At 41.5% G+C, this 288,358-nt stretch overlaps 1 protein-coding gene across 9 annotated transcripts; it reads right to left on the bottom strand.

Moving 5' to 3' along the window:
- Nucleotides 1-52,236: 52,236 nt before the first annotated feature.
- Nucleotides 52,237-175,824, bottom strand: fam110b (family with sequence similarity 110 member B). 9 transcript variants are annotated; one of them, XM_078397417.1, is made up of 4 exons: nucleotides 175,520-175,824; nucleotides 140,028-140,084; nucleotides 113,802-113,865; nucleotides 65,964-69,599 (listed from the first exon to the last, which is right to left on the bottom strand). In XM_078397417.1, the coding sequence occupies exon 4, from the start codon at nucleotides 69,303-69,305 to the stop codon at nucleotides 68,193-68,195; it is 1,113 nt and encodes a 370-aa protein (XP_078253543.1). In that variant the 5' UTR covers nucleotides 69,306-69,599; nucleotides 113,802-113,865; nucleotides 140,028-140,084; nucleotides 175,520-175,824; the 3' UTR covers nucleotides 65,964-68,192. The 9 variants fall into 9 exon arrangements, 7 of the variants coding, with proteins under 7 accessions (XP_078253543.1, XP_078253546.1, XP_078253544.1 ...); XM_078397420.1 differs by having other exon boundaries at nucleotides 113,839-113,865; XM_078397418.1 differs by lacking the exon at nucleotides 140,028-140,084 and adding an exon at nucleotides 91,693-91,848.
- Nucleotides 175,825-288,358: the final 112,534 nt, after the last annotated feature.

Genomic DNA, 288,358 nt, shown 5'->3' with positions numbered 1-288,358 from the left:
TCTTTCAGCATCTGCAGCCTTTTTTCTCTTCTGTGTCTCCTATCACTTTCCTTTTGTTTTCTCCATTCCTTCGCTGCTTTGGGCTTAAAACATGGTTGATTTTTAACTTGACTTATTTCTGATGCAACGCTGTAAACCTGAAATATTAACGTTGTTTCTCACTCCACAAATGCTACCTGAACGGTTGAATATTTCAGGTACTTTCAGTTTTTAATCTGTGAAACAGTACCGCATGATTTTTTTCTACTTTTCCTAGTTCTAATGAAATGCTATCACCCTGAAAAATTAATGTTGTTTCTCACTCCACAGATGCTACCTGAACTGCTGATATTTCAAGTACTTTCAGTTTTTAGTCTGTGAAGCAGTACCACGGGATTTTTATTTATCCAACTAAAGGGGAAGACAGGACTCCAGTCTAATGGTTCATCTAAAAGACAGGCATTAACTCAGCAATTCCTTTGTATTGTACTGAGGTGTCAGCTTAGATTTTTGTGCTGACAACTCTGCTGCAAATGCGCATCCACATATTCAGACTCAGATGCAAGAGTAGGTCTATGAGAAGTATTTTCTAAATCAACTTAAAATATTCTATTATATCTCTCATTCATAAAAAAACAATAACAGTATTTCATGTAAAATATGTTTGACTAAAAGCTCTGAATCAATTATTAATGGAAAGTTTGTTCATATATGTGTGGGCTCATTTTAGTTCCATCTCTTGACCCACAAACCCTTCTGCCATTGTCCAGTGAAAACTGTCCAGTAGGTAATTTATTCATAGCTTTTGTAGACTGTTTAGGTGGGACACTAAGGCAGGTGCATGCTAATGAATCACAGTTGCCGATCCTCCAGCATTGATCACGGGCTGGATTGTATTAAACTTTTACAGTAGTTCCACATTGGAAAAAAACCCAGCATTCAGCCATTGAATATGGAGTAAGTGCTCTTTGTTCATGTGCTATGTTAATGTCATGCGTCAGACTCGCAAAGATGATTTGGAATTTAGGTCAAGGATGTCAGAAGGCAACGTCTGAGACCAAATCAATGATATGCTGATTTATTCACAAAATGCTGGAGTAACTCAGCTGGTCAGGCTGCATCTCGGGAGAGAAGGAATGAGTGACGTTTCGGGTCGAGACCCTTCTTCAGACCTGCTGCCTGACCTGCTGAGTTACTCCAGCATTTTGTGAATAAATCGATTTGTACCAGCATCTGCAGTTATTTGTTTATACTCAATGATATGCTGCACTTCCTGACAGACTGGATTGCCAAATGCCAGAGACATTTCAAAGCTATCACAATCAATGGTAACTTTTAAAGCCAGGAAGGCTTCAGCCTCGCTTCTTTGTCTGTCAAGTGGAATTGCAGTGTTTCAGAGAAAGGCTTCTGGCTTACATTATCTCAGGTCCGATCATTATCCTAGCCATTCAGTGGGACTGTCAGTGTGTTGACAGATAGTGAGGTAGATCTTCCAGCCTAGGTGAGTACATCTGTTGGCAGTCTCCAGGTAGCAATTCCATACTGGGAATCTAGACCAGCATGATTCATATTTTATGATTCATATTTTCCTCACACACTGGAGGTCATTCAGCCCATCGGACCTATATCAGCAATCCCATTCTCCATTTATTTTCTTGGATTTATTTCTCGCATGTTCATCAACACGTTTTGATTTTCCTGCCACCACCCTACACTGGGGGTAATTTATAGTAGCCAATTAATTTACCAACTAAGATGACTTTGGGATTTGGGAATAATTTAGAGTACCCAAAGGAGAACATGCTAAATCTACACAGATTTCTCTGGAACTCAGGATTGAAACCTAAGTAATTGGCCTGTGAATTCATGTTTCAAGACACTTGCAGCATTCTTTTTCAGTGCAAACTGACGTAACTCCATGTGATAACTTAGTGCAACGGTATCCCACTCTCTGGGTGCTAATGTTTAATGTTACCAACTCCTCTGAACCACTGAGCAGAAATACAAATGAATAGCTGCAGAAGCTAGAAATTACTTTTTTTTCTTGAAATGTTAACTATTTCTTTTTCCACTGTGCTGTCTGACCTGTTGGGTGTTTCCAACATTTTCAACTTTCAGAAATTTTAGATCCTATCTCAAATACACACCATTATATTTATAGACAATAGACAATAGCAGGAGTAGGCCATTCGGCCCTTCGAGCCAGCACCGCCACTTTTTCCTATTCAATGGGAAGGTGGGTTAGATATTTGATTGCAGCTGTTCATCTCGTTTTATTAGTTGAAGAGTACTATGTTCAGAAGGTTCTTAACTAACAAAGGCTGTTACAGGTGGGATACAATGAGCTCAAACATGGTGTATGGTTTATTCCATCGTCTGTTACTGAAACTTTCTATAACACATCTTTGCACCCCAGAAAACCAAGTGAGTTTAGATACATTTTTCAAAGGAAGCACCTTGAAATAATGATTATCATTTGTAGCTAACATTATGGTTAAAAATATTAGGGATGTGGAAAGACCCTGCCTGAACGGGGAAATTTGGGGTAGAAGTCACATGCTTGAACCTATAGGAATACATTCAATGGTGACAATTTTGTGGGGAGGCTTAATTTAGGTTTATTATTGTCACATGTACGTGTACTGAGGTACAGTGAAAAGCTTTGTTTTACAATGCTATCGAATCAAAGATATTGCTATACATAACCTCTTCAGACCGTTCACCTTGTTGTGGTGAAGAGGCTTGCGTGCCCCCATGATTCTGAGAGCAATGCCGTCGGAAGCACTAGCTTCTGGTAGGGCCACCCATGGCAGTAAGGTTGAGGATGAGGGTCCAGACCAAGAACAATCGAACCTACAAGACCTCAACGGCAGACCAGGCGGATGAAGTTATCTTGAACTCAACTGCTGTGAAGGCGGATGAAGGCTGCAACAGATCTATCAGGTCCAAACATCTTGGTTCCCTTGCTATTGGAATTAGTTGATTGATTTGTGAAGGGCCGTGTGATTTTTGGAGTGCAACATCAAGTACACATTAAACAAACACACGCACAGGTGTCTTCGTTCTTTGGAACGTAGACCATCATCCGCGATCTCGAGGGATAGCCACGACGACACTATACATAAATACAACCAAGCCAAACGTGTGTACTTTGGAGTAGGGCAAAGGGGAAGATAAGGGGAGTATAGAATATATCCTCAGCATTGTAGCGCAACAGATATAGATTTGGCTTCACTTCTGTTATTCCTGAACCAGCCAGCCACGCACTGGGCCACAGTCCCATCTCAAACACATACTACTGTAGTGCTCCCTATGATCTTGAGAGATGAGCGACATGTTTGATTGCAGCTGTTCATGAAATGTTACCTTTCAGATGTTCACTGCTCTCACAACACTGTTCAACTAAGAGACATGAACTGAGTTAGAGAATGTGCAGAGACATCAGCTAATACAGAAGATTTAAGTGAGGTAAAGGGCTGAGATATATTATTTTCCCATGTTCAGGGTGGCCTTCAGGTTGAGTGCTTACAGCTTTAAACAAGATTGAAAAGGAATGGCATTAATCACAAAAAGAGGAAGTTTCCCACAAAATAAAAGCCCATTTGGCAGATTTGTGGATAGCATATGTGATTGGCCAAAGGTTTTGCATCCTGAAGAAATTAGTTGTAAGTATAAGTATAACATCTGTGTTTTCTCAGATGCAAGTTTGACAGGTTTACTTCAGTCAAGTTTAAAACAAACCTGGCCCATCGGTCTCCGTTTCTGTAATAAAATCCTCAGGGACATATGGTAGGGAACTAATTAATCAGAATTAGTAGTGATCAGCACTGTAGGAGAAGCCAATGCCACTAGCAATTGACTCAGTGGTCCAGGAATGTTGTAAATTGCAACAACAGTCAAAAGTTTGGTTCATTTCTGAGCTGACAGTTCCCAACACACACTGAATTCGTGACCCAATGCTGTTTCGTCCATGGAATTGGTTGGAAGGTTATAGGAAGATATGAGGCGAGTGATATTAACTGTGACAAGTTAGCAGAAGTAGGTAAAATTACTCTAAGAGCAACCATTTATTCTCTGTTCCTGCATATCAGGTGAGAGTTTTGTGTTGTAGGAAGGAACTGCAGATGCTGGTTTACACCAAAGATGGACACAAAATGCTAGAGGAATTCAGCGGGTCAGGGAGCATCTCCAGAGGAAAGGGTTAGCTGATGATTTGTGTCTCGACCGTTCCTTTTCTCCAGAGATGCTGCCTGACCCCCTGAGTTATTCCAGCATTTTGTGTCCTTCTTGAATGTTTTGTATTGGCTGTCTAAGTACCTCATTGATTCTGGCAGGGGTCCAGCGTTTTATTTAACGCTGAATAACGTGTTATTTTTCCAACGTGTTATTCAGGATTATACAATATTACACCATGCCAGCCGCTTCCCATTAGTAATAGGCATGGAGATGTCTGACCACTAGTTCTTAACGGGACAGCTTAATTTGTTCAGAAAAACCAAGCTCGTCCTCAGTATTAAAATATGGCGTGCTCTCGTAAAGGCAGATCGAGACATCGAGAACCAAAGTTTGAGAGCTGAGCTTAGCCACCAATTCAATCCAGCAGAATGAAGCCTGGAGGATACACATGCACAGTGAGGTATGTAAAGGCCCTGTCCCACTTAGATGATTTTAAGGCGACTACCGGCGACTAGGCTGTCGCTGACAGTTCGCCGGGGTGTCGCGGGCACGATCGTGAGGAGTCTTCAAAGAATCGTAGTGGATCTCGGTGCGTCGCTGAGAAATTTTATAGATAGAAATCTCTCGGCGACAGCTGGCTTGTCGCCAGGTATCGTTGCTTATTGCGGGCGCTGTCGCATGCTGTCCCCAGGTTTGCTAGGTTGTTGCAGATGCATTTAGAAGCACGTAATATTAAATTAAGCAAAGTAATTTGAAGATACCATAAAATACTTGCGTTTAACCAATTTATTTACCATCAGGACATTTGACAGGTAGATTGGAGGCGACAGTTTGACGGTCAGGTAAGCGTGGGAATTTCGCGATGTTTATGGCCATCAGCGATTACTTTTAAAGTAGGCTCCCAACCCAGATATGCAACCCAGAAACCAGGTATGCATCTCCCGTACATTTTCAAAGAATGCCCACACTCCACACAAAAATCCATTTAACCACGTTTAAAATTAAATTTCTTAATACTGCTATTAGTAAACTGGAAGTCGAGCCAGTTTATGCCTTGTTACCGTGAAGCTTGGTTTTCAAGTAACCCGAGCAAGATGTTATATTTCAAAACTCTCAAGTAATTACAGACTTGTCAGTGATTTCAGCGAAAATTACAACGCCGGAGAAGCGTTGATAAGCGTGGGAATTTTGCAATGTTTCCGACGACGGTATAATCTCTTAGCCAGGTACTAGTTTCACAAAAAAAGTAACTTGTATCGACTTGACTCGGCATTGTCGTGGACATTGTCGTAGGGTAAAAGAAAATTTTGGCGATCTGCTACGATTTTGACAGTCGCCGGCAGTCGCCTAAAAAATCGCCTAAGTGGGACAGGCCCTTAAGAGGCATGAGGAGCAATACAGGCAGATTATACTACAGCAAATTAAATTATAACAAAGGCAGCAGTGCTATCTAAGGAGATGGTGGGCTGATTTCAGCTAAATCATTTTAGGATACTAATAGAGAGAACTATGAGCCATGATTTTTTTTATTTTAATTTTTTATTTTACATAATAGAAGAATAAAAATAACCTAAATTTGCAGGTGATTCGTGAGAGAGAATACACTGAGTGGGGTCTTCATCCTTATTTGTAACTCATCTGTAATTGTCTTGTTGCACTGAATGCTGAATCCAGTGACTGTTTCATTATGTTCAAGTCACCCCCACCTCTCCACTCAAACTCTATAGATTAGGATGCATCTTAACCCACCTCTCCCATCGTCCACCTTCAAGACCTGCACTGAAGGAGCATCGCGTGCCTGAGCATAATTGAACAATACTGGGCAGCATAAATGAAGTCTGCTCCTTTTCTTACTTTCTGGAGCCATTTGCAAATCAGGCACAGGCTGATCTACATGGGGATGCTGAGCTAACCTTGTGGCTGTACAATTTCCTATTTTATTGACCTGCATTTATCATTTTGAATTGTTTTCATTCTAACGCAAACCAGCCCCTGAGGGTCTGAATAATATGGGTATTGACAGTCAATCATTCAATGAGCAATTACATGAGGTTTACACTAATGCTGGTTGGCATGCTTTCTTGCATGTTTTTACCTGCATGAATCCTGGAGCAACAGTCGATTATATAAATCGTGGCCCATTTAAACATTTACGAGCAAACTGTCATTAAGAGCTACTTGCGCTTTTATTAATACTTTCACCATAACCCCGATGTCTTTGTACAACTGGCAAGACAACAGAATTAACACGGCCAGCTCTTTCTGTTGTCATGGTAGTGCAGAGGCTAGTATTATAATGCCTGCAATGATTGCTCTGGTTCATGATATGTCCATTAGACTCAACAGGCAGGATTAAATTACATGTAAATCTCATCATCTAGGTGATTTTGTTCATGATTCTGCATAATGAAAGCTGTGATGTGATACTAGTTAGGTAGCTTTCTTTATTATAAATTCAGAATGAACTATGTTATTGATTTGCATTCTGCATTAATGTACTTGCAGTACTCTGCTTCATTTGGGATTTGTTAATAGTATTTATTCTTGTTCAAAAAACCCAAACCTCTTGCAAACACACAATGCAGATTAAGACAAATTGTAAATTGTGAGTTGTTGATTCATTAATGTTAAAAAATAAAGAATGTATAATAAAATACAAAAAATTTAAACTTTGCTGAAAACTTCCAGCTAATAAACAGTGTTAATGGTTCTCATACAGTAGTGACTGGGCCAAACATGCACTGCCTGATTACTTCATTGTTTTGTTAATGGGGATCAATGTTGGCAAAGGTTTTAAACATGCAATATATAAAAACAATATTTATTTTCCTTTACCCCCTCCCCCACCCCGCACTCCTCTGCCTGACCAATCCAGACCTACTCTTGCCCAGTTTCCTGAAGTCTCAATTTCCAGTAGCATTGTTGGATAATGATTAAGTATAGGGAACATATTTGATTTGAGCCTAGGAACTAAATTTGAAAACACCATTTTGTACTGCCCAATACCACAAAGACAATGGCCCAGAAATTTGGATACTATATTTATTTTCTCTCCCCTCTCCTGCAGTGTACTATATATAGCCTTTTGGAGAGGTAGGTTATTGCATTGCTCTGAAGATATTACCCATGGTGCTTTGTAGCATTACATACTGTATATGAGAGCATTCACTGTTGATAAGTAACTGGATTTATCACCTTCATTAGTTGTTTCTCCTAACATCTGTCAAAATTCATGGACTTGGCATGTTGAGTCGCCATTATTCGCATTAACTTCTCCATTGTCTCACTGTGGTCACAATTACCTCCAACTAAACATTAAGACTGAAGCTGTGGTCTTCACTCCTAACATTAACATCATACCTTTGCCTCCAGTTCTTGCTCACTCTCTTGGCCAGAACTCAAGTGGAAACAAATTGTTTAGAACTGTAAAATTCCATTTGATCTTGAGAAAGATAAGCTGTTCCTCATAAAAACCCCACCTACCTCTACCACATCCATTCCAATCGTGTATCATCATCCTTCTGTTTGAATCCATTCATGGTCTTGTGTCAATCTTTGTCAATCTTTATAACTTCCTTCAAACCACCACCACCGCCACCATCCCACCGAACCCTTTTGTGATCTCTATTCCTTGGATTCTAGCATCTCACTCATTCCCATTGCTTTGACTCCTCATTTGCAGGCATGCTACCAGCAATTTACAACCCTGGAATTTCCAATCCAAACATCGCCACTCCTCCTCTTTCCTCCTCTTTAAACTCTCCTCATAAGCAAACTACTGGTCTAGCTTTCCAACATCCCATGATATTTCTTCCTTTTTGCTGTCCATTTTTATTTATGTCTCAAAGAAGATCTTAAGAATATTTTTCTACAATAAAGTTACTATGTATGTTCAATTTGTTGGAGTGAATTTACATTTAACACCATGGGATTTGCTAACACCATAGTATTTGTTACTGAGTAAAGTGTGTATATCTACTTATGACTTTCAACCACAGCATACACTCTTTCATTTGAATTTTAAAACTTTGTTTTTCAATTTTCTCCCCTTCTAAAATGACCAATCCAGGTTGGGTTTTGATAAAAACTGCCTTTAATACCATTTTACCATCCAAGCTTATCACCAAACTCACGGGACCCATCTCTGCAACTGGATCCTGACATCCTCACCAACAGACCCCAATCAGTGAGGATAGGGGACAAATCATCCTCCATGATAATCCTCAACAAGGCTCCGCAAGGATCCATTCTCTGCCCCTTCTTTACTTCTTGTACACCCACAACAGTGCAGCCATGTACAAATCTAATTCAATTTTCAAATTCGCAGATGACACCACCAATATGGGCCGGATATCAAATAATGATGAGACGCAGTACATAAAGGAGATTAAGAACCTCGTGTCCTGGTGACAAGACAAAAAATCTTTCCCTCAATGTCGGCAAGACAAAGGAGATAGTGATCGACTTCAGGAAGCGAAGCGGTACACATACCTCAGTTTGCATTGCTGGTGCTGAAGTAAAGATAGTTGAAAACTTCAAATTCCTAGGAGTCAATATCAACAACAACTTCTGGACCACCCGTATTGAAGCAACAACCAAGAAAGCACACCGACTTCCTTAGGATGTTTGGCATGTCCCCAACAACTCTCACCAACTTCTACAGATGCACCTTAGAAAGTATTTTCTCAGGATGCATCACTTGGTTTGTGAACAGCTCCATCCAAGACCAAGAGATTACAGCGAATAGTGGACGCAGCACAGACCATCACACAAAGCAACCTGCCTTCCATTGACTCCATTTATACTTCAATAGACAATAGACAATAGGTGCAGGAGGAGGCCATTCGGCCCTTCGAGCCAGCACCGCCATTCAATGTGATCATGGCTGATCATTCTCAATCAGTACCCCGTTCCTGCCTTCTCCCCATACCCCCTGACTCCCCTTCACAAGGCCAGCAGCATAATCAAGGACGAATCGCACCCTGGCCACTCCCTCTTCTCCCCTCTCCCATCAGGCTAAAGGTATAGAAGTGTGAAAACTCCCACCACCAGATTCAGGGACAGTTTTTTCCCAGCTGTTATCAGGCAACTAAATCATCCTACCACAACCAGAGAGCAGTGCTGAACTACTATCTACCTCTTTGGTGACCGTCGAACTATCCTTGATCGGACTTTGCTGGCTTTACCTTGCACTACATGTTATTCCCTTATCATGTATCTATACGCTGTAAAGGGATCGATTGTAGTGTATTGTCTTTTTGCTGACTGGTTAGCACACAAGAAAAGTTTTTCACTGTACCGCGTTACACATGACAATAAACTGAACTGAACAGAGTAGCCTTTACCACTTTTGATTAGCAAATTTAGAAATGTGTGTTGCCAGTGAATCTCTTTGATTTATAAGAAGCGTCACAGGGAAAGTCAGACCTGTTCTTGCAATTTCCTGATGTCTGCAATTTCCAATGGCATTGTTGGATAATGATTAAGAATAGGGAATATTTCTTTCAAGCCTGTGAACTGAATCAGAAATTAGATTTTGTACTTATTTTTGTGCCTAAACGTTACAGTTTCACATTTGAATACAGTAAGGCATCAAACAACAGCTCGTCTCTACTGGTCTTTATTGGATCAATTGTTTAGCTTGTTGGATAGCTGGATAGGAACATTCGGTGAGTCCATTATAGTGAAAAGACAGCAACACGACAAGCTGTGTTAAAGGTGGCTCACATCGTTACAATGTCCGTCGACACCTCAAAGCCATGGCAACAGGCAACCAAGGCAACGTTTCACAGAATTAAGTCAAGTCTCTCAGTGTTCGTTCTTACCGCTCTTTAGCCAGTTCCAGTTCCAGCAGGGCCGCCCTTAGAGCTCTGGCTAAAACAAATGCAGCCGAAACCAAAGCAGCATTCGATCAGAGAGAGATAGCGAGCATTCAGGTCGAGGCTGCTCTGCTTCAGGCAACCTTAGCAACAAGAGAAAGAGATGAAAGCAGCCATTGCAGAGGCCGACACCATCGAAGTGGGTTTATTGGCAGAACAAGGGTCACGTAATAGATCGCCAAGCCCTGTTCACTCTCAAAACCAACACGAGCGTACCCTGGACTACATCATAGAGCAAGCCAGCATAAAGTCAAGCCGACACGTCACCAATCATGATATCGAGAGTGAAAGCATACTATTTGGTTCATTGCCGCCCGCCCACCAGACCAAGTCTATTCTGGCCAAATCATTTCTTAGGCATCACAGTCCCAGTAATGACCAAGGAAACATGTAGCCTAAATTGAAGGATAGAAAGCAAACTTCAACCTTTCTGCTCAGTGACTTTATCGACTCTACTCGAACCATCAACGATTTCAATCCCACCACTAAAGGCCTCGCCAGTTACCTCGCCCGCAGCCAGCTTGCAAAAACGAGATTGACGGCCTTTAATTACAAGCCCGATAATTACGGGGCTTGGAAATCCTCCTTCCAAGGCGCCAGAGCAGGCCTGGTCCTTTCACCCGGAGAAGAGCTAGATCTTTTGATAAAATGGCTAGGAAATGGCGGCACGGTAGCGCAGCGGTAGAGTTGCTGCTTTACAGCGAATGCAGCGCCGGAGACTCAGGTTCGATCCTGACTACGGGTGCTGCACTGTAAGGAGTTTGTACGTTCTCCCCGTGACCTGCGTGGGTTTTCTCCGAGATCTTCGGTTTCCTCCCACACTCCAAAGACGTACAGGTATGTAGGTTAATTGGCTGGGTAAATGTTAAAAAAAAAATAATAATGTCCCTAGTGGGTGTAGGATAATGTTAATGTACGGGGATCACTGGGCGGCACGGACTTGGAGGGCCGAAAAGGCCTGTTTCCGGCTGTATATATATGATATGATATGATATGATACTACTGAAAACCACAAAAAACATAACCCTTAAAATTTGGATCTATTTGTTTTGCATTTATTGCATATATGTTTTTTACGCACCGTCAGGATTGCTATTTTTTAATTTCGTTGCACTTGTTGCAACGACAATAAATGAATATTATTATTATTATTATTATTATTATCTGCAGTGCAACTTTTGTTCAGTGATATTTTCATGAAGATTTTTTTGTCTAGAAAATAATAGTCGAGCACATTTTAATTTGGATTGTCAACTTCCAGTTGAGACTTATCCTTGCACTTTTTAAAGTGATATCCATTTCAAGATGTGCACTGAATTATGTCATCTCCTTTGCAAAGACAAATTAGTTCATGTTGTTCCAAATGCACCCATTGTTGGACTCGCCAGAGACAATAATGATTTATTGAAACAAAAACATGCTGGAAAAGCTCTGCAAGGGAAACAACATCAGTGGAAACAGAAACAGTCAACATTTTTAGACAGCAACCCTTTATCACAACTGGAATTTTCCTGTGTTTTTTGCTTTAGTTTTCGATTTCCAGCATTTGTAATTTTTAATTAAACTTTCCTGGTTTTAAACATATCTGACTCAGGTATATCCCATTACCTACCTCCTCTTCATTGGGACCCCTCCCCAACAATGTATCAAATCTCCCCCATACTAGTGATTCCCCTCTTCCAACTGACGCATGCCCTGATGCCCAACCAGCTCAAACCAAAATCCCTCAACTCTATCATCCAGACATCCAATTTCTCATATAGATACCCCAATTCCTCCCCACCCCTTCAATATATTGCCAATCTCTGGCGGTTACCACCTGTCCCCACCATGGCCACGATGGGGCTACTGATTACCAGTCTGTCTTAGCCAGGACTTGTGGGACATGGTCCATATCCCAAATGCCATATTTCCCTTTATATGCTCTCCCACATGTAACGTGACTATTTAACCTCTGAGTTTGCTGTAGTGAACTCAGAACTCAGAATCAGAATCAAGGAATCAAGGAAGGCATTGCAGCATTGCAGTATTGCAGAACAAGGGGGGTCACGGTGGCACTGCGGTAGAGCTGCTGCCTTCCAGCAAATGCAGCGCCGGATACCCGGGTTCGATCCTGACTATGGGTGCTGTCTGTACGGAGTTTGTACGTTCTCCCTGTGACCTGCATGGGTTTTCTCCGAGATCTTCAGTTTCCTTCCACATTCCAAAGACGCACAGGTAGGTTAATTGGCTTGGTAAATGTAAAAAATGTCCCTAGTGGGTGTAGGATAGTGTTAATGTGCGGGGATCGCTGGTCGGCGTGGACCCAGTGGGCCGAAGGGCCTGTTTCCGCGCTGTATCTCTAAACTAAACTAAATTAAACTAAACAACTACTAGGGTACATTAATGAATGTAAAGTCTTCATTGCTTACATATATGGTGTGAATCTACCACCCAAACTGGATGTTGAGTGTTAACAGATAGGAGAACAGTGTTCTGTTTGGTTTATTCAAGAAATTTAAGTTGAAGTTCAAGAAGAAATTCTTATATCATAGTGACTATGCAAATAACTTCTACATTAGCAAGGCAGGTGTGCAGGAATGTGCATTGTATAAGATTTGAGGATGTATATATAATTAAATCTCTAACATATTTTACACATTTTTAAATAATGTTCATTGAACAATTTTCTCCCATTATACTCTACTTGGGCATTAATTTTCACGTCTTTGGGAAGTACCATTAAATCATTTAGAAAAAAACCCTTTCACTGTGTAAGCACGATCAAGGATAAGATGGTAAAATTCATCCATTTGACAATTCAATAGTTAGTTATTTTCAGGGTCAAGAATAATTGATCATCCTTTTTTCATGCAACCGTAGGTGGATAAGAAAAGATGTGTCTAAGTACAGTGTCAGATTCATGCCTTTTTATCAACAAGTGCATTCATATTTGAAGATTCCTGAAATGAATCAGGCTTTTCTCAACTTGTCAATTTCTGGCAAAGTTATTTTCTCTTAATCACTCAGTCAATAATCCTCTTGTATCTGCACTTCTTTATAAATAGAGTATTCGTTGCCAAACACAGCACTAAATGGTAGAATTGAATGGAATATTTTTTACAATTATATTTATTTTCACAGTTATATTGTTTTTATGAATACTTTAATAGAGGCAATAGGATTGGCACATATTGCTGCTTTGTTTGTTCAGCAGCCAGCAGAAAGGCATTGGTATTAAAGTTATATCCCATTTCAATTCAGATATTGTATTTACTAAGGTCCAATATTACTTATGTTGAGAAATAATTTCTTCTATTCCTGTACAGTTGAATGAAGAAAATTATGCAGCATATCTTGAAGTGCGAATGTCTTGAAAATAAGTCAACTATCACACTTTCAGAAAGCCAGAATTCATTACAACCAAACTGCAGCAAATAAATTGTGATTTCACGGGTTGATTGAAGTGAGAATATTAAAATGTTGTGCATTTCCTACATTTGTTTTCAGGCTGAGCAGTCACATGCAGATGGGGTTACGATGTGGAAAAGCAGACGGGTTGCTGTGGTTGACTTATTGCAGCCGACAAACATTAAATCCAGATGGTTTAAATGACCACCAGGAATCTGTTTTACTGACAGTCTTGAAATTAAACAAGCAGCGAAAGGCAAAATGCAGCCCTGAGCACATTTTACTTTTGGCCATTGTCAACAGGATACTCGCTGAGACAGTGATCCAATTCATTAGTGTGGAAGAAAATGTTGATGGTTTTCGCTTCCTGCAAACAAGCTTAACCAATTGATAATTACTTTCATCATAAACTTGCATTTAAATTCAACTCTGGAAAATAGGTGTACATATTTGACACTTTCAGTAATATTTTATTACACAAGCCAAGATGTTCCAGTTTGATTATGGGATTCTGTGAGAAAATGCAGCTTTGATTTCTGAGGAGTCGACCTGTGGCTGTTCAGTCCCTTAAGAGATCGAATAAATTGGAAAGATGTGGTGCCAGGGAAAGTTACATGGGTCTTTAGAAGGAAAAATGCTCTTTGAGGTGAATGACTTTTCTTAATTCTCCATGTTTCTATAGATTCCATCAGAATGTGAACATTTATCAAGTCTTTGTATAAATATTTAATTTACTTGTATCAAATTGAAGCACAAACTATTAATTTTAAATCAGATTATACCGCTATTCATTTGATATATGGGCTATGCAATTGTATTATATCAGTCACTGGTTAAAGTGTCATCAATGAAAAGGTACATTAATAAAATGTGAGCAAGCAGTGTTTAGAAAGGTTAATGTATGTATCGACCTCAATATGTATAGATTACAAATTGAATTCAACACAAAAAGTGGTTCAAATATTGCTGCTTCCATTCCAGACTTGATGCCACTGAAATCAATGTGAACCATGTCTGGTTCAACAAAAAAAGATTAATTGCATCAAGGATATCATCAAAGTCTGCCTGGAAAAAGTGGAGCATCCTGTATGGGAATCCATGGCCCGTGGCTGCTCAAAATGGAGAAGGTACATCCTGGAAATTACTGAGTTCTTTGATTTTTCACAATGGGAGCACATGGATGCCATGTGAAAGCAACAGAAGGCGCATACAGTACACCCTCGTTATAACGCAGGCTCGTCTTAACGCATGGGCCTGATGGGCACTTGCCCGGGGCCCCACGAGCATAGGGGCCCCATGTTGATCTGTGTATGTTAAGTGACTTGCAATAAATAAATACTACTTTAAAAATGTAGGTTCAATAAGTGCTTTTTTCGCAACATTTTCGGTCCCTAAGTGTTTTTTTCGCAACATTTTCCATCCCTAAGTGCTTCTCACAGCGATCTGTTTCGCAACAATTAGCTCCCTAAGTGCTTTGCTTTTCCATCCCTAAGTGCTTCTCACAGCGATCTGTAAGTGCTTTTCGCAACAATGTAGCACCCTAAGTCCATCGCTAAGTGCTTTTCGGTAAATGCTTTTCGCCGGCACGACAGGGGGGGGCTGGTAGGGAAAGGGGGGTGGGGGAGAGTAACGGTGGGGGCGACGGGGAGGGTGGGAGGAGGAGAGAGTGGGGGTGGGAGGAGGCAGAGTGGGAGTAGTTGTCGTAGGGGCCCCAGTACACTGCTTTGCCCGGGGCCCATAATGCTGTAAAGAAGGCCCTGTTATAACGGACTATAGGGGGGGGGGGGGGGTGGGGGGGGGGGAGAGAATGGTGTCCAGTATTGCTGATTGTCCGGGTAAGGTAGTATCATTGTATGTATTGTAGCAAAGAACTGCAGATGATGGTTAATACACAAAAGGACACAAAGTGCTGGAGTAACTCAGTGGGCCAGGCTGGAAAACATGGATAGGTGACATCGAGAAAGGAGTAGAGGAATAGGGCCTAGGTCTTGGGTTCAGTTATGTCCTTTGGTATCGTCTGTGGAGTTTATATATTTTGCCTTAGCTGTGTTCACTTACTCCAGTTGCTCTGGTGGGTGAGTATTAGCCACCACAAATTGCCACTATTGTGTAGTGAGTGATAGAATTTGGAAGGAATTAGATTCACAGTATTGTACAGCACAGAAACCGGCCTTATGGCCCACCACTCTGTTCATCTCACATCCTATCCTATTACATTTATCCCCATTTCCTCTATAGCCATCTGTGCTTTGGCAATTCAAGTGCTTGTCAAGATATGGTTTATAAAATTTATAAACGTATGAGAGGCATAGGATAGGGTAGACAGTCAGAATCTTTTTCCAACAATGGAAAAATTCAAATATTGGAGGACATATCTTTAAGGTGAGTGAGGCAAACTTTAAAGGAGGTGTGCAGGGCAAGTTTTTACACAGAAGGTGGTGAGTGCATGAAATGCATTGCTATAGGTGGTAGTGGAGGAAGATTCTATAGTGTCATTTAAGAGATTCCTGGATAGACATGTGGATATTCAGGGAATGGAGGGCAGAGAAGTTGGTTTTGGCATCATGTTGGCAAAATCATTGTGGAACGAAGGGGCTGTTTTTGTGCTGTACTGTTTTGTGCTCTATGTTTGTTAAATATCGTGAATGCCTGCCTGCATCGCCTCTGCGGCCAGCACCTAACAGATTCCAACCACTCTTTGTGACAGATCCTGGCTAAATTCTCTATCTCTCCCCTTATATCTATGCACTCTTATTTTAGACACCTCCACCATGGGAAAACATTGTTACCATTTACTCTATCTATCCCCTCTCATAATTTTTCATGTCACTGGCAGGGCACCCTCATGCCTAGTCTGATCCAGGGTGAAAAAAGCAGCCTATCCAATCTCACTTGCTGGCCAAAATGTTCCATTCAAGCCTGAATAATCTCCAATGCATCCTCTCCAACAGAATCACATCCTTCCTATTGTGTGGCGACCAGAACTGCATACAATATTCCTGGTATGACCTAAACTAATGTTTTATAATGCTGCAACATGGCGTCTCTGCATTTATATTCTATGCCACAGTTGATGAAGGCAAACATTCCATATGCCTTCATTCTGTGCTATCTTTTTCAGAGATCCATGTACTTGTGTCTTACAACCCGACCATTCACTGTGCATGTTCTGCCCTTATTTGACCTTCCAAAATTAATCATTTTGTATACGTCAGGATTAAATTTCAAATGCAATTGCTTTGCCCAACTTTCCAGCTGATGAATGTCATGCTGTGGCCTAAGGCAATCTTGCTCATTTTCTATAACATCACAAATTTTCCTGTCGTGGAACTTATTAATCATCTCTCTTAGGAAAGTCACAAGATGTTGGAGTAACTCAGTGGGACAGGCAGCATCCTTGAAGAATATGGATAGACGATGTTTTGGATTCTTCAGACTGATCGCAGGGGTGAGGGAAAGGAAAGCTAGAAGAATAGAAGGGCAGCACAAAGCATGGCAGGTCATAGGTGAACACAGGCGAGGGGGGGGGGGGGAAGGTTGATAGGCAGATGATTGGACAAAGGCCAGAGATGAACACACACACAAAGAGTGTGATAAAAGGATCATAGAAACGTGAATGTGAAGGTAGAGGATTGACGGGGTGTGAATTGTTTAGGAATGTAGATGGAGGGAGAGGGGAGGGTAGAGATAGGTACAAGGTTATGTCCCTTACATTCACGCTACACCACAGGTCAGAGACATTCAATTTGAAAAGTGGTCCTCAACTAGCATCCTCTACCTCCCATCAGTTGATGGGGATGTGAGCATAATAGGTTACAGGGAAATTCATGGGGAAGTGGATTATTCTGTGAGCTAAAAATGAATCGATGGGCTGAACAGTCTTATTTTATATAGTTATGAAATACACTTTACATTAATGGGATAAACAGATTGAACCAACACTGCAGTTTTGACATATTCTCAGTATTGACTGAAACATTATGTTTCTATTTCCCATTAAGCTTGAAAGACGTAGCTTTTTGAGGCTCTGAATGCAGCTGTGAGCTGTGAGAAACACAACAGCTGTGTAACAATGGGAGTTGGCAAGTCTAGCCACCTGGGCTACTTGTGTATGAAGAGCTATCCTTCACAACACTGATGAAAAACAGAGGCTCCTGGGATCTCTGGCATTTCTCTCCTGACGTTTTTGGAAAGTTGACATAAACTAGCTTGTTTCCACAAAAGTGTTTGAAATTTTGGAAGTTGTCTTTTTGCTGAAAATGTGCCCTCTTTGTAACTATCTAATTCTGTGGAACAATTCGTCCACTGAAGTGAAGTAATGCACTCTAAATATTGAAATTGTTTTTGATCACGTGGCGTGCAATTTACATTGATGATACTTCAACATTCACCGTGTAATACGGCTGAGACAGTTATTATGTTCATAACAAGGGACTGGTTCTTCAGGATTGCTCTGCATGGGCACATGAGTGTCGTCAATGGCCGCCAGTGTTCACAGAAAACCAGCAAAGCTGGAAAATCCCAGTGCCTCAGATAATATTGCCCTCTCATTGAAGTAGATGAAATAATTTATTTGTGAATATTGTGCCTGGGTAACTTCTCTTATAAAGATGTGAGGACCAGATTGGGGGATGTGACAAAGTTTTGCAAAAACTATTTGGCGGAAAGCTGTGAGACATATGACCCTGACGTCCACGAGGGGAGCAGTCCAGGCACAAGACCATGGGCAAAGAGCATTGTGCATTTCAGCAATGACAAGCCCTAGCAACATGAACGCTGTGAAGAGTGTTCATTTGAGAGATCCAGGAAAGTTTTGGTGTGACAAACTCACATCGAGTGTCCAGCCATGGCAACACCAATACCTCCAGTAATGTTTGCAGCTGAGACACTTGTGGAATAAGAATGTCAACAGAGGTATGTTGGAGAAAGCATTTCCTATTACCTTTAATACTCTCTCTGGACTTTGGAAGGTGTTTAAGCAACCTATGATTGCTCTAAAGACGCCCAGTTAGGTCTCCTGATGTTAGTCAGTTGCACAGCAGCTTTCTAGTTAGAAACATAGAAACATAGAAAATAGGTGCAGGAGGAGGCCATTCGGCCCTTCGAGCCAGCACCGCCATTCATTGTGATCATGACTGATCATCCACAATCAATAACCCGTGCCTGCCTTCTCCCCATATCCCTTGATTCCACTAGTCCCTAGAGCTCTATCTAACTCTCTCTTAAATCCATCCAGTGATTTGGCATCCACTGCCCTCTGTGTTGCACAAATTCACAACTCTCTGGGTGAAAAAGTTCCTTCTCACCTCAGTTTTAAATGGCCTCCCTTTTATTCTAAGACTGGCCCTTGGTTCTGGACTCGCCCAACATTGGGAATATTTTTCCTGCATCTAGCTTGTCCAGTCCTTTTATAATTTTATATGTCTCTATAAGATCCCCTCTCATCCTTCTAAACTCCAGTGAGTACAAGCCTAGTTTTTTCAATCTTTCCTCATATGACAGTCCCACCATTCCAGGGATCAATCTCGTGAACCTTCGCTGCATTACCTCAATTACAAGGATGTCCTTCCTCAAATTAGGAGACCAACACTGTACAATACTCCAGAGTTCCTCAGAGGCTTGTTACTTGGACTCACCTCATCATGTCCAAACTAAACTGGAGGCATGGATCCAATCTTCTCAGGAATCTGATTCCATATTCTCAGTGATTTGCTCTCAACTAAGGCTCCATCTCCAAAATACCCTGAGAGACTCTGAAGCAGGCAAGGATAGAAAAAGAAGCTTGACCTCCTGTAAGATTTATGAGGCTTTGTAAGTTTTAATTGTCCCCGACTTTTAAAACCATTAAAATTGCTTAAATATATTTTTTTAATTTAAACTGTGTCCGATGTTCGGCAACGATAAAAAATTATTAAATCACTAATAAATTATTAAAACTTCAAATTGTGATAAAATAAGTGATAAATAAGTAACTGAACTTGTTTTATTTTCTTAATCTCTACTGTGGGAATAACTATTGAAATGAAAGAAAAATAACTTTAACCGAGCCTGCTCATGATTTTGGTGGTGCAAGATTTGTAGATTTTCTGGATTACCGGATGTCATTTTGTTATTACTCCAACACACTTTAAATCATTTTTTTAAAAGAATGTCGCACAGTGATATTTCAGTGAACTTGGTCATTTTAAAGGAAGCACGGGAAGGCACACCAGTTTTATTTATAGGGAGCATGGCAGGGCTGTTTTTACAGCATTATGGGCCCCCGGGCAAAGCAGTGTACTGGGGCCCCTACCGTTACTCTCCCCCACCCCCCTTTCCCTACCAGCCCCCCCCCTGTCGTGCCGGCGAAAAGCACTTACCGAAAAGCACTTAGCGATGGACTTAGGGTGCTACATTGTTGCGAAAAGCACTTACAGATCGCTGTGAGAAGCACTTAGTGACCGAAAATGTTGCGAAAAAAGCAATTATTGAACCTACATTTTTAAAGTAGTATTTATTTATTGCAAGTCACTTAACATACACAGATCAGCATGGGGCCCCTATGCTCGTGGGGCCCCGGGCAAGTGCCCATCAGGCCCATGCGTTAAGATGGCCCTGGAGCATGGGCTCTGGTGAGTGGAAGGGAATGAGAGATTTGGGGCACTGATAAGTTAATGGAGTGTGTAAGAACTGGGCGTCCTGGTGAGTGGACAAGGAGCATGAAAACCAGGGTCGCTGTGAATGGAACGGAGCGTAAGAGCAGGGCCCAGTAGGGTGAAGGGAGCGTGGAAACCAATGTCCCAGTTAATGCACAGTGAATGTGGCAAATATCACCTGCGAATCAGACGCTGAACCATTAGGCCTTCTGAATAATCACATAGACCGTTGGAGTTTTACTCTAAAGGGGAATTTAATCATATGGCAGCTCTGGATTACAGTGATAGATTCCCGAGTATAATACCGGGAAATAGTAGCACAATCAAGCTTCATAACTGAAGCCAATGGCAGAGCCAGGTGACGATGAAGCACCAACAATTACCACTAAGATCACTCCAAATTTAAGATACAAAATGCTGGAGTAACTCAGTCATCAGGCTGCATCTCTGAGGAGCATGGATAAGTGATGTCGCAGGTCAGAAGCAGGCTCCCAACCCGAACCTTCACCTATCCATAATTTCTGGAAATGCTGCCTGACTCGCTGTGTTACTCCAGCACGTTTTACTCCAACACAAGAGTTTGTGTCTCTTTCTGTAAGCCAGTATCTGCAGTTCTTTGTTTCTCCTTTCTGAATTTAAGGTGGGCAGCAGAAGGCAGGGAACCAGTTAATTGCGAGCAGTTGAATCCCAGTAGTTTCCTTGTGACCTTTGGCCACAGCCAGTGTGACTTGGTCTGCAGCATCAGGTGAGAAGCTTCATTAGATTCATCAAATAATAAATTTTCTACTTCGTCACATGGAGAAGATCTTCTTAAAAATAATGTTTTTGCTACATGAATTCTATTGAGTGTGTTTTCTACCAGAGGAAACACTGCCAGGTTAATATTTGACCTAAGATAGACATAAAAAGCTGGAGTAACTCACTGGGACAGGCAGCATCGCTAGAGAGAAGGAATGGGTGACGTTTCAGGTCGAGACGGATCTCGACCCCAAACTTCACCCATTCCTTCTCTCCAGAGTTGCTGCCTGTCCTGCTGAGTCTTTTTGTGTCTAACTTCAGTTTAAACCAGCATCTGCAGTTCCTTCCTACTAATATTTGACCTAGTTGTGATTGCTTCATATTCAAAGGACACCTGGAGTACCACAACGTAACAGGGTTTGCTGAATGCGTATCTGAAGGTCTCCTAAAACTAGGGTCGTTAAATGAATGAGATCCTCCCACTGATATTTAATGTCTCCAGGCAAGACATAAGTGGAATCTTAACTTTATTAAATTAGATGCTCTTTGATCATTGTAGGCGACTACCAATGATGAAAAGATTATTTATTTCAAAAATATGTTAAATATTATTGTGTGGTTCAATGTGCAAGAAGGACTATACCAGGGGTGGCCAAACCGCGGCTCGCGAGCCACATGCGGCTCTTTGACCTTTAAATTGCGGCTCGTGGAAATATGTTGGCTGAGCTCCTTTTTTCATCACAGTTAATATAAAAGGTAAATAAGAAAAAATTTCAAGCTTTATAATTATTTACTGGGTATGAATTGAGACCCCATTGGAATAAAACGTAAGTTTAATGTTCATGGTTAGTAAAAATAACATATCAGCCAGATTTTCAACGACTCACAGCCAAGATGGAGACCCACAAGACCACTACTAGCAGTAAATAGCGGCTTTAATAGCCTGATATTTGTAGCATTGTCTGTTTGTCATAAAAATATTATGATAAGACTGTAATTTTGTAAGGTGGTATCTGATTAAAATATCTCTAATTTTATTGGTTTGCTTTTTTTTAAACATATTTTCCTCCATGTTTTGACATGATATTTACTAAGACAAATAAATATCATTAAAAATATAATGTTTTCCTTTTTAGTTTTAGTTTTGGCAGTCTAATTTTATGTTACTGAAATGCAAATTCGCACATTTTTCTTAGAAGTTCCCGTAGTTCATTACCGTATTAAATACGCTCAATATAGTTAAAACAATCATCAGTCAAGATTTTGAAAACATTTGGTATATATGTGTACTTTGTGATTACTGAAACTAATACAAATTAACAGTTTAAAAAACTGCATACATGAATAAATATTATTGCATACATGCATTTCTTAATATTTATATAAAATTTTTGTAACAAAATGTGTATGTAACAATAAAAACGTACGTGTAAATTTTGTTCATGTCTTGCGGCTCTCAAACATCTGAACTTTATCGTATGTGGCTCTTACATTAAGCACGTTTGGCCACCCCTGGACTATACGATAGTTTCCAAAAGGGAAAGGTGCAGAGGAGATTTGTCAATATGATGTCAGAGACAAAAAACATTCAGTCATATAAAGAGATTTGTTTTCTGAGCATCCGTGGCAAAGCCAGCATTTATTGTCCACTGCTAATTGTCGCTGAAATGATTGGCTCACGAGGATATTTCAGAGGGTATTGTTCAGTTCAGTTTATTGTCACGTGTATCTAGATACAGTGAAAAGCTTTTGTTGCGTGCTATCTAGTCAGCGGAAAGACATTATCTGATTACAATCGAGCCATTTACAATATATAGATACCTGATAAGGGAATAACATGTAGTGCAAGGTAAAGCCAGCAAAATCCGATCAAGGATAGTCTGAGGGTCACGAATGAGGTAGATAGTAGTTCAGCACTGCTCTCTGGTTGTGGCAGGTTGGTTCAGTTGCCTGATAACCGCTGGGAAGAAACTGTCCCCGAATCTGGAGGTGAGCGTTTTCACACTTCTATACCTTTTGCCTGATGGGAGAGGGGAGAAAAGGGAGTGGCCAGGTTGCGACTTGTCCTTGATTATGCTGCTGGCCTTGCCGAGGCAGCGTGAGGTATAAATGGAGTCAATGGAAGGGAGGTTGGTTTGTGTGGTGGTCTGAACTGCGTCCACAATTCGCTGCAATTTCATGACCTTGGATGGAGTTGTTCCCAAACCAAGCTGTGATGCATCCTGATAAAATGCTTTCTATGGTGCGTCTGTAGAAGTTGTTAAGTAACAACCATGTTTTTGGTCTAAGTCACAGATAGGCCACACTAGAAATGCACGGAAGCTTCCCTGCCTGAAAAATATTAGTCCTTAATAATGCTGATGTCAAGATAAAGTTAAGAATTTTCAGCACAGGTGGAAAAATACGAATCACTGCACTGATGGTTAGAATATTGAAAGAGAGTGCTCATTTATGGCTAAGGAAAAACGGTAGTGGTAACACACAATGTTGTTTACTGTTCAGTTAACACATAAAACAATGCATCCTGCAGTTTTGTCCATGGATAGGAACCAAATTTGAAATTATTATTAGCCCCTACAAAGAGGATGTCTGTATAATGAAGAATTTTACATTGTGAACAAATGTTCAGAATGTACAATTCTTCCTTATGCAGACCTGCATTTAATTAGCATTAAAATAATCAAACTGTGCTCTTGAATGCAAAAACAATTTTCTGGATGAGTTGATCTGGAAATAAACTGCATGCTATTGCAAACATGGATTCATTAAATTAATTTAGAATATCCAAGTTTGGCTGAGTCAGTTAGTTTTGACATAGTGAGTAGGATTTTACCGCACTGCCATTTTGCAGATGCTTTGCACTGCTGGAAATTGTAAAAATTTTAAACTGTTAAAATACCAAACCAAAAGGAGCATGAACAGGAGCAGGAAATTTGAATTAGGAGGCTTGAACATCTGCCATACCTGAATTCTCAATTGAAAAGGCAGACCAGTTGTGGATTGCAGGGTAAGTTTGTCGAGACTGATGTGGGCTTGGGATCAGTGTAAGGAGCTTTGCAGACAGTGAAACGTTGAACATTGGGACCATCGGGAAAGGGAGCATTAGGTGAGGATAGGGACTTGCTGGACTGGACACCCAATCAGGCTGGAATCTGAGGTGCAGTATGGTTGAATATGGTAGGTTGCTCACATGAACAAACTGGGGCTTTGACAAGAAAGATGATAGGTGAGGGCAACCACTGTGAAAGTTGCACAAAGGAGAGATGCCTGCCAGGCATTCAATATCTCAAGAGTCAAGAGTGTTTTATTGTCAGATGTCCCAGACAGAACAATTACATTCTTGCTTGTAGCATCACAACAGAATATGTAAATTCCATCTCCATGGAAGCTCACGAGGTAAGTTAATCCCCTTTAATTTTTGCTGATGTGTGCATCAACTCTCAAGTTAAGACCAGCTTTGTTATTTGGTCCTTTAATTTGACGTTATTATTCATAACCAAAGACCTTTGTGTCCATGAGTACCATGTGGATGAAGGACCCAACTCAAATTTCTTAACATGTACTAACTACACTTTCACAGGTAGATAGGGTGGTCAAGAAAGCTTTCGGCACATTGACCTTTATCAGTCAGAGTATCGAGTATAAAAGTTGGGAGGTCATGTTACAGTTGTTCTAGACATCGGTAAAACCAATTACCAGTATTGTGTTCAGTTTTGGTCACCCTGTTATAGGAAAGATCTTGTTGAGCTGGAAAGGGTGCAGGGAAATTTTACGAGGACTCGAGGGCCTGAGCTAAAGGAGCACAACTGGCGAGACCAACACTTATTGTCTAATTTTAGTGACCTTAATAAAGTAATGGTGAGCCACCTACAATAATTTCTGCAGTCCTTCTGCACTTGGATATGGAGTTCCAAGAGTCAAGAGTGTTTTTATTGTCGTGTGTCCCAGATAGAACAATGAAATTCTTACTTGCTGCAGCACAACAGAATATGTAAACGTAGTACACTGTAAACAATATGATAAACGAGAAAAAAAAGTTCCGTGTGTATATATATACACATACCTACAAGTACACACACATATATATATATATATACACATATATATATATATATATATATATATATACTGTATATATATAAATAAATATAAATAAATATACACACATACCAACACACATATATATATACACACACACACTCAAAAGACAAACAATAGTAGTGCAATAATAATAATAATAATAATAATAATAATCATCATAATCATAATAATAATAATAATAATAATAATAATGTCTATTGAAGTTCAGAGCTTATTTGAGGTTGTAGTGTTTAATAGCCTGATGGCTGTAGGGAAGAAGCTGTTCCTGAACATGGACGTTACAGTTTTCAGGCTCCTGTACCTTCCTGATGGCAAGGGAGAAATGAGTGTGTGGCCAGGATGGTGTGGGTCTCTAATGATGCAGGCTGCCTTTTTGAGACAGCGACTCCGAAAAATCCCTTTGATGGTGGGGAGGTCAGAGCCGATGATGGACTGGGCAGTGTTCACAACTTTTTGCAGTCTTTTCCGCTCCTGGGCATTCCAGTTGCCAAACCAGGCCATGATGCAACCAATCAATGTGCTCTCTACTAAACACCTGTAGAAGTTCAAGAAAATCCTCTCTGACATATCAAATCTCCGTAATCTTCTCAGGAAGCAGAGGCATTTCAGGATCTAGACCCAGCGGTGAAGAAGGACCAATGATATATTTCCATGTCAGGTTGGTGTGCAACCAGAAGGGCAACCTTGGGTGTTCCCAACAACATCCTGCTCTTGATCTTCTTGGTGGTGAAGATCATGAGATTGGCAGAGAAGCCTGGCGAGTGACTGCAGTGAATTTTGTAGATGGTGCACCCTGCTACCACTGTACACTGAACGTTTAGGGTGATTAATGGGATGCAAGTCATCTCAGTTGCTTTGCCCTGGATGGTGTTGAGTTGCTCGAGAGAAATTGGAATACATCCGTCTAGGCAAGTGCAGCGTATTTCTTCAAGCTGCTAACTTGTGCCTTGTAGATGGACAATAGACAATAGACAATAGGTGCAGGAGTAGGCCATTCGGCCCTTTGTGTCAGCACCGCCATTCACTGTGATCATGGCTGATCATGCACAATCAGTACCCCGTTCCTGCCTTCTCCCCGTATCCCTTGACTCCACTATCTTTAAGAGCTCTATCTAACTCTCTCTTGAAAGCATCCAAAGAATCGGCCTCCACTGCCTTCTGAGGTAGAGAATTCCAGATTCACATCCCTCTGGGTGATAAAAGTTTTTCCTCATCTCCGTTCTAAATGGCCTACCCCTTATTCTTAAACTGTGGCCCCTGGTTCTGGACTCCCCCAACATGTTTCCTGCCTCTAGCGTGTCCAATCCCTTAATAATCTAATATGTTTCAATAAGATCCCCTTTCATCCTTCTAAATTCCAGTGTATACAAGCCCAGTCGCTCCATTCTTTCAACATATGACAGTCCAGCCATCCCGGGAATTAACTTTGTGAACCTACGCTGTACTCCCTACATTCCATTGGCTTTCTTCACTGCCTGCTGTTCCTGCATGCTTCCTTTCAGTGACTGATGTACTAGGACACCCAGATCTCGTTGTACGTCCCCTTTTCCTAACTTGACACCATTCAGATAATACTCTGCCTTCCTATTCTTACCACCAAAGTGGATAACCTCACACTTATCCACATTAAACTGCATCTGCCATGCATCCGCCCATTCACACAACCTGTCCAAGTCACCCTGCAACCTCGTAGCATCTCCCTCACAGTTCACACTGTCACCCAGCTTTGTGTCATCTGCAAATTTGCTAATGTTACTTTTAATCCCTTCATCTAAGTCATTAATGTATATTGTAAATAGCTGCGGTCCCAGCACCGAGCCTTGCGGTACCCCACTAGTCACTGCCTACCATTCTGAAAAGGCCCCGTTAATCGCTGATCTTTGTTTCCTGTCTGCCAGCCAATTTTCTATCCATGTCAGTATGATCACCAATGCGTTCATGATTTCTAGAGCCATCTCCTTAAGTACCCTGGGATGCAGACCATCAGGTCCTGGGGATTTATGGGCCTTCAGTCCCACCTGTCTACCCAACACCATTTCCTGACTAATGTGAATTTCCTTCAGTTCCTTCGTCACCCTAGGTCCTCTGGCCACTAGTACATCTGGGAGATTATTTGTGTCTTCGTCACTGAAGACAGATCCAAAGTACCTGTTCAACTCGTCTGCCATTTCCTTGTTCCCCATAATAAATTCACCTGTTTCTGTCTTCAAGGGACCCACATATGTCTTAACTAATTTTTTCTTCTTCACATACCTAAAGAAGCTTTTACTGTCCTCCTTTATAATCTTGGCTAGTTTACCTTCGTACCTCATCTTTTCTCCCCGAATTGCCTTTTTAGTTATCCTCTGTTGCTCTTTAAAAGTTTCCCAATCCTCTGGCTTCCCACTCAACTTTGCTATGTTATACTTCTTTTTTATTTTTATACTTCTTTGACTTCCCTGGTCATCCACGTTCGTCTCTTACTCCCCTTAGAATCTTTCTTTCTCTTTGGAATGAATTGATCCTGCACCTTCTGTATTATTCCCAGAAATACCTGCCATTGTTGTTCCACTGGCATCCCTGCCAAGGTCTCTTTCCAGTCAACTCTGGCCAGCTACTCCCTCATGCCTCCATAGTCCCCTTTGCTCAACTGTAGTACTGACACTTCCGATTTTCCCTTCTCCCTCTCAAATTGTAGATTAAAACGTATCATATTATGGTCACTACCTCCAAATGGCTCCTTTACCTTGAATTCCCTTATCAAATCCAGTTCATTACACAACCCTAAATCCAGATTTGTCTTCTCCCTGGTAGGCTCCAGTACAAGCTGCTCTAAGAATCCATATCGGAGGCACTCCAAAAACTCCCTTTCTGGGGGTCCAGTACCAACCTGATTTTCCCAGTCTACCCGCATGATGAAATCTCTCACAACCACCGTAGCATTACCTTTGCGACATGCTAATTTTAACTCTTGATTCAACTTGCACCCTATATCCAGGCTACTGTTTGGGGGCCTGTAGATAACTTCCATTAGGGTCTTTTTACCCTTACAATTCCTCAGTTATATCCATACTGACTCTACATCTCCTGATTCTATGTCACCCCTCGCAAGAAACTGAATATCATTCCTTACCAACAGAGCTAACCCACCCCCTCGGCCCAACTGTCTGTCTTTTCGATAGGACGCATACCCCTGAATATTCAGTTCCCAGGCCTGGTCCTCTTGCAGCCATGTCTCTGTAATTCCCACTACATCAAACGTGCTAATCTCTAACTGAGCCTCAAGCTCATCCACTTTATTTCTTATACTTTGTGCACTCATGTACAACACTTTAACTTCGGTATTCGCCTCTCCTCTCACACTGCCCCTGACCTTACTCTCTTATCCCTTTTCGAGTACCAAGAGAAGACTTATTAGCCCAGAATACCCAGCCTTCGACCTGCTCTTGTAGCCACGATAATTATGTGGCGAGTCCAGTTGCTTTCATGATGGAGAGTGACCTCAGTGTGAAGATGGGACTTTGTGAGTGAAAGAACTAAGTGCTGGTCACTTCTACCAGTGTTATCATGGATAGAGACACAGGTAGCCAGTTGGGAAGAGGTCAAGTTGGCTTATTCCTCGTATTGATTCACTCATAATCAGCTTTATGCCATCTGACTTTTTCACCAAAGTTGGAACTCCTAATCTAGAAAATCTATGCTCCTGCATTACCACTCTAATACAAAAATCGGTTTAAAATAAGCAAAGACTCCAATTTCTGGACAATACTTTCTTTTTTTCCCAATATTCCCACAAGTCAAATAGAGAATGTAATTTCAGGCTCTGTACTTTTTATTTTATTTTCTTTACCTCCTATTTACAAAGATTTACTGTTGCCACATCAAAGTGCATTGAAAGCACATGAGATGGGGAAGGCTGTGACAAAACTCACAAACACTATTGTGTGAGAGCAGGAAGAATACTACTTTACTGCAAAATACTTGCTTTTCAAGTGTGACGTGAGTAATTCATTGCACAATGCCAATCCTAACCATGTGTTGTATCAAGTAGCATATATCACACTTAATAAAACTTTTTCCAAGCACCTCTGTGCTCATGATGTATCTCTGCATGTGGTATGTGGAAAGGTGCATCATTCTCCCTGTAATTATGTTTTGGACACTCTCTGTGAAATGGAATCAGGAAGTGAAATTAATTCACCCAGTATGTGACACCCATAGGAAAGCAAGTTGTAACCACAGGGATACACCTTGTGACTGAGCTATATAAAGGGATAATCAATCACTTGACGCTTTGGAGGAGAATCATTTGGAACTGAGCTCATTAGTCAGCCATGCAGAGCTTTGAAGCAGCAGTCATATGGCAGCCTTCTAAACATTACAGTGTAATTTGTAAACAAAGGTGTGCCTGCTTTAATTGGGTGGCTAGAACGACATGGAGAAGTCACGAATGCAAAGGCAATTTCACTTTGGTGCTCAGAGAAAGGGTAAGAAGGAAAGAACTGCAAATATGCAACAACAATGGGCTTTGCAAAGATACATAGAAAGAGACTGTGCACTCACGTTGTGCTTCAGAAAGCCCTTATGGAGCATTGAACAGATGACTACAAACTGGGAGATCCTTTCTGGAGAATTTTGCAGGGCCCTCTCCAAACTATCAAACCACTGGAGCTTTATGAACTAGACCTCTTCATGGATTATAATGGCTATTACTCCCTGAATGTTCAAGTGCTCCATTTACAACCAGATACTCCTTATTGTGAAAGCTATGGATGCAGAGAACTTGCATGACTCTTTCATTCCCATCAGTCCACTGAGCACGAGGGCTAGACAGAGCACTGGTTCTTGGGCCTGAGAGTAGTCATCTTCCACGGTTTCTCATCTCAATAAGATTTCTGATCCTGCTGTGGAATTAAGTTACAATCCAGCCCTGGGGCAAGTAGAACCTGGTGAGGAGTAACAGCAAGGTCCTCAGAGTAAGACTCCAGTCTTTCGATAGATCAAGGAGACCCTGAAAAATTCTCCAAAAACGATCTCACATGTTGACGTCATCTGCTCCATGCCCCATAGTCAAACCGTCATTGCGGCTCAGCTGCTGTCTGCTGCACGGCAGTTGGGGCAATTGGAGGTGCACAGGAGGACTAGGTGGAGGAGGATAATGGCAGCAAATAGTGATGAAGAAAGGCCTTTCTGAAGATGGAGTCAGGAGTGGCTCAGAGGATCCCTCTAAGAGGAGCTTAAACCGAGTCCTTTTGGGACACAGTGGCAGTACTGTTGAATATTCCCCTGCAACAGGCATGTTTAAGATTTGTAACCCGGGAATAGTATTAACCAGCCAACAAATGGATGGCTGCAGAGAAGGCAATGGAGTTATGAGGACTTTATTGCTTGGAGTGCAGGAGACCAAGACCTTGCTTTTACACACCTCTTGTGTCTCCTGCACTCCAAGGAATAAAGTCTTCATATGCCATCACTACTCCATTAGAGGTATTGATTTTATACATCCCTATAAGAGATATATAAAATCATGAGGGGAATAAATAGGATGAATGTACAGTATTTTTCCAGGGTAGGGGAATGAACTAGAGGGCTTAGAGAGAGGTTTAAGATGAGAAGGGAAAAAAACCTGAGAAGCAAGTTAGGTGAAGTATTTGAGGCAGGTACAATGACGCCATTTAAAGATACATTTGGACAGGTACATGGATAGGAAATGTTTAGAGGAATATGAACCAGGCGAATATAACTGAGACTAGCTTGGATGGGGCATCCTGGTCGGTGTGGAAGAGCCTGTTTCTGTGCTGTATGACGCCATGATTATTTGTCTGTTGCCTCAGCACCTGTGCCTGTTTTTCTGGGCACCAAAGCATCGGCTGTTCATTCCCTCCACAGATTCTACCCGACTCCCCGAGTTCCTCCAGCATTTCATTTTGTGAGCAAGATTCCAGCATCTGCAATTTCTGGTGTCTCAACTCCCATGTTGAATATCTCCTGTTTGTGACTATCTCAGTGCCCCAGTGTCTCACCACAGCACATATCACAAGAGCAGGAGCAAAAGGATGAAAAGTAAGCAAGTTTTTTATACGCAAGAAATAGAACCATCAATATATATACAGAAGATTGAATCACAAGTGTGGTTCTGCCCACCGTGGTTCACAAATTTAAACACTGTTAACATTAACTATTCCCTTTCACACATTTCCCTTGTGCCAACCTTCAACATACCTTTGTATTTCTGGCTGCTTCTATTGCCTTGCTACAACTAAGATAGTGGAAAAGAACTCCCCTGCACTGGAGGAAGCAGCAGAGTCCGTGAAGGGTGACAGAAAGCATTCCGGGTCTCGACCCAAAACGTCATTCCTTCTCTCACGAGATGCTCTCTGAGTTACTCCAGCATTTTGTGTCTACCTTCGATTTAAACCAGCATTTGCAGGTTTTTTTCCTACACACTGAGCCTAAATGTTCCCATCTGAAACGGTATCATCTCACATTGAGTGACTGGAGCCCAAACCAGACAGCTATAGGTTAACCATGAGGGAGGGCATTGGGACCACATGCTGATGCCATCCTGCGAGGAGTGTGGATTCAGGCACTCATTCAAGGCCAAGGCATCAGAGAACCTTCAGGACAGACCCCAGAGTTGCTGACACTGCCTTGAATTCAGTTGAATAATTAAAGTAGGAACTTACAACATTTAATAACAAAATGACGATATCACATCAAACCTGGGCAGAGTGCTTGGAACATGTGTCAGATAACATTACCCTGGGAGGGTTGCTGAATACTGGACTTTAGGTCTCTGTGTAAATGGCTAGTCTTGGGTGGCCATCGAGTTTTCCTATTAAGCTCGGAACTTGGGAAGAATTGCCTACTCCAAATCTGAGCTGGTCTGAGGGTGACTCCTGATCTCAGTGGGTAACACAGAGTTGGATTGGGTCAAGGCAGCCAGTGGTATAACTGTCTAGGCTAAAAGGCTAAGGTTATTTGCCTGATTCTACAGAAGGGTTCACACACTTGTTTTATATCATCCCCAGTTGTTCCTTTCAGAGCCAATGTTTACACTGTTAAACTGGATGTGCCATGCCAAGCACAGGCAGAGTGGTAGAAATATTGTTTAAATTCCTTACTAGGATTTATGGAAAACTTTGCTACAAAGGGGTCTTCCCTCATTCCATGATTGAGAATGATCAGCCATGATCACATTGAATGGCGGTGCTGGCTCGAAGGGCCGAATGGCCTACTCCTGCACCTATTGTCTATTGTCTATTGTCTATTGTCTATTCCCTCTCATTCTGTGAACTGTGCATATCACCCCAAAGTCAACATACTGTAGTGTGGCAGACGGTTTGTTCATTCACTCCTCCAGAACCAGTGAGTACGAAGGAGGGCAACCAATACTGTGTGGTACCTTTTCCATGTAGAACGTGGCAGTGGGTGTACAAAGGGAATAATCATTTTCCCCTGGAAAAATGACAGGCAGAAGCAGCATTTGCAAAGCTGCTTGCACTTCACAAACTGCTGCTCTTGAAGAGGAAAAATTAACATTTGATTGCTGCTTCTTCCATCATCATAACTTTCTAATCAAGCGGAAGACACCTTGCAGGCAGATTTTAGAGATTTCTCCCTCACAATCCAAAAGCTAATTATCACATAAAGACTCCTAAGGTATGTTTACTGAGCTTGTAGTTTAGAAAGCGAATGAATAAATTCAATATTTCCAGGCTCACAAGTCATCGGGCTTTATTCCTTTCTCCCATAAGCCTTTCATCATCTCGCAGATTCTAAGGATTACTCTTCCCCACAGCTTTCACTTTGTAGGCATCTTATTTATATTCCCTTCTGGTTTCCAGTCAATATGTCTTCACATCTCATGGAGTGTGGATGAATTTCTCTTTCCTCCAGGTCTGGTCTTGAAGTCGCTAGATATTGACAGCTGAGAATATGTGATGTTCTTAAAAGAATTCATAATCCTAATAATAGCAGCCCTGACTACGAAAGATAGGGGTATTATGATGTTATCCAAACATGACATTGCCTCACACATGAACAATAAAACTATTCAAAGGTATTTGACTTCTCACACACTACTCTGGAGAAAAACACATCATATTCCGACATCCACAAAGATTATGGAGCTGGTATAGTGCACCAGGTTAACAGTGACATTAAATAATTACAATAAAAATTCACCTTTTGTCCATACAAGATTATAGATTTGAGTTTTGTTTGCAATTTGGTTCTCATGAAAGAATTGCAGAAAGTAGAGCAAAGCTGCAACTTAAAGAGCCATAGACCTACACCACAGGAAAACAATCCCTTCATCCCAACACATCCATGCTGATTATCTTGGCATGTTGGGCTATTCCAATTTGTCCAAAACCCTCTCAACCCTTCCTATCCACATATCTGTCCAAATGTTTTTTGAAAATCTTAATTATATTCATTTCCTCTGGCACTCGTTCCAGATATGGTGATGTCAGTGAAAATGTTGTGCCTGTGCCTCTTAAATCTCTCTGCCCTCACCTTATGCCTATGCCCTTTGAGAATTCTCTGGGAAAAATACAATGAGTGGTTCACTTTATCTCTGCCCCTTGTTTAGTTTAGTTTAGAGACACAGCATGGAAAAAGGTCCTTCGGCCCATCGGGTCCGCGTCGGCCAGCGATCCCCGCACATTAACACTAACCTGCACTAGGGACAATTTTTACATTTACCAAGCCAATTTACCGACATACCTGTTCGTCTTTGGAGTGTGGGAGGAAACCGAAGACCTTGGAGAAAACCCATGAAAGTCATGGAGAGAACGTACAAACTCCATACAGACAGCACCCGTAGTCAGGATCGAACCCGGGTCTCTGGCGCTGCAAGTCTGCAACTCTACCGCTTCGCCACCATGCCGCCTGTGTGTTTTATATACTTCAATAAGGTTACCCCTCAGTCTCTTACACTCCAAAGAAGAAGCTCCCAGCCTTTCCAGCCTCAGCCTACAACCGAAGTCCAGGTAACATCCTGGTGAATTCTTCCTATAGCTGGGCTATTAAAACTGCACAAAATACACCAAGTGTGGTCTCATCGATGACTTATACAGCTGCATTACAATATCCAAACTTTAAACGAGTTTCCAGTAATTTAAAGGCAATGTAGACACTTGAAATTGTTGCAGTCCACCTAAAAAGGTTGGCTAATGTAAAACTGCATTGAGTGTAGCTGAGTGGCAGGGCAATCAGTGGAAAGTTGATGGGGATATGTCTGAGAATGGGTTATAGGGAAACAGGTAGAAGGGGAGCTGATTTTGGTTCAACAGGCCAAAATGACCTCCTCCTAAGTTGTGAGGGTAAAGACTTGTTAATTTAGATTTGATAAAAGTTTGACAGGACAAAACATTTATTTACTTCTATAGCCCAATCCAATGTAATTAACGTTTATTTGCTTTCCTAAGTGGTCTCCATACTCATGAGTTAACTATCTGTGATTATGTATGAGGAAAATCAGGTTTCTCTGACTGCCAAAGTCTCCCAGTATTTGCAATAACAACAGAATATGCTGGAAACACTGAACCGGTCAGGTTGATTCTGAGCAGAGAAAAACAGATAATCGTTCAGGAAGATGTAGGGACATCACTGGAGAGCATGGATAGGTGACGTTTTGGGTGGGGACCCTTCCTCAGGTTTATTGGAGGGATGGGGGGGGGGGGGGGGGGGGGAACTAAGAGGGGCAGGACAAAGCCTGGCAAGTAATAAGTGGATGCAGTTGGGAGGGGGGGGGGGAGTTGAGGCAGATGGTTGGACAAAGGCCAGAAATGAAAAGACTGGTGTGAGACCTTCTAATGCAATGATCCATATGATCTAATGTGGTAATTAATATCATATCATCACCCCCTTCCTCTTCCTTTAATTCTAATATGCCTATCTGTCCATATTCTCTGTGCCCTCCTCTTCTAAAGAGGGAGAAATAGTTGACCTATCTTAATACTCAAAGGCAAACAGAAAATATTTGTACAGAAACTGTCGTAAAAAACACCTTCATGGTGATGGAGCAGCACAGACAGCAATAACATGGTCCACTATTGATAAAATTGAAGGGGGCAAACTATTGTCTGTGTGCATATCTGTAGAGAGTCGACCACGCTTCCTTTTGTGTGGCCTCCATGCTCATTATTGGGTGGAGAATAATTTGTCATGGGGAAATTTGCCGCACTCTGTGTGAGAGTGTGCCTCCTTACTATTCTTTGCTGTATTTGCCAAATTGGGAGCAATGAAGAATATTGAGCAATATTTTCAATTTTGTCTGGTTGGAAGTTTGATCTCTGGGTTTGATTTCAAGGTTTGGGTGAGGCAAGGATCAGGTTTGTGTCAGAGAAGATTAGTGGAGGAGGGCAGTGGATGTAAAAGTGTGGGTGCGCGCATGTGTAAATGTTGGCATGCAAATGTATTTATATTGCTGTGCAGTCACTAATGTGTAGCTACCAAGCAGTGAGCCTTTAATAGCTGTTGCCATTCCACGATCGGTCAATTGCATAGTGTCGGTAGCCTTGTTTAACTGCGTATGCACCCATCAGGTGCCATGCACTTCCTGCTAGAACATTTCTCTCTGGATGTAAGCACCCAAATATCTCTTTGGCGAACCTCAAAAATTTATGCAGGGTTCCAATTCAGTGTTGGCATGAAACACCGTGACAATCCAAACAATATCGTTTCCATAATTCGCTGTTTGTTTTTGTTTGAACATATACTTGGAGTTAGTTTTCTAACATTATTGTTTCTGACATCTTTGTGGTTATTTTCAGGTCAGTCATTGTGCCTGTTGGATTTCCAGTGACAATATGGTAAATTTACAATTTAAATTGTGATTATTTTTAATTAAACACAAGACTACAAGAGGATAGAGTGACATTTTCAGGGTGAAGTCCATGGTTATGCATCAGCACGTTGTCATTTCTGCTTTCCTCTCTATATTGAAGATAAAGACTGAGGAAGACATACCTTTCAATCTTTCTGCCTCTTCTATCTCAAGGCATTCTAAAGGCATTCAGATAGAAATGCCTTTTCTTGGTTTTCACAGACGTTTGGCTCCACGCAAGGTGTTGTGACGTAACTGACGTAAATTCTGAGAAATGTTAGCCAATGCATGCAGTATTTGCTCAGTAACTATTAGGAAGCTTACCACATCTGCACAAGGACATGCAAACACCTTTCTAAGAGGTGCCTACCAGAAATTTCCCAGTTGCACTCTGACATTGGATTCCTCAGGGATGTGAAATTGCATTGTCCACTTCCTACCAACCCCACGTATACCGGTGAATCCACGTATACCGGTGAATTCACTGCTGAACCCATGTTCATTTTCATCAAGCGTGGGTTCAGCTGCTCCATTCATTTCAACAAAAGTAAGCTTGAGCTTTCTTATGTGCTTTTAAGTAAGATTGTTTAAATGCTCCCCGGCTTACGATGCTTCGACTTACGATATTTCGACTTTGCGATGGTGGAAACGGCTGCGACCCGTAGCGAGCCACAGATCGCATCCGGCCACGTGATCAGGTGCATTAAATGCATTTCCACTGACGATATTTTTGGTTGAGGAGCACCTGGACTTAATTTGTTTAAATTGTTACTTTTTAATTTTTAAATTGATATTAGCACATATGATACTTTATTGATACATGTACCCAGAAACAGTGACATTCTTTGTTTTGCATACAAATCAGTAAAATCATACTAGACACAAGCAGATGTGGTTTTTTAAAAATCGAAGGTAGACACAAAATGCTGGAGTAACTCAGCGGGACAGGCAGCATTTCTGGAGAGAAGGAATGGGTGACGTTTTTTAAAATATAACTAGAACAGGGTGGACCCGTTGGGCCCAAAGCTCTCCTGCATTGGTGTAGCAACCTCCAATCCCCCACTAACTATTAAAATGTAACAACCATTTGAACCGCAAGGCTCTCCTGCATAGGTCTAGCACCCTCCACTTCCCCACAAACCTTTAAAATGTAACAACCATTTGAACCGCAGGCCAATGGTAAGTAAGGTGGGCCTACAATTGTTGCACTATCGTGTACCGTTTTGGATGTATTTCGGGAACAAATACATCCACAAACCCACAAATATACAAGATGAGAGTTTTAGTAATACATATAGATTCTAAATATTTTTAAGTGTGAACAACAAGCATTCAAATTTTTTGACCAGCATTTCAGCTTGAGGACACGGCTGATAAAGAATATACGATGGCAATTTTATTCAGATTCCACATATTAAAATTGGACAGCTGTTTGCCACAGCTGGCCCTGACGGTTATATCAGAGATGACATTGTGACAACATTACTGTATCAAAATCCAGATGGGGATCTAATGGAAAAGTGTAACCAGCTCCGAAAGCCTATTGGCTATTAATAACTAATTAGCTACTATCTTTCTGATTTGTTCCATCATTTTCTACTTCCTTTTCCATCCATTTTATCTTTTATTACGCACTGGCTATGACAGAGCACTGGCTATGACAGAGCACTGGCTATGACAGAGCACTGGCTATGACAGAGCACTGGCTATGACAGAGCACTGGCTATGACAGAGCACTGGCTATGACAGAGCACTGGCTATGACAGAGCACTGGCTATGACAGAGCACTGGCTATGACAGAGCACTGGCTATGACAGAGCACTCTCCCTGGCCCATTCACAATTTTCCATTGCTTTTCTTCCTCCTCATTTTGAACAGCACTATTGCCTCAGTCATTTCCTCAAGGTATATAGCTGGTTGTGCATTCCTCTTGAAATTATAAATCTATAGAGTTTCCAGTAGCCAGTAATGATATTGTGCACCTTAATAGACTGCACAGAAGTGAGTTGGTAAATTCAGGTCTGTCCACAATCAGCCTCTGTCTGGATGGTGGTCAGTCCAGGGCCGTTTTTACAGCATTATGGTGTAATGGAGTTACCCTTTTTCCTTTAGGTGGTTTGCCGATCAGGCATCAACAGGTGTATCCTTCACAACATCTGCAGTGAAAAAGAGGTGCCAAAGATAGGTCTCGACTTCATAGATAGAATGAGAGTTTCTGACATATTTAAAACAAAGTTACAACAGCAGCGGGAATCCCGACAAGTCAATTAACAGTGAATTAACTTTCACAATAGTTTAAAAGCAACTGAGAATTCAGTTTCTTGGACTACAAAACCACTAGGCTGCTGTGCTATTCATTATTAAATAGGCAACAGCTTATTCAAGAGATCAGATAAGCAAGTATTTAACTGTCTTTTCACCCGTTTCTGGAGGCCTGTATCACTTTTAGGTATACTTAATCTTAAAAATACTCTTCTTCACATATTTTCTGAAATTTTGATGAAAATTAAAAAGAACACTGTTCAGTAATTGTATTTCTATTCTCGTGACATCACCTCATTGGAACAAGACAACATCGGATTATTTATTAATGACAAGGCGAGAGCCAATGACCTGGAGGCAGGTCGAGTGCATCGCTCACTGCAGTCTGTAATGCAGCAGAGCTGAATTATTCGTGAAACTGAACCTGCTTAAAGAGTGAGCAGAAACTACTTTTCTCAATAAAAATAAGGTATTTTCTTTACAGAAAAATGCAGTGGTATTTTGATTACGCATCTAAAAACAACTCTGTCATTTACTGCATTGTGGGGACCAATTTTGATTAATAGCAGCCAATCATCTCCACAGTGGCTGATATAAAATAGTAATTTTAGCATTTATACATTATATCAAAGAACGATAAATAAACTTCAAGAGGAAATACACTTACATTCAGTTTGTATTCTTTAGAAAATCATCTTTTGGCAATGAACTCTGGAAGAGTTTTTCACACACATGGCAGCAGATTTGCTGGACTGAGACAGGCAGATATCTAGTCTACTCTGCTTTAATCAGTACAATGCTCAATGGCTATCACATGGTTGAAAACATCTGATGAGCTGGAGCCAAGATCCACAACCAACTCATTTTGTTCATTTAGCTGGAATCCATTAAACTCATGTGGTTGCAATTTAAAATTGCCGTATGACACAATTCATAAAAAAGAAAACTTTTAGATGCATTCAAATTCAGAAACAGACTTCCTCTGCGTGTACAAATGAATTGCAGGGAAAATGTTTGTACAAAATCATTTCAACGCAAAATCATGTCCAGCAAATTTTCTTGGTTCTTTAAAGTTCAAGCACAACTTTAAACATCAGACACAGTATACAGAAAACTGGGAAGTAATTAAAAGATCACAATAGAAAAACAAGGAAAAGTAATTTGAAACTATTTTTCTTAATATAGTGTAAAAGAAACAAACTACGACTTTGTTGCTAAACATGGAGCTACTGCAATGCGGTACAAATGCACTAATTCAACCAGAATGCACTATTTGTAAAAGGCAAGGGAGTTTTGGCCACTGTCACAGCCAATATTTATCCTTCTCAATGAACATCACACACACAAAAAAGGATACCTTGCCTTTTTCATACTGTTGTTTGTGCATGAACTGATAGCCACGTTTCATACACAACAACATTGATAACACTTCAGATGAACCTAACTGGATCTATACCATTGGGTTATACCATTAGGTTACGAAAGCCACTTTTAATTCATTTATTTCCTTTTTCCAGAACTAAACAATGCACTTTTTAATCTATCAGACCACTGTATTGGTAATACCAATAATTTGGAAAACTTGATATCATAATCCAGAAAGACTTCCAAAACCATTTTGAACTGCTGCATTTCAGTTTTTGTTTGATAGAATGTATCAAAAAACCACAAGGCATAGGAGCAGAATTAGGCCATTCGGCCCATTGAATCTGCTCTGCCATTTGGTCATCGCTCATCTATTTTTCCCTCTTGACCTCATTATCCTACTTTTTCCCTGAAACCTTTGCTAATCAAGAAAATATCAATCTTCACTTTAAAAATACTTAATGACTTGGCCTCACCACCATCTGTGGCAATGAATTCCACAGATTCACCACAACTCTGGATAAAGAAATTCATCCTCATCTCCATTCTAGAAGTACTCCTTTTCATTCTGAGGCTATGGCCTCTGGTCCTAGACTCTCCCACTACTGGAAACATCCTCTCCACATCCACTCTATCTAGGCATGTCACTATTCGATTATCCTCTAGGGTTAGGGTAACATATTAGCAGGCATTGAGGATTGGTTATTGGAATATAACCATCTCATATCTGCAGGTTACTAGTTGGAAGTTGTGAGGGTCAGTACTTGAGCCTCAGTTATTTACCTCAGATGATGGAACTGTACCTTACGCATGGAATGCGTAGGAAGGAACTGCAGATGCTGGTTTACACCAAAGATAGACACAAAATGCTGAAGTACCTCAGCGGGACAGGCAGCATCTCTGGAGAGAAGCAAGTGTTGACCTTTCAGGTCGAGACCCTTCTTCAGACTCAGGAGAGAGGGAAACTAGAGAAATGGAAGGGCAAGGTGTGAAAATGACGGATCAAAGCAGACGTTTGATCAAGGAAATATAGAATGGTTCATTCACCCATTCCTTCGCTCCAGAGATGCTGCCTGTCCCGCTGAGTTACTCAGGCATTGTGTCCATCTTATGCATGGATGGAGGTTTGATCTCGATAAAAGCCAGACGGGGGAGATTGTTCTTGTTGTACTCCAGGGGGCTGACCTCTGCCGTTTATCGGGTTAGGCCTCAGGCTCCGGCTGATGTTCCCGCCGGAGAGCAGGGAGGAAGGTTGTGCGCCTTCACCAGACTAACCAGTGCTTCCCGAGGACAGGGATGAGGAGAGGAGAAGATCCCCTGCCTACTGAAGTCCCAGCTGCAAACCGGGACTCCCAGGATAGGTACCCACCTGACAGGACCAACAGAAACGCAGAGTGTAACGAAAACAACGAGAGGCTAGGATTCAAGTGGGTATTCTTCAAGAATTGTGAATTGATAAGTAGGCAGTGAAACAATTAGAAAAAGGCACACGGTCAATAAACCTTTGTTAGAAAAGAATTGGAACGTAAGCATTTTATCCTTGTGCCACTCTTGCGGAATTCTGTAGCACACAGTGTTCATTGTGTTGAGTGCCATTTAATTTTCATTGCCCATTGTGGCATTAAGGGTGAGGATCAGGGGCTGTTGATGGGAAAAAACTTTACACCTCCCAGACCAAATTCTGCATCAATTAGCACCTAGATCCACTCCCTCTGCTGAGCCATAGTCACCCTCTGACCCACTCTCTTTCTCACACCCCACCCAGAGCATCTTACCTCTTCCCCTCTGTTTGGCTGATTTCCCTCCTACTTAACATTGGATCTGTGCTTCTCACTGCTGATCTCTGCACACTTCTTCAGATAGCAATCTCCCATATCACAATCCAGCCTCCAACCTTCCCCACCTTCTTCAGTCACTTTCCCTCCATTGTATGATTTCCGCGTCCACTAACATCTGAGCTGCCTCTCACCAGGCCTCCGATTTTCTCCACACCTTGGTCTCTGTGTTCTATCCCTCAACATTCAATCATAGTCAATGCAGTGAAGGCAAGCATACCATATGCTTTCTTCACCATCCTATGTATGTATCTATGTTGCTATTATTAGGGAAATATGGATATGAATCCCAAGAGTCTTCAGTTCATTTACATTCTTTAGTATCCTACCATTTGCTGTATGTGTTCAACCTCTATTTGACTTCCCCAAATGTATCACCTTGCACATGTTGGGATTAAATTCCATCTGCAACGCTCTGGCCAACTTTCCATCTGATCTATGTCTTACTGAATGTAATCTTAGACAACATCACCTGGCTCCACACATAGATTAACTCTTTGGTCCTGAAGGGGACCGACTTTTTCCTTGGCTATCCTCTTGCACCTGATATACCGATGGTGTTCTATATCTGTGCTGAGAATGTCACAAATAATAACAACAGAAGCAGGCCAAATTACTCAAATCTGCTCTGCCATTAATTAACATTGTAGCTGATCTGTTTTTGGCCTCAGTTCCACTTTTTTGTTTCTGTTCCCACTAACCTTTTACTCCAGATCTGAAAAAAAACATTCTGACATGGCCTGGAAAATAAAATCACAGAACACAGAAATGAGCCCTTTCAGCCCACCTTGTCCATGCACACCATGATTTCCATCTACGCTGCTCCTACTTGTCTGCATCAGGCCTGTATTCCTCTATGTCATTCTTATCTGATACCCATCCAAATCTATATACTAAAACTCTCCTTTTTTTTCTTTGTTCCTGAACTACAGCCAAAACGGTACACGATAGCGGGACAAATTTTAGGCCCACCTTACCGTTGTCCCTTTGGTGCTAATGGAAGAAGTTTCATTGAAATCGGTGTTACATTTTTTAAGTTATTCACATTTTTAAGTTTAAACCTATCTCCTAGGGAGGGAGGGGGGAGGGAAGGGGGGGGGGAGGAGGGAGTGAGGAGGGATGATAAAGGGGATTGAGGGGGATGGAGTGGGGGGGAGGGGAAGAGGGAAGAGGGAGGGGAGGGGGGAGGGGAGGGGGGAGGGGAGGAGGGAGGAAGGGGAGGAGAGATGAAGGGGAGAGGGGAGGGGAGAGAGGGGAGGGGGGAGAGGGGAGGGGGAGGCAGGAGGGGGGAGGAGAGGGTGCTGCACCAATGCAGGAGAGGTTTGGGGCCAATGGGTCCACTTGGTCTAGTAACTTGTAAATGTTACTTTTGTATTTCCCTGTATCACCTCCTCCGGCAGCTCATTTTGGATAACCATAACCCCCTGCATAAAAAATGTACTACTTAAATCGACTTTGAATTTCTCCCTCTCACCTTAAACGGTTGGTTTTTAATTCTGGACTCCCCTGACTTGGGAAAAAAAAAGATTATTTTATCTATGGTCCTCACAATTTTATAAACCTCGATAAGGTCACACATCAGGCTCCTTTTTCCCCCAGTAAGAATGAACCTGGCCTATCCAATCTCTCGTAAAATCTACGGCTCTCCATTCGAGGCAACATCCTGGTGAATCTTTTTGCACTCTCTCTGTTGATGCCACGTTTTAGTAGACCAGAACTGCACACTATGCACCCCAAAAGAGAACTTCAAAATGTACAATAGCAAATTATGTCCCAATTCTTATACTCGCTTTATGAAACCAAGCATATCAAATGTCTTCTTCACATCCGAGCTACCTGTATTGCCATTTTTAGGGAGCTATGGACTTACAATCCAAGGTCTCTCTGTGCATCTACGGGCGTTGCCATTTACCATACATATTTGACTTTCCAAAGTCCATTACCTCACAGTAAATTCCAGCTGCCCCAGTGCACCCAATAATCCATTGTCCCGCTGTATCCCTGTTCAACTTTCTTTGTCAACTTCTCCTCCAATTTATGTGTTGTCTGCAAAACTTGGTATGCAGACCACCTACATTCTCATCCAAGTCATTTATCTTTGTTACAAGCAACAGAGGTCTTAGGACCAACCCACTGAGTACACCAATTCTTATAGATTTCCAGTCAGAGAAAAAAAACACTATCCATCACCACCCTCTGCTTCTTATCACCAGAGTAATTTTGGATTTACTTTGCTAACAAACCTCAGATCCTTGTGCCATAACTTCCTGTACCAGTCTAGGACATGGGACCTTTTCAAAGCCTTACTAAAGTCCATGTATGCCATCTACAATGCCCTACCTTAATCAATATTAAATATTCTTCGAAGGTATTTATTCACAAAATGCTGGAGTAACTCAGCAGGTCAGGCAGCATCTCCGGAGAGAAGGAATGGGTGACGTTTCGGGTCGAGACCCTTCTTCAGACTGATGTTAGGGGGGCGGGACAAAGGAAGGATATAGGTGGAGACAAGAAGATAGAGGGAGATCTGGGAAGGAGGAGGGGATGGGAGGGACAGAGGAACTATCTAAAGTTGGAGAAGTCGATGTTCATACCACTGGGCTGCAAACTGCCCAGGCGAAATATGAGGTGCTGTTCCTCCAATTTCCGGTGGGCCTCACCGGAGGTAACGAAATATTCTTCGTTACCTCATCTATGATATTTAATGATTCAGCCTCCACAACTCCCTTGAGAAGTAACATCCAAAGATTCACAACCCTTTGAGAGAAGAAATTCTTGCTCAACAGCATCTCAAACGGAAGACCCATTATTTTGAAATATTTCCCCCAATCTAGATTCCCCCCGGGGTGAAACATCCTCTGACCATCCACCTTGTCATGTTTCCTCAGAATCTTATGTTTCAGTGAGACATCCTGTCACTTTCATGTATTTAGCCCTAACCTGCTCAAAACAAACCTTTGGTTCCAGAATCAACCCAGTGAGCCTTCTCTCAATTGCTTCCAGTGAATGAATTTATCCTCCATACCTCTTTGCAATAAATGCCAATGTTCTATTTGCCTCGCCAATAACTTGCTATAGCTGCCTATTGACTTCTATTGTTTTATGTATGAGGATATCCAGATTCCCCTGTGAAACAGCACTCTACTTTTAAACAATGTTATGCTTTACACAACCTACACAATCCCTGGAACACCTAGATAAGAAAGATACCTACATCAGACTACAGCTGACTTCATAGACTTCAGCCCTGCTTTGCATATCATTATCCCAACCTAGCTCATCTCCAGCCTCGTGGAACTTGGAGTCAGCTCTCCCCTCTGTAGCCGGATCCTCGACTTCCTGACCAACAGACCACAATCAGTGAGGATAGGTAACAAATCATCCTCTATGATAATCCTCAACAATGTGCCCCGCAAGGGTGCGTTCTCAGTTATTATAACTATTGTACTCCTTACATCGTCATGTCTGGGAGGCCAAATACCAATCCAAGTCAATTTACAAGTTTGCAAACGACACCACCATAGTGGGCCGCATATCAAATGATGACGAGAACTGGAAAGAGATTAAGAACCTCGTAACCTGGTGCCAAGACAACAACCTCTCCCTCAATGTCTGCAAGGCAAAGTTGATTATGACTGACTTCAGGAAGCGAAGCAGTACACAAACCCATACATTGATGGATCCGAAGTAGAGATGGTCGATAGCTTCAAGTTCGTAGGAATAAATATCACCAGCAATTTGTTCTGGACCAGCCACATCGAAGCTATGGCCAAGAATGCACGCTAACGCCTCTACTTCCTTAGAAGGTTAGGAAGTTTGGCATGTCCCCACAACCCTCAGCAACTTCTACAGATTGAAAATGTATACCTCCAGATTAAGGGACAGTTTCTTCCCAGTTGTCATCTGAACTGAACAGTCCTCTCACAAGCTAGAGTGCAGTCCTGACCTTCCATCTACTTAATTGGAGACCTTTGAACTATCTTTAATTGGGCGTTATGGGACCTTTTCCTTGTACTAAATGTTGTGCCTTCATCTGTGCAGTGTGGACGGCTTGATTGTATCATAAACAGTCTTTTGTTTGAGTGGAAAGCACACCACAAAAAGCTTTTCACTGTAACTCGGTATATGTGACAATAGTAAACTAAACTAAACTATTGCTTTCCCTTTTTTCATCCTGATTGTTACATCAACAAAGAACATGAAGAAATTGTCAAACATTATTTCCTTTTCATGAAACTACAGTGCCCTCCACAATGTTTGGGACAAAGACCCATCATTTAATTATTTGCCTCTGTACTCCACAATTTGAGATTTGTAATAGAAAAATCACATATGGTTAAAGTGCACATTGTCAGATTTTAATAAAGGCCTTTTTTTATACTTTTTGGTTTCACCATGTAGAAATTACAGCTGTGTGTATACATAGTCCCCCCATTTCAGGGCACATAATGTTTGGGACACAGCAATGTCATGTAAATAAAAGCAATTATGTTTAGTATTTTGTTGCATATCCTTTGCATGCAATGACTGCTTGAAGTCTGCGATTCATGGACATCACCAGTTGCTGGGTGTCTTCTCTGGTGATGCTCTGCCAGGCCTGTATTGCAGCCATCTTTAGCTTGTGCTTGTTTTGGGGGCTAGTCCCCTTCAGTTTTCTCTTCAGCATATAAAAGGCATGCTCAATTGTGTTCAGATCGGGTGATTTACTTGGCCACTCAAGAATTGACCATTTTTAGCTTTGAGAAACTCCTTTGTTGCTTTAGCAGTATGTTTGGGATCATTGTCTTGCTGTAGAATGAACCGCCGGCTAATGAGTTTTGAGGTATTTGTTTGAACTTGCGCAGATATGATGTGTATATACACTTCAGAATTCATTATACTGCTCCCATCAGCAGTTGTGTCATCAATGAAGATAAGGGAGCCAGTACCTTCAGCAGCCATACATGCCCAGGCCATAACACCCCCACCACCATGTTTTACCGATGAGGTGGTATGCTTTGTATCTTCGGCAGTTCCTTCTCTCCTCCCTACCATCATCTGATATAAGTTAATCTTTGCGTCATCTGTCCACAAGACCTTTTTCCAGAACTGTGATTGCTCTTTTAAGTACTTCTTGGCAAACTGTAAGCCGGTCATCCTATTTTTGCCACTAACCAGTGGTTTGCATCTTGCAGTGTAGCCTCTGTATTTTTGTTGATGTGGACAGTAGTTATTCTGTGGTCTTCTGTGGACAGTAGTTATTGACGAATCCATGCCGGAAGAGTGTTTCTGATCTGTCGGACAGGTGTTTGGAGATTTTTCTTTATCATAGAGAGAATTCTTCTGTCATCAACTGTAGAGGTCTTCCTTGGCCCGCCAGTCCCTTTGCGATTAGTAAGCTCACCAGTGCACTCTTTCTTCTTAATGATGTTCCAAACAGTTGATTTTGGTAAACCTAAGGTTTGGCTGATGTCTCTAATAGTTTTATTCTCATTTCTCAGTCTCATTATGGCTTCTTTGACTTTCATTGCTACAACTTTGGTCCTCATGTTGATAAACAGCAATAAAAGTTTCCAGAGGTGATTGAAAGACTGGAGGAAAGACTAGGTGCTGAGAGCTCTCTTATACTGTAATTCTCTACCATTGAAGGCAGTGGAGGCCAATTCACTGCATGAATTTAAAAGAGAGTTAGATAGAGCTCTCGGGGCTAGTGGAATCAAGGGATATGGGGAGAAGGCAGGCACAGGTTACTGATTGTGGATGATCAGCCATGACCACAATGAATGGCGGTGCTGGCTCGAAGGGCCAAATGGGCTCCTCCTGCACCTATTTTCTATGTTTCCATACCTGCATTAAGGGGGCATTTAAACACACCTGAGCAATTACAAATGCCTGTGAAGCCATGTGTCCCAAACATTATGGTGCCCCAAAATGGGGGGGGGGGGGGGGGACAATGTATAAACACAGCTGTAATTTCTACATGGTGAAACCAAAAAGTATAAAAATACCCTTTAATAAAATCTGACAATGTGCACTTTAACCACATGTGATTTTTTCTATTACAGATCTCAAATTGTGGAGTACAGAGGCAAATAAATAAATGATGGGTCTTTGTCCCAAACATTATGGAGGGCACTGTATGTTAACTCTACTCAACTGTCTAATGATATTCTAAATGTCCTGTCAGTATTTCTTAATAATGGAGTCCAGTATTTTCCATTGTCATGTGTTTCACTAACTGATCTGTAATTCATTTTTATTTTCGGTCTCCTTTCGTTCTTGATAAGGGGCAGTTGTTTCTGTCGGTTTCCGACCTGCTGGGTCTTTTCCTCAATCTGGACATGATGGGTCTTAGAGAAAATGGCTGCAGGGATAATGGATGCGTTGGTCATGACAAAATCAATTTATGGAGATCAGTAAAAATGGGATTTGTATGTTACCTTGGATGGCCCGTAGATTTTAATTATTCTTAATGAACTTGCTGACTATCTCAGTTCACCAAAGACGCTCCAAACTCACATGTTTCCTTTCTGTGCATAATTGAAGTAATTGAACAACTGCAATGATTTCCATTTAGCCCTTAGCCCTATTTGATACAAAAGGGAAGGCAGAGCATCAGCGGCAAATGGATGGATGAGCAGCGTATTGTGGCAGAAGATGTCAGCATGTCCACCTGCTTTACAATGGTCTTATATACTGTAAATAAATACTACAGGAAATGTAAATTTAAATTCAAGTCAAGTCACATTTTTATTGTCATGTGCACAAGTATCGTCAGATGTTTCGTTGGGTTGCTGTTGTTTAAATTAACTAAATTATTGCATCGTATGGGAGGCGCATTCCCAATCTCGTTGTACCCCTGTACAATGACAATAAAGATATATTGTATTGTATTGTATTGTATAAACGCACATTGAAAAATCTGGCTTGCAGCAGCATCACACACAAAAATATAAATTATATATAAATTCTACAGAGCAGTGGAAAGTAAAATGATTGTTCAAAAACAAGATATTAGTGCAAAAAATACACAATTAGACAATAAGTCCATGGTAGTGGAAGAGGTGCTCCGTAATGTTCTGTGGCAGAGGTTGGATCTGGGTTGTGCAAGCTGGTGCAAGAATCTGATAGTTGCAGGAAACTAATTGCTCCTTAATCTGATGATGGGGGACTTCAGGCTTCTGAACCTCCTGTCCGATGGCAGCGTTGTACACAAGAACTATCAATTTGATTTAATTTCTGTGTTTCAACTAAGTCTGGATTCAGATGGTATTTAAATAGTGCTGTAAACTCAATCGTATTGGACCACTATCTGATAGTATCTTGTGAATAATGTGACAAATTAAGAAATAGCTAAATAGCCATAGGCAAAAATTTGTGGTCAATGCATCAGAAAGTGAAATGATGCCTTCACTTCACCTCGCTTACAAAGAAACTTACACATAAAAGAGATTGATTTTAAGATCTTGTTCTTTATGCTTACCATTAATAACCTAAATGTAGATGCTGAAGAGGAAAAGTTTGTAGTTCTACAGATGATACCAAGCCTTGTACATATATATTAGGGGTTCAACAGAAGTTGAACTACCATTAATGAGTGTCAAACTCTTTTCTTTCAAAATGCCTTTCAATTAAAAGTTTAATCAATATGAGAAAGTGTGCGCTAGAAAGGTTGTAACTGTGCATACAAAGGTGGACACAAAATGCTGGAGTAACATAGCGGACAGGCAGCATCTCTGGAAAGAAGGTATAGGTGACGTTTCGGGTCAAGACCCTTCTTCAGACTGATGTGCATCATTGGCAACAACCTGGGGTGACAGCTAATGCAAACAAGACTGTAGTTTGTATTGGAGGATAATTCTTAAATAGGGGGAGACTGCAGGCTATTTTCAGCACTTTGCCCTGTCGCACAAATTTGTATCAAAGGGATTAGTTGCAATGAGAAGTGTATATTGCAATTTCCTTTGAGTGAAAGTAGTGGAAATTCTTCCTTTTAGATTTGCAGTTTTGGAAACGCTCATCTCTTTAACATTGAGCGTCAAAGTTGTGAGACAGTGCAAGTCAGAAGTATCCCAGTAGATCTTTTAGTCCATGCAGCTTGCCCCAGGCAACAAGAGATGATAGTGTATATGACATTAACACACTGCTGTCAGTTCAGTGTGTATGCATGAGTAAATTCAAAAGATCTACATGCTGCAGTAGTGTAAACATTAACATGCATAAAAATACAATGCTAATGTCTTTCCTAGATACCAATCAGTCTCACGGAAAGATCTCTTGATAACTGCCAAACTAGGTCACATCAAGAACATAGAACACAGAAAAGTACAGCGCAATAAAAGGCCACTCAGCCCACAATGTCCATGCCAATAACAATGTCAAGTTATACTCATATCCTCTGCTCACACGTGATCCCTTTCACTCCATTCCTTGCATATCACGTGCCTACCGAAATGCCTCTTAAATTGTATCTGGCTCCACCACACACCACACAGCACATTCCAGTCACACACCACTGTCTGTAAAAAACTTGACTCGCGCATCTCCTTTAAACTTTGCCCTGAAAGCTATGCCCTCTAGTATTTTACATTTCCATCCTGGGGAAAATGGTTCTGACTGCTCTATGCTTCTCATAATTTTATACATTTTTGTCAGGTCTCCCCTCAACCTCCAACGTTGCGAAGAAAACAATCCAACTTTACCCAACCTCTACTCATAGCTAATGTCATCTAATCAAGCCAGCATTTTGTTAAATCTCTTCTGTACCCTCTCCAAAGCTTTCACATACTTCCTGTAAAGGGGGGACAAGGGAAATAAATCCACACGATGTTGAGTAAAAATATAGTTCTCTGCCTTTGGGTCAATTGCCTCCGAGGTTGAAGAGTCCTGATTGGGCACTAAATAGGAGATCACGACCTCAATCTGCGGATAGTATTATTGGCAAGAAGCAAGAAAGAAAGGCCGTGCATGGAACAACACCTTATTCGCATTTGCAAAGGTACTATTGATTGTTATAGGCCTGCTGAGGTTTTTAGGGCTGGCTGAGCTCAGGATCACATCCAATCCAGCAGACTACTCTTGAACAGATCATTTTGGACCTTTTAAAAGGTAAATATGTTAAAAATGCTTATCTAAATATGTAGCCTATAACATAGCAAATGCGAGCTTATTCCACCACTTCTGAATGTGCCCCAACCTTCCAGTTGGCGAGGGGGGTTCCTCTTGTAGCTTGTAATTTCTTGCAAGCCCTTCCAAACTGAAGAGAGTCATTAGCTGAGGACTTGTTCCTCAACGTCTCAGAGTATCTTTCCTTGGCAGCTCTGATTCCCCTTCTCAGCTTGTACTTGGCCTGCCTGTAGAGGTCTATATCCCTGTTCCTGTAGGATCTACGCCTGCAAGCGTCAAAATGCTTAAAGTCAAGTCAACTCCATGTAAAAAACTGAACGATTTGGTGAGGGTGTACAGGAATGATACATTCTCTACAGACAACTGTGTGCTGTTTTGCAAAGTATGTGAGAAAGCAGTGAATCATGAGAAGAAATATTTCATCTCCCAGCATGTACAGACAGCTAAACACATTTTTAACCATATTTTAGTGGTGGAAATACGTGCCTTTTTATGCCTTTTTTTGGGGCAATAAATGCCTTTTTGGTGCCTTTTTTTGTAATTTTATTATGCCTATTTGCCTGCCTATTTCAGAGATTTTTAGCGCCTAAACATCCTGGCTCCATCAATACTCCCGATCTCCACAGGCTTGTGCTGCTGCAACTCTTCACAGTGGCTCTGCAGAAATAGGTGAAACTAGTGCCAATTAGTGGGGTCCCGTGAAATCTACCAATCTTTGCAGACTATACCCTAAATGCTAAAGAGGTGCAGAACAAAACCCCAAATCCTGTCACAAGCAACATTATCTCCTCTTATTTTTAGCTTCTGTTCCTAAGGGATACATTTTCTACCCTATTCTCTCCTGATACCAATCAATTCATTTCATTACTAAAGCGGAAATAATATAAAATGTCAAACTTATCAGTAACAGTTGAATAAAAAAAGCCGTATTCATCATTGCTTGTACAGCAATGTTCAGAGCCTCCCCTAGCTTACGAGATCTAAGCAGTTTGCTTTTCTCATACTGCTTTTGAGCTCATTCTGTTCGACACATACAAAACAAATTTTTTTTTCTGCTTTTATTTCATTTACCTTCAAATAATTGCTGCACAATCTCGATGGTAGGGTTGTTTGAGGTATGGAGCACAGTTCTGCATACATGTTACTTGCTCTGAGCAGATATTGCCACATTCTTTTTCACTGAGCTCTCATCCCCTGGGGGTTATTTTACAGCATATGTGGAAAGTATGTCGGCTTTAAATCTGTGAGTTACAACTGGTCTGTATACACTGGTGCTACCTTGTGGTTTTTGTGCAGTGAACACAAAGGAAATATTTTACTGCTCCACTGGCTTGTGTGTCTGTCTCAGGGGCTTCAAGTCCAGAGATTTAAACTTTTAGAATTCTTTTGGAAAAGGTAGTCATTTCAATTTGTCTTGCCTTTCGTTACCAGCTTTGTCATTTATCTCTACATTTCCCAGCTCTTTTTTTATCCTATACCAGTATCATTTTTTCTCCTCTCTTTATCATGCTCCCTTTATCCTTTGGTGCATCATTTTGTCTTCTCATCTCAGTAATGATCATTCTGTACTTCAGCCCATTTTGCATTACATAGATTATGCACCTCCCAGAGGAAATGGACAGCAAAAGAAGTGAATGTTGAGAAATGAAAGAACAAATGAGAAATGACAGAAGAAACCGGAGCAGAAGAGAGCATAGAACCATCACCTTCGGTCTGACTTATGATCATATGAAAAAGTTATTGGACATTAGCTTAAATGGAGTCAGCCATGGACAGTGAAATGGGAAAAGATCTGCATTTAGTATTTAAACCATTGACATCACATGACGGATGCAATGTACAGATAGAATCCAAGGCAGTGGAGGGTAGATTTTCTTCTTTTTTTTTGTTTTCATTGAGATATTTGTCACAAATGGAGAACAATCAGTAGGTTGAAATCTATGCCAGCAGTGTGAAGATCTCATCAATCAGTCACTGGCTGTTCTCTGCCCATTCCTCCTTTTCAAGTATTTATGGTAGCTCCTGCTTGAATGCCTCTATCGAATCTGCTTCCACCAGCCCTCGGGCACTGCAACACAGATCATAACAATTCACTGTGAAAAATAAATCATCCTTATCACCTTTTGTCTTCATTGCCAATTATCCTAAATCTGTGCCTTCAGTTATTCACTTCTCAGTCAATGGAAACATTTACTTTGCTCAAAATTATCAAGGGGTTTTGATAAAGTTATTAAATATCATTTAACGTTAAAGGGAGAACAAGTAAGCTTCTCGAGTCTCATTTGAGGAAATTTGTCCGGAGTACCATTTCTAAATGCTTATGAGCACAACCTATGGTGTCTAAAACAGGTCCCAATCCTTCCCTGAGGCCCACATTGAATTTTATACAGGTTCATCATATGTTACCTGCATATACCTATACTGGACCCTTGTGACCTTTTACTGATTTTACCTTGGCACAGCGGCACAGCTGATAGAACCACTGTCTCTAAGCACCAGAGACCCAGGTTTAATCCTGACCTCGAGTGCCAAAAGGATAGTGAGGGATAAAATTGGTCCATTAGAGAGTCAGAGTGGACAGCTATGTGCTGAGCCGGAAGAAATGGGGGAGATATTAAACAATTTCTTTTCTTCGGTATTTACCGAGGAGAAGGATATTGAATTATGTGAGGTAAGCGAAACAAGTAGAGTAGTGATGGAAATTAGGAGGATTAAAGAAGAGGAGGTACGGACACTTTTGAAGAATATAAAAGTGGATAAGTCTCCAGGTCCTGATAGGATATTCCCTAGGACATTGAGGGAAGTTAGTGCAGAAATAGCAGGGGCTATGACGGAAATATTTCAAACGTCATTAGAAACAGGGATGGTGCCGGAAGATTGGCGCATTGCGCATGTTGTGCCTTTGTTTAAAAAAGGTTCTAAAAGTAAACCTAGCAATTATAGACCTATTAGTTTGACGTCTGTGGTGGGAAAATTAATGGAAAAGATACTTAGGGACAATATATATAATTATTTGGATAATCAAGGCCTGATTAGAAACAGTCAACATGGATTTGTGCCTGGAAGGTCATGTTTGACTAATCTTCTTGAATTTTTTGAAGAGGTTACCAGGGAAATTGATAAGGGCAAGGCTGTGGATGTTGTCTATATGGACTTCAGTAAGGCATTTGACAAGGTTCCACATGGAAGGTTGATTAAGAAGGTTAAATCGTTGGGTATTAATAGTGAGGTTGCAAGATGGATTCAACAATGGCTGAATGGGAGATACCAGAGGGTAACGGTTGACAATTGTATGTCAGGTTGGAGGCCAGTGTCTAGTGGAGTGCCCCAAGGATCTGTGTTGGGTCCACTGTTGTTTGTCATTTACATTAATGATCTGGATGATGGTGTGGCAAATTGGATTAGTAAATATGCAGATGATACTAAGATAGGTGGAGTAGTTGATAGTGAGGTAGATTTTCAAAGTCTACAGAGAGACTTGGGCCTTTTGGAAGGGTGGGCTGAAAGATGGCAGATGGAGTTTAATGCTGATAAGTGTGAGGTGCTGCATTTTGGTAGGACAAATCAAAATAGGACGTACAGGGTAAATGGTAGGGAATTGAGGAATGCAGTGGAACAGAGGGATCTGGGAATAACTGTGCATTGTTCCCTGAAGGTGGAATCTCATGTGGATAGGGTGGTGAAGAAGACGTTTGGTATGCTTGCCTTTATAAATCAGAGCATCGAGTATAGAAGTTGGGATGTAATGTTGAAATTGTACAGGTGAGGCCAAATCTGGAGTATGGTGTGCAGTTCTGGTCGCCAAATTATAGGAAGGATGTCGACAAAATGGAGAGGGTACAGAGGAGATTTACTAGAATGTTGCCTGGGTTTCAGCACTTAGGCTACAGAGAGAGGTTGAACAGGTTGGGTCTTTATTCTTTGGAGCGTAGAAGGTTGAGGGGGGACTTGATAGAGGTTTTTAAAATTTTGAGAGGGACGGACAGAGTTGACGTGGGTAGGCTTTTCCCTTTGAGAGTGGGGAAGATTCCAACAAGGGGACATAGCTTCAGAATTGAGGGACAAAGGTTTAGGGGTAACATGAGGGGGAACTTCTTTACTCAGAGGGTTGTGGCTGTATGGAATGGGTTTCCGGTGGAAGTGGTGGAGGCTGGCTCGATTTTATTATTTAAGAGTAAATTGGATAGGTATATGGATAGGAGGGGATTGGAGGGTTATGGTCTGAGTGCAGGTAGATGAGACTAGGTCAGGGAGAATGGTCGGCGTGGACTGGTAGGGCCGGACAGGCCTGTTTCCATGCTGTAGTTGTTATATGTTATATGTTATAGCAAGTTTAAGACCACTATTTTTTTTAAAAGGAAGCAGAGAGAATATAGGGAATCATAAATCAGTTAGATGCCATCAGTTGAAGGGAAAATGCCAGAATCTATTATTAGGGAAGTGGTAATAGGGCATTTAGAAATAATAACATGGCTGAGCAGTGTCCAAATGGATTTATGAAACGGACAACATAAATGGAAAAACTGTTAAGATTTTGTTGAAATTGCAAATAACAGAACAGATAAACGTCAACCAAAGGATATAATGTATTTAAACTTTCAGAAGGTGATCCAGCCTGATATTTTCCATCTAAAATTATTTTGCCCAACAAATTGTTGCTGCAACCAGCACTATGCTGTAAAAGTAAAAAAACATGAAAAAGTTGAAGTTGAATTTTGAAGTAACATTATGCTGGGTAGAGGTTATTAAATTAGGTAGTGTTCAAAATGTTGAAATGACCTTTTCGTGAGTTGTCATTTCGTGTTATCCATTTAACAATCTGATGCTGGAAGATTTTTTCAGATTCTATTTCCCCTGATATATAGTTACACAGCAGGAGGGTTTAATTCCTGTTGAAATATAGAATTGATGTCTGCATCTTGTATATTACGACTTCAAATAATAGGGAATGTCACAGTCGCTGCTGTGCTACATAGCTTTTTGATCCAAGTCATTTTGACATATTGTGGAAAGGAATAGTTGAATAAAAGTTTGGACCAGTGATTCCTTAATGAAGCAGATTTCATCCGTGCCGCCACTGGAAACATTTCCTCCTGCTAATACGGCACTCTACCCTATCTTACACTTCTGAGCAATTGATTTAAGAATAGTTCCGAAAAGTCAGTGCAGTTTGGTGAGCTGGAGAAATTAAGAGTAAATTACTGTTTAATTAAAGCATGACTTCAGTTTAAAGATTTAGCAGCAGGGAATGTTGCTTTGGTAGAATTCCAGTGCATCTTGGTATAATTGCAGCTTTCCCACTAAATTATGCTTGGAAGTCATGAAGTCAAGTTCTTTAACACAATTCAGCTGATGTCAGCAGTTTACAGAGGACAACAACAGTAAAGTTTAGCTAGTATGCTACATACATCGCTTGAAGATTATTTTAAAAACAATCGCTCAACGTATGTCATTACTCTGTGATCAAATGTGCAAATGTGCAAGCTAATAGAACTCTTTGTTAAATTCTTTCCTCCACACCTCGCTGATTTAGTGCTGAAAATTTAATCTAAAAAATTACATAAGTACAATAAGCAAACAGATCTTCTAGATCTTCTAGATCAACCGATCCATGCCTTAAGTCATACAAGTGCGTTTCTCTATCAGTGGGTCAAGCAGTCTGAAGGGTCTCGACCTGAAAAGTCTCACATTCCTCTCCCAAGATGTTGCCTGACCCGCTGAGTTACTCCAGCATTTTGTGTCCTTTTGAATAAATGTGACATTTTATAACCTACAAATTATCCAAAGTTTCCAAAGATTGTTGAAATAAAGGGAAATTTATTCATCCCTTACCTGTACTTCGGGATCTATTTTGGGTTTGATGATGTAAGGTTGGCGTTGTGACCACACATGTGACCGAGCACGTGATTTTGTTAAACAATATTGTTGTACCAGTACAAAATTTTGCCAAGAGCTAACCACTTAGCAAAGTGATATCTGTCTATTGGCCAAGTTCTTGAACTTCAACATCATGATGACAAAGACAAATATTAAGAATTGTAACACTCGTGAAGGTGCAAGGTAAAATGATACTGTGTGATGGGCACTCACAGTTTTGTGTGAGGCAACTGGCCAGCAATGTTCTAGCATGCAAGGACCGGAGGCATCTTGCACAGGCAAATAGGACTTGAAGAAAACCAGTGCAAAAGTATTTTCTCTGCGATCCGGTTCTATTGTAAATAGTGCAGTGTACAACTTAAGTGAGTCAGGTAACAGCAGGTGCATAAAATGATCTGACAGAAAGCCTAGGTCGAAGCAGAAATTGGAAGTTGTGGGAGTAATACAAGGGTGGTGGTCAGTTGCAAAGAACGGTCTCAACTCAAAACATCACCCATTCCTTCTCTCCAGAGATGCTGCCTGTTCTGCTGAGTTACTCCAGCATTTTGTGTCTTTCTTCGGTGTAAACCAGCATCTGCAGTTCATTCCTACACAATTGATGGGACAGGTTTAGAGGGATACTAGACGTGTGTGAACCCGTTGGGTCCAAATCTCTCCTGCGGACCCGGCCACACTCCGTGCAAAGCCCCTCCCCATCTCCCCTCAACCCCCTCTCCTCCCCTCACCCACACTATCCCCGCCTCACCCACACCATCCCCCCCTCACCCATTCCATCCCCCCTCAACCCCCCTTATTTGCCCGTCCTACCCCCCCCTCCCCCGCCCCGCCGTTCGCACTATCGCAAAGTCGAAATATCGTAAGTCGAAGCATGGTAAGTCGGGGAGCATCTGTATTAGATCACGTGGCCGGAAGCAAGCTGTGACTTGCAATTGGTCACTGCTATTTGCACCATCGCAAAGTCGAAATACCGTAAGTCGAAATATCCTAAGTCGGGTAGCATCTGTGTAAAGATCAACGGGCCCCAACTGTGCATATGTGGACCTTCCCCCATTATGACATTGAAAACAGAGGCAGGTGCGGCTGATGAGCAGGGCAAGTGAAAAAGGGATTTATTAAAGTTTAAAAAGTGATTTTTAAAGTTTTAAAAGTGAAAAACTTTTCAAATATAACAAACATTTGAACCCCAGGACAATGGTAAGGTGGGCCTACAATTGTGGCGTTATCGTGTACCGTTTTGGCTGTATTTGTTTGCCCAAACCTCTCCTGCATTGATGCAGTACCCTCTCCTCCCCCTAGTAAAATAATGAGTAATAAATCTAATTAAACCCTCAGGAGAAATATTAACTTCCTCACACGGGGAATGTCAGAGAATCATACGTACAAATAGGTGCTTCAGCTTAACTTGCCTACGCCTATCTGCACAAATCCCATGTGGTGACAGTGGAACTGGTTTAATGCTATAGAGCATGTTTCAAATTTCCGGAACCTGCAGTTTAAAAAAAAAACCTTTCACATGTTTTTAAAGTGAGTTCAATTAAATGCTTTTGACTATTTAATTTTTCTAAGTATTTACATTTTTAATAATTTAAGGATTTCTTTTCCTTTACACTTTTTGTGAACATCTTTGAACATCCCTGGTCCTTGCTAAAAACAAGTGCTGGATGAACTCTGCAGACCAGGCAGCTGCCACACCTGTAGTAGCTGGTGTCGAGGTTATCCTTGATGGTTTGACAGCTGGCTAAAACCAGCATTTTTGGCTCCAAAGATTTTATATGCCGTTTTGTTGGAGCTTGTGATGGCAATACGTCACACACTGCCCTGACACCATGCAAAGGCCTCGCCACTCAGCTCAGACACCAAGTTAATCCTTAAGGATGGGAAAAGTCACTGTAAACCAACCAAGGTGGTCAGGGACAAATATGGCCAGTTGCCTGTAGCAGAAATTCTGGACCGTTCATTTTGTGGGTATACTGTAAAGAACAAATGCAATGCCTGTGATTTCTATTTTAAACTGCTGCTGCTCTTTCCTGGATATTTTTTCTGATAGCCTGGTAACAATTAGAATTAAGGCACTAAATGGGCCAGAGGGAAAAAAAGATGATAAATGTTATCCTTAAAGCTCCATATTGTTTCCTTACACGTGGGCAATTGTCAGAAACTAAGGAAATCACCACAGTTCTGATGAAGGATTGCAACAAAAAAATGTTAACTTCAGTTGTGTTCAGCCCACAGTATATTTGTAGAACTTTTTCCTTATTTTAAATGATGACAATGTATCATTAAAGGCATGTTTGTGGCCAGGAATATTACAATGGGGGAAGAATCATGTGTTCTAATTGCCAGCCCAGAACATTCTTTTGCCGATCGCTGCCTGAAGCAGGCTCGCTACTCCATTATTTAGGGTAAACCAGCTGAATTTAATTGTAGACACATTTCCCCAGAATTAGCTGCTAGTTGTAAGTTTGATGTCTGAACCCTCATCAGCAGGCAATTCATCCGGCAACGTGTGAATTGTGAATCACTGCCAATGATTAGACTGCACTCCTCCAACACAAAGTACCTCAATGTCTCCAGGTAGTTTATATCCGTTGGTTTTTATGTACGAGTTGAAAACATTTGAAGCAGGACTACAAATAGAGCATTCCAGTACGTTCCCCACTTTTATAAACTAGAACCACACAAGCAGATGTCTCAGCAGACTTTCAAAAGTTCAATTAAAGTGGTAAGTTTTAATGAGCATTATAAATGAGGAAGAACATCTGAAGATTTATAGCCCTGCCAGACACAGCACTGCCACCCAAGGCAGATATATCAAAATCAGGGGAGTTCACTAGTCCAGAACGAGAGAACCACACATCTGGGAGGGCTAGCAGAGGAAGGAAAGGGTGAAATTACACAGAGATCTGAAAACACAAATGAGAATGTTAAAAACTAGTCAGAGAGCAGCAGGAGGTGGGCAAGGAGGATCTGGTTTTCTGGAGAGCAGAGCATAGGTGACCTCACGTTTATAGAGGGTGGACTGAAGGAGGCTGAACCGGAGTGCGTTGGAGTGGTTAATATTAAAGGCAGGGACAATGGTTTCAGCAGCACACTGACCCGAGGCAGGGACATGGTTAGGCGATCTTTACTGAGATAGGAACAGGAGAATTTGGTGTGGCTCTCATAGCAGTTCCAAAGCGTTCCTAGTCAAATTCAAAGCCACTTTTAACTGACTGGTTCAACCTTTGTTTCGCGCCAGAGAGATACAGAAATCAAGTTTTGGGCTAAGCATGGTGGCGGAGTGGTAGAGTTGCTGCCTTCCAGCGCTTATAGCGCCAGAGACCCGGGTTCGATCCCGACTATGGGTGCTGTCTGTACGGAGTTTGTACGTTCTCCTTTATGAAAACAGCTCATTGGCTTGGTATAAGTGCAAATTGTCCCCAGTGTGTGTAGGATAGCGTTAATGTGCGGGGATCTCTGGTCAGTGCGGACTCGGTGGGCCAAAGGGCCTGTTTCCATGCCGTATCTCTCTAAAAAAAAGACTTTTTCAAAGAATTAAATTTTTTATATAATTATTGACAAGATAAAATCAATGAAAGCAATTCCTGCTTATCCAATTATAAATCTTGGGCGAGCAATCTGGCAACATAGAAAGGTCCTGAGCAGAAGCATTATTGGCCATGTTCTCCAGAGATGCTGCCTGCCCTGCTGAGTTACTCCAGTACTTTGTGCTTTCTCTTCTAATTTAGAAACAATTCTGCTTCAGGAGGCAGTTGGGTTGTGAGATAGATGTATGCATCAGTATGGTGTGGAAACGTGTTAGTTTGATGTGAAATATTAGGAGGTACATGAGGTAATGGTGAGGAGTGGATAGAGAAGTTACTGCAGAAGATAATTTGACTAAAACATAAAAGGTAAAAATGGAAGCAGAAAATAGTGCAGTCATGTACAACCAAATAGCACTAGAGACTGGAGGGGGATGGTGTGGATATATACTTCACCGGCTGCAGACATGTCATGGCGGATGAGATCGAATGGTTTATTATTCACACTGTCACTTGCAAGTTTGGAAACTTTCTGATACAATGGGAAAGGTGGGTGGTGGTGGAAGGAACCTGATGAAATTATTCAAAAAAAGTTCCGGGAACGATTTACTCAATCGAGTGGTTTCAGAAGTAAAATCAGGTGAGTTAAATGATGAATTTTCCACAGAAATATAATGTCTATAAAGCCCTAAAAGAATGCTGTCGATTCCAACACAAAACATTTTCAGTAACGCCTCTTGACCAGCAAACCTAAAAGCTGGAACAGATTGCAAAATGATTGTGCCTATACTCTTCTTCACAGACTACAGGTGCCAGTGCAATCACTGGTTGGTTTTCAGTGGAGATGTAGGCAATGGTATGTGAAAGAATACTTCCCAAGACAGATTTCAATTTAATGTGATTCAGTCCACAGAAGGACGTGCCTTCACAATGGAGAAGAGGAAAAAATTAGCCAGAGGGTGGTCAATCAGTGGCATTCATTGCCACAGACATCCATGGAGGCCAAGACAGGGGTATTTTTAAGGCAGAGATTAATAGGTTCTTGATTAGGAAGGGCGTCAAAGGTTGCAGGGAGCAGCAGGCAGGAGAATGGGGTTGAGAGAGAAAAATAGATCAGCCATGAATGAACGATGCAGGAGCCTCGATGGGCTGAATGGCCTAATTCTGCTCCTGTCTTATAGTCTTACGGAAACAGCTCATTATAGTTACCAAGTTCTGCTGAAAGAGCTTTTCTTGAATCTTTCACTATTCAACATTGTTGGTTGCAAATATGTTATTTCAGTTTCAGCGACATTTCTTCCCCCCCCTTTTTTTTCTCACCATTTAAACATTTTACACATCACACTGCTTCACATTTTACTTGGTCAGACTGCAATTAGCTTGGAAGATTTGCATTTACACCTTGCCTTTCAGAACATTTAAATCGTCTGAACGTACTCGACAGCTAATGGGTTTACTGTTTAAGTACAACTGCTGTTACACTACAAGAATTGCAGCAGTCAATTTCCCCTGGGCAAGGACGTACAAACAATAATGTAGTAATGGCCCAATAATTTGTATCAGTTATGTTGGTTAGAAATAAATATTAGCCAAGATACAGTTGAGCACTTCTGTGCTCTTCAAATGGCAGCATGGAATATTTTACATCTTCCTCAGAAGCAGCTTTTATTTAATGCCCCATTCTAGTGAGGCGCTCCCAACCATGCAACACTGAGTCTATGTGTTGCTATTAGATTTTAAACCATCTTCCTCAGAGATATGAATGCTATTGTTAGACCACAGCTGACACCCAAAATTTAAAAAAAGAAAATGCTGAGGCCAGCCGCATTTGTTGAAAGATCCAAAACATTGGCAGTTTTTTTCCACAGATGCTCCCCGACCTACCGAGTGTTTCCAGCATTTTCTGTTTTTATTTCATATTTCCATCATCTGCAGTTTTTATTTGATCTTCACAGCTTACAGCTGCTTAAAAATTGATTAAATAGGTACATTTAATTTTGACAATGCACATGTTTAATATATTTTAAGAAACATTAAAGGTAGGAGATTATTTTTCTCTCCTATACACAGTTGCTCTTAAGAACTATAATCAAATAATTACATCAATGGTTTGCTACAAAATGTTCCCAATGTTGGGTGAATCTAGAACCAGGGGCCACAGTCTTAGAATAAAGAGGCCATTTAAAACTGAGGTGAGAAGGAACTTTTTCACCCAGAAAGTTGTGAATTTGTGGAATTCTGCCACAGGTGGAGGCCAAATCACTGGATGGATTTAAGAGAGAGTTAGATAGAGCTCTATGGGGCCAGTGGAATCAAGGGATATGGGGAGAAGGCAGGCACGGGTTATTGATTGTGTATGATCAACCATGATCACAATGAATGGCGGTGCTGGCTCGAAGGGCCGAATGGCCTCCTCCTGCACCTATTTTCTATGTTTCTAAAATCATTTTAATGATTGGGCAGAAAATATCAAATTGTAAAAGAAATAAGCTTGAGTAGACCTTTTTAAAACTAAAATCTAGTTTCCCTCTTGATGAATGAGAGGGCATGAATAGGGTGAATACACTGTTTTTTTCCCAGGTTTGGTGAATCAAAAACTTGAGAGTACAGGTTTAAGATGGGAAGGGAAAGATTTAACAAGAACCTGAAGGGCAACGTTTTGATACAGAGGGTCGTATGTATTGGAATGCGCTGCCAGAGGAAGTGGTTGAGGCGGGTATAACAACATTTAAAAGATGTTTGGACAGGTACATGGGTAGGAAAGTTTGGGAGGGATATGGATCAAGAGCAGGAAAAGGACAAGCACAGTCAGATGCCTTGGTCAGCACGGGCAAGTTGGTCCAAAGGGCCTGTTTCTGTGCTGTATGACTCTACAACCTTAAATATTTTGCTGATATGAATGAATAACCTTATGAGCAATTTCCCGTAGATTTTTAAAAAAAATTGAAGTACCGTGTAAATCTTCCCAGCTCGATTCAGGGTACATTTGTAGAATGTTGAATTTTAGCAGGTGTGTAACTTATGAGATGTGACACCCTTGACACTGAAAAACTCTTATCGTTGCATCAGCCACAGGCATAACTGCTACCATCGGCAGGAAAATGGCTACGTCTGTGAAACATGATCATCCAGTGAAACACTCACCTCATGCAGCAGGTTTCATACAAGTCAGAGAAGGAAACAAAATTAGAGGATTGATTGCACCTTGTTCTATAATCATTTGGTCAGCATTTTCCATAACTAGTCTCATTTTACAGAAGATAGTTGGTTACTTTACATTAGTTTTAAACTTCCAATTCAAAGATAAACAAAAAATTGAGCAAAATTATTGCAGCATTTTAAAATAATCTGAACCTGATGTATAATGCGAGTTAGATTTTGCAAGCAATCAAAAGACATTCATTTCGCTCTGGTAATAGAGCTGTTTAAGCGAAAGCCAAACTGAATTCTACCTTTCCAGATGCACCCTGCAACAACCAAAGGCACATCTAGGAAACTACTTTGGAAAACCACGTTTGTGAGCTGATGTGTGATGGCTGCAATGAGCAGTTTTCTTTCCTGTTGTTCATCATAGTGGCACTCCTGACAGATGAAAAATAGCAAATCACAAGGTGGTTCACCCAAAAATTGATGAAACCATGTTTTTTACTTCATTCATCTAATTACAAGCAACCATTTCTTTATTTCATCATGAAGACACGAAAATCATATTCAGCCCGAATGGCGTAGGTGGAGTAATTTCACCTGGAACTCTTAAATATCCCCACTGACAAGAAAGTTAATTAAAAAGATTTTTCAGACACCTCTTTCCTTCCCACCAATTTTCTCACCTCAGATCATACAGTGGATGAAGGTACTACGTGCTTCTGGATTTGATTCACAGTTGGTCCCTGCTAACTTTCTTATATTTATCTTTCCCATTTCTGACAAGGGACTTGGACTTGAAATGTTAATGCTGTTTCTCTTTACCCTGACTTGTTGAGTATTTCCAGCATTTTCCATTTTTATTTCATTGGATTTACAAACAGGAGTATCCAGCAATGAATGAAGCCTGCAGGTTATAAACAGTTTTAATAGATCAGAGCAGTCTTATCCATCTTGCTGTCAAATTGCATCATGCCGCTATCTGCTTGTGGCAATTGCTTGGGTTTTGCGAGATGGATCTTGAGTGTATCAGTTTTAGTCGATTCACTCCAAGGCCTGAAGGATCGAGTCTTTGGATCAACTCATCTCCAATCATTACTTTGTGGCGGCTCCCGAGGGTCGGGCTTTCGTTAACCTTGCCTACTTGTCGTTATTTTGGCCTACTTGGCCCACTACAACTTCTTCTAACAGCAGCAAGGTGGAAGCCATTTTTGGATCATACAGTTCCATAAAGAGGCCACTTAAGGAGGAATGTTCAACTTGCAGGAATGATCTACAGGAGATAAGAGGTTGACTCCTCTGCAAGAGAAATCGACATGCAGGGAACCCCCAAGTTAATTTGAGCAACACAGGGCGCACATTTATGGTCATCCAGGAGAGGATGGTTTTGGATCACAGGACAAATGGCAGAGACAAGGAGCTGGAGGGCTTTGGACTACAAAAGAAGTGCAGATTAATTCCACGGGCGCAGGAAGAATGCACCTTTCTTGAAGTTTTAAATGTCAGCCTAAAAACTGGATTTCCCAGTACTTGCATTTCGGCACCACGTGAACCAAAATTGATTTTGTATGAACAAGATTACATTTGTGATCATTCCCAACTGTGCACTTTCCACCAAGGTCTCTGCCGGCAGATCTAACCTCTATGTGGTGCAAAATTAAAACCCAAGCTGACCACAATCACGGCAAACCCAATCCAAGCCCAAGGTTTTGTAATTGCTTTGGTACTCAATTGATTTGATCCAAGGATGGACTGCAGAGTGTCAGAAGCAGCTGCAACACCATCACACATCCGATGCACTTGTGAGTGAAGCTGAACTCCCCACATTAGAAGGGATGTAAGTCACAGGAAAAGCGCAATGTGCCAAAATCCTCAATGAAACACAAATCAAAGTGTTGCCATTCTGACTTTATATTTTTCTCTTAACATCTGACACCTAATTGCAAAGGTCAAAATACTTGCTATCCTTTATCTGTATACTGTGGACATCTTGATTGTAATCATGTGTAGTCTTTTCTTTGACTGGGTAGCACACAACAAAAAACATTTCACTGTACAACTAAACTAAATTATTAACTAAACTAGTCATTTCTCTTTGCTCCATCATGGTTTGCAATCCTTGTTTTTCTGATCGGCCCACACCTTGCAGTGCCATGCAGCCTACTCACAGCTTAGGAAACCATTAGGGCGGTTCACAGTGAGGAGATAGAGCCAGATATTTAAAACTGCTCTGCAATCCCCTCCATCCGCACTCTCCACCTCTACTGCAATGTGCTGCAGCCATACTTTCAGATTTAACAACCTTCCTTGCACACAGATCTGCAAAGATGGAACAGTCAATCTCAGCAGTTCCCATAATTAATACTTCTGTGGTTTAAGGATTATGTCAGAATTATGTCAGTACAATTTCAATGACCTTTACAACCAAACTCTCAACTCTTCTGGGGAACACCCAAATTGGTGCTAGGTTTCAACATGATAGCTTTGTAGTGCACCTCAATGAATCCAGTCCAATTTAAATGCAATTACGATTCACCTGGTGTGAAACACCAATGTCCTCAAGTGCAAAGTAAAGAGAGAATGGGGAAGGTTACCCAGAGATGCCTAGCTTTGAGACTAGAGGGGTGGCAGGATTAATATAACTATTGGAAAAACTGAAAAAGGTAAAATATCTTCCAAGGGAAAGAGCCATGCCATTAAGAAACAAATCAATAGGATACCAACATTTGCATATGGATAGAAATAAAGAACAAGTATCACTGAATGCTATCCACCAAAGAAAGTAAATGACAGAGCAGAGCAACATTCTCGTAAATAATCTCTGCAATTTTTCCAGTTTAACAACATCCTTCTTATAGCAAGGCACAGTTGTGTTCAAAACTGAACACAGTACTCCAAATGCAGCCTTTTCACTTTCTTTTTACATTCTTTAGTTTGCACTGCAATCTTTGCACCGCCATCTTTGCACCATTCTGCTGTTTTGCATTTGTCATTGTATTTATTATTGACTTTGAACTACAAGCGAACTAGGAATTTAATTGTACCTAGACGCATAAAGTAACCTGAAACTGATCACCACAGATTGAATGAAAAAATCCAACTTGATTTACTTTTAATGTACATTCCACTTACACGCCTTTCAAGCACATGAGAAAATAGTACAGTTTTCCCAGATCAAAACCATTAGCACCAGAATTAGTTAGTTGCCACTTTAGCAGAAAATCAGACATAAATTCTGTGTTGCTTGCTACCCAAGTAACTAGTTGACAAAATGAAAAGGTGAAACTCTGCCCTGGGTTATTAATGTTTTCTGTTAACATTGTTAGCTAAACTGAATCATAGTTACTTGCAGCCTAAAGTGCAGAAACATGTTCATATTTTATTATTAAAAAGCAAGTACCAAGTTTACAATTGTTAGTCATCAATTTGTTTCTCCATAGTTGTTTAGAGTGATGGTCAGTTGTATCAGTCCCTAATTCCACAAATTTAACTTCTTGGAACAGATCAGCATATGAAGAGGTTACATAGCAGATGCAGAAAAAGAGTGCACAGGTAGATGGTCATTAATTTTTGCTTTATCACAGGTTTCAAGTAGAAATGTTTGATTATATTTTATGACAAATACAAAAGCCGAAAAGTTACAAGGTTGACCAACAAAAAATACAAGATGGCAATCCAATAATACTTATTTTGAACCACAGCAAATTGAAAATGCTACATTAAAAAACAGAAAATGCTATAATGGACATCCAGTCAGCATCTGAAAGGGAAAGTGAGGTTAATGTTTCTGTAGAACTGTCAAAGGTTCTCAACTGAATATCTAAAAATATAAATTAATATTTCATGTTGAGTCCATTTATCAGCTTTTCAGAAATGTTCACCATCTTTCATCTTTAACCACTGCCTAACCATCTTCTCCCAAGTCCTACAATGTCAGATGTTTATATTTTCTCTGTTTAATTTAGGCATTATTAGATGACAGATGCTGCTGCTTTCATTCCCATAATGCTTCATTTATCACTGCCTTGTAATTTACTGTGGCTCTAATGAGAAACAGTTGTAGTGTAGCAGTCTGTTTTTTTTGCAAGTGCAGCAATTTGCAGGAGAGATAACCGCATGCATAGAACTTGTGAAGCCCTTTAAATTAAAGATAGAAGTCCCAAAAATACAGCAAATAGGTTAAAGGTTGCTACCTCATGCCTGCACTGTCTGAACAACGAGTGTGCAGCTGCAAATTGACATGATAGTTCGGTGTTTAATAACTACAGGTTTAATGTTTTACAATGCAACATTTCTGAATCTTACCATAGTCTTTAAATAGATATTATTTTGGTGGCAAGTATGAATACTAAGAGGCAAATATAATTCTAGAATTTGAATACCACATAATCAATGTGACACTTTACCAAATAACAAAGGCCATCATTGCACATTTGCCTGCTTTTGTTATTATGCATATTGTGCATCGAGGAAAATAACAGCAAAAAAGGTGACAACTTGTAAACTGTTTTTGAAATGCTCACTTTAAAACAATGAAATGAAATGAACGAAAAAGGCAAAAATCAAGAATGATGATGAATGAACTGGAAACTATTTATTATTATAGCAGACTCTTCTTTACAGATCTGATAACAGCTTTGAAGTATATACAAACCTTTACAGCATTTTTAATACAAAAAAATCTGGTTTCCCAACAGCCGAGATACCAGTCTCTTTATGAAATGAAGTGCAGCAGTATATTGAAAAGCGACAATGAACTATTTAATGAGGTCAACCGCTGTACTTTTCACTTCTCAGCCCATTACAGCAGACAATTAGAAGGGCAGTTGAAGCAGCTTTGGAAGACATGGATTGTTAGAGCTGTACCATGCTGTTGCATTAAACTGGACAGTTTTATAGCCAAGTCGCCAGCATTAGAGGTTATATGGGCTGTAACATGCGCTTCCAGATTGAGGAGAGTTAAGTGTGACTACCCTTGCAATGTTTCAGACAGATCATTTATCTTTTCTGTCCCAATTACATATATTTATTGAGAAAACCTGCAACAAGGCCACTTGTCCTCGTATATAATTGTTTGAAATGTACGATAAAATGTGTACATAGTACCTCGTGCTCTTGCTGGCTGGTACATACATAGTTACATTTCTAATACAGTGGAAACACCCATGTCCGTGTCTTCATATGTTTTTAGATAGAGGCCACTTCTGAGCTTAAATCGATAAGCATGCAATGGGAACATACACAAACTAGCATCACAGTGGAACTCAGATCTGCAAGAAATGTTCCAGTAGACTTCACAACAAAAGGTTCACAGACAAAATAAAAATACAAAAAAAGAATTTGAGTCACTCATAGTTTGTGTCTATTGCTTAAACATGAGATATTTTCTGGGATTCCTTCGCTTGTTTGCAACTATATAACCATTTAATCACTCTCGCATTCCTTTCTACGGCCGAAATACCATAAGGGACTCGATCGTTTGTTTCTTCATCATCCGTCAGGTCATCATTGCTCCTTCGTGACTGCTCACAATCCGAACTGATCATGCTTGCACTACGAAAGTTCAGGGAGATTATGTCTGAGTTTGCCCGTGTGAAGTTCTCCATGCCAATGTTTTCAAGTTCTTCTGGATCCAGCCCACAGTAGTTAAAGAATCTCTCTACATCGGCATTAGCACGGGCATATCGATCACTAAGGTCAGACTTGGAGCGGTGGAGTGATGGCCGCCTGCTTGGATTGGCTGTCAAGTCTGGGGTGGTTTGTGGTGGCGACTTGGGTACATTACAGGTTGGGATATTTGGCTTGGGTAGAACGGGAGGGGCAGAACTGCTGCTGGGTATTGGTTTCAGAGGCCTCCCATCCACCACTCTTCTCACATCGGCCGAACTGCGAGAAATATGCAGGGCTGAATCACTGACTTGGTCTTCAAACAATCTTTTGGTTACGTTCAGATTGCCTACCTGCGGACTGCTCTGGCCTTGGTTACTGTACACCCGAATAGATTCCGCAAACGTGCGCCGACTAATTTCTGTGGAGGCCGGTCTGTGCTGGGGCCAGTTGCGTGTGCTGTGCTTATGTACCGAGCCCGAGGTGGAACTTTCTGAACTGTTGATTATGTTTTTCAGTATTTCCAGATTTATGTTCTCTCTTTTAGCACTGCTGTCTGCCTTGTGATTGTTGGACAGCTTCTGCAGAGGAGTACCAGCTGCCCGCCGGACTGCTGGGCAGACCGGTGGCTTTGCCAGCACAGCCGGCTTCACCGGCTCCTGCTTGGCATTGATGACCTCCTGGCTCTTCACATATTTTGCTTTATCAGCTTCCAGCCGTTCAACGGCACTGAGTCTTTTGGGGTTGGGCTCTGCCTGCCTTCGAAAATAGTCTGGCCCTTTGTTTAGTATACGGAGGGGAACGGCTGAAGTGAAGGTGGTGGTCGAACCTACTGGTTTGACCATGCTATCTGCTTGTAGCATTTCTGTAGGCATGTTCAATGGCCTTTCTCCAGCAGCCGTCTTGGAATCTGAGTTCAGCAACTCCAAATGTGCTGTGTTGAATTGTGCACATCAAGCAGACTGGAGAGAGGTAGAGTCCCATGGGCCTAGGGCCTCATCTTATAGCTCATTAAACAACACTATGTTCTCTTTAAAGCCAGTCTTTGTACAAAGGGCCACCAGACACAAGTTTGTATTAATCTGCTCTGCTGGTTCTTTTTTATCTGAAGCTGACTGTGAAACGTGGGAGACTTGTCTGCTCCTTTATACACAACTCCAGGCAATGATCTGAAACACAGAATAGCCAACTGTGTTAGTATGACAGGGTGACATCACAGCAAGTCCATAGTAACTACACAATAAAACAAGGAAACTGCAGAGTCTGCAGTTAATGGCTGGTGTGGAGTCCAGGCAGGCATGCACATTAAAAGTTACATGATCAATTCTAATGGTCTGAATGGTGACATTTAAAAATAATTGTCCAGACCTAAATACCAGCTTAGCAGCAACATTTTACACCAATTCATTAACGTTTAGAGATACAGCATGGAAACAAGCCCTTCAGCCCAGCAAATCCATGCCAACCACCGATCATCTGTTCACACCAGTTCTAAGAAACCGGAGCACCCAGAGCAAACCCATGTGGTCAGAGAGAACATGTGTTAGTAAATTAATAGATAGACACAAAATGCTGGAGTAACTCAGCGGGACAGGCAACATATCTGGAGAGAAGAAATGGGTGACGTTTCAGATCAAGACCTTTCTTCGGACTGAGAGTCAGGGGAGAGGGAAATTAGAGATAAGGTGAGAAAATGACAGATCAAAGCAGATGGTGGTCAAGGAAATGTAGAATGGTTCATTGTTCTTTGAGGGGAAGTTGACAATGAGGTATACAAATAGTAAAATTAATCAGGAGGATAGTGAAACTTGTGTAAACCAGCATCTGCAGTTCCTTCCTACACATTTAATAAATTTGTCATTATTTGCACTAAGAATTTTGAGTTCATCATCAGTGACCATTACGATGGGCCACAGTGACACTGGGAAAGACAGGAGCAAAGGTGGATTGCTACATGAACCACCAAGCCACATTTGCTGCAAGTGTGTACATTGAGCTGAGATAAGGAGTGTCAAATTGGTTTGATTTAGTTTGTAAATTTGAGCTTTGCGCAAACACATTCAAGTTCTGAAATATTAAATCACAGTTTAATGTTAAGCAGCTACTTGGTGTCCAAGGAACAGGAAGCCAGCATTATTACATCTGTCTGTGACATTATTAAATACAGGAAAGGCTAACCTGTTAACTTCAAATTATGTCAAAGCGACACAATTAACTTGTTCTTCTTCAAAGGGCAGAAAATGTAGATATTTTAAGTTAGTGCCATTACATGCCTGAACACTGGTATCACTTATTTTAACGTTTTCCAGGCTATCACATTCCAATTCACCTTCCTTTGTGCCCTGAAGGCCGTTACTGCTCAAATATAAAGAGGCCACATCACCTGTGCATTTCCGTGCACTGGTTTTTAGAAGCTCTTGTACTCGAAAGGTTTTATTACCACAGCACAAAAGCCCGTAGCTTGACTGCTCACCGCTTGCATGCAGCTTTAGTTTAGTTTAGAGCTACAGCGCAGAAACAGGCCCATCAGCCCACCGAGTCCGCGCCAACCAGCAATCCCCGCACACTAACACTATCCTACATTCACAATTTTACAAAGCTAATTAGCCAACAAACCTGTCCTACTTTGGAATTTGGGAGGAAACTGGAACACCCAGAGAAAACCCAGGAAGGTCACGGGGAAAATGTACAAATTCCATACAGACAGCATCTGTAGCCAGGATCGAACCTGGGTCTCTGGCGCTGTAAGGCAGCAACTCTACCGCTGCTCCACCGTGCTGCCCTAATCTACTTGGCCTCACCAAGAGTGGTATCTGTGATGTAAATTTCCGAAAGAAAGCTCAATCCAACCTGGTTGCCAAGGCCTGGCACAGGGCTTCACAGTTATACAGAAATGCTTTGACAGTCAGTTCAGCTTGTAGCCACTGGAGCATTATCCATGGCAAGCTGCAGGGGGCACAGACATCTGCATCGTTAGAGATGGAAATTAACAAATCCAAGCGGAATGGCCACGTTTTAAAGCAGAATTCAGGCTATAGTTGAGAAATGGAGAGGCAAGGCAGCGAGCAACATAATGACCCACCTCAATCCCAAGATAACCATCCACCCGAAAAACACAGTGATTATTTGACACTGGTATAAGATGCCCATAGAGAAGCAAGAACTGCTGACATCATAGAACTGCTGATCAAAATTATAAAGCACAAGAATGGGTCCTGGTAAAGAACTATGACAACCAAGTTGGTGCTCATACATTACAAGTTGCTAGTTCAAGGCCTTGGTGTTATTTTCAATGTTGCAATGTAACCTATGAAACTAAATTTACAGAACCAATTTATAAGCAAATTTAGCTTGAATAAAATAAAATTCAGCATCTTAGTACAATATCTCGCAGGCAGTAAAGAAAATCAATACAAATCCATCAGATTGTGTACTTTTCCTAACAGAAAATGAGCTGCTGACAGAACTTAGCCAGTCAAGCAGCATCTGTGGAGAGAAAGGGATGGTTGATGTTAGGGTTGAGAGCCTGCATCAGGAAAGGGAGTGTATAGTGGAGATGGCAAGTATAAAGATGTGAGGGGCTGGGGGGGTGAGGGGGGGTGGAGTCAGCACGTGACAGGTGGACTTGGCTAAGGGGGGGGGGGGGTAATGAAGAGGCAGAGCCAGGTGGCAGAGAGAAGGGTAGAGAAAGCGACAGGTGATAAGTGTAGACAAAGGGTGGAAGATTATGGGATCTGATAAGAAACGAAGGTGATGAGTGGTACTGGATAAGGGACGGTGGGCAGACAGGACCAAAGGGGCAAGGGGATCCCATGGGTTGAGTGTGTGGAACTAGGTGAGAGAGAGTAAAGAAACTGGCTAATAGTAGGTGAGTAAGCAAACATCGGTGGATCAGGCAAAACCTGTACCCACTCCAAAGACGTACAGGTTTTTAGGTTCATTGGCTGGGCAAATGTAAAAATTGTCCCTAGTGGGTGTAGGATAATAGTGTTAGTGTGCGGGGATCGCTGGGCGGCGTGGACCCAGTGGGCCTGTTTCTGCGCTGTATCTTTAAATCTAAAAAAAAATCTAAATCTAAAGGGTGCAGGATACTTGAGAAATTGGAGAAATCAGCGTTCATGCCTTTGGGTTGTTGGTTACCCAGGCAGAATATGAGGCACTGTTCTTTTATTTTCTGCCTTTGGCCTCCTCCACAGCCAGCGTAATGCCAAATGCAAACTAGAAGAACAGCGCTGCATATTTCACCTGGACAGCCGACAACACACTGAATTTTCCAATTTTAGGTAATCCTCACTTCCTGTGTTCTCCATCCAATCAACCTCCAGTCCTCCCATTTTTGCCCCCTTTCCAATACACCCCCCTCATCACTCATTTTCAACCCCCTTGCTTCCAAGTCCCATCTACCCACAACCCACACGTTTCACCTGCAGGGTCCTCTCTCCCAACGGGTAATTGGTGAGGGATTTGAGAAAAGGTGATTTGGAGGGGCAAGGGGCAAGCATGGAGGGAATGGGAATGGCTGGACCATTCTAACATGCCAGAATGCATTTGCTGATTTGAAAGGCATCTATCCTGTACTGTAAATATACTGTAATACAGAGAGGTAAACCATCGGCAGCTGATCCCAGGAAGCAACGTGCTATCTGGGGTACACAAAAGCTTTCCACACAAGAACAAACAAGTGATCAAAGAGCTAGGAATGACCAGCAGATACCTTTTACAGACATGAATAGAGGTCAAATTGGAGATAGTTTGAGCAAGTAAAAAAGGTAACTGGCCAAAATTGAAACGGCAATACAAAGTCCATACTTCACATTGAAGATCCAATATAACATCAACAGCAGCTAATTAATGTTAACGAGGGCCAAGCTCTTTGACTACTGCCCGAGATCTGCAGCATCATTATCTATCCACACAAAGGACCTGGAACATGCATAACACACTCGTGTTTCAGTCAGGTTTTATTGATGAAATAGCATCCAATGATGACCAGCTTCTTCAATCTCTTGGAGAATTACAGTTCTGTCAACAATCACATCAACTGTACATGATAGCAAGAAATGCAAAGCAAGGGGGATAGGTAGCAAGAACCAATGCAAATGTAGACAGACGAGTGTTATGCCAACTACAATGTGGGTTGGGTGTAGATTGGCAATGATCATGGGGAACATCTTTGTAATTACCTTTGAAGAAACATCTGTTTAGAAAATGTGCCTGTTAAGTGTTCCAGGTGTGGTTTGTACCCAGAGGGAGATTTAATTAAGACAAACATCGTGAATTACATTATCGCCATGTGCATGCTGAGGTCTTGAGAGGGTCAAAAGTGATCATAAGCGGAAAGGTGTGTTTCCTTCTGGCACCATACAGAACAATCGCAGCGTTGTTTATTGGATTCCAAGCCTCACAAAACGGCAAGTTAAAATTGTTTTCACCCATCTGCACATTGCCTCTGTAATTCTCAAAAAACTGGAAGCTATGGTAATACATAAACAAATATTGGTTGTTATCTAAATTCAGGCCTGACTGATGCCAAACCTATTTGTGCGTTTCTTCCTGAAGTAATTTTACTGATGAAGAACTATTTTCTTAATTTTCAGTGTAACAATTCAACCAACCCCCTCAACCATGTCCTTCAGTGCAGTCTCTCACCTCTCACCTCTCACCCACATATGGGTACAGCCACTGGAATTCTCAGCAACATTGTCTGAAACTCAGTTTAAGTGCATACACTTAAACACATGGGAAGTGGGCATTCATGGATTTCACTCATCATGTTCGCTTATACTGAGTTTTATGATGCTCTTCAATCTTTTGGCATGCATGAAAATATAGTTTGAGGATATTGGCAGTAAAATCTTTTCAAGTACAAACCATTGGGCATGTCAACATGAAAGAAAAATTGCACTTAAGAACCAGACAAAGGGGTTCCACATAATTAATAATTTTATCCCTTCAAGATGGAGCAAGTGGATTATTTGCTTCAATTCTGTAACGTTTAAAAACCTTTCAATAACTAATTCAGAGCAATCTTATTCGATTGCCATTTTGGATAAAAGACTTTAATAAATCTCTTTCTAAATGGGTATGTAGTTTAGTTTAGAGATGCAGCGCAAAACCAGGCTGGCCAGTGATCTCATCACACTTGCACTATCCTACACACATTAGGACAATTTACAATGATACCAAGCCAAATATTGTGTGGGGAAACCGGAGATCCCAGAGAAAACCCACGCAGGTCACGGGGAGAATGTACAAATTCCGTACAGACAGCACCTGTAGTCAGGATCGAACCATCACAAGCATTGTGAGAGTCATGTTTTTTTTAAAACTTCTCCAGTGCTTTTAACACAATCTGGCAAGCACTGCTAGGGAGCAAACGGAGGAAGGTGCGGGTGGATGCTCAATTGGTGTCCTGGATCACCAACTACCTGACTGGATGAACACAATACGTCAGGCTACAGAACTGTGTCTCGGACATGGTGGTGAGCAACACAGGGGCCCCACAGGGGACGGTCCTCTCTCCATTCCTATTTACCATCTACACCTCGGACTTCTGAAATAACTCAGTCTCCTGCCTCCTACAGAAGTTTTCAGATGACTCTGTAATTGTGGGCTGCATCAGTGAGGGGAGGGAAGCAGAATACAGAGGTGTAGTCAACGACTTTGTTGAGTGGTGTGGGCTGAATCATCTGCAGCCCAACACCAACATGACTAAGCAGTTGGTGGTGGACTTTAGGAGGGGAGGAACACCCCTGTCCCCATCAATGGTGTAGATGTGCAGTTTACCAGGGAGTACAAATACCTTGGAGTGTACCTGGACAGTAAACTGGACTGGTCCAGGAACCCTGAGGCCCTGTACAAGAAGGGACAGAGCAGGCTGTACTTTTTGGGAAGGCTCTGCTCCTTCAACGTCTGCAGTAAGATGCTGCAGATCTTCTACCAATTGGTGGTAGCCAGTGCCATCTTCTTCGCGACCGTGTGCTGGGGCAGCAGGACGAAGGTTGCGGATGCCAATAGGATTAACAAACTCATCAGGAAGGCTGGCTCTGTCCTGGGGACGGAGCTGGATTCATGGGAGGTGGTCTTGGAGGGGAGAATGCTCCTCAAACTGCAGAGCATCCTGGACAATACAGCTCACCCCCTCCATGACACACTGGTCAACCTGAGGATTACCTTCAGCAACAGACTGGTTCCACCAAGATGCAGGACAGAACGCCACAGGAGATCCTTCTTCCCTGTGGCTATCAAACTTTACAACTCCTCCCCCTTCTGTCATGGGTGGACTGAGACTTATATCCCCTCCCCCACCCCACCCTCCCCTTCCAAATCTTTGCACATCCCCAAGCCATTCCACTCGGCACTTTAATTTCATGTATTTTGTGTTTGTATGACTGTTGGCAGATCAATTTCCCTCCTGGAATAAATAAAGTTCTTTCGTATCGTATAGTATCGTACAGATTTCAAGTAGAGGTAGTTGGAAGAGCATAGGGAATGGGTAATAGTCATTTTAAAACCCCCAATTAAAAGATCACATTTACATATTCCAAAAAGCTTTTCAATCAAACAACTTTGGGCATAGCTACTGTTTTAGGGAAGGAGGCTCTGGCAGTTAATTTAAACAGCACACACCAAACAGAAGCCGATCATATTTAATGATTTGTTTCTGACTTTGATGAGAGGATCAATATTGGTCAATTGGCCAGGGCATTTGGGATAATTCCATCAAAATGGTCTCCAGGTTTACTTTACTTCAGAGACCAGATTGTGCCTTGGTATCAGCCCAATTCACACTGAACTGAACGCTGTAACTTGCCAGCCAACTACATTATGTGGGTCAACCTGTTCTGGACTTCAGCATCTGAACATTGCAAGGTGGAACTCAGGAACCTGCCGAATCTCAGATACTAGTGAACCGACACCTGTCAGCACTACTGGACTTGGCATCGAATCCAGGAATAATGCACAGATTGGTGCATTTCATACCTGGTTTCCGAACTCAATACAAGTCACCAGCCTGAATCAAAACAAGTGCAGATAAGCATTTTTGTTTACATTTTAATAATATCAGCAAGTCAATACTTTTCTTGTAAATAATTATTAATATTCTTACCTAATTGACATGAATGGTTTTCAAATGTCTCAGAATAGCCGTAAAAATGCCCTTGGGCAACTCTGGGATATAGTCTCACGGTCTGACACCCAAGGCCAAGTCATTGCTTACAGATAACATAAGCATGGTGTGGTGTACGTGCACCTGTCCCCTTGAGTCCACGGCAGACCACATTCAGGACTATCTGCCACATCTCTCCACACAGGGGTGCACCCCTGACAGTGCATCAGTTCTTTGCTACAGCACCACAAGACCAGCTGAGATGATTTATGTGCTCCAGATCATAACACAGCTGAAACCATGATGGAATGATGGCCAAACATATCATGCAAGTTACCTTGTAGACCCGAGGGTTGCAATTGCTCGGTTCTGCTATTCCAAGGATTGAGCTTTGACACTATTAAAACGCACACTCTGGTTAATGGTCAGCCAGCCAAAGCCCTTCTATAATTTTAAACAAAGATCCTTAATGGTGAAGACAGAGTGAGAATCAGGAACATCCCAATTAAACAAATGAGATCTATAAAAAACAATGCTGACTGATAATACAAAAGTTTTTCCAATGGAAAGCTAATGATAGAAGTGTTGAATTTAAATTCAATATTCACAATTACAATAGAATCAAACATGTTTTAACATAAAACCTTTACTGCAAACATCAAACATTTCCATGAAACAGTGTGAAACCCCTGCTGCTAATCGAGAAAGATCATGTGATTATCAAGAATGAGAGGGGGAAGTGAGGGGGTACGGGGTATGGTTCAGCTGACTCTAAAATGAGGCTCGCATGCTAGACACAAGCAGTTCATGCTGACAGTCACCATTCTTTCAGCTTGGATTTTGGTCACAGTTTTCAAAATTAAAGAATAGCAACTTTTGCCTTGGAATGCCATAAGGTGCTGTTGCTATGTTATTGTAAAGGTGATCCAACCATGTAGTATGCATATGCAAAGGGTGCCAATTGTTGACAATTGTAGAGCTCTGATTTTGCACAAGTTCAAATCGGAACAGTAAAACTGACAATCTGGCACACTAGGCAGATGAAACAATGAATTGCAGATGCTGGGTTACAATAGAAGATCCAGGCAGGCAGAAGTGAGCACAGCAACAACAACAACAAATAAAATCAGCATTTCCAATTGATAAGACAGTGGATTACTGGAGATTTACTACAGTTGTTCAAGTGAGTGAGGGAACAGTGAAATCCACCAGACAGAAGGGGAATTTTGTTTTGGAGCCTAGTTTATAAAGAGGGCCGAAAATTTTAAATTTCCAATTAGTTAGAGAACTATTTCAAAATGCTTAAATTTGAAGCATTTTCACATCAGTTTAAGTAATTGAAGTGGGGTCTGTGCACTCCAAAGACGTACAGGTATGTAGGAAAACTGGCTTGGTAAAAAAAAAATTTAATTGCCCCTATTGTGTGTAGGATAGTGTTGGTTGCGGGGATCACTGGTCGGCGCAGACCTGGTGGGCCGAAGGGCCTGTTTCCACTCTGTATCTCTAAACTAAACTGTATTCGCTCTTGTAAATTCTCCCACCTTCTAAGGGAGGTTCACTTCCCTCGGTACAAAAGGTTGCCTCAATTCTGCAGTTTGTTTCTTTTTCATTTCATCCTTCAACTGAAACAAATGAATCATGCTGGTACTTGGCTTCCAAGTATACTCTGAGTCCTCTGCTTAGTCTTGTGTAAACCTTTCACATTTTGTGCGGTAACGTGAACCATCATCACAGTTCTGTACCTACAATATTTGGACTAACCTCAGCCCTCTGTGTACGAGATGTTTTCTCCCAAGTTTTCATCCTGGTTGTTTTATTTGGAGGACCGAAGGGACGATCACTAACTGAGCAAATAGGTCATGTTTTGGGCAATGCACGTTATATTGCAGGTCCAAAGAAACGCCTCAATTGAAAAAACGGAGGTGCTTTTACAGAATTTACAACACAGGAGGCCATTCGGCCCATCATAACCATGCTGATTAAAAGAACTATCTGCCAGGTTCAGATCAGACATTGCTTAAATGTGGCGAGTGCTTCTGCCTCTTACCACTTTCAGACAGAGTCCCAGACCTCAGTGAGATTGTGAGGAGGAACAAAAGTCTAATCTTTCCTATAATCTATTTACCAATTACTTTAAATCTACCCCCCCCCAATTGTTTTTATGCCTCTGCTAAAAACAACAAGTGAAGTGTATGAAGTCAGTGAGTTCTGCATGGGTACAAGAGGTAGCGCCAATGCAGTCGTCGATGTAGCGGAGGTAGAGTTCGGGGATGGGGCCAGTGTACATCCGGAACAGGGATTGTTCGACGTACCTGACAAAGAGGCAGGCATAGCTAGGGCCCATGCGAGTGCCCATAGCTACGCCTGGGCCACGTATCCAACAAATCATCCTCCAACATTTCCGTCACCTCCAACGGGACCCCACTACTGGCCACATCTTCCCATCTCCTCCCCTTTCTGCGTTCCGCAGAGACCGTTCCCTCCGTAACTACCTGGTCCAAACCACCCCATCCCCGGGCACTTTCCCCTGCAACCACTTTGGAACATCAAGGTTTTTGAAACAGGTATAAGATTGCAAGTTATAACATTGCATGGTCAAGGTCACCGAGAATATTTCTGTAAAATTACATGTCTGGATACAGATACTTTGAAAAAAAATAATTGTGAGTTATACAGCACCTTAGTGCACTCTCAATTTGTCCCAATTGTCAAGCCAGCAATGAATTATTCTGAAGCTGTTGCTGCAATTTAAGAAATACCACAGCTAGAAAGGGTAAGACTAGGTCCATGGAATGTCAAATAAATGCATGATCAGTTACGAGTGATATTAGCGAGGAAACTGGAAGAACTCTCTGTTCCAAGTAATGAAGTGACCTTTGCAGATACCTCTGCAAACCTGATGCAACGTTAGTTTTACTTCACATTTGAAGGCCAATACTTCCTGCAATGTGCCCAGATAGAGAACTGATTGTGATACAATGGGAATTATTACAAATTTAAGGTGAGCGAAGATGGAAGTGGGAGATGTAATTACTGGAAATTTCTATTCTTAGATAAGAGCTACAGTATAGGGCCAAACTTACAAAATTCTTGCCAGACCAAGCCAGAACCTGTTGCCTTGTTAAAATCCAATCACCTTTCTATCTTTACTCTAGAGAAACAGTATCCAAAACAGTAGACTGTCAGATAGCTCGTACAATAGTGGGGAGATGGGGGTGGGAAAGCTTGCACGTAATAGGTGGATCTAGGTGAGAAGGGTAGAATGGTGGATGGAGTCATAGAAACAGAGAAAATAGGTGCAGGAGTAGGCCATTTGGCCCTTCGAGCCAGCATCGCCATTCAATATGATCATGGATGATCATCCAAAATCAGTACTCCGGCCAGCTTTTTCCCCATATCCCTTTATTTACAAAATGCTGGAGTAAGTGTACTGACTGCACCCACTTTGGGGATACCTCAAGAGAGGGAAAGATGCTGTTGAAACAAGTTATTTCTTCAGTTTAAAAGGAAATCTTAATTTAAACGTTAACTGTATAATGATACTTGGAGAATTCCCAAAAGAATGCAATAAATTTAGAGAACTCAACAGGACAAATAACTTTGACTTTATCAATCTGCACAGGAAACACAAAACCCTAAATTAAACAAACCTATAAAATAGAACACATTCAGTCTGAGCAAATACTGTGCAAGTGTTTTGCATCAGTTCCTCTGACACATAAATAGTAAAATTCATGCGACATAAAGTTTAAGTCCCCGTACAACTATTACAATTATTGCATTGTAATCTATTAACTTTCAGCCATTGTAATTAATAACGTGACTGCACCTTTGAATGTGAATTATAGGGATGCGAACACATTGTGGAACATTAAAAAAATAAGCATTAGTAATCACAACTGTGTTTTTACACAAGTTAGTTATAAAAAGCTTAAATAAAATCCCCTTGTACATTTGGCGCTGAAATGTAGCAGCCTATTCAAAACCAGTCATGCAAAAACTGCCGCCCTGGAGCTGAAAGCACAAATCCTCTCATCACATGTCTGGGACAAAACGTGATCTAGGCTGCCTTCAAAATGAAAACAGTCTATTTCTTACAATCATCTTCAAATAACCCAGCTTAAGCATGATACACAATTTCTTTGAAGAATGTGATGAACTCTGCAAGAAGGAAGAAACTTGGCTCAGTTAATCAAGTAGGAAGATCAATTTGGATGGGGCTAAGAAACAGCAATGGACATGAAAACACTTATGAAACACGACTCCCCAAACGACAGTGGAAATGCATGAATCATAAAATTAAAGACAAGTGACAAGGGTAATACACAAGGGTAGATTAAGGAGTTAAACTACACGTAGGCTGTGCAAACCAAATGAGAAGTAATAATGTAGAAGATTAGTTCATGGAATGTATTAGAGTTGGTTTTCTGGATCAGTATGTTGAAGAACCAACAAGGCAACAGGCTATTTTATAATCAGTTTATGTTATGGGGCCTTTTGGCAACAGTGATCACAATATAATTTAAAGTATTGTATAAACACTAACAGATTTTAGTTTAATCTGAATCGAGGGCTCTAAATCTGAATTAAGCAAACAAGAAAAGGCATGAGACCCTGCTGCGTAGATAGGGAAGTTGCATTTAAAGGTATGACAGCAAACATGCAATTATTTAAGGAATTAATACATAATTTATAAGTAGACAAAGTAGGTAGGAAAAAGTGGTCCAGTTGTGGTATTTAAGGGAAGTTATTCGTAAAATAAAATTAAAAGGCAAGGTATTTAAAAAGCTACTTAACCGCCCCCCCCAGCACATCTGATTGAGGATTGGGATGAATTTAAAATTCACCAAGGGATAATCAAGTACGTTTAAACAGAAAATAGATTACAAAGAAACCTAGTGAGAAGTACACAGAATGCAAGAGCTTGTGTATGTATAAAGGAGAGGATTAACAAAAGCTAATATGGGTTCCTTCCAAACTGAAACAAAATAAAAAATAGGAACATTGAAATGTCAGCAATTAAATATTGTACACTTCAAGGAAAATGTCAAGAAGATTCTTGGAAGTAATGAAGAACTAAAATGAATGAGTTCAATTAAATTAACATTGGCAAAAATCATTCATGAAATGATTTGTGAGATTGAAGGAAGTGAAAGAGATATAAATTTCCAGGATATGATGACCCGCATCCCAGGGATTTGAAGATAGATGAAAAATGCTGGGGTAACTCAGCGGGACAGGCAGCATATCGGGAGAGAAGGAATGGGTGACTTCAGGTTGAGACCCTTCTTGAATTGTGAGAACTAAAGTTGAAACCTTGCTTGTAGGAGCTGATAGTAAATAGGCAAATATGTTGGTGAAACACACGTAGAATATAGGTGGGGTTTTAATATCCTTTATTCCAGAGCACAGAATGATGGCGGTTACCCAGGCATGTGTTGGAATCCTTAAGTTTAAAGAAGTAACATAGGTATGGATGGTGGTCTGAACCGATGAACCGAGGAAGGCAAATTAGAGTAATGTAAATGGGTAAATGATGACATGGATGCATGACTGAAGTCTGTCTCAAAGCCAAACCTGGCAAATTTGCGAATAGTATGGATTAGTTTTAGACAATGCTGAGGAAAGATAGAATTTGCGTTAAGGAAAAATGTTCTTAACAGGGATGATAGATAATAGCTTTGGTCTTTTCAATATTTAATTTATGGAGATAATAATCACAACATTTAAAAAGATATTTGGAAAGGTACAAGGATAGGAAAATTTAGAGGAGCATGGGCCAAACCCAGGGCATCTTGCTTGGGTTGGGTTGACGGCCCTATTTCCATGCTGTATGGCTATTACTATAAATATCTACTTATTTATTGCTTTAAGTTGAACAAGTTAATTAATAGAGCGAGGATGTAGGAGGGATGTTGGGTAATATTGAAGTTATTAACTCCATTGCTTTTCTTAGTATTTATTAAGGACTTGGCTGGGGTCTGGGTGGCTAAATACATCACAATTTCCTAATATGCAGTTAACAAAATTTGAAAATGAATGCAACTGCGAGAACAGTAATCAACAAGAGACACACAAACAGGATAGTGAAATGGGCTGATGATATTTAAATGGTAAATGTGAAGAATGAAGAGAGGTAAAATAAATTAGAGGGCACAATTATAATGCAGTAATACACATCTGGGGTACGTGCATAAAACATTGGTTCAGTCACAAATTGAGTGTTGTGTCGAGATCTGAGTGTTTTGGTTTAGGAATGATATACAAGAGCTTTTTGAAAAGGTCCAGCCGATGATTCCAGGGATGAAGTATTTTAATTATATTGATATATTTTAAAAATCTACTCTCCTCCTTGGAAAATACCATCAGCACTTTAGTTGTAAAATCTTGCAAATTTGCTAGAAAGCAAAGCTAACCATAGTCAGTGTCCTTTCCCAAGTCAGCATCATCACTACTGAAGCCCATGTAATGCTGTCTTCTACAATGGGCAGTCCACGTCATTCACATGCCCAATGGGTAGTCTGCCAATCACCACATTCCCCAAATAGACACTCCTATTCCATGCTCCATCATAGGAAGAGATTCACAGGTGGAGAAAAAAATGATTCAAGGAATTTGACAAAAACTCTGGAGAATTTTTGGTCCATAAACACAAAGTTGGGAAGGAGATTACAGGATGGTACAAATAACCTAATGGTGATGCCCCCCCCCCCCCCCCCGCCCCCGCATATGTGGCAGAACAAATGGATCACAACACATCTACCATTAGGTGCCACCAACCCAATCTCTGTAAGAGTCAGCAATTCCAAGACTGGCCTCATCAGCTGCCTCGCTACTCACTAAACATGACGCAAGCCATCTCTAATCTTGAGGGAAAGTGTCAGAGGTTATGGGAAGAAGTGTACCGGTGTCGGAGGTTATGGGGAGAAGGCAGGAGAATGGGGTTAGGAGGGAGAGATAGATCAGCCATGATAGAATGGCGGAGTAGACTTGATGAACCAAATGGCCTAATTCTACTCGTGTCACTTATGATTTAAAGTGTTAGTAGTAGTGAAAATATTAACAACACTATAATATCTGCTTTGTTAAAAGTTACCAATAATCCAGAAAGCGTCATTGTGATTCCAGATTTGGTGCAGCTTGGAACAAAGATACGAGCAGGGCACAATGTATTTTAACACAGCAAGTGCAGATTTCTTCTCTGCAAAAACATTTTTAATATAGGTGGTACTCAAGACGAGTACATTGACATCTTAATTAATTAACGATTAGGTCGACAAATATTTCTATTTGATTGTTGCATCAATCATATTAAAATAAAAAGAGACTTCATTTGCAAACTTGTTAGGCATTTCACAAGTGGAATATAAATGCAAAATGTATTGCAAATTAAAAGTGAATATTTGCTACAAGTCATCTAGAAATAGGAAAATGTCGTGCGTGCATTGCAAACTAACTAAAGTAATTTTGAATAAGTGACTAATCAAGTTGGTTCCACTGGTGAAGGAGCAGCTATAAACATTGATAACAGTTGAGGCTTACCAAATGGAAAGAACTCAGATGGAAGTTCCCAACCTTGCCAAGATCACCCAAGTGGGGCATCTTGGGAATATGTACTTTTGTTTTGCAACCACATTCCTACGTGCAAAGCTGAAACAAAGTCAAAAATGCTGAAAACCTTTGCCAATGTTAGCAGTCAGTTTTGGCAAGATCCTCTTTTCAAACCTTTAAATAGATTTTCTGTAAACTAAAGAAACCTGCACAAAAAACAAGTGTTAAATGAGTAATAACAACATTGACTGATCTTGTGTAAATTAAATTCCACCAATTGTGTTACATTTACCTTCATGGTCTCAAAGACAATGGAATATAACTAATAAAAACAACATTCCTCAATGTTAAACAAAGTAAGAGCACTGTTGATTGAACCATCTTCAGAATAGCTCTATAAACATAGCCCAGCAGAAAATGGTCATGCCAATACAAATATTCTCCATGCAAAGCACTGACCCAGTATAGCAGTGCACATTTGATTTGTTCCAGTAACCAATCCGGTATAAAAGAAAGATGATTCCGAAATATCTATTTGCATTGCACAATGATCTTGCCACAAGGGACAAAAACCCACTAATATAATTTGATTTTTATTTCATGCTTTACACTTAATCTATCTGAAAGTGCTGTGATGACAAAGATCTTCATTTGCCTAAGGCTTACTAAAAGAGAGCTGTTAAAAAGAACTTCAAAGAAAGAAAACTCAAATTGGAACGGGCAGATTCAACTGATGAAAATTAATGAAATTGAAAACAACTTTTGATCCAAAGGTTACTGGGGATTGAATGCTCAAGATTATTACTGTCTAGTGCTACCCATATGATGGCATCGACTAGTTTAAACTTTACCGATACAGGAGACATGCTCACAGACGTGTAGAAATCTCTGCATACAGCCTGCAAGCTCATTGTTCAATGAATGCGATCACCCACTTCCTCAAACATTAAGAATGTCTCTCTCGGGGGTTAGAAAGCTATCAAGAGCAATTTTGAAATCAGCTTGACACAACTTGGGAGTTTTCTCCGAGATGCAGGACATGAATAATATGATGGATATCCGGAAATTGTATAGTTTCAAAGAGGGTTCAGGTTTTACCACACATCTCTGTCACTATAAAGAGAGGATGGGGGAGGCAGGAGACTTATTATAAATTAGTTTTTTAAAATACCCTCATTGACCAAAATGAGCTCTACATGAACTGCATTTCAAAAATGGTCGTATTATCAAATCTGATTGAAGAGAAGCCTGAAAAAGGGAAACTATGTGGAATTGGAATATTTACATGGTAAAACTAACGAGCAGCAGTAGGGATTCTATTTTGTCACGAAAAAATTCTAACTTGCACAGAAATGAAAGAATGTACAAAACGAAAGTTTCAACATACTGGTTGCTATCCAGTAGCAGTTTGCAAAATATTGTAGATGCATGAATAATAATTTTGCTTCTTTACAGACCAACTAATCACAAATTATTGGCAACTGCAGTCTTTACCAATGGAAGGAAGTGCGTAATATTTAGTTTTTTTAATTGACAGATGTACAAGGAAGTTAACATAGATGTCAGTCAATGTGCAGTATTATTGCAAAAGTAAATTGTTAACCTGGAACTGCTTTAGCAATGTAATGGTACTTGTCACTTATTTGACGCTCTTTGTAAAAAAAAAAAAGTAAACATGACACCTAATAATAGCAACTGTTCCTTGAATGATTGGCAGATCATAATTAACATAATTCTAATGGCATTCAAATAAGAAGGTTGACTAATGGACCAGTTATGATATATCTGCTGGATAGTTATTTGTTGAACATTATCACAAAATAGTCTAAATGCGGTCTGAAGTCATCAGTCTAACAATTCAATATTGACAAATATCATCAAACCTCAAAAGCATTGATTTAAACAGGTTCTTAAGATTTATATAAAATGTTTCAAAATAAGTTAGTGGAATGAGTTTACATTTTTTTTAAAATACAGCAGCAATAGGTGCCACATGCAGTAAATCTATACACAAATGCTTTGCCCAAGTATACCATGGTTGGGACACAGTGTAAAAATATTACATAACAGAAGTGGTTACATTGAACTGCAGATTCTGGTTTTTAAAAGTAAAAGATAAAATACAGGAGTAACTCAGCGAGTAACATAAAACAAAATAACGTGTTCCTTCTCTCCCCTCCTGTTCTTTGATCACACCTGGCAAATTACTCTGCCCAACCGGCGCATCGTTACTTGTTCTGTTGTCGCTGTCACCACTTTATCAGAGGCTTCTCTCAACCCACCCCCTTCCTCCCACCCACCCCTTCTCGGCTAGTCTTTTAGAATACAGCCAATTCAATTGCTAAACACATCCGCTCCTCTGCAATAATGAGGGGAGATTTCTCTACAGCAGGGTGGTGGTGCTGGTGGGAATGGGATTGTCCAGATGATAGGAACATTGTTGCAGTGAGATTTTTAAAGCACAAAATGATGGAATTCTCATGACTAGTGAGTGACATTTCACACACTACTGACAGGCTTCCACGCTAAGTAAGCAGTGGTGGAGATCTTTGGAGATCAGTTTAGGTCATGGTGTCCAAATGGTCTGCACAGCATAACTAGAACAGACACACTTTCAACTCTTCTCCCAAATAATGTTAACAACACTTCACTTTTCTCCATCAAATATAAATTGCTTCGTTTTTAGACTGACTTGCTAAATGGCTTGGCTCCAGCCAGCTTAACTGCCATGAATTGTTGGTTTCCTGTTAAGTCTAGTGAAAGGCTACACATTCAAGCCTAAAAGTGTAGCTGCAGACTGCAGAAGGCAATTTATTTTAAACTCGTTCAAGTTCAATATAGTACATTTTCATTGCATAAAAATAACAAAACCAACACGCGCAAGATCAATGTTTAATTTGTGCTGCAGGCAAAGCCTAAAAAGTGCTTTTACATCTTACTTTTCACAAATCTTAATACTGAGAGGCCATTAGAAATTCTGAAAAAATATATATCTAGCCCACATCTCAGTCATCTTCTTACATTTTCTATACTATAAATGCTGCACATATCTACATGCGAACTAACAGCAAGAACAGCACGGAACAAAGCAAACTGATCCCACAACGAATCAATCAGATCAAATCTCTACTGTCCTGCTAAAGCCTAATATGGCAAACAATTGAACAACTAATGAGAGGAGGAAATTCCTGAAGCATCCCTTCCTCACTGTGGAGCCAACACGATTTCTCAAGGTTCAGCCTCATTTAGTCCAAAGTCCTGAGAGAACGATCAGCATTTAATTATATTTAAATGTATTGAAACACATTAATGAAATCAAAACATACATTGTCATTTTGTACCTAAACCTGCAAGAAGTGACATGGACATTGCAACCACTGAGATAATCTAACTCGGTAATCCTGGTTTGTTTCAAGGTAATGTATTCAAGAGAGAGTTAGATATAGCTCTTGGGGCTAACAGAATCAAGGGATATGTGGAGTAATCAGGAACGGGGTACTGATTTTGGATGATCAACCATGGAATGGCACACTACACCAATAATAAACCAATACCAGGTACAATGAAAAATAATGTTTGCAGCAGCAGATGGACTCAGAAAAAGTAGTACAAGCCCAGTCTTTACAATCTTTCCTCATATGACAGTACCGCCATCCCAAGGATTAACCTCGTGAACCTACGCTGCACTGCCTCAATAGCAAGGATGTCCTTCCTCAAATTAGGAGACCACAACTGCACAATACTCCAGATGTGGTCTCACCAGGGCCCCATACAACTGCAAAAGGACGTCTATTCCTATACTCAAATCCTCTATATACTATACCTCTATAGCATGGAGGATCATTGAATACGTCAGATTAATTACATAACCCAAGGAATAAAAACACTACATGCACTCTGAAGATTAATTTAACTATTTTCCAAATATATTTACATGTCCCAGAGTGATTGAGTTTGGCTAAAATATAAACAAATGGCTACAGACAGGAAGAGGCAATTCTATTTAGAATTCAGTTGGCTTGAAAGTCTGTTTTTGCTCCAAAAGTCTGGCATAATTTCAAATATTTAACACCTTTTTGAGTAAAGTTCATGTTTGTTTTGAATTTGCTTCTTTTTTGCACGTGATTCCACTAGCCCAAACTAATTTTCAAAGTACGTTCAATATCTTTATCATGTATTGTACACTCCTTTTTAAAGAGAGAATTCTTATTTTGGAACTGCATGAGAAAATACAAAATTTACATGAAATTCATCTTTCCTTATCCAATTACAGAGCAGAGGCTTCAAATAATTGTCTATTGAACCAAGCTACATTGCTTAATCTATAAATTAGTCATGATGTAAGGATTTTGTTCTCGGTACTAATTAAATCAAGCATGGCCAAGTAATTGAGAGATTTCACTGATATGCAATCACCTATTAACAAGATTTGGGACACTTTGTTCAGCTTGTCTACTTCCCTTCAGCAAGTCTTTCAATAAACTTGAAATGTAATGCAGATTTATTACAATTAGGTCAATGCTGAAAGGTCAGGGTTAATGTCATAAGGTTGTGGTATCTAGCCTTTGTACTAAATGCAATAATTTAAGAACGATTTGGTAGTGTTCAAATTGATAAAAGAGAGGAACAAGATAATCTTGCAATTCCATTAGCAGATAAATCACAATCTCAAGATAAAGGAGGAGAACTTTAAGATAAAAGATTTGCCACTGAAAAGAATCCTGAAAGTATGTCATACCAGTTATTGGAATAAATATGCTGTGCCACAAGTGATAATCAATGACAGACAATTGCAGCACTCAGAGGTACTGGATAATTTCTTTAAAATACATAAATGAGTAAAGGGAAAGTAAAAGTGGAGCAGTGTCAAGTCAATATTAACAAGAGACAGCAAGTGATCGCAGTATTAAAAAAAGTGTCAATGTATTACTTATCCAGGGACCATTAACAATTCTAATTTCAAATGTGTTTGGGAAAAGAGGATAAAGCTGCCAAAAAGTCATGGTCTGCCTTGATGACTTGAATTGCAGATTGAAAATTTGCATATCTGGTACAGCAATGGTTTGTGAAATCTGGAAAGAATGTTTCATTCACAAGTAGTATCATTCATCTGTGTGACCCTTTTAAAGAAATATGTATGTTAAGGACTGAACTATATCCATTGTGGTTAATTTTCAATTTTATTCTCATTTTTCACTTTCAAACTGGTATCAATGTATTATTGTCATGTGTGCCAAGAGAGAGTGAAAAGCTTTGTTTTGCATGCTATCTGGGTAAATCATACATACATGTATTACAGGTAGTGCAGAAGAGAATGGACACAGAGTGCAGATGTAGTGGCACAGCTGGGAGAGCCTTACCGTTCCAGGGAGCTGATTCAATTCTGACCTTGGGTACGGTCTGTGTGCAGTTTGCTCGTTCTCCCTGTGCTCCGATTTTCTTCCAAATCCCAAAGACATGCGGGTTTGTAATTGACTTTGTAAAATTGGCCTTAATGTGCAGATGAGAAAGTGGGATAACATAGAGCTAATGTGAGCGGGTGATTGATGGGTGGCATGAACTCGGTGGGCTGAAGTGCCCGTTTTCTCTTTGTATCTCTAAACTAAACTAATATAACATTACAGCAACAGAGAAAGTGCAGATAAAACAAGAGTGCAAAGGCCACAACAAGGTAGATTGGAATGTCCAGAACTCATCCCTAGCATAGGACTTGCATACTGATTTATATACATCTTATATACTTACATACATCATTTTTGGAATGACATTCAGTGATATTGATGCAGTGAAATTTTCCTCCTTCAGAAGGACAATTTGGTGGCATAAAACACCTCCATGCTTGTTACTCCAATCCTATGATAATTAACTCTTATCGTAATATAGGAAGCTAATTTCAAATCCAAAGGAGCTGCAATCGACCAGTTAGCCTGATATTGGTGGTGGGGAAGATGCTGGAGTCAATTATAAAAGACGAAATAGCGGCACTTTTGGATAGCAGTAACAGGATCGTTCCGAGTCAGCATGGATTTACGAAGGGGAAATCAAGCTTTACTAATCTTCTGGAATTTTTTGAGGATGTAACTAGGAAAATGGACAAGGGAGAGCCAGTGGATGTAGTGTATCTGGACTTTCAGAAAGCCTTTGATAAGGTCCCACACAGGAAATTAGTAGGCAAAATTAAAGCACATGGTATTGGAGGTAGGGTGCTGACATGGATCAAAAATTGAGTAAAGTTCATGTTTGTTTTGAATTTGCTTCTTATTTGCATGTGATTCCACTAGCCCAAACTAATTTTCAAAGTACGTTCAATATCTTTATCATGTATTGTACACTCCTTTTTAAAGAGATAATTCTTATTTTGGAACTGCATGAGAAAATACAAAATTTACATGAAAGTCATCTTTCCTTATCCAATTACAGAACAGAGCAGAGAGGATAAATGGGTCCCTTTCAGAATGGCAGGCAGTGACTAGTGGGGTACCGCAAGGCTCGGTGCTGGGACCGCAGCTATTTACAATATACATCAATGACTTAAATGAAGGGATTAAAAGTAACATTAGCAAATTTGCAGATGACACAAAGCTGTGTGGCAGTGTGAAGAGGATGCAGGGTGATTTGAATCTGCAATTCAAGGTTGTGCAAGTGGGCAGATGCATGGCAGATGCAGTTTAATGTGGATAAATGTGAGGTTATCCAGTTTGGTGGTAAGAACAGGAAGGCAGATTATTATCTGAATGGTGTTAAGATAAGAAAAGGGGAAGTACAGCAAGATCTGGGTGCCCTAGTTCATCAGTCACTGAAAGTAAGCATGCAGATACAGCAGGCAGTGAAGAAAGCTAATGGAATGTTGGCCTTCATAAGAAGAGGAGTTGAGTATAGGAGCAAAGAGGTCCTTCTGCAGTTGTACGTGGCACTAGTGAGACCACACCTGGAGTATTGTGTGCAGTTTTGGTCTCCAAATTTGAGGAAGGACATTCTTACTATTGAGGGAGTGCAGCGTAGGTTCATGAGGTTAATTCCCAGAACGGCGGGACTGTCGTATGTTGAAAGACTGGAGCGGCTGGGCTTGTATACTCTGGGATTTAGAAGGATGAGAGGGGATCTTATTGAAACATAAGATTATTAAGGGATTGGACACGGTAGAGGCAGGAAACATGTTCCCGATGTTGGGGGAGTCTTGAACCAGGGGCCACAGTTTAAGAATAAGGGGTAGGCCATTTAGAACGGAGATGAGGAAAAACTTTTTCACTCAGAGAGTTGTGAAGCTATGGAACTCTCTGCCTCAGAAGGCAGTGGAGGCCAATTCCCTGGATGCTTTCAAGAGAGAGTTAGATAGAGCTCTTAATGATAGCGGAGTCAAGGGATTTGGGGAGAGGGCAGTTACAGGGTACTGATTGTGGATGATCAGCCATGATCACAGTGAATGGCGGTGCTAGCTCGAAGGGCCGAATGGCCTCCTCCTGCACCTATTGTCTATTGTATTGTCTACTTACAAACCAGTCCTTTTGCCCCAAGTGGCAGGGGAAAGGCTGAACAAACCATTTCCTCCTTTCCTCGATCATCGTTGCTGTCAAAATCTTTCATTAATTTGTTCGATGTACCTTTTCATATCTTTCTGTTCTCTCTCTCCTGACTCAGCATGAAGTAGGGTCTCGACCCGAAACGTCACCTATTCCTTTTCTCCAGAGATGCTGCCTGACCCGCTGAGTTACTCCAGCTTTGTGTCTATCTTCGGTATAAACCAGCATCTGCAGTTCCTTCCGACACAAAAATAAAACAAAATCCCCATTTCCAACAGCAAACCGATTATTCTTATTACATGGTGTGTGGATGGAAGGTGAAAACATTCCAATTTGGTTGCAATATTTTCCAAAGAAGCTTGACAACACTGAAGCCCAAATATTTTACTGCTATTAACTAATATTAGCTAAGATTTGCTTATTGAAAGAACCCAGGGATTTTATTGTAATAAAATGATGTACTGCAAATGGCAATCAATGATATGCAACGTGTTACCACTGGCAGCAAAGCTCAGCAATGGCACTGCTGAGAATAAATAATAGCTAAACTAATGTAGGGCTACTTTAGGAGTCTATTTTACTAGGACTGGCTCCAGTTAGACATTTGAGCAAAAATTCTCTGTTACATTTCTTTCCCTTAATTCAAGGCCTTCAACTTCAAAGCATTTCCCTTCATGTATTTTTAAAAAATACCTGCCACAAGAAATTTGAAAAAAGACAAAGTGATGGAGTAACTCAGCAGGACAGGCAGCATCTATGGAGAACATGGATAAATTATGTTTTGGGTCGCAAGCCTTCTTTAGGCGTTGAGATCTGGAGAAGGGTCTGGATCCAAAACATCACATTTTCATGCTTGACAGAGATGCTGCCTGATTGCTGAGTTACTCCAGCACTTTGTCTTTTTTGGGGGGGGGGGAAATAAACCAGCAGTTCCTGGAGTGCGATTTTCCAAGTGCCAGACAGATCATACTGTTTGCTTGTGAGTATCAAAGTAAAACTGTGGCTACTATGAATCAAATAAAAGCAGAGAATAGTGGCAACACCCAACAGGTCAGACACACATTTAAGCAAAGAGAAAAAGTTAACTTTCCAGATATTGACACAAGAAACTGCAGATGCTGAAATCCTGAATAAGACAAAGACATATGTGGAAGGAATTGACAGATATTTTGGTTCAGAACCCTTCTTCAGATGAAAATGGAGAAGAAAGCTGAAAAGTAGACATTTTCTACTGCATACAAAGCTCCTTTACATCAGCAAGATCAAGCATAGTCTTGGCAACCATTTCACCGGATATCTGCTCTCTGTCTGCCAAAGCCTCCTGATTGCTAACCATTTTAACACCCCTTACCATTCTCATGCTGCCCTTCCTGTCCTTGGCCTCCAACATTGCCAAAGCGAGGCCACACTCAACTAGAGGAACTGCACCTCATATTCTGCTTGGATAGCTTTCAACCCAATGGTATGAAGATTGAATTCTTCACATTCAATTAATACCAGCCCAAAGCACCTCACCCCCGGGCATGCACACATTTCACCCATCACCCCATACAGTGTTCCTTTCCCCGCTTTTGTATGCTCATTATTCATCAGTTCAACATTTCTCTTTATCCCACCTCTTTCCTCTTCCCCAACTACTTCCACTTTCTCCCTCCCTTTAGCTTTACATTTCAGTCCTCCTCCTCTTTCCTTATCTGACATACTTTCATCTCCTTCCCACCTCTAACCTTTGTTACTTGCTCTACCCACACGTCACCACCCCTCTCTCCCCCCCACTCTTCTGAATTCACCTACCGCTTGCCAGCCTTTGACCAACCCCTCTTGCCAGCCTTTGACCAACCCCTCTTCCCCCCCCACCACTTTGCCAGCTTCCTTCTTTTCCTATCAGTCTGGAGGACTGAATCTATTGCCTCCATAGATGCTGCCTGACCCACTGAGTTCCTCCAGCACTGTTTTGTTTCCTCCTAATATACTCCAGATGTTTCTTACACATTATTAGCTCACTGGGCTCAGAACAAAATATCAAATGGGATTATACAAGCGAGGATAATAGGGAAAAATAGTGGTAGATTATGACCAAAGCAAACTACCTTAATAAAACATTCTGCATTGCTTCAAGTTCTAGTTTAACAGGGATATAAAGCATGTGGATATTAATCCAAGATCAAAGAGCCAAAAATAACAAAAGATGAAGTGAATGCTTAGTCCATACTTGCATTTAAAGTTTTTTTTTGCACTAGGCACAGCCAAAATGAATTTTGATATTATCTTTTAATTAAAAACCCACAATGAGGTAACTCAACAAGTCAGTTCGGAGAATTGTATTGTCTGATCCTAAATTTGCAGCAATATGAAGAAACACACTGAAGGTTACCTAACACATGACAACTGTGATATGTACAATTACTCCATTCAAGGCAACGTTCTCCGATGAACATATTTTCCATTTAATAAATTGTACTTTTTTAAAATAAGCTCATGCCTGCGAGTTATCATTACACTTTGATAAATTAAGCTTTTAGTTACACGGCACCAATCAGTGAGAGCAGTAAAATGTGTTAATATATGTTAATGGACATCAACCGTTTGAGTCTATCATTAGTACTGGTTCACAGCTGTCACATGCACCGAGATAGTTATACACTTTGCTTGCTATCCCGTCAACTCGTACTACATATGGGTCCAATCAAACCATCCACACGTACAATAATAGTGCAAAGAGAAATATATCAGAGTACAGAATATAGAATTATATATGTTAAATTGTTTAGCGCAACAATTACAGAGAAAGTGCAGATAAAATGAGATAGTGCAGAGGACACGATGAAGTAGGTTGGAAGATCTAGATTACACTCCTAGTTTACAAGAGGCATATTCAGTAGTCTGATCATGATGGGGAAGAACCTGTTCATAAGATCATAAGTGATAGTAGAATTAGGCCATTCGGCCCATCAAGTCTACTCCGCCATTCAATCATGGCTGATCTATATCTCCTTCCTAACCCCATTCTCCTGCCTTCCCCCCATAACCTCTGACACCTGTAGTAATCAAGAATCCTTCTATCTCTGCCTTAAATATATCCACTGATGTCCTCCACAGCTTTCTGTGGCAAAGAATTCCACAGATTCACCACCCTCTGACTAAAGAAATTCCCAATCTTCTTCCTAAAAGAACGTCCTTTAATTCTGAGGCTATGACCTCTAGTCCCAGACTCTCCCACTAGAGGAAACATCCCCTCCACATCCACTATATCCAAGCCTTTCACTATTCTATTCCTTCACAGATCTTGAATCTGGTGGTGTGTGCTTTTAAGGTTTTGTTTCTTCTGCCCAACAGGAGAATACAGAGGGAATAACTGTTCGTTGATTATGTTGACTGTTTTCCCAAGGACGCATGAAGTGTAAATGGAGTCAATGGGGTGGTGGGGGAAACGAGGCTAGTTTGGTGATGGACTCGGCTACATAAACAACTCTGCAATTTCTTGAGGTCTTGGTCAGAGCTGTTGCCAAACAGAGTTGCAATGCATCCCAATATCATGCTTTCTGTATCGGTAGAAGTTGGTCAGAGTTTACTTTAGTTCATTATTCGCACGTGTACATACAGAGGTACAGTGAAAAGCTATTGGTTTGGAGAATTTGTCACCTTTCCTCACAGGTTGTGGTCCGATGGTCAGGAAATCGAGGATGCAATTGCAGAGGGGAGTTTCATGAGTTTGGAGAACAGCTTGGTTGGGAAAAACATCCTAAACGTCCTTGGTTTTCTGAGGCATTGGTCTGTTTTCTTGCCATGGCTTCAATGCGGTTAGTCCAGGTCAAATTGATATGCCCATATCCTTTTCCAAGAAGCATTTCTTCTTCTTCTTCTTCTTCTTCTTAAGCCCTAGGCTCCTCTAGGGAGCATAGGTCATTGACAAATGTCCTCCACCTCACTCGGTTGTTGGCGGTTATTTCAAGATCTCCCCAGTTGAGCCCACTCCCAGACATTTCTGCCTGGACACCTGGCATTTAGTCCCTCTTAATTTAGTTTGATGAGGAATAGATAAATATTGGCTAAATAAGGAAATAAGGAAATAAATAAATAAATAACTAAATAAGGAGCTGCTCTGCCCATTCCCATGATCACCATGAAATCTGACATCCACTTGAGAAAGCAACCAGTCATTTGGTCCAAAATATCACTTCACAGGCAGCACCTCTGACAGGCAGCACAGAAAATGTTGCCTAGTTTTTGGGCAGGTGTCTCTGGAATATAACTTTCCTCTTAAATACCAGAGATTTTCCACGAAGCCACAATTAACATGGTATTCAAAAAATGTTTTCTAACCGTATGATTTGCTATTACATGGGTACTTTTAAATTAACGGATAATGACGGGAAGTTTCAGAATGATAAATTTAAATACCACAAATTTTTTTCCTTGCTTGATTCAAGCCCTGAATTATGTTTTTCATCCAGCAAGAAGCCAAGGTTCAATGTTTCTGCAATTGGAAGGATTTTTACAACAAATTAACTTAGGATTCTGTTTTAATACAAAAAATGGTTGGCAATTTACTCCATACAGAATTATGAGGTTACTTACCTTTGCATAGAAATACATCATAGAACAGTATTGATATAATATATTCAAACAATTCCAGAATGTATTTGTAACCGAACAGTGTGTAGGAAAGAACTGCAGATGTTGGTTTAAATCGAAGGTAGACACAAAACACTGGAGTAACTCAGAGGGACAGGCAGCATCACTGGAGAGAAGGAATGGGTGACATTTCAGGTCGAGACCCTTCTTCAGACCCTTCTTCACTCCAGCATTTTGTGTGTAGCCAAACAATGTTGATTTAATTAAAATAGACAATAGATAATAGGTGCAGGAGTAGGCCGTTCGGCCCTTCGAGCCAGCACCACCATTCAATGTGATCATGGCTGATCATTCTCAATCAGTACCCCGTTCCTGCCTTCTCCCCACACCCCCTGACTCCGCTATCCTTAAGAGCTCTATATAGCTCTCTCTTGAATGCATTCAGAGAATTGGCCTCCACTGCCTTCTGAGGCAGTGAATTCCACAGATTTACAACTCTCTGACTGAAAAAGTTCTAAATGGCCTACCCCTTATTCTTAAACTGTGGCCCCTGCTTCTGGACTCCCCCAACATTGGGAACATGTTTTCTGCCTCTAACGTGTCCAACCCCTTTAAATCTTATATGTTTCAATAAGATCCTCTCTCATCTTTCTAAATTCCAGTGTATACAAGTCTAGCCGCTCCAGTCTTTCAACATATGAAAAGATGTAGTAATTTTCAGACACAAATATCATAAATTGAAAGCATGGAAGTTCATTACTTAAAACCACCATCTGATCATAAAGATCAAAGTAGGCCTGCCACCTATTTCAATTGAATATCTTTAAATCTGGCAGACGTGGCTTCAACTAAGCTTTAGATCTTTTGATGCCAACAGAAGCTGCAGGATATTCATTTTCAACTTAATTAAGCCTTCATAACGAGAGGATTTCAGTATAGGGGTAAAGAGGTTCTTCTGCAGTTGTATAGGGCTCTGGTAAGACCACATCTGGAGTATTGTGTACAGTTTTGGTCCCCTAATTTGAGGAAGGACATCCTTGTAATTGAGGCAGTGCAGCGTAGGTTCACGAGATTGATCCCTGGGATGGCGGGACTGTCATATGAGAAAAGATTGAAAAGACTAGGCTTGTATTCACTGGAGTTTAGAAGGATGAGAGGGGATCTTACAGAGACATATAAAATTATAAAAGGACTGGACAAGCTAGATGCAGGAAAAATGTTCCCAATGTTTGGGGTGTCCAGAACCAGGGGCCACAGGCTTAGAATAAAGGGGAGGCCATTTAAAACTGAGGTGAGAAGGAGCTTTTTCACCCAGAGAGTTGTGAATTTGTGGAATTCTCTGCCACAGAGGGCAGTGGAGGCCAAATCACTGGATGAATTTAAGAGAGAGTTAGATAGAGCTCTGGGGGCTAGTGGAATCAAGGGATATGGGGAGAGGTTGGGCACAGGTTACTGATTGTGGATGTTCAGCCATGATCACAGTGAATGGCGGCGTTGGCTCGAAGGGCCGAATGACCTCCTCCTGCACCTATTTTCTATGTTTCAATGTTTCTATGTTTCTAGAAGTTTATCAAACTAAGAATCCAAGAGAAATCCAACTAAACGCAGGGCCACTATTCACGCGGGCTGAGCGAAGGAGTCCTGCAAAATGATCACCCAGTCTGCGTTTGGTCTCGCCGATGTATAAGAGGACACATCTTGAACAACGGACACAGTAGATGACGTTGGAGGAGGTGCAAGTGAACCTCTGCCTAACCTGAAAGGACTGTTGGGTCCCTGGACAGAATCGAGGGAGGAGGTATAGCGACAGGTGTGGTATCTTCTGCAGTTGCAGGGGAAGGTACCTGGGGAGGGGGTGATTTAGGTGGGAAGGGATGAGTTAATCAGAGAGATGTGGAGGGGCAGGCTTTCTGCTGCAGGCGGAAAGGGGTGGAGATGGGAAAATGTGGCTAGTGGTGGGATTCCATTGGAGGTGGCGGAAGTTTCCGATAAAGTGTTGTATGTGGCAGCTGATGGGATGGAAGGTAAGGACGGGGGGCTCTCTCTGTTGTGACTAGGGGGAAGGGGGAGCAAGGGCGGAGCTGCGGGATGCCGAGGAGACACGAGTGAGGGCCTAGTTGATAGCCTTTCATTTATCCCAAAAATCATCAGTTTCTCTCCCCACAAATACTGCCTGATCTGCTGAACACTTCCAGATTTCCAGCATCAGTTTTATTTTATTTTCACTTGCCAAATAAAGTATCCTTTCCAAATTTCATGATGGTATAAATGCTTATTGCAATGACTTAATTCATCTGTTTCATTGGAAATCCATTTACTGTGATGGTGAGATTCTGTAATACTAAGCATTCATCTTTAGAATATTCATTATTATTATTATTATTAAATATTTTACATTATCTATTAGCATCAAGAATTGTTAAATCTGCTAATTTAACTAGTTCAGTCTTGCCATGATAATGTTTCTATCTATTAGGAAGATCAGGAATACAAATGGGAAATCCATACTTATACAGTTATACTGGAAAATAGATTAGATCATTTGACATCAGGCTTAATACATTTGATTAACAACCTGTGTACAGTTCAGGTTTGATTAATGGCAGGTGTAGCATTCACTGTTGGAGATGATTGGGAACAAGCATACATTTTAATAGTTAACTACTCTGGAGTCTTTACATCTTTTACAGGCTGTTGGTGAGGAACATCATTATTGTCTATTCCTAACTGGCGAAATATATTGAGAGCCAAACATAGACACTGAAGCCCACATGAAAACTTCACCAGGTGCAGGTGGTGGGTTCTTATAGAAAGGCATTAATCAAACAGATGAATTGATGATCATTGTGGTATTTAGAATTGCAACAACACAGGTAGTTGACTATTTGACTCATTGAATGCATACCAACTCCTTGCAAGAGCTGGCCAGTCCCATCCCAGAGGTCTTCCTGTAGAGCTGGAATAGTCGTCCCCATCAAATACCTATCCCATTATGAAAATTATGACTGATCTGTTTCCACGAGTCTTTGAGGCAGTAAACTCCAGTCCAAGATAACTTTCTGTCTGAAAAAGGTCTTCCCTTAGATCCAAGGCTGACGTCCGCTGGTTTTTGACTGACGTCCGCCTCATTACATAATATGGAGGCTTTGGAGGAGTTAACAAGAATGCTGCCTGGACTAGAGGGTATATGCTACAGGAAGATTTTGGACAAACTGGGATTGTTTTCTCTAGAGGTTTGGAGGCAGAAGGGACACCTCAAAATACTGTTTCCAATGGCAGGAAGGTTTGGAAACAAATGACAGTTTCGGAATAAGAATTCACATTTATAATAGCAACCAATCAGGGAAATGTCTTTCGGCAGAAGATGGAATTTTCCTAATTTCCCATATCTATTGATCGTGAGAGGGAATCTATGGAAGAAGTTATTAAAATTCGAGACTAGCAGGCAGAGCTCTGGGTCGAACAGTCCACAGAGAATGTTTGAAACCCAGCAAAACAGTTGGTAGAAATAAATTCAAATTAAAGCAATTAATGAACCCATGAATTTGAAAAAAGTATTAGCCATGGCAACTATAAAACTTCCAGTTGTTCTAGTTCATTAATGCCCTCCAGAGAAGGAAATATGCTATTCTTACCTGTCTAGCCTATGTGTAATCCCAGACCCTACCTACTCTTTTCAAGAATAACCAAGGACAGGCAAAGATAGGGAATAATGTCAGAAACATTTCAAATTGAATTGAGACCATCATGGAGTCTAAGCTGAGTTAGATATAACTCTTAGGGCTAACAGAATCAATGGATATGGGGAAAAAGCAGGATGAGGGTACTGATTCTGGATGATCAGCATTGATCATATTGAATGGTGGTGCTGGCTCGAAGGACCTACTCCTGCATCTATGTTTCTATGATACCTAAAACACCCACATCTTGTCAACAAAATGGGGGGGGGGGGGGGGGGGGTGGAGAGGAGGGAAAGGAAAGAGGGGTTTAAGGAAAAGAAATGCAGAAAATGTCCTCATAGCCACAAGAGTACAATTTACACATTAAATAACTACCAAACAATAAAACTACATTTATAATTTTAAATACAGATGTTAAATCATATTCTGAAAAATTATAATTAGTTCACTTTCTATTTTACGTTATAAACACAACTTAGAATGATAAAATAATCAATTTATTTTACAGCCCAATAAGAATACTTGGGTTTATCAGTGAGTTTTTAAACCTAGCTTATGAGGCAGTCAAAGCGTACAGGAAGGATGGTTTTATTAAATCTGGAGCCTTGCCAACCATCAGTACAAATCAATAAAACATCCAATAGCTTTTTAGAAGAATGCAAAAAGTTTAAAATCATGACCAGTGCACCTTGATTTTAATGATAGAATGAAAAGGCTTCCTTTCAGAACAAAACAATTTTGTATATAAATTAGACACTAATTATTTTGATCCCAAAATATTGAAACGAGCAGCACAATTGCAAGGTTATTGTGGTGTCATAGGACTTGTCATTTACAAACACCAAATCAAACCATTTTCAATTTCTATCAAATTACAAAATTGGAATTTCTGAAAGAACTTAAGATTTTTTCAGAACTTGACAAGCTTCTATTGCATACCTTTCATTAAAACTGCCCCCAGCGTTCTTTAACTATTGTGCTCTTCATGCCCAGATACAGCAAATGCATTAAAGTCACTATATGCCGAACTGAATTTTCTTTTAACTGGCAGGCTGTCCAAATTCTCCAGTAGCAACTAATAATAATAATAAAGGTTTTCAGTCCCTCAAGACTCAAAACCACAAAATGCAGCAAGTCTTGCGATGTTCCAGGAAACCAAGCCGATTATGAAACATTACAAATAACATTGTTTATCTTTCCACAAATCATGACCAGGATCTTCCAAGGTCAACAAATCCATCTACACAGAGAATACCATTTCTTTGGGGGGGGGGTTCTGTGCAATACGAATACCATAAGAAAATATGTACATATTTATTTGCAATAACTTCCCTAACAGGAATCTGGCAGTCAGTGGGTCCATGAATTATCAGTGTCAAATCCACATTTATTTTGGACTTCCATATTCAACAGTATGTACAGAAAGCCACGGTTTACTGAGGGATAGACTGTGCTCATCAGTCAACATGCTTCACTGCTGGACTCCAAATGACATCCAGCAGTCCAGTCTTGTCCCAATCCGCCAGATCAGGCTGATGCAGCACCAGGTCGATTTTAATGGGGATTTGGGGCTTGCAAATTAGAAGGGAAAATTGCAGGTAATTTTTTTTTGTTTATTTTTATTTGGTGCTGCATGTTAACCATTTCAGGCTTCATATGTCTCAACTTGAACTTCAATAGTTTTTAAAACAATATACACCAGAAATATTTAAAAACAAAAACTTTAATGTTTTTGAAAGTAAGCACACCCCTGTTGAACATTGTTCTGTCATGGATGCCACCATAGGGTGGCACAGTTTTGGTCTGCTTGGAACTGACTCCTGCCCAAAGGAGTTACGGACCAGTGGGATTGCTCCTCTGCTTCCAAGTCCAATGTGTAGCCAATGTGTAGCCACTTTAGTTCGTGGACAAGTAATATTACTCGATATAATGCACGGAAGACACCACTGTCCACAACCTTGAATCATGGCAAGTTAATTTTATTTTGAAAGGATACTGGTGTAATCGCAATTCATGATAACTAGACCAAAGACAACACAATCTAAAGAAAACAATCTTCAATTTGTTATGGCTCTAAAAGATGCGAGCTCAGATTTCAACACGGAAGCCCCAAATGTATGTATAGATTGTTGACAGTGAATAGAGCTATCTACATGTTGACATCCTGGATTCTAGATAGACTGCACTGGTAGTGCAAAATATTGGAGCCATGCAGCTGCTCCAACAACTTGCATTGAGGGAGCCTTCTTACAGATCCTGTTCAGACCTATTGGGAGGAATGGTGGTGCAGTTGCTGTCTTACAGTGCCAGAGATCCGGGTTCGATCCTGACTACGGATGTTGTCTGTATGGAGTTTGTACGTTCTCCCTGTGACCGTGTGGGTTTTCTCTGGGTGCTCCTGGTTTTCTACCACATTCCAAAGACATACAGGTTTGTAGGTTGATTGGCTTCAGTAAAGATTGTAAATTGTCCCTAGTATGTCAGATAGTGGTTCTGTATGGGGATTGCTGGTCAGCACAGACTCAGTGGGCCGAAGGGCCTGTTTCCGCGTTGTATCTCTCTAAATTAAACGTGCAGGATCTGAAGAAGCCCGTTCTTTTGAAGCTGCGAGGGAGAAAGGCAAGATTTGGATATAACACATACTTGAAGACTTGTGTTTACAAAATGAACTACTTGCTCTTGTAAAAATATTCAAGTATTTGCGATTTTAGGAGAGTCAATTTTCTTTTTTTTTTAAAAAGATTTAAAAAAAAAATCTTTTGAATGCTTCCTAATGCACAGATTCATACCTATGACTTCATTTAATACTTCTCACAAATCATGAATTAAAATTATTGACAGCTTTGACAGATAGGAAAGCAGTGAACCTGGTTCTTCCATCTGGCACAATCGCACTTTGGCTGGTTATTTTACTGCTCTACCCTGTTGACCCAATTATATATTTAAAGTCTTTGACAGCGATGGAGTAAGGGCTCCATTCAGAAAAATGTCAGTAAAGGTCAGGAGAGCAGCAGCAGGAGCAAGGACGACCATTGGCTGAAAGAAAGTAAGTGTGAATTACAGGTAAAAGTCCGTTTAAAAAAGAGTGCCAAAGGGACACTAGCAGTCAGTCAGTAAAGGTCGGGAGTGCAGCAGCAGCAGGAGCAGGAGCAAGGACAACCGTTGGCTGAAAGAAAGTAAGTGTGAATTACAGGTAAAAGTTCGTTTAAAAAAGAGCGCCAAAGGGACACTAGCAGGCATTGAGTGAAGCGCATACCTCCAAGCTCGTCAGAGGAAAGCAGGATAGGAGTGCGGGGATTGGCTGAGCAATTAAATTAGAAGCTTGGTACATTTGCCAATTAGTTAATTTAGTGAATGATATAAACAAGGCTTGCACAAGGGGTGCGGCCCTGTCGAAGGAAGTACCCTGTGAGAAAAGTACTCTGAGAAAAGTGCGAGTCTTTGGCTGTGAGTGCCCTGTGAGAAAAGTGTGAGTCTTTGGCTGAGAGTGCCCTGTGAGAAAAGTGCGAGTCTTTGGCGAGGAGGCTGAGGTGAGGAGGATACACTTGTTTTAGAGCCTGATTTGTTTTTTGACACTAAAGTAATGGCAGACAAGTTGGTGCAGTGTGTTTCCTGCAGGATGTGGGAAGGTAGGGACACCGCTGGAGCTTCTGGGAGCTACACCTGCAAGAATTGTGTCCAGGTGCAGCTCCTGAATGGACGTGTTGTGGAGTTGGCGAAGCAGCTGGATGATCTCAGAGCCATCCGGGATGACGAGTTTCCTGGACAGGACCTACTGTGAGGCTGTCACACCAAGGGTCCAGGTCGAGCGAAGGCTGGAGACCGTTTCAAAGGGGAGTAAACGTGGACTACAGGAGACCCCAGTGGCTGTGCCTATTGCAAACAGGTACACCCTCTTGGGAGCTGTCGGGGCAGAAGACACTTCCAGTCCGAGCGGCGGACAGGTTGGTGGCTCTAATCCAGGCAAGGAGACCCGACCGGGAGACCGAAGTCGGGAAGAGCCATAGTAGTGGGTGACTCCATTGTCCAAGGTACGGACAGTAGATTCTGTGGCAGCAGGCGGGACTTGAGGATGGTCTGTTGCCTCCCTGGTGCCAGGGTTCAAGACATCACGGACCGGCTTCAGAACATCCTAGCGAGGGAAGGCGATCAACAGTAGTTGTGCACGTGGGCACGAACGACGTCGGGAGGAAGAGGAAGGAGGTGCTGCAACGTGAGTTTAGAGAGTTGGGAAGAAGTCTGAGAAGTAGGTCGTCGAGGGTGGTTATCTCTGGATTGCTTCCTATACCTCATGCTAGTGAGGGCAGGACAGAGAGATTGGGGATATGAATCTATGGCTGTGGGATTGGAGCAGGGATTTAGATTTCTAGACTACTGGGATCTCTTCTGGGGTAGGGGTGACCTGTACAAAAGGGACGGGTTACACCTTAACAGCAGGGGGACCAACATTCTGGCAGGCAGGTTTGCTAGTGTTACGTGCATGGGTTTAAACTAAGTAGTGGGGGGGAGGGGTTGACAAATTGGGAATATGAAGATGGAGTTAAAGGGGAAGCAAATACAAGAGAAATTGCAAAGGACTCTAGAATAAATGGGAAGGAAAACTCTAGATGGGATAAGAGAGTAAGGTCAGGGCCAATGGTGTGAGAAGGGAGGTGAATACCAAAGTTAAAGTGTTGTATTTAAATGCGCAAAGTATAAAAAATAAAGTGGATGAGCTTTATAAAGTGGATAAAAATAAAGTGGATGTACTGACATGGATAGAAAATTGGTTGGCAGACAGAAAGCAAAGAGTGGGGATAAATGGGTCCCTTTGAGAATGGCAGGCAGTGACTAGTGAGGTACCGCAAAGCTCGGTGCTGGGACTGCAGCTATTTACAATATACATTAATAACTTGGATGAAGGGGTTAAAAGTAACATTAGCAAGTGTGAACTGTGAGGAAGATGCTATGAGGTTGCAGAGTGACTTGGACAGGTTGTGTGAGTGGGCGGATGCATGGCAGATGCAGTTTAATGTGGATAAGTGTGAGGTTATCCACTTTGGTGGTAAGAATAGGAAGGCAGATTATTATCTGAATGGTGTCAAGTTAGGAAAAGGGGACGTACAACGCGATCTGGGTGTCCTAGTGCATCAGTCACTGAAAGGAAGCATGCAGGTACAGCAGGCAGTGAAGAAAGCCAATGGAATGTTGGCCTTCATAACAAGAGGAGTTGAGTATAGGAGTAAAGAGGTCCTTCTACAATTGTACAGGGCCCTAGTGAGACTGCACCTGGAGTACTGTGTGCAGTTTTGGTCTCCAAATTTGAGGAAGGATATTCTTGCTATTGAGGGCGTGCAGCGTAGGTTTACTAGGTTAATTCCCGGAATGGCGGGACTGTCCTATGTTGAAAGACTGGTATACACTTGAATTTAGAAGGATGAGAGGGGATCTTATTGAAACATAAGATTATTAAGGGGTTGGACACGTTAGAGGCAGGAAACATGTTCCCAATGTTGGGGGAGTCCAGAACCAGGGGCCACAGTTTAAGAATAAGGGGTAGGCCATTTGGAACAGAGATGAGGAGAAACTTTTTCAGTCAGAGAGATGTAAATCTGTGGAATTCTCTGCCTCAGAGGGCAGTGGAGGCCAGTTCTCTGAATGCTTTCAAGAGAGCGCTAGATAGAGCTCTTAAGGATAGCGGAGTCAGGGGGTATGGGGAGAAGGCAGGAAGAGGGTAGTGATTGAAAATGATCAGCCATGATCACATTGAATGGTGGTGCTTGCTCAAAGGGCTGAATGGCCTACTCCTGCACCTATGTCTATTGTCTGACAACGATGGAGTAAGGGCTCCATTCAGAAAAATCAACGCCCTTGTATCTGAAATTGCTTCCAAGGGTAGGTTCTTGCAATCAAAACAGAAACAATTCTTCTGCTCACTGAACTAATTCTTCATTTACTATTTTGCTACAGACGAGGCACTTCCTACTGTGGAAGATGGGGCAATGCTTCGGTGGAACTAATGCTTGTAAGAGGATTCTCATAATCACGATACATTTTCCTTCAATCTGCTTAAATTGTACTATTTTTGCAGAATTGCATCTCCAAATAGCTTTTTCCCCCCAAAATATTTGCCTAGTCAGCATTAATCACCCATTCTTAATTTCCCTTGAGGAGATTATATTGAACCACCATGAACTGCTGCTCAGTTCTGGTGAAAATACTCCCATAAAGTTATTGGGTAGTGAGTTCCAGGATTTGGACATGGCGATGGAAGGATGGTAATATCTCTCCCAAGTAAGAATTTCACACAACCTGGAGGAGACATGTTGCCACAGGGTATGCCCTCGTCCTACAAGTTTGTGTGATGCTGCTGGAGTAGCCAATGCAAGTAAATGCAGTGTTTTTTGTAAATGTTACATTGTATATCCTTGTGTAAGCAATGATTGTTTAAGATGGTGGGTGTAGTTTTCCCCTAGATGGTGCTGCTTTCCCCTAGATGGTGTTGAGCCACTTGAACTATTTTGGAGTTTACCTGTCATGACGAGTGTATCCCTTGAAACACCCGACTTGTGCCCTGCATATAGCGGAAAGGCTTTGGGTCGTCAGGACGCAAACTTATTTTATCACTTAACTTTTCTGAACAATGAATGTCCGACACAAGTGCACAGCATTTTCCAGCAATGAGCGAATTCAGTCTTCGCATCCCCCATCTTCCCCTCTAAAAAGTCACAACACAGATCCATAATAATTAGAAATTATATATCAAAATGTAGCTGATAAAGTAATGAGAATAAAAGAGGCCACTTGGTCAATCAGCATGATACTGTGTTGCATGCCCTTTTAATTCCCTTGGTCATTGGGGATAAAATCCATCTTTGCTTTTATTAAACCCCCGACAATTGATTCAGTGGCTTCAAGGGTTCTGGCAGGCATTCGGGAATCTGAAAATGGGCCAAAATCCTCAAATTTATTATTCACCAAATGGAACAGCAAAGGGTTTCATTAATAATAAAATCCCCAAACTTGTGCACGCTGAGATGTCATTCCAACAAAACGGAAAAACTTCCTTTCAAACATACAAACTTTTTTTGGGAAGTATTACTGCTTAAAAAAAATGATGGTTGTAAGGACAGCCTCCAGGTTACACACAATCAGGAAGGCGTTTCAGAATTGTGTTTAACGTCATCTTTTTAAAAAGAGAAAATAAAGAGCAGAAAAAAGGGGCTTTAGAGAATCACACTCACAATCATAACCCAAGGTCAGTACATGCAGTTTGTTTCAACAGATCCTTTCAATGAACTGACATTTTATTTTAAGCAGCAAAGGTAATGTACAAGTTCCCAGAATGATTACAGTAAACAAAAAGCTAGCATTTCCTGGCATCAGCAGTTCATGTTTTTAATGTATTCAATACTACTCAAAATTTCCAGTGACGAACATGCACTACACAATTAATTGTTGTTTAGAGTTAAATGTTTGTGATGGATGGTATAGTGGCTTCTATTTCACAAAAGTATGACTAAATGGGCTTAAGAGCATCTCGTCTACGGCTCAATTACAAAACTGACTTTACCCAATTTTGCAGTTGCTGAGAATCAGGAATATACCTGACACAGTTTAACTAGGTCACAACTTAATTTCCAATAAATATTAAAAAGGGAACCCAAAACAGTACAATTTTGATATATTACTTTTCTGCCAACTTTTCTGATACAATCGCACATGACTTTTGTTACCTCTCCACTCATTAAGCAAACTTAATCCTATGGTGCATTTAAAATTAAACTGGCAATCTTAACATTAGGAGAAATATGCATTTTCACATCTCTGTACCTCTGATGTTACTGAAAATTAAAACAGAAGCAAATTTCCACATTTTCACAATGAAATGCATGACATACAAAAATATTCACGACGAAAACGAGGATTCAAAATGATGAATGTCCATATTGCTTCATTCAAATCTCATCTTCAGCAGCTTTTGGTAGTGGAAAAAATAAGAATGAAAACAGAAGAAAATAAAAGTTTCTTAAAGCACTCTTATCAAAATGATCTACCACCAGTGCTTAAAACAAATGGCTGAAAAATAAGAGACTAGAAATCGCAATGAACAGGATGCACAATGCACAAGAACCTCTTGACAGATGCATTAAAATAGCTCTCCACAAAGCAATAGATCTCTCTTCAGTAATGGACAACCTTTACTGCACAAGGAGGGGGGCAAAAAAACAGCTAATCCGTAGGCTCTCAGCTTTCCAAGTATAAGAGGACAAGCAATAATTATCTTGCCACAGCTATTCATAGAAATTCCTCAGCAAGTGTAAAATTTCCACTTTGGTTTTCATTCTGCAGCCAATTTGCTCTTTACTGACCTGCAAAATGCACACTAAAAAGGAAGGCGAATGTAAGCAAAGCTTCATCATTAAATACATTGATTACCTAAATGCTCAAGAAAATTTAAAGCTAGACCTATAGTGTGATAAAGTGCTATAGTGTGAAACTAGTCCAATGGGTTTGAAATCAAAAATGCATTTCCATGACAACTGACAGCACTTGCACATCATTATAAATGTCTACTGTACCACAGGCCTAACAATCTGCAAATTCCATCCTTTTGCTATCTGAAAATCAGAACTTCAAGACAGCTCAAAATGTTTGGCTTCATTTACAAAAATATATACACACTGATGAGCCAAAACATTATGACTACCTGCCTAATATGCTGTTGGTCCTCCGTGTGCCGCCTAAACAGCACTGACCTGCCGAGACATGGACTCTACAAGACCCCTGAAGGTGTCCTGTGGCATCTGGCACTAAAACATTAGCAGCAGATCCTTCAAGTCCTGTAAGTTGCGAGGTGGAGCCGCCGTGGATCGGACTTGTCGATCCAGCACATCCCACAGATGCTCAATCAGATTGAGATCTGGAGAATTTGGAGGCCAGGACAACACTGTGAACACTTCATCATGTTCCTCAAACCATTCCTGAACAATGTGTGTAGTGAGGCAGGGCGCATTATCGTGCTGAAAGAGGCCACTGCCTTCAGGGAATACCATTGCCATGAAGGGTGTACCTGGTCTGCAACGATGTTTAGGTAGGTGACACGTGTCAAATTGACGTCCACGTTAATGGCTGGACTCAGGGCTTCCCAGCAGAACATTGCCCAGAGCATCACAATCCCTCCATCGGCTTGTCGTCTTCCCACAGTGCATCCTGGTGCCATCACTTCCCCATGTAAACGGCGCACACATACAAAGCCATCCACATGATCTAAAAGAAAACGGGACTCATCGGACCAGGCGACCTTCTTCCACTGCTCCAAGGTCTAGTTCCGACACTCGCGTGCCCAATGTAGGTGCTTTCGACGGTGGACAGGGGTCATCATGTGCGTGCACTCAGCCCCATACGCAGCAGGGTGCGATGCACCGTGTATTGTGACACATTGGTCCCGTGATCACCATTAAAATTTTCTGTGACTTGTGCCTCAGTACACCTTCTAACTGTTCGGACCAGATGGGATAGCTTTCGTTGCCCTCGCGCATCGATGAGTCTTGGGCGCCCAACACCATCGCTGGTTTGCGGTTTGTCCCTCCTCGGACCACTGTCGGTAGGTATCACCACTGCTGACCTGGAGCACCCCACAAGCCTTGCCATTTCAGAGATGCTCTGACCCAGTCGTCTGGCCATAACAATTTGGCACTTGTCAAAGTCGCTCAGGTCTTTACTCCTGGCCATTTCTTCTGCATCCAACACATCAACTTCTGCGAATCCACCTGACTGTTCACTTGCTGCCTAATATATCCCACCCTTTGACAGGTGCCATTGCAACAAGATAACCAATGTAATTCACTTCACCTGTCAGTTGTCATAATGTTTTGGCTCATCGGTGTATATTTTTAAATATGGGTTGATGTCAGGCCAGAAGTGATGGCATCAGCGTTATATATACATAACTTCTGCGAGTCCACCTGCTGTTTTAATCAAATGTAACATCTGGAACATTTAAGCACTGGCAGTTACCAATACAGACATATCATATCATATCATATATATACAGCCGGAAACAGGCCCTTTCGGCCCAAGTCCGTGCCGCCCAGCGATCCCCGTACATTAACACTATCCTACACCCACTAGGGACAATTTTTACATTTACCCAGCCAATTAACCTACATACCTGTACGTCTTTGGAGTGTGGGAGGAAACCGAAGATCTCGGAGAAAACCCACGCAGGTCACGGGGAGAACGTACAAACTCCTTACAGTGCAGCACCCGTAGTCAGGATCGAACCCGAGTCTCCGGCGGGATATCTTCTGCGGGAGTATGGCAATTGGTTTCATGGGGTGGTAGTATATATATATACACTCATAATTAAAAATCATTAATCGGTCTTCAATCATGTAATTATTGTTGAAGCTATAAAGTAAATTGGGTTCAGAAAGTGGATTGTGGCATGACGCGTTATACTAACCATATCAGCACAGCATGCAGATCAGGTACGGTGATGCACTACACTGTTTAAAGAAACAGGCAAATTACTAAATAGAAAAGGAAAAGATACTATTGCAGGACTTTCTGGTCACTAGATTGAGTTTTAAAATCCAAAACCTATTTACTACTTCTCAAATTGAAAGTAAACAATATACTCCAATTTCTGATATGACTCGCGTTATATTCTGTCAAATTAGGAATTATGTTCCTTGAAAATGCATCAATGATGTAATTTCATTAGCAGAGAGAATGACAACATGACATGTTCATTTAGATGGGAATTTAGTGGAAATATATAATTTAATTGTGGACTTAGTTACTTGTGCATGCCACCTGTCTAATTGTGTCCTGCTGCTAACCATCTCTACCTGATCCATCTCACTTCATCTTAGCTCCATTCCTGCAAGCAAGAGGAGATCAAATTTAAAACAGTGGGCTAAAAATGATGGGCGCTACATATGGAATTTTTAACATCAACCTATTGACTGGGAGTTTCTCAATGCTTAAAGCACCTACTCTTCAGTTCTGTTTGAATGCCATCTCAAGATTATACTGAAGGTTTGCCTATGTAGCGTCCAAAGACCTCTTGGAAAATTGAGAAAGGGTAGAGATCCATCAGACTTGAATTCTGTTAATATTATTGGTAGAAACTACTTTCTCACAATTATGCTCCAAGTGTTTGACATTTTAAAAAAGTATTGAAGGATATATTTCAGTAACATGCAATTCTGAAAATATTACTTAACATACTAATTTATGGAATTTCCCTTTTCACATAATAATTGCTAGAAACAGCCAGCACACAAGTGTCAAGTGACATTATCCATATTTTTATTCAAATATACTGCATCTAACAGATGTTTTACACTGAAAGGTCAACATGGAACAAAAAGCACCAGAAATAGCTCTAACCAAGAAACAGACATACATGGGCAAGAAATCAATCACATAGCACAAATCATAAAACAAGGTGCAATAGATGACACATTTAGTTAATTGCCTGAAGTATCCAAGGACAGTCATCTGCGAACACATTTGGCAAATTTGGTCACAGTCACATATTAAAAATCTATGAATGCAACAGCTTCCCTTACAGATATCTTAATTAGCCTTAAAGCAAAAGAGAATAGTTTACAAGCTATTTTAAACTCTACTCAACCTTATTGATCATTAAAATATTACAATGCCTCGCCCATACGTGGAAATTTGTGGTGAAATGCTGCTTCTTTGTAATTTCCCCAGAAATTGGACGTTTGTGCGTTGACTCTCACAACTTTAGATCAATACCATGTCTAAGAATAGTAATTCAGAATCATGTTATGGTGGTCATCACACCTTGGGCTTGCAGGAACTCTGCAGCTCCGCAGCCATCTGACAGAACACCCGGAGGTAAAAGGGCAGCTTGGCCCGAGAAAGAACATTTGTGTCTGTTCCTGAAATTTTCTATGGTTGGAACACTTGGCATGGCAACAGACCCATTTAAGGATTTTCGAGACATGGTGTTCATGTCTACCTAAAGATGTGACAATTGAAAAATAAACTGACTATTGCCAGGGAAACAGTTGAAAATATGGTAATAAAATAGTACAGGTACTCTGACTTACTTAAGGGTTATATTACATAAACCCGGATGCAAGTTAGATTTTTCGCAAGTCGGATTCACATTAAAACTAGGTAGAAACAAAGTACTGCAGATTTTAGTCAGCGCCAAGTTGAAAGGTGAAAGGACACAAAGTGCTGGAGTAACTCAGCAGGTCGGGCAGCATATCTGGTGAACATGGATAGGTGACATTTCGGGTCAGGGCGTTTCTTCAGACTGATTCAGTCTACCGAGTTACTCCAGCACTTTGCGTCATTTCACCTTTCAACTTGGCGCTGGGGCTGCTGGTCTGCCCCAGTGAGCCCTTCTACACCAGCTGTCGTACCATCCGGTTGACGGAGCTGTTGTTGCGGCTCACATTGTAACCCCTGGCAAACAGTGCTTTCTTCAGGTCGCCGCCACCGGCAGGTCATGTTGGGTCACATGGGTCTCCCTCCCCTCACCTGTTGCCACTTCTTCCTATCAGCCATCTCTTTGTCCGTGCCCTCCACTGCTGCAGCCACCACCTCTTCTTCCTTCACCCACAATCACCGACATCTCCACCCTGGAGTTTGTCGGCCACTCCGGGAATGGAGGAGGAAGAGGAGGTGGGAGCAGACAAAGCAACTGTTGACTGGAAGTGGTAGCTGGTGAGAGGGGAGGGACACGCAACACATCCTGTCAGTGGCTGCAGGCTGAAGAAAGCGCTATCGGCCAGGGGCTACAACGCAAGGCTCAACAACCGGACGGTGCAGCAGCTGGTGAAGGGCTCACTGGTGCACCTTGTGCAAGGTGTCGACAACTCGGCCGGTCATTGTTCTCCACTGCCCCCTTCTTTGTTGCTCACTCTCCCCGTGTCACAGTATGAACAGCGAGCCTTGGCAACACTTTTACATCTATGAAGCTGATGGTAAGCCTTCACCATCCTCCTGTTGCAATAACACAGGTCATTCAAGAAACAGGACCACCCGTTATGAATTGTTTACGCAAGTGCGAGTTTATGTAACTCGCCAATTACACAAGTCAGGAAGCGTATGTATTCTAGTTCAAAACTTCAGATTGGAATGTAAAGCTTTATTAATTATTGTAATATTGTAGAGCAGAATTTAAAAATGGCTATAATGTTCCAAGATACCTCAAACAATGCTGAAATAAATGAGTGATGATCTGCTCTGGTCCTGCTCGTTGGGGGGTTACAACGCTGGCCAAGTCTTTGCATCACGATTCTCTGTCCAATGGTGCACAAAGGCTTCAGTGTAGTAGCATTTGATCATGTATGAAGGCTATTTCATCCGAATTAACCCAATCAGTTCCAAATACATCTCAATGCAAAGCAGACAATTTTTCATGTCTGCAGAATAACTTTATTTTGGGTATTTGAATACAAAATCTAAATACTGAACATTTTTTTCACAAGCTCTGATTGTGGCACATTATGTTAACAATCACTTCCCTTGTACCCATTTTCACGCAAGTAATCAGCTTGCAAACAGGGCTCTCCAGTTACAAGGGCTGAAATTGAAAGGTTCTGGCGGAGGTTTGTGACCATTTGTGGACCTCCCGAGACGAAGGCATGGCAGCAGCTTGCTTTTTTAACAACACTTTGTTCTGAAGTGCACTGAACTGCAATTGTTGACAGCACAAAGAAAAACTTAATAAACATTTAGGCAATAACCCAAGCATTATTCATTGATGTCATCTCCCAACTAGTGCCAGTTATAATTTTGGTATGTGCGTAGAAGAGAGTGGGAGGAAAATTACATGAGGAAATACTTACAAAACCAGATCAAGAAGGGTGCGTCTATACTTAGCTGGCAGATGGCACAAGATTGCTACAGGGATGAAATAATGCTGTTCAGAAGATATAATCAACAAAAATACCAACTCACCACAGTAACAAACAGCTGGTGGGTAGGGGCACTTTACCTTGAATGTCTCACAATTAAGGAGATCCTGTGAAAATCCAAAAACAAAATAATGAAAACAACTATACCAAATTACTTTGTTTTTATTTGCATTTCAACTGCATTTTTAATTTTAACATACCCCTGTCACCACAACAGCTTTATCGAACAAAATTTAGTATCGACAAAGGAATCGGGTGAGTAAATGTTTGGTCACAAAGGTTAAAAGGTGAGAAGAGTGAAGAGCAAATGTATATGCAGGGAATGCCAAGGACTCAGATCTTGGAAGATAACAGCCCAGTCCCCAATGATTACAAATTAAAAACGGATGTGCAATGGGTCAGAGCAATGCAGAAATCCAGGGGGAGGGTCATATAGCTGGAGATTGAGGTGGAAATTGCGAGGTCATGTGGGATTTAAAAACCAGGAGGAGTTTAAAATTAAGATTGTTTTGGTATTGGCCAACATTCATTTGCTGGCTCAAGGGAGATGTGCGCATAGGATTTGGTGCAAGTTAGAGTTACTAAAAGCAGAGTTTTGGATGTTCAAATTGATAGAAGGCACTAGTGGGAGACTGACTGGAAAGCACTGGTTTAGACCAGAGACGAATGTGAAGTGCATGAGAATATGATCAGAGGTTGGCAGGCCAGGGAACCGACCGATGTATTGGTGGTGGAAGTGGGCAGATTTAGTAATGGAGGAAATGGGGACTCAAGTTCAAATCATGTTCAAACAAGGATCAAAAGATTATGATTGATTCGGTTCAACCTCAGACAGATGCTAGATGGAGGAATGGATACAGCGACTCAGAGTGAGATTTCTGACACAAACCAAGACAGTTGTCATTCCATTCCCATTCCTTCCCATTTCATTTGAGGGAATTTCTTCTCGTTCAGTATGAGATCAGGTTATTGGTGCAACAAGTCAAAGCAGTGGTGGGCCAAGAGAGGCTGTGGTGAGACAGAGCAGAATATGGTCTATGAACCTGGACAGTTACATGTTTTTGGATGATATCTCAGATAAGCCGTACTTAGTGGGGGGGGGGGGGGGGTGAGGAGCAAATATAGATGTTTGGAGGGATTGAAAAAGACAATAACCTAGGTCAACTAACAAAGAGATCAGAGAGGTTGAGAAGAATTACAATGACAATACCTAGGGATATCTCATAGCAAAGCTTGAATGGCTTTGGCAAGAGACATTTTTGCTTTGTGGCAGAGCAGATATTCGACTGGCTGTGCTAAAATATGCAACGGTTGAAAGGATTTGAGGCCATGTGCTAACGGACATTGGTGAAAAGAGGGGTTAGACTGGTGAAGTAACAGAATAACAATGGAAAAAGGATGGTGGAACTTGTTCAAGGCAGGAGACAAGTCTCAAGGACAAAGATGAAATCACAAAGATTAATGGAACAGAAATGAGAGAGGGCATTCAGAACCAAGGCAGTGTGAAATCTACAAAGACAACCAAATGGACTGTTAATCTAAGCAGGAATATTAATCCTCATATTAATATGTATGTGGATAGGCAAAAGGAAGATCATGGTTTGTTGCAAGACAAAGAAATAGGGATTATCTTTGCATTACAGAATAATTCAGAGATACTGACCAATTCTACCAGAGATAAAGCATAATCTAATAGTAATATTTCATCCAACCAGATAGGATGTGTGCCTGACAACAAACGGCAAAATCAGTTATCAAACAACATGAAGTAGACTAAAGCAATCCAGGACATCAGCTTGCCTTGCACACTATTTCTACATTTAGCAAAGGCTCCTTTACATTTAAAAAATATATCAGCAAAAAGTTGAATGAGCTTTTTCCATAGGGCTCTCTAATGTTGTATATCAGACCATCTGATCTGAAGATTACGAACATTTTATGATTGCTATTTCATGTGGTGTACGTTGAGTATGAAGTTTGAATTTTCATTGTAATAAATCATGGCAATAATCAGTGATCATCTCTTACTGCTGAGTTCTCAGACTCTTGGAGAGAGAAAAAAAATCAAGGTTGTGAACGGGTATGGGTCATGAAAGAAAAGTTATGTACAATACAAATCAAAATGTGTTATATTCACTCTCCATTGATTGTACAATAATAAATGTGAAGTCTAACCATTGAAAACAGTCTTTCTAACACCAAATAAAGCTAGATCAATCAAATTTATGACAACTTAGGAGTGATTCCTGGAGAGTTATAACAATAAGATTAAACAGGCTCATAATTATCATGGTATCTCCTTACCAGCACCCATACTAACATAAAATCATAAGTGTGCTTTTATTCAGTCACTTTCAAATCAATTTGCAAGCTTGATGAGAGCCCAAAATAAGCGCGAGTGCACAAGGTAACATAGGGGAGGGTAATTAAAACATCGACTTACAAGCTAGGAAAGAGTCTTGTTAGTTTGGGAATGCCAATATGGTCTAAACTCAGAATCAAAGTTAATTCAACATGATGAATGATTTCAAGATATAAAGCAGTTTAGTTTATTGTCACATGTAACCAGGTACAGTGTAAAGCTTTTGTTGCGTGCTAACCAGTCAGCAGAAAGACAATACACGATTACAATCGATCCATGTGCAGTTGCATGGATCATGTTATCACAGAAAATAAAGTGAAGCAAATTTTGGGACATTGGTAATTTATCAAGCACCACTGCATCTTTAAGCATCTTTAGTGCATTGGTGCACTACATTTGGGCAATCGTGCCTGGGCCAACCACTAATGCAGTTTCCATTAGTTCTAATAGAGTACAATTTTATTCTATTTTGAAATATATTTTAATTTTTTTTTAATAATCATGTTATTCTTTGTCCACAAATGTTTTAGTTCAGACATACTGCATCCTAATGGTCCATATAAAAACACATCTTATTTGCCCCAGTCGTCTTCAACAATCTTAATTCAATGTGCTCCAAATATAGATTCATCAAGTCAGTTAATGACCCAGGATTTGCAGCAAGTGGGAAGCTGGCCACACTTACCGCCCACCTACAAGAAGAAAAATAGTACACAGCACCAACTCAGACCTCAGTAGAGAGTTTCGTTGCTGCAAAAGATCACCTAGCTTCAAACCCTTTCCGGAGGTTATTTGTGGAAAAAAGTCTAGTTCACAAAAATACTGTAAAATTAAAATCCTGATAGCCACTGAAGACACATATATGATTAAGCCCAGCCGAAGCAGAATGTTTATGACACTCAGAAACAAACACGCAAATCAGACTACGTGGAAAAACAAAATTACATACTTAAAAATCTAAATTAAAACTTTTGCACAATTTTCAACATTCATGTTCTAACTAACGTCAGATCAGTTGGGAAACTGCTTAATTATTATTTATTAATTATCTCTAATTATCCCCCTCCACACTCCACTGTTCTATCCAAAGTCCCATGACGTGCCATTTCACAATGTGAGACACTGCTGCCAAAAAAGTCTTCGGTTTAACATGATGCACAGGATCATAAAAAGTCAGTCAGGTTTCTCCAGGTGCTATGGTTTCCTCCCACATTCCAAACAGGTTTGTGGATTAATTGGCTTCCGTCAATTGTCCCCATTATGTCGGATAGAACTAGTGTACGGGAGACCGTGGTCGGCATGGACTCAATAGGCCGAATGGCCCAATTCTGCGATATATCTCTAAACTAAAGTATACCCCCTCTAATCTTACCCAAATGGAGACCAATAGATCTCCATACTAAATCTCATACATGGTTTTTAGCTCGTTGTTTAAAAAATAAATTTAAAATCTTTTTATTCAAAGCCACTGTTAATAGTCTACTCCTAAAATCATAGCAATGTTTCAATTTTAATCAAACAATTACAACCTCTGTACTGTATAATAAACTTTGATTATAGCCCGAGGCACGATGTCCAATCATCAATGATAAATGACTTGTATTTTATTTGCCTCATTGAAGCTAAGCAATGAGCTATTTAATATACCTAAAGGAGACAAGAATAAAGTTGACAGTTGATTACACAAACTGTACTGTCACTATATAATCATACTCATACTTTATTAGCCAAGTATGTTTTGCAACATACGAGGAATTTCATTTGCCATACAGTCATACCAATAAGAAGCAACAGAACACACAAAAAATACATTTTAACATGAACATCCACCACAGTGACTCCTCCACATTCCTCACTGTGACGGAAGGTGGAAAAAGAGTTCAATCTTCTTCCTTTCTTTGTTCTCCTGCGGTCGGGGGCCTCGAGCCTTCCATTGACGGGGTGATCTTACTCCCGTAGCCGGCGAGCTCCTTGATGTTGAAATCCGTAGGTCGCAGTTGGAGCGTCAATCCCAGGCAAGGAATCACAGGCTCCGATGGCAAGTCCACGTCCCCGCGGTGGGGCTCAAAGTCAGTCCCGAGCAAGATCTCCAGCTCCATGATGTTAGGCCGCAGAGCGACCGGAGATACGATCCAGAAAACAATCGCATTTCCGGCAAGGTAAGAGATTGAAAGAGAGTTTCCCCGACCCCCCACCCCACATAAAACAAACCAGAAATCATTAGCACAAACTTTTAAAACACACTAAAAATAACAAAAAAATACAAAAAGACAGCATGATTATATCTTGATATTTGAAATATCTTGAAACTATTTTCTACATAATGGATGAATTCTCCAGGGGTGTTAAATCAACTCGTCAAGGGTTTTTTTTATAACAAAATTAATACGTCTAAAATAAAAAAGTGCATATTACAACATTTATCTTACATATCCTAATCTTTATTCTGCTTCAAATTGTTAAGCTTTTTATTTTTGGGCATACTGTCAGCAACTTTCAATCTGATTGACTGGTAACGTTGCTATATGATACAGTGAGTACCTCATTGAGGGAAAAATATTCACAGCATAATGTCGTTAGGTTTTGGTGGGCAATTCTCAGACTCGAGGCAAGTAAAAACATCTCACTGAAACTGCAATCAAGTGAAGCTATAAAATACAAAATTATAATTTCATCATAATCATCTTCGATGAGTATCACATTACTAGGGCTTGGCACCATGTCAATAGACACATCTTTCAAAATGACCTGCTTTGAGTGACTTCACTGCCAGTTATCTCAGAGTTTTGCTGCCCACATTGAGAAAGTGTTCTTTTACTCTCCATTGCTGAAGATAACCGTTCACATTCAGTGCATTAGGAAATTAACCCACAATTTAAGAAGTGAACATCACATTCACAAATACAAAATGTATGTTTAAAATGTGTGGAGATGATGGCAGCATATCAAGGTGTTGCTCAAAATAGAGGATGAAAACATAATGGAAGGAACAAATGACAATATACAGTTAAGGACACAAAGTGCTGGGATAACTCTGCGGGTCAGGCAGCATCACTGCAGAACATGAATAGGTGACATTTTGTGTCGAGACCCTTCAGATTGATCGTAAGCGAGGGGGGGACGAGACGTTATATGTCGACACAGTCGGGGGGGGGGGGGGGTTGACAAGCCGATGGTTGAAACAAAGGCCAGAGATGAGAACAAGGCTGTGGGTCTTCACTCTTCTAACTTGTCTCACACCTATTTACTATCCTGGCCTTTGGCCCAACTATCTCTGCCTGTCAAAAATGTTCCCTCGCCTTGTCGACCTGTTACCTGCCATGCCGAGTCCTGCCTATCCCCTGTTCCAGCTTTCTTCTCTCCCTTACAATCAGTCTGAAGAAGGGGATTGACCAGAAATGTCACCCATCCATGTTCTTCAGCCTGCCCGACTGAAGGAGGGTTTTCAACCCGAAACATCACCTATTCCTTTTCTCCAGAGATGTTGACTGACCCGCTGTTACTCCAGCACTTTGTCCTTTTGTGTATTAACCAGCATCTGCCGTTCTTTGTTTCTACAATACAGTTAGTTCTATTCAAAATATATTTAAAACAGGTCAATAATAATCTTATATTACATGAACTTAATTTACTGAGTGCCAAGGTATGTTAAGACAGGATACTCTGCTGAATAAACCTGTATGAGCAATCAGATTTAAACTAGTGCTTCTCAGGCCATTTTTCTAGAATGATAACTTGCTTTCATTCCAACAGTAGACAAGGTGCAGTTTAGTTTATTTAGAGATACTGAAAAAAAAACAGGCCTTTCGACCTGTCGAGTCCACGTCCACCACTGATCACCCGCTCAAACTAGTTCCATGTTATCCTACTTTCTCATCCAGTCTCTACACACTCGGGGCAAATGACACAGACAAATTGAGTTACAAACCCGAACATCCTTGGGATGTGGGAATAAACCTGGAGCACCTGAAGGAAACCCATGCAGTCACAGGGAGAACACGCAAACTCGACTGAGGCAGCAGGTCTACCAGCTATACCACTCTACCTCTCTGGGTGGTCTGTGGTGACAGAGGGAACCACAGGCACTTCACCACAACACTAAACAGCAGCAAATATTGACATACTGCTTGATGAAAAACATACAAACTATGAACGCATCTATTTAAACCAGTAATAAAAGGTCTACGTGTTCAAATCAATGGGAGTTAAAACAGAGTTGAAAATATGATCACCTTTTGAGCTATTTTTATTCATGAATGAAGTAGAGCAAAGCTGATTATCTGGCACATTGGGCCATAACGATGCTTGATTAGCGGAATTTCAGCATGGTTGTTATTTATCTTAAAAAATAAAATAAAATTGTGTTAAGATGTTACAAAGAATCAGAAGAGGTTTTCTATGAGCCAGGCTCAAGATTCAGAAGGCAGTGCATGAACTGGGTCCCCAAAGAGCAGAAGGGAAAAAATGGAACCAGGACCTGGTACATGGAAAAAGCCTGCAGGAACCAGAGCTCTGTTGGGTCCGTAGGAAGCCCAGGGACTGGGGACCCTTACATGGGGACGGGCGCTTGCTTTAATCAATGAGACAGCAAACATTACCTGGTGTGCCAGATACAGGAGTATTGGGATTTCCAAATTGTCAAACATTGGATTATTGGTTTTACATTACATCGCATTCATGTCAGAAGATCATTAGACTGCCCTTTGATATTTTACTTTATTCAACCCTAACTAATTAATTTAACATCCTCTCTCACTGCTCCCCCTGTGATTCCTCCTACTCTCCAACTCTAAGATCTCTCGTTTCCCTTATCCCTAACCAGTCTGAAGGGTCTTGACCCGAAACGTCACCCATTCCTTCTCTCCGGAGATACTGCCTATACTGAGTTGCTCTAGCTTTCTGTGTATCTTTGGTTTAAACCAGCATCTGCAGTTCCTTCTTACAAATTAATTGGTCAGTCTGAAGAATGGTCTCGACCCAAAATGTCACCCATTCCTTCTCTCCAGAGATGCCCGTTCAGTTACTCCAGCATTTTGTGTCTATCTTTGGTTTAAACCAGCATCTGCAGTTCCTTCACTAACATAACTAATTAAAACTGCTTTGGATGGAACCGAAAATTCATGATGACTATTATCTTAATCACCACACAGTAGCAAAACTAACCTCACAAATCTTTTCTGGTGAGCCAATAAATAATACTTCTGCTTGTGAAAGCCACATTTTATTAATAATTCTCTGCTAGATATCAAGAAATAAAATCATGTTAATGTAGAAATCCCATCAATAATCAAAGCATTGTGAGCAATTACACTGAATTTGGTACTTAACCCAAGAAGGATTGCCAATTTTAATTGCTTTATTATTGAGAATACTAAAGTAAAAGTAACTTTAATAGTTTTTTTTAAAAAATCAACTGGAAGCTTTCTTTAGTCAGTACCTCGAGGCTAATTTCAAAATACGTATTCTATGGCCAATCATGGCAGTCAGACATTGAATTTCCGCAACCAATCCCACTGCCTCAAGAGAAAAGGCCAAGGATCCAGAAACCTGTCTCCATCAATGGGTCAGTGAGTGTAGAGAGACAACTTAAAATTCCTGGGTGGGCATCTCTCTGAAGATCTGTCCTGCACACAGCACATTGATGCAATCACAAAGAAAGCCAATCAACACTTTTACTACTAAGAAGATTGAGTTGATTTAGTATGTTGATGAATATGCTCTTGAATTTTTACAGGTGTACGGTAGAGAGCATATTAACTGGTTGCATTGCGGCCTGGTATGGCAACATGCCTAGGAACAAAGAAGATTACATAAAGTGGTGAACACTGCCCAGTCCATCACAGGTACTGACCTCCCCACCATCGAAGGGATCTACAGGAGGCGCAGCTCAAAAAGGCAGCCAACATCATCAAGGTCCCACATCACCCTGGCCAAGCTATCATTTCATTTCTGCCATTGGGGAAAAAGGGTACACGAGCCTGAAAACTGATATCCAGTATCAGCAACAGCTTCTTCCCAACAGCCCTCAAGTTACAGAACGCTATTAACTCCAACTAAACTCAGACTGCCTTGATTGCATAAGTGACTTTGGACCTCGTTTGTTTTTTTGTACAATATTGTTTTTTGTTTAATTTTTTTAACGTTTGTTTATTATATTGAGTACTATGTTTGCAAACTTGGTGTGCTGCTGCAAGTATGTCATGGCTCCATTTCAGGACATATGATAATAAATCTCTTGAGAACTTCCTTGCTACATTATTGTAATGTTTTCTTACATCAATGATTTGGTGATATTTTCGTAAAATTGAGAATCTAGTGCTGATTTTCAGGAACTTATTATACTGTGAAGACCAAGGGGGAATCATATTAAAACTGTTCAAACCTAATTCACACAGGCCCCTTCCACACATTCGGAGTTTCGATTTGAAACCGGACCCCGTGTTATTTATCCAGACCACTGTGCCAATCAGTTCTTTCTTATGATCAATTTATTAAACAAATGATTAAATAAACAAATATAGACGACTAAATGCAATTTATTTGCATGCACAAAATGCCATTGTAATAAAATTGATTATATGATTTTCAGGTCACTTAAGATAGGACTCTTGGGAGAAAGTTATGCACCAACACAAATTTCATTTTCAAGAACACATTGTAAACATTTCAAAAATAGACACGTTGGTGAATGTTTTTATATTAAAATGTAAAAATTATATAACATGTCACACAATGTTTTCAACAATGAAATGCTTTTTTTTTATTACTGCAGGCAACACGTGAAAATTCACCCTTTCGGGAATACACAAGTAATTACCAAAATTCTGAGATATGAAATAAAAATTCGCTCTCATGGAATTAGTGAGGAAAAACTGAATAAACTTTTTTTTTGACGCACATATACTTGCTGTGGCTTTGCATTATGGGAAATTGTTTTAGTTTTGTCACAAAGCAAATGCTATAATGCAAGGGTCACCCAAACTCCTCAGAGCAGAGCTCTTAAACCAGTGCCATTCGGCACGGTAGCGCAGCGGTAGAGTTGCTGCTTTACAGCGAATGCAGCGCCGGAGACGCAGGTTCGATCCTGACTACGGGTGCTGCACTGTAAGGAGTTTGTACGTTCTCCCCGTGACCTGCGTGGGTTTTCTCCGAGATCTTCGGTTTCCTCCCACACTCCAAAGACGTACAGGTATGTAGGTTAATTGGCTGGGTAAATGTAAAAATTGTCCCTAGTGGGTGTAGGATAGTGTTAATGTACGGGGATCACTGGGCGGCACGGACTTGGAGGGCCGAAAAGGCCTGTTTCCGGCTGTAGATATATGATATGATATGAAAGGGATGATGGCAAAGTACAACATTAAAGAAACAAAAAGTTACCAGATAGAAGCTGAGTACATAGATGGAAGGGATTAAGAACTCAAATAAAAATATACATCTGGTGACATGCATTTAAAAAAAATCAGATGGAGAGATAGACAGGGCACCAATGACCATCTCTCATAATATAAACTTAATTTTCCAGGTGTACATCTGGAAGTCTCTACCGAAGAGGGATCTTGACGTTCAGTCACTCAGCACATTCAAGACACAGATACGATTTTTAGATATTGAAGCAATCAAGCTATTTGCAGCTGGTGCTCGGAGAGTGGCATGAAGGTAAGAGAGGAACTTAGCACCAGAAAAGGGCATGGGATAGGTTAAATGTTTCGGGAGAGGGTCTGAAGAAGGGTCCCGACCCAAAGCGTCAGAGATAGTGCATGACCCAATGATTTACTGCAGCATTTTGTATTCCATGCAAGATTCCAACACCTGCAGTACCGTGCGTCTCCATTCTAACTCTTGCATTGGGTCCAAATGTGTGGTTGATTTTCTGCTTGAAAAATTCAGTTGCATTTCGTCTTCCCACCCAATTGTATTGGTAAAAACTAGCCTCATGCTGGAAGTAATGGTAGGCAGAGTGTTTTACCGCATGGAAAACAACAGTGCTGGTGGACAAGCTGGAGTTTTATCTCCTGTGCTCTCAACCATGGACACTTCAAAGTCAGCTGTAGCAGACACCCAAATGTACAGAGGCTGAATGGTGGCCACATGAAGTGCAGATTGATGCGTCCGGTTCAAAATGTATTCGGAGTCTGCCCGAGCCTGCCCCTTTTCTGGGGTTACGTCCATGCCCGGATGGTATTAGAAAGGGACTACACGCTGTCCATGGGTGCCCTGGGGGATTTCCAGGACTGCTGGGCACCACAGGGGGTAATATCCTTAATAAGGATGGTGATATAGTTGTATAACAGTATATTTAGTATTGAAGAATATTTGTTTGACTTGTATTATGGTGGTGGGTTTTGTTTTGATTTATTTCGCACTGTACATGTAATTGTAAATAATTGAGTACGTTATTTTTGGTTTAAAAAAGTATTTGGTGGAGTGGACCACTGGAGGCCAGGCAGCATCCTAGTGCTTGAAATGGATCAGATGCTGCTCCAGCGGAAGACCACCGCTAGGCCAGGCCGACCCTGCAATTCAGACCCAGTGTCGCTGCCATGACAACAGGCCTTTATGGCCGAGTTAAAGACACTACGTTTTAACCAATTTAGACTTGAATCAGAAAATCCCAGCAGAAACATGGCGACTCTTGTGTACCATCTGAGTTTAATCCAAAGATAGAGCAGAGCAAGATAGACCACTCGACCCTAAAAGCCATAGTATGTCATGGCGCCATTTTAGTAGGCAGAAACTTGCAGAAACATTTTTTTTTTTTTATAAAACATCTGTGAATTGATAGATGAGATATATTCTGCATTTTTATGGTATCATCACACATACTGTTCCCCCAAAACACAGATTACATTGCGAGCGGCAGAGCGAACAGCGGGTTTTGCATACTAAAATGGCGGACATTACGCTCCTTTGCGTACTACACTTCAGTATAGGCGATTTCAACGGAGTGGTTCATCTTGCTTCTCTGGTATCTTTGGTTTAATCTACTATACGCTTGTTCTTATGCCTGTGTATAGTAAGATTTTATTGAACGTATGCAAAAAAAATCTCTGTACCTAGGTAATTGAACCATTAAAAGATTAAATAGTGAAGCAAAAACAAGTAACTGAATGGCCCATTCCTGCTTCTCTTTGCCATGTTCTTAGATCTACTGTCTCACTTTGAGACTTTGTGTAGTTAAACAATCCTATAATCTACTTGCCAAATGCAAGGACAGATGCAGCCAATCATTAACGTGTTTACAAGAGTAACCCGAGTAGAGTAAAGATATCCAAAGCATTATATGCAACTGAAGTTCAAAGAGCAAGCACACCAATAGATTTTTATATTCCAGTCATCAGAATAACATTATAAACACATTTCAGCCATAATAATAGGTCACATCTGCTGCTATTTCCCTCTAGAGCACAAATTATATTACACCCAGCAATATCAAATTAAATAGCTGCCATGATTAACACCATTTCTTTTTATGGCAAGTATGTTCAATGATCCATGCAAAAGTAGGATAGTGCCAAGGATCTTCTTTTTGCAATTGCTCGTCTGTGGATGAACCTCATTCTAATATAACAAAATGAGAGTACACTGCTTGAAGCATGTGTACCATATTGACAAGTGTCTACCATTCTGTCCATGCAGCACAGAGAAAGCAATTGTTATGTGAAGCTTTCAATTTGCCCACTGCTGACATCAGACACTTGTGGAAGAAAGAGATGCACAATATCTTGCATATACTCTCCATCATGCTCAAAACAAAGGCTCAATTAAATGGACTGCAAATCTGATTACACAATGCACAAAAAGACATTGCAGGCTTAGAGATAAATGCAAGCAATTTTTTTTACAAAATACACACACACACAGCACAGTAAAATGCTACTTTCAGTCAACTATGTGCCCAACTTATTAATCATGCTTGAAAATGTGATAAACTTAAGAATATACACCATCTGTTAACCAGATATCAGGTTGTACACATAACAGGTATAACAGAAAGACATTATTCGATCTGGTGAAGATGGGGTTTTCCTTGGAAGCGAGTAGATTATAAGATAGGTATTTTAAATCACAAAGCATATAGTTAGAGGTAATTTGCTGCCATTGGTGGGGGGAGCTACAAATTAGGGGCATGTGAAGATGATTGTCAATGAACCAAAACTCACACACTGGTAAACCACTTAGCACTCAGGACACCTTCCCGAGAATGAGACCACTAACAGAATTGGTGCGAAAGGGGGTACAGTATTAAGTGTAAAGGTATGAATTACGGACTGTGCTGAGAATCTGGCACAAACTCCTACTGTCCTTGTGGACACAACAGAAATTACTGTGGGATCAGGGTGGTCTGCTAATATACTGCTCCAATGTAGTCTCCATGCCAGCCCAGGTGCAGCCCTGAATTCCACATTACAACAGTGAGTGGCCCACCACACAGCCCAATCGACCCAACACCAACCCTCACAGGAAGCAACAACCGCCACACCTAGCTGTAGGGGCTTCATTGCTGGACTTCAACCAGGTTTCTGGCACAACAACATGCAGCTCGAGCTGAAGTATGAGGGGAGAGGGGACTGGGGGAGGAATTTGTCTGTGAGTGTTCAGGCTGGAGAACCAAGAATAAATGAATCTGCAGTGTGCCTGATGATGCAGAGCAGGATACCAGTATGAGAAATTTATCTTTAAAAAAGAACATTGAACAGCAGAGGCTGGAACCAACTGCAAGGAATGGAGATAGAGGCAGAATCAGATGCGTTCAAAATGGAGCAGGATAATTATCTGAAAGAAAAAGAAAGTGACAGGAAGGTGTGGAATCGGCAGCAGAGTGTTACTGAAGGCAGTGCTTTTAAACAAGATGGTACAGATGGCCTCCTTTTATGCTGTACCCATTTTGCAGATTAAATAACTATTAATAATTTAATAGCTAATTATAATTTCAATATGCTTGAATTTTAAAATAGATAAAATAGAACAAGTACCAAAAGAGTATTTCTGTGATTTGCAGGAAATATTATTTGCAGGTAATAATATTTGTAGGCAATATTATGAATATAGGAATGTTTTAAGTAATATCTGAGAAATAATAACATTTCATTAACACATATGGATACATCTGCATAATTGTTTCGAGATTGAAAGAGCAAATTAACACCAAAAGTCAAAGCTCAGTTAAGCGAAAATCAAAAAATAATAAAAATAAATTGCATGCACATGCCTTTAACTCAATTTTGATTGACAAAATGACTCTCTCATTTATTAATACTTTGAATTTACCCACTAGAAAAGCCTGGAAGATCTCAGATTTGTGAACACAAATTACCTTGATGATTCAGCAGCAAGGGGAGAAAAAGAGGAGCTACAGCGTATGAATCAACACACACCCCATGCCAACAAAGAGGCTCCAGTCAGACTCCATTACTTGTCATAGGATTTGAAATTAATTAGGTACGTGTACACAATTCAGAAACAAAACTTTTGAGCCTGTTCCATCATTCAATATGATCAAGCCCATGCATCGGTGAACATCCAGGGAATGGACATTGATAGAGTGGACTCTTGCATCTGGGTGTTAACCTGAACAGGACTGATAATATTAATGCACTTTATAAGAAAGGCCAGAGCAGACTGTACCTGCTGAGGAGACTTGGGTCCTTTGGAGTGCAGGGGGTACTCCTGAGGACCTTCTTCGACACTGTGGTGGCATCAGCCATTTTCTATGGAGCGGTCTGCTGGAGCAGCAGCATCTTAACTGCTGACAGAAAGAGACTTGATAAACTGATCAAGAAGGCCGGCTCTGTCCTGGGATGCCCCCTCGACTCAGTGCAGACGGTGGGAGCGAGGATGATGATGGCAAAGCTATCATCATTGCTGGACAACGACTCCCACCCCATGCAGGAAACTGTCACTGCGCTGAGCAGCTCCTTCAGTGACAGACTCCTTCACCCCAAGTGTGTGAAGGAGACATCTCGAAGGTCCTTCCTTCCTGCTGCCGTCAGACTGCACAACCAGCACTGGTCCCAGCAGACCAGTAAATAAAGATAATTACCGTTATTTTATTTTTAACGAATGCTTATTTACTTTTGCTATCCACTTTGCTGTTGTAACCCTGCAAATTTCCCCGTTGTGGGACGAATGAAGGATCATTATTATTATTATTATCTATCCCAACTCTTTCCCCTATTTCTCGGTGGAATATATCACCTTAAACGTATTCTCCACAGTGAATCCCAGTGCCAAATAAAGAGATTCCTTGTAGTTTAGTTTTAGTTAGTTTAGTTTATTTGTCATTCCACTCCTTACAGATCATGCAACGAATGGGACGAAACAAAGTGCCTCCGGGGGCCATAGTGCAATACAAATGCAAAACATATAGACAGGGGATGACAGTGCAGTACAATATGATACAGTACAATACAATTAGACAGTGCAATACTATACAATACATATAGACAGGGGATTAAAGCATGTAAATGGTAAAGCATTTAATCTAGAGTTTAAAGTAGCCCAAGCCATTGGCACCCACTGTTGAGCCAAACTCTCTCCAAGGGAAACACCATATTCACATGTATCACAAAATGCTGAAGTAACTCAGGTCAGGCAGCATCTCTGGAGAAATTCTCCAGAGATGCTGCCTGACCGCTGAGTTACTTCAGCATTTTGTGATACCTTCGATTTGTACCAGCATCTGCAGTTATTTTCCTACCATATTCACATGTAGTTAGTACACCCACCTCGAGACTCCCTGCAATTCTCCAAGTAGATTCTTTCTTATTCTTGTAAATTCTAGTGAATAAAAACCTAGCTAACCTAATCTTTATTCATACACCAGTCATGTCATCACAATAATTTATCTGCTGTACCTTTGTACCCCTTCTGTGAGAAATAGGTATTTTCTCTGGTATTGAGACTAATTGCACCAGTTTAGGATCATGTAAATTTTGAAATATTACATTTTGCTCACTTGCCCAAATCATTGAAACATATCTGAGGATCAAGAACTGACCTCCAACTTACCTTCTTGCCACCTCGAGGGGTCACTTTATTCCTAAACAATTTCCATGCAATACATTCCTAAACACCACATGCTTTAATTTCATAAGTGAAACTTTTACATGGGACTTTATCAAAAGGTCTTCTCCAAATCCAATTCGATCACATCCACAGATTTTCCCCAATTTATTCTAACAAATTACATTCTCAAAGTAATACACTCCCCATGTGTTGCTCAAAAGTTATTTCCCTTTCACAAATTCATGCTGATTTTATCTAATCCCAATGATATTTTCCATGTGCCCTGTTATTCCATCCTTCACATTAACCTCTAGCCTCCCCCCCCCAACACTGGAGCTGCACTCACCAACTTGCAAGATATATTCCATAATCTATTGTATTGTGGAGAATGATAACCAATGCACTATTATTTTCACAACAAATAATTTGCATCCCAAAAGTATCAGGCCCTGAAGGTATAATTTAATGGTATTAAATACAGTTCTCCTGCACTACTTTCTTATTAATACCAATTTTCTTCACTTGCTAGATTCTTACGCCTTGTCTGTCAACAAGCCAGCAGTTTGAACACCGAAGGCTCCAATTTTAGGTAACACACCTTATCCCCTTCACCACCTCTTCACCACTACAGTCTGAAAGGTCCCAATCCAAAATGTCACCGATCCATGTCCTCCATAGATGCTGCCTGACCCGCTGATCATCCTGGCATTTTGTGTTTCTTTTTGGTAAGCTAGCATCTGCAGTTCCTTGTTCTCCATTACTAAAAAAAATACCTAGTCTTTTCTGTAAAAATCTATTGTAAACTATTTGATTAATTGGTTCTGCCATTTCTCTCTTCTTCCCTCACCCCCACCCTCTCATTTTGAATTATCCCATTTCTGACTGTAAGGGGACCTAGACTTGACTTTGGCTGTAAATATTGACAAGGTCAAAAGTTGGAATTGGTGTAGTCTTAAACAAAAAGGTGAAACGGAACAGTTCAAAAGTTCCACATTCGCTTTCTAAGATTGGAACCAAATTTCTAAATCAGCCCAAAATATAATAGAAATCTCCACTAGCTGTAAAAACATTTTGGGATTATTTCAATGGAGTTTCAAATGGGCAAGAGACGAACACAAGTTGATTGCGAAGACTGTTATGACAGGATAGGCCCAAAACCAAGTGATTTATTCCTCTTTGATGTAGCAATAGAAATTACCAATGTTGAAAATAATTTCACAAGAATAAAAATGTTTTTATTTGGAGGAGGCAAAAGAGTAGATGCTGTAATCCATGTTCCAAGAAGGAAATCTTATTTAAAATTTAAACTGGTGTTTTTCTTCTCAAATACTGAGTAAACTGTCCCAGTAATTTATTTATACTTGGGATGTGGGCAACATTAGCATGTCAGCATTAATCACTGCACTGACTTCCCTTCAGAGACTAAAGGTCAACCAGAGCATGAAGGACTGGGCAGCACATGGAATACATTTAAAGGACATTAATGAATAAATTGAATTGTTATATCAACTCTACAGCTTTTATAATGAATTTACTTTTATAAGTTGTCTTAATGAAATCTAAACATCAAAGTTCCTTGCTGCAGTTAGTACTTAGAATCATAAAACAACATCACACAGGACAGCCTGGCTGGGCTATTTGTAGAGTAGGGCCAGCCAATTAGTCACATTCGTCTGTATTTTCCCCCGGTCGGATATTCCTTCAATTCATATACTTACTCAATTTCCTCTTTAATGGTATCTCTTTATCTGGTACCACCAATCGTTCAGATCACAATTTGAAGTTAAATAGGTATTCGAACAACTGTTGGGTCTCTTGTCAATCACCTTTGTTATAGACTATGTTGCCCTGGAAACCATAATCCCCTATTTACTCTCAATGAGGTTGATTATTTTGGACACCATCACATTGCCTCTTCTCTACAGCAAAGAAAATAATCTTGGTCCATCCATAAAATCAAAATCAATTTGTCCTAGCACCTTTTCTGTAAATCTAGACTACTTTCCCCAAAGCGTGCGCAGAATTGAACACACACAATACTGCAGTTGGGAGACAACACTGGAAGAGAAAGAAAACGTGATTTAATTGAGAGCGGTGTGGGATAGGTGAGAAAGGTGCACAGGGTGGAGAGCAAAAAGTGAAAACCTGTGAACCTCTCCCATCTTGAACAAATTTCCACTATTGCAGATTTCCTTACCCCATGCAGATTTTACTGTTCTGAAACAGTTTATAATTGTACCACATTGTACCAACATTGTACCAAAGACGTACAGGTATGTAGGTTAATTGGCTGGGTAAATGTAAAAATTGTTCCTAGTGGGTGTAGGATAGTGTTAATGTACGGGGATCGCTGGGCGGCACGGACTTGGAGGGCCGAAAAGGCCTGTTTCCGGCTGTATATATATGATATGATATGATATGATATATGATAAATGTCACATGCCTTTGTACTTTATCACTTTGTAAATAACCTTATCATTTTCCAAGCTATGTGTAATTTGCTTTGAAATCATGCCCCAATAATAGATCATTGTCATGCATAAATCAAAGTGCCCTTCAGAAATACAATACTTGCAAATTTTCAATTAAACATCACCACTTACTTCTCTCTTCACATGCTGTCCTTTAGCCTTTAGCTAATGTTAATCTAGGCATCTATTATTCTTTTAATCCAATGGGATACAACATTTCCAATCAAGTCAATTGTCACCTTGTACAAGTCCATATTTAGAACAACTCCACTACCCCATCAAAATCCTCGGTTTCTGCAATAATTGACAGGCACTTTTATTTCCTAGCTCATTCTGCTCGTGCCAATTGGTTTCGTCCCAGATTACTGCACTCATATCCATCTAACTGGCCCTCTTGTCAGAAAATTAATCCCAGACCAATGTCAGATTTCTTTATGTATACATACAAAATTAAGCAAAATATTCCCATACACACGGTGCTTCATTTTCTTTGCTATGTTAAATCAAATTATGAAAACCCAATATAAATATTTTCCAACATGTGAATTAACAAATTGACCAGCAATAGACAATAGGTGCAGGAGTAGGCCATTCAGCCCTTCGAGCCAGCACCGCCATTCAATGCGATCATGGCTGATCACTCTCAATCAGTACCCCGTTCCTGCCTTCTCCCCATACCCCCTCACTCCGCTATCCTTAAGAGCTCTATCCAGCTCTCTCTTGAAAGCATCCAACAAACTGGCCTCCACTGCCTTCTGAGGCAAAGAATTCCACACCTTCACCACTCTCTGACTGAAAAAGTTCCTCCTCATCTCCGTTCTAAATGGCCTACCCCTTATTCTTAAACTGTGGCCCCTTGTTCTGGACTCCCCCAACATTGGGAACATGTTTCCCGCCTCTAATGTGTCCAATCCCCTAATTATCTTATATGTTTCAATAAGATCCCCCCTCATCCTTCTAAATTCCAGTGTATACAAGCCCAATCGCTCCAGCCTTTCAACATACGACAGTCCAAGAATATCCTTCCTCAAATTTGGAGACCAAAACTGCACACAGTACTCCAGGTGCGGTCTCACCAGGGCCCAGTACAACTGTAGAAGGACCTCTTTGCTCCTATACTCAACTCCTCTTGTTACGAAGGCCAACATCCTTTATAACCTGCCACGGAAACTAACAATATTTTCAATGGAATGGTCAATTCCACCACTGCATTATTTGTTCAGCTTTAGAGGCAAGGAAACGTGCAACAAGTCTGGCTTTTCTTAATGGGAAAATACAAGAGTAACAATATTGTGTTCAGTACATAAAGTAGTTGGCCACCCAGTGTACAAGATCACTCAAAATGAGACGTTGACTAGGCATGTCACAACATGCTCATTAATTTGGAAAGGTTTACGACAAGTGTAGTATTCCGTAGACCAATTAACAAGATAGTTGGCAGGAAAATCTGTCTGAAGATGAGGCCAATCTTTATCAACTTTGTACAGTCTTTGTATTTCTTTGAAATATAGCTTCCCATTTTATAGACAGTCTCAGTCTTGATGGGTTTAGTGGAAATTGTTGGATGTCAATGTGATCAGGTGCTTTACAAACCCCAGCTGCCTCCTCCAACGTGCTCAAGTTAAATGATGCCAGACTTGCACTTGTTCTGACCTACACCCTCTCATAATTGGGTCCATTCAGAGCTCCTTCTCGTAAAAAAAAATAGCAACTTCAGCATGTTGAGAATGGAAAAAAAATGCCATTTGGTTAAATGGCTAAGTGCCATAAACTAGTAATCTTAATTAATCTGCTGTTTATGGTACATCTTGTATATCAAAGGAGTCATGCTAACGTTAAATTATTTCAAGGAGGAAGTATACCTTGGTTTGTTGCCAAAACATATTTTCTCAGTATTCTCCCAAGTTGAAGTGTGAACCATTGTCCAGGATGCCAGGTGAACATGATCATTGAAGTAAAAACCTCAGAATGAATAAAATGGACAGCAGAATCACCGAGGCAAGGCTTACAAATCTCTAACGGATCAACAAACTTGTGCCCCATCAAATACAAGTCTGTGAAAAATGACAAAAATCTCAAATGATCATAGTCAGAGCTATATAGCATCGAAACAGGCCTATCTCCCAAATCAGCCATGCTGAACAAAATGACTAACCAATCTAGTCCCACTTCCCTATGATGGCCCACCTCCTTCCAATTAATTTACCATTAGTACGGGTGGCATGGGTTATGGGGAGACAGCAGAAGAATGGGGTTGAGAAGGAATTTCCCTCCTAGGATAAATAAAGTTCTATCGTATCGTAGATTTGCCATGATTAGATGGCAGAGTAGACGGTGGGCCTAATGGCCCAATTCTGCTCCTTTAACTTATGAAACCTTTGCTTTCTACGTTCCTAAGCAAGTGTCTTTTAAATGTTGTAATTGTACCCATCACTAACATTTGCTTTGGCAGCTCATTTCATGTAAGCATTTGCCTCTGAAAATGTTTATTCTCAGATCCCTTTAAAATCTTTCCCCATAAACCTTTGCGATTCTGCTTGCTTGGGAAAAAGACTGGCTATTCACCTTATATATGCCCCTCATGATTTTATATATGTCTGCAAGGTCACCCCACTGCCTCAGAGGGAAAAAGACCCAGCTTATCCAGCTCTCCTGATAAATGAGACTCCAGACCTGGTAACATCCTCGTAAATCTTTGTTGCAACCTTTCCAGTTGAATTACAACTTTCCAATGAAGGTTGACTGGAACTGTACAGTGTGTTCCAAAGGTGATCTTACTAATATCTTGTACAGCTATAACATGGCATATAGTTAGCGCACCGCTACATATTTTGGCAGTTCACCAGTCGCCATCGTTAAATTCACCACCAATGCCCGTTGGATGAATAATGGGTGATGATGAATCAGAGTACAGACGGAGTCTGATAATCTAATTGTTGTTCTGGCACCTTTCAATCTTAATCTCAATATTAACACGATCACAGAGCTGTTTGTCGACTTCAGGAAAGGAAAGCCAGGAACCTGTCTTCATCGATGAGATGGGAGTGGAGATTGTCAGCAGCTTCAAGTGTGGATGGGCTTTCTAGGTCGGCATGAGCAAGTTGGGCCGAAGGGCCCGTTTCCATACTACATTACCCTATCTCCAAAGATATGTCCTGGACCCAACATATCGATGCAATTACAAAGAAAACTCAATGCTTCTACTTCCTTCCAAGACTGAGATTCAGAATGTTGGGGCATACTCTATTGAACTTCTACAGATGTACGATAGAGAACATAGTGTCTAGTTGCATCACAAGTTTAGTTCAGTAACACAAATACCCAGGAACGAAGGAGGCTACCGAATTTATTCGAGTGCATTGTGAAAACCTAGTAAATTCCCAATGAGAAGCTCAAATCAGTTGTCTGGGAATCATTGAGCAATGAGCAATCATTGACACAGTGCACTATAATTGCAATGACATTTTTTTAATTCTAAGAAAAATGCAAGGATACGGTAATGGCTAACCTTGAACCAAAAAAGTGTCAAGCTGATGAAACGATCGATAGTTGCTGGGTTAATACAGGAAACAAAATCTCTCCACATCGTCGTGGCCAATCAATGCAGACTGATTCCTGCATGAATGTCAAATTACATTAAAGAATTCAACATCTTTGTCTTCAGGAATTTAGTTAGTTTCCTGGTCATTAAAAACAACTCTTCAGTCCCATAAATGAGTTTGCTGTCATAATTCCCAAACTGGACAGGAAAGTTATTCAAGATCACTGTACTCCAAAATGGGCCTCGAAGATGTCAGTTCCCAGACAAACTAACATTTTCTGTAAATTTATTTATTGTACAATGAGCAAATGCAAACAATGCTTAATAATTGTAGATCCATTCAAGAGGAAAGCAACGTTCCTGACCATACTAATCTCTCTTCCCTTTGCCTCGTATGACGCATCATGGCATTTTCAACATTAAAATTTTACCTCAGTTGTCAGTAAACACTTTATAAAAGATGTTAATGTCATGTGGAGCGTATAGGTGGTGCATTACAATGCTATCAGGGATGATTTAATTGTGGCACTCAAAATTCATCAAGACTTCAGGAGAATTTGTTTTCTTTGGCAGAAAGCAACACCAGCCAGAGAATGGATTTAAGCCAATTGGCAAAAGAATCCGATGCAACATAGACAAAATTTCTTTATTCAGCAAATTATGATCTGCAGTGTACTTTCTGAAAAGGCAAGGGAAATAGATTTAATGATAGCTTTCAGAAAGGGAAAAGGATTAATAACCCAAGGGAACAAAATAGGAGTTTAAGATGCAAAAACATGGCCGCAGGATTAACAGCATCTTGCCACGATATCATTTGGTCACTTGTGCATGCAGGTCAAAGTTTACTACAACAAATGCATTTCTGTACATGGTCCTAAGAATGGGAGACTTATTCAGAATCTGTCTCCTATACTCCTGTTCCGAACTTCTTGTTACTCAGGTCAATTCAACCTGGTGATTTTGCTCCCCCTCAAAAAGGTGTTAAACATTCCCCAACAATAATATCTTACCTTTCTACAAGGACATTGGTACCAGCTCTATTTAAAGTCCAATCCAGCCCAGCTTGAGAAATCCCGTTTAAACACTGCTACCATTATTTCAGGAATCAAAAGTTCTTCCTCATTACAGTTTCTCCAGCCAAGTGTTATACTACTTCCTGTCCATTCAACCACATGCAAGACGAAATACATAAAAATAGGTTTAGATGTTCTTTCACTTTCGATCCTCATAATTCAATCTTTAAAGATATTATTTTTCAAAGTATAAAACAGATATAAATATTAGTCAAACATTTCAACGTGACAGAAGTCACTACAGGACCAATAAAAGACTTGCATAAGACGTGCATTTTTCAGCACTAAGTTTACTTTTGAATTTACTGAAGACAAATGTAGTCCCTTACAGTGAAGACAAATGTAGGTCCCTTACGGTCAGAGACAAGTCAAGTCAAGTTTATTTGTCACATACACATACAAGATGTGCAGTGAAATGAAAGGTCACCAACGGTCCAGCAATAGAGTAATAAAAATAAACAATTTCACACACAATCACAACCAACATAAACAAAAAAAAAAGAACCATCCATCACAGTGAGTCTCCTCCAGTCACCTCCTCACTGTGATGGAAGGCCAGAATGTCTTTTCTCTTCCCCTGCCGTCTTCTCCCGTGGTCAGGCTGTTGAAGTTGCCACGTTCCAGGCTGCGCCGGACGGTGAAAGGTCCGCAGTGGGCCGACCCAAGCCCCGCGATTCGGGGCGGGCGAAGATGCCGCCGCTGCACATCGAGGCAACCGTGGCTCCCGACATTGAAGCCCCCACTGGGCAGAGAAAATCCCGCGGCCTATTTCAGGCCGCGCTGGATGGTGAAAGGTCCGCGGCGGGCCGACCCAAGCCCCGCGATTAGGGGCGGGCGAAGACGCTGCTGGAGCTCCCGATGTCGGCCCCCACCCCGAGGCCTGCGAGCTTCCGACGTCCAAATGGCAAGTCCGGTCCGCGGGCTCTGCGAACCAGAGCCCCAGGTGGTCCCAGCTGGAGGCCGCCAGCTCCAGGTGCATGGCCGATGGTAGGCCACAGCGGAAACGGAGGCACGACCCAGAAAAAGGTCGCGTCTCCGTTCGGGAGAGACAATTTTACAGTCCCCCACATAGTGCACAGCCACAAAAAAATACATTGCATCTAAACACTACAATCAAGACAAAAAAACAACATAAAACACAAAGACAGACAGACTGCAGGTAAGCCACAGCTGCTAGGGCAGCAAAACAAAGAAATGGCAGAACAGATAAATAAGTACTTTGATTCTATCTTCACTAAAGGAAGACGCAAACAAACAATCTCCCAGAAATACTAGGGGACCGAGGATCTAGTGGGAGGGAGGAACTGAAGGGAATCCACATTAGTCAGGAAATGGTGTTTGGCAAACTGTTGGGACTGAAGGCAGATAAATCCCCAGGGCATGATGGTCTGCATCCCAGAGTACTCAAGGAGGTGGCCTAGAAATCGTGGATGCATTGTCAATCGTTTTTCAATGTTCTCTCGACTCTGGATCAGTTCCTGTGGACTGGAGGGTAGCAAACATAACCCCACTTTTTAAGAAAGTAGGGAGAGGGAAAATGGGGAATTATAGACCAGTTAGCCTTACGTCAGTAGAGGGGAAGATGCTTGAGTTGATTGTTAAATATGTTATAGCTTGGCATTTGGAAAGTAGTGATAGGATCGGTCAAAGTCGGCATGGATTTATGAAGGGGAAATCATGCTTGATTAATCATCTGGAATTTTTTGAGGATGTAACAAGTAGAATGGATAAGGGAGAGCCAGTGGATGTGGTGTATCTGGACTTTCAAAAAGCCTTTGACAAGGTCCCGCACAAGAGATTAGTGTGCAATATTAGAGCACATGGTATTGGGGGTAGGGTAATGACATGGATAGAGAACTGGTTGGCAGACAGAAAGCAAAGAGTAGGAATTTACTGGTCCTTTTCAGAATGGCAGGCAGTGACTAGTGAGGTCCCGCAAGGCTCGGTGCTGGGATCCCAGTTATTTACAATATATTAACGATTTAGACGAGGGAATTAAATGTGACATCTCCAAGTTTGCAGATGACACAAAGCTGGGTGGCAGTGTGAGCTGCAATGAGGACGCAATGAGGGTGCAGGGTGACTTGGATAGGTTGGGTGAGTGGGCAGATGCATGGCAGATGCAGTATAACGTGGACAAATGTGCATTATCCCCTTTGGTGGCAAGAACAGGAAGGCAGATTACTACCTGAATGGTGTCAGATTAGGAAAAGGGGAGGTGCAACGAGACCTGCGTGTGCTTGTGCATCGAAGGTAGACACAAAATGCTGGAGTAACTCAGCAGGACAGGCAGCATCTCTGGAGAGGAGGAATGGGTGAGATTTCGGATCAAAACCCTTCTTCAGTTGCTTGTACATCAGTCACTGAAAGCAAGCATGCAGGTACAGCAGGCAGTGAAGAAAGCTAATGGCTTGTTGGCCTTCATTGCAAGAGGATTTGAGTTTAGAAGCAAGGAGGTCCTACTGCAGTTGTACAGGGCCCTGGTGAGACTGCACCTGGAGTATTGTGTGCAATTTTGGGCTCCTAATTTGAGGAAGGGCATTATTGCTATTGAGGGAGTGCAGCGTAGGTTCACCAGGTTAATTCCCGGGATAGTGGGACTGACATATGATGAAAGAATGGGTCAACTGGGCTTGCATTCACTGGAATTTAGAAGGATGAGAGGGGATCTTATAGAACATGTAAAAATGAAGAAGGATTGGACAGGCTAGATGCAGGAAAAATGTTCCCGATGTTGGGGGAGTCCGGATCCAGGGGTCACTGTTTAAAAATAAGGGGCAGGCCATTTAGGACTGAGAAGAGGAAAAACATCTTCTACCAGAGTGTTGTGAATCTGTGGAATTCTCTGCCACAGAAGGCAGTGGAGGCCAATTCATTGGATGTTTTGAAGAGAGAGTTAGATATAGCTCTTCGGGCCAAAGGAATCAAGGTATATGGGGGAAAAGCAGGAAGGGGGTACTGATTTTAGATGATCAGCCATGATCATATTGAATGGCGGTGCTGGGTCGAAGGGCCTACTCCTGCACCTATTTTTCTATGTTTATGTTACTGTTCCACCAGGAAAACCAAAAGTCAGTTTTCACACAGCCAGATCCTGAAAACAATTCAGGGATAAAAATTGTTTCTAGATTGAAGAATAATTGTTGACAAATAGTCTAGGAAGAAGCATCCTGCTAATCAAAATGGTGCCACTTCATACTTTACGTTAACACTTCATATATTCACTATACATTTAAACGTAATAAACTTGCAAGGAACAATCATCTTAAAACTCCAGGATGATGAGATTGGGATTTATACTGCAAGTTTCTACACTTTCCTTAAGATGCACGTTCTTGTCTTATTGATCAATTTATCCTCCTCCAAATCCCTGCTCTTTAGTCATTCACATAATTCTACCCAAGTGGTAGTTTCAATCCTACATGGATTTAAAATATTGGCTGAAATGGTGGGTAGTGATGCATGACCGCCTGGGAGATGTGCCAGCTACCCGAGCCCCAGTGACCAGACTGGTCAGTCTGAAGAAGGGTCTCGACCCAAAACTTCACCCATTCCTTCTCTCCAGAGATGCTGCCTGACCCGCAGTTACTCCAGCATTTTATGTCTACCTTCGATTTAGACCAACATCTGCAGTTTATTCCCTGCCATTCACTACAGGCCAGACTTGCACAAGCAATCAATCCCTGTCAAAATCTCTCTGCTCTTCACTCAAACACAAACCCTCTTTCAGCAAATCCAAAATAGTTCAAACATCATTGTTTAGAATATATAATCAGTAAACTCTTTGAAATGATAGAGATAAGCTTATTTTCCCTACCCTTTCACACATTCCTTCACTGCTCCCGTTAGACATTCCCTCAGGATCACTGGGCACCTGAATAACACAAATTCGCAAAATAACATCATTTCTTTACATAACTGGATCTCCCTCGGTGTTTTTCTAAGATTGCAAAATGACCTGGTCATAGTCTACTTTGTTTATTGTAGCTTCCAAGGGAAAAACAATCCTTTGATGCAGCTCTTGCACGTTAACTTTTGCACCCAGCTTCTTGTCAAATGAACTCAAATGCTAGGTCTCCACTTTTGCCTACAATTCTATTGTTCATGATTTTTCTACTCTGAAATGCTATTGAATGCTTATGTTAAGTGTATTTCCAGCCACACGGCAACCCGTTTCAATAATATTCACACAAGTGACATGTTCATGCACATTATACGGCGACGGACAGCAAGCAAATATTAGTTAGAGAAAGCGAGAAAGGGTCAACAAGAGATAAAGTAACAAGAAGAACACGAGGGGACCAGAGACTCGGTGCTGTAATTCAATCCAGACTATTGGTCCTGTCTGTACGGAGTTTGTACATTCTCCCCATGACTGCGTGGGTTTTCTCTAGATGTTCCTTTTTCCTCCCACACTACAAAGACATTATTTGTAGGTTGATTGGCTTTGGTAAAAAATTGAAAAGTGTGTAGGATAGTGTTACTGTACAGGGTGATTGCTGGTCAGCGTGGACATGGTGGGCCGAACGGCTTGTTTCTGCTCAGTATCTCTAAAGTCTAATGAATGGATGCATAGCAGCTTGTCTGTGCCAACCAAGATGGCATTCTGGGATAGCCCCATTCCCGCATTGGCAAATACCCCCTATCCATTAACGAGACACACACAAGAACGGTAAGCCCATTGCCGATTCTAAATTGGAGGAGGGAAGCAACTACATCACGCTCAGTTCCCTTCCCCTTCACTCGCCTACTGACTTTGTTCATCTTTTCACCCTCCATTCTCTGTCTCCCCATCCACAATTTTCACTTGGTCACTGATTGTTGCTTCCCATCACCAAAAAAAGATGGTCCCAGAAAAATGAGACATCCGAGATCTTCGGTTTTCTCCTGCACTCCGAAGACATACAGGTTTGTAGGTTAATTGGCGTGGCAAAATTGTAAATTGTCCTTAGTCTGTGTAGCATAGTGGGCCGAAGGGCCTGTTTCCGCACTGTATCTCTAAACTAAACTGTTTTGCTAATATCGCTTCTGTTAATCTTTTACATTTTTTTCCCAATCTGTCAGCAAGTAAGACATCTTCCCCCATCCACTTTGCTATTTAATGCTGACTTGTCTTTCCCTGTCTTGGACCCAAAACGGGTTTCTCTTTCCTCACCTGCAAGTGTTGAGCTTTATTTTATTCAGGCTTCCAGCATTTGTTTTTCTTTGATTTTCAACCTAACAGGGGGCAATTTAAACATTTTTGACTTGCAAGCTTAATTATTTAATTATCAATCTCCCATAATATGTAGTGCGTGTTTTTTCTTGGATATCCCTTTAACATTGTATAATCAATTCATCATGAGAAACACAGCTTTGGTGATAATTATTTTCAGTTCCCACTCTCAGGAATCTTACGGTACAGTTGGTAGAACGTACAATTGCTTTGTTCATACAATGAGGCTAAAGTTTATTTTTTTATTATCCAATTTATTTAGAACTGCAAAATACCAACCAATGTGCTGGTGTACTTAGTTTCTGTAGGGCAGCAAAATATACTGGATGCCTTTTGACATGGCACTTTAATTTACACTGAAAACAAACTAAAGAAGCCTTGATTATGTGAAACTAGTGAAAAAGGAACACAAACTTAAACTTATAAGCTTGCTACATAATTGATTGAACACAAAAATGTTTGTACCGCATTAATCCTTTCAAATGGTGAGAGTGGGATAACTTGCCAGAAGATTATCAAATTTCTCAATGTAATTCTTAAAATTTACAAGGGTCGAACTAGCTCTAATATCAACAAAGGCAGGACTTTATGATAACTATCAACCTGGGAAACCAAAACAATTTTAATTACAAATGTCTATACTTTTACAATGAGGTCTGGTGTAAACAATTTTGATATGCACAGCAGAGCAGGTCAGAACTCGTTTCTATCATTCTAAAAACCTGATAAAAGACAGGATCATGTACCGGAAGAGTCCAGGTTTCCTGTTGTGGAGACATTTTACTGGATTTATCATCAAAGCTCTGTTATTTCTCAGCATGTTCTGAGTGATGCATGTGGTATTAAATGCTATTGAAACCAAAAAAATAACAAAAAGGCAATTAAACTTTTGAGGACTAGCAACAAAATAAAAGAGCCCTGCCTTTGTTTTTTTTCTCTCATACAATGATGATTTAAAAACTAGATATTTAATGCCATTTCAAGATTAAACACTCAAGACCTGGGAGATTTCTTTAAAAACATACGAGATGATCGATATCCACATAAAACCAAAAGAAGCAATGTCCAATGTCACAACAGACTTGGAAATCCACTAATGGCATCAGGTCACAAATCCCAGCAATGTGAATGCCTGTAGGCAAGTGAACCTTCAAATAATGGGCCTTCACACAAATGATTTAAGTTAAAATGGCAATAGGGATTTTGATTTGTTTTTAGGAAGCCCCATGTATTCTAGCTGACTGTGCAAAATGTCCGGCTGGCTGGGGATGACAACTTATTCTCCCCATCATCCACGGGTAGGGTGAAAACCAGGAGCTAGATTGTTTTTGTTGCTTCAGTCAGAGGGTGGTGAATCTGTGGAATGTATTACCACAGACAGCCGTGGAGGCCTAGTCAATAGATGCATTTTAAGGCGGAGATTGACAGTTTCTTGATTAGCAAGGGTGCCATTAGTTATAGGAAGAAGACAGGAGAATGGGGTTGTGAGAGAAAGATAGATCAGCCATGATTGAATGGCAGAGTAGACTTGATGGGCCGAATGGCCTAATTCTGCTCTTAGAACCTATAAACATGTGGATCTTAACTAGCTGAACACTTGGACATGCAGGTTAAGCAATGGAAGGAAAGGTAGTTGTGCAGTCCCACCACTTGCTTGCTATCTATGCATTATAATTCAGGAACAACAATTCACCCCAACAATATTATCTGGATGATAGCTGGTATAATTAGTTATGTCAGCAATTAATTATATACTCCCGATTACAGAAACTGCACCCTTGAAGCAGGACACAAGTGTCAAGCAAAGTCAATGAAGCGGGACACGTGTCAAGCAAAGTTTTCTTTATTCCTCAAGCACTGTACAGCTCCCCAAACCCCCAACCAGTTCAACTCCTCCTGGAGCTCCACTACCAACAGGCACTCCTCCCCATTCCAAGTTCCGTGACCCCCACCCCCCGAGCCAAGAGTTCGCACCACGCGTGGCTCACCACCAGGGACTGCCACACCCTCTTGAAACGCCACCATGAATACATTTGGAGTGACCTGTCTTTACACTACAATTCGGTAGTAAGGTCACCATTAAGTTATGCCATCAGCAGGCACTTAAAGTCAGAAGACATTACAATACAATACAATACCTTTGTGAATGCTGGTGGCTTTTCTGAGCATTGTGGATAAATAAATCTTCATTGAATGGGAGCACCCACATTTTTCAAGTCCAAACTCATGACATTTTCCAGTTTGGTTAACCAATTGTACACCAATATATCAAGCAGACATTACAAACATGTTCTCAGTGTCAATGTTATGCTTTCTAAAGAGAAAATAAATTAGAGTGAGCCCAACATTTCCCTTTATGTTCAAATTTACAAAAAATATGGCAGTTGCTAGAAATCCCCTCAAGAGTCCAGGTCTCAAAAATGCATCACCTAACTGATGGCATTCTTGTTGCTATCTGGACCAGAACCAATCCTCTGCTATAAATTAATCAAGATTAATTTTCAATTAATACACTGGTGGTTTCAGAATAAAACAGTTGTCAGGAAATGCCTCCAGCAATAGACATGAGCCTAGAATTTATCACATAATGCAATATTCATGTGTGCCTCATGATAGAATTCTCAGAAAGCAATGTTGTACAAAGGTCACTAAATTGTTTCCAGATTCTTTTTGCATATGGTACATTTATACAGGGAAACACTGCAAACAAAATATGGTAGAATATTATTTCTGCAAAGTCTACACAGCACAGTCAATTCTTCTGGAAGGTCTTCACCACAAATTCAGCAACAACAAAAAAAAAACAAGAAAGCCTACCTGATCAGGTCCAAAGGCCATTGCTTGGAACCATCTGCCAAAAAGTCCCCTTTCTGTCCATTGTAGATACCCTTTGATTACACCAGCATTGTATCCAATGATTTTGGCAACACACACAGTTGCATCTAATCCTCAACCTCTCATTCACTACTCCTGCATATCCACACTCCTGGTCACAATTTTCATCCACCCTCCTCCACTGTAACCGCAAAATCCACAAACGCGCTGACCTCACAACACCAGGGCTTCTCCATTCACTCTAGTGGGCAGGAGTCTGACTTCCAGTAGTATACCCATACATGTGGCTCACAAAGCTCGTAGGGGGGGGGGGGGGGGGAGAGGGAGGGGAGGGTTGTTGTGGAAAGTGTACACAAATCCTGTCATGTCATCAGTTTAGCATGCCTTTTCCAGTATTGTCAGTTACAGACAGCCTCTTGACATTTTCACTTTGCAACTATTGATGACAACTTGTACAAGACTAAATGACCAAGCAGCATCCAGAAGACCAGAGTTATCATTCTCTTCACAGACTATCCAATAGGCTTGATCAAACATTAATATCTTCAACCAAAGGTTTGATAAAGCATAACACAAGGATATGAAAAAACATGTCTGATGTCAGGAAAAGCCACAGGGGCTCCTGCTGGAGTTGTGGTCATTTGGACTTTGTGTTTTGCCCAACTGTACTTGGAGATGAAGTGAGAATCTCCCAGAAACAGGAGTCATTCCAATTGCTGCTTCACAGCTGCTGGTAATTATTTTCATGTTTTTGAGACATATTAACATTCAACAAAAGAATACATTAAATCTTGGCTGTTTTGCATGATGAGAACAAAGCCACAATTAAAGTCAATTAAGGGCAGCACAGTGGCACAGCTGATAGACCTGCTGCCAGCCACACAGCAGCAGAGACCCGGCTACAATCATCACCTCAGGTGCTGTCTGTACGGAGTTTGCATGTTCTCTCTGTGACCACGTGGGCTTTCTCCCTGATTCAAGATATGCAGGTTTGTACCCTCTGTAAATTGCCCCTTAATGTGCAAGGAATAAAAGTGAAATTGGGATAACATAGAACTAGTTTGAATGGGTGATCAATGGTTAGTGTGGGTGGGATGAAGAGCCCTTTTCCATGCTGTCTCTCTCAATCTGCATTCACATTTTTCTGAAGAAATCATTCCACATACCACATTCTTGAACTAGAAATGAGGAAATGTATGCCTCATGCAGTGGGTTTCACTGTGTAAAGTGAATTTCATAGCTAATTTCATTGCAATTATTAAGAAATTACTCTATTGAAAGAATGCCAAAAATAATTTCCCAAAGCAAACACCAGCCTTTTGTCTTTTGAACACATTCTTAATTTGGCGCAGATGGAAGTCCCGACTCTGTACTTCTGTCGGAAAGTTGGTCACAAAGAGTTATCCTGTTCCCTCCTAATGATCTTGATTGCCCATTGGAAATAAGTGTTAACGTGTTCATTACACTCCAATTGGGAAGAATTCAATAAAACCTGCCTATGAAGTGGAGGGTAACAGTACAGAATACTTCCTGCACAACATTAAGTGACGTGCTTAAAAGGAACAACAGAACAAAAGGAACAACAATATACAACTATTTAAAAGCGGCAGGGACAATTTGATGATATTACCACTTTAAAAACATGGTATTTAAAAAATATATATAGCTGGAATGCAAAAGCCGAGGCTTTGCTAAATCAATATAAATATTATTATATCCAGTTTTGTGCTTCTTGCTTGTGGAAAATGAAGGGCAAGTCACAACAACGGCAGACATGAATTGGAGAAAAGAATGCTTTTCACAACAGCAGACATGAATTGGAGAAAAGAATGCTTTTCATTAGATCTCATAAGCTTGCTTTTAAAAAAAAAAGTTTAATTGTAGTTTTCCCACCATAAAATGCCAAGATGGAATTATACACAAATTTATGAAGAATTCCTTCGTTTTTTTTTTTACTTCATCAGGTGACACCAAAAATTCTTGTGAATATTGACTGATGTTCATTTTCTCAGATGCATTAAGTGAAAGTGTTGGCGATGGCTTGAACTCTACTCCAAGCATGGTGCATACTTGAGCTCAATCATTGAGGTTTTGTTGTTAGTTGAACAGCTTCCTATTAGTTCTAAAGGTCAGGTCCCGCGGTTCATTTGATGGAGGGAAGATGCAACATTGGAACGAGATATGTTGAGAAGTGTTGACTGAGGCAATAATGGAGCACTGTTTGACATCGCCATTCGCCTTGAATAGGTGCAGTGTCAGATTAGTTGTTTAATCATGACATTGAAGAAATACACCATTCAGCCCATCGAGTCTGCTCTGCCATTCAATCATGGCCGACGTACTTTTCCCTCTCAACCACATTCTCCAACCTTCTCCCTGTAACCTTTAACGCCCATACTAAAAGAACCTATCAATCCCCACTTCAAAAATACCCAATGACTTGGCTTCACCATCATCTGTGGCAATTAATTCACCATTCCCTGACTAAAGAAATTCCACCTCATCTCCATCCTGAAGGAATATCCTTTTATTATGAGGCTGTGCCCTCTGGTCATAGACTCTCCCATCACTGGAAACATCCTCTCCACATCCACGCTGTCTAGGTATTTCATAACTCGGTAGGTTTTATTGAGAACACCCTCATCCTTCAAAACTCCAGCGCGTAAAGGCCCAGAGCCAAATGCTCCTCATACATTAACCCAATTAGCCCTGGGATCATTCTTGTAAACCTCCCGGCGCGCACACGCGGCTCCCCGGGACACTCCCGCCGTGCACGCAGCTTCCAGGGACACTCTCTCAAAACTGCTCACAATATTCCAAGTGTGGTCTGGAGTAATATCATGGAGTGGACCAAGTGAAAGGAAGAAACAAGGTTCTGTGGACAGCCAAATTTAAGGAGGATATTCCATTCCCTCCTGATTGGTGGTGACAAATGAGCCAAGAAAAAGCCTTTTACTAATCTGATTTACTGCACCACATTGCACTGACAACAAAGATCCAAGACACTAGATAACATGGACTACTTCTCCAAGAATTGAAACGACCTCTTAGCAAAGTCAGATATCGATGGTAAACTTCATCAAATTTGCCAGCACTGTCTTTGGTTCTTTGAGGAAACGTGCATTTAAAAATCAATAATTTATACTTAGCAATGTATTTATGATCTACTGGGAAGCAATGATTCCTTTCCCACCGATACACTTCTGAGACATGAACTACCTACTGCAAGGATCTTAAGGCACTGGAAAAATACAGCTCATGATTCTACAGAATCCTCCAAATTCACTGGAAGGATAAAGTGAACTATTGCCAATATCTACTCCCATGCCCACATCGCCAGAACAGAGACCCTAAATGCGTTTACTCAACAAAAATTTTGGGCCTACCAATGATATGACCTTCCCTACAGCAGACTCTCACAAATGACCCTGTATTCTGAGATCCAACAGGGGACAAAGGAAAAGATTAAAGGATGTGCTCAGAACAACCTTGAAGAAAAGGAACATCCTCAGCAACTCCTGGGAATATCTGGCCAATAACTAGAAGCAGGGAAAGAGCATTCAGGACATAGACACATAGAAATTAGGTGCAGGAGCAGGCCATTCGGCCCTTCAATCCAGCACCGCCATTCAATGTGATCATGGCAGATCATCCACAACCAGTGAATCAGCCTCCACTGCCTTCTGAGGCAGAATTCCACAAATTCGCAACTTTCTGGGTGAAAAAAGTTTTTCCTCATCTCAGTTCTAAATACCCCTTATTCGTAAACTGTGGCCCCTGGTTCTGGACTCCCCCAACATCGGGAACATGTTTCTTGCATCTAGCGTGTCCAATCCTTAATAATTCTATCCGTTTTTATAAGATCCTCTCTCATCCTTCTAAATTCTAGTGAATACAATCATACGACAGTCCCGCCTTCCCTGGAATTAGCCTCGTGAACTACGCTGCACTCCCTCAATAGCAAGAATGTCCTTCCTCAAATTAGGAGACCAAAACTGCACACACGCGCGCACACACACAGTATTGAGAACCTCAAATCTTTGCATTGGGAGCATGCAGAAGCAAGTGGTGGAAGTGCTCGGTCTTGGGAAAGTCTGCATTTCTCACATTCACCACCTCAAGGTCCACAGAAATCAGGTAGAGGTACTGTTTCCTTTTACAAGGAAATGCCTGAAGATGAAGAATCAAATTATCACCTTCCTGCGCAAATAAACTAGGAAAAAACCTGTTTCAAACGGTTATGTTCACAAGAGGAAACGTTGAAAAATAATTATAACAAAGGGAAAGTTTGGCAGATTTTATCTAAATAGAGCTGCGGACACAAGGAGCAACAATGGATGCAGACTTTTAAGATAGATAACTCCTTGAAAAATATTATGTAGGAGGAACAGGGCAAACTGATTTTCCTTTGCAAGCTGCTGCCAGCACCATGGTCCAAAGAGGCTGCTTCGGGGCCATAAAATGGAGTGAGCCTATAAATACTCCCATTAAATGCAGTAGGAAGGGACAGTCTGAAGAAGGGTCTCGACCCAAAACGTCACCCATTCCTTCTCTCCAGACATGCTGCCTGTCCAGCCGAGTTACTCCATCATTTTGTCTAGCTCCCATTAAATGCAGAAAATATAGACTAAATATAGCAAAATAAACTGAATTAGTGATCTGCAGTATTCAGTGGGCCGAGAAATACAGATCCTTAAAATGCACCTCAAATTATTCTTAATGAATTTCTTGCACATTCAACAAAACAAGGTAGAGAAGTTGAACATCTTGGTAAAACAAATACAATATAAATTCAGAAGGTCACCAATTTCAAAATGCTGGGATAGAAAGTTGTTAATTTCTTGCGGATGGTAGTGGATCCAATTAGATCAATCAATTGGAAAATAAACAGTTCAAACTGTAGGCTAAGATTGTCCTGATGACAGTGGCCATTTTGATTATAAGTAAAAAATAAGTTGATGTTCTATGCACAAACACAACACTTAAAATGAAATTAAATTGTGAGAAAGGAAACTGAGAAATACACATTTAGAAAATAATAAAAGCAAAAACCTCACATTACTGGTCAAGATAGGGATATGGCGTGTTTTAAAAACTTGTAAAAGGGTGGTCAAAAGAGGGATTTCTTATAATGCAGATTCAATATTAATATAAAAATAGAACAGTAGCAGTTCCTAAAATGTGGCAAAAGAAAATATTAATATAACAAATTCAATGCTTTTGCAGCTGCACTGTTGAAAGTATCCTGGCTGGTGGCATTATGGTCTGATATGGCACTACCAGCACACAGGCATGCACATGGCTGAAGAGAATGGTGGACTCTGCCCTGCCTATCATGGGCACAGCCCTTCCCTCCATCGAAGGCATCTATACGAGTTCTTACCTCAAGAAGGTGGCATCTATCATCAAACACCACCAGGTTCAGGAACAGCTACATTTCTACAATTATTAGGTCTTTGATCCTAATCCTTCTCAACAATGGAATACTATTGCCCACCTCATGCACTTCTATGAGATTGATTTTTCAAGTGATGTTTTTACACTAATGTCCTTAGTTCTACACAGTCTTTGATTTAGAATTTTATGCATAATTTGTGTAATTTATTTTGTGTGTTTGTCCGAGTCCTTGCCTGTCTTGGTTTTTCAAGCAAGATTTTTCATCATAACTAAATCTCACTATGCTCATGCATATGATAATATACTGGAATGGGAACTTGAACTTGCTTTATTGATGAGAATAATTGTATGAGAAATGAACAGCGCACAAGAGTGGTAGAAATAATAGTGGCAATATTAAAAAGCTTCAGTATTTAATGATAATATTTAACACTCATTAAATGTTGATGTAAAGGGCAGTTGGGATTTGCCGCAAGGTGACGGAGAGAATTATTGGCCAGTTATACTTACCTATATTGCGTATCAGGCAAGTTAATTGGGCATTGTAAATTATCTCCACTATAGATAAGTGGCAAAAGATTTAAAGGGAAATTGATGAGAACAAGTGAAATAAATAAATTAAGAGCTACAATGAAATAAGTAGTGGGTATTAAGGAACTGGAGGGTAGACACAAAATGGTGGAGTAACTCAATGGCGCAGGCAGCATCTCGGGAGAGAAGGAATGGGTGACGTTTCAGGTAGAGACCCTTCTTCAGACTGATGTCAGGGGAGTGGGTGGGACAGAGATAGAATGTAGTCAAAGACAGTAAGACTGGTGGGAGAACTGGGAAGGGGAGGGGATGGAGAGAAAGGGAAAGCAAGGGGTATTTGAAGTTAGAGAAGTCAATGTTCACACCGCTGGGATGTAAACTACCCAAGTGAAATATGAGGTGTTGTTCCTCCAATTTGCGCTGTGCCTCACTCTGACAATGGAGGAGGCCCAGGACAGAAAGGTCAGATTGGGAATGGGAGGGGGAGTTAAAGTGCTGAGCAACCGGGAGATCAGATAGGTTAGGCGGACTGAGCGGAGATGTTCAGAGAAATGATCGCCGAGCCTGCGCTTGGTCTCGTCGATGAACAGGAGTTGACACCTGGAACAGCGGATACAGTAGATGAAGTTCGAGGAGGTGCAAGTGAACCTCTGCCTCACTTGGAAAGACTGTCAGAGTCCTTGGATGGAGTCGAGGGGGGAGATAAAGGGACGGGTGTTGCATTTCCTGTGGTTGTAGGGGAAAATATCTGGGGAGGGGGTGGTTTGGGTGGGAAGAGACGAGTTGACCAGGGAGTTGCGGGGGGAACGGTCTCTGCGGAAAGCAGAAAAGAGTGGAGATGGGAAGATGTGGCCAGTAGTGGGATCCCTTTGGAGGTGGCGAAAATGTTGGAGGATTATAAGCTGTATGCGACAGCTGATGGGGTGGAAGGCGAGAACAAGGGGGACTCTGTCCTTGTTACGAACGGGGAGGGGGAGTAAGAGCGGGGCTGCGGGATATCAAGGGGATCCTAGTGAGAGCCTCATCTGTAATGGAAGAGGGGAACCCCCGTTTCTTAAAGAATGAGGATATCTTCAATGTACTGCCAAGGACTAACATGGAAATTATGGGATGAATGGGCCTATTTGTTGTAACAATTAAACTGGATGAATTCAAAACATAGCATGGAATTGCAAAACACTTGAACCACGATTTTATAATGAAAAGACAGGCTTGTATTATAGAGTGTAAAACACAGAAACATTTTCCTGATGTTAATTCGCCTTAAGTGATAATCCTGTTTCACTCCACAGCTGCTGTCTGATTTGCGAGTATACCCAATATTTAGTATTTTACAGGTATTTCAGCTTCCCAGCATTTGCAGTCTTTAGGTTTTTCAACCACAACTTCCTCATGGATATCCCAAAGCACTGAAAGGTACAATGTATCTCCATGTTATGGCAGACATTAATTCGCCCTTATGGAATCCACTAAAAATATTTCAGGTATGGAATGAAAATTCACTCTTATAGAATTTGTGTGAGAGAAAACCAAATTCAAAGGAAGCAACAATTGTCAATTTTCAGCAACAAAAACAAAAATCACAATTGGAACAACTTTGGATGGCTATGAAGGCCATGTCAAAGGATATTTTAAAGGGGGAGATTGACAATTTTTTAATTAATACCAGAGTCAGGGGTTATGGGGCTGTGGCAGGAGAATGCAGTTGAGAGGGAAAGATCAGCAATGTTTGAATGGTGGAGTAGACTTGATGGGCCGAATGGCCTAATTTGCTCCTAGAACGTATGAACTTATTTGCCAGAAAACACACGCAAAGTGATAACTGGATAGCAAGTTGTATGGAATAATGTGGGAAGTGACAGTCACTGAATTAATAACACCTGTACTGAGATGAGGAAAAGCTTTTTCAGTCAGAGAGTTGTGAATCTGTGGCATTCTCTGCCTCAGAAGGCAGTGGAGGCCAATTCCCTGAATGCATTCAAGAGAGAGCTAGATAGAGCTCTTAAGGATAGCGGAGTCAGGGAGTATGGGGAGAAGGCAGGAACGGGGTACTGATTGAGAATGATCAGCCATGATCACATTGAATGGCGGTGCTGGCTCGAAGGGACGAATGGCCTCCTCCTGCACCTATTGTCTATTGTCTCTCAGGATTATCACAATCGTTTTCATAAAGAGTTATTAGATCATTGAATGCTCCACCATAAGCTATTTTAGATAGAGATTACCCAAAAGGGAATATTTGTAAGTATTTGGAAAATAAAATAAAAATATCATGAAGAGGTAGATAGCTCAAGATGATGAACTAACTGCAAGGCAGGGAAGCAATAAACTCCAATGCTTTCTGTAAATGATTGAGAATCTGCATCAACAGCAAACATCAAATGGCTTAAATATAAAGGCAAAAAAAACCTTCACAATTTATGGACGGTCAGATTAAAATGAGATAAATGTGTTCAGTTTGTTGTTCCATCCAGGCCTACATGGGTGACACAGTACAATGGCATAATACCAAATAGAAACTTGCTTTCCAAAGTTTGCATAACCATTGCCTAAATTACTGATTTCCTGCAAAATCTTGGTGCAAGGCTTGTTAGTGATTTGATCCCCTTCTTGAAAGTTTCTTTGGGAACTTGTTTAACGACCCACCACTGACATTTATATTAAATTGCATCAAAGCTAATTTAGTAAATTTGAATTTGAGTGGTGATATTAACCATATACTCCAGTATTATTCTAGCTAAAAACTTTATTTTCCTCCCCAGCCATTATATAAATGACATATTTTACATGCTTAAATTCACTCATTTATACTGTTTTATTTGGCCTCCTGTTAAATAAACAATTTAACAGAAGCTACCAGTCAGCAGCAATAGTGTACTCTCTGCCACTGATCATCAGGATGCTCGTTCATGCTTGTTACTCTTCCAGTCATAGGTCTTTTCACAGCTCGGCTGTTAGTAATTGTTGCTAAGCAGAAGTGAAATGGTTTCCCATAGAGCACAAAGGAAAGGGGGAGGGGAAGCTTGTAACAATAGATGCTGTGGAAATGACAATTAGCTGACTTCTTCAAAATTGAGAAGATACCGTATCCATTGTCATGGGGTTCAGTATCAAGAAAAAAGTTTTAAAAGTAGTTGGCAAAAGAACGAGGAAAAATTGGTCCTTTATCAAACAAACAATAATAGTCATTCACGGCGTTTACCTTGCCCTGCAGATTTAACTGTGCGATTCTCCAATCGGAGGCTTCAACGGTTAGAAAACTATTTCTACACATCACCCTGCAGAGACTATATGGTAAAGAGAGTGCACGGGTTCAACAAATTAATTCATAAGACTGGACCTGCATGTTTGAATCAGAAAACATCATGTAGAATATAGTTCATTCAATGCCAGGTCATGAACAAAGAAGGGAATGAAAGCAAGAGAGAAAAAAAATTAAATTGAAATCTAATGAAAGAAGCCCTGAATTATTTATAAAAATTCAATTCCAATAAAATCTGTTAATTAATATGAAACTTAAAACTATTTTCCAGCAGTTGAAGCAGAAAATTGCAGATGCTGAAATCCAAAACAACACCAGGGAATGCTGTCAGCACACGGTAGGTTAAGTGGTATTCATGCAGAGAGAGAGGAAAGTACTTTTTAGGCCTACCACTGATGAATGGTCCTTAATATTTAGTTTAGTTTAAAGATGCAGAGCGGAAACAGGCCCTTTGGCCCACCGAGTCCGCACCGACCAAAGATCCTGTACATTAACACTACCCTACACACATTAGGGACAATTTTACATTTACACCAAGCCAATTAACCTACAAACCTGTACGTCTTTGGAGAGTGTACAGACAGCACCCATAGTCAGAATCGAACACGGGTCTCCAGCGCTGTAAGGCCGTAGCTCCACCGCTATGCCACCGTGCCGATATGAAACATACTATTTTGTACAGGTGCTGTTTGATCAGCAGAACAATTCTATTTTGCAGCGTCAAATTTACCATGTCATTCCAAGAGTTTAAAAATAATATTTTGCAGACTACAATGAGCTTTGTGAAAGGTGGAAAAAAGGTCAATGTTATTCATTTGCCAGCAGAAGACAAACTGCCCCAAGAACGGAAAGAAAATGAACAGACCACTTCGAGCCTTACATGAGAAATTGTAAGGGTAAAAAGTCCCTAATGGGAATTATCTATTGACCCCAGTAGAGTAGCCTGGAGATAGGGTGCAAGTTGCATCAGGAGTTAAAATTAGCATGTAACAAAAGTAATGCTATGGTGGTTCTGGGAGATTTCAACATGCAAGTAGACTGGGAAAATAAGGCTGGTACTGGACCCCAAGAAAGGCAGTGCTTCCAAGATGGATTCGTAGAGCAGCTTGTACTAGAGCCCACCAGGGAGAAGGCAATTCTGGATTTAGTGTTGAGTAATGAATCGGATATGATAAGGGAACTCAAGGTAAAGGAGCCATTAGGAGGTAGTGAGCATAATATGATAAGTTTTAATCTGCAATTTGAGAGGAGAGAAGGTAAAATTAGAAGTGTCAGTATTGCAGTTGAACAAAGGGGACTCTGCAGGCATGAGGGAGGAGCTAGCCAAAGTTGACTGAAAAGGGACCCTAGCAGGGATGATGGGGGACCTTAGCAGGGATGATGGTGGAACAGCAATGGCAGGTATTTCTAGGAGGAAGAAAGATTCTAAGGGGAGTAAGAGGCGAGCGTGACTGACTAGGGAATTCAAGGACAGTATAAAAATAAAAGAGAAGACGTGTAACATAGCAAAGATGAGCGGGAAGCCAGAGGATTGGGTAACTTTGGAAGATAAACAGAAGGTAAGTAAAAAGGCAATACGGGGAGAAATGAAGTACGAAGGTAAGCTAGCCAAGAATATAAAGTAGGATAGTAAAAGCTTCTTTAGGTATGTGAAGAGGACAAAATTAGTTAAGACAAATGTGGGTCTCTTGAAGACAGAAACGGGTGAATTTATTATGGGGAACAAGGAAATGGCAGACGAGTTGAGTAGGTGTACAATCTCCCAGATGCACTAGGGGACAGAAGACCGAGGGTGATGGAAGAACTGAAGGAAATTCACACGAGTCAGGAAATGGTGTTGGGTCGACTGATGGGACTGAAGGCTGATAAATCCCCAGGGCCTGATGGTCTGCATCCCAGGGTACTCAAGGAGGTGGCTCTAGAAATCATGGATGCATTGGTGATTATTTTCCAATGTTCTATAGATTCTGGATCAGTTCCTGTGGATTGGAGGGTAATGTTATCCCACTTTTCAAGAAAGGAGGGAGAAAGAAAGCCAGGAATTATAGATCCAGTTAGCCTGACATAATTGGTGGGGAAGATAGAAACATAGAATCATAGAAAATAGGTGCAGGAGGAGGCCATTCGGCCCTTTGAGCCAGCACCTCCATTCATTGTGATCATGGCTGATCATCCACAATCAATAACCCATGCCTTCCTTCTCCCCATATCCCTTGATTCCACTAGCCCCTCGAGCTCTGTCTAACTGTCTTAAATCCACCCAGTGATTTGGCCTCCACTGCCCTTAGAGAATTCCACAAATTCACAACTCTCTGGGTGAAAAAGTTCCTTCTCACCTCAGTTTTAAATGGCCTCCCCTTTATTCTAAGACTGTGGCCCCTGGTTCTGGACTCACCCAACATTGGGAACATTTTTCCTGCATCTAGCTTGACCAGTTATTTTATAATTTTATATGTCTCTACAAGATCCCCTCTCATCCATCTAAACTCCAGTGAATACAAGCCTAGTCTTTTCAATCTTTCCTCATATGACAGTCCCGCCATCCCAGGGATCAATCTCATGAACCTACGCTGCACAGCCTCAATTACAAGGATGTCCTTCCTCAAATTAGGAGACCAAAACTGTACACAATACTCCAGATGCTGGAGTCGATTATCAAAGATGTAATAGCGGCACACTTGGATAGCAGTAACAGGATCGGTCCAAGTCAGCATGGATTTACGAAGGGGAAATCATGCTTGACAAATCTTCTGGAATTTGAGGGTGTAACAAGTAAAATGGACAAGGGAGAAACAGTGGATGTGGTGTACCTGGACTTTCAGAAAGCCTTTGATAAGGTCCCACACACATTAGTGAGCAAAATTAGAGCACATGGTATTGGGAGTAGGGCATTGACATGGATAGAAAATTGGTTGGCAGACAGGAAACAAAAAGTAGTGATCATCGGGTCCCTTTCAGAATGGCAGGAAGTGACTAGTGGGGTGCCGCAAGGCTCGGTGTTGGGACCGCAGCTATTTACAATATACATTAATGATTGAGATTAAGGAATCAAAAGTAACATTAGCAAATTTGCAGATGACACAAAGGTGGGTGGCAGTGTGAACTGTGAAGAGGATGCTATGAGGATGCAAGGTGACTTGGACAGGTTGGGTGAGTGGGCAGATGCAGTTTAATGTGGATAAATGTGAGGTTATCCACTTTGGTAGCAAGAACAGGAAGGCAGATTATTATCTGAATGGTGTCAGGTTAGGAAAAGGGGAAGTCAACGAGACCTGGGTCATCAGTCACTGAAAATAAGCATGCAAGTACAACGGCTGTGAAGAAAGCTAATGGCATGTTGGCCTTCTTAAGGAAAGGAGTTGAGTACAGGAGCAAAGAGGTCCTTCTGCAGTTGTGCAGGGCCCTGGTGAGACCACATCTGAAGTATTGTGTTCAGTTTTGGTCTCCTAATTTGAGAAAGGACATTCTTGCTATTGAGGGAGTGCAGTAGGTAGACGAGGTCAATTCCCGGGATGGCGGGACTGTCATACGATGAAAGAATGGAGCAACTGGGTTTGTATTCACTGGAATTTAGAATGATGAGAGGGGATCTTATAGAAACATAAAATTATTGAATTGCGGTGCCGCCTCGTAGGGCCGAATAGCCTACTCCTGCACCTACTGTCCATGTATCTATGTACCGTTGGTGTCTGGGTGCATGCTATACTGACCGGGAAAGCAGTCAGTACTTGGGGCGCTTTTCTTCACAGGATTTTCAAACATGTAAATATAAAAACAATTTTGTCCTGTAACAAATGCCAGCCTGTCATACAAGCATTCAACTACAATGCTTATGGGAGACAGTTTCTTCCCAGGCAACTGAATCATCTTACCAAAACCAGAGAGCCATGCTGAACTACTACCTACCCCTTTGATGACCCTCAGACTATCCTTGATCAGACTCTGTTAACGTTACCTTGCACTAAACGTTATTCCCTTATCGTGTATCTATACACTGTGAATGGATCGATTGTAATCATTATTGTCTTTCCACTGACTGGTTAGCACGCAACAAAAGGTTTTCACTGACACATGACACTAAACTGAACAACACCCTCTGAAATAGCCTCGTGAGCCAATCATTTCGGAGGCAATTAACAGTGGACAATAAATGCTAGCTTTGCCATGGATGCTCAGAAAACAAATCTCTTTACATGGAAGTGACAATAAACTACTATCTACTGTCACCATTCTGTGCGTCCTAACAATTGACTGGATCAAGATGGAAACAACTGAAGGGAAAATAAATGGAATTCAGTGGACAATGTGGGAACAGCTAGATGACCTTGACTTTGCAGACGACATAGCTCTCCTTTCACACACACAGATACAAATGCAGGAGAAGACGGACAGACTCTTACAAGCTGCAACAAAACTTGGTCTTACACCCAATATACCAAAGACAGAGGTGATGAAGATCCACTCCAAAACCAGCAACCCATTCCTCATGCACAGCACTGCCCTGGAGGTGGTAGAAACATTCACATACCTAGGCAGTGTTGTGGACACCACCAGAGGGGCAGATGCAGACATATAAAACAAAATCAATAAGGCTTGGGTGGTGTTTAACATGCTCAGGAAGATCTGGAGTTCAAAATACATCTCAATCAACACCAAAATATACATCCTTAATTCAAATGTGAAGCAGATAATGCTGTATGGATCAGAGACATGGAAAGCAACAAAACACACAACAAACCGGCTGCATACATTCATTAACACCTGCCTCAGGAGAATACTAAATATCTGGAGGAGAGACAAAGTAAGCAATGTGGACCTGTGGAAAAGAACAAGCCAGGATCCCATTGATTTACAAATTCGAAAGAGAAAATGGGGTTGGATTGGACACACCCTCAGAAAACCTGCCACAAACATCACTCGGCAAGCCCTGAAATGGAACCAAGGAAAAAGGAAAAGAGGTCGCCCCAGGAACAGCTGGGGAAGAGGTGTCCAGGCAGAAATGTCTGGGGAGTGGGCTCAACGGGGGAGATCTCGAAAGAACCGCCAACAACCGAGTGAGGTGGAGGACATTTGTCAATGGCCTATGCTCCCTAGAGGAGCCAAGGGCTTAAGAAGAAGAAGAAGAGACAATAAACTAAACAGAATTTATTGGAAGTGCTGCAGACATGACCTAAATACCTCCTATGTTCAAATCTGACAACACTGGGACATTTCAGCATAGTTTGTAGTGACTGTGCATGTTTACAAAGTGTTATTTTTTTAAATGTTCATTCATGAACAATGATGTTCTGACAAGCATCTAAGCAGCATCTTAAAACACCCATTGGAATTATTGTGTAATATTTTAGCACCAACCAATGGCATCAAGAGCAAAAGCCAAAACATAGTATGCATTTATAGGAAAATATTCAGAATGTAGACAATGATTAATTTAAATTAAATATACAACAGCTTCACGCATGGCATGTTTTTAATGCATGTTTGAAGATCCTGGAAAGCAAAAAGACCCAAGTACAATCGGCTTTCCTCAAACTACATATTTCAAGCAAAAGGAACTGGCAGTAATCATATTCTGGTCTGGAAAATGAAGATCATTTCAGTTCCAACAATCAAACAATATTATAAATGGCATACTGTCAGAGCAGAGTCTTTAGTCTCATTATATTTTACAGTAGAGACCAAGACCAATGTTTTATTGAAGAAGCTTTTCCAACATTCTTCCACCAACATCACTCACGGCAATTTAGGAGCCAATATCAAATAAGTATTATAAGAAAATAACTGCAGATGCTGGTACAAATCGATTTATTCACAAAATGCTGGAGTAACTCAGCAGGTCAGGCAGCATCTCGGGAGAGAAGGAATGGGTGATGTTTCGGGTCGAGACCCTTCTTCAGACTGATGTCAGGGGGGGCGGGACAAAGGAAGGATATAGGTGGAGACAGGAAGATAGAGGGAGATCTGGGAAGGAGGAGGGGAAGGGAGGGACAGAGGAGCTATCTGAAGTTGGAGAAGTCGACGTTCATACCACCGGGCTGCAAACTGCCCAGGCGAAATATGAGGTGCAGCTCCTCCAATTTCCGGCGGGCCTCACTATGGCACTGGAGGAGGCCCATGACAGAAAGGTCAGACTAGGAATGGGAGGGGGAGTTAAAGTGCTCGGCCACCGGGAGATCAGTTTTGTTAATGCGGACCGAGCGCAAGTGTTCAGCAAAGCGATCGCCGAGCCTGCGCTTGGTTTCGCCGATGTAAATAAGTTGACATCTAGAGCAGCACTTCCATCCCCCACAAGGATGGTCTCGAAGCCCTCCGTTTCTTCCTCGACCGTAGAACCAGCCAATCCACATCGACCAACACTCTCATCCGCCTAGCAGAGCTGTTCTTGCCCTCAACAACTTCTCCTTTGACTCCTCCCACTTCCTCCAAACCAGAGGCGTAGCTATGGGCACTCGCTTGTAAATGATTGTAAATTGTCCCTAGTGTGCAGGATAGTGCTAGTGTACAGGGATCGTTGATCAGCGCAGACTCAGTGGAGTTTAGAAGGTCGAGGGGGATCTCATTGAAACTTGTCGAATAGTGAAAGGCCTGGATAGAGTGGAGGTGGAGAGGACGTTTGCACTAGTAGTAGAGTTTAGGACCAGAGGGCACAGGTTCAGAATAAAAAGATGTGCCTTTAGAAAGGAGACGAGGAAGAATGTTTTAGCCGGAGGGTGGTGAATCTGTGGAAATTAATGCCACAGACTGCGGAGGAGGCCATCATTGAGTATTTTTAAAACTGAGATTGACAGATTCCTGATTAGTAAGGATGTCAAAGATTATGAAGAGCTGGCAGCAGAATGGGGTCGAGGGGGAAAGATAGATCAGCCCTAGCCCAGATTGAATGGCAGGTAGACACGATGGGCCGAATGGCCTGATTCTGCTCCTATGACTTATGAACTTGTGTATGACTCAATGTGAGAGACATTGAGGTAAGACATGATCTCATTCAGCAGGGCAGAATGGCCTACCTCCACATTATCCACCGCCCCATCCTCACATGCTACACTTATCAGTGCAATTCTTTTTCATTTAAATATAAATTAAAAATCCATGATCTGCATGGCTTCACAGCAAAATTAATTTGTTAAAATCAGGAAAAGATCACATTTATAATTAGTGGAATGACGTGCACGTCTTAGAAACTTAATCATCTTAATCAAATGATTGAAAAGATATTCCTCCACAGTTCTGAAAAACACTTTATTATCAATCACATGATTCGGGGAGTTAGAAAACTAGACAGTAGATCTAGCCTTTTATTCTCAGAACAGATTGTCACAAAGCATGAATATTCTTTAAGTTTCTATTTAAAAAAGATGGTCTGCATGCAAATGGAACTTATGGCTCCAGCACAAACCAAACGCAGAAGAATGAATAGGAAATACTGCAGATGCTGGTTAAAATTGTAGGCAGACACAAAATGCTGGAGTAACTCAGCGGGTCAGGCAGCATCTCAGGAGAGAAGGAATGGGTGGCGTTTCAGGTCAGTCTGAAGATGGGTCTCGACCCAAAACATCACCCATTCCTTCTCTCCCGAGATGCTGCCTGTTCCACTGAGTTACTCCAGCATTTTGTGTCTGACAACGAATGAAGTTCCCAATGTACGCTCAGTCAAAATCTGCTTTCCACATTGGCATCCACTGCCAGAATACAGCATCAGGATGCAAACTTCAGCACATTTAACATAGGGAAATCTGCCTGTTATTTCTGTGCAAGCAAAGGCGGTTACAAGAAAGTAGAATTGACAGACATAAAATATTGGAGTAACTCAGCAGGTCAGGCGGCATCCCTGGAAAACATGGACAGGCAATACTTCAGGTCAGAACCCCGCTTCAGAAAGTAGCAGAACTTAATTTACTATTCTTTGCTAATTTTCATGCACTGTTAGCATTTTCCTGTGCGTATGTTTTTTTTATTTTTATGAGTAATTTTTTTAAAGTGCCCCTTAGTTTTTGAAACTATTTTTTTTTGTTCAAGCTCTTTGTGGTTTAGCCAGTGGCTGGAGTTTAACCAGAAGCCTTTCAGTGGGATTGCCAATTGCTGAAAAGCTTCACAAATCAGATCAGACGTACGTGGCTTAAAAAGGGGAAGTTTCCACTGGGGAACCATTCTAGGTTTAAGAATTTAGTGGGAGGAAAATGGTGAGCCAAACAGCTGAATGGGAATTTCTGGCAATAAGAATCTTAGCCAAAAAAAGTAGTGCTGAAGGAACTTAAGTGGGTCAGAGGGCATCTGAGAGGGAAATGGATAGATGTTTTGAGCCAGGTCCTTCTTCAGACTAATAGAAGTAGTGGGCAGAAGGCCACAAAAGAGATGAGGGTGAGACAAAGTTCTGCAACTTGCAGATGAGGGTGGGGAAGTGGGTGGCAGAAGTCCTTTGTGTGGGGACAGGTTGGGTGGTGAGGGCACTAGATGTCCTTCCACACCAGAACACTTGCTTCTGGTGACTGGTATACAAGGACAGCCAGGTCTCATTGCACCTTTTCCCCAATTTATCACCATCCACCACATATTTGCCCACTCATCCAATATGTTTAAAATCACACTGGAAACTCTACATCTTCCTCACAGCTCACTCTCCACTCCTCTACTTCCAGTTTTGTGCCAGATACATTTAGTTCCATCATATAAACTATTGATAGGCCATGAAAACATGGGTATACAGATCCCTAAGGCACCCTGCTAATCATTGGCTGCTCCCTGGAAAACGACCCATTTTCCCCCCATTGTTTCCTGACTTGTATGAGCCCGCATTTAGAGTATTGTGTTCAGTTCTGGGCACCATGTTATAGGAAAGATATTGTCAAGCTTGAAAGGGTGCAGAGAAGATTTACGAGGATGTTGCCAGGACTTGAGCGTCTGAGCTATAGGGAGAGGTTGGGTAGGTTGAGACTCTATTCCTTGGAGAACAGGAGGATGAGGGGGTGATCTTATAGAGATCATGAGAGGAATAGTTTGGGTAGATGCACAGAATCTCTTGCCCAGAGTAGGGGAATCGAACACTAGAGGACATAGGTTCAAGGTGAAGGGGTAAATATTTAATCGGAATATGAGGGGGAACTTTTTCCACACAAAGGGTTATAGGTGTATAGAACAAGCTGCCAGAGGAGGTAGTTGAGGCTGGGACTATCCTAACGTTTAAGAAAAAGTTAGACAGGTACAAGGACCTGTTTCATGACTCTATGACTGTTACCATCTATGTCAGTATTTTAGCCCCAGTCCCACACAAGACCATATCAAACATCTTCCAGTATCTTAGAATAGTTGCAATGCTTTGATATTTTAAGTATGTGGCTGTGTGGATATATCTCCAACAAACATACTATTAAGCAACGGCATTAAAATCATTGTTTTGATTGTACAAGATTGTAAGAAATCCTTTGTTGATCGTTGGGACAAAGAAACAAATGTTGCATAGTTCAAATATTCAATGTCATTTTATAGGTCATAACTGAATTCCCAGTATTATCAAAGTAATCACATTTGCTGTCGAGCTCTATGACTAAGCGCTTTAAAGACGATGACCTTGCAGTTATTTGAAACGCAGCACAACTTTCTGTATCTCTGATATTGGATCAGGTTGCAAACAAGGAAGACACAGAAAAGACTTTCAATGAGAAACATTGCAAGAAAAATATATCACAATGGTATTGTGGGCAGCCTTTGCCAAGATCAAAATCAATTGTAAAAAAAGTTAAATTTGCATACAAAACCAAAGAAACAGATCTTTCTTGCCAACTCCAGAATACAAATTTCTAAAGAAATCCACAACACAATTCCAATTAAGTATATAGTAAAATCAGGCAGCCAGTTATTCTAGCTCTGCTGCAATTCTTTTCAAGATTCTCCACTGAAAATTACAATGGGAATTGATTAGCTTGAAACTACTACTAAAAAAAGCAGCAATTGGGAGGCAGCAAAAAACACCAAAAGGAAGGAACTGCAGATGCTGGTTTAAACCAAAGATAGACACAAAAGGCTGGAGTAACAACGGGTCTGACAGCATCTCTGGAGAAAAGGAATAGGTGACATTTCGGGTCAAGACCCTTCTTCAGAAGTCTGAGGAAGGGTCTCAACCCGAAACCTCACCTATTCCTTTTCTCCAGAGATGCTGTCTGACCCGCTGAGTTACTCCAGCTTTGTGCCTAGCAATTGTGCCTTTGTCAGGCATGAAAATCCCATCTTTTCACATCAGAACTTTACAGAAGCTTGGAACTTGGCACAATCCTCACCTATCCTTTAAATAATTATATATATATTTTAAAATATTAAGTAGCATCTATATATATTTTCAAGGGTTTTCTCTGCAAAATTTTCAAGATCAGTGACATCCAAGGTTTTTGACATCAGGTCAAATTGCATTTCAGCATCTGTCAAAAGTCCTAGAATAGTGGTTGAACTGCTTATCATTTCCCAGAATTCTGTAGATTATGCAATTGTTCCTGCAAATAGGAGGATGGCAAATGTAACTATTCAATTTAATGAAAAGGGAGCCAGAAAATAAGAAATTGCACACTGGTTTATTTCAGTGACTGGGAAAACGTTAGAGTCAATTATAAAGGACAAGTTTCCTAGGCACCTGGAAAATACCAACTGGGTTAAAGTCAACATGAACTTCTGGAAGGGAAATACTATGACAAAGCGAAGGTAGACCCAAAAAGCTGGAGTAACTCAGTGGGACAGACAGCATCTCTAGAGAGAAGGAATGGGTGACGTTTCGGGTCGAGACCCTTCTTCAGACCTACCCGAAATGTCACCCATTCCTTCTCTCCAGAGATGCTGCCTGTCCCGCTGAGTTCCTCCAGCTTTTTGTGTCCATTGTCAGTTTAAACCATCATCTGCAGTTCCTTCTTGCACATACTATGACAAAGCGACTGGAATTTGTTAAGGATGCAATTGACAGATTCAATAAGGGAGCACCATTGGACATTATGTATATGGCTTTGATAAAGTTACAGATTTTGTTCACTTTTGTAAGTGAAATTGATCACTTTGGTAGAAAAAGACAGAAAGATGGCATTTTATGTAAATATTAGACAGGCAAATGCTGATATACAAAGACACCTGCTCACTCTGGCACAGCACGTTGATAGTAAGATTTGGGCACAGGCGCAAGGATGTCTTAGAACAATTATGTAGGACCTTTGCAAGATCAAATCTGGAATATTGTGCACTTTCTTTCTCCTTTGCTGACATTTAGGGAATGCATTAAACAGTTACCAAATGATTCCTGGGATGGTGATCCTGCACTGTGAGAAACGATCAAGTCAACTAACTTCACTGGAGGTTACAAGAATACAGTACTCCAGTGTGGAGCATTTGAAGTTACCGTGGCTAGGCACACTGGATCTGGGGAGGATGTTTCCACTAGATGTAGGAGGGGTCATGGTCTCAGGTCTCAGCAAAGGATGCAAGATTGGAGATGAGAAGTCTTTATATAGAGGGTGCTGAACCTCTGGAACTTGCTATAATGAAGGACTGTAGAGAAGAGATGCCACAAGTCAAACAAGGCATCGGGGGATGAGGGGAGAGAAGGATAACGTGGAATTGAGACAGACGATTAGTCATAAGTCATATTGAATGGCAGAGCCCGAAGAGCTGAACGGCCTACTCCTGCTCCTGTATTTTATATGTCTTATAGAAAGTGTCTCTCTGAAACCACTGATTGACAAGGTCCACTATAGCTCATTTCCTTACCGAACGATTCACAGAAAGCTGCTCTGTGGAAGCTCACACCATGCAACCCACTCCACGTGGCAGCAGGTAAAACAGGGAATGGTGGCTGCCGCAGGCAAATTATCAGGGTACAGAGAACATTTATGAGGATGTTACCAGGATTAGAGGGTCTGAGCTATTGGGAGAGGTTGGATAGTCTGGGACTCTATTCCCTAGAGCGCAGGAGGATGAGAGGTGATCATATAGAGGCAAAAATACCAAGGAAATGCAAACAGCAGGTTGATAGGGTGAATGCATGAAGTCTTTCTCCCAAGGTAGCTAAGTAAATCCAGAATCTAAAAGATGCAGGAGCATTTCATTCCAAAGAGGAGAAAGATTCTAAGAGGGGGCAAGAGGCAACCGTGGCTGACAAGGGAAATTAGGGATGGAATAAAACTAAAAGAAAAAATGTATAACATAGCAAAGAGTAGCAGGAAACCAGAGGATTGGGAAACTTTAAAAGGACAACAGAAGGTAACAAAAAGGGCAATATGGGGTGAAAAGATGAAGTATGAGGGTAAGCTGGCCAAGAATATAAAGAAGGATAGTAAAAGCTTCTTTAGGTATGTTAAGAGGAAAAAGATTAGTAAAAACAAATGTGGGTCCCTTGAAGGCAGAAACAGGTGAAATGATTATGGGGAACAAGTAAATGGTAGAGGAGTTGAACAGGTACTTTGGTTCTGTCTTCACTAAGGAAGACACAAACAATCTCCCAAATGTACTAGAGGACAGAGGATCTAGGGAGACAGAGGAACTGAAAGAAATTTGCATAAGGCAAGAAATAGTATTGGGTAGACTGATGGGACTGAAGGCTTATAAATCCCCAGGTCCTGATGGTCTGGATCCCAGGGTACTCAAGGAGGTGGCTCTAGAAATAGTGGACACATTGGTGATAATTTTCAATGTTCCATAGATTCAGGATCAGTTCCTGTGTATTGGAGGGTAACTAATGTTATCCCACTTTTCAAGACAGGAGCGAGAAAACAGGGAATTATAGACCAGTTAGCCTGACATCAGTGGTGGGGAAGATGCTGGAGTCAATTAAACAAGTAATAACAGCACATTTGGATAGCAGTAAAAGGATTAGTTCAAGTAAGCATGGATTTATGAAGGAGAAATCCTGCTTGACTAATCTTCTGGATTTTTTTTGAGGATGTGACAAGTAAAATGGATGAAGGAGGTCCAATGGTCTTTGATAAGATCCTACACAGGAGATTAAAGGGGCAAAATTAATGCACATGGTATTGGGGATAGGGTATTGACATGGATCGAGAATTGTTAGGCAGACAGGAAGCAAAGAGTAGGAATAAACAGGTCCTTTCCAGAATGGCAGGCAATAGCGAGTGGAGTGCCGCAAGGCTCGGTGCTGGGGCCGAAACTATTTACAATATATATTAATGATTTGGATGATGGAATTAAAAGAAACACAAGACAATTTGCAAATGACACAAAGCTGGGTGGCAGTGTGAACTGCAAAGGGGATGCTAGGAGATTGCAGGGTGACTTGGACAAGTTGAGTGAGTGGGCAGATGCATGGCAGATGCAGTATAATGTAGATAAATGTGAGGTTATCCACTTTGGCAGAAAAAACAAGATGGCAGATTATTATCTCAATGGTGTCAGATTAGGAAAAAGGGAAGTGCAACGAGACCTGGGTGTCCTTGTACATTAGTCACTGAAAGTAAACATGCAGGTGCAGCAAGCAGTGAAGAAAGCTAATGGCATGTTGACCTTCATAACGAGATGATTTGAGTATAGGAGTAAAGAGGTCCTTCTGCAACTGTACAGGGCCCTGGTGAGACCACATCTGGAGTATTGTGCGCAGGTTTGGTCTCCTAATTTGAGGAAGGACATCCTTGCTATTGAACCAGTGCAGGGTAGGTTCGCAAGGTTAACCCCCGGGATGGCGGGACTGACATACGAGGTAAGATTGGAAAGACTGGGCTCCTATTCACTGGAATTTAGAAAGATGAGAGGGGATCTTATAGAAATGTATAAAATTATAAAAGGACTGGATAAGCTAGATGCAGGAAAAATGTTCCCAATGGTGGAGGAGTCCAGAACCAGGGACTACAGTCTAAGAATAAAGGGGAGGCCACTTAAAACTGAGATGAGAAAAAACTTTTTCACCCAGAGAGTTGTGAATTTGTGGAATTCTCTGCCACAGAAGGCAGTAGAGGCCAATTCACTGGATGAATTTAAAAGAGAGTTTGATAGAGCTCTTGGTGCTAGCGGAATCAAGGAATACGGGGTGAAGGCAAGTTACTTATTGTGGATGATCAGCCATGATCACAATGAATGGCGGTGCTGGTTCAAAGGGCCAAATGGCCTCCTTCTGCACCCATTTTATATATCAAAACAACCAGTTTCCAATGATTTGTACTATACACTCGTAACTATGAGATAATCCAGATATACATCCATCTTTCCTGTATAAGAGAATATTTCATATTCAATTTCACTCCAAAAGCTTGTGCAAATGACTGCTGTGCAATCTCTATTTCCTTCAGTAAGAATTGAATACTAAATATTCTTTGACTGTCTCAGGAATAGATATTGGAATATGTTACAGCAGACTTAAGGCCTACAGTATTAGAAAGGCAAGGTAGTATTCTATTTACATTGAAGTACCAGCAATGTTTTTGAAATTGTATTAATGTTTTTTTGCAAGTCGAATACTAGCTTCTCAATTACTGTACACTGCACAGAACCAGTTCTGATCAACAACTGGTATCAAGGCACCAGAGTATGTCTGATCACGTTGGTCTGGAGATTATAACCCATGATTTCCCCTTCAGACTAAGTGCTCAACCATTGCATCCTGACTGATTTAACTTTCAAACTGCTCACATCTATCCACATTTGTCAAAGATCAAGCTATACTTTGATATACTCAGCTAATTTTTAAGAGATATTCTTGCATTTTGATTTTTTTAATTATTACTTGATGGATCATTTTTGAATTTTAAGACAAAAAAGTCTTAAAATGTTAGTTATTTAAAATATTTTAGCCAAAAACAAAATATACATATACATTGACACATGCCCGAGTTATAATTACAGCAGTGTCCAGCAATACTCTTAGTACAAGAAAAATATTCTTGCAAAAGTGCTGGATTGAATCGATGCGACTTTCAATATGCTAATGTTTATAAAAATCAGGTATGAAAGGGAGACAATTAAATTATCTTACTGTCTCCGGAATTACTCAAAATGAATAAACTTTATTTTTGATTTGAAAAAGGCTTTTTTCCCCATACACAAATGTAATGACAAAAAAGATTCCACAGCACCTTTCACAATTTCAGAAATCCATTTCAGCACTTTACATTTACTGAAGTATTTTCCAAGTGTAGTCAACCTTGTAGGAATCAGGAATCAGTCAATTTGCGCACAGTATGTTCTCAAACATGGCAACAAAATATATACATAGCTTGAAGACAAGCAAGCAATTTTGGTAAAGAATAAATATTAGCCAGGGTGCTGGAGAGATTTCTCCTTTTACACAGAAGATGGAACATTACAACACGGGAACAGACTCATCGGCCGACAATTTCCATGCCAAATATGATCCCAACCTAATCTCCTCTACTTGCATGTGATCCATACCCTCCAATTCTCTGTATATCCATCTGCCTATCCAAAAGCCTTTTAAATGGAACTATTGTGTCTGCCTTCACCATCACCCCTGGAAACGCTTTTAAGATGCCCATCACCCTATGTAGAAAAACTTGCCCCGCACATCTTTAAACTTTGCACCTCTCACCTTAAAGCTATGCCCTCTAGTCCTTGACATTTCCACCACAGGGAAAAAGGTTCTGACTGTTACCCTATCGATGCCTCGCATAATTTTATATACTTCTATCTGATCTCCCTTCAGTCTCTGACGCTTCAGAAAAAAACAATCCAAGTTCGTCCAGCCTTTTTAAAGTAGAGGTTGACAGGTTCTTGATAGCTAAGGATGTCAAATGTTACGGGGAGAAGACAGACCCGGGTTCGATCCTGACTACAGGTGCCGTCTGTATAGAGTTTGTACGTTCTCCTCGTGACCTAGTGGGTTTTCTCAGGGTGCTCCGGTTTCCTCCCACACTCCAAAGACATACAGGTTTGTAGGTTAATTGACTTCGGTAAAAATTGTCCCTAGTGTATAGCATTGTGTTAGTGTGCGGGGTGATCGCTAGTCGGTGCTGACTTGGCTGGCTGAAGGGCCTGTTTCAGCACTGTACCTCTAAAGTTTAAAGTCTAATTTGTCATATCCACAAGCTTCTTGGTCAGAGTTCCAATTTCAAAACATCCCAATTCTTCTCTTAATACAGATAAACCATCTCTACTTCAAACTTTTCATCACCTGCTTGCGCTTACTTTCCCTCCGTCAGGCTACATGCACCATGTAAACACACGTCACAGAAACAAGAATTTCTATCCGTACAAAAAATAGAAAAGTGTTTTGAAGGGATGACCCATTTTCCAAGAATGGGTAGGTTTGCCCAATGCCAAAGTGGTACTATAATTTAACATCTCCAAAATGGAAATATGAAACCTTTCCAATTGATTACCCAATAATCATCTGCAAAAAAAGGAACAGATTTTAGCTAGCTTACAAGAAATGTAGACGTTAAATATCTTAATGTATTAATATTTTATGCTAATTCCTTCTCGAAAATCAAGTTAAACTGTAAATCCAATGTGCAGCTTGCAACCTTCGCTGGAATTGAAATGTCAACTAGAACATGGCGTCATGTTAGTTATCCAGAATGTGCTGGGGCCAAAAATTACCAAGGCACGTCAGGTATCTGTACTTGGTCTGTCTGTTGTTTAGAGTAACTGGTTTGGTTGGGCGCAGATTATAATTAAGCATGCCATATAATCCAGAAACTGAAATTTATAGTGAAATCTTTCACTTCAGCTTTTAATATCTGGCTTATTCATGGCAGGCCCACAATGTTTGATGCCTACCACCATCTACAGCTCAACTAGTAAACAAGTGCAATCGTTTACTGCTCATTCTCAAAGAAATATGACCACTGCAATAATAAAAAAAACATTTTGAATGCAGAAAACACCCCAATTTACTTTACAGAATGTTTGATAAAAACAAGACCATTATGCATTCGTACCTGCTCCAATACCAAAGTAAATGTCTGAACATTACAATTTACTATGACACCTTGCAGGCAATTTGGTGTTAGCACCTCAAAATTGGCAGCATAATACTTCCACATAATTAAAAGCAAGACAGCAAAATGTCAACACTCACAATTTATGATGCTGCATACTCCAACTGTTGCAGAACCTAATCCAAAATACTCTTCAACCTTGAATCACTGGGCAGGAGGACTCTGTCTACTCTATCTATGTCCCTCATAATTTTTTATATACTTCTATGGAGTCTCTCCTCAGCCTCTGATGCTCCGTAGAAAACAACCAAGTTTATCCAATAAAATTTCCACCCTCTCCAAAGTCTCCACGTCCTTTATGGTGCAACCACAACCACACAATACTCCAAATGCAGCCAAATCAAAAGTTTCAGGAAGCCACCATATGACTCCTGTAGTCATTGCCTCAACTGATGAAAAGCAAGCATTCAATCTGATGGGTCTCGACCCAAAACGCCACCCATTACTTCTCTCCCAAGATGCTGCCTGACCCATTGAGTTATTCCAGCATTTTGTGTCTACCTTCGATTTAAACCAGCATCAGCAGGTTTTTTTCTTAAAAGCAAGCATACCATACACTTTGCTTACCACCACCTCCTTGCTTTCAGGGAGCTATGAACTTGGATCCCAAGATACCTTTCAGTACATCAATGCTGGCAAGAGTCTTGCCTTATACACTGCAGTATAACTATATACTTTTGACGTACATTGATGTCCCAAAGTGCAACACCTCATACTTGCCCAGATTAAACTCCATGTGCTATTTCATCACAAATATGAATTGTATGCAAACTTACCAATCCATCTATAATTACAGCCAAGTTGTTTATATGGATCATAAACAAGGTTCCAGCACAGATCCCTGCAGTACACTAATGGTTATAGACTTCCAGGCACAACAACATCCTTCCACCATTATCCTCTGCCTTCCATGGATAAGGCAGTTCCGAATCCAAATTACCAAATCACTGTGGATCCCGTGCATCTTAATCTTCTGGATCAGCCCACCATGGGGACTTTATCAATTGCCTTATGAAAATCTAAGTAAACATCCACTGTCTTACCCTCATCAAACACCTTTGTCATTCCTCAAACAACTCAATCAAGTTAGCAAGGCATGACCTGACACAGACAAAGCCATGCCTCCTGTCCCTAATCACCATATTCTCTTCTAAATGGGAGCAAATCCTATCCCAAAGAATCCACCCCAATAGCTACCTTACCAGTGACGTGAGGCTCACCACTCTATCGTTTACTGGATTATCTCTACTTCACTTTTTCAACAAAAGAACATCTGCTATTCTCCAGTCCTCCGGGATCTTGCTTGTGGCTCGAGAGCATACAAAGATCTTTGTCAGGCAGTGTAGGAAAATAACTGCGGATGCTGGTACAAATCGAAGGTATCACAAAATGCTGGAGTAACTCAGCAGGTCAGGCAGCATCTCTGAGAGAAGGAATGGGTTACATTTCGGGTCAAGACCCTTCTTCAGCCTGATGTCGGGGGGGGGACGACAAAGAAAGGAGTATAAGAAAATAACTGCAGATGCTGGTACAAATCGATTTATTCACAAAATGCTGGAGTAACTCAGCAGGTCAGGCAGCATCTCGGGAGAGAAGGAATGGGTGACGTTTCGGGTCGAGACCCTTCTTCAAAGAAAGGATATAGGTGGAGACAGGAAGACAGTGGGAGAAATGGGAAGGGGGAGGGGAAGAGAGGGACAGAGGAACTATCTAAACTTAGAGAAGTCAATGTTCATACCGCTGGGCTGTAAGCTGCCTAGGCGAAATACGAGGTGCTGTTCCTCCAATTTGCAGTGGGCCTCACGATGACACTGGAGGAGGCCCATGACAGAAAGGTTAGACTGGGAGGGGGAGTTGAAGTGCTCAGCTACCGGGAGATCAGGTTGGTTAAGGCGGACTGAGCGAAGGTGTTGAGCGAAATGATCGCCGGCGTTCACAAATAGTTAATGAACGCTAGCAAAAAGAAACCAGCAAGAATTTCTTCAGTCATCAAATAAAATTATACTGTGAAAATGGGGTAGGATGGGGAGGAAAGCATGCTTTGGTGCAACCTACTGAATAATCATATTGCAGCCGATGGAAAGATATCAAAACCAATTGCATTCATATCAACCAAACTGCTCTGGGCTACACATTGAAGATAGACACAAAATGCTAGAGTAACTCAGCGGGACAGGCAGCATCTCTGGATAGAAGGAATGGGTGACCTTACAGGTCGAGACCCTTCTTCAGACCATCACCCATTCCTTCAATCCAGAAATTCTGCCTGTCCCACTGAGTTACTCCAGCATTTTGTGTCTATCTTCAGTGTAAACCAGCATCTGCAGTTCCTTCCTACACAATGGGCTTCACACTGTTGGATGTGTGCAGTTTTCAAACAAATAGCAAGTTTTCCAACAGATTTACGGCAAATGGTGGTCGTTTTATCGGGATATGAGGCAGGGGATAGAGAGAATGAACACTATTCAACACTCCCTTGTGTTGCCTAATGCTCCCTTCCATCATACTTAATAGTATAGTTGTGATTTAAAAGCCCCCTTGCTCTGAACCCTTGGCCGACATTCTACTGAATCCTTTAATCATGAATAACTTCATTACATTAATTTTAATCTTTTATACTAAAGAGAAACTCTACAATTTGTCTTCAATTTAGCTCCAGTTGCCCTTCCGGTGAACTTACACTACACTTGCTCAGGTCAACAAATCCTTCCAGAGAGCTCCATCCAGAGTTAATGCAGTACTTTAAATATCACAAGCTATCTACTATCACAACTTTATATAATTAAGATAATTTCACACCTTTGCCTTTTTGAGATAAGGGATAGTATTCTATTCACTTCTCAACCATTTCCTCCATTCGAACCCCTAAACCTTGTCAATATACTGATTTTGCCATTTGGAAAATACTCCAGTTTCCTTTTGAATCCAAGAGACCTTGCATTTCCTTACAGTAATCTCCTCCACCAATACTGCCTGCTCTCTTACCGTTGCAACCTTTTTCTCGCATCTACATTATTTATTATATTATCATCACCGATGCCAAAGTCAGACAAATGATCCACTATCTCTGAAAACCATGGCACAGGACCTAACGTCTGGGGGATGTAACTATCTTGATTCCAAGAGCAAATACCTTCATTATTTTTCAAATTTGTTACCATATGACCAATTCCCTACCTAATCATTGGGTTATCACCAACTCTCTGGAGATTAAGCCGTTTTCTGTGCATCAAAGACAGTTCTCCAATAATTTGCCTTTAACCTTTTCTTCATGGCCTCAGACTTTTAGGCCTTTAATGCAAAGGCAGCTAATCTCACCACTCCTCTACCACTCGACTCTTGCATTTGCTTCTGAATCAAAATACGAGGATAGAAAATGATTTGCTTTATTTGAATCTAAATTGATATGCAATAGCCCTGCCGCTGCACCTATTGCTTTATTATCACGGAGAAGATTGTGTGGGTGTTAGAAATACATTTTTGCGATTAGGATATACTTCAGCAAACTTGCATACTTGGAGAGATAACCACATCTTATTTAGCTGTACTGAAGAGCATGGTAGGTACGTGATTAACAGTGTCCTATATATTTTCAGAGCTGCAGTTGAGATGTGTCAATGCCCAGTGACTCTACTGCAAACATTATATTCTCTACTCCATTTGCACATTGAAAACAAAAACATAAATTACTACAAATTTAACAAGCAGCAATATAAAACTTAAGAGGTCCATTCAACAATATCTAGATTTAGTTTTAAAAAAACTCAGCAACACAAAACCAGCAAATTCCTAACACTGCTGTGCACAGGAAATCCCAAACTAAATTACAGTTGAGCTAACTGGGTACATAATTTAGAATCATATTTTATTACTAACAATGTGTATTGACTGAGACTCTCTATCAACATTAGACACAGTTTAACAATGAAATGTTTCTCTTGGTTCCGTTGCAATTCAAGAGTACTTTGCCAAGTGCAGATGGCCTTCCATATACACCACAGATTCCTTACTGGAATTTGTACGTTCTGCATCCATCACTCCTACAGCAACTACATCAACCTTTTCCAGTGGTCTTTAGATTCATTTGGTCCAATGGTGTCGGTTAACATGTCTGGGCCCCTCCTCTGTCACTTTGCTAAAACAAGTTGTCATAAGCACCACTTTAATCGATTTATTGGGTCACATTTATATTTTTCCCACTTTTCTTCAGAAATGAGCCAACTTTCTAATACCACCACTCCTAACATCATTGCCTAAGACTCCTGAAAATTACTTGGACTGTCCAATAATAAATGTTCTCCTACCGGATCTTAACGCATCCAAGAATCGTAAGGAATGAGCAAGGATACGAGCTGCAATGATTCTCTGCTCTAAAATCGTCAAAGGCTCCTTCCATTTCGCATGTGTTTAATTTATGAAGTTACGTTACAGAAGTAATGGATGTAAAAATACACTGTCACGAAACCTTGCGCTATTTTAAGTTCAAAACATTCCTGCTCAGCCATATCCAACTACCCAAGTTGACATAGATTCAAGTGTTGCACGCACACACACACATACGATCAGTTACATGCATTTGAATGTGAAGAAAGTAGTTCGATGCCCCCGCCTCTCCTCAAACCCGACCTTCCCTAAGCGGTAATGTGTTTTTTGAACAGTTACCCTTATTTTTTTTACCCAGTGTTGAACGCAGCAGCAGTGAATCACGTCAAACCGCGAGCAGTGATCGCTCGCCTTTTACAACAGTCCGCAACAACGTCATTTCGACTTAAAACGTTTTCACAAACAAATGCCGGGTGGTCATGATTCACAACTTCCTTTTCTCTCCCCTTTGCTCAACTCATGACCTTTCCACTTATTCACACAAAAGAGCGACAGGCGATACCGTGCAAAGCAAACTGCTTTTCCAGCCTTTGTGAACTTGTGAGAAGGGGAGGGGAGAGAGAGAGAGAGTATTTAAAAATAAATGACAGAAACTGCTCCACCAGGTTGGCTCCGCTCTCTCCTTTCCCCCACACGATGGAAGCCGAGCCACAGTAGCTGAGCTCCAGCCAGGAACTAGGGCTTCACACATCCAGTCAAGCTGAGAGCTCAGTTGCAATAAATGTAGTATTGAATTAATAAAAGATAACACTCACCGGTGGGAAGGAAGGTTGCGCCCCGAAGGCGGCAGCCGCGAGATGCGGGTAGGATGGAACGTGGCCCGGATCTGGGTCTGGGTGAGCGGGAGACAATGTAGCCCAGGGAAGCAGCGACACTGAGGCAGACTGAGAGCTGCTCCAAACACACTCTCTCTCTCTCTCTCTCTCAAACCGCAAAACCAGCACAGGGAGGACCACGCCTCTCAGCAGCTCCAGCTCCTCCTCGTGGATTAAAAAATAACAAACAGTTCACTTCTAAATTGCCGGCTTTGTAACTGCATTTCAACACCTGCCCGACGTTATTCTTCCACCGAATCCCTGAGAACTGAACAAGTCGAGGGCGCGCATTGATTCATACCCCCTTATTTAATGGTTCAGTCGCCAAAGTCAAAAGAGGAAACGTTTTTCTTTCCCCTTCTATAAAACGTAAATTGGAGGCGTCCTGTAGTGGGTGATAATTTACTGAAAGGACTAAGACTCAAAAGGCAGTGGGCGTCAAAACAACTGAAAGTGTGAATTATCTGTAGCTCTTTAAAAATACACAAAATGCGGCGACCATATTTACTCGGCACGTGTTATATTTGCTGCAGGTAGATGTACGAATTTGAATAAAATTAAGGACGTTTTTATAATCGCCACGACTACAAATAATATTGCAGAAATAATCTTAATGGGCAGGTGAGCAAAGAGTAAAAAAAGATGTTTATTCAAATACATGCAAAATAATGTCACCTAATTTACTGCACTATTATTTCCCATCTGTAAACAGGAAATTATATCGTAATAAATCTATTAGAAATGTGTGTGTGTGTATAATTTTTCATATAGAAATGTATTAAAAGCTGCTGCAACTATCCCTGGGATAATGACATACTGCGTGACAGTTAAATAATTTGCATTTATGTGGCACGGTAATATTTCATAGGAGCGTCACTGACGAAGTAGATTTTAAGGAGCATCTAAACAGGATATAGAGAAGCTTAGTGAGGGAATTCCAGGTCTTAGGTAGACAGTTAAAGACACGGAGGGATGAAGGGAATAAGGAATGCAGCAGTGGCTGAAGTTGGAAAGTAACAGATATGTTGGTGTTAACAGAGAACGTGGAGAATGAAGCCATGGAGGAATTTGAAAACAAAACTGAAAATTTTAAAATCCAGGCTTTGATGGATTGGGAACTAACTAAAACCAATGAGCACAGGGATTGCAGCCTCAAAGTGCCTTCGACTAAAGAATCAGAGGGCAGAATGTTGGTTTGAGTTAATAGAGATGGAAAACTGAAGTCAGAGCAGGATAGTTTAGGAATAGCAAAGCCTGGAAGTAAAATAAATCCTTAACTTTTCTATTTGCTTTGCACATATCTATAACATGGTAAAACCAATAGAATGTAACATGAATCATCAAACCACATTGTAAAATATCTGCACTCGTGCTAATATGACTATAATTAAAAAACAAGGATGCTGTTTTTGAACGTAGATTTTTAACAACGTGCGTTAACATTAACTGTAGAAACCACAAGGGCTCTCTTTCTCTATTATCATCTAGCTTCTCAAACAAATCTGAGCATAATGAGATTACACTCATGTACTCACAAACATCAAATACAAAAAGGGATCTGATTAGCAAGTTTGCAGATGACATCAAAATTGGCAGTGTAATGAACTGTGAAGAAGATAACACCTTATCTAAGATTATAACACGATCTACAGAGATGGGCAAGGGAATGACAGATGGAATTTAACTGAGTGAGGTTATGCATTTTGAGAAGATAAATCAGGCTAAGACTTACACAGGGAATAGCATGGTCCTGGGGAATTTACTGAACAGCGATACCATGGGGTGCATGAACATAGTCCCCTGAAAGATGTGACAGGTAGAAGAGTGGTGAAGAAAGTTTTTTTTTTGCCTTCATCAGTCAAGGCATTGACTCTAAGAGTTGGATCACCATGTTACAGTTGCACAAATATTTGGTTAAGCCACACTTGGAATATTGTTTACAGTTCTGTTCGCCGGGCTCCACGAAGGATGTGATCAAGCTAACGAATGTGGAGATAAAATTCACAGGAATTATGGCACAAAAGACTAAATGCTGGAATCTTGAGCAAAAATCAAACTGCTGGAGGAACTCAGCAGGTTGGGCAACATCTGTGGAGGGAAACTGACAGATGATGTTTCGGATTGGACTCTTCTTCAGACTGAGTGTTTTATCTAGACTGAAAGTGGCTGAGAGGCACAGTTGGGATAGATAGTCACAGTCTTCTTCCCAGGGCAGAGGAGTCTAAAACTAAAGGGCAAACTTAAGATGAGAAGGGAAAGATTTAAAGAGGATCTGAGAAACATATTTTTCATGCAGAGGCTGGTGGATATATGAAACAAATTGCTGGATGAGGTAGTAAAGGTAGGTATAATTACAACTTTTAACAGGCATTTGGACAAGAACAAGGATAAGAAAGGTTAAAAGGGACACGGTCCAAATGGAGGCCAATGTTGTGGCAGGCGCTTCCCGGTAAGCCGCGAAAGAGCAGAAGTCGGAGCCCCCGCGGGTCGGAGCCCACGGCTGACGTCGGAGCCCGTGGCTGACGGAGCCTGGGTCGGCAGAGTCCGCGGCCGAGATCGGAGCCCGTGGCTGGGGCCTGGGTTAGCGCCACGAAAGCGTCTGGAGAGAACCCAGCAACGATAGTGGAGAAGTCGGTGCAGCGGTCGACGGGGGCACCAACGGACGGACGAGGATGGACCATGTGAAGTGAAGACGCCGCTGCTGAGGGAAGGAACAATGGAGGGCCCGGCATGGGGGACCACCATGAGGGAGGGAGAAGAACAATGGAGGGCCCAGTGTGGGGGTGTAGTGCTGTGAGGGGTGGGGGTGGAAAGAACAATGGAGGACCTGGCACGGATACTGTGTATACTTTGTAACTTTGTCAGCGCCCTTATGTGGCGACTATTGGCATACCTTGGATATACAAGCAAAGAATTTCACTGTGACTTGTCACATGTGACAACAAAGTATTAATTAATTGATTGATTTCATTCATTCATTCATTTCATTCATAGATATCTTGGTCACTGTGGATGGACTGGGCCACAAAGCCTCTTTCTATGCTGCACAGCTCTACGACTCTCCATGTCATATGTGGGATGTAAGGCTTGTTGAGGACTAACGTGACAAACAAGGGTCACGATTTCAGCATGGGTGCAGGAGGAGCAATTTATCAATGTTCTTCCCAAAGAGAGGTGTTCAAAGTAAAATTAGTAATTTTGATGCAAATAAGGTGAAAGGTCAAAGGCCTCAGATAAACATGTTGGCTGTTAAACAAGAATTTGTATTCATCTGTTTTTGTCTGGATCATGGGGTGGTGCAACCAAAAGTTTTGAACCAAAGGAAGGCTCAACTCAAAATGTTTGAAACCCTATGCCCTAGAGGAAAGCAAACAGATCATGGGTTTTCTTGTCTCAAAGTCCGAATAGGAACAATCAAGCATATTGTACGATCCTGACTGCTATGTAAGAGAGTTTCTAGACACTAGTGAATTGTTAGACACAATTTGCTGGAGTAATTCAGCAGGTCAGGCAGCATCTCTGGATCAAAAGGATAGGTGACGTTTCGGGTCAGGACCTTTCTTCAGACTGGACTTAGTCCCGACCTGAAACATTACTTATCCTTTTTCTCCAGAGATGCTGCCTGACCCACTGAGTTACTCCAGCACCTTGTGTCCATCTTTAGTATAAACCAGCATCTGCAGTTCTTTATTTCTATGAATTGTTATTGGGGGTGTCTTTCTGCTTTAAATTGTTTGTTCCCTGTTTGTTAGCTTTTTCTCATTTAGAGAATCTTATGCTGCAGTTATCTTCAGTTAGGTGTGCACATTTGCACAAAATGCTTCATAAATTATCAGAAACAATTTAATTATAAGTATTACATGAAACAACCCCCCCACCCCCTTCCTTAATTTCCTCCTATAATTTTGTTGCACAGTGTTTGAAAGTTTCCTGAAGGACTGCAATTGAACTTGGGAAGAGATTAATTTACCCCTGATATGTATTTTTAACAGAGTTATTAATCCTCTTTGGCATTTCATGTAATTATGCAGATGGTTCTCCCAAAAGCATCAGGACCTCTTTTTTTTTTAATGCAGTACACCCTGTATTGGCCCCATAATTCTAAAAATCTTGTTATGTCAGCTGGATATGGGTGAATGTTAATTTAAAATGGAACAAAACAGCTTTACAAAATTTTATTATTAAAAAGCAACAGTTATCCTGGCATATTTTCTATGCAATAATATAGTCTTGCGGTTCAAATGTTCATTATGATGTGCCGAATCTTTGCTCTTGCGGTGTATGACAGCAACCAAACTGTCTAATTAGATTGGAGCCTTGTAATAATTTCCCAGTAGCCATTATTTGCTGTCACTGGTTTATTTGGAAAACAAAGCTTGCCAATATCCCTTGGTGCGTAAATTATAGTAAGCTTTTCTTACTGCGATGTTACTGCTCATCAAAATTAAGAACATCAATGCAAGAAAATAGAATACATTCCCATGCAGACACTGTAACTGTATCAAGCACTCGTTCTCTCCAATAAAGCTATCGAAAAGACTGAAACCCCGTTGTCAGATGTGCCCTATCTATTGAATTAATCTGATAATTCCATTGTCCATACAGGTTGCAGTTGTGCCCTTTGAAGAAGATTACCACTTTCAGTGATACAAAAAATACAAACAATGATGATAAACATAAAAACGTCAAGGCAACAAATCCCATTTTTGATCTGAGAATTAATTACATATAATTTGCAGTAACTAATACTCTTTGCATTTTATTTTGGAAGCACTGGTTACCAAATTATAAGGTGCATATACAGTTGCGCAGAAGAATCCATTCATTAAAGCAATAATCAGTAGAAGGGTTTCCTCAAGTTTCCTCCCACATGCCAAAGATGTACTGATTTGTAAGTTAATTGGTCTCTGTGTTAATGGCCCCTCATGTCTAGGAAGTGGATGCGTAAACAGGGTAACAGAACTGGTGTGACCAGGTGATTGGTCATCTGCATGATCTAGGTGGGCCAAAGGGCCTATTTCCATGCTGTATTTTTCAATTCAGTTTAAAAGAATAACATTTTTACTAAATCAATTTTTATTAGTGTAGTGCAATGTCAGTTGAAAGATTCAGTTACAACTTTTCTAATAGAATTATTTCCTTCGTTTTTCGACTAATGAGACAGTACGTAATGATTTCAAGATAAAATTACAGGTGATATAATGACACCTCTATGGTAAAATATAATTTTATAAAGGAAAAAATCTGGTATGCAAGAATAATTTAGCTCCACAACCCCTGTTATTTGGGCAGAATGGGTGCTGACTTGCTTTGAATTTTTCAATCAATAATAAAGGCCATTTTAATAAAGGCCATTTTTATACATTTTGGTTTCACCATGTAGAAATTACAGCAGTGTTTATACATAGTCCCGTCATTTCAGGGCACCATAATGTTTGGTACACAACAATGTCATGTAAAAGAAAGTATTTATGTTTAGTATTTTGTTGCATATCCTTTGCATGCAATGACTCAAGTCAAGTCAAATCAAGTCAATTGTATTTGTATAGCACATTTAAAAACAACCCACGTTGACCAAAGTGCTGTACATCATTTCAGGTACTATGAAACGAACATACAATGGCACACAAACATAACAGCACATACATAAACAGTTCACAGCGCCTCCTCAATGAGCCTCAAACGCTAGGGAGTAGAAATAGGTTTTGAGCCTGGACTTAAAGGAGTCGATGGAGGGGGCAGTTCTGATGGGGAGAGGGATGCTGTTCCACAGTCTCGGAGCTGCAACCGCAAAAGCGCAATCACCCCTGAGCTTAAGCCTAGACCGCGGGATAGTGAGTAGCCCCAAATCGGACGACCTAAGAGACCTGGAGATAGAGTGGTGGGTTAGAAGATTTTTGATATGGGGGGGGGGGGGGGGGGGGGCAAGCCCGTTTAGGGCTTTGTATGTGAATAGGAGCAGCTTGAAGTTGATTCTGTACCATACTGGGAGCCAGTGGAGAGAGGCCAGAATCGGGGTGATGTGGTCCTTTTTACAGGTACCCGTCAGGAGTCTCGCTGCGGCGTTTTGGACCAATTGCAGGCGGGACAGGGATGATTGGCTGATCCCAGTGTATAGGGAGATGCAGTAGCCTAGGCGGGAGGAAATGCAGTAGTCTAGACGGGAGACTGCTTCATGGACATCACCAGTTGCTGGGTGTCTTCTCTGGTGATGCTCTGCCAGGCCTGTATTGCAGCCATCCTTAGCTTATGCTTGTTTTGGGGGCTAGTCCCCTTCAGTTTTCTCTTCGGCATATAAAAGGCATGCTCAATTGGGTTCAGATCGAGTGATTGACTTCTCCACTCAAGAATTGACCATTTATTAGCTTTAAAAAACTCCTTTGGTGCTTTAGCAGTATGTTTGGGATCATTGTATTGCTGTAGAATGAACTGCCGGCCAATGAGTTTTGAGGCATTTGTTTGAACTTGAGCAGATAGGATGTGTTCATACACTTCAAAATTCATTATACCATCAGCAGTTGTATCATCAATGAAGATAAGTGAGCCAGTACCTTCAGCAGGCATACCAGGCCATAACATCCCCACCACCGTGTTTCACAGATGAGGTGGTATGCTTTGGATCTTGGGCAGTTCCTTCTCTCCTCCATACTTTGCTCTTGCCATCACTCTGATATTAAATTAATCTTCGTCTCATTTGTCCACAAGACCTTTTTTCAGAACTGTGGTTGCTCTTTTAAACTGGTTGCTTCTTCGCAAACTGTAACCTGGCCATCCTATTTTTGCGGCTAACCAGTGGTTTGCATTTTGCAGTGTAGCCTCTGTATTTCTTTTTAAGAAGTGTTCTGCGGGCAGTGGTCATTGACAAATCCACACCTGACTCCTGAAGAGTGTTTCTGATCTGTCGGACAGGTGTTTGGGGATTTTTCTTTATTATGGAGAGAATTATTCTGTCATCAGCTGTGGAGGTCGTCCTTGGCCTGCCAGTCCCTTTGCGATTAGTAAGTTCACCAGTGCACTCTTTCTTCTTAATGATGTTTCAAACAGTTGATTTTGGTAAGCCTAAAGTTTGGCTGAAGTCTCTAACAGTTTTATTCTTGTTTCTCAGTCTCATAATGGCTTCTTTGACTTTCATTGGCACAACTTTGGTCCTCATGTTGATAAACAGCAATAAAAGTTTCCAAAGGTGATTGAAAGAATGGAAGAAAGACTAGGTGCTGAGAGCTCTCTTATACCTGCATTAAGGAGGCCATTAAACACACCTGAGCAATTACAAACACCTGTGAAACCATGTGTCTAAAACATTATGGTGCCCTGAAATGGGGGGACTATGTATAAACACAGCTGTAATTTCTGCATGGTGAAACCAAAATGTACAAGAAATACCCTTTAATAAAATCTGACGGTGTGCACATTATCCGCATGTGATTGTTTCTATTACAAATCTCAAATTGTGGAGTACAGAGGCAAATAAATAAATGATGGGTCTTTGTCCCAAACATTATGGAGGGCACTGTACATAGGCATTTGTAGCAAATTTGAAAATGGGCCTCCCTTCTTCACCCAGTCCCTAAGTGATCAACATTTACATGCAGGTTTGTTGCTGTCTGATGTTGCTGTCAACAAGTATTCATCTCTATTTGCAGTTCGTGTTCTCATTTCTGAAATAGACAGGAAGTGTTTTTTGCAGAACCAATTTCTAGGCTTTGTTGTTTGTAAAATTGGGGATTTTGGTAACGATTCTCCTTTGCGTGTATCTGTGTGGGGAAAAGAGGGCACATAGGTTACAGCATTCTATTAGAAAAGGAAGGAGTAGAACTACCTTCATCAAGAGGTGCTGCTGTGCAAGACTAGGCATAATCCAGTGCAAGGCACAAAGAGTAGGGCACACCTTTTCTCCAAAGAGCTGATGACAGAGGTGGGAGCTGAGCAAGGTTGGAAGTGAGCTGGCAATGGTTATAAAAGTCAATTTCAGTGCTTCCAAATCTTTCCAGGTTATTGCAGGGATCATCCACAATTTTCAAGGAGATATCATCATTTACTTGAATTAAGAAGTATTCCAAAGGCATATCCTTTTATTCTGAGGTTGTACCCTCTCCAATTACTGGAAACGTCCTCCCTACATCCACTCTAGACCTTTCATTATTTGGTAGGTTTCAATGAGATCCCCCATCATCCGTCTAAAGTCCAGCAAGTACAGGCCCCGAGTCATCAAATGGTCCTCACACGTTAACCAAATCATCCCCGGGATGTTCTTGTAAAGTTACTTTGGACCCTCTTCAATGCCAGCACATCTTTCCTCCTATATGGGGCCCAAAACTGCTCACAATATTCTAAATGTGGTCTGACCAGCACCTTATAAAGCTTCAGTACTGTATCTATGTCCTTGAGACTTTAGGCTTCACTTTAATCTCAATAGCAAACTCCTTGCACTGCTGCATTATCAATTCTATTGATGATTCACTTTCCGTCCATAGAAGGTAGCAGCTCATAGACTGCCTATCTCTTACAATCCACCTTGAATATCAAGGCCTTCTGCAATGTGTATAAATGTAAGAGTGTCTGCTATCTTTAGCAGCAGCTTTCGTCGTGCTTGAACAACCTGTACAATGACTTCCACCACATTCCAGCCCTAAAATACTTACATCCAGGCCAGGGTTTACTGAGTATCAAGCAGCTTGAATTGGTGGTGACATTCATGAAACTGGTAGCTGTGATAGTGTATTAATGCAAGTAGGTTCACAGTTAATCCAAGCCGCTTGCTGGAATTTTTGTCATAGAAAAGCAGCATGAATTTCCTGTGTGGCCTACATCAAACGAGCATAAATAACCCAGCACAAATCCAACACAGATGCTGCTCGAACTGATGTGTTCATCCAACAGGCTGCTTGTTGCAGTTTGCCAGCATGGAAAGATGAAAAGCCAAGAAAAGTACAATTCTTGGAGCAAAAGGCAAACTGCTGGAGGAACTCAGGAGATCAGACAGTGTTTGTGGAGTGAAATGGAGAGTCAAGGTTTTGGGTGGATACCCTACCTTTGGACTGAAAGAGTGGAGGGGAGCCAGCCAACATGGGGAGCTATCAACCCTGGTGGAGCAGGCTGGAGCAAGAGCTGGAATGCTGTAGTTTATCCAGGAAGGGGATAATGGGGGGGATGGTGGATTGAGTCAGTTTGGGGAGAGGGGAGTGGAGATAACAGCAGAGGGTGGGACATGATTGATGAAGATAACCAAGAGGTGCAGATTTGGGAATTTGATGGTATATTAAGGTGGAATGTGGGGCCTAATAAGGAAGGTGGAATGGGCAGATAGAACAGAGTGGGAGTGGGGGGAAACCGAAGGGAGGATTGTGTGGGTAATGGGCAGATGGACTGAATGGAGAAGAGGCTGCGGAATTGGGTGGAGGGGGGGGGTGGGTGTGTGTTGTGGGAAAGGAGGGTATGAGTGGGGGGGGGGGTCTGGGTGGATACGAGGATGGAAGGGAAGCAGGTTACATGAAATATATTTATCCATTCATATTTATCCATTCTATGCACTCAGGGAACTGTGCCCTCCTTGGTCCTTCCATCTATCCATTACTCACATGTTCCTCCCCTCACTCTTCCCATCTGCCCACACAACCTCTCTTATTTGGTCCCATTGCCCACCTTCCTTTCCCACCTGACTCCATCCAACAATCCACTCCTCCTCACCTGCTTCAACCTCTCGTGTGCCATCTTTTTAGTTTAATTTTTTTTTTAGTTTAAGAGATACAGCGTGGAAACAGGCCTTCGGCCCACCGAGTCGGCGCCAACCATGGTCCACTACACACTAGTTCTATCCTACACACTAGGGACAATTTACAGAAGCCAATCAACCTGCAAACTGGCACGTCTTTGAAAGGTGGGAGCACCTGGTGAAAACCCACATGGTCACAGGAAGAATGTACAAACTCCATAGGGACAGCACCCAAAGTCAGGATCAAACCCGGGTCTCTGACACAACTCGAGGCAGCAACTCTATCGCAACGCCCTGACCCTTCCCCATACCGCCTATCTTCCCTCCACATTTTCAGTCTAGAGGATGGGTCAAGCGGGTGTAACTTCAGCACCCAACTTTCCTCCCGTGGTGTGGAAATATAGCCTGATATCTTTGATAATCTGTTTGGCAGCCTGGAAGAAGTAGAGCAAAGTAGTTCAGTGTTGCAGTTACCTTGGCTGTGACAGGCAAGGTTACGCTGCCTGCAACACTTGGCTGTATCTCTTCCAGCTGGATGTACACAACTCTCTCCAGCGCCTTGTGGATTGTGCATTCGCCAAGAAGCTCTGCAAGGGGATGCAGTGGCCCTTGTTGAGCTTTGTTCCAAGCAGCTGCGTGACACTGCCTGATCTATGGGCTCTCTGTACTGCACCCAGGGATGCTTTCTGAGACAAACATTGACTGCTGCTGGAAGATCGTCAACTTGGTGAAAGGCACATTTTGGTCTGCCCATAATTTGTTGGTCATTCAGTGCAAGAGACGTCTGCAAGCGAAAGCTGCTGACTGGTACATTTCTAGGTACATGAGTACGGAGAACATAACGCTATTACTGATCGTGTTATGGAAATATCCTCCTTGGAATTTATAAATCCCTATCCAAAAATACGAGATTCGGAATAAAATTCACTCTTATGGAATTTGTGTGGGAATAAATTAAATAAATAAACACAAGAAACTTTTTTCTATTTGTTTTCACTAGCATTTCTGGCCACATGCACAGATAATGTGGCATTTCTTAATTGTGTGGGAGGTTCATATTGATACATAGCAGTTTTATTTCCAATAATCTTCTATATAATCTACCCTCAAAATGTCTGAAACGGGGCCAGGATGTTTTAGTGCAAGTTGTAAACTTAAACAATCGTTAATATTCGTTGTGAGTTATATAATTAAACTATCTTATCTATATTTAATGTGCATTTAAAAGTGTATGCCAATTCAACCTGGAAAGCTGGAAAGTTTCAAGCATCTGTGGCTGCTTGTGTCTCCAAAAGCACCTCCTGACCGCTTAAGATGGGTGGCACGGTGGCGTCGTGGTAGAGCTACTTGCCTTACAGCGCCAGAGACCCAGGTTCGATCCTGACTACGGGTGCTTGTCTGTACGGACTTTGTATGTTCTCCCCGTGACCTGCGTGGGTTTTCTCTGAGATCTTCAGTTTCCTCCCACACTCCAAATACGTACAGGTTTGCAGGTTAATTGGCTTGGTATGAATGTAAAATTGTCCCTAATGTATGTAGGATAGTGCTGGTGTGCAGGAACGCTGGTCGGTGCGGACTCGGTGGGCCGAAGTGCCTGTTTGCACACTGTACCTCTAAACTAAATTAAACAAAAGAAAGAGATTTGCTTTGGAAACTAACAAGGAAATCTTTTAAGTGGTTCCCCCACCATAAACCAACAGCTGCGTTGTTATCACTACCATTGAGGGGAAATCATCCCGTAGAATTATATCTCAATTTATAGTATGGGATTCAATGAGAAACAGGATTTCATGTTATAGAAAGTTGCAATACAGACATTTATCTAGGAATGCAACCCCTCTGCAATGAGGGGACATCTTTTTGCTGAAGGACACGGGGAAACTTGGTGCAGCCACTGCCAAGAATCTGAGGGGAAAGATGGCAATGTTGGGTTCTGCCCACTTGGACTCTGAGGACTGGTCCCCGTATAACTGCCTTTCACATGCTTCCTTTTTACAATGTTTAAGGATGAATCATTAGTTTATATTTTGTCAGGCAATGTATTAAATTGCTTTGTACAGTGAATGAAGGTGATACAGGCCAGTTGTTTTTTTGTACAAATAATGAGAAAAGTATATTTTGGGGGAAGAGAATGAGTTAGCCAATTATTCCCATTCTTTCCTTTTCCTTCAGCACTGTGAATGTTTTCTGTGTTTATTTATCTAAGGGGTAAAATACACAGAGGTTTTCAAGACTTTAAGAGGAACTGAAAGAGTAGGCAGAGAGAAACTGTTTCCACAGGTTGAGGAGCTCAAGTTTGGGAGCACTGCGCGAAAAACAGAGCTTTTCCCTTTACAGGAAACAAAAATGGGAAACATTTCTGCATTCAGACATTGGTAGAAATCTGGAAATCTCATCGGTAAATTATGCTAAGTGAATTAATACTGTAATATCAGAAATTGATAAGTATAAACAAGGAACTGCAGATGCTCGTTTACACAAAAGGACACATAGTGCTAGAATAACTCAATGGGTCAGGCAGCAACTCTGGAGAACATGGGTAGGTGACATTTTGGGTTGGCACCCTTCATCAGACTGATTGTAGGGAGGGAGAAGAAGACTGGAAGAGAGGAGAGGCAGGACACAGGCAAGGGAGATTTTTGATGGGCAATTGGTTGGAACAAGAGCCAGAGATAAAAGCAGAAGGTGTGAGACAGGATTGAAGAGTTGGAAATTGTGAAGCCAGAGATGAAATGTAGGAGGAGGGGGGTGGAAGGAGAGAAATAGGTGGGAGACCAGGTGGGGCACATGGGAGGTGGGTAGAAAGGGGAGGGGGTGTTGTTAGAGGCTACCTAAAATAGGAGAATTCAATGTTCATACCATTGGGTTGTAAGCTACCCAAGCCGAATATGAGGTGTCATTTCTCCAGTTTGCTTGTGGCCTCTTCGCAAGAGGAAGGGTGGGAGGAAGTGTAGTCAAGAAAACTGTGGGAGTCAGTAGGTTTATAGTAGACGTCAGTCGATAGGCTGCCCCCATGTGATGGAGACAGAAAGATCAAGTGAGTGGAGAAAAGTGTCAAAGATAGTCCAGATGAATGAGGGCAGGGTGGAAGTTAGTGATTAAGTTAATGAAATTCATGAGTTCGGCATGGTGGCATGAGACGACGCCAGTGTAGTCGTCGATGTAGAGGAGAAAGAGTTGGGGAGTGGTACCAGAGTACGCCTAAGACAAGGACTGTTCGACATAACCGAGAAAAAAGCAAGCATGGTTGGGGCCAATGCGAGTGCCCATGGCTACAGCTTTAATATGGAGAAAGTGAGAGGAGTGTAAAGAGAAGTTGTTGAGTGTAAGGACAAGTTCCTCCAGTTGTGGAGAGTATTAGTAGAAGGAATTTGATTGGGTCTCTATTCGTTAATAAGTTGAAAAGGTTAATAAATTAACATTAAAATTAAAAACATTTTTATTTATTCAAGGCTGTTCAGAAATAAAGGTAAAAGTGAGGATACAGAGTGGGTTATTAGATTAGTGGGTAATTAAAAAGCTAAACAGCTAATTCCTATGATTCCATTGTTTTCTGAAAGTTTATTATTGAATCTTTCTACCACCCCTTCAGGTAGATATTTGAGATCCACTTCATCAGGAACAGCGCACGAGGGGGATAGATGTCCAAGGAATAGCACATGAAAAGAATTCCGAGAACAAAACCCACTCCTGCTTTTGTCTTTCTTACCAAAATGCAAGAATTTTCTCAAAATACTGTTTTTGTTGATGTGCGTTGGATGCTGTGTTTTGCTTCAATCCATTCCTATTCCCATCTAAACACCCAGTCTTTTTGTGAAGTCTTCCACAAAATGCAACAAAACAGATAAAGTAAGTATGATTCTGTTTATGCAATGAAAAGGCTGTTGGTTAATATTCCAGCGATATGATCAATGCTCGCTTCAACCAAACCCATCAATTAAAATGTTGACATTTTTTAAAATATCGTGGTTAGATGAGGGTGCATTTTTTAAAGGAGAAAAAAAAGGATTGACAATAATAACATGTCCTTCAATTCAGATTCGGCAGGACTGTAATTTATCTCAGGCAATGAGAAAGAGGAGACAAATGCTCTTCCTTTATTCATTAAATTGTCACACAGACATGCAAATTTGTAGAAGATAGGCCTGGCAAATAGGTTTCCCATGTACAATCCTAACGCAGAGAGTTTTAAATTACTTTGCATCAACCCAACCAGGAGTCTATGCAACTGCAGGAGAGGGGTCTGCTTAAAGATCTTTCTGACTCACAGTTGCAGCCAATGAAACCATCCTGGTTTTCACTCATTTAGGTACATTGGGGTTGGTCACATTTCCCTTCCTCAGAGAAAGGAGGGGGACTAGTCTAGTGATACATACATAGTTCTGCATCTTTGGATGACACCAAGTCAGGACAATGTGTTCAGACAATAGCTAAGATGTTAGAAATAAAGTTTATTACTGGGAGATTATGTTGCATACATTTAAATACAAAATTAAAAAACATTGTTTCAAAAGAAGCCAGCATTTACAGGAACGTGCTGTTCTAGCCTTAGCTTGTAACAGTAATAATATACTGTGAAACTCTGAGCAAGAGCACTAAACCAGTGGTGCGCAAGTTGTTTGCAGTGGGGCGTTATATCCTCGTCACTGTCATTGTAATTGCACTCTTTGGGCGCCATATGGAGTGAAGCTCGAACTTTGATTGATTGATTGATACAATTTGGAAGCAGGCCTTCGGTCTACTGAGCCCACACCGACCATCGATCACACGCTCACACTAGTTCCGTGTTATCCCATTTTCACATCCACTCCGTAAACAGTAGGGGCAATTCAGAGGCCAATTAATCTATAAACCCACACGTCTTTGGGTTGTGGGCGGAGGGAGAATGTGCAAGCTTCACGCAGACAACACCCAAGGTCAGGATCGAACCTGGGTCTCTTGTGCTGCAAGGCAGTGGCTCTACCTACTATGCTACTGTGCCACCCTAACTTTCTGCATTTCCCCAGCAGTTGTGCTAGAAAACCTGCTGCTCAATCTACATTAGGTTAAAGCCTACATATGTTAATTCAAATTGGGAGAAGGAGGTCCTTCAGGGTCCTTTGAGCATGCTCTGGCATTCTGTACAATTGTGTTCAACTCCCATTCCCACCTACCCTGGGTAAACTGTCAAATCTGTCAGGATTGTCAGATGATTTTTCATGTCTCTGACACAACAGTTTAAAAAAAATAAACTATTAAAAAATGACATTTTAATAATGGTTAAAATGTTTTAAATGGGTGTTCTTTCCATAATCTTTGACACCCCTACCAATCAAGAACCTGTCAATTTCCACTTTATAAATCCCCCTTGGCCTCCAGAGCCAACTGTGGAAATGAACTTCAGAATTTACGCTATCAAAAATTATTTTCAATAATCTAAATTTATGTACTGTAGTTATCAAAAATGTAGACATATTAAGTGTATTCTAATGTTTCAAATTCAATTATTTTTAATGTGTAGGAAGTAACTGCAGATGCAGGTTTAAACTGTAGACTCACAAAGCTGGAGTAACTGAGTGGGTCAGGCAGCATAGTGATACAGTGTGGAAACAAGCCCTTTGGCCCAAATTGTCCAAACTGGCCAACATGTCCCACCTGTCAGCATTTGGTCCTTATCCTCCAAACCTGTCTAACTGCTTCTTAGATGTTGGGATAGTCCTTGCCTCAACTACCTCCTCTGGCAGCTTGTTCCATACATCCACCACCCTTTGTGTGAAAAAGTTATCCCTCAGATTACTATTAAATCAATTCCCCTTCACCTTATACCTGATCTCAGGAGAAAAGGAATAGGTGATGTTTCGGGACGAGAACGTTACCTGTTGACCCTACAGCAACTTTTTCGTGTCCACCTTCAATTATTTTTTATCTAATTTTAAAAATTACAATTTTAAAAAGACATAATTTTAAAAATACTTCCTTTTTTAAAAACTTTTTGCCTATTGTGTCAGGGACGCGAAAAGTCATCTGAGTGTTTTGACAGTTGACTGGCCGGTGGCGCGGCTTAATTGGCTGTCAAAGATGTGCAAGACCTTGCCAATTGGGTCTTGGCTTTGGAGATCCGGGGATGCTGCAATTATCCTGTGGAGGGAAAAGAAGATAAAAATATAGAGATGACAAAGAGGTGCGGCTCGGTCGCGGGGCCTAACATCGCTGGTGCGGCTCGGCCGCGGGACTTAACAGTGCCCGGTGCGGCTCGGCCGCGGGGCCTGACATCGCTGGTGCGGCTCGGCCGCTGGACTTAACATCGCCCGGCGCGGCTCGGCCGCGGGACTTTTCATCGCTGGTGCGGCTCGGCCGCTGGACTTAACATCACCCGGTGCGGCTTGGCCGCGGGGCCTTCAATCGCCCGGTGCGGCTCGGCCGCGGGGCCTAACATCGCCCGGCGCGGCTCGGCCGCGGGACTTAACAGTGCCCGGTGCGGCTCGGCCGCTGGACTTAACATCGCCCGGTGTGGCTTGGCAAGGGGCCTTCCATCGCCCGGCGCGGCTCGGCCGCGGGACTTTTCATCGCTGGTGCGGCTCGGCCGCTGGACTTAACATCGCCGGTGCAGCTTGGCCGCGGGGCCTTCCGTCGCCCGGTGCGGCTCGGCCGCAGGGCCTAACATCGCCCAGCGCGGCTCGGCCGCGGGACTTAGCTGCGCTCGGCCCGGTCGCGGGGCCTTCAATCGCCCGGCTCGGCCGCGAGACGTTTCAGCACCCGGTGCGACTCGGCCGCGGGGACTTCCATCCCCTTGCGGGGACTGTGCGGGTCGGTCGGGGACGAGCTGTCTGTCCGTGGGCGTGGGGAAGAGAGTGGAAGTTTTGTTGCCTCCATCACAGTGAGGGGGTGTTTGGAGTCACTGTGATAGACGTTTGTGTTGGGGTCATGTGTCTTGTGTTCTTTTTTGTGTGTGACTGCTATGTAGTTTCGTTCGGTACCTTGGTACCGAATGACAAATAAAGCTCTGTTGGACTGTTGTTGAACAATAAAATTAAAGTTGCTCGTATTTCTTTTCCATAAGTCATAGAAACATAGAATATTGGTGCAGGAGGAGGCCATTTGGCCCTTTGTGCCAGTACCGCCATTCATTGTGATCATGGCAGATCATCCACAATCAGTAATCTGTGCCTGCCTTCTCCCCATATCCCTTGATTCCACTAGCCCCTAGAGCTCTACCTAACTCTCTTTTAAATTAATTTAACGATCTAACTCTCCATCTAACTCTCTTTTAAAGTCATGGGCGCAGAATTAGGCCATTTGACCCATTGAGTCCACCCATTCAATCATGGCTGATCTATCTTTCTCTCTCAACCTTCATTCTCCCCATAACCTTTGAAACCCTTATTAATCATGCCTGTCAATCTCCGCTTTAAAAATACCCAATTACTTGTTCTCCACAGCCATCTGTGACAATGAGTTCCTCAGATTCACCACTCTCTGGCTAAAGAAATCCCTCCTCGTCTCCTTTCTAAAGGTATTTTCTATTCTTTCCACCTCAAGATTAATCAGGAACAACAAAACTGAGCACAATTAAACTAATCTTTCCATAACCTGTATCAGTGAAAGAAACAGTGACAGATTTGGCATAAATTAACAATATGAATACCAAAGATACTAGAGGAACAAGATAGACCACTCAACCCTAAAAACCGTAGTATGTCATGACGCCATTTTAGTAGGCAGAAACTTGCAGAAACATTTAAAAAGAAAAATAACAAAAATCTGTGAATTGATAGACGAGATATATTCTGCAGTTTAATGGTATCATCACACATACTGTTCCCCTAAAACACTGATTACACTGCGAAAGGCATAACGAACGGCGGGTTTTGCTTACTAAAATGGCTCCTTTGCGTACTACACTTCAGTGTAGGCGATTTCAATGGAGTGGTCCACCTTGTTCCTCCAGTATCTTTGATGAATACTTCTGAAAACCAGGTTCAAATCCACCTTTCCAGTCTTTGTCCCAACCCCACCTCTCTTCCGGCTTTCTCCCCGCTACTACAATCAGTCTGAAGAAGGGTCTCAACTTGAAAAGTCTCCTATCATGTTCTCTAGAGATGCTGCCTACTTCGCTGAGTTACTCCAGCACTTTGTGTCCTTTTTTCAAATGCAGCTTGCTGTGGATATCCCCATGGAACATGGACTTTGGAAGGCTTGACCTACCATAGGTTTGTAAACTCATTGAGGTCACCCTGCTGGTTAGTGCGAGAAACAAAAATAAACATTTTCCTTTATTTGGGATTAGGGCAGAATGCAGTTCTTACCTGCTTCTCTGAGCATTGGCATGTGCAGGCAAGCACACATACTTCCCTGGTAACTAAAGCAGAAATTACAGAACAGTTCTGCAGCCCACATATTACTCACTGGCCATCCCTAATGTGTAAAATCTGAACATGCTACATATTTGAATGGAATCTAGCCTGGCTGAAAAAAAAAAAAAAACCCATATCTAGACACAAAGAATATCACATCATAAACTGTATCACAAACCCTTAGAGCTGTATGTAAGCTACATTAAACACGCATGTGAATGAGTTAGGACGGTGTAGAGGCGAGTCACAGCAAGGGCTACTTTGCATTAGAGGGATCATTGAAGTCCCATTGCACATTTCTGAGTTACGGCAGAAGTATGAGATTCCTAATTATCTTGTTCACATTTATGACGTGGAATCATCTTCCATATTTTTTGCTGATAACGGCCTCATTGCGATCTGTCCTGGCATCTGCACTGCTGCTGATATGACTTGTCTGACAAGCTGCACTAGATAAACACAAATTTATTTAAATTAAATATTAGGAAGACCGGAGCTAGTCGAGATCACAAGATCTGTACCCTAGCCACTGATTCCATTGCTGTGCTTGGTCAGATCTGGAACTAGAAATGTTTGATCGAGCTTTTCCCTCAAGTGTTAGAACAATTAGAAGTATGGAATAGATAGAACAGGAGATGATGAAACCACCAAAGACAGGGGTGTGTGGGGGAAGGGGGCAAGTTAGTGTTGGACAGTTATGGAGGTGATTATGGTAGGATTTGACAACTTTCTTTTCTCTTCTGACCCCTGACAGAAACAGCCGCCAAAACTTTAATGTGCACTGTTGCATTTGCTCTTTCTTTGTAACTTTACTTCTTCTCAATAATTATTTTCTTCATTAAATCACCTCTATTCTTCACTTAACCAAAAAGCTGTAACTTCCCATTTCACCCAATAGTCTACTGATAAGAATTCTGAAAGTTTTCAGATTAACTATACGTACAACATAACACAGCCGTTCTGATGGCAGTAGAAAAGGCACAAAGATGCACCTTTCTGATTAACACAACCTAATGAACACAAATGCTTCTTCTATGTATAGTCAATTCACTGAAAATGTAGTGCTGAGAAAAAATATTCTCTGTTATCTTTTTGCAACGAAATCATTAATCTGCTTAAAAAGAATGCATTTACAGTTTTATTCAAACATTCTATAGAGAAACATTGCTACATTGTTGGTAAGGTAAGATCGACTATAAAGCACAAAAAATGAGACTATTGTAAAGAAAGCCAAGGAGGGCATATTTTCGTAGCATCTTTCACAACCCCCACAGGGCATCCTAAAACATTTTATAGCTAATGAAGTATTTCTAGAATGCAGTCTCTGGAGTGGGATTTGAACCAACAATCTTCTGGCTCAGGCAATTCAACCATCCCTGATGCAGAAATCTTTCATATTCAAAGGCATTAACAATCATCACAAGAAAAGGTGAGGCTCCAGCACAGAATGCGTAAAGTGAGGTTAAATATACCTATTTCAAGCGGCGGAAGGTAGTCAATGTGGTCTAACAGAATCAAAGATTCATACAGCATGAAAACAGGCCATTCAGCCCACCGAATCCCAGGTTGGCCATCAAGTACCCAGGCACAGTAATTCAATTTTGCTCTTCCCACATTCCTATCAATGTCTCTTAAATTCAAGCACTCCGCTACACCTTGGGGAAATTTACTGTGGTCAGTTATCTTACCAACCCCCATGTCTTTGGGATGCAGTAGGAAACTGGAACAAATGGACAAAACCCATGTGGCCTTTAGGAGAATGTGCAAATCTCATACAGTCAGCACCAGAAGTCAGAGTCAAACCAAGATTGCTGGAGCTATGATGCAGTGGTGCTGCGAATTGCACTATTGTGCCACCCGAATCAGTGCTGCGCAATGTTAATGGTCTAGACTTTGGAAAGAAACGCACTATTTCTAAGATTATGGATGGCAAACTCGAGAAAAACAGATAGTTAATGAAGAGGCTGGCAATTGATTACAAAAATCAATCAAGTTGGCGAAAACACATACAAGTGGAAAATAAATTTCAACACAAGTCACAGAGCTGTTACATTTTGATAAGGCGGTCAGCTATTTACAGAAAATAAGAATCTGTGTGGGACGCAAGAACAAAAGCACCAATTGTACAAATCAGTACACTTTAATTCCCCTTCCCATTCCCACATTGACCTTTCTGTACTGGGCCTCCTCCATTGTCAGAGTGAGGCCAAATACAAATTGGAGGAAAAGCATCTCATATTTCGTTTGGGCAGCTTACACCCCAACGGTATGAATTTTGATGTCTCTAACTTTCAAGTAACCCTTGCATCCCCCATATCTCCATCCCTCCCCTACCCAAGTCGTACTAGCTTCAAAGTCATCTTGTTGAGTCTCATTGTCTGTAATTTGTTTTCACCTTGCCCCTAGCTAACAATGACCTGTTTCCTTTATCATTGTTACTTTTTTTGCATATCTTTCATTCATTCATTCTATATAATATCACTGTCTACATCTCTCGCTTTTCTTTCCCCTGACTCTCAGTCCAAAGAAGGGTCTCGACCCAAAACGTCACCTATTCCTTTTCTCCAGAGATGCTGTCTGACCCGCTGAGTTACTCCAGCTTTTTTGTGTCTATCTTCAGTTTAAACTAGCATCTGCAGTTCCTTCCTACGCAAATCAGCAGTGAAAATGAGCAAGATCATAGAAAAGCATTAAGGGTTGTTTTTTCTCCTGGTAATAAAGTCAGAAAGCCGTCCTAAGCATCAGATCATGTTCAGATCACACTTATTCTACTGTCAGGCATTTGAACCTATCCTCTGTCTCCCTAGATCCTCTGTCCTCTAGTACATCTGGGAGATCGTTTGTAACATTGCGCAGCACTGATTCGGGTGGCACAATAGATGGAGTCCCCTGCTACCACGGCTCTGCCTGACATCGGTCTCTTCGATTTTGCCTCAGCGCCAGGTTTTGCCTCGCAGACTTGTTCGCCACTCAGATTGGCAGTGTCTTCTGTCCCAACAGCTTCCAAGAGGGTGAACCTGTTTTCAAGAGGTACAACCCTCAGGTTCTCTTGTACTACAAGCTTCCTTCCCTTCCTCACCGTCACCCACCATCTCTCTTCAGGTACCTTGGGTGTAACAATCTCGCTGAAGGTCTTGTCCAGGAACGTCTCGTTTACTCGGATGATCCCAAGGTAATCCAGTTGGCTCTCCAGTTCCCCAAAATGTTCCTCCAGGAGCTGAACCTGGACACACTTACCACATTTGTAGTAGCCAGAGGCACCAACGGTGTCCCTGACCTCCCACATCCTGCAAACATCACACTGAATCAGCTTGCCTGTCATTTCCTTATAGCGTCTCACCCTCTCCAACGTTTGTTGTGGCCTCCTCCCTCAGCCTCCACGCCAAAGACTCGCACTTTTCTCGACAAGGCCGCTCTCTGACAAGCAGCTCCCTTAGAGCAAGCCTTGCTTATATTAACTGTTAAATGGACTAATTGATTAATTAGCTAACTTACCAATTTGCTAATTTAATTGCTCAGCCAATCCCCACACTCACTCCAGCTGCCGCACACTGACGACCTTGAAGGTATATGATTGTAGGCTGTTCCCGACCAGTTTTAAAATCCCCCGCTCCTGTAAAAAAACTCTGAAAACTCCGAGAGATTACCTGCTCAACCAATCTCCGTACTTACTCCTTCAGCTGCCACACCTCTGACAACCTTGAAGGTATGAATGGATGAATATGTTTATTGGCCAAGTATGTACACATACAAGGAATGTGCCTTGGTGCTCCGCTTTTAAGTAACACAGACATATAATAAACAATTAAGAATAAGCATAAAACATTAAGAATACATCATTACGGTTTAAACATGTGAGTGAAATAAACCAGAGCAAAAAGTGACAACAGACTTTTGGTTATTGAGTAGAGCTACTACTCATGGAAAAAAAGCTGTTTTTATGTCTGGCTGTGGCTGCTTTGACAGTCCGGAGTCGCCTTCCAGAGGGAAGTGTTTCAAAGAGTTTGTGGCCAGGGTGAGAGAGGTCAGAGATTATCTTGCCCACTCACTTCCTGGCCCTTGCAGTGTACAGTTCATCAATGGGGGGGAGGTTGCAGCCAACAACCTTCTCAGCTGATCGAATGATTCATTGCAGCCTCCCGATGTCGTGCTTGGTGGCTGAGCCAAACCAGACCATGATGGAGATGGTGAGGATGGACTCAACGATGGCAGTATAGAATTAGACCTTCATTGCCTGTGGCAGAATGTGTTTCCTCAGCTGCTGCAGGAAGTACATCCTCTGTTGGGCCTTTTTGACTGTGGAGGCGATGGTGGCCCCCCATTTAAGGTCCTTGGAGATGATGGTTCCAAGGAACTTAAATGACTCCACAGATGTGACTATGGTGTTGTTGATGATGAGTGGGGGGAGGGGAGGGGCAGCTCTCCTAAAGTCTATAATCAGTTCCACTGTATTAAGAGCATTGAGCTCCAGGTTGTTATGATGGCACCAGGACGCCAGCTGGGTTACTTCCCGTCTGTAGGCAGATTTGTCCCCATCCTGAATCAGTCCAATCAGGATTGTGTTATACGCAAACTTGAGAAGCTTGACAGAGAACTCTGTGGAGGTGCAGTCGTTAGTGTAGAGAGAGTAAAGGAGAGGGGAGAGTACGCAGCCTTGCGGTGCTCCTATGCTGAGGATCTGTATGTGATTGTAGGCTGATCCCGACCGGTTTTTAGATCCCCCGCTCCTGTAAAAAAACTCTGAAAACACCGAGAGATTACCTGCTCAACCAATCCCCGCAATCACTCCTTCAGCTGCTGCACCTCTGACAACCTTGAAGGTATGTGGTGATAATACAAAACAAATCCCATTTCTTTATTATTTCTTAGCAGTAGCACTGAGGATCCATCTGCTACTGGAACATGTTAATAGTAACATAGCGGAAATATGTTATTTGAACCAATTGTCATCCTACTTTCATCTGAGATAGATTATACTGTATTGCCGATGGGCAGAACTTCTCCCTGAGATAGTTCATACACATTCCCAAACAACAATCTATCCTGATCCACAAAAGATGATCTCTATTGTTCTGGGAGCTCAATAGAGTTCTGAGGAATCTGGTTCAATTGGTGGAGTGGGACTTGATATATGATTTAGTTACTTTAAATGTTAAAATTTGAGTTCCCAGTAAACTGAATCGAGTTGCTATCTAATCTAACATCTATTTAGCAGGATCAGATGTTTTGGGAGCCCATTAATTGGGCTTGGGCCAACTATTAACATACATTCTTTTCCATCACCTACCGGTCCTTCAATCTAACTGATTAAGAATATAGAATCATGGTTCGATTGTTCACCAAGGTTGTGGAGGCCCATATCCACTCGCTTCATCATTCTTCACCATCTCCACAAGAGTGGGAAATTCACTTCCATGGTTTCATATTACAGTCCTTTTCCACAGACCAACATAACCTCTAGTACAAAGGTTCTCACAGGTTATATATTTAAAACAGCCACTATCAAGTGTTAATCTGTCAGCACTGCTCACCACTGGAAGTGCCAGACCATGGAGTAATTCATTGTGCATCCTAGAAGGAAGTATGAGTGAAATAAATCTGTTGCTTCCTTTCAAAGGAGGATACCTACTACGTCCAACACACTTCTGATCCCAATTAGTTATATTCGATGCAGCCAGCCTGCTAACTTTAATTGGGTGTAGGAGCTGATCCTTACCGACAGAATGGCTGGCCCTAGGCACACTTAATAAGATCTAGTGTGGGGGAGGTGGTCTGAAATCAAAAAAGCAATCAAGAGAGAGCTGAGTCAGAGAATGGAGTTGATCAATTAGGGGAAGCAATTGAAAGCAGGAGTGGGTAGATTTTTGTGTGACTGAGCTTGCTTGACAGGAATGTTCGAGTAAGTGTTTCTTAAAGTATACTTTTTGATAATGATTTCCAACTGTTGCTCTAACCTTGGCTGTCCTGAAAGCAGAAAGCTGGACCAGCTGCCCTTAAAGCAACCGAATTTCATAACATTTTATTTTATCCATCTTAGAGAACAGACTTTCCCTCACATTTTGTTAAAAATATCACAACATGTGGACTCAATAAACCTACTTTGCGGATAAGGTCTGAAGAATGGGTTTGATGTCAGCTGTCTGCACAGCATAGGAACTGAAAACAAAGTAACATGATGGCCTCAGCACAATTTCCAAGTATGCATATGATCAATTTTGTCTTTGCTCAAAATATTTCATAGCATTGAGCCTCACTGTAAGATTATTGCAACACCAGAGAAAAACAGGGCATTGTAATTGAAAATCCAAACAAAACCTAAGAGGCTTTTGGATAAGCATATGAATATGCTAGGAATGGAGGGATAGTGATCATGTGCAGGCAGAGGGGATTAGTTTCCTTTGGCATCATATTTGGCACAGGCATTGTGGGCCGAAGGGCCTGTTCCTGTTCACTTTCTATGTTAACTGCAGATACTAGAAACCTGAAATAAAAACAGAAAATACTGGAAAAACTCAGCAGGTCAGGCAGCAACCGTGGAAAAAAAACCCAGAGTCAACATTCAGTCTGAGACTGGTCATCAGGATAGTCTGATGAAGGGTCTAGGATCTAACACATTAACTCTGTGTCATCTGTCAATGGAAGCTGCCTAATAGTGCCCAGTAATCTGCCAATCGTCCATTTATCTTCCTAATATTAGTTCTGTTTAAAGATATAGCGTGGAAACAGGCCCTCCTGTCCACCGAGTCCGCACTGACCAATGATCACCAGTACACTAGTTATATCCTACGCACTAGGAACAATTTACAGAAGCCATTTAACCTACAAACCTGCATGTCTTTGGAATGTGGGTGGAAACCGGAGGACCACGAGAAAGTCCATGCAGTCACATGGAGAATGTGCAAACTACAGAGATACAACACCCGTAGTAGCAACTCTACTGCTGTGCCACCTGGCCGTCTTATATTCTGGTTTGCTCTTTCTTTCTCAGTTAGTATAGTTGACAGTATAATGCTGTGCTTGCCATACTTGACCTAAATCACAGAATGTAGATGCTTCTCTGACAGTTAGGCATAAGTTCTGACAACTGTATACATGCTCTCTCATATACCTGATTCGTACATCCATCCTTGTTTTAGTTATTAACTATTCTAGCGTTTATTTTTTATAGTTTGGAACTATGTTCCCAGAGTTCCATCATTAAGGCTAACCTTGCACACAATTCTAAATGCCTTGTTCAAACATTAATATTTAGTGTTTCATAGTACTTGGTAATAATCTGCATCACTGCCATTGCGTCATCCCTGCTTCCATCATTTAAATGGCTCTCTTATTTTTGTACTTTACTAGAATTGGACATGTTACTCAAGGCCAGTCTGGCCAGAATGTTGGACAGTTTGAATATCCTGTGCCTGATGTCTTCTAGAAACAACGAATTGCAGGTGCTGGTTTACACAAAAGGACACAAAGTGCTGGAATAACTCAGGGGGTCAGGCAACATCTCTGGGGAACAGGGATGGCTGACGTTTTGGTTTGGGACCCCAAAAATCGCTATTCATTTTCTCCAGTGATGATGCCTGACCCGCTGAATTACTCTAGCACTTTGTGTCCCTTACTCGCTGGAATTTAGAAGATTGAGGGGGGATCTTATAGAAACTTACAAAATTCTTAAGGGGTTGGACAGGCTAGATGCAGGAAGATTGTTCCCGATGTTGGGGAAGTCCAGAACTAGGGGTCACAGCTTAAGGATAAGGGGGAAGTCTTTTAGGACCGAGATGAGAAAACATTTCTTCACACAGAGAGTGGTGAATCTGTGGAATTCTCTGCCACAGAAGGTAGTTGAGGCCAGTTCATTGGCTATATTTAAGAGGGAGTTAGATGTGGCCCTTGTGGCTAAAGGGATCAGGAGGTATGGAGAGAAGGCAGGTACAGGTTACTGAGCTGGATGATCAGCCATGATCATATTGAATGGCGGTGCAGGCTCGAAGGGCCGAATGGCCTACTCCTGCACCCATTTTCTATGTTTCTATGTTTCTGATAAATTCCGCTGTTTTGACTCTGCCACACAACTCTTAATTGGTTTGACTGCTTACATTGTTTTTAATGTTCAAAAAGTTCGAGCCAGAAGAAATTTTCTGAATCTTTTTCAGCCTTTTCACCTCTCATGTAGTGTACATCTCAGTCTGAAGAAGGGTCTCGACCTGAAACGTCACCCATTCCTTCTCTCCCGAGATGCTGCCTGACCCGCTGAGTTACTCTAGCATTTTGTGTCAACCTTCGATTTAAACCAGCATCTGCATTTTTTTTCCTGTAAATCTCATCTGGTTTTCCTTCTGATTTTTGTTCTTATCAGATTACTGAATGGTCGTCCCATACACAAGGGTATGGTCATGATCTCCCAACCTACCTCCTTGCACAGTATGGACTTTTTATCTGTAATTTTAACCCAATATTGCTGTAATACTACATTCTGCACTCTGGTATTTTTGTATTCATGCTACCTCTTGTACTCATATATAGTGTGATTTGACTGGATTGGTAGCAATCAATGTTTCTCACCATATCTCGGTACATGTGAGAATATTGATTTGTCATATTTCACACTCGCTTGCACCAAATCCTATCTATTATTGTTTTACAATCTTTCAAATCTTAACCAAGTCAAGCTGAAATTTGTAATTCATGAACCACTTCCTCTCAGTCCTAATTTGGTAAATTCCTTGTTATATAACTTTCTTTGAGGTTGGAACTTTAAGTAATTTAAGTAGATCCAGTATCAAACCCCAAGGCACTTTAGTCATGACACCCCCACCCACACATCTCTCATATGCACTCATTGTTTCTATCTTTCAATCGGTTTCCATCTATTCCCAGGGTTTTACTCTGGATCTCCACAGTTTTAAATGTAATTAATTGTCTTTCATGTGGAATGTTCATTAAGCCCCTTCTGCCCTGTAGCTAAAAATGACTGAAGTTGGCATCGCTGTCAGAGTTTGGTCTCGGGTTGATCGTGCCCCATGGCACCGCTGTCTTGTTTAAATATCTACAACTATTTGATGTGGGCACCAATTTAATCAGCAGGACTAGCAAGAATGATAACTAAAACTGATCTTTCAAGTTGGGAAGCTATCCAATGATGCCTGTGTAATTGTAGGACTAATCTTCTAGCCCTGCAGGAGTGTAATTGCTAGACGGAGGCACTGATGTTCAGCAGCCATCATTCTCATTCTTTTTCCCACTCGAAAAAAAACTTAGTTTAGTTTAGTTTAGAGATACAGCGTGGAAACAGGCCCTTTGGCCCACCGAGACCGCACCGACCAACGATCCCCGCACATTAACACTATCCTACACACACTAGGGACAATTTACACATACACCAAGCCAAATAACCTACATACCTGTACATACCGGTGGTCGGGATCAAACCCAGGTTTCCATAGCTGCAAGCGCTGTAAGGCAGCAACTCCAACTGCAGCGCCACCGTGGCCGCCATAAAAGCAAATATGTTGGAAGTAGAAGATTCCATCACTGCAACAAGGGTGTTAGTGAAAGTTTGTGAACAATTTTAAATGTTTTAAATGATGAGGACTCTCAGCATTCATTTCCTTTATTCAACAACTATTTGTAGGTTATTCCCAAATTTATCGAGCCATAATTTCTTACCACTAATAAATTTTGCTTGTTGTTATTTATTTGCAAAGTTTGCATCCATCTATATATATTACTAAAACTCAGACATTGTTTATATATAAATATATATATATATATATATATATATATATATATATATATATATATTTGTATGTATATATATGTCTCTGAAATTTTGAAATTTGGTTGTGGACATCTGCACCAGCAACCAAAACGGTAAACCATAGCGCCACAGTTTTTGCGCCACCTTAATCACCAGTCTCCTGGCGACTGTTTAAAACAAGTTTTATTTAAATTGGTCATACATTTTTTAAGTTAGAGAGATTTTAAAGTTTAAAAATGTCATTTCTAAACAATTTTTTGAGATTTGGCTGTGGACATGTGGACCTACAGCCAAAACGGTAAACCATAGCACCACAATTTTAGCACCACCTTAATCACCACTGTCCTGGCGACTGTTTATAACAAGGGGATGGTGGTGGAGGGAAGAGAGAGTGGGGTGGGGGGAAGAGGTACAGTGGGAGTGGGGAAGAGGGGAGAGTGGGGGGGGGGGAGTGGGGAGGAGAGAGTGGGGGTGGGGGGAAAAGGGCGGGGAAAGGGGGGGTGGGGGGAAATGGGGGGTGGGGGAGTGAGAGTGGGGGTTGGGGGAGGATGGGGAGGAGAGAGTTGGGGTGGGGGTGGGGGGGAGAGTAGGGCTGTGGATGAGGGCAGGGTGGGGAGGAGGGGGAGGGTGGGGGAGGAGAGAGTTGGGGTGGGGGTGGGGGGAAGAATAGGGCTCAGGAGGAGGACAGGGTGGGGAGGAGGGAAGATTGGGGTGGGAGGAGAGTGGGGTGCATGCAGGGAGAGTGGGGTTGGGGGGAGGGGAGGGAGGTGGGGGAGGGGAGGGTGAGGGGGGAATAGGGGTGGGGAGGTTGGAAGGGGGTGGAGGCAGGGCTGGGGGAGTGGGGGTGGGGGCAGGGGAGGTGCAAGTGGGGATGGCGTAGGGGGGATGGAGTGGGTCAGTGAGGGGAGGAGGGGGAGATAAGGGGAGTGGAGGGGGGTTTGAGGGTGCTACACCAATACAGGAGAGGCTTTGGTTCCAGGGCTCACTCACTGACACTCTCTCCCCTTGCCTCTTCCCCCTCTACGAGGAATGGGCCCAACTCGGTCTAGTTTCAAATAAAATTGTATTTTCAAACATTGCCACCTGACTGACACCATTTCACTTAAAAAAAATGATATCTTATCATCTGCACCGAATAGCTAGAAATTCCTCTATAAAATCTGATTTCACATGGAAAGTTAACTTTTATTATTTCAATCGAAGTACACTTTGGACAAGGTAATATTTCACTTCCTAGAATGGTCCATATAACTTGAGAGCCCAGATTATAATTTTTCCTTTAAGCTAGATAATTGCATCATTGAGTGGTACAGTGCGGAGCTACAAGAATTACTAGCTCACAGCTTAAGCAACCGGAGTTCAATCCTGACCTCTGGTGTTGTCTGTGGGGAGTTTGAACGTTCTCCCTGTGATCACCTGGGTTTCCTCTGGGTGCTCCAATTCCCTCCCATATCCTGACACCATGCAAGTTTTTAGATTAAATTGGCCATTGTAAATGTCCTCTAATTGCAGAAGAATGGAAAAGTGTGGGGGAGCTGATGGAAAAACCAGGGAGAATGGGCTGGAGGGGAAATGAGTGAGGGAATAGAATCGCTTTGTGAGCTGGCATTGACTCAGTAGACTGAAATGGACTCCATCTAATCATAAAGAAAAATGAAAATTCAGAAAGTTGGCTGAGTGTGGAACAAGCTGCCAGATGAGATAGTTGAGGCTGGGACTATCCCAATGTTTAAGAAACAGTTAGTCAGGTACATGGATAAAACAGGTTTGGAGGGATATGGACCAAGCGCAGGCAGGTGGTACTAGTGTAGCTGGGACATGTTGGCCGGTGTGGGTAAGTTGGGCGGAAGGGCCTGTTTCCACACTGTATCACTCTCTGCCTCTCGTACACTATGATCCTTCCTTCATATAATGGATTAGGGAATGATAATTGTCACAGAATTTGCTATTTCCTGCTGACTACAGTTCCACATTGGGAAGATTTTATTTCCATTTGTACGTTGTGTCCATATTTGCCCTAGAGTAAACCCTCATTATTATGGACCTTCGGCCATGGACCTACTGGCCTACATGGCCAGGCCAGACTGCCGACGCCAGCCCCGGCCCGCATCATCTCCCTGGCTGGGCTGCTGACCTGCAGGAAAAATGTTCCCGATGTTGGGGGAGTCCAGAACCACGGCTCACAGTTTAAGAATAAAGGGGAGGCCATTTAGGACTGAAATGAGGAAAAACTTTTTCACCCAGAGAGTTGTGAATCTGTGGAATTCTCTGCCACAGAAGGCAGTGGAGGCCAATTCACTGGATGTTTTCAAGAGAGAATTACATTTAGCTCTTAGGCCTAACGGAATCAAGGGATATGAGGAAAAAACAAGAATGGGATACTAATTTTGGATGATCAGCCATGATCATATTGAATGGCGGTGCTAGCTCAAATTGCTGAATGGCCTACTCCTGCACCTATTGTCTATGTTTCACTGCCAGGCCGGGCTGACTACGCTGGCCTGCACCACTTCTCCGACTGCTTCTAGGCCAGGCTGCCGATACCACCACCAGCCCACATAACTTCCTCGGCCACTTCCAGGCTGCGCCTGCCGCCGCTGCCTTCAACACCTGTATTACTGTATTGCGACCTTGGAGCTTTGCAGCTTATGGCAAGTAAGGCTTTGTCTCAATGTTTCAGCTGAATAAATATTCATAAACAGACACCTTTGGTAGTGGAGTTCTTGCTCAGCCACTATCCGCATGACGATCCCTCCTCAAGTCCCCTCTATATCTCTTACCCCTTACTTTAAATCTATGTTACTTATCTGTGATATGATATGAATATGTATCCTATCTACACCTTCTATAAATGAGGGATATAGAAATAGAAAGTCTAACCGATCTGTACCTCTAATAATTTTACATATCATGATCATGCCTGCTCCTAACCTCCTTTGCTTCAAGGAAAACAGACCTAGTTTCTTCAGTCCAAAGATAATAGAGCAGAGCAAGATAGACCACTCGACCCTAAAAACCGTAGTACATCATGACGCCATTTTAGTAGGCAGAAACTTGCAGAAACATTTTAAAAGAAAAATAACAAAAATCTGAATTGATAGATAAGATATTTTCTGCATTTTAATGGTATCATCACACAGACTGTTCCCCCAAAACACTGATTACACTGCTAGGCATTGCGAACGGCGGGTTTTGCCTACTAAAATGGCTCCTTTGCGTACTACACTTCAGTGTAGACGATTTCAACGGAGTGGTCCATCTTGTTCCTCTAGTATCTTTGCTTCACTCTCTGAATAGCTGCATCCCAAGCAACATCATTGTGAATCTCCTCTGCACCCTTTCCAGCACCATCAAATCCATCCTATAGTGTGGTGATGAGAAATGCACACAATATTCCATCTGAGGTCTGACCGATGTTTTATAAAGTTACAGCATAACATACCTGTTTTGGACTTAAGGGCCTGTCCCACTTAGGCGATTTTTTTGGCGACTGCCGGCGACTGTCAAAGTCATAGCAGATTGCCAACATTTTCTTTTACCTGATGGCAATGACCACGACAATGCCGAATCAGGTCGAGATTACACCGTCTTCGGAAACATCGCGAAATTCCCACGCTGCCAATGCTTCTCCGGCGTCCTAATTTTCGCTGAAATCACTGACAAGTCGGTAAGTACTTGAGAGTTTTGAACTATAACATCTTGTATGGGTTACTTAAAAAACAAGCTTCACGGTAACAAGGCATAAACTGGATTTACTTCCAGTTTACTAATAGCTGTATTAAAAAATTTTTTTTTAAAGTGGTTAAGCGGATTTTTGTGAAAAGTGTGTGGGCAGCCTTTGAAAATGTACGGGAGATGCATATCTGGTTTCTGGGTTGCATATCTGGGTTGGGAGCACACATTAAATGTAATGGCTAATGGCCATAAACAACGTGAAAATTCCCACGCTTACCTGACTGCCAAACGTTCGTCTCCAATCTACCTGTCAAATGTCCTGACGGTAAATAAATTGGTTAAACACAAGCATTTTATGGTATTTTGAAACGACTTTACTTATTTTAATATTATGTGCTTCTAAATGCATCTAAGAGAACCTATCAAACCTGGGGACAGCATGCGACAGCGCCCGCAATAAGCAACGATACCTGGCGACAAGCCAGCTGTCGCCGAGAAATTTCACTCTGGATGATTTCTCAGCGACGCGCTGAGATCCATTACGATTTTTGGAAGACTCCTCACGATCATGCCCGCAACACTCCGGCGAACTGGCGGCGACAACCTAGTCGCCGGCAGTCGCCTTAAAATCGGCTAAGTGGGACAGGGCCTTTACACTCTGAAGTCTCTTGTTCCTCAATACTCCTAATGACCTTACCATTCATGGTTTGGTTGTTGCTGCATCTCCTGTGCATGGTACTTGCCTGTTGAGTATACCAGGAGTATACCAGGACCTCACATAATCCACTATTATGTTAGAAATTCTCTCTGTCTTTCTCAAATGCTCTCTGTCTCTGTCTCTCTCCGTCTCTCTCCATCTCTCCCTCTCTCCCCACTACCTGATTTATATTGAATTTACCAACGTTTGATTATCATTTCCATTCCTTTTAATCGTAGTTCGACACTTCTCAGCCTGTTTTATGATGTCACTTACACTCAGTTGCCTCATTGCAAAATTATGATTTCAAACTTCCCCTAAATTTGCTGTGCAAAAAGTTTTCTTTTTAACAGGTAATGCAAATCTAAGTATTGTCAAAAACCTTTATTCACCCTGTTGTAGGATAGTATAGCCAATTAAAAAAAAAAATTGATTAGCTATAGTACTTAGGGTGGCACATTGGTGCAGCGTTAGAGTTGCTGCCATACAGTGCCAGAGACCAGGGTAAGATCTTGAGTACAGATGCTGTCTTCACGGAGTTTGCACATTCTTCCTGTGATTGTATGAGTTTCTACGGGTGTTCCGGTTTCCTCCCACATTCTAAAGACGAAACTGGGATAACATAGAACTAGTATATGGGTGATCATTGGTTGCCGCGGTTTCGGTGAGCCTATTTCCATGCTGTACCACTAAACTGAACTAAACTAAACTAAGCATTAACTGTTTTGTCTTTAGCACACATTTTATTTGCAATGAGCATGGATACAGAATGAGTTTTTTATACCCAATCCTGCTGGGCACAAGAGCCTGAATGAATGCAGCGCAGACTTCTTTAGCGTTTCTTACATTTGTCCCACAGTGCTGTACTACATTAAACAAATCTCAAATAACGCTACATACAAGAAGTTTCTTTGAAAACTGGCGTTGGCAAGCAAACACAGGCATTTCTATCAAAGGGAAGTTCAGGTCCTGTTCTGATGAAGGGTCCCAGATCTGAAAGGTTGACTGTTGCTCCTTCCACTGATGTTGTCTGACCTGCTGAGTGATTCCAGCATTTTCTTTCAGATTTCCAACTTTTGTTTACTTTCATAAGAAAAAAAACATGTACTTTCCTTCAAACTGTGCCACAGAACAGTTTGTGCCTTTCCATGACACGAGAACAAGCAAACAAGTCATTGCTTTGTTGTCGATTCCCAAGAACTACACTGGAGTTTTGGCCTAGATTATGGAAGAGAAACACACATCTGTTTTCATCACAGTCAATCAGGTCAACAAAATAAATACCATTCATTCTGAGTTGCATGGCATCATGCTTTTGTGATTATAAACACCTAGTTTTCCCTGAACGATTGCAAGAGTGTCACTGCTTACCTTTCACTGCCAACTCAAAGGTGAGTAACTGCTCAATAGACAATAGGTGCAGGAGTAGGCCATTCGGCCCTTCGAGCCAGCACCACCATTCAATGTGATCATGGCTGCTCATTTTCAATCAGTACCCCATTCCTGCCTTCTCCCCATACCCCCTGACTCCGCTATCCTTAAGAGCTCTATCTAGCTCTCTCTTGAATGCATTCAGAGAATTGGCCTCCACTGCCTTCTGAGGCAGTGAATTCCACAGATTTACAACTCTCTGACTGAAAAAGTTTTTCCTCATCTCCGTTCTAAATGGCCTACCCCTTATTACCCACTGTATGTTTCTTTTTTTCCTAGTCAGATGTGCAGCACTTTGGTCAACGTGGGTTGTTTTTAAATGTGCTATACAAATAAATTGACTTGACTTGACTTGACTTATTCTTAAACTGTAGCCCCTGGTTCTGGACTCCCCCAACATTGGGAATATGTTTCCTGCCTCTAACGTGTCCAACCCCTTAATAATGTTATATGTTTCGATAAGATCCCCTCTCATCCTTCGAAATTCAAGTGTATACAAGCCTAGCCGCTCCAGTCTTTCAACATATGAGAGTCCCGCCATTCCAGGAATTAACCTAGTAAACCTACACTGCACGCCCTCAATAGCAAGAATATCCTTCCTCAAATTTGGAGACCAAAAGTGCACACAGTACTCCAGGTGCGGTCTCACTAGGGCCCTATACAACTGCAGAAGGACCTCTTTGCTCCTATACTCAACTCCTCTTGTTATGAAGGCCAACATTCCATTGGCTTTCTTCATTGCCTGCTGTACCTGCATGCTTCCTTTCAGTGACTGATGCACTAGGACACCCAGATCTCGTTGTACGTCCCCTTTTCCTAACTTGACACCATTCAGATAATAAACTGCCTTTTTATTCTTAAGACCAAAGTGGATAACCTCACACTTATCCACATTAAACTGCATCTGCCATGCATCCGGCCACTCACACAACCTGTCCAAGTCACCCTGCAACCTCATAGCATCTTCCTCACAGTTCACACTACCACCCAGCTTTGTATGATCTGCAAATTTGCTAATGGTACTTTTAATCCCTTCATCCAAGTCATTAATGTATATTGTAAATAGCTGCGGTCCCAGCACCGAGCCTTGCGGTACCCCACTAGTCACTGCCTGCCATTCTGAAAGGGACCCATTTATCCCCACTCTTTGCTTTCTGTCTGTCAACTAATTTTCTATCCATGTCAGTACCCTACCCCAATACCATGTGCTCTAATTTTGCCCACTAATCTCCTATGTGGGACCTTGTCGTAGGCTTTCTGAAAGTCGAGGTACACCACATCCACTGGCTCTCCCCTGTCAATTTTCCTAGTTACATCCTCAAAAAATCCCAGTAGATTAGTCAAACATGATTTCCCCTTCGTAAATCCATGCTCGTACATCAAAGGCTCCTGTCATTACTCCCTTGTACAACCAAGAATATGTAAGGAAATATGAAATGAAGAAGCAACATTTGACCGAGAATAGATTTCCACAATTTACAATTAATCTTTCAAATTGCTTTAATTCTTCTTAAGGAAAGCTCAATCAATCAGAATTATGTTATAAAGAATAAGCCAAATGAGTATAAGGGTTTAGAGTAGACAGAGTAGATTTAAAGTAGGGTTAAGTGTCTTAGAATGGGTCAATAGTGAGTAGATGGATCTTGACTGAGCAAAATCAGTCTGATGTGGGAAGAAAATATCTAAAGTCGGTTGAATAGTTTTAAAGTGGGCGGAGTGGAGCAAAAGTGGGCTGAATCAGTAAAATGTAGTAGATTGTGTCATTGATGAGTAGAATGTATCCAAACATAGGCTGAAGTAAATATAAAAAGTGTATAATGAGTCTAAAGTCAGCTAAAGAGCCAAAATATTTCAAATGAATGACTGTACTATCACTCACTTGAAGTGTCAAATATTCAAAGGCCAGCAATCAACCCACAACTGCAGTGCCCTCATTAATCTGCCTTCTCCCCATAACCATGTATATTCAAATATACATTTCTGAAAAAATGTTATGAAATTTCTTAATTTTCTTAGAATTCTTTATCAATTGGTGAGATGCATAAATACTGTTTGTTGTACATAGAAAGTACCCCATTCATCAGCAGAACAAAAAGTCCCTTAATGAGCACAAAAACTAAATGAATGTATAACAATATCACATTAAGAAATTATAACGATTTAAATAAAACAATGAAACAACAGAATGCAACTAGGATTTTAGGTACTGAGGTCAGATCGGAGATTGTCATCCACATAAGGTAACAGAATCTATTGACAACATAAAACCAGCTTCAGATGAACATAAAGAGAGAAATATTGCGGAAAATACTCAGCAGCTTAAGATTGATGAGAGTATCAATTGCTAAGAGCCGTCAGCATTTCAGGCACAGGAGTCGTGCAGCCAAGATCCATGGAGAAGTGATATCAGATCTCGCTATTTTTTGTCATACAATGGGGACTGCCAAAGGAGAGAAATGGAGGTGATCTTCAACTTTAGAGCTATAAGATTTATTGTTGAGTTTAGTCCACCATTCCTTATTATTATGAGCAAGGGTCTGTACTGAAGAAGAATTATGCATCTGAGGATCAATGGTGTGACACTCTCACGTTAACAGAAGCAGGATAAATCATCTTCTATTTTGAAGCAACGAGGGTAGGTTACCTATAACTAACAAAAATAACTAATAAAGTCGAGATCTGAGGCTTTCAAGAAGAATGCACTGTACAAGGAGGCCAAGTATAATCTATCGTAATGAAGTGCTTTGAAAGATTTCCAATGACCCATATCTGTGCCTGTCTTCCGGACAACCTTGACCCCTTGCAGTTTGTTTACAAGAAAATTGACATTGACGTTACCATCTCTTTTGTACTACATTCAGTTCTGGATCGCCTTGACAATAAGAATACCTGTGCCAGGTTGCTATTCATTGACTACAGCTCAGCCTTCAACACCAAATACTAAATGAGCTCATACCTCAACTTCTGCCCCTTGGCCTCCATCTGAAGCGTTTCCAGATTTCCTCACTTACAAACTTCAGTTGGTTAGAATTGGTCATAACATTCCTTCCACCCTGACCCTAATGCTTGTGCCCCTCAGAGTGGCGTATCCAGTCCCTTGCTCTACTCCCTGTACACCCATGACAGTGTGGCCATGTGCAGCACCAGCTTGATTTTAATCTTTTCAATGATGTCACTGTTGTCGGCCAGATCAACCACAACAATGAGACGATGTAGAGGATGTAGGCAGGACTCAGGGGCCACAGATCAACCACAACAATGAGACGATGTAGAGGATGTAGGCAGGACTCAGGGGCCTGAGCTGTAAGGAGAGCTTGAGCACACTAGGACTTTATTCGTTGGAGTCCAGGAGGATGAGGGGTGATCTTATAGAGATGTACAAGATCATGAGAGGAATAGATAGGGTAAATGCAGTCTTTTACTCAGAATAGGGAATCGAGAACCAGAGGACATACGTTTGAGGTGAAGGGAGAAAGATTTAATATGAGCCCGAGGGGCAACATTTTTACATAAAGTGTGGTAGGTATATGGAACGAGCTGCGGCGGAGGTAGTTGCGGAAGACACTATAACAACTTTTAAGAAACATTAGATGGACGTGGACCTGTTGGGCCCAAATCTCTCCTGCGGACGCTCCTGTGGGCGTGGCAACTCCCGTTGGGTGGAAACCTCTTCTGCAAACCTCTTAGGCCCAGTAACCCTACCGAACCGTGGACCCGTTGCTGGGCGGGGAGTGTCCCCCGGGGCCGTGGGCAGGCGAGGCAGGACAGGGAAAAGCCACTGACGTCGGCCCCGTGCGTCTGTCGCGCTGCAATCGGTGGCTGGGAGCGGCGGTGAACGACGACGATGGCCATCTTGTTGGACCTTTGCTGCCGCCTCTGCCACCGCGCTGCACCACGGGAGGAAGGTCAGGCACGGGGCATGCTGGGATGGGTACCGGTCCTCCCGCTGGTCCTCCCGTTTAAAAAGTAACAAAAGTGGATTTATTCAGACCGTGGGGGAATGGTGAGTAGGGTGGGCCTAAAATTGTCGCGCTATCGTGTACCGTTTTTTTGTGGATGAAAACCGCACAAAGAAACAACTACAGGACAAACATACGGCACAAACAAATGGGGGAACAAACATACAGGAAGTGGGGAACAAACAAGATGAGAGGTTTAGTAATATATATATATTGAGATACATGGATAGGAAAGATTTAAAGGGATATGGGCCAAACGCTGGCGGGTGGGACAAGTGTAGATGGGGCATGTTGGTGGGCATGGGGAAGTTGGGAGGAAGGGCCTGTTTCCACTCTGTCTGAATATGATTCTATGACATCATTCTGTCAAGACACCAATCTAGCCTTTAACATCAGCAAAACAAAGAATTGGTTGCTAACCGAACAAAGCTGGTGGGTGAACACATCAATGGAGTTGCTGTAGGAAAGCTGACAGCTTCAAGTTCCAAGGCATCTATATCACCAGCAACCTAACCTAGTCCCTCACACTAATGCGGTGATTGAGAAAAATATCTGTAGCATTTACTTTCTCAGGTGTCTGAGAAGATTAATAATAATAATAATAATAATAATATATTCCTTTATTTGTCCCACACCGGGGAAATTTACAGTGTTACAGCAGCAAAGTGGATAGCAAGACAGCAAGATATTTCATTATAAATAAAAGATACATAAATTGTCATCAGTTTTCTATGTGTTCTTAGCTGTTATCGTTGACTCGTCTGCTGGGAGCTGTGCTGGTTGTGCAGTCTCCCAGCAGCAGGAAGGAAGGACCTCCTATATCTCTCCTTCACACACTTGGGGTGAAGGAGTCTGTCACTGAAGGAGCTACGCAGTGCAGCGACAGTGTCCTACATGGTGTGGGAGTCGTTGTCCAGCAGTGATGTTAGTTTTGCCATCATCCTCCTCTCTCCCACCACCTGCACTGAGTCGAGGGGGCAACCCAGGACAGAGCTGACCTTCCTGACCAGCTTGTCGAGTCTCTTCCCTTCCGCCGCTGAGATGCTGCTGCTCCAGCAGACCACTCCATAGAAAATGGCCTATGCAACCACTGTGTTATAGAAGGTCCTTAGGAGTGCCCCCTGCACTCCAAAGGACCTGAATCTCCTTAGCTGATAAAGCCCGCTCTGGCCCTTTCTGTATAGCGCATCGGTGTTTTCAGTCCAGTCCAGTTTATTGTTGAGGTAGTCAACTGTTCACAAGAATTCTCTTCTATTTCTACAGTTGCGTTATAGAAAGCATCCCGATGGGATGCATCTCAGCCTTCTAAAGGCAACTGCCCTTGACCACCTGAACCCACGGAGACTGGTGAACACCACCCATCCATCATGAGCATGGTTGATTCCTGGGGTGGCAGGACTTTCATATGAAGAAAGACTGGATAGACTCGGCTTGTACTCGCTGGAATTTAGAAGATTGAGGAGGGATCTTATAGAAACTTACAAAATTCTTAAGGGGTTGGACAGGCTAGATGCAGGAAGATTGTTCCCGATGTTGGGGAAGTCCAGAACAAGGGGTCACAGTTTAAGGATAAGGGGGAAGTCTTTTAGGACCGAGATGAGAACGTTTTTTTTCACACAGAGTGGTGAATCTGTGGAATTCTCTGCCACAGAAGGTAGTTGAGGCCAGTTCATTGGCTATATTTAAGAGGGAGTTAGATGTGGCCCTTGTGGCTAAAGGGATCATGGGGTATGGAGAGAAGGCAGGTACGGGATACTGAGTTGGATGATCAGCCATGATCATATTGAATGGCGGTGCAGGCTCGAAGGGCCGAATTGCCTACTCCTGCACCTATTTTCTTTGTTTCTATGTCACTTCTTGTCACCCGACTTGAAACCTCCTTTAACATCACCGGCACAGCCCTATCCTGGTTCAAATCTTGCCTCTCTGACAGGCACCAGTTCATCTCCATTAACAACTGTAAATCCCCCACCGCTCCCCTGCCCCAAGGTGTCCCCCAAGGCTCAGTCCTTGGCCCCCTCCTCTTCATCCTCTACCTGTTCCCCCTTGGTCAATTAACCCGCCGTCATGGTCTCAACTTCCACTGCTTCGCCGATGATATCCAGCTCCTCATCTCCACCAAGTCAATCTCCACCACCACACACTCTACACTGACAAACTGCATCACTGAAATAAAATCTTGGCTTCAATCAAATTTCCTCAAACTCAACTGCAACAAATCTGAAATCATCATCATTGGTCCAAAAACGCTCAACAAATCCACCCAAAACTTCATCCTCAATATTGATGGTCTCCCAGTATCCACCTCCCCTCACATCCGGAATCTTGGAATCATCTTTGATCAAACCCTCTCCTTCGACAAACACATCAAACACATCACAAAGACAGCCTTCTTCCACCTCAAAAACATTGCCCGTCTCCGTCCATCCCTCTCCTCCACAGCTGCAGAAACCCTCATCCACGCCTTCATCACCTTCCGACTGGACTACTGCAACAGCCTATGGCTCACCCTCAAAAATCATCAGTAAACTTCAATACATTCAAAACTCCGCTGCCCGTCTACTCACCCACTCCCCGATCCGTGACCATATCACCCCCGTCCTTTACAAACTCCACTGGCTCCCCATCCCCCAGAGAATCCAGTACAAAATCCTCCTCATGACCTACAAAGCCCTCCATAACCTGGCCCCATCCTACCTGACTGACCTCCTCCACAGGCACACTCCCACCTGCACCCTCCGCTCTGCTGCTGCCAATCTCCTGTCCTCCCCCATCCGGACCAAACTCAGATCCTGGGGGGACAGGGCTTTCTCCATCGCTGCTCCCACCCTATGGAACTCACTACCCCAAACCGTCAGAGACTCCTCCTCACTCACCACATTCAAAACATCGCTGAAGTCTCACCTGTTCAGCACTGCCTTCAACCACTGACCGTCACCTCACCTTCTGTCTCCTTTTTCTGTTCGTTTACTTATTTATCTATTTATTCACTTCTCTATGTTCTAGTAATCCCTGTAAAGCGTCTTTGAGTATTTGAAAAGCGCTATATAAATGTAATGCATTATTATTATTATTATTATTACTTCTGTCCATCCAGTCCACTTTCATGGTGGTTTGCATTAGGAAGGTCACAAGTATTGCCAAGAATGCTTGGCACTTTGGCTATTCCCTTTTTTTCTTCTGCTGTCTGTGAGAAGATACAAGAGACTGATAACCCAGATGTCCAGACTTAAATATTTCCCACTATTACAATAGGAAGAATATAATGGAATGCAAAGAAATTTTCTTGGTCCTTAATTGTTCTTTTTAAAATTAAAACAACTGCATGTTGAATAATTCTGAGGAAAATGAGCTTGCAGACTTTTTTTTCCGTAATTTTGCCAACTATTTTCTAGAACTTGCAAAGTACAATTTTGAGCACAGTCTAATAGCCTGATGGCCAGCTTGTCACAGTGTGAAATTGTGACGCTTCACAGAATCTCTGGCTTGACCTCACCTGAAACGATGCCATGATGCCAAGGTGGAATTTCCAGTTTATTAAAATGGCTGCAGGAGGACAATTTCCATGTGGGATGGCAGGTGGAAATGGGAAGGGATTCGTTGTTTGAGCCAACAGCTCTCAAATAATTTGTGAGATGCCTGGATATCTGGGAGATATAATAGCTAGGGATTTTATAACAGTGACATTTTATGACAGTGACATGGAACAGAATTGTAAAGATAATTCCAAAAAAGAAATAGTTCTTACAGTGGTTTGCTTGTGCTTATCACATCCAGTTAGCTGTTATGATTTTATACCACACAATTTATTGCACTTACAGGCTCCAGCAGCTTTTTATTTATGGTACTGATACCATCAATTTCAAGTTAAGAGAACTGTGTAAACAAAACTTGTGTAATTTCCAATTTAATGCTTTTCCAGTAAAATTCTGCATTTAAACAAGCTGTCAAGCATACAGAACATGGATCAGCTAGCATTTTGTAGTTGATGATGGATTATATGCCATTATTTTTAGCCTTGATGTCAAAAAATAGATATATGAACCAATTGCATTTTATCATAGAGCAATGAAGTTTTACACAGAGTTAGATACTGTCTACTGCACCAAATAGAAGCACAAGAGGAACAGATTTCATTGCGTACTGATGTACATTTCTTATTAGAGACATTGCATTGAAGAAAAAGTGAAAGTCAGTGAAACGAGTGCTGCATTAATCACTAAAGACAGTTTTATAGGATATGCAAGATTAGATGAAACTTGGCAAAGTATTTTATAATAACTTTCTCTGTGCAGAAAAGAATGACAGAATGACACTGCTGATGGAGCTGCTGCCTCACAGCTCCACAGTCAATAGTCAATAGTCAATAGTCAAGTTTATTTGTCACATGCACATAAATGTGCCGTGAAATGAAAGATTCCCCACAGTCCAACAATAAGAGCAATAAAAATAAGCAATAACACACACAATCATAAACCAACACCAAACAAAAAGAAACATCCATCCCAGTGAGTCTCCTCCAGTCACCTCCTCACTGTGATGGAAGGCCAGAATGTCTTCTCTCTTCCCCTGCCGTCTTCTCCCACGGCCAGGCTGTTGAATTTGCCACGTTCTAGGCCGCGCCGGACGGTGAAAGGTCCGCAGCGGGCCGACCCAAGCCCCGCGATTCAGGGCGGGCGAAGACGCCGCCGCTGCCGCTGCAAGTCGGGGCGGTCGTGGCTCCCGGCATTGAAGCCCCCGCCGGCGGAGAAAATCCCGCGGCCTATTTCAGGCCGTGCCGGACGGTGAAAGGTCCGAGGCGGGCTGACCCAAGCCCTGCGATTCGGGGCGGGCGAAGACGCTGCCGGAGCTGGGTTCAACACTGACCTCAGGTGCTGTTTGTGTGGTTCTTGTATATTGTCCCAGTGACCAAATGGGTGCTCTGGTTTCCTTCCATTGCACCTGGAGTATTGTGTGCAGTTTTGGTCTCCTAATTTGAGGAGGGACCTTCTTGCTATTGAGGGAGTGCTGCATAGGTTCACCAGGTTAATTCCCAGGATGGTGGGGCTGATATATAATGAAAGATTGGTTCTACTGGGCAAGTATTCACTGGAATTTAGAAGGATGAGAGGGGATCTTACAGAAATATGTAAAATTCATAAGGGATTAGACAGACAGGAAAAATGTTCCCCATGTTGGGGGAGTCCAGAACCAGGCTTCACAGTTTAAGTATAAGGGGGAGGTCATTTAGGACTGAGATGAAGAAAAACCTTTTCAGCCAGAGAATTGTGAATCTGTGGAATTCTCTGCCACAGGAAGCAGTGGAGGCCAATTCACTGGATGTATTCAAGAGAGAGTTAGATAAAGCTCTTAGGGCTAATGGAATCAAGGGATATGTGGAGAAAGCAGGAATGGCGGTGCTGGCTTGAAGGGCTGCATGGCCTAATCCTGCACCCATTTTCGATGCTTCTATGTTTCTAAATACACGGGTCTATGTTAATAGGCCACTCTAAATTGCCCTTTATGTGCAGCTGAGTGGCATGATTTGAAAAAAAATATGAGAATGCAGGGAGAGTAAAGTCAGATTTGTGTTGGTTGGTGCTTCATAATGGTTGTAAGCTCAGTGGGCTGAAGGGTTTATTTATGTGTTGTATGACTCCATGACTTTGCGACAAAGATGCTGATACAGTTGCAAGTCTACTCTGGCAATGTAAAACTGAACTTTTTCTGCGTATGACGGTAACAAATAGGCATCATCTGAAAAAGATATAGCTCTTCAAATAACATCCCTTCTGCGGAGACTGAAGAAAAAATACTACCAACCAGCTTGTTTGTACAAAATCAGTGACGTGATTTTTCTGGTAGCTGGTGTTGTATTTCTGGGTCTGATAGTGACTTATGCTTGAGAGAACCATTTTGCAATTAGATCCTCTCCAGGTGGTATTGTTTCACCTGCCGTGTAAATGCAATATGGATTGACCACATGTTTTTAAATTTTGCAAATAAAATGTTGGGAAAGGGAAATAAGAAACAGCTGCTTATTGTCACAATGAATGGATCAGATTTTGTTTCCAAAATATGGTGAAGCTGAAGGCATTTGCTTTAATTTTGGTGTAAATAGTTACAGCAAATTTAGGCAAGGGGAGGGTGTGAAGTCAAATGTAAAGCTGCTGTCTGAGTGGTGACATTCTGCTGTTACCTTTACAGAAATAAATCTACGTAGGTAATGTGTCCGGAAGGTACAAATGAAATCAGCTGCAAAAAGCTGTCCAGTAAATGCAAGCATAAGCATCTTTTTAACAACGGAGTACATTTTCACAGGCACTAGAATTCTGCCAGGACTTATTAATGTTTCTCTGCAGAGGTCTGGAAGCCCAGCATTGATGCAGCATTGATATCTTCTGCCATGCTGCTTTGCTGATGCCCACCTCTATGCTCTGCAAGTGGCCTCCACATGGAATCCATCACAACAGCATAAAATCCCACACACATACACACACTAGTTTAACTTCAGCACAGATGCAGCAGCTACATTGAAATCAATGAGAAGTGTAGGAGTCATTTATGCTTAATTTAGTTACTGTCATTGTATTATGGCTATGTTTAATATTTCTAGTTTTTGTCTTCTTTGCATACTTGTGGGTGTGATTTGGTACGTAATGGGGAGTGTCCACATGGGAGGAAGCTAGCGTAGCGACAGAGATTGTGGGTCAGTTTAGTCTCGGACGATGGAGAGAATACAGTTTTTTACCACGCTCGCGCTAGTCACACTCGCGTCTGCCACACTCACGACTGCCACACTCACGCCAGCCACACTCACAAGGACCACACGGTAACGACTACACGATTTTTACAGTATTGTTTGAAGAAGAAACAGTTGATTAGAACGAAAAGTTATGAATTACTCTTTTGATTTGTGCTACTTTAATAACGACCAATTAATCAAGAAACATCGTTTGGAAGATTCATATCATATATATATACAGCCGGAAACAGGCCCTTTCGGCCCACCATGTCCGTGCCGCCCAGCGATCCCCGCACATTAACACTATCCTACACCCACTAGGGACAATTTTTACATTTACCCAGCCAATTAACCTACATACCTGTACGTCTTTGGAGTGTGGGAGGAAACCGAAGATCTCGGAGAAAACCCACGCAGGTCACGGGGAGAACGTACAAACTCCTTACAGTGCAGCACCCGTAGTCAGGATTGAACCTGAGTCTCCGGCGCTGCATTCGCTGTAAAGCAGCAACTCTACCGCTGCGCTACCGTTTTTGTTATCTCAGAGTGCGGTGTGTGTGTAAGCTATACCTCCATTCCATCCCCGAGCAATAATGGCTATCGAAGTTGGACTTTGAGAAGGTATAGAAACTGCCATTACAAGAAGAATAGATGTTCCTACAGCATGAACTTTTTTACTTGATTTAAGTCAGTAAGTTTAAGTGTATTTTATTGTTAAATGGTGGTGTTTTAATTTCCACTTTAATGATTTTAATAGTTCTCAAGTCTTAGTTTAGTTTGGTTTAGAGATACAACATGGAAACAGGCCCTTTGTCCCACTGAGTCTGCATTGATGAGTGATCCCTCCACACTAGCACTAACTTACACACTAGGGACAATTTACAATTTTACCAAAGCCAATTGACCCCTACAAACATGTACGTCTTTGGAGTGTGGGAGGAAACTGGAGCACCCGGAGAAAACCCACGCATTCACAGGGAGAGCGTACAAACTCCGTACAGACAGCACCCATAGTCAGGATCGAACCTGGTTTTTTGGTGCTGTAGCAACTCTACCGCTGCACCAATGTACCATCTTTTAGAGTGTTTGTGACTATCAATGACAATCAGAAACATTAGATGTCAATAGCTGAACATAGAACATAGAACAGTATAGCACAGGAACAGGTCCTGGGGCCTACAATGGATGTGCCAAACATGATGCCAAGACCAACCCTTAGCTACCTCCGCATAATTCATATCTCTCCATTTCAGGCAGATCCAAATGTTTATCCAAAAGCCTCTTACATACCACTATTGTATCTGCCTCCACCAGCATGCCCAGCAGCATGTTCTAGGCACTCACCACCCTCTGGGTAAAAACTTGCTCCCCACATCTCCTTTAAACTTTGCCCCTCACACCTCAAAGCTATGGCCTCTGGTATTTGATATTTCCATCGCGGGAAATAGGTTCTGACTGTCTACCCTCTCTGTATCTCTCATAATTTTACATATTTCGATCAGGTCTTCCCCCAACCACTGCCGTTCCAGAGAAAACAATCCGAGTCTGTCCAACTCTGAAGCAGATACCCTCTAATCAAGGCATAATTTTGGTAAACCTCTTCTGCACCCAAAATTTCCACATCTTTCTTATAATGGGGTGACCAGAACTGCATGTGATACTCTAAATGTGGCCTAACCAAAGTCCTATAAAGGTGCATTAGGACTTCCTGGCTCCAATACTCAATGCCCTGATCAATGAAGGCAAGCATACCATATGCCTTCCTTCCCACTCTATGTACTTGTGTTGTGAAGAGGGAGTTATGGTAATGGACTCCAAGATCCCTCTGTACATCAATGCTGTTCAGAGTCATGCTTTTACAGCTGATGAGTCTGGAGGTGGTGGTACATTGCCTCGCACTACCAGAACCTCTTACCATGGAAGAGATCCTGCACTACGTTACATTGCACTGGGCAGACCCATGTACTTGGTCTGGGACCTGGGGATAAACTGAAATAAATAGCCCTGTCCAAGGGCAAGCAGTGTGTGATCTTGGAGAAGTACACTGCATGGTCATGGTTGTTGAATACTGCCAAGCATCTTCATTGGCCTTAGAAATAACCTGGTTCAACCAGGGAATCCCAGCCTTCAGACAAGAATTATTATTGGAGATTTTAAAGTCATCAAGTTCAGAATCAAACTTTTGTTTTTCAGAATTCAACCTTTTTGTCATCTATTTCTCTTTCTGCAATTATTTTGACAAGTTTACCCACTCAAGCAAATCTATTTCTCTATTCTTGTTGATTGAACTTTCACTTCTTCAATCAATTTCCTGCTTGGGAGGCAGGAGGCAATGTGTGCCTTAACCAGCCTCTTAAAGCTCGGCATGATGGTGGATGTCTGAGCCACTGAGTTGTAATGAGTCATTAAGGCACGCTACCTTGTTTTCCTAGACATTGGGATTATAGTGGTCTTCCTAAAGCAGCAGGGTACCTAGGGAGCGGTTAAAGATGTTTCTGAACGCTCTTGCCAGCTTGCCCGCGCAGAATGGGAACCTTACCCGGACCAGTTGCTTTCCGCGGGTTAATTCCCAGAATGTGGATGTAGCTAAGTCCATCGCACAAAGCAGACTTCCCTCCATTAACTCTATGTTGCTTTGGGAACGCTACCAACATAATCAAGGGCCATTCTCCCCACTCACATCGGGCAGAAGATGTAAAAGCTAGAAAGCGCATGCCACCAGATTCAGAAGCAGCTTCTTCCCTGCTGTTATCAAACTACTGAACAGTTCTTTCACAAACTGAGGGTGTAGTCCCAAGCTCTTCTTCCCCGCAATTACCAGACAACTGAACAGTTCTCTCACAAACTGAGGGTGCAGTCCCCATCTCTCCACCTACATCGTTGTGGCTCTTGCACTTTAAAGCACAGATATATGTACTTTCTCTGTAACTGTAATTTTACAACGCTATAACACTATATTCTGTGCTCTGGTATTTTTCTCTTTGCACTACCTGTTGTACTTGTGTATGGCATGATTGTACTGATGTACAGTATGGTTGGACTGGATAGCATGCAAACAAATCTTTCACGGTATCTCGTTACGTGACAATAATAAACCAATAGTAGCTGAAGATTTTCTGGTCACAGTTCATCATGTTAACAGGTGTAGAAATCCAAAGCATCTTTTTTTTCCAAAATATGCTAAGCCGCTCGTCTTATTAGAACACAAAGTGCAGTCAACAGAACAGAGCTTTATTTGTCATTCGGTACCAAGGTACCGAACGAAACTACATAGCAGTCACACAAAAAAGAAAAAGAACACAAGACACATGACCCCAACACAAACAGGAGTAACACACTGGCTCAGGTGGCATCTCTGAAGAACACGGATAAGTGAGATTTTGGGTCGATACTCTTCTTCAGAGTTTGTAGAAGGGGCGAATAGCTGTTGTAGCAAACTGCTCTTAGCACACAAAACTTCCTCAAATGCTCGTTAGGACTTCATGGTTTATATCCTGAGTCATTCAGTTGAAATGAGTTTTTGAAGATATCTAGGCAAAACAGCCGCCATTAAACTTGTAACTATTACTATTATTATGGCCCACTCCACATTATTACAATTGTTGTTTACTCTATGAAGGACACAGATAGAATTGAAATCCTCTTCAATTGTTTTTCAAAAAGATCTGCCAACAACCAATTCTGCATCTACTGTTGATACTCAAAGTACCATTTGCCTTTGCTTTCCACCAAATACCCCTGCAATCTGAGGACCGCCGGCTTGGAAGGGGGAACAAGCATGCCGACTCCTGTTCGTCCCCTGAAGATCAGAGACCCTGAGGATGAAGCCAGCAATGACAGACACGACGGGTGAGAAGCAAAGCTGGTAAGAGATGAGCGGAGAGGGAACCGGGATCTGGCGTACCGCGGCCTCGAGGATGGCCGCAGGAGGCACCTCAAGGAACAAAGGTGGATGGACGAGGAGAGGGATGTGGCATCCATGGAAGGAGATGGCTGGAGGCCTGCAACAGCTTGGAACTTGCCTGGAACAGGCACCGCTCATAATAAATAGAGTATGGACTTTGCAAATAGCGCCAAAACATGTCATCTCTTGCAAGCAGGCTCAGTAGACTATTTCTGTACACTTCCGAATCAGGGATAGGGAGTATCGCAATACTCTGTATTTAAGATAAAGAATTTCACTGTGTTATCACTTCGCACATGTAATAATAAAAGTACCAGTGAACCATTGTGGGGCATGCATCAAGAGTACCAAACAGGAAATTAAATGAGATAACCTTGCTTTATGTGTGCAAAAGAGACCTAACAGCACTGCTGTGGTTTGTTGCAGAGAAATTTAATTTTCAACCCCAATTTATTGAACATTGATATCTCAAATTGCCTGTTCATTTGTATTACAGTCGGCTTCACTGATTACATGGAAGTGGGTTCTCATAGATTCCTGTGTGTATTATTTTTTACCTTCCGATTGGCAAGTGAATCTTCTATTGTAAAATAACAGTTTCTATCTGATGTCTTTAAAGTGATTTTTGAATGAATCATCCACAATACAGCACAAGGCTGTTTTCACCAGAATAATCATCTTCAGTCCACCTCAGGATTGTTGCAGCACAGCTCTAAATCCATTGCATTGCTGTGAAGGAGATGGATGTGGGCCTTTCTTGGATGAACTAGAAACATAGAAACATAGAAAATAGGTGCAGGAGGAGGCCATTTGGCCCTTTGAGCTAGCACCGCCATTCATTGTGATCATGGCTGATCATCCACAAACAGTAACCCGCGCCTGACTTCTCCTCATATCCCTTGATTCCACTAGCCCCTAGAGCTCTATCTAAATTCATCCAGAGAATTAGCCTCTACTGCCTTTTGTGGCAGAGAATTCCACAAATTCACAACTGTCTGGGTGAAAAAGTGTTTTTCATCTCAGTTTGAAATGGCCTCCCCTTTATTCTTAGACTGTGGCCCCTGGTTCTGGACTCCCCCAACATTGGGAACATTTTTCCTGCGTCTAGCTTGTCCAGTCCTTTTATAATTTATATGTTTCTATAAGATCTCCTCTCATCCTTCTAAATTCCAGTGAATACAAGCCCAGTGTTTCCAATCTTTCCTCATATGACAGTCCCTCCATCCCAGGAATTAACCTCGTGAACCTATGCTGCACTGCCTCAATAGCAAGGATGTGTTTCCTCAAATTAGGAGACCAAAACTGCACACAATACTGCAGATGTGGTCTCATCAGGGCCCTGTACAACTGCAGAAGGACTTCTTTACTCCTATACTCAAATCCTCTCGTTATAAAGGCCAACGTGCCATTAGCTAACTTCACTGCCTGCTGTAGCTGCATGTTTACTTTCAGTGACTGGTGGACAAGGACACCCAGGTCTCGTTGCATTTTCGTTTTTTCTAATCTGACACCATTGAGATAATAATCTGCCTCCTTATTCTTGCCGCCAAAGTGGATAACCTCACATTTATCTACATTATACTGCATCTGCCATGCATCTCCCCACACATTCAACCTGCCCAAGTCACCCTGCAACCTCCTAACATCCTCTTCGCAGTTCACACTGCCACCCAGCTTTGTGTCATCTGCAAGTTTGCTAGTTTTACTTTTAATTCCATCATCTAAATCATTATATAAATTTATATTGTAAATAGTTGCGGCCCCAGCACCGAGCCTTGCGGCACTCCACTCACCACTGCCTGCCATTCTGCAAAGGACCCGTTTATTCCTACCCTTTGCTTCCTGTCTGCCAACCAATTCTCTAACCATGTCAATACCCTACCTCAATACCACGTGCACTAATTTTGGCCACTAATCTCCTGTGTGGGACCTTATCAAAGGCTTTCTGAAAGTCCAGATACACTACATCCACTGGCTCTCCTTCATTCATTTTACTTGTCACATCCTCAAATTCCAGAAGATTAGTCAATCAGGATTTCCCCTTCATTAATCCTGGCTGACTTGGACTTATCCTTTTACTGCCTTCCAAATGCGCCATTATGACTTCTTTAATAATTTACTCCAGCATCTTCCCCACCACCGATGTCAGACTAACTGGTCTATAATTCCCTGTTTTCTCTCTCACTCCTTTCTTGAAAAGTGGGAAAACATTAGCTACCCTCCAATCCACAGGAACTGATCCTGAATCTATAGAACATTGGAAAATAAAATGCATCCATGATTTTTAGAGTCACCTCCTTGAGTACCCTGGGATGCAGACCATCAGGCCCTGGGGATTTATCAGCCTTCAGTCCCATCAGTCTACCCAATACTATATCTCGCCTAATGCAAATTTCTTTCAGTTCCTCTGTCTCCCGAGATCCTCTGTCCTATAGTACATCTGGGAGATTGGTTGTGTTTTCCTTAGTGAAGACAGAACCAAAGTACCTGTTCAACTCTTCTGCCATTTCCTTGTTCCCCATAATAATTTCATCTGTTTCTGCCTTCAAGGCACCTACATTTGTCTTTACTAATCTTTTTCTCTTAACATACCTAAAGAAGCTTTTACTATCCTTCTTTATATTCGTGGCCAGTTTACCCTCGTACTTCATCTTTTCATCCCATTTTGCTTTTTTTTATTACCTTCTGTTGTCCTTTGAAAGTTACCCAATCCTCTGGCTTCCCACCTTTTCTTTTAGTTTTATTCCATCTCGAAGTTCCCTTGTCAGTCATGGTTACCTCTTACTTGCCTTAGAATCTTTCTTCCTCTCTGGAACTGCAAAAGAAAGCTGTGTTTGACGAAGGAAAGGCAAAGTGCAATGTGCAAGCCTACCTGAAAGCTTGCATAGAGAGGAGGTGGAAGGGTTTGGCTCTGCTTGGTCCTGGGCTTGCAGAAGGTAACGATATCAGAGGCATCCCTTGTCAACTTGACCCCAGCCATGTACATTGCTTTGAAATTGAACACTCTCTGACCAACAAAAGCACTGTGGCTAATGCTTGAATGATGCCTGCATTGTGCACTGCCAGTTGTTACCCACATGCCGCATATTAAGGAACTGGAATCCTTTTGTACTCATGAAAACGTCTGAATTTATATGAAGGGTTTACATGGCCACTCAGTAGTTTTCAGACTAGTGGGGGGTTGGGGGGGGGATGTCGGAGAATGAAATGTTGGATGTGGAGGCTCAAGGGTGAAAGGCGAAGACCAGGGGAACTCTATCCTTGCTCCATCTGGGGGACGGGGTAGTGAGAGCAGAACATTGAGAGACAGAGGAGATGCAGGTGAGGGATCCATCTATGACAGCAGGGGGGAAACCACATTTACTAAAGAAAGGGGACATCTCAGATGTCGTAGAATGGAAAGCCTTATCTTGGGAGCAGATGTGGTGGAAACGGGGAAATTGAGATCAGGTGACAGCATTTCAAATGGAATTTCGGCCTATTTCTCAGTTTTGGTTGCAAAGGACTTTGGTTGTAATCTGCAATTCCTTCTGACACTATTGGCTCCCTTAGTTTAGTTAAAAGAAAACAATTCAGGAGCATGTTGCAAGACCACGAGCAATAAAAAACAATCTAATGTGGCTTCATGTCATATAGGTTATGCCTAATAAATTTCTCGGAATTCTTGTGGGTTCTTCAGAGTTAATGAAGCAGTTTTATGATTGATGTGGTAATGAAAATATTTAAACATGCAGATCATGCCAAAAAACAACTAAGCATTAAGATGTAATCAAAAAGGATCTACAGAGATGCAACAAAAAGAAAAAAAACTACAGGCAATATTAAGTTGGTCGCGATAAGGATTATATTTTAATTGTTAAAATCATTTGTTTTGTCATTTGTTTTTCAACATATTCTGTAGTTATGGAGTTTTGAGTGGTCAGGAGGGGGCTATTAATGATATAGTGGACTGGTTAAATTCAGTGACAATGCAGTTGGAGCCTGTGTTTTCTACATTGACGCCAGGCATGTATGTGTATCACCTCTGGAATGCCAGATTAACAAGTAAAAGTAAAGTTATATTTTAACTGGATTGTAAATTTAACGGAGGTTACTTTTTTTAAAGGTCACTATTGAATCAAGAGAGAGCTGGATAGAGCTCTTAAGGATAGCGGAGTCAGAGGTATGGGGAGAAGGCAGGAACGGGGTACTGATTGAGAATGATCAGCCATGATCACATTGAATGGCGGTGCTGGCTCGAAGGGCCGAATGGCCTCCTCCTGCGCCTATTGTCTATTGTCTATTTAATCCCGGACAGAAAAATTAAATTGCAGTGTAAATGGATTATTCAAGTCAGGCATACAGCAACCATGAATGCTCACAGCTCTTCAGTGTTTTCTTACCTATGACTGGGGGAAAAAAAGATTTATTGTGTACTTGCAAGGAGAGGCCAGTATTACGCTCGATAGAATGAGTGAGATGGGAATCTAGAATGGATAGTGCTGCTTCAGTTTAGCTTTTGGTTGCAGGACATCACGGCAACAAGAGCTGCATTCCATGCATCTCGTCAACCAGAATTAGATGTAAACCCCAATGACATGGACGATAATGAGATCAGGAAGGTGTTTGCAGGTATTCTAGGGATGCTGATATCAAAACAGAGGAGGTGTTTGGTCTTTTGAAGAAAATTGAGATAAATAAGACCCATCCCATGTTATCGAGGAGAGAAAAGAGGAGATGGCTGGGGCCTTGACAGAGATCTTTGTATCTACATTAGCCACAGGTGAGGTCCCAAAGGACTGGAGAGTGGCCTTTTAAGAAGGCTAGTAGGAATAACCCTATAAATTATAGGGCAGTGAGGCTTACATAAGTGGTAGGAAAATCAGAGAATCATTAGGGATGAAATTCACCCACATCTGAAAAGGTATAGACTTCTTAGGAAAAGTCAACTTGGCTTTGAGCGGGGAGGTAGTGTTTTACAAACTTGATTTAGTTTTTTGACGAGATGACAAAGAAGATTGATGAGGATAAGGAAATTAATGTTGTCTACATGGAGTTTAGTGAGGCATTCAACTAGGTTCCTCATAGGTTGATGGTAGGCTGATCCACAAGGCCAAGGCACGTGGGTTGAACAATGACTTGGTAGATATGATTCAAAATTGGCTTGGCTTAGAAGACAGAGAATAGTGGTGGAGCTTTGTTATTCTGATCAATGTATTGATGTTCCACAGAGATCAGTGCTGGGATATGTTTGTGATATATACAAATATAAATATATAAATGATTTGGATGAAAAAGTAGGTGGGCTGATTAATGTGTGCATACAACACAAAAATGGTAGAATTGTTAGAAGTGAGGAAAGTTGTCAAAAATTACGGTAGGGTGTAGATAGTTGAAAATATTGACAGACAAATGGCAGACAGTGTTTAATGTGGGCAAGTGTGAGGCGTTGCACTTTGGGAGTATATGCAAGTAGAAAGTATTTAGTAAATGGCAAGACCTTCAGGAGCAATGATATGCAGAGGGATCTTACCGAGGGAGCTATGGGTGCAAATTCGTAGCTCCCTGAAAGTATCAACACAAGTGGATAGGATAGTAACAAAGACATGCGGTACACTTGCCTTCATTGATCAGGGCACGGAGTATAAAAATTGAATAACCATGTTGCTTTGGGTCTGTCTCTTGTAAAGTATTGTGTACTTCTGGTCACTAAATTATAGTCATAGAGGCATACCGAGTGTAAACAAGCCCCTCGGCCCATATAGCCCAAGCCAGCCAACCTGTCCCATCTACACTAGTCGCACCTGTCTGTTACATGTAGGAAGTGTAGGCTTTGGAGAGGGACTATAAGAGTTGGCTGGATTACTATGAGGATTCTTTTCTCTGTAGTGTCAGAGGCCAAGGGGAGATGTAATGGAAGTATATACAATTATGAGTGGTATAGTTAGGATAGATTGGAAAGGGATCCCAGCAGGAATGACGGTGGAACAGCAATGGCAGGAATTTTGGGGCCTTTCATTCCAAAGAGGAAGAAAGATTCTAAGGGGAGTAGGAGGCAACCGTGGCAGACAAGGGAAGTTAGGGATGGAATATAACTAAAAGAAAAGATGTATAACACAGCAAAGAGTAGCAGGAAGCCAAAGGATTGGGAAACTTTCAAAGGACAACAGAAGGTAAAAAAACGGGCATTACGGGCTGAAAAGATGAAGTACGAGGGAAAACTAGCCAAGAATATAAAGAAGGACAGTAAAAGCTTCTTTAGATATGTTAAGAGAAAAAGAGTAGTAAAGTCAAATGTGAGTCCCTTGAAGGCAGACATGGGTGAAATTATTATGGGTAATGGCAAGGAAATGGCAGAAGAGTTGAACAGGTACTTCAAATCTGTTTTCACTAAGGAAGATACAAACAATCTCCCAGATGTACTAGAGGACAGAGGATCTAGGGTGGTAGAGGAACTGAAAGAAATTTGCATTAGGCGAGATATAGTATTGGGTAGACTGATGGGACTGAAGGTTGATAAATCCCCAGGGCCTGATGGTCTGAATCCCAGGGTACTCAGGGAGGTGGATCTAGAAATAGTGGATGCATTGGTGATCATTTTCCAACGTTCAATAGATTCAGGAACAGTTCCTGTGGATTGGAGGATAGCTAATGTTATTCCACTTTTCAAGAAAGGAGCAAGAGAGAAAATGGGGAATTACAGACCAGTTAGCCTGACATCAGTGGTGGGGAAGATGCTGGAGTCAATTATTAAAGTATTAATTAATACGTTAATTAATTATTAATCAATTAATTAATCAAGTATTAATTAATTAATAATGGGGCATTTGGATAGCAGTAAAAGGATAAGTCCGAGTCAGCATGGATTAATGAAAGGGAAATCATGCTTGACTAATCTTCTGGAATTTTTTGAGGATGTGACAAGTAAAATGGATGAAGGGGAGCCAGTGGATGTAGTGTTTCTAGACTTTCAGAAAGCCTTTGATAAGGTCCCACGCAGGAGGTTGGTGAGCAAAATTAGAGCACATGGTATTGGGGGTAGGGTGTTGACATGGATAGAGAATTGGTTGGCAGACAGGAAGCAAAGAGTAAGAGTGAACGGGTCCTTTTCAGAATGGCAGGCAGTGGCGAGTGGAGTGCCGCAAGGCTTGGTGTTGGGGACGCAACTGTTTACCAAATATATTAATGATTTGGATGAAGGAATTAGAAGTAACACTAGAAAGTTTGCGGATGACGCAAAGCTGGGTGGCAGTGTGAACTGCGAAGAGGATATTAGGAGGTGGCAGGGTGGCCTGGACAGGTTGAGTGAGTGGGCAGATGCATAGCAGATGCAGTATAATATACATAAATGTGAGGTTATCCACTTTGGCAGCAAAAACAAGGAGGCAGATTATTATCTCAATGGTGTCGGGTTAGGTAAGGGGGAAGTGCAGCGAGACCTGGTTGTCCTTGTACACCAGTCTCTGTAGTTGGCGTGCAGGTACAGCAGGTAGTGAAGAAAGCTAATGGCATGTTGGCATTCATAACAAGAGGATTTCAGTATAGGAGTAAAGAAGTTCTTCTGCAGTTGTATAGGGCCCTGGTAAGACCACATCTGGAGTATTGTGTACAGTTTTGGTCTCCTAATTTGAGGAAGGACATTCTTGTAATTGAGACAGTGCAGCGTAGGTTCATGAGATTGATCCCTGGGATGGCGGGACTGTCATATGAGGATAGATTGAAAAGACTAGGCTTGTATTCACTGGAGTTTAGAAGGATGAGAGGGGATCTTATAGAGACATATAAAATTATAAAAGGACTGGACAAGCTAGATGCAGATTGTCCAGAACCAGGGGCCACATTCTTAGAATAAAGGGGAGGCCATTTAAAACTGAGGTGAGAAGGAACTTTTTCACCCAGAGAGTTGTGAATTTGTGAAATTCACTGCCACAGAGGGCAGTGGAGGCCACATCACTGGATGAATTTAAGAGAGAGTTAGATGGAGCTCTGGGGGCTAGTGGAATCAAGGGATATGGGAAGAAGTTGGGCACAGGTTACTGATTGTGGACGATCAGCCATGATCACAATGACTGGCTGTGCTGACTCGAAGGGCCAAATGGCCTCCTCCTGCACCTAATTTCTATGTTTCTATGTAACAAGGGTAGGTGACGTTTCTGGTCGGGACCCTTCTTCAGAATGAAGATGTGCAGCCTAACTAAGCACTACTGTCTTGTAGCTACAACGTGTACTTAGTCATTTATCGGTCACATCCAACAGCAATCCCCCCTCCCTGAGAGTCGTTCACTCAACTTCCCAACTTCCCAGTTCACCCTGCAACCCCCCCCACCTCATCATGCCGGGGTGAAATACTAACACCTTAAACAATCCTGCCGGCAATCATCATTCATTGCACCGATCCAGCCGATCTTTGTCATGTATGACCAGGCAACTGAATAGATGACCTGCCACCCTGTAATCAAGAACTGGCAAATGCAAGAAAGTAGTGCCTCGTAAATTTTTAAATGTAATTACACTAAATTAGAGAGAAGTGACAAATACCCAGGTGCAATTGCAAAGCTTCACTCTGTTTCCGACTGCCTCTATGTCGTTCTCCAAGTGCTTTGAGTGGCCGTATTTCTGCTGTTATCATTCCTGCATTGGGCCTGCTGAACTGTGTTGGAGAGCAGCCGAACAGGATTCGATCGTGCATTGCAGTGCTGTGAACAGGTGCCTGTCAACCATTTTAAGGTGGGACAGGTTGGCTGGCTTGGGCCAGTTGTGTGCACATTTATTAATCAGCCCACCTACTTTTTCATCCGTATCATTATATATATATACACAACAGACTTTAGTGAGGCATTCATTCTGTTGTGTGTTCATATATATATAGGTGTTTCTGTAAATAAGGGTACCAACCTGTGGCATGTGCGGCCAAATTTTAAAGTTATTAAATTATAACGAAATACCACAGCATTAAAAATGGGCCTCCCTTCTGAGCTAATTTGTGATCAAAATCGATCAAAATTAGACCAACATTTTATACTTTCAAAATTTGAAAAAAAAAGATTTAAAAAATATATAAATTTAATTTTTTTTATATGCATAAATGAGAAAGAATATAGTAAGCTTTCATCGAATTCGATGTTAATTTACTCAATTTGCCTGGAAACAAAAGCACCTGTGTAGACAGGAGCATACTTTCAACGAGACATGGCGTTATCTGGGACCAGATCGCGTTCGATTCCCTTCGCTACATTGCACGCACTTTACAACAACATAGTAACAGGCAATGAAAGTTTAACAGAATTTAAACATTTCTATAGTAAACAAGAAGCAACATTTAATAGACAATAGGCAATAGGTGCAGGAGGAGGCCATTCGGCCCTTCGAGCCAGCACCGCCATTCAATGTGATTATGGCTGATCATTCTCATTTACGAGAAAAGAACAAAAAAGTGCAAAAAGATTTTTACTAACCAAGCAAAAAAAAGTGAACACAGTGTTATTCAGAGCACAGCTTGCTCACAACATGACCGCTGGGACACTGTCTCTTACACTAAGCTCACTTACAAAATGTTGGCACGTGACCCACCACGAGGCTTATAGTTCAGGTCTGGGTTATTACAACCGCATTGTTTGAATTTTAAAATCGCGATGAGTGCAAAACATTTTTTTACAGCAGAATGAGACCACTAAAATAGGTGAGCAAACTAGATTTTTATTTCATGATTTTAAGTTCTATTCATTATTAAGTATTTCAATGGAAAGCTTAAACACAAAATATAAACAATAAAAAAAGAAACAATAAATATAAAAACGATTACTCTGCTTTTAATTCACACATTTCACACGTGACCAAATGGACACTGCTACTCGTGTTCTGCTGCAAACACTTGGGGCATCAGAAAACCATCTAATCGGGTGTTAAATGATAAAAAATCATAAGCATAACCAGAATTTGACACATAAAGTTATTTAATTGCAAAACTAATGTAATCTTTCTGGGATAGATTAGCCTAAGCATTTGATGAAATCCTGCTAGAAAAATGGCACAAAAAATATCACGGACATATTTGATATTTTTCTTTGCAAAAACAGATTTATTTATTTTTGCTTCATTTCATTATTTTGGCTATACACCATGATCTATACTACTTAAAATGCATGATACGAAAAAATGGAAATATTACATAAAAAACAGGAAAATAACCTGGAAGTTTGGAGACCAGTTTCACTACTGAGTGCTGTATTTACAGAAACACCCATACAGAAGAACACAACAGACATTTGTGAGGAAGAACTTTTTCAGTCAGAGAGTGGTGAAGGTGTGGAATTCTCTGCCTCAGAAGGCAGTGGAGGCCAGTTCGTTGGATGCTTTCAAGAGAGAGCTGGATAGAGCTCTTAAGGATAGCGGAGTGAGGGGGTATGGGGAGAAGGCAGGAACGGGGTACTGATTGAGAGTGATCAGCCATGATCGCATTGAATGGCGGTGCTGGCTCGAAGGGCTGAATGGCCTACTCCTGCACCTATTGTCTATTGTCTATTGTCTATTGTTGTGTGTTTATGGATGAAAAAGTAGGTGGGCTGATTAATAAATGTGCACACAACTGGCCCAAGCTAGCCAACCTATCCCAGCTAAACTAGTCCCACCTGTCTGTTACGTGTAGGAAGTGTAGGCTTTGGAGAGGGGCTATAAGAGGCACTGTATGTTGCCTGGATTAACGATAAGGAGAGGATTCTTTTATCTGTAGTGTCAGAAGCTGAGGGGAGATGTAATGGAGGTATATAAAATTAAGAGTGGCATAGGTAGGATAGAGAGCCAAAATATTTTTCCCAGGGTGGAAATGTCAAGTTATAGAAGTTATGAGAAGTGCTGAGAAAGGATGCCTATCAACCATTTCAAGGTGCCTGGTAGACAATGCACACCCAAGCACAATTTTGTCTGAAGAAGGGTCCTGATCCAAAACGCTGTCTGTCCATTCCCTCCACAGATACTGCTTGAGTTATTCCAGCACTGTAATATTAACACAAGATTCAGCAACTGCAGTTCCTTGTGTCTTTTAGTGTTCACTTGAACCCCACATTGCCCAGCGACATCAGTGAGTTCATGCTTGAGACAGAACCCTGTAAACACAACTAATGTGCGCTAGTACAACTGAATTTCTGTTGCCTTTGCTGATTATGGCTTTCACCAATGGTCTTGTGATACAGTGTCATGGCTAGCTTAACAGAGCTTCAAATGCTCTGTGCCACCAAACAGGTCTCTCTAGAGCTGTCTCTGCCATCGCACCCGTTATTTGCTCACCTGTGAACTGTGATTCACCGAGGAAATCCCTCCCAGCTGTCGAAGTTGCGCCCAGCAAATGGGAGTTTAGTTTAGTTTGGAGATACAGCCTGGAAACAGGCCCTTTGGCCCACCGAGTCCGCACCGACCAGCGATCCCCGCACAGACCAGCGATCCCCGCACATTAACACTATCCTACACATACCAGAGACAATTTTCACTTATACCAAGCCAATTTACCTACATACCTGTACGTCTTTGGAGTGTGGGAGGACACCGAAGATCTCGGAGAAAACCCACGCGGTCATGGGGAGAACGTACAAACCCCGTACAGACGGCACCCGTAGTCAGGAAGGCAACAACTCTTCCGCTGCGCCACCGTGCCACCCATGAAAGGGTTCCACCCATGGAGTTCCATGATGACATGTACTTGGGTGAAAACCATTTTGCAGTTTTGTATCTGGTGCTCCATTGACTTACGGTGCTCACAGAAAGTACACAGAGGACAGAAAGTTAATGGAGAAAGTGTGTTACACTTACCACTTAAATCGGGTTGGCATTGCCAAGTGTTGTATAAAACGTGGGCTGTCGAAATTAAATTCTGTTCCTGGGAGACTAGCCAAGATTTCCTAAGTTCTCCATTGAGCAAGATTTGATCATGCTTTGCAGTGCTGTGAATAGGTGCCTGTCATCCATTTTAAGATGCCTGGTAGACAACGCACACCCAAGTACAGCATGGCCTGAACAAGGGTCCCGACCCAAATCGTCGCCTGTCCATTCCCTCCACAGATGCTGCCTGAACTGCTGAGTTACTCCAGCACTGCCTGGTTAACTCAAGATTCTAGCATCTGCAGTTCCTTGTGTCTCCACTACATGGACTTACATGATCACTTGAACGCCAGGATGTCCTAACATCTCCATATCCAACAGTCAACGCACCAAATGACCTTCATTTCCTTCTCTGCCGTTGACAGATATGAGATCCATAGAGGACCATCTTCAGTTTTCCCGCTCTCAATATCATTGTGCATTTCTTTTCCTGGAGCGAGAAAAAAAAATCCATTCACCCACTCACCTTTGGGAACATTTGGAATATACGGACGTGGGAAATAAATGCATGGAGCTGTGATATGTTCACCCAAGGAGATGGAGGAGTGTGCCAGTGAGCTAGCTGGTTGTGAAGAGTAATGTGATGGGGTGAGCTTCACAATGTAGAGATGCAGTGGTTGGTACAAGAGGATGTAAGTGATTAACATGATCTGGCTAGGTCATTTCTCCAATGAGTTAAGGAACAGGGAGTGTACAGCACAGAAACAGGCCCTTCGCCTCAGCTTGTCCATGCCAACCAAGTTGCTTAACTGAGCAAATCCCACTTGCCTACACTTGGTCCATATCCCTTGAAACCTTTCCTATCCATATACGTAACTAAGTGTTTTTTAAATGTTGTAATTGTACTTGCCTCTACCACTTGTAGCTTGACTGCCTCTCTGGCAGCTTGTTGCAAGTATGCAAAAACCTCTATGTCAAAAAGTTATCCTTAGGTCCCTTTTAAAATTTTCTGTTATCACCTTAAACTCATGACCTTTAGGTTTTTGATTGCCTTACCCGGGGGAAAAGACTGTGGCTATTCATTTACCCGTGGCCCTCGTGATTTTATACACTTCTATAAGGGCACCCCTCAGCCTCCTAAGCTCAAGGGCAAAAAGACCCAGCCTATCCATCCTCTCCTCTCACAGTATATCCTCCAGACCTGATAACATCCTCTTATCTTTGTAGCACCTTTCCCAGAGTAATGACATCATTCCTGCTGTAGGGTGATCAGATCAGAACGATACACAGTACCTCCAACGTGGCTTTACCAAAGTCTCATACAACTGTAACATGACATCTCAATTCCTGTACATTGACTGATGAAGACAAGCGTGCCAAATGCTTTCCTCACCATGCTGCCAACCTGTGCTGCCACCTTCATGGGACTGTATACAGGACCTCTAGATCTCTCTGGACACAAAATGCTGGAGTAACTCAATGGGATAGGCAGCATCTCTGGAGAGAAGGAATGGGTGACGTTTCAGGTCGAGACCCTTCTTCAGACTCTAGATCTCTGTGTTTTATAACACTCGCCAAAGTCCACCACTTACTCTTTAAGTCCTGTCCTGGTTCATCCTACCAACATGTAATTCCTCGCATCTGTCTGAATTGAACTATTCTGCCATTTCTCGGCCTTTTGGCCCAGTTGCTCAGAATTCTATTGTAATTGTAGATAATCTTCTCCACTGTCCACTCGAACAACAATGCCAATTTTAGTATCATCTGCCAACTTACTTACCACGCCCCCTACATTCTCATCTAAGTTGTTAATATAAATAACGAATAAAGGTGGATATGGCAAAAATTCTGGTGGCACACCACTTGTTACAGGCCTCCTGTAAAACTGCCCTCAACCACCACCCTCTATTTCATATCTTGTTGCTTTGCGGCAGTAGATATTTTTTGTCTTGTTACTGAAGAAGAAAATCTCTTTCTACTTTGTCACTGAGCGCATAAGTACATTAAGTGATGAATTGTTAAATTGACTTATAGCTCTTGACAATCCTGAATCAATCATGAAAATATTTGTCTCCTGGTGCAAACTCGTAACTCCTCCAAATTCTTTTCACTGTTTTCTTACCTGCACTGGGAAATACTTGTGTCCAGCAGCTAACATTATATGCTTTGTGAATTGAGAGATTAAAAATCAGAATGGATGCTATAATGGCTGCTTTAGATTGGATTTTGGATGAAGAGCTAGATGGCCATCAGAGGCAGTAAAATCCTGCATGCCATGCACTTCTGATTATTAACTGCTTTTGCAGAATGGTACTCAATGGCATTACCACTGATGAATATTATATCATCAACAATATTGGAAGAGGCCAACCGAGAGGCTGGACCAGAAATACACAGGTTTCAAGGGGATAAGATTGTTCAACGACCAACAAAGATGGCATCATAGAATAACATAGAATCTAGAACTGTACAAGACTGGAACGGGCCCTTCGGCCCACAATGTCCGTGTCCCAATGATCCCAAGGTAAACTCACCCTCTCTGCCTGCAACATGATCCATATACTTGCATTATCTGCATATCCAAATGCCTATCTAAAAGATTCTTAACAAGCCCTATCGTATCCACTTCCACTATCACCCCTTGCAGCACATTCCAGGTGGTCACCATTCTTCGTGTAGAAAACGTGCCTTGCACGTCACCTTTAAACTTTGCCCCTCTCACCTTAAAGCCGTGCCCTCTAGTCTGCACTCCTCAGCCTAAAACTATGCACATCTGTTTGATATTCTCTCAGAGAAATTTTTGACTTAGCATTGATCTGTTGCCAAAATGGAAATTTAGTATTACAGGGATATTAGCTTTGCGACAAGTGGGAAAGTGGAAGGTGGATGTGATCTTAATGCATGAAGCAGTTCCAGAGTATAATGCCACTGGAGGGAGCAAGCAGGTGAGGAAAAAGGTGAGGGCCACAGAAGCATCCCTGAACACTCCTGCAGCTGTATCGGGAAGAACAGTCTGAGTACCATTCTGCAAAGTGTGATGGCTGTGCTCTGGCAGGCAAAAGCAATAACAGAATGAAATGGATAGATGGAGCAGCCTAATCACATCAAATGTTACATTGCAGCTGTGGATATGAAAGGATCGCCTGTCTATTACTATGCAAAGCGGGTGCTATATAGTTGGAGAACTGACTGAACCAAATGAAAGTAATCATCATAATGTACTATTTTGTAGAACTTGGCAGGAAGATGGTTCAAAATAAGCTTTCTGTCACCTCATACACTCAGCACCAATTTCTTTGTTTAAGAGAATTCATTTTAATTGCCTAGAACCAACGTTATCTGCTATTTTCCGTGTCTGGAATGTTTTATTTATAGAAATGTAAAAGGTCTATTATTATTGTACAGGGGAAGCAATTTAAAGAGAATTACTAATTGTTACCTAGCCCCAAATAGCTTTCCAGCTCTTATGTTGGTTATATCTCTTTATCATGAATATACCACATAATTTCAGTGTTAGCACGCTACTTTGAATTTATACCTACTATGATGTACTGAATGAAGACAGAGTTTATATAGTTGCATTTATAAAGCTCCTTTTATGATATCAAGATGTTTCGAGGAGCTTTATAGACAGTGATTCAAATTTTATCAATAGCCATTGCTGTTGTTTAAGAAATCCAAGAAGGCAGTTTCCATGGTCTCAAAACCAGCTGAAATACAGAGGAACCTAAGAAACAGGAGCATGTGTGGACTGTAATATGTCCTCAGCCTAACTCACTATTGGGGATTACGTTTTTCCTGGACGTCAACCATGATGATGACTTTGAACTTCCTCATCTCACGACCTTTGCCACATTTCCAAAATGTTGTTTGCTGCTGCTAAGAAATAATGAGGTGGAGGTGAATCGGACCGTACCCTAGCTCATGTAAGGACTATTCAGGAGCCTGCTAAAGGTCTTGGGCACTGAGAAATACCAGCAGTGCTGCCTTCCCCAAATATAGGCAGCCATTGATCACGAAGGCACACTTTAATAATGTGGACCTTTTTTAAAGAGCAGGAAGGATTCCGCTCTGTCAATGTGTAGCTGGTTCTAGATCACAGCAAAGTGGCACAGCTGGTAGATCTGCTACCTCACAATGCCAGAGACCCGGATTTGATCCTGACCTCAGGCGCTGTCTGTGTGGGGTTTGCACGTTCACCCCGTGACCCTGGTTTCCTCCAGGTGCTCCAGTTTCCTCCCACATCCCAAATACATGCAGATTAGTACAGGTGGCAGAGGATATGGGGAGAAGGCAGGGAAATGGGGCTAGGAGAGATAGATCAGCCAGGACTGAATGGCAGAGTAGACTTGATGGGCCAAATGGCCTAATTCTACAATTCCATATGACCTGATGAGATTTGTAGGTAAACATTTACCTCTGTAAATTGCCCCTAGTGTATAGGGAGTGGGGTAACTTAGAACTAGTAAGAATGGGCGATCAGTAATCAGCGTGGACTTGGTGGGTGGAAGGGTCTGTTTCCATGCTCTGTCTTTCAAGCAATCAATCATGAGAAGTACCTGCTCACGGTGAAAGCGATGTTTCCAGGAGGAAAACAAACCTTCATCATCCAAAGGGAGTCTGCAATGTTGGACATATTCACTGGGTGGAACAGGCCAGAGGGATATACAAGGGGGTAAGGGCTTCCCTGACTCTCTGCACCTATGCATTATTCAAACAGAGCAGCTGAGTACACACACACAAGCCAAGGATGCTAATGTCTTCTCTGTGTGAGGCTTGCTTGCCTGCAGCAGTCCAGGAGGGTCGTGCTGTGTACATTAGGGCAGATATAAAGGCTTTGTCGTATATATCACCCTGCTCAATCCAGCGAACAATAGACAGCAATGGGTGGCAGAGGAGGAGCAGCCAGAAAATACAGGCCATGAAATGGAGCCTGGAGAGCACCAGGAGCAAGGGGAGTGGAAGAAAGAGTGTAGTTACCGAGAAGAACATCCTTGTTTGGCATCCAACATCTCAACACCAAGTTCAAAGAGCTAAAAGAGTTTAGTCAACCTCATCAAGTGTATTTTCTGCAAGGATTTCCAGTCTGTAGGTGTAAATAGGGGCATGTAGGTCAGAGCAAAATATGGAAGGAACTTCCAAATGGTAGCAGTGTCTGGTACGATAATATATCGAGAGTTATAACATTTGATAATATAGTTGCTTAAAGATACACTAACTCTTCTTATATTAAAGTATTATATATTGGCATATCTTGAGGGATCATGACATTTATTTCAGCATTATTTAAATCATGATTTTCACTCCCCATGCCAGGCTGTATGTGGTAGATCAGTTGGCTGAAAACAAATAGAGAGCAGTGGGAGGAACTCAGTCGGTCAGACGACATCTGTGGAGGGAAATGGGTAGTCAACGATTTGGCTAGGGACCCTTCACGTAGAATGGATGAAAAGTTTTGATCCAAAACATCAACTGTCCTTTTCCCACCACAGATGCTGCCTCGCACTCTGAGTTCTTCCAGCAGAGCTTTTTTCTCTTTCTTTTTTTATTACAGCGTGGAAACAGGCCCTTCGGCCCGCTGAGTCTGTGTCGGCAAGTGATCAACTGTACACTAGTTGCATGTTAGACCAGTTTTGCATCCTGCACAGTAGGGGCAATTCACAGAATTGCCAATTAGCTTACAAACCTTATGTATTTGGAAGGTGGGAGGAATCCGGAGCACAGGGAGAACATACAAACTCCATGTAGACAGCACCCACAGTCAGGATCGAACCCGTGTCCCTGTGCTGTGAAGTAGCAACACCACCGCTGCACCAATGTGCCTGTCTTTCTTTGTTACAAATTCTAGCATCTGCAGTCTCTTTTGACGCCAGTTCTCTTGGCTGCACCTATTCTCCTTCTTCCTAGCATGTAACTCACTGAAAGAGATGTGCATGTTCCTTTGGGTGATTAGAAGAGTCAACTCTTCCCCTGCCGCCTCTATCCGGCAGCTGAAGTAGGTGCTGTTGCTGTCTGACTGTCATGGGGTTAAGGGCAGATGCAGTGTGTGATTGCAATCTAGCTAAGCTTTGGCTGCTCAGTTCAGTTGGCAATTGCACAAAATCCATTTTAGCATTGGCTCTTTTTTGTTAACTGCACTGAAATTCTTTCAAATGTTTTCTTGAGGAACGTTGCAATTTTCTGAAGGAGATCTGATAGCGCTTAACACAGGGTTGTTTTGGTGCACAGGAGAAATCTAATTTCGAAGCTTACATTTTCATTGTGCATGAATTTCTATTCCAAGAGTGGCTGTAATGTTTGTGCAAAATCAAGAGTTCCCCAGTTCTCTTTTTAGCTTACTAACACGCAGTAATTATGTTTGTTACTATGCAGAGACTGAAAAAGCAGAAGCCCCCAGTTAGTTTAGTGAACTTAGTGTTTGTGATTTGGCATCTGAGGTGCAACCACATTAATCTTTGCAGGCAGAGAATTTGATTATATACAGTATTAAGGGTTTTTATTTTCTCAGAAACGTCATCCTCTGGAAGAGATTATTGCTGCATGTGGTGAACAAATCGCACAGTCTTAAAAAGGTTGTTGGATAAATTCCTGAAAGAGAGACATTTCCAATTACGAGGGGGAAATTAGGAGTAGGTTGGAATTAGCTGGGTTTATGGATTACCACTGTCCTCTGGAGATTGATTGCCAGAGACCTTGTCTTGATTCCTTTTCTATCTCTTCAATGAGTTATGTGATTAGGAGTGAATCAGTAGTGTGTATAGAAGATAGAACAGAACAACACAAGAACAGGCCCTTTCGGCTCACAATGTTTGTGCCGAACATGATACCAAGTTAAACTAATCTCCTGTGCCTCACGTGATTCATATCCATCCATTCCCTGCGTATCGAATTTCTCTATCTAAAAGCATCTTTTACATGGCTGTACCATGTCTCGATTGGGTGGATTTGGAGATTGAATTTACTTAAAGTGCTTCACATATGGAGAATGTACAGTTCTTGGCAACTATCTGGGCAACTGCAGTTCTTGGCAGCTATCCACCTTTATTCCCAAAGTACAGACGGATTTATGGTTTAGCTGTGTATTTGGCTTTGATACCATATTACTGTGTGTTTGAATATGTTCCTTATTTTTGTTGATGTTCCAAGAACAAAAATAAGGAACATATTGCAATACATAAACTGCATGCATTTTAATTTTTCTCTAGCCAGTGGACGAGATGGCCTCTGGTCAAGGTCTGTTGTCACTATTTAATGCAATATTAAGATTTTGGACAGAGTCATTGAGTGATACAGTGTGGAAACAGGCCCTTCAGCTCAACTTGCCCACACCGGACAACAATGACCCAGCTATATTCGTCCCACTTGCCTGCGCTTTGTCCATAACTCTGCAAATCTGTCCTATCCATGTACCTGTCCAACTGTTTCTTAAACGATGGGATAGTCCCAGCCTCAACTACCTCCTCTGGCACCTTGTTCCATACACCCACCACCCTTATTGTGAAAAGGTTACCCCTCGGATTCCTATTAAATCTTTTCCCCTTCACCTTGAACCTACGTCCTCTGGTCCTTGATTCCCCTACTCTGGGTAAAAGACTCTGTGCATCTACCCGATCTATTCTTGATATTAAACCTCTCCCTGTAGTTCACACCCTCTAGCCCTGGCAACAACCTCGTAAATCTTTTTTCTGAACCCTCGTAAATCTTTTCTGACTTTAATTGAAACATCAGATCAGGGCCATTTTGACCAAGTAGTTCAATTCCTACAAGATGCAGTTGTTCCTCATCAGTGTGAATAGATGCAGAATGGTGGCCAGAAAAATTTCATCAGGCCTCAATTACCATGAGCTCAGCTAACACCCACATTGGGCATTAAAATCATGTAAATAACAGTGGGAATTAAATTCAAACATTTCACAAACTGTACAATAATATACTTGAATAAATAAACTTGCAGTTACTACTTTTAACTATCACACGGGGTCTTGGAATTGCAAGAGATACTTACATGGCTAAATGGGTCAGCCATCGATTTTCTGCTTAAATGGACGTTGAGCTCCAACAGCATGGTACCTTCCAGCTGATTTTCCATTTTGTAAACCTTGAACTGTATGCACATCTATCTGAGACACTCAAGAGAATAATTAGCTGAACATGTGCTATTTCACACATCACAAGCTCTTATGGCTGATTTTCATCTGAGACTGTTGCTTGGTTACCAGAAGAAATTTAAATATAATAGTTTCATGAAGATTGTCTAAATCTCTCAACATGGCATTGCAACTTTCCTTAGAAACCATCTAATGTAAGGATGGCTAGAACTATTCATGGGCTATAGATTTTGAACTGCACATTTGTAACTCTTTGTCTTTGGGGATAAGTAATGGACAAAGATAGACACAAAAAGCCGGAGTAACTCAATGGGACAGGCAGCATCTCTGGAGAAAAGGAATGGGTGACGTTTCAGGTCGAGACCCTTCTTCAAACTGAAATGGACAAAGGCTTGTTTCAACTTTAAAATAAATGCTGCCACATTGTATTTTTTAATAGGTTGGCATGTTATATTAGGAAATACATGAAAAATGCCCCCAGTATCTTTTCTCATGCTTGTCCTTCATGTCTTATATAATAATGGATTAACATAATCTTAATTCTTTATTTCTTACATATTAAAAATGAATAATATATGAATATGCACAGGACACCAATGGGAGGAGCTGGTTTTGAAGGAAGTTCATTGACTTGACACCTCAACTCATGTTTTCCTTTCCACTGACACTGCCTGAATGCTGACAGTTTCCAGCAATTTTTTTTCATTTAAAATGAAGGAATATTGTTCATCTGCTTTGATGATGGTAACTTCTGCTTTTGGGATTGTATATTTAACTTTCCTAAGAAGTAATAATAAAATTGAAATTGGTATTTAAATATGAAAAGCGATGTTACTTTTTAATTTTAAATATATCATTGGATTTGAGGGAATTGTACTTGTTCTTTAGTTACTTTATTTCATATTTATTTTTGATTTTTTTTGTCATAAAACTGGTCCTTCTATTTTCATAGGAGGTATATTATTTGGTGCCTTGTAGCAAATTTATTATACCAGCACCACGCAAATGGAATTAGTTTCTTACTGAAGATACCACATAAATGCATTAGTTTGTAGCTGGGATTGGACATTTTTTAAAGGCAATTTCCAATTTTCTTACAACCCGCTGTAATTCACTTGCACACATTTTTTTTTCAATTTTACACTTGCTGTATAAAGCATTTTCCCCAACAGGAAACTGATATCACCCCAAATAAATTCAAAATGTTGATATAATGCTTCTTTGGTTTCTTTTTCTTCTGTTTTCAATTACTGCTTTCTTTTTAGTTGTTTTCACTTTGTCCATCTTAATAATTTCTTTTTAAATTACACAACGGTACTGAGTAGGCATGTTAATAGCACACCTCCACTGTGGTGTTCTATTGCCAGATCAACTTCCCATGTGATTTTTTTGAGTGGATTAGACAGGATTAAGCCTGGTGTTGGAAGAGTGGTTTGACGGGACCTATATTATTGGAGAAGGATGGCTGTACAGACCCTGTGGAGTAAAATAATTTTTTTGTGCACCATCCAGATACTAACTGAATAGAACAACGTTCCATCATTCCCTGAAAACAACTCAGGTTCTGTGGACATAAAAGCTGTGAGAACTGGAGGGGTAAGGGTGTGTGCGTGTGTGCGCGCGTGCGCGCGTGGTGCGTGTGTGTCTGAGATAGAGAGACAGACAGACATACAGATAGACACGACAGAAAAACATGTAAGACACCTGCTGTGGTAATTGATTATCTCGAGAACCACCATTCACAACACTGTCATTAAAATACAGCTTTCTTAAGTCTGAGAATGTTGTGGGAATTTTTTATTGACAGATATAAGTTGTTTCATGTGCAAGTGACAAAGGTTTGGTGGTTCAACAGTAATAAAACTAGAGGTGATGCAAATGTTTTTATTTTATTTGCCTATAATACACCTTATTGTAACCACTGAGATTAAAATCTATCATCTGAAAAATTGTGAAAACTGAGAAATAGTGAATTGGCCACATGTAAATTGTAATAAACAGTCAATACTGGTACCAAAAAGGGAAGAGAGCAGAAGTAAGTTAGGCAAAGGGAGAGGTAGAGTGTGAAAATAGTGTTACTGTAGATCAAAGAGAAGGCTACAGTTACCAATGTCTGTGGCAATGGGATTTATCCTTAAAGTTACCACATCTCAGTTAAATATTTACGGGAGTCAGTTTACTGCATTGAGGATGTGGGGAACTGGCCAGTTGCCGAAAGAACATGGTGGGTGGACCAATGTCACAAAGACTGCAGGTAGAAGGGTGAACTGGTCATTCATGGGAAGTCATTTCTTGATGGATTAACTACAGAAGTGCACACAAGTATAGCACAGGTTTTAACTCACATTGAGTCAAGAGGGTATCTAGGTGCCAGCAACATCAAGATTGCTGCAATCTCTAAGATGGCACTTTATAACAGAATAGCTTTAAGGTGAGAGTGGCAAAGTATAAAGAAGATATGCAGAGCAAGTTTTTACACAGAGGTTGGTGAGTGCTTGGACCGTGTTGCCGGGGCGGTGGTGGAGACAGATACAATCCAGGCATTTAAGATACAATCCAGGCAAATATGCACATGGAAATATGGATTATATGGACAGGTACATGGATCGGAAAGATTTAGAGGGATATGGGCTAAATACCAGTGAATAGCTGGGATGGGATATCTTGGTTGACATGAATGAGTTGAGCTGAAGGACCTGGTTCCTGCTGTATGACTCTATGACTCTAACTGCAGACAGACGCAATTTGTTTATCTTGATGCCAGAATGACAATCTTGCTCTCAACGTAAGTAAAAACAAGAAGCTGATTCTTGACTTTAGAAGAGGAAGGCCAAGGATCTACAAACCATTCTTTATTGACGGGTCAGTGGTGGAGAGAATCAAGAACTCCAAATTCCTGGATGTGCATATCTCTGATGACCTGTTCTGGGCCCAGGACTCAATGCAATCATCAAGATAGCTCATCAATGCCTCGATTTCCGTGGACGATTGATGCCAACAAATACTCCCTTGAACGTCTACAGGTGCATGGCCTGATTCAGCATCTTGAACGCCCAGGATCAAACGAGATTACTAAAGGGTGGAGGATACTGCTTGGCCCATCACAGGTGACCTCCCCACCATCAGAAGGATCAATATAAGTTGTTGCCTCAAAAAGGCAGCCAGCATCATCAAAGACCCACACCACTCTGGCCAAGCTCTCATTTCACTCCTGCCATTGGGAAGAAGGTATAGGAGTCTGAAAATTTACCTCCAGGTTCAGGAACAGCAACTTCCCAACAAACATCAGGCTACTGAACATTACAAGCACCAACTGAACTACGAACTGTCTTGGTCGCATTAGGATCTTCGGGCTTTTGTTTTGTACTTGCACAATGTCGTTTTTTTTAAATTTATTGAACTTGTTTGTTTGTTTATTATGTTATCTACTGAATACTATGTTTTCAAACCAGTTCTACTGCTGCAAATAAAAAAATCATTGTTCCATTTTGGTACGTATGATAATTAGACATTCTTGATTCTTGATTATGTTTGGCACAGACATTGTGGGCCGAAGGGCTGGTTTCTGTGCTGTACTTTTCTATGTTAATAAGAAATTCTGGTTTGTTATCTTTTGCTGAAAAATGCTTAGTCAGGACTTGGCATAATCACATTAATGAAACACAGAGGACGGGGCAGACTTCAGTCTTACATTGAATTGATACATATTCATATGCACCATGTGTCCCACGTTAACTAATAGGTTTGTCACCAATGTGCTTGGTATTAAATGTATCAGATTAATAGAATAACTTTTAAGGGTGCCACTGAGAACAATTTGAGGGGGGAATGAAAGAACTAGAAGTCGGGCACAATCTAATGATGTTGTAAGAAAGACAATTGTGGTATTAATTGTACTCTTATGGTAATATTGATATATAACGTGGGTAAGAGGGCTTTAAATTTTTGAGGTATTGGGACCACTTAGAGAGTAGTAGGGAAGTGTTCAAAGTGGAAAAGTTCTGTCTGAACAACACTGGGACTATTGACTTCATGGGAGGGACATTGGGTGCAGATGGGGAGTAAGGACACGACCAGGATGAAAATGAGAGGAGCAAAATATTATGCAGAGAAAACTGGAAGGAAGGGTAGTTCAAGATGAAAAGTGATTACTCAGAGAGAAACTGAAGGCAGTCTGAACTGCAGTACTACAGTGTATGGGCAAGGTAAATATGGTGGCTGAAATGCAAAAATAAGTTATCTTTTCTGTCCTTAATGCAATGGCAATACCTAGAGAAGCATTATACCAACACTTTGAATTTGAAGGCTCTATATTTGATGTGCATGTCTTCATTTGCCAAAGGCTTTAGTTCTGGATTTGCTTCTATAAATCTTTCCACCTCTCTGCAATCGATTCCCCCCTTTGAAACTCCGCTTAAAACCTATCATCTACTCAAATATCTCCTTCCAGCCCTTTGTCTAATTCCTCCAGTTTTCCAAGCAAAATATATAATTTGAGCCCTGACTACAATGCTTGTATACATAGCAGTTAAGTATTCTACCTTCTCTAATGATTTCCTCAAAGCAGTTCTATGAAATGAACTAAACTCATACTTGTATTATTTGCATACAATTGAATTAAAAAACACAGAAAGCAGGTGGTGATAATATTAACAAATTGTGCCTCAGGATAGCCTTCCTTCTTGCGGCTGACTAGCAGTCTGTCCGTCTTTTTTTTGTTGAGTGTCGGTGTTGGGATGATTTTTATATATATTTTTTTGGTTGTGTATGTGTGGGAGGGGGTGGTGGTGTGTGGGGGGTGGGTGTGGGTGGGTGGGTGTGGGGAACTTTTCTCTTCCTCACGGCGCGGGGTGCGGCTCGGCTGCGGGGCCTAACATCCCCCGGTGCGGCTCGGCCGCTGGACTTTACATCCCGGTGCGGCTTGGCCGCTGGACTTTACATCCCGGTGCGGCTTGGCCGCTGGACTTTACATCCCGGTGCGGCTTGGCCGCTGGACTTACATCGCCCGGTGCAGCTCGGCTGCGGGGCTTAACACCGCCCGGTGCAACTCGGCTGCGGGGCTTAACACCGCCCGGTGCAACTCGGCTGCGGGACTTAACACCGCCCGGTGCAGCTCGGCTGCGGGGCTTAACACTGCCCGGTGCAACTCGGCTGCGGGACTTAACACCGCCCGGTGCGGCTCGGCTGCGGGACTTTTCACCGCTGGTGCGGCTCGGCTGCGGGACTTTTCACCGCTGGTGCGGCTCGGCTGCGGGACTTAGCTGCGCAAGGCTTGGTCGCGGGCCTTTCATCGCCCGGTTCGGCCGCGAGACGTTTCAGCGCCCGGTGCGGGGACTGTGCGGGTCGGTCGGGGACAAGCTGTCTGTCCGTGGGCGTGGGGAAGAGAGGGGAAGTTTTGTTGCCTCCATCACAGTGAGGGGGTGTTTGGAGTCACTGTGATGGACGTTTGTGTTGGGGTTATGTGTCTTGTGTTCTTTTTTTTTTCTATGACTGCTATGTAGTTTCGTTCGGTACTTCGGTACCGAACGACAAATAAAGCTCTGTTATACTGTTATACTGTTAAGTTCATCTCTTAGTGATATAATGAAAATTCATGTTTAAATCCTTCCAGCCGTCATTATAGCACATCAAGCACTGGATGTTTTTCCAAAATTGGGTTGAGCAAGCTTTTTTTCTTCTTTTTAATATACTCTTCTGAAGCCCTTAGAAGCATTCACATATGTAGACAATTCAGTTCTATTCTTGGGAATGAAAAGCTGTAACATTTTTAAAAAGACAGTGCATTAAATAATATGGTTTGAATTTGGGCTGTTCTGCAGCAGTATCACAGAATCTTGAAAACCCATGATTCTGAAAGAGACTTTATGGATTATCATGTCCTTGCCAGTCAAAAATGAAACTGTCTAGACTACTCCCACATCCCAGCCTTTAGCTTGCAGTGTAATAAGGTGCAGCTCCCCAAGTTCTTATCTGGAGAACTTTTAACGTGGAAGGTTTTCGCTCCACCAGCTTTGAGTTCCAGATGTTTACCATACAGTGGAAATATTTTACCTCAGCTGCACTCTATTCCGTCCACCAGTTATTCACTTTCCCTTGTTAATGACCTTGCTGACAAGGCAAACAGGGTATTTTGGTGCATCCTTTTGATCCTCTCATGATTTTGGACATGTCAATCCAAAGAAAACAATCCTAGCCTGCTCAATTCCTACTGATAATTCTCCAGTGTTGGCTATATTCTCATTGACCCCCTCCAGTGCCATCATATCCTTCTTGGCGGCCAAAACTGTGCATAGTGCTCCAGCTGTGCCTAACTAATATGTCACATGGTTCTAGCATGATCTCCCTGCTATTAAATTCTCAGCTAAAAAGGGAAGAATTCCATACACGCAATAAAGCCCCTTGCAAATTAGTCTTCTGAAGAAGGGTCTCGACCCGAAACATCACCCATTCCTTCTCTCCAGAGATGTTGCCTGCCCTGCTGAGTTACTCCAGCAGTTTGTGTCTATCTTGCTGTTTCAGGGATCTGTTGACTTTGAGTCTGAGCATTTGTTATGCATTTCTGTATCTTATTTGTCCTGCCTTAAGCACAACCTTATAGTTTTCCATAGTGAACATCATGTGTTGCAATTGTGCTCATTTTACCAGTCCATTGATATTTTTCTGCAACCTGGTGCAGTAAACCCTTGTTACAATGGACCATAGTGGGGGTGGGGATGGTGTTTGTTATTGCCGATTGTCCGCTATGAACGAGTAAGGAATTATCATTGTATAAATAGTAGAAACAAATAACTACAGTTGCTGGTTAATACACAAAAGGGACACAGAGCGCTGGAGTAACTCAGCAGGTCAGACAGCATCCCTGGAGCACGTGGATAGGGGATATTTTGCGTCCAGATTCTACTTCAGACTCTCAGTCTAGAAACGGACATGGAATAAGATCATAAGTGATAGGAGTAGAATTAGGCCATTTGGCCCATCAATTCTCTGCCATTCAATCATGGCTGATCTCTCTCTCCCTCCTAACCCCATTCTCCTGCCTTCTCCCCATAATCTCTGATACCCGTACTAATGAAGAATCTATCTCTCTTTGCCTTAAATATATCCAGGTGAATTGATGGCCGGGGGAGAGGCCCGCAGGTGAGGCCCGCAGGTGAGGCCCGCAGGTGAGGCCCGCAGGTGAGGCCCGCAGGTGAGGCCCGCAGGTGACCGGAGTGCAGCTAAGGGTCGGCGGCAATGGTTGTGGTGGTGGCGGTGGCGGCGATTGAGGTGGTGGCGGCGGTGGTAGTGATGGTGGTAGCGTTGGCAGGAGTGGCCAGGATGGCGCCAGAGAGGTGGCATGAGCCAGGGTGGCATCTGCAGCCCAGCCTGGCAGTGAAGGTCATTCTGCTATCACCGAAATCTGTTGTAAAGAGGTCAGTTAAAGCACGGATTTACTGTACTTCACCATCAACCACATTGCCAATTTTGGTATTGTTACCCAAATTTATTAATCAGCATTTAAAATTAAGTTCCCTTTTTTAATATACATCACGAGGCAAAGGACTGAATATTGAATCCGACAGAATTTTACTATACACCGGCCTCTAGTCACGGAAACCTTTATTGATCGTTGGGTCTTTACCATATACCCTGCCAAAATCCACGTAGTCGAAAACAAATGCGCAAGATATTATTACCTCTTTGTCATAGAGGCATAAAATTATAGCATGGAAACAGGCCCTTTGTCCGAACTTGTCCATGCTGACCACGTTGACCTACCTGAATTAGTCTCATTTGTCTGCATTTGGCTCAGAACCCTCTAAACCTTTCCTGTTCATGTACCTCTCCAAATGTTTTTTAAAGATTGCAATTGTGTCCACCTCTACTACTTCCTCTGGCAGCTCATTTTCCATACCCAACACCTCTGTGTGAAAAACATTCCCCTCAGGTACCATTAACTCTTTCCCCTCTCACCTTAAGCCTATGCTCTCTAGCTTTAGACTCCCTTACCCTGGGATTAAAAACTCTGGCTGGTCACTAAAAACTCTGGCTGGTCACTTTGTCTACATCCCTCATGATTTTACATACCTTCAGAAAATGTAATCGGCATCTTGGTGTTTTATGTGTGGACAATGCCATGTTGATGATTTGAATGGGACAAAGATACCTGAGGCACAAAGCAAGGAAATCAAGGAAATTCATATGTTGAATGTTTTAGAGTAAAATCACTGTAAATCAATTATTACCCATTATCCTCACAAACAAAACATAGAGCTTTTTTTCCACCCAAAGAATTCCAGCATTCGCAAAACAGTGTTTCTCTATAAATAAAAATACAAAGGTATCTTCAGGTTGCAAAACATTTATTTACTAGAGACGAGTAGAGGTGATTTCCTTTGCCTCGTGATGGATTGTGCATACATCTGGCACACAATCATTATCTTGCCATTGCGATTCTGGAGTCAACATTGATTTGTTCAATGAAATCCATAAATCTCATACCAGAGAAATTTTCATTTTAGATTTCAAAACGCCCAACACACTACTCATGGGCAGAGATGAAAGGCCTGTTGGTTCAGAAGTAGTGCACAATTCTCAAGAAAAATAAATGAACTTTTTTTTAATTTTTATTTTTTTTAATTTTTGAAAAGCATATGTGCAAATAGAAATAAAAAAACACATTTGTTACAGAGTTCTTGCATAGCTTCAATTTTTAAATTTTTAAAGAGAGAAAGTAAAAATAAAAAAAACTATAAACTATTGGGAAGAGAGAATAAGAGGATTAATGAAATATGAGTTAATTTAGCTTCTTGAAATTGACATTTATCACAAATAGGAGAGATACTAGGAAAAATCCTATTTAATTTCATCTTCGAATAATGTAATCTATGTATTATTTTAAATTGTATTAAGGAATGTCTAGTATTTAATGAACATTGGTGTATATGTTGTAAACTTTCATCCCATATATCTTGCATTATGAGTTGATTCAATTCGTCCTCCCATGCTCGTCTATAAGATTCTGATGACGGAATGTCAGTGTCAAGGAGAGTATTATAAATAAAGGATATTAATTTATTTGAATTATAATGTCGATTCAGGCATACATCAAGTGTTTCTGGACCTCTAAACTTATATTCTTGCATGTGTAATTTTACATAATCTCTAAATTGTAAATATCTAAAATAATTATTAACATGTAATCGGTACTTCTGCTGTAAATCCTGAAAAGAAAGAAAAGTTCCCTTATGATAAAGATCTCCCACCCTTTTAATTCCATAACTTTTCCATTGAGCAAATCCTCTATCTAAGACAGACGGTTTAAAAGAAGGGTTATTCGCAATAGGAAGGAAAACAGATAATTTACTCAATTTTAACGTAAGATTGAATTGTTTCCAGGTACGGATAACACTGTGTATAATGGGATTACCTCCATATGTTTTTTAATTTAAATTTATTGGAGCTAAGAGGATCGCACCAATATCAAATGGTAAACAATCCTCTTTCTCCATCTTTAACCAATCCGGGAGAGTGGGGTGGGGTGGGAGGGGGGGAGGGGGGGAGGGGGGAGGGAGGGAGAATGGTTGGTGGAGTTGGTGAATAAAATGCAGTATTAAATCCTTCTATTTTCCTAAGTGTCACTGTTTTCACTGATCTATAAAAAAATGGAAACATAGGAACAAATGATAATTCAGATGATTCCCCAAACATTTTTATTCAATTCCTAGGAATAATAATACATTTTATTCACCCACCTTGAGTGTGATCCAAAATTTTACCACCCGTCAAACAAGTGACAAGATCAGCAAATCAGGTAGCAAATGCAGCACCTGCAGGAAGTTCCTGACCCAAGATAGTTCGGATAATCTAATGGTAAGTTATAATTTACATTTTGATCATTATGCTCTGCTCCAGGAAAGTGGATGTTTTTTGAAGTGATTCCTAAGCAGTATCATATTCACCACATGCATATTTTACCGTCAAAAAGCGAAGGAGCATTCTGTGACCTAGTTTTTATACCATTAAAAAAAGAATTCCAAAGTGAATATTATATTTGAAAAAATCCTCTTGTCAGTGTGAGTGATTGCAACTCTGGGAAAGTGAACATGTTACCTACTTAAAGTAGTTACATGGTTAGAAGGGGTCGGTCGCAGAGTGAGTTTACACTTTACACCCGTGGGAAAAGCAGTTGGCAATTTTGTGGGAGGTTTAAAATCACTTCCCTATGATAGCAGATAGTAGATAAAAAGGTTTTTCCTGATAATGCACTGATATGCTTCTTGGAAACCTCTGAGATCAGATGTGGTGCATAATGGCTAGGCTGTACCATGCTGATGGTGCGCTTATCAGTGAGTGCATAATGAGTTGGTACATGAAGGGTATATATTCCATTTTATGCCCTCATCAAAGGACTTGTAATTTTTTTATTTTATTCTCCAATGGTGCTTCAGCAATAATACCACCAGCAGACCTATAAGTAACAATGTCTGCAGAGCACATTGTGGAACTCATTGCCACAGAGGGCTGTGGAACTCATTACCACAGAGGGCTGTGGAACTCATTGCCACAGAGGGCTGTGGCGGCCGAGTCTGTGGATATACTTTATGCAGAGATAGAATTGATTAGAACGGGTGTAAAAGGTTATGAGAAGGCAGGACAATAGGATTAGGAGGCAGAGATCAGTCATGATTTAACGGTGGAGTAGACTCGATGGGTCGAATGGCCTAATTCTACTCCTATAACTTATGAACTTGAGAACATTGGGCTTCATCAGTCATCAGTCAGAGTATTGAGTATAGAAGCTGGGAGGTCATGTTACAGTTATATAAGACATTGGTGAGGCCACATTTGAGTGTTGTGTTCAGTTTTGGCTATTGGAAATATGTTGTTGAGCTGGAAAAGGTGCAGAGAAGATTTCCGAGGATGTTGCCAGGACTTGAAGGCCTGAGCTATAGGAAAAGGTTGAGCAGGCGAGGACTTTATTCCTTGGAGTGCAGGAGGATGAAGGGTGATCTTATAGAGGTGCATAATCATGAGAGGGAATAGGTGGGGTAAATGCACAGTCTTTTACCCAGAGTAGTGGAATCAAGAACCAGAGGACATAGATTTTAGGTTAAGGGGTAAAGGTTTAATAGGAACCTGTGGGGCAACCTTTTTACTCAAAGGGAGGTAGGTATATGAAACAAGCTGCCAGAGAAGGTAGTTGAGTCAGGTACTACCACAATGTTTAAAAAACATTGGTCAATTACATGGTTTGGATACGTTTGAGGGGTATGGGCCAAATACAGGCAGGTGTGACTAATGTAGGTGGGGGCATGTTGATCATTGTTGGGCAAAGAGTCTGCTTCCATGCAGTGTTTCTAAACTAAAATAAACGAAGTCTTCTGCAATGTTATGAGAAGTGCGTAGGAAAGAACTGCAGATGCTGGTTTAAATCGAAGGTAGACATAAAAATGCTGGAGTAATTCAGCGGGATCAACTCAGAAATGACAAGGGAGGTGCCATGGTAGTCTGGCGCGCTGACCTCTATTGGGCTGAGGCCAGGCGACAACTCTCAGACACCTCCTCCTACTTATCCTTGGACCATGGCCCCACAGATGAGCACCAGACCTTAATATCACACACCATTTCTGATCTTATTACTTCCATCTCTCTGCTCTCTAAAGCCTCTAACCTTATCATTCCCCAGCCTCACACGGCTCGATTTTATCTTCTCCCCATAATCCACAAACAGGACTGTTCTGGCAGACCCATTGTTTCTGCTTGTTCATGTCCCACCGAATTAATTTCCACATATCTCAATTCCATCCTATTCCCCTTGGTCCAATCCCTCCCTACCAATGTCCAAGACACCTCACACGCTCTTTGTCTCTTCAACGACTTCCGTTTTCCAGGCCCCCACTCCCTCATCTTTACCATGGATGTCCAGTCACTCTACACCTCCATCCCCCACCAGGAAGGTCTTGAAGCTCTCAGTTTCTTCCTTGACCACAGAACCAGCTAATTTCCGAGTACTAATACTCTCCTCCGCCTAGCAGAGCTGGTTCTTAAACTCAACAACTTCTCCTTCGACACCTCCCACTTCCTCCAAAGGCGTAGCCATGGGCACTCGCATGGGCCCCAGCTATGCCTGCCTCTTTGTAGGGTACATCAAACAATCCCTGTTCCAGGCGTAAACTGGCCCTCTCCCCGAACTCTACCTCCGCTACATTGATGACTGCATCGGTGCTGCCTCCTGCACCCATGCAGAACTCACTGACTTCATCAACTTCACAACTAATTTCCATCCTGCACTCAAATTCACTTGGACCATCTCCGACATCTTCTACCGTTTGTGGATGCCACCGTCTCCATCACAGGAGACAGACTATTGACCGACATCTACTACAAATCTACTGACTCCATTAGCTATCTAGACTACACTTCTTCTCACCCTACTTCCTGTAAAGCCTCTACCCCTTACTCCCAATTCCTCCGACTACGCTGCATCTGCGCCCAGGATGAGGTTTTCCATACTAGATCATCGGAGATGTCCTCATTCTTTAGGAAACGGGGGTTTCCCTCTTCCATTATAGATGAGGCTCTCATTAGGGTCTCCTCGATATCCTGCAGCTCTGCTCTTACTCTCCTTCCGCCCATTCGCAACAAGGACAGAGTCCCCCTTGTCCTCACCTTTCACCCCATCAGCCGTTGCATACAGCATATAATCAATCCTCCAACACTTTCGCCACCTCCCTCTCTCTCCATCCCCTCCCCCCTTTCAAGTTCTCCCATTAGTCTTACGGTCCCTGACTACTTTCTATCTCTGTCGCGCCCACTCCCTTGACATCAGTCTGAAGGAGGGGCTCGACCCGAAACATTCCTTCTCTCCAGAGATGCTGCCTGTCCCGCCATGTTATTAGAAGTGTTGTCTTGGCATTTGCCACACTTTGGAAGGAAGAGTTTCTGCTTTCAATTTACCTTTGCAGATCAATCCAGATTGCATCACTAGCCTCTGGACCATTAATCCTGGTTGAAACATGGAACCTGGGTCTGCTGCTCCAGAACATCACCATACGTTGTCCATCATCAGAAAGAGCATCTTGCCAAGATGGTGGGAGTTTCCTTTAAGTATTTTAGTCATTTTCACTGCTGCCTTGCCAAAAGCTAGAATCCAGATGTGAAGTCTTAGATTTTTTAAGTCCGACTTTTTCCTCAAAATAATATTTGACTTGAAGCATAATTGTTAAGCTTTAATTAACCACTTGTAATTACCATGTACAAGAAAAGACCTACTGTGTAAGAATGATCCATCTCACCATTTATGATCTGCTCTATAGGGAACCCATGTACAATTCTCATAATGCGGAGGTGTTTAATAAATTTGTGGTGAAACCCTGTATTTTTTTAAAGAAGAATACAATTTTCACTGAACAAAATTTAATAACAAATTTGACACATTTTGCATCATTGTACTATATAGAGTCATACACCACAAAACCAGGTCTTTCGGCCCATCATGTCCATGTTGACCATTAAGTACCATCTATACTAATCCCATTGGTCCATAGCTTACTATGCCTTGAAAATTCAAATGTTTGTCCTGATATTAAAGTTTTGTTTGAGTCTCTGCCTCTACCATCCTCTTAGACAATGCATTTGAGATTCCAACCACTCTCTGCATGAAAAACATTTTTTTTCATTTTATTAGCTCTGAAAAATTCAATCAAATTAGTCAGACAGGATCTCCTCCTGACAGTAATTCCTACTATCTCTGATTAATCCATGCCTTTCCTAGTGTAGATCGATCCAGTTCCTCAGAATTGTTAACAATAGCTTCCCCACCGCTGATGCTAGATGGCAGACCTGTAATTACCAGGCGTATGTATACTTGCTGTCCTTCTTGTGTAAGGTACCACATCTGTATCCCCCAGTCACCTGACACCTCACTTTTGTGCAGCAAAGTTATACATTTTTTTGTCAGGACCCCAATAATTTCTTCCCTTACTTCCCACGGCAGCTTGGGATACATCCCATCAGGCCCTGGGAATTTATCCATCTTTAAGCATGCGAGCAAAACCAATACCTCCTTTTTAATGGCCTCATGTTTCAAAATTACACCATTCTCCCCTCCCCATATTTGGCAAAGGCAATATCCCTCTCGCTGTGAATATGGAGGAGAAATATTCATGAAAGGCCTCATCTGGCTCGATATATATTACCACTTTGTCCCCAATGGGCCCTACTCTTTCTCTAGTTATTCTTTTGATACTAATATACATGCACAATGATATGGGATTTTCTTTAATTTTATTTCCAGCAAAGCGATCGCCCCTTTTTCATTCATTACCTCTATCCATACAACCTCCATTGAAAAACCTTCTCAGACATCCTCCCTCATTACTACAAGTATGATGCCCCTTGATCAATAATGTGATGCCTCATCCTCTTTTACATTCCCCCCCTATCGTGCTTGAAACGTTTATTAGTTCTTATGGCTAAGGGAATCAAGGGATATGGGGGAAAAAGCCGAATCGGGGTACTGATTTTGGATGATCAGCCAAGATCATATTGAATGGCGGTGCTGGCTCAAAGGGCCGAACGGCCACCTCCTGCACCTATTTTCTATGTTTCGATGTCTATGAGTAGGCAATTAGACTTCCAGTCCTCCTGTGTGGCCTATCATGCCAATGCCTGTTCTCACTGGATTGACCTGGTTTTTCTTCAGTATTTGACTGAATCTTAACCATTTCCCCCTGAACCCTCTCCCGCCCAACTGTACAACTAATCTGAGACTCATCCCAAAGCCAACTTAGTTGAAACCTCCTCAACTCATGCGTACAACTCCTATCGAGGTTATTGGTCTCATTCTGGTTTATGTCAAACCCATTCTGCCTAGACAGATCATCAGAAATAGTCCCAAAATGCTAAAGCACTCCCTCCAGTCCCATTTCTGAAGAAGGGTCTTGACCCGAAAAGCCACCCATTCCTTCTCTCCAGAGATGCTGCCTGTCCCGCTGAGTTACTCCAGCTTTTTGTGTCAATCTTCCATTTCTTTAGCTATGCATTCATCTGGCCTATCTTCTATTCCTGAACTCAGGAAAGTGAGTACAGGAATAGAGGTAGACACAAGGTCCTGTCCGTGGTGAGGAAGTGGTTTGAGAGGTTGGTTATGATGTATATCAACTTCTAACTTAGCAAGAACCTGGACCCAGTACAATTTTCTCACCACCAAAATAGATCAACGAGGGATGCAATCTTGTTAGCTCCCCACTCTACACTGGGTCACTTGGTCAATAAGAACAGATACACCATAATCCCCTCCAAACTTGTTATAAGGGAACGGGATCTCTGTGTATCCCTGTCCAACTGGATGCTTGACTTCCTCATCAACAGATCACAATTGGTACGAATTGGCAACAACTTCCTGCTTGATAACCATCAGCACAGGAGCAACTCAAGGCTGTGTGCTCAGTCCCCTGCTCTAATCACTCTATACCTATGTCTCTGTAGTCAGGCACAGTTCCAACTCCATTTTTAAACTCACTGAGAACACCACCGTTGTTGGACAAATTACAGTTAATGATGATTCAGAGTAAAGGAGGTAGATCGATTGTCTGATTGAATGGTGTCAGAACAACAACCTTGCTCTCAACGTCAGTAATACCAAGGAGCTGATTGTTGACTTTCAAAGAGGAAGGCCAAAAATCCACAAACCTATCTTCATAAATGGGCTGGTAGTGACAATAGCTTCAAATTCCTGGGAGTGCTGTCCTGGATTTAGCACATTTATGCAATCATAAAGGAAGTTCATCAATGTCTCCACTTCTTCAGAAGATTGAGGAGGTTTGGTATGTCGACAAATACTCTCTGCAACCTTTATAGGCGTACGATAAAGAGCATATGGACTGGTTGCACCATGGCCTGGCTCGGCAAGTCGAACGCTCAGGAACAAAGGAGATTACAGAATGTGCTGGACACTGTCTGATCCATCACGGATGGTACCAAAAAGGCAGCCAGCAACATCAAGGACCCACATCACCCTGCCCATGCTCTCATTTCACTCCTGCCATCAGGAAGAAAGTATCAGAGTCTGAAAACTGTGACCTTCAGGTTCAGGAACAGCCTCTTCCCAATAACCATTTGACTCTTGAACACTACAAACACCAACTAAACTATGAATTGACTAGGTTGCACTAGCAACTTTGGGTTTAATATTGTTCTTTTATTTATTGAACTTTTTTTGTTTATTGTATTGGGTATGAGCAATATGTTTACAGACCTGTTATGCTTTTGCAATATGAATTTTATTGTTCCATTTTCAGTACATCTGACAGCTAAAGACTCTGGATTCTGGACTTGCAGATGCCGATTTACCAAAAAAGACATAAAGTGCACAGATAGACAGCGCTTCAGGTCAGGAAGTCCTGCTCTCTAATTTGCTATCCGGCTCCCTAAATTCATGTTCTCCAGAGATTCTGCCTGAGTTACTCCATCACTTTGTGCCTTTCTTTACAGGAATAGGTCTCCAATCTCCAATCTTCTACCCAACTCCCTAAATTTATGTTGTAGGATCTCAGCTCAATTTCTATGCATATTGTTTGTACCAACATGTACAACAATCACTCACTGTTCACCGTCCCCCTTCAGAATGCCTAATCTTAATTATCATGGCACAAATGGTGCAGGTATGTCATGGCTTAAACTGGTGTATTCCCACTGGAACATAGTGCAGAGTTGCGAGGGGGAAATAAGGCTGCTTTAAAGTTCAAAATGCCTATCAAGTATTATTTATAACTAATGCTGTTTTTATGTTTCAATTTCAATTAATATAATTACATTTTAAACAACTCATCTCATTATGACATGCAGGCAGGACAGCTCCAAATAAATCATTAAATATTATGCGTATTTTCTAAAGTTAAGAATTAAAATTAAAGTATCTATTATCCTTTTGTCTGGTATTTATTAGGCCTCTTTACCACATATTGTTGAAGGAAGGGATCTATTTTTCCACCTCTACTATTTTGCTATTTTAAATCAGCCAAGTACCCCACTGTGCGGGGGAAAAGCAGGTTAGAATTTATGTTCACAATCAATGTCAATCTCTAATCATCCTGGAAACAATGGCTTGAGAAGGGCGAGTTGTAAGGTTTTGTTATTCTTTCACTCAGGGTTGAACAAATTATTTCCATTTAATGTTTGATTGAGCAACATGTCAAACCACCAACATAATAACACCAACGTGATGGTCTTTAATGAAACATGACATGCGAGAATTAACATATTAATAATTCCGCACATTTACAGGAGAACAGTATAAGCACATCCACCATTGCATGTTTCCCTGCAGGTTATGCACCCTAGACTTGGAGATATATTGATACTTTTCATTATTACTGGATCCAGATCCTGGAATTTCTTATAATGCACAATGAAAGATCCTTTCCCAGAATGACTCTCGGGCAATTACAGATGAGCAATGCGTGTCTTGACTGTGACAACCTCATCTTATTAAAAAGAAAAACTCAGCTTAATTCTTAAAATTTAAATATTAAGAATTAAGTCTGACATTGGAGATCCTTTCCTATGCACTCTATCTTCCAAATTGGACATTGGATTTAGAAATCAATATGCTCGATTTGAAGTTCAAGTTCTAAGTATGAATTAAATGATCCAGTTTCACGTTCTGGTATTAAGCATAGGCTACGAAAATGCTGCAGAAAATATGTTTTCTTCTGTAAAAATTAGATACACAGCGATGTTAATATTATCCCAGGAAGATAGGATGGTCAAGAGGTCTTTTGGTACATTAGACTTCATCAGTCAGGGTATTGAGTATAGAAGTTGGGACATCATGTAACAGTTGTACTAGATGTTGTTGTGACCACATTTAGGGTACTGTGTTCCATTTTGCTCACCCTGCTATAAGATGTCATTAACCTGGAAAGAGTGCAAAGAAGATTACGAGGATGTTGTCAGAACTCTAGGCGCTGAGCTATAGAGAGAGATGGGCAGGCTAGGACTTTATTCCATGGAGTGCAGGAGGCTGAGGGGTGATTTTATAGAGGTGTATAAATCATGAACAAATAGATAGGGTGAATACACAGAGTCTTTTACCCAGCTTAGGGGAATTGAAATAAAACAGAGGACATATGTTTAAGATGAGAGGGGCAAGATTGAATATGAACCTGATGGACAACCTTTTCACCCAGAGGGTGGTGTGTATATGGAACAAGCTACCATAGGAAGCAGGTAAGGCATCTACTATAACAGCATTTAAAAGGCATTTGGTCTGCTTCATGGATTGGTAAAGCTTAAAGGAATATGGGCCAAATGTGGGCCAATAAGAATAGCTTAGATGGGGCATCTCGGTTGGCATGGATGAGTTGGGCAGAAGGGCCTGTTTTAGTGCTGTATGACTGTGACTCTATGAGGCCTCAAACAATACCTTATAAGTTTAACCATTTTCATCATCTATCAACTGCCGTTCTTGGAAATTCAGTGGAAATATAAAAATAGAATGTCGACTAATATGAAGGTAGGCAGTCTTATTTGAAGACTAACTGGTCTACCACAAGCAGATTGGTCACCAGCAATTTTTCTGATAAAACTGGAAGTGGTTTCAAGGCAGTTTCAGTTCCTGTTCTAGATTTTTTCCAGTTTAATCTCCAGTAAACCCTCATGCCTCCAGTTTTAGGAAGTTAAGATTCAGCCAAACATTTCAACAGTTCCTTATCTCTGTGTCTCCCTCTCCCCTGACTCTGAAGAAGGGTCTCGACCCAAAACATCACCCATTCCTTCTATCCAGAGATGCTGTCTGTCCTGCAGAGTTACTCCAGTACTTTGGGTCCATCTGCAGTTCCTTCCTACACATTTCAATTTGATGCCTCTTCCATTTTCATTGTAAGCTGGAAAGTCAAGTGAAACATTTCATATAAACAAACGTTCAGTAGTATAACTTTAATTTGAATGTGAAATGAACACTGAAAATTTGGACAAATTCAGAGTTTCATTTTCCAGACCCTCACATGAATAATTGTGAGATATTGAAGGGGAACAAGTACCAATGGAATTGTACCTGCCTCTCAGAAAGGGACATTGTATTTGTATTTAGCAGCTTTCATGCCTTTGCGATGTTGCAGTTAAAAATTACCAAGAAAAAATAATTTTTGCTTCAACTAAAACACATCACTGGGCGGCACGGACTTGGTGGGCCGAAAAGGCCTGTTTCCGGCTGTATATTATTTTGTAAGGAAGTTACAAGGAAAACAGAAGGATAATCTAATCCATTTTTATTCAGATCAGCAGCAATCTTGAGTGGGATTCTGAACATCATTCAGGCCTGCATTAACTCAGCCTCTGATCCTATTTGAAAGTCCAGTGGGAATGTTGGTTTTGTTGTTGCTTTTTGGTGGCACATTTTGGTGACCCCTTCCCCTTCTCTCTGCCCAGTAATAATAAGCCAGTGAAACAATGTTATGTTAGACAGAGAAGGGTCTCGACCTGAAATGTCACCCATTCCCTCTCTCCTAGATGCTGCTTGACCTGCTGAGTTACTCCAGCATTTTGTGATACCTTATGTAAGACAGAGCTCAATTATTAATACATCAACCTCGAAAACTCATTTGGTAACTTGAATAATATAATAATATATAAAAAGTTGAATTCTTGAAAATGTGATATGTAATAGAACATAATGAATGCGATCCATAAAAAGATATTATTAATGCCACAGAGAATAATGGTTTTTTTTCCAGATCTCATTTAATTTAAAATTGTATTTCCATCTATTAATAGTTTTAAAACATGTACATGTGTAATATTGATCCAAGCAAATCTTTCCCCTTATTTTCAGCAATGGCAGAGGTGTTCAGAAGTGTACTTGGTGAAATCCTAAAATAAATAGGAAAAGCCATATGGCCAGTTCCAGATGACAATGGTGGAGTCATGTTTGTTCATGGTTGAGAATAAGCAGATAAAGGTACAGACACCCACCATCTATGCCAATTCCTCCATAGATCTAACCCTCTTTTGGACGTTGCAGTGCTTGTGCTGAAGGGCCTGTTCCTATGCTGTTCTATGTTCATAAGGTCATAAGGTTATAAGTGATAGGAGCAGAATTAGGCCATTCAGCCCAGCAATTTTACTCCACCATTCAATCATGGCTGATCTATCTCTCCCTCCTAACTTCTCCTGCCTTCTCCTCATAACCCCAGCTATTTAAAATATATATTAATGGATATATTGGATCTGTCTTCACTGAGGAAGATACACACAATCTCCCAAATGTTCTAGGGGCTGGAGAACCTAGGGTGATGGAGGAACTGAAGGAAATCCACATTAGGCAGGAAATGGTTTTGGGTAGACTGATGGGACTGAAGGCTGATAAATCCCCAGGGCCTGATGGTCTGCATCCCAGAGTACTTAAGGAGGTGGCTCTAGAAATAGTGGAAGCATTGGAGATCATTTTTCAATGTTCTATAGATTCAGGATCAGTTCCTGTGGATTGGAGGATAGCAAATGTTATCCCACTTTTTAAGAAAGGAGGGAGAGAGAAAACGGGTAATTATAGACCAGTTAGTCTGACATCAGTGGTGGGGAAAATGCTGGAGTCAATTATAAAAGACGAAATTGCTGAGCATTTGGATAGCAGTAACGGGATCGTTCCGAGTCAGCATGGATTTACGAAGGGGAAATCATGCTTGACAAATCTACTGGAATTTTTTGAGGATGTAACTAGGAAAATTGACAAGGGAGAGTCAGTGGATGTGGTGTACCTCGACTTTCAGAAAGCCTTCGACAAGGTCCCACATAGGAGATTAGTGGGCAAAATTAGGGCACATGGTATTGGGGGTAGGGTACTGACATGGATAGAAAATTGGTTAACAGACAGAAAGCAAAGAGTGGGGATAAATGGGTCCCTTTCGGAATGGCAGGCAGTGACCAGTGGGGTACCGCAAGGTTCGGTGCTGGGACCCCAGCTATTTACGATATACATTAATGACTTAGACGAAGGGATTAAAAGTACCATTAGCAAATTTGCAGATGATACTAAGTTGGGGGGTAGTGTGAATTGTGAGGAAGATGCAATAAGGCTGCAGGGTGACCTGGACAGGTTGTGTGAGTGGGCGGATACATGGCAGATGCAGTTTAATGTAGATAAGTGTGAGGTTATTCACTTTGGAAGTAAGAATAGAAAGGCAGATTATTATCTGAATGGTGTCAAGTTAGGAGGAGGGGGAGTTCAACGAGATCTGGGTGTCCTAGTGCATCAGTCAATGAAAGGAAGCATGCAGGTTCAGCAGGCAGTGAAGAAAGCCAATGGAATGTTGGCCTTCGTAACAAGAGGAGTTGAGTATAGGAGCAAAGAGGTCCTTCTACAGTTGTACCGGGCCCTGGTGAGACCGCACCTGGAGTACTGTGTGCAGTTTTGGTCTCCAAATTTGAGGAAGGATATTCTTGCTATGGAGGGCGTGCAGCGTAGGTTCACTAGATTAATTCCCGGAATGGCGGGACTGTCGTATGTTGAAAGGCTGGAGCGATTGGGCTTGTATACACTGGAATTTAGAAGGATGAGGGGGGATCTTATTGAAACATATAAGATAATTAGGGGATTGGACACATTAGAGGCAGATAACATGTTCCCAATGTTGGGGGAGTCCAGAACAAGGGGCCACAGTTTGAGAATAAGGGGTAGGCCATTTAGAACGGAGATGAGGAAGAACTTTTTCAGTCAGAGGGTGGTGAAGGTGTGGAATTCTCTGCCTCAGAAGGCAGTGGAGGCCAGTTCGTTGGATGCTTTCAAGAGAGAGCTGGATAGAGCTCTTAAGGATAGCGGAGTGAGGGGGTATGGGGAGAAGGCAGGAACGGGGTACTGATTGATAGTGATCAGCCATGATCGCATTGAATGGCGGTGCTGGCTCGAAGGGCTGAATGGCCTACTCCTGCACCTATTGTCTATTGTCTATTGTCTATTGTTTGCGGATGACATAAAGCTGGGTGGCAGTATGAGCTGCGAGGAGGATGCTATGAGGCTGCAGGGTGACTTGGAAAGGTTGAATGAATGGGCAGATGCATGGGAGATGCAGTATAATGTGGATAAATGTTAGGGCTAAAGGAATCAAGGAATATGGGGAAAAAGCAGCAAACGGAGTACTGATTTTGGATGATCAGTCATGATCACATTGAAAGGCGGTGCTGGCTCGAAGGGCCGAATGGCCTACCCCTGCACCTATTTTCTATGTTTCTATGTTTCTAGACACCCACTGTTCTCTGTTCTGTGTTTATAATATCGGTTGTTTTCACAGGGCTGTCTCCAACAAAAGGAATGAGAAAACTCATAGGAAGGGAAGGCCTAGTTTCCAAATGAGGATATTGTGTGATTTGCAGCCTGCACTGGGGTGCACCTGGGTTGCAGCTGATGTTGTCTTTACCAGTGGACCTAGACTTTGCCTTAATTTGTGATGAGATAAGAAGCTGCCGCAAGTCCCTGTCAACCAATTGCATGCTGGCATATAGTGCAACCATCGAAGACATGTTGCGGTCTTAACTCAGTGCGCCATGGGCAACACAGTAGCGTAGTAGTAGAGTTGCTGCCTTACAGCACCAGAAACCCAGTTTCGATCCTGACTATGGATGCTAACTGTACGAGGTTTGTGCATTCTCCCTGTGACCGTGTGGGGTTGCTCCGTTTTCCTCCCACACTCCAAAGATGTGCAGGTTTGTAGGTTAATTGGCTTTGATAAAATTGTAAAGCGGCCCTAGTGTGTAGGATAATGCTAGTTTGTGTGGTGATTGCTGGTCGATTCAGTGGGCTAAAGGTCCTGTTTCTGCGCTATATCTCTAAAATAAAGTCTAAAAGGTTTGCAGTGTGGCAATTGTCATTGCCTTTGATAAGGTAGAGCATTATTTAGTGTTTTCAGGACAGCACTGATAGAGCCAAATATAAAGCTATCATTAGCATCCTCAGCATTTTACAAGGATGAACGTACATCCTAAATTTCAGTCTCAGAGATGGAGCACCAGCTTTGTGTGTTAAAGAGCTTGTGCAATTACTGTAGCGTAGGCAACCTCTCAGATTCAGCTGCACACTTGATGGTTCAGTATCTGGTTGATTACAAATTTCTCTAGTGTATGCCTCTTCTTCACGGAAATAGCTGAAATTTTCATTTCATTTCACAGTGTGAGTGCTATTAGTTGTCATTCAACCAACATGAATAATTTGCAGTGCCTGTTCTGTAACCCTAAGTGAATAGAAATATACATGGTATAAATGTCTTGTTTACTAATGTACAAAATAAAACAATTAAAAAGGGTAGACAGTACAGGCCTTACCATCCAATAAGATTATTGCTGATCCTTCACCTAAAATCCAATCACTGCCAAATCTTAAAGTCGTTGGAGACACTTTATCTACGCTATCATTATTTGGACGTTATCTTTCACTACTTTATCATGTAGTCTTTCCACTGACTGGATAGCATGCAACAAAAAAGCTTTTCATTGTACCTTAGTACCCACGTGACAATAAACAAAACTACACATGTCTCTGATCTTAGGTCATGTATTTGGTCTGACAAATTGACAGTTAATGTAAAAGTTGTATTGCAGATTATCATTGATTTCAAGACCAATGGAGGTGAAAATTAATAGCTTGTTGAAATTCTATCTCGCCCGGTATTCTCCAAAGATTTCATGAGATACTCATTGCTGTCTGCCAGCGAGAAACCTCTTCAACGACCCCACCTTCTACTCTTGTGGAACTTCATGCCATTCAGAATCTGACAGCATATTTTATCAATCTAGGGCAGCACGGTGGAGCAGTTGGTAGAGCTGCTGACACACCACCACAAATCCAGGGTTCAATCCTGATCTCTGGCGCAGTCTGTGTGGTGTTTGCATGTTCTCCTTGTGACTGCGTGGGTTTCCTCTGGGTACTCCGGTTTCCTCCCACATCCTAAAGACATGCAGGTTGGTAGGTTAATTAGCTTCTGTAAATTGCCCCTAATATATAGTGAGTGGATGAGAAATTGGGATAAGATAGAAGAGGTGTGAATGGGTGATTGATAGTAAGCATGGACTCGAAGTGGGCTGAAGAGCCTGTTTCCATGCTCTAAACTAAATCTCATTTGTTTTCCACTTACATTTCTCCGACTCCTGATCTAAGTGCTAATCATTCAGTGTTTGGTGATGTAATTTTGGCATAGGTTATTTATGTCATTATGCACTCCACAAAATATGTTTAAATTTGTGAGAGCAGGAATGGCTTATAGTGAATTGGCAGCCAGTTTTACTTTGCTCCTGATTAATTATTTCCATTGATTTAATTGTAAAGTAGTCCATTCATTGGAATTCATTTTACATGATTGCTGAAAGTTAAATAAACTCCAGTGTGTTATGGTGCTTTTCAATGTGATTGCTTCAGATGCCAATTTGAAAACCCTACTCTAACTGTAAGACCTGACAATCAGTAATGGGAAGTACGTAGCCTGTTAGAATGATTTTACGGCAGTCCTTGCTGGCCTTGTATGATTTCTTATCATATAATGACTGACGCCTGGACAAGCCATTAATTTTGCAAACTATAATATGAGATCCGGGTCAAAGAAGGATCAAGCTGAAAAAATTAAACTGCGACAGGGAGAAAAGATAATTAATATTTCCCTCTGACTGGCATTTAATTGTGAATGTTCATAACTTTTGCATGCTGTTAATTACCTCGTCCTTTGATTAAAAAAAGGAAAGGAAATGTGCACATTCTGAGCGTGCGATCAAAATGAAACAAATCCGTGTTTGTTTCCTGTTTTTATTTCAATATCTTTTGGAATTTAATTTACAAGAGAACGAAGATATTGAATTTGCAAACATTAGCTTATTAAGGCAAGCGGTCATTTGTATGTCAATGAGAGGGAACAGCTTAAAGAAGATTCATATTTCTGAGGAAAGTACTTAATGGGTCAAAATGTCCTCGAGACTGGAGATACATTGCCCTCATCAGTCAATTGATGAAAATCAGACAGTCTGAAAGAGTAGGTCCCGTTGAAGCTAGCCAGGTCCCATTGGGATGTGAGGAGTGCACCTTAAACAAGAGATTGGAATTTAATGTCAAAGTAATCACAAAGACTATGGCATCACCATTATTTATAATTAATTAAGTCAGCAATTTTGGATAAACATCAGATATATAGCAACATGATGATATAAAAGGTGCTCGTAGATTTCTGACATTAATTTCACAAATTTGCATTGTACCGTGTGCTTCAGCATTAACCTTTCAGAAAGTAGCCTTGTCATACAAAGGATGGTGTTCTTATGCGTAATGACAATGGCATGATGACCATGGTCATGATTGGCAATTGACCTAATTGGCATTAAAGTTATTGCAAGGGCAAAGGTTTATCCCTTCAGGCTTTGAGTAGGTCAGCAAGAGTTTGTCATGTATTTCTTTCCCATTTGGCTTTTTCTTGTTTTCATAATGCAATCTTCTCTTTCTTCATCCCTCCCCCTTTCTTAGTTCTCCCACCAGTCTGACTGTCCCTGATTACATTTTATCTCTGTTTGCTTTGTTGTCACCTCCTCCAAGCTAACACTGATCTAATCTACATTTTCCTTGAACTGCATCTCTTTTGATGTCTCGTTTTTACACCTTACCGTTCTTTATCTCTGTGTCTCCCTCTCCCCTGAGTCAGAAGAAGGGTCTCGACCTGAAACGTCACCCTTTCCTTCTGTCCAGAGACGCTGCCTGTTCCGCTGAATTACTCCAGCATGGTGTGTCTATCATTTCTTTTTTTTTAACTTCTTTTTCTCTATCTGAAATTGAATGTTTCGATTACAAGCCATTCCCTTACATTTTAATACATTCCCATTCTCTGTTTATTTCTCAAGTCTGCTTGGTAAAGGAGATACCCTACTGGGGACCCTTTGCGTTTGAGACTCCAATTGCCAGTATCTCTTGCTGATTTGTCATTAGCTCAGACTCTCAACAACTTTGCGGACAAAAACATTTTGAATAGGAGGATGCCACAGCAAGCTCAGCTAATGGAAAATATGATCGATGTCCCACTGCAGCAATTTGTCTGAGAAAATGGAACTGAAGAAATTGATTTTCTGTCACCCAGCAAACTAGATCTTAAGATGAAATTGTTTACGAATCAAATAGGTGGGATAAGTGGGGTGAATAGGACCAGAGACTGAAATGCTGGCCAAATAGACACAGCAATACAGAGGGTAGGGTGTTTGATATTAGCCCTTCCTGCCCAGGGGATTAAATTGTCTAGGATTTAGATGAGGGAATTAAATGTGACATCTCGAAGTTTGCAGATGACACAAAGCTGGGTGGCAGTGTGAGCTGCGATGAGGATGCTATAAGGCTGCAGGGTGACTTGGATAGGTTGGGTGAGTGAGCAGATGCATGGCAGATGCAGTATAATGTGGATAAATGTGAGGTTATTCACTTTGGTGGCAAGAACAGGAAGGCAGATTATTATCTGAATGGTGTCAGATTAGGAAAAGAGGCAGTACAACGTGACCTGGGTGTGCTTGTACATCAGTCACTGAAAGTAAGCATGCAAGTATAGCCGGCAGTGAAGAAAGCTACTGGCATGTTGGCCTTCATTGCAAGAGGATTTGAGTATAGGAGCAAGGAGGTCCTACTGCAGTTGTACAGGGCTCTGGGAGACCACACCTGGAGTATTGTGTGCAGTTTTGGTCTCCTAATTTGAGGAAGGACAATATTGTTATTGAGGGAGTACAGCATAAGTTCACCAGGTTAATTCCCGGGATGGCGGGACTGACATATGATGAAAGAATGGGTCGACTGGGCTTGTATTCACTGGAATTTAGAAGGATGTGAGGGGATCTTATAGAAACATATAAAATTCTTAAAGAATTGGACAGGCTAGATGCAGGGAAAAAGTTCTCGATGTCGGGGGAGTCCAGAACCAAGGGTCACAGTTTAAGAATAAGGGTTAGGCCATTTAGGACAGAAATTAGGTAAAACCTTTTCACCCAGAGAGCTGTGAATCTGCGGAATTCTCTGCCACAGACGGCTGTGGAGGCCAATTCACTGGAAGTTTTCAAGAAAGTTAGATTGAGCTCTTAGGGCTAAAGGAATCAAGGGATATGGGGAAAAAGCTGGAACAGGATACTGATTTTAGACGATCAGCCATGATCATATTGAATGGCGGTGCTGGCTCAAAGAGCTCAATGGCCTACTCCTGCACCTATTTTTTAATGTTTTCTATGTTTCTATATTTGCCCACCTGATTTTACCAAAAGCTCTTTTCTTTATACAGGCCTGTGCTAGATGCACTGTCCACCTCTGCCAACTTGCCACTACTCTTCAAGTTTTGCAAGTGCTTTTGCAAGTTACATAACAGCCAGGCTGGACATGGATGGTAGATTTCCCAGCCTGAAGGACATTGAAGGAACAGCACCTTATATTTCACTTGGACAGCTTAAAACCCAGTGGTATGAATATTGATTTCTCTAATTTCAAGTAACCCTTGCATTTCCTCTCTCTCCACCTCTTCCCCACCCTAGTCATCTGGCTAGTCCCAATGTTCGCATCCATACATCCTTTCATCATCACCTCTTCCATAGCAAACAATTGTGGGCTCCACCTTTCCTTGGTCAACGATACCAGCTCTGATTAGTTCTGAACCTTTTCGTACCTCTAGTTTCTCTCTCCCCTGACCCTCAGTCTGAAGAAGGGTCTCAACCCAAAATGTCACCTATTCCTTTTCTCCAGAGATGCTGCCTGACCAGCTGAGTTACTCCACCATTCAGTGTCTATCTTTGTTGTAAACCAGCATCTGCATTTCCTTCCTACACATCAGTGAACCTGATTTTGTTTTATGGCAGTCTGGAAGTATCATGTGAACTGTTAGTGGAACCATCTTTTTAATTAAATTCCGGTCTTGTTTAAATATATGAATTTAAATTCTGCAGCTGCCTACTCATGTACCTGTCAGTGATTCAGGAAAAAACTCTAATCCAGTAAAGTAACCGCAAATGGAATTGTGAATCATGAAGTAATTTTTATTTTACACAAACATGGATTCCAGAGAAATACAAACTAAGGCAAGGGGAGGCTAAATTCAAGATTGAACTGTCAGCACCCACTGATTTCAGTGCAGGGAACACTTCATTTTTGAGGTGCAAGCTTATTTTGTGCCTTTTGTGTCCAGTCAGTACTAATCATGCCTTATAGGTATGTTTCTTGATGCTAAAGGAATATGTGGAGAAAGTGGGGTACAGAAGTAGATGGTCAATCATAGTTGTGTTGAATGGAGGGACAGGTCAAATGTCTGAATGGCCTAACTTGCTTCCGCTTTCTAGGTTTAGGGTACAGGTCAATGATTGGTAAACCAAGGAGGGGTGAATGATAATGGTCAGGAAGATTCAGGTGTGGGAGGGGAAGGCTGGAGTTGGGAGTCAGAGGCAGGTGATAATTGAACACAGACAAAGAGGAAAAGGGAGACAGGGGGTGGGAGGGGAGAGTGAAGGTGGAGACAGAGGCTGGAGATTGCCTAGCTTGGATACAAATGCTCATTGGAGACCCTCAGACTATCTTTTATCACACTATACTGGACGTTATCTTGCACTAAATATTTTCCCCTTTATCCTGCATTTGTACACTGTGGATGTCTTGATGGTAATTGTGTATAGTCATATCGCTGACTGGATAGCACGCAATGAGAAAGCTTTTCAATATATCTCGGTATATGTAGACTAAACAAAACTGAACTCTTTAGAGCCAACCATAATGTGGCATTTGGTAGCTGGTCCTACAGTAATCACAACACACAAATGCCCAGATGTGTAATGCAAATTATGTTTAAACGATGCCTCCAAAGGCAATTAAAATTAGATATTTGCACATGCCTGTGAATTGAAGCATGAGGAGCAGCTAAGACTCTGAAACTGCAGTCTATGTGCCGCTGTTGTTGCTCTGACTGTTATGCTAGCTCAGGGTGTTCCCATGGAAGCTTAGGCTGCCTTTCATTACAGTGGATTACATAGGCATTCTGCAAAGGCTGGACAGAATCTGTTCACAGTCGAGTAATCTGTCCTGTTACAAAGTACTACAACTCTGCCTCCCGCCTCAACCACTGCCTATGGGAACAAGCTCGACATTCTCACTAATCTCTGTGTATTTTGATTTTTCTTTTTCGTTTTCTAACTTATATTCATGATTTCAATAAGAGGAATTTCATAAATGTTAAGCCTTTATTTCCTCACACCTCAGCCTTCTATGTTCAAGAGGAAAGAGATTCAACTTACTTACACTTTCCATAAAGGTATAAGCTTATCTCAAATATACATTTTTTGCAAGGATTGTCTTGAACTTCTACAGATGCGCTGGAGAAAGTATTCTGATGGGCGCATCTCAGCCTGGAATGGCGACTGTTCTGCTATTGACCACCTGAACCTGCAGAGTGGTGAATATAGTCCAGGCTTGTCACTTCCTTTCATCCAGTCCACCCTCATGGTGTATTGCAGCAGGAGGTTGGAAATATCGTCGAGGATGCCCTTCCACCTTCTTCTACCTTCTGGGAGAAGATAGAGGAGCCTAAAATCCCGACGTCCAGACTGAAGAACATCTGCTCCCCACTGCTATCAGGCTCCGAAATCATACAGGTCTTTCACATCCACTTCCCAGAGATGCCACCACATACTCTCACTCTTAACTCTACCTCATTCAGTTATTTTGTTATTGCACTTCGGTATTTTTATTTTGCATTACAGTCTACCCTTGTTATCACAGACCTCTTTATAATGAATTTCAATTATAGCAGACGGAGCGTTCCCACAGTAATTGGACACCACTGTCTCTTTAAGTACACAGGCTTATAGTTACACTGTGGGAGGCCATAGAAGTTGACAAGAAATTGCTTTGATCGAGACATGTGGAATGATACTTTAATAAACAATGTAATAAGCTATATGTTCTATAAAAGTCATGTATGAGAGCATGGAAACAAACTGCCTTTAGTTTTTTAGCTTGCAGTATTTTTTAGCTTGCAGTAACCAAAATACGTTTTAGCTGTTAAAAAGAACTTTGTAGTTGTTGTTTCATGGAGTGATCGCTAGGTGGTTGGAGGGAATCCTTTACTTGGTTATAGCGGACAATTGGCAATAATGGACACCATCACACTCCCCTCTCCCGCCTCATCTTCATGTTGAGGGTTATCTGTATTTTGGACTGCTCTACAATCTTTGAACCATTCTGCTATTTTGCCTTCGTTGTTGTATCTAATGTTGTACCAATCATTGCCAAGTATACTGTGTACTCTATGAGCTTCATGCAAACAAGGAATTTAATTACACCCTGATGTACATAATAATAAACTCATCTGCCCTATCTCTGGTACCACTAGATTCTTTTCATAATGAGTCAACTAAAATAGTACATAATATTTCGTGTTTTCAACCAGAGTTTCAAACTTTTTTAATATAATTTTTATATTTACAATAAATTCAATTTGTTTTATTTGCTGGCTATTAGTATTAAGAATTTCTCATAGGAATTAATGCAATATGGACAGGAACTTAGTTGAGTTCCGGCTCGGCTGTTATACCCAAATCCTTAGCTTTCTGCCTATTTATCAGTTTCTTTTTCTCCTTGACTTTTCTATGACAGCTGAAGGTCCATTAGTATTTATAATCCAGTCAAGTATATTATTTACGACAAATGCTGGCAAGTTTATTCAAATCCCAGCTGTCTGTACATTCTCCATCAACACAAAAGCCAGTTAATGGTTGCCATCTGTTAGTAAAATACAACTTTGTACATAATGCTTTGCTGATCCCAAAACAGCTTGGCCCTGGTCTTTAACTCATTCCGAGAGGTTTTAATGTAACTTGTACTTCAGAACATATGGACAACCCAAATTGCTTCACAGAAAATTAAGTATTTACAGGAAAGAAATCATTCGTGTAACATAAGGAAATGTGCAGTTGACTTATGCCCAACATGAACCTACAAACAGCAGTAGGATACATGATCTTCAATTGGTTGCATTAATATTCACAAAGGGATAAATACAAGCCAGAACACTAGGGAAAGTCACCTGATCTTACTTGAAAAATATCAATGGAGATTTAAGGTACTCATGAAACAGTTGATGGGATCCCTGTTCTGTTTCCAATAGATATTAAGTGCTGAAGAGTGACCCGAATTATGTGGTCAAGACTCTGGAGTGCAGCTTGAGCAAAACTGATCTAAATCTGAAAAAGGCATGCAAATCATGAGCCATGACAAACTCCTAAATGTGACAGTGAAATAAAATGAGTTGTTCACCCCATTGGGAATGAGTCTGTTGGTGAGGTAGGTGAGAGCATAAGATCTTTTCAAACTGAAGGGGAATATTGCAGTAAAACAAATGTAGGTGGTTACATATCCATCGACTTGGTAAATACTGAAGCAAAACAATATTTCTGTCACTTTGGTACCACATAATGTGTTTTTTGTTTACCATTCCTTATTATTGGCTCTACTTCCAAACCTAATTTCCCTGTTTTATTGATGTGCCTTTACATATCTTTTTTCTTTGTTAAACTTCCTTGATCATTGTTTCATTGTTCCACGCTGCCCTTCAAATAGTTGCAGTTTGCTTCTAGTCCCTTATCCATATTCTTTACTTTTCTTTTCCTACTGATCTTCTCTCTATCCTTCTCCTTGAAGTAGATCTCTTTTGTAACTAGGAATAGAGTTAAACAGAAGATAATAATTTGGGATTTAATATGATATTCCTCTTGTACTGGAAAATCGTCCAAATAATTGGTTTCTTGAAGCTCACCAATGTATTATTCTGCCAAAGCAATTGAAGACCTTTTCAAGCATCTTCTTGTGCAGGTTTTTGTTTCAGATTAGCTGCACAGGGCACAGTTATCTGTAGGTCAAAAGGTTCTGAAACACTGATGTTGCAACCCGGTCAGATGTTGGATCGCTCTCTTCTTTTCTGTATTATTCCTCCTCTCCTGATTGATAAATAAGAACCATTGGTGCATTGAAAGTGTAATTAATGGATTTAAATGCTAGTCAGTTTTATTTACACTTGTATATTTGTGTTTGTAGTTCATTGATTCTCAGAAGGTCTGACTCATACACCATGGATGGCCTCAGATATAATTAATATCAACAGTAACCATTCTAATGCAGCAAAGCAATGGAAATAGATTTCAGGTCAAGCTGCATCCCGAAGAATGCTGCTACATTGTACATGTACCGCATGCAGGCAGTGACAGTGTAATGCTATTAACCCTTCTGGAGGTAATCCAGTGTAATACCTGTTATATCTTCTTGTTCCCAGAGCTCGCTTTCTTAATTACTCAAGACTCAAATCCATGGTTTACATTGTGTTTATTTTCAGACTACAAGCCATGTGCTGCCCCGAGATAAAATGTGTGCTTTCCACAACAAAAAGTATGGGATTGTGAATGCTGCAGATTAATAAATACAAATAGTATACTGGAGCCTATAACACAGGTCACTGTTCTTTCTTAGAATAATAAAACTTTATAATTACTTTATCTTTCATTTTCTTCAAGCTTTTATTTTAACTTAAATCTTATTGTAATTTACCACTCTTTTTAAAACATTATTTACAATATAGCCCAGTTGGTAAGTTATTGTATCCCCATTTTGTGGACTTGGATGTAATCATTCTCTCTGTGATGAAGACTAAAGATAATGCAGATACTGGTATCTACAATCCCTTGATGGAGGTCCTGATGCAAGGCCCTGACCCAGAACATCGACTGTCCCTCTATCTTCACAGATGCTGCTTTGCCTGTTGAGTTCCTCCAGCAGTTTCTTTGTCACTCTCTGTGATGAGTTGCTGCATTGTGTTGATGATATAATGCCCCTTGCCATCATTGTGGAAGTTAAACTCACTGTTGCTGCTGAAATCTCATTTAAGAGTTCTTGTGTAGGTCAGATATTGATTCTCTTCCATCTCGTCTGTCAGTTTGTCTTTGTCACCATAATGTGTGACCTTGAGGTATCAAATGTATCCAAGGCTTGGCTAGGATTCCAGATTTTATAACTGGATACTGTTCATGCAAGGCTTGCTCTCTCAGCGGCTCAGCTACCAATTTAACATGTTGTGTTAACTTCCTTTCACTTCTGCATCAGTCTGTTGTCTTATTTCTCCATGGTTTTGTGGAGAAATATCTTCCTTTTATTTTCCGCAATTCAACAGCTCAGAAGGCAATTTAATGTTAGTCTTAGGAGGTGCAAAGTAGAGTGAAACATGGTAAGGTTTTGAGTCTTCCTTTGTCTCGCTAAACTTGATAACTGGATGGTTGGTGAGCAAAATTAGAGCACTTGGTATTGGGGGTAGGGTATTGACATGGATAGAGAATTGGTTGGCAGACAGGAAGCAAAGAGTAGGAATAAACGGGTCCTTTTCAGAATGGCAGGCAGTGGAGAGTGGAGTGCCGCAAGGCTCGGTGCTGGGGCCGCAACTATTTACAATATATATTAATGATATGGATGATGGAATTAGAAGTAACACTAGCAAGTTTGCAGATGACACAACGCTGGGTGGCAGTGTGAACTGCGAAGAGGATGTTGGGAGGTTGCAGGGTGACCTGGACAGGTTGAGTGAGTGGGCAGATGCATGGCAGATGCAGTATAATATACATAAATGTGAGCTTATCCATTTTGGCGACAAAAATAAGGAGCCAGATTATTATCTCAATGGTGTTAGATTAGGTAAAGAGGAAGTGCAACGAGACCTTGGTGTCCTTGTACACCAGTCACTGAAAGCAAGCGTGCAGGTACAGCAGGCAGTGAAGAAACCTAATGGTATGTTGGCCTTCATAACGAGAGGATTTGAGTACAGGAGCAAAGAAGTCCTTCGGCAGTTGTATAGGGCCCTGGTGAGACCACATCTGGAGTGTGCAGTTTGCGTCTACTAATTTGAGGAAGGACATCCTTGCTATTGAGGCAGTGCAGCGTAGGATCACGACGTTAATCCCTGGGATGGAGGGACTGTCATATGAGGAAAGATTGGAAAGACTAGGCTTGTATTCACTGGAGTTTAGAAAGATGAGAGGGGGTCTTATAGAGATGTATAAAATTATAAAAGGTCTAGAAAAGCTAGATGCAGGAAAAATGTTCTCAATGTTGGGGGAGTCCAGAACCAGGGGACACAGTCTAAGAATAAAGGGGAGGCCATTTAAAACTGAGGTGAGAAGAAACCTTTTCATCGAGAGAGTTGTCTATTTGTGGAATTTTCTGCCACTGAAGGCAGTGGAGGCCAATTCACTGGATGGATTAAAAAAAGTTAGATAGAGCTCTGGGGGCTAGTGGAATCAAGGGATATGGGGAGAAGGCAGGCACAGGTTACTGATTGTAGATGATCAGCCATGTTCACAATGAATGGCGGTGCTGGCTCGATGGGCCAAATGGCCTCCTCCTGCACCTATGTTTCTATGTTTCTATGTTTCTATGATAAGAGGGTGCCCTTTATTGTTTGGACACATCCTCCTTTGAAAGCACATCCTTTTGGAAAGTGTGGAGATGATGTTCCAATATTGGACCATTTCAAGCTTACTAAATTCTAATTCTTTAAATTCTAAAGACAATTGCATAAATCAACTGTAAGCATGTCATGGTTTAGGATGTATCTCGGTGGCCATTGCCTCTGCTTCTTCCTGTATATTTGTGCACTTCTGGCATGCGTCCCTCTATATCTTTGCAGTTGTTGCTGATCCAGTGTTGACATGGAATTCCTCTGTACATCTCAGTTCGTGCTTAGAATACATTATCGGGGATGAGACTGCTTCGTGTAGATAGGCCTAAGAACATGGCACAATGTCTGCCCTCCCTGCAGGTGACCACTGTTGTGCCAGGAACCTATTTGAGGACACAGCCATTTGCTGGAGTTCTGGCACAATGGAACAGTTAGAGCACACCCTTTGGGAAAGTGTGGCCACGATGATCCAATATTGAACAACGTCATTCTGCAAGCTTTCTAAATTCTAATTTAGAGCTAAATTGGGTTGCATTGTCTGCCACTGGATTCTCAGGGATCCTCTGTTCAGCAAACATGATTCCATTTGGTGTGGTGATTGTTGCGGGGATTGGGTGGAGTGAGCTACCATGACAATGTGCAATGGCTATCTTGATGGCTGGTGTTTGATGGCTTGGATAAGCAATGCTACTGCGCAGTGCTGGGATGATGGTTTCAGAGCTGAAGGTGAGCCATTGTCAGGAACTGCTTCATGTATTGTCAGACTGCCTGGATCTTATGGTCTCTCCCATTACACATTGCTTGTGATGGAAGCTGCTTTCTGCCCCTCCATTTACTTGACTGTTGCTTCTCTCTTGCCCAGAGTTTCTTCCAATGGTAACACGCACAATCTAGTCGCTGGCCTTGAACGTGCTACTGAAGAGAAATTACTGGGTTGTGGAGAACTATGAACCAAATAGAGGTGAAGTCAGCAGCTTCCAGGGTGCAGCTCTGAGCCCTGTAGCTCGGTGCTGAGTGGCCAGACCTCTTGGCCTAGCCTGTTCAACACAAACAAGGGGTGGCACAGCAGTAGACTTGCTGCCTTACACGCTAGAGACCCAGGTTCGATCCTGACTATGGGTGCTCTCTGCACAAAGTTTCTACGTTCCCCCCTTGACTGCGTGGGTTTCCCCCGGATTCTCCGGTTCCCTCCCACATTCCAAAGACATACAGGTTTGTGGGTTAATTGGCTTTGGTCAAAATTATAAATTGTTCCTAGTGTGTAAATAGTGCTGGTGTACAGGGATCGCTGGTCAGCGCCGACTTGGTGGGCCGAAGGGCCTGTTTTCATGCTGTATCTCTAATCTAAACTAAACTCCCATGGACTATCTCAGCACATTGTCTTGATGGGTCACTCCACACCAAGTCTTGTGATAATGGTGAAAACAAGGGAGGGAAGGAGTCCATGCCCACTTCCCAATACAGCATAGTATAAGAAAATAACTGCAGATGCTGGTATAAATCCAAGGTATTTATTCACAAAATGCTGGAGTAACTCAGCAGGTCGGGCAGCATCTCAGGAGAGAAGGAATGGGTGACGTTTCGGGTCGAGACCCTTCTTCAGACTGATGTCAGGGGGGCGGGTCCCGCCCCCCTGACATCAGTCTGAAGAAGGGTCTCGACCCGAAACGTCACCCATTCCTTCTCTCCCAATACAGCATAGCTCATTCTGGGTTTCGTCTTTTTTTGAAGTAATGAGAATACATACCTATGAATGTTTGGATTCCTGGTCAAGATTGTTGCAGCAAACAGACACACTGTAAGGTTGTGTTAAGATGTAGCCACTTCTGTCACTTGGCCTTCTCTTTTCTTCTGGAATAATTCTCTGTGCATCTTCTGTGTGTGATGATCCAGCTGGAAGCACATAATTTCCCAGTGAGATCCATCATGACCTATTATTAAGTGTATTGTTTCACATCTTCGTAACTCCTCTGAAACAATTACCTAATAATAAATTGTATCACTCACAGAAAATGGCCATCCGGTCCAATTAGTCAATGCCATGTTTATGGTCAATCATATCATATCATATCATATATATACAGCGCGGAAACAGGTCTTTTCGGCCCACCAAGTCCGCGCCGCCCAGCGATCCCCGCACATTAACACTATCCTACACCCACTAGGGACAATTTTTTACATTTACCCAGTCAAATTAACCTACATACCCGTACGTCTTTGGAGTGTGGGAGGAAACCGAAGATCTCGGAGAAAACCCACGCAGGTCACGGGGAGAACGTACAAACTCCTTACAGTACAGCACCCGTAGTCAGGATCGAACCTGAGTCTCCGGCGCTGCATTCGCTGTAAAGCAGCAACTCTACCGCTGCGCTACCGTGCCGCCAATCGATCCAGCTCATGTTTTTCTTCAGTTAAATCTATCAGCGTGATCCTTTATTCCATTCCCATTCTTAAGCTTGTCTAACCTTTTATCAAATATCTCACTTCTGTACTCTTGTGAGAGCATTCTCACCTCTCTTTGCATGGTTTCTTCCAAATTCCTTGTTGGATTTCACTTGGTGAGAAAGCATCCAAAACATTTCTATTAGTTTCTTTGATCTTTCTCATTTTTTTGGTGTCACATTGTACTATGTAGTGTACCTTCACTCCAAATCGCCCATCTCATGCCTCATGTTTGGTGAACCTAAAACTCTGATGCCTTAGGAATAATCAGACAGTATAATTGACGATCTATGTAAGGTTTTCCTCGAGATTTGTTCTAGGGCCTGTGGTTACTTCCTTTTGTAAATTTCCTTCTGTAGAGATGGTTGAATCTTCTCCCATCCACATGTAACTGAGGATCTGAATGAAATAGAAAAGCAGGAAATACTGGTGCGGGAAGCTTTTTGCCATTTGTCACTGACAATAGGTGCCACATAAATATGCCCTTCATGATAAAAAGGTCTTCAACCTGAAACATTAACCCTGTTTCACTTTCCACAGATGGTGCCAGACCTGCATTTTCTCCTTTTGTTTGGATTTCCAGTGTCCTCATTATTCAGATTTTCGATTACAGTTTAATGGATATTTATATTTATGCAGAATGATTTAAAGGCTTCCAAAATGTTGCTGCCTCACAATTAATCACAGGCTGGAACTGTGCAGTCATGACAGACATAAACCCCCAAAACTTGGGATGAGCATTTTTAAAAGTCTCATTCAGCATTCAGGTTGTCCATGTGGTGTGGACGTTTACTCTCTTGACTGTTGCTACCATATTACATTCAATCGTTCAAAGAACTTTGTTCCTTCGTTACCCTCAGGGCTCAGGCCTGTGATCATTCTCAGACTACAAGCCATATGTTACCAAGCGGTACAGCATGTATTTTCTGCAAAGAATATAATGTGTGCATGAGTGTGATGTGATACATACAATTGTAGCCCTTACAACAATAATAATAATGAATTATTCTTACTATAAATGAACAACACCTACAACCACTGACTGACTTGATCACTGTTCCTCCTCAGGAGGGCATGTATAAATTTATGTTCTCAGCCTTGAAAGCGTAACCAGCTCACTCAAAAGATATTTCAAAAATAGAGAAAATCTCACGGGGAGCACAGACATCCCACACCCCCGCACTTAAATTATTCTCAAGATTTCTGTTACATTTGTTATTGTCGATTGATTGGTCCCAGAAAAGATCTTACTTACCAAGCCTGTAGTGCCCATGTGCAGAAGTGACAGCGAGCATTTTTATGCCAAAACTGTATTCCCCTTTTCCTGATTGTACAGGTGACCCATCTTATTTGCAGCAGAAACAGCTGCAATCAGTTTGTGAAATCATCTGTGATAATCAACTCTTTTAATGGAACTACCCTGAGCTACGGTTTCTTAGTTTGGGGAAGAGATACAGATCTCAGGCATCTATCCAAATCTATTTGGATTGTTTTTATCTTGGCAGGAACAGTTAGTCTTAGTTATATTTAGAATCTACAGGGTTTCCTTAAAGTTGAATGTGACAAAGATAGGCTGATTTTAAGGAGATTTTAAATAAAAAGACTAGCTCATGATGGAATAGTGGGAAATTTCTTGAGGGCATTAAAAATAGTTTACTGCCGTTGACATGACCTAGATCTAACAAATAGAAGTGGAGCATAGTAGATCCAGCAATGCATAACAAAACAGATTAATTGAATAGCTTAATGGTGTGTGAATATTTATCTAAGTGGGATCCTAATATAAATAAGTTGCATGCAAATAGAAAATCATGAATGAGTCTTGATTTTGTTAGGCTGATTTCAAGTCAATAATTAGAGACTATTCATAATAAACTGGGCATATCTGTTAAAATGGTAAACATTGCTGAAATTTAAAAAAAATTCAATGCAATACAAATTTACACTATTAAGGGAGAGAACGTAAAATTACCTGCCAAAGATAATTATAGAGGTAGGAGGTAAATTAAAAGCATAGTGATCCAAAAACTCCTACCTCTGGCAATTAGGAGATATAAAGAAAGAAAACCAACTATAAGAGCTCTAAAATGCCAAATAAACTGAAACTTGCAATAGATATAAAAATCCAGATAAAAATGTACGTAAATCTGGAGGTAGGCTTACAAAAATTGATGTGATCTTTTTTTAATATGGAAATTTGTTTTTCACTCAGAGTACAGTGGGAATATGGAATGAGCTGCTAGAGGAGGTAGTTGAGGCAAGTACAATAACAACATTTAAAAGATACTTGGACAGGTACATGGATAGGAAAGGTTTAGAGGGATTTGGACCAAATGCAGGCAAATGGGGCTAACTCAGATGGAGCATCTAGGTCAGCATGGATGAATTGGGCTGAAGGGCCCTGTTTCTGGGTTGTACGACTCTATGACTCTAAGAAGGAAGTAATCATATGCTGGACATATGAAGGAAACTGATCAGGATCTTAGCAAAATGAAATTAAGCAAATTACAGAAATAAAAAGGTAATTGTTTGAAAGAATGTCAACACTCCATGTTCAGTTTCTATCTATCATTGTGGATAAAGGAAGTATGACTCCAGATAGGTGCATTTGTCTTACCTATAATCTTGCAGTTCTTGTGATTTGACAAACATTCAATCATAGATTGAAAAAAAATGTTATTTAAGAAAGATGAGAGAGGAAAATCACTTACCAGTTGTTACAAAATTACTAGACTCTATATTTAAGGATAAATAGAATGGGCGTCCATAAAAGGGGTTCTAAAAATCTGCTTTAGAGAGTTACATGGACTTGCAAACATTAGATCACTCTTGATAAACCAAATTGCATTTTTGAAGAGGTGACCAAAGTGTGTATGATTATATATTTCAAATTTGTTCATGTGGACTTCCAAAAAACACCAGTCAATATAGTTCTCAACAAAAGACAGTTAGCAATGTGTTAGTAAGTCAAAGACATACTGAAAGAATTCCCAAGAATGCCATATCTATTCTGGTACACAAGTTGGGATGATTTATTTTATAGATTTGCAGTGTATTTGCAAGATATTTTTTATTGTCATATCTTTTAACATTGTGGTCAAGAGGATCATGCGATGGTTAGTAACAGTGGCAAGATGGTGCAGCATGCAATATACCATGGGGTGGCACAGTGGCACAGCTAGTTCAGAGATCCAGGTTCAATCCTGAGCATGGGTGCTGTCTGTGTGGAGTTTGAAGGTTCTCCCTGTGACAAATTTAGAATCGTCATTGAACGCAGCCCAAAGATATTCTATTATATATCAGAAGGAATTATGGAAACATGGAAATGGCAGATTTTCATCTCACAAGACAGATCATTCCCAGTAAGCTAATTTTGTAAGTATGGTAAAATAAGCATAACCTATAAGAAGTTGTAACCTGTGACAATTAAATAGTACAGGTGGAGGTGGGGGTAGTGCATACCACTGAAAGAAAGTTGTCCATGCCACTTTAGGTTAGAGCAAGCAGCTTGTACATGTAAGATAGGAATAGCTCAAATTGTGGATCGATGATACAAGGACTCTTCACAAGCGTCTACATATACAAAAGAGCAGTTAGAGACAAGGCACAACCCTTAAACAAATATCTGCCTTGTTCATAAGCAAAACTACATATTCTACTTCCATTTGCAAGTGAGGTTTTTATGTGTACTAGACTCATAACTGGAAAATACTGGTTATTTTATATGGAATGACTAGAGTTGGATTTGCTGATGTTTAGAAGAGTGAGAGTGAGAGTTAAACATTTATGATTCTCAGAGGTCTCAATAGAATCAATGCCAGCATTAAGTCAACATTGCACCCTGACCAAGACATGGTTCTGGTGGAAACAAGAAACTGCAGATGCTGGTTTGGCAAGGAAAGACACAAAATGTTGGAGTAACTCAGCGGGTCAGGCAGCATCCATAGAGAACATGGATAGGTGACGTATCGGGTTGGGACCCTTCTTAGTGGAGATTTGGTCCAGTTTCATCAGAGTGGCATCTGGCACGTTTTATTTCAGTCTGGTGCTGATGCCCCACATATGTTATTGTGGAACCTAAAAGCATCTTGTAATAAATAAAAAATGTGCCACTGAGTTTAATATCAACAATTTTAAATGAAAATCAAAAGCTGCGGATGCTGAAAATATGAAATAAAAGCAGAAAATATCAGAAAATTCAGCAGGTCAGCTGTGGAAATAGAAAATCAGTACTTTTAATCTGTGACTCAGCTGACAAATGTTTGCAGACCTGAAATGTTGAATATCAATCCTATTGTCTAATTAACATAAAATTAATATTTATACTCTTGTACATAAGTGCATGTTCCCTGATTTTGTTGTCATTCTCAGGCAATTACCTGTTTACATTTTGCATCACACCTGCTTAGCCTATTTCAAATCACTTTCCATTTCCTCAGATTAATTGCATTCTTACAACTCCTCTGCATTTATATCCTGGACACATATTAAGCAGCAGTAATACATTCCAACATGGAAACTAAGAAAGGTTGAGGAAGAGTTGGCAAATCAACATGCAGTTCTTAATGAAGCCCCTGTGTTACTTGGAGAGGTTACAAGAAAATCAATGGCTCATGTCTTGGCAGCTACACCAACAAAACATCCACCTGTGGCTTCTGTTGCTGACCCCATACAGATGTGGGAGAGAATCAGATTTAATGGCAGCCAGCCAATTGGGCATGTAGACATAAATATTATGAGCAGGAAAGCATTGCCCCTTGAGCCTGCTCCATTATTAAATAAGAATCATGGATGTTCTAGACACTCTGAAAGGAAAATAAACTAATCTGTCTTAAATAAGTGACCCTTTTTTTCAAAGCAGTGACCCCTAGTTCTGTTTTCTCACAAGAGATAATATCTTAACTACATTGATTCTATTGAGACCTCTGAGAATCATAAATGTTTCACTCTCACTCTCACTCTTCTAAACATCAGCAAATCCAATTCTAAACTGCGAAGTCATTCCAAATAAAATAACCAGTATTTTCCAATTATGAGTCTAGTACGCATTAAAAACCTCTCTTGCAAATGGAAGTAGAATATGTAGTTTTGCTTATGAACAATCAGTGGTACTGTAAGGCAGTTATTTGTTTAGGGGTTGTGCCTTGTCTCTAACTGCTCTTTTGTATATGTAGAAGTTTGTGCAGAGTCCTTGTATCATCTATCCACAATTTGAGCTATTCCTGCCTTACATGTACCTGCCTTAAGTGTTTCGCAATGGACTTTGGTAGAAGATAAGAATCACTCAGCATTTGACTAAAAATGGGAAAGGGTGCTGTCTGACTGGGTTATAAAATGCTTACTTCTCTCCAAAGGATGTAACTCAGGAAGGCCTAAACAGTTGTGCTTCCAGAGCAAGTTTCAGTTTGGAGTTTCATTTTGGATCCGAGGATTACAGGTTGAAAGTCTGGCATCACTCCTTCAGTAACAGATTTGATCCAATGATTCTACAGTCTTGGCCAGTTAGCATTGAACCCCATTGTTCGATGCTAACTGGCCAATACCAGGTGCTGTCTGTATGAAGTTTGTACGTTCTACCCCGTGACTTGCATGTGTTTTCTCCGGTTGATCTGGTTTCCTCCCACACTCTAAAGATGTACAGGTTTGTAGGTTAATTGGCTTGGGTAAATTGTAGATTGTCTCTAGTGTGTGTAGGATTGTGTTAGTGTGCAGGGATCGCTGGTCGGTGCGGACTAGGTGGGCCGAAGGGCTTGTTTCTGCACTGCATCTCTAAACTAAACAAAAAACTTAAAGGCATCTTTCCTGCAACGCAGTGCCCAAAGCTGAGGACAATACTCGAGTTTGGCCTCACCAATATATTTTACAACTGAGACATAATGTCTCAACTTCCATACTCAATGTACTTACTGATGAAAGCCAACACGCCAAAAGCCTTCTTCACCACCCTGTCCAGGTGTGATGCCACTTTCAGAGAAGTATCTACTTGTACTATTTGATTACACTGTTCTACAATACTCCTGAGGACTCTTCCATTCACTGTGAAAGTCCAACCCAGTTCCACACATCACTGGACTACTTTGCCTGTGGAGATCAAGGTTGCAATCACTGTTAGAGTCCCTGACATGTCAGGAACCATTCCACACTGCTCCTGCTGATCTCTGCTTCAGCTCAATGTTTGCTGCTCACTGTTGCATTAGGGAACTTACCCAAGCTTCACCTCCTGTCCCATCTGTGGAAGAATCTGCTGTTTTCATGTTGTCCTCATAAGCCACTTGGAACCAATAAGATTGGAGTGGGACCAAGTTACCTTGATCCTCAGGGTCTGCCCATGAACAAGAAACCTCTTCATACTCGAGGAGAGAGAATTAATTTACTACTTCTACAATTCGCAGGAGCAGGCTGCTTTTGGGAATGGGAGCCCACTGCTGTTTGCTATGCTAATATGCTTCCTGCAACAAGGAGAAAAGTTCAGGAACTAGTGTTAAGTGTTAAGAAAGAGGTCTTGTAAATGTCTTTGTTCTTCAAATGGTTCCAGCATTTCACCTAATGAAGGCCAACGACTTGGCCAAGGACATCAGGCCCTTTAAATGTGGCATATTCCCCTCAATACTTGGAATCTTCTCTGGAGAATGCTCAGAATTGGTAACAAGCAGTATCTCAAGAATGTGGGCTACATTGAGTTGGATTTGAAGCTATAAGATTTGTTGGAAGAATCATCGAACTCTAGTCACTATAAATGCTACTATTGATAATAACAGTTGTACAGTGTAGCCACTTGGCCCCTTTTGCACTGTGGAAATGTGGTAATGAATAACTCTTCTACAGTGGTCTTTTTATTGCCTTTGGCAATGTCAGAAAACCTCGACCAAACTTTCAGGAGATTGTATGGATAGAGTGAAATACGATTTTGAATAGGTTATTTGTTGTCTCTCAAGGCAGTAGATTTAATGAGCTACAAAAGGCCAGTTCTCCTTTTTCTAAGTTCTTATATTTTTTCAGGTCTGCTCCTAATATTTTTTCACACCTTACAGCTCTGCAAGATTCCCGTCAGTTAATTTAACGACTGGGTGTTGCAGAGTAAATACTGCCATTTCATTTTTGTTATCTGCTTGAATCCAGTTTATTTGTACAAATTCAAAAGCAAAATACTCTCGTTACTGAAAATCATAAATAAAAACAGAGACTGCTGCGAATGCCCAGCGGTTCATATAAGCATCTGCAGAGTTTTCTAGGATCAGAGTTAACACTTAGTTCACCACTGACCATCAAAACTGTACAATGCTGGGGATATAATGGGTCTCATCGTGTACAAGGGGCAATACAACGAGGGAGAATGGGGAAAGGAGGAAATAAAGAAACGGAAAATGGTAGGATGAATGGATGAAAGGAAGGAATGACTGAATGACTGAATAACAAGGTGGATGATAAAGAATCAATTATTTTAGAGGAGCTGAAAATATAAATAGCATGGTTACTACCCACACATGCTGTTCAGAAAAATGGAACTGGTGATTCAGATCTGAATCTAAACGGCTACTTCAGATCAAGCTGGCACGAACGAGAGGTCTAAAAAGGTTTGTTCTACTCTTGCTGTGGAGGCCAGAAATAGTTACAAGCTATGCACTCACTGCGACTAGGAAGTCAAGCACACACCATTTTTGTGACTTTATATGAACATGGTCACTGATATTAAATTTGGAAGGAATATTATGTTAATGCAAGGTTTAGAAATTTCACACAACAGTGGTTCTAGGGCACCCCCAACTCCTTCCCAAGGGCAATTAGGTTTGGGCGATCAGGCATGTCAG

This window comes from Rhinoraja longicauda, chromosome 4, assembly GCF_053455715.1.
Source record: "Rhinoraja longicauda isolate Sanriku21f chromosome 4, sRhiLon1.1, whole genome shotgun sequence".
Lineage (NCBI taxonomy): Eukaryota > Metazoa > Chordata > Chondrichthyes > Rajiformes > Arhynchobatidae > Rhinoraja > Rhinoraja longicauda.
Note: the sequence above shows the minus strand (reverse complement) of the source record. Positions and strands in the feature narration are given on the sequence as shown.

Coding starts and splice junctions, on each gene's coding strand:
- fam110b (XM_078397417.1), bottom strand. CDS start 69,305: ATGCCTACAGAAATGCTACAAGCAGATAGCATGGTCAAACCAGTAGGT.